The 242362-nt window shown below is 46.5% G+C and overlaps 1 protein-coding gene across 1 annotated transcript; it reads left to right on the forward strand.

Annotated features, from left to right (window-relative positions):
- Positions 1-19990: 19990 nt before the first annotated feature.
- On the forward strand, positions 19991-199418 carry DCX (doublecortin). The gene is made up of 6 exons (XM_054995807.1): positions 19991-20357; positions 50586-50926; positions 155339-155441; positions 169681-169818; positions 186432-186526; positions 199362-199418. Exons 1-6 carry the CDS (start codon positions 19994-19996, stop codon positions 199416-199418), a joined length of 1098 nt encoding a protein of 365 aa, XP_054851782.1. The 5' UTR covers positions 19991-19993.
- The last annotated feature ends 42944 nt before the right edge of the window (positions 199419-242362 follow it).

Raw genomic sequence — 242362 nt, forward strand, 5'->3', positions numbered from 1 at the left:
GGAGGAACCCACCCTGTTCAGGAGCAGAGGACAAATAACTGGGTGGGGTCTGCTATATGCCTAATTCAGGAAGAAAAAACAGCAGGAGCAGGAAAGGAGTGATGTGGGAAAATTAGTATCCATTGGAAAACGAACGCTTTTTTAAAAGGTAAATATTTAGTCTCTTTCTCAGAAGAAATATCTACCTCACTAATACAGAAAATCATTTTTTCCTTAAAAAGGGAAGTGGAGAATAGCACTGCTCCATTATGAGAAAAACAACTTCCAAATAGATTTCCCCCTAAATATTTTCCTTTGTAACTGCAAACCAATTCCCAGTCACACAATATTATCCACGTTGCTCGGCCTCCCTCCCTGCCTGTTAGGTTAGGCTGAGATAGGGTTGCCAGCTCCATGACGGGAAATTCCGGAGTTTGGGGGGATGGAACCTGAAGAGGGCGGAGTTTGGGGAGGGGCTTCAACTGGGTATAATGCCTTCCAGTCCACCTTCCGAGGTAGCCCTTTTATCCAGAGGAACTGATGTCTGTCACCTGGACATCAGTTATCATTCTGAGACTGAGAGATCTGGAGTCCGGCAACCCTAGGCTGAGAGCATGTTACTGGCCCCACGGTCACCCAGAAAGCGTAGTGGGGATTTGAACCCCACTCTCCCAGATTCAGTTCTGGCACTTTAATCACTGTACTACATTGGCTTCCTGAGCCACATGTTAAAGGTCATTCTAGACAAGATACGGGAAGATCTGTGATCATATCTCCAATGTTCTTTTCTTCCAAAATAGCAGTTTTGGTGGCTAATTTTCTCCAATCCCATTTTCCTATCCTCAGATATTTTATTTTTTATTTATATCATATTTGTATTCCACCCTCCCCGCAAGCGGGCTCAGGGTGGATAACAACCTTAAAATAATTTTAAAACGTTCCATATTAAAACATTAAAACATCATATAAAAATAGCAGCACTCTTTTGCCTGGCAGCAACAATACAACTAATAACCAACAATACAGCAATACAACTGGATATAGCAGCACAGTAACAGCAGCTGAAAAACAAACAGTAGTGGGCAGCTTTCACAGAGAGGGGGGGTAGATGTTGCATCCTCCGGCCAATGAAGGCCCAACCTCAGCCATGAGCCTGGCAGAACAACTCTGTCTTACAGGCCCAGCGGAAAGATAGTAAATCCTGCCGGGCCCCGGTCTCAGTAGACAGAGTGTTCCACCAGGTAGGAGCCAGGACTGAAAAGGCCCTGGCTCTAGTCGAGGCGAGGCAGGCTTCCTTAGGGCCAGAGACTGATAACAGTTGTTTTTCTCCCGATCAGAGGGTCCTCTGGGGAATATACGGGGTGTCATGGCCCAGTCTGGGCTCAGTGAGAGCGAGGACTCCTCCTCAGGAGGAGAGGGGCTTTGTGTAGCCAGCCAGGACTCCTCAGGAGAAGAGGAGCTCCATGTAGCCAGCCCTGACTCAGCAGAGGCTGGTAATCAGGAGCCACAGCTGCTGGCTAATCGGAGCCTACAGCCAGCAGCTGAAGCAGAGCCATCAGTACTCTCCAGCCCCAGCACCACAGGGGAAGCTCAGCCAGGGACTTCCACAGGGGAAGCTCAGTCAGGGACTGCCAGCACCACAGGGGAAGCTCAGCCAGGGACTTCCACAGGAGAAGCTCAGCCAGGGACTGCCAGCACCACAGGAGAAGCCCAGCCAGGGACTTCCATAGGGGAAGCTCAGCCAGGGACTGCCAGCACCACAGGAGAAGCCCAGCCAGGGACTTCCATAGGGGAAGCTCAGCCAGGGACTGCCAGCACCACAGGAGAAGCCCAGCCAGGGGCTTCCACCCCCCCCCAGGTTCGCCCATGCGTAAAGTACGCCGCAGACAAAGGCTGAAGCTGGAACTGCAGGAGAGACGGCGCAGTGCTCGTCTCCTGAGCCGACGCCAGCTGCTAGAGAGCGACGATGAGTAGCATCAGGATGGAGCCCCAGCAGCTGGCTGAAAACCACGCCTGGCTATAAAAGCCAGTCAGGAGCGACAGCTAGGCGTGGAAGCAACGTGTCTACTGCCTGCAACCACTCCGTGTTCCGTGGACCTTGCCTGTGCCTGCTTTTGGACCTGACACTATCGGTAACTGACCTTGGACTGTGCCTGGCCTTGCTCTTGGACTCTGGACTCACTTCTGGCATTAGCTCATGCTCTGACCACTGCTTTGACTTGGCTTTTGGCTCCTGAAACTCCCCCTGGACTTGGCGTTGAGGTTTGGACTTGAACCACCCTGCTTGGGCTGGCCCAGCCCGTGACACGGGGAGAGACGGTCCCTCAAGTACACTGGCCCCAGTCCATACAAGGCATCGGTCAATACCAGAACCTTGAACCTGACCCAGTACTCCACTGGCAACCAATGCAGCTCGTGCAGTATTGGTGTAATATGCGCCCTATTTGGTGCTTTTATAATGATGCGTGCCGCTGCATTTTTCACCAGCTGCAATCTCCGGGTCAGGCTCAAGTGTAGGCCCGCGTAGAGCGAGTTACAGTAGTCTAACCTAGAGATGACCATTGCCTGGATCACTGTAGTTAAGTCACAGGTAGACAGGTAGGGGACAAGTTGCCTGGTCTGCCGCAGATGGAAAAAAGAATATTCCACCCAACATCTATTAGTCCCCTTGGTGGAAACCAACAGGCAGTGTAAAGTTGGTTGTGTGTTTCACAAGTGAGAGATGAGCTAAGAATGTGTGCCCACTTCCCCGCAGCTCCAACCCAGAATGCCCCCCCGTTGTTATTTACCAATAAAAACCATAATGGACCTCCAGCGATGGATCCTCCTGTTCTGGTTCCAGGCTGCTGTGCCCTGCTGGCGCTTTTCTTCAGCCTTGTTTTCAAGAAACAGGAAGAGCCTCACGAACGAGCAGAGGAAGCTCCTTTTCAGCCTGGATTAAAGAGCGCAGGGAACTGGTTGGAGTGCAGAGCATTAGGACAGGTAATTCAATCGACAGAGCTGAGTTTGGCCTACCTTTTCATCTAAATGAATCTATTGATGGGAAGAAAACAGCTGCAGTCCTGACCTATCCGTCTCTGTCGGAAATGATTATGCTAATACCTTCTCAAAGAATTTTCTCCTGCTTCGCAAAAAGTGGGGTAAAGCAGGGACACCATCCTTTGAGTGCTGTGTGGGCTCAGTGAAAGCCAGACGAGGCAACTGGAATATTTACGAGAGCCTGGAAGGATGCTTTGGACCCCAGTTATTTCTGTTCTCAATCCGGTTACTGCTGAACCTTTGGTTGATCAGACAAATTATCAAATGGTTGGAGCACCTTCACTTGAAGGACACATCTTCTTCATCTAGAGACATGAGAACTAATGGTCGCGAGGAGGGGTGATGTAGGAAATGGCACATTTTGGGGAATCGGTGGATACCCTTTTCCCCTGCAATATATTCAAGAGAAGTAAACAACACATTCTAGGGTTGCCAGATCCCCTCAACTCCTGGTGGTGGTGGGGGGGACCAGACACTCACTTGAGTGATCTTGCACACGTGCACACGATGATGTCACTTCCAGAAGTGATGTCATCATGCCTGTGGGGAATGCCTCTGCTGTGCACTGACCCGGGAGGCTTCTTGCCTCTGGGCCCGTCCCCCAGGACCTTTCCCCCTCTGCCTGCCGGGTGAGTGGCAGTGGAGGGCAGAGGCTGGGAGCAAGGGATCCCTCACTCCCACCAGGGGACTGGCAGCCGCCCCTAACTCATTCTTCACACAATGCATAATTAACATATGGAGCTCATGGCCACAAGAGGTGATCATGGTTACGTGCTTAGGGTCAAATCAGATGAAGTGCTGTGAGAGGGGAAATGGTGAGAAAATGCCTGCCAGCTTGTAAGGTCCAGGCAGAGGCTGGAACCCAGACAAGATGTTTCTGTGGGTGCAAGGATTTCCACCATCTTTCTCCTCCCGAGGTAGCCCAAAATGCCCAATGAAATCTTGGGGGAGAGGGAACCCCAGGGATAGGATCTGGGGCAGCTCTGGTTGGGGAGGATCCTGCTCCACCATTACCCCTGTGGAAACATCTAGCCTTGAACTGGCTCTCTCCTGTTCCAGGAACTTAAGGCCTGGAGGTGACCCAGGATCCGAGCCCTTGAGTATGAACCAAAGGGTTCGTGGCCTTTAGCTCTTAGCCTAGAGCAGGCAGGAAGGTCTCCTTGCAGACACACAGAGAAAAATTTCCTCTACATTTATTCAGCGGAGTTAGTCGTGTTAGTCTGTAGAATCATAGAATCACAGAACTGGAAGGGGCCATACAGACCATCTAGTCCAATCCCCTGCCCAGTGCAGGATCATCAGAACCTTGTAATTATGGGTGACTTCAACTTCCCCGATGTGTGCTGGGAGACAGGCTCAGCAAAGCGTCATGAATCACGCAATTTCCTGACCTGCCTGGCCGATAACTTCCTTTTCCAAATGATGGAGGAAGCTACAAGGGGCTCGGCTATACTAGACTTAATATTAACCAACAGGAAAGAATTGGTAGATGGGGTGAAGGTGGTGGGGACCTTAGGGGGAAGTGACCATGTCCTCCTTGAATTCTAGTTGCTGTGGGGAGCCAAGGAAGTTCATAGCCAGACTCCTAGGTTAGATTTTCGTAGGGCCAACTTCGATGAACTCAGAGGCTTGATGAGAGTCATTCCATGGGGAGTGTGCTGGAAGGGAAAGGAGCGAGTGAAGGGTGGGCCATTCTCAAACACGAGCTTTTGCAAGCTCAAGCCCTCACTATCCCAGCAAGACGGAAACATGGTAAGGGCTCCAAGAAACCAATGTGGATGCACAGAGAGCTCCAGAATAAGCTAAGGGAGAAAAAGGAAATGTTCAGGAAATGGAGAGAAGGACAGACCTCTAAAGAGGAGTATATGAGGGTTACTAGGTACTGCAGATCAGCCATCAGAGAGGCCAAAGCTCAGTATGAGCTGGGTCTGGCCAGGAGGGCTCGCTACAATAAGAAAAACTTCTACGGATATGTGAGAAGCAAACGCAAGGTAAAAGAGGCAATTGGACCGCTGTTGGGAGTAGATGGAGAAACTCTCATGCAGGACAGAGAAAAAGCAGACAGGCTTAATGACTTTTTTGCCTCTGTTTTCTCCCTGAAGAACTCAGGCACATCTAGAGATAGTAGAAAATGTGGCAGGACACCTGAGTGGCTAATTGACATTGACAGAGAGGTAGTGGAGAGGCATCTGGCTGCACTGGATGAATACAAATCCCCTGGGCCGGATGGGGTGCACCCAAGAGTGCTGAAAGAACTTTCCAGAGAACTTGCAGAACCCCTGTCCATCATCTTCAAGGCCTCCTGGAGGACTGGGGATGTGCCACAAGATTGGAGAAGAGTGAATGTTATCCCAATCTTTAAGAAAGGGAGGAAGGATGACCCGGGAAACTACAGGCCAGTCAGTCTGACTTCTGTTGCTGGGAAGATATTAGAACAGATTTTAAAGGGATCAATCTGTAAGCATCTGAAGGACCGCTCAGTGATCCGGGGAAGTCAGCATGGTTTTGTTCCTAACAGATCCTGCCAGACCAACCTGGTTTCCTTCTTTGATCAAGTGACCAGCTTACTGGATCGGGGGAACTCTGTTGACGTGATTTATCTGGATTTCAGTAAAGCTTTTGATAAGGTCCCCCATGACATTCTGATGGGCAAACTGGAAGACTGTGGAGTAGACTATATGACAGTTTGGTGGATAGGGAACTGGTTGGAGGACCGCACTCAAAGAGTGGTGGTCAACAGCGTTTCATCAGATTGGAGGGAGGTGTCCAGTGGGGTGCCGCAGGGCTCGGTTTTGGGCCCGGTACTTTTCAATATTTTTATCAATGATCTGGATGAAGGAGTGGAAGGGCTGCTCATTAAATTTGCTGATGATACCAAATTGGGAGGAGTAGCAAACACCCAAGAAGATAGAATTAAAATTCAACAAGACCTGAATACTCTGGAGAAGTGGGCAGCTGTGAATAGGATGCAATTCAACAAAGACAAGTGCACAGTATTACATCTGGGCCACAAAAATGAGAAGCACAAATACTGGATGGGGGATACACTTCTGGGCAGTAGTATATGTGAAAGGGATCTTGGGGTAGGAGTGGACTGTAAACTGAATATGAGCAGTCAGTGTGATGCGGTGGCAAAAAAGGCTAATTCAATCCTGGGTTGTATCAAAGGGGCCATAGCGTCGAAATCGCAGGAGGTCATAGCCCCTCTCTATACTGCCTTGGTCAGGCCACACCTGGAGTATTGTGTGCAGTTCTGGAGGCCTCACTTCAAAAAGGATGTGGACAAAATCGAGAGGGTGCAGAGGGGAGCGACAAGAATGATCAGGGGTCTGGAGACTGAGCCCTACGAAGAAAGGCTGAGGGCCTTGGGAATGTTTAGTTTGGAGAAGAGGAGGTTGAGGGGGGACATGATTGCTCTCTTGAAATATTTGAAAGGCTGTCATTTGGAGGAGGGCAAAGAGCTGTTCCAGTTGGCAGGAGAGGGTAGGACGCGAAGCAATGGGCTAAAACTACATTCACAAAGGTACCGGCTGGATATTAGGAAAAACTTTTTCACCGTCAGAGTAGTTCAAAAGTGGAATCAGCTGCCTAGGGAGGTGGTGAGCTCCCCCTCACTGGCAGTTTTCAAGAAGAGGCTGGATGAATACTTGTCAGAGATGCTTTAGGCTGATCCTGCACTGGGCAGGGGGTTGGACTAGATGGTCTGTATGGCCCCTTCCAATTCTATGATTCTATGATTCTATGATCAGCCTAAAGCATCTCTGACAAATATTCATCCACCCTCTTCTTGAAAACTGCCAGTGAAGGGGAGCTCACCACCTCCCAAGGCAGCTGATTCCACTTTTCAACTACTCTGACTGTGAAAAAGTTCTTCCTAATATCCAGCCGGTACCTTTGCGCATGTAATTTAAGCCCATTGTTTTGGGTCCTACCCTCTGCTGCCAACTGGAACAGCTCCCTGCCCTCCTCCAAAGTTGTGAAATAGTAAACAGTAGCACCTTTAAGACTAACCCACTTTGTTGTAGCATAAGCTTTTGAGAACCACAGCTCTCTTCATCAGATGCATTGTCAGAGAGCTATGGTTCTCGAAAGCTTATGCTACAATAAAGTGGGTTAGTCATAAAGGTACTACTGGACTCTTTTCTCCTCTGCATTTAGAAGCCTTTCCTTCTTCTGTTCTTCTGCTTATTTCCTCTGCATTCTTGTAGTTTATTTTTGTGTCATGAGCAGTCCTTTTTTTTTTGCAAAGAAAAAGGGCCAGTACTCATATATAAGGCTGTACCAATTTCCACCAATTTCCCCCTCACTCTGCAGTTCCCCATTAGGCTGCTCCCAAGGGTCCTCTCTTGCTTTCTCTGGCAGAGTGGGTCAGAGCACAAGGTTCAGGACTATGGGAGAGCCCTGAAAAAGATGCACGTAGTCAGCAGGGCTGGGTGAGTGCCATCACACATAACAACAGGGCCATATTATTGATAAGGCTGACTAGGTCAAAGCCTAAGGGCCCTGCAGGGATGAGGGGCCCATCATTTTTTTTTTTTGCTGAGGCACAGCCCCACATAAGTTACACTTAATTGATTCTCTTATATAACCTCTATTAATAAGATAATTAACTGCTTCCTTATTGAAGTGAAACAAGTATCCATAAATTAAATATCCTACTATATGAAAAGCTAAGTGTGTTCCAGCCAACTCACTTCCTACCCTGGTGTGCCACCATCTGGCGCTACCATGGAAGACCAGGCGAGGCACCCATCCCTTCAGAGAACATGCCATGGCGGGAAGCCCATGGTGGGAAGCCCATGCCCGCCCCACGCCTTCACCCAACTGGGATCAGGTGCGGAGCAGGGGGAAATGCCCACCCCACGCCTTCACCCAACTGGGATCAGGTGCGGAGCAGGGGAAATGCCCACCCCACGCCTTCACCCAACTGGGATCAGGTGCGGAGCAGGGGGAAATGCCCACCCCACGCCTTCACCCAACTGGGATCAGGTGCGGAGCAGGGGGAAATGCCCACCCCACGCCTTCACCCAACTGGGATCAGGTGCGGAGCAGGGGAAATGCCCACCCCACACCTTCACCCAACTGGGATCAGGTGCGGAACAGGGGGAAATGCCCACCCCACGCCTTCACCCAACTGGGATCAGGTGCGGAGCAGGGGAAATGCCCACCCCACACCTTCACCCAACTGGGATCAGGTGCGGAGCAGGGGGAAATGCTTGGCCCCACCTTCACACAGTAGGCTCAGGAGCGGAGCAGGTGGCAATGCCCACCCCCCACCTTCACCCAGAGGGGATCAGAAGTGGGGCAGGTGGCAATGTCAGCCCCCCCTTCACCTACCTCGGAAAAGGAACAGAGCAAGTGACAATGTCCGCCCCCACCTTCACCCAGCTGGATGAAGACGCAGAGCAGGGGGGAATTCACGCCCCCCCCCCCCGCCTTCACCCAGTTAGGATCAGGAACAGCAAAGGTAAAGGAACAATAGCCGTGAGAGGAGCAGAGCAGGCATTGCCCTCCTCAATGGTCTGGATCAAGAATGGAGCAGGTGGCAATACCTGTTTCCCCTACACCAGTTTGGTGTAGTGGTTAAGAGTGCGGGACTCTAATCTGGAGAGCCGGGTTTGATTCCCTGCTCCTCCACTTGAAGCCAGCTGGGTGACCTTGGGCTAGTCGCAGTTCTCTGGAGCTCTCTCAGCCCCACCCACCTCACAGGGTGTTTTGTTGTGGGGATATTAATAACATACTTTGTAAACAGCTCTGACTGGGCATTAAGTTGTCCTGAAAGGCGGTATATACATTGAATGTTATTATGTTATTATTATTATTCAACCCACCGGAATCAGGCAGGGAGCAGGCAGCAATGCCCTCCCCCTTCACCTAGATTGACTCAGGCACAAAGCAGGAGGCAATTCCCACCCCCTTCACCTGGCCAGGATCAGGAGCAGAGCAAGTGGCAATGCTTGCTCCCCCTTCATATGGCTGGGTTCATGCATGGAGCAAATGGCAACCCCCCCCCGGCCTTCACCCAGCCGGGAGCAGAGCAGGTGGCAATGCCCACCCCCTGCCTTCACCTGGCTGGATCAGGAGCGGAGCAGGTGGCAGTACGCATCCCCCACCTCAACCCTGCTGGAGTCAGGCATGGAGCAGGAAGCAATGCCCACCCCCCCTTCACCGACTGGGATTAGGAGCAGAGCATGAGGCAATGCTCGCACCCGTTCACTCGGCCGGGATCAGTCACAGAAGAGGAGGAGGGAATGCCTGTTTGCCCACCCTCTCCTTTCTAGGGCCCAATGTATTTTTTCCCACAACAGGCTTTGTTACTAGTTTTTAATAAATAATAAAAATTTAGTCACTTCAAAATATTACAGTACTGAACAATTATACCCCCATAATGTGCTTTCCTGAAGAGTTCTGTTCGTGCAATAAAAATATTTTTAAAAATGTAAATAGAATTCTTCAGGAACCCCTCAAAATGGATATAGGGCTATGTACTGCGGTCTAGTACCTACTGTACCAGGTCAGGCTGTCAGCTGTGGTGGGGTGAAAGACTGAAGTGCCGGAAGGGGCCTGAAATACCTGAAAACCTAGGGGCCAGGCCATGGGTTAATACAGCCCTGCTACAAACAGCGTCGGATCCAGGCGCACGTACGCCCAGGGCAAACCTTGCCCGGGCGCTGCCGGCGCTGCGTGATGATGTCACTTTTGTGACGTCATCACGCAGGGTGGGAGCCATGCATGGCAAGCCGGCCGCTCCAGCACCCGGTGAGCTATGGAACTGGCGGTGGCGCGGGCGTGCGCTGGGGCGGCTGGCTGGCTTGCCACATGCGCAGGACCTCCCAGCCCTGCGCTCAGCTAGATTATGATGGATGCATGGGAACAGTTGTGGAAAAATACTCTAAAAATTTCAACGTGTACCATTATTAAAGAGAATGGCTATAAAATGATATACAGATGGTATTTAACACCGAAAAAGTTAGCCATTGCTAATAAGCAGCTATCCAACAAGTGTTGGAAATGTAAAGAGCATGAAGGTTCTCTATTTCATATGTGGTGGACTTGTGATAAGGCTAGAGACTTCTGGTCTAAAATATGTACTGAAATGTCTTTAATACTCCAAAATAATGTAGTTAAGAATCCAGAAAAGTTATTGTTATCCTTGCATTTAGAAGACATTGATAGAAGGGACAGAGTAATACTGTACTATATGATAACGGCGGAAAGAACTTTGTATGCACAATATTCGAAGAAAGAAGAAATACCAAAAACTGAAGAGTGGATACAAAAAGTGTTATATATGGCGGAAATGGACAAATTAACAAGGAAACTGAGAGAGCAAGATCCGAAGGAATTTTTTGAGGACTGGGGGAAACTGAAAAAAGATGGGATGTTAAAGGACAATTATGGTCTTTTGAGTGTTATTAAGTAAGATAAGATATAATGTAAATCTTTACCATTAAGTTTAAAATGACAACTAAGAGATAGCATTTGTAACAAGAAACAGGGGGTTGAAGTGCTGTTGGAAGTCAATAGAGGAAAGGGGGAGGGGAGGGGTGGGGAGCATATACTATATATATAGTGGATAATTAGTAAGTAAGATGTAATAACAATATGTATGTTATGTTATGTTAACCATCCAATAAAAAACTTTATTTTAAAAAAATGGATATAGGGCTATGTACTGCGGTCTAGTACCTACTGTACCAGGTCAGGCTGTCAGCTGTAGTGGGGTGAAAGACTGAAGTGCCAGAAGGGGCCTGAAATACCTGAAAACCTAGGGGCCAGGCCATGGGTTAATACAGCCCTGCTACAAACAGCGCCGGATCCAGGCGCACGTACGCCCGGGGCAAACCTTGCCCGGGCGCTCCCGGCGCTGCGTGATGACATCACTTTTGTGATGTCATCATGCAGGGCGGGAGCCATGCATGGCAAGCCGGCTGCTCCAGCACCCGGTGAGCCATGGAACTGGCGGCTGTGCGGGCGTGCGCTGGGGCGGCTGGCTGGCTTGCCGCATGCGCAGGACCTCCCAGCCCTGCACTCAGCCACCCCGTGCAGCAAGCCAGCTGCCCCAGTGCACACTCTCGTTGCTGACAGCTCCGCGGCTCACCAGGTGCTGGGGTGGCCGGCTTGCTGCGCGGCCAGCTGAGCGCAGGGCTAGGAGGCCCTCTGCGCAGTTAGCGTGCCCCGCTGCCCTGTGCCGCCCGCACGGCAAGCCGGCCACCCCAGCGCACAGTGAGCCGCAGAGCTGGCGGCGGCAAGGCCGTGCGCTGGGGCAGCTGGCTTGCCATGCTGGTGGCTGAGCACAGGGCTGGGAGGTCCTGCGCATGCGGCAAGCCAGCCAGCCGCCCCATCGGCGGGGCTGGTGAGGGTCTCCCAACCCTGCGCTCAGCCTCCCGGGCAGCTGGCAGCCGCGCCCGGTGCCCCCTCTTTGGCGGCGCCAGGGGCAGGCTACCCCCCTGCCCCCCCTCGATCCGGCCCTGGCTACAAAAAGCCCTAGTCTCGTGACCACCTTTGGGTTCCCATTGGAGTTGGGGAATTAATGAAGAAATAAAGGACTGAAGGAATCAAGGTGTGAATTAGGGATCAATTCTTCCTCTGGATGTTTTTTAAAAAAAACTAATTGAAGCCACACGGAAGCCTGATTTGGATTGGGGTCACAGGGGAAGGGAGTAATTCTTTCCATGTGGTTTCCCCAGTTAAAACCATGAGCCAACTCCTGACCCTATGCCGTGAGCTCTTGAAGGGAGAGTATAGGCATTTCATCTTTCATTTGGCTTTTTTCATCATGGGTGGTGGTTGAAGTCATGGACTACAGCCAGGGAGGTCTAGATTCAAATCCCCACAGGGTTGCCAATCTCCAGGTGGGGCCTGGGAATCTCATGGAATCCTAGAGTTGGAAGGGGTCTTACAGACCATCTAGTCCAACCCCCTGCCCAATGCAGGAACAGCCTAAAGCATCCCCAGCAACTATTAGTCTAGCCACTCCTTGAAGGCTGCCAATGAGGCCATTTTTCATTGGCAAATTGGCTAGAATGTATAAGGGTGCTTCAAATGTATGTTGGAAATGTGCTAAACAAGAAGGAACATTTTTTCATATGTGGTGGACATGTAAGAAAGCAAAGAGTTTCTGGTTACAGATACAATCATCGATTCAGAATATTTTGAAGATTAAAATACAGTTGAAATTAGAGACTTTTTTGTTGGGAATAATGGATAGCCAGTTGGAAAGAAGCTTTGGAACTTTGTTTTTATATTTGATTATGGCGGCAAGAGTACTCTATGCACAAAAGTAGAAAACTCCAGCATTGCTTACAGTGGAGTATTGGAGTTTGTGTCAATGGCAAAACTTACTTCACTGATTAGGGAAAAGACATTAGTTACATTTTTGACAGAATGGAAACCGTTTATAGACTTTTTACATGAAATGGATAATAAGGATTTGATGACATCTGGATTTATGGATTAAGTACCATGAACAATAGAAAAAAGAGGGCTTTTATGTTTAACTTAGAATAAGTGACATTCTGAAAATGATCTATATTTGTGGCGGAGAAAATTGGAACTCAATCTATAGTTTAATTTAAGGGTTTCTTTTTCTTTTTTCAGTTGTCTCTGTATTGTTAGTGTGTCTTCTTTTTAGAATGTTTTTTATCCTTTGTGTTTTTGTCTATAGTTTTTATGTTATTGTTTATAGTTGTCATATAGCCCCCTGCATATCTGCCATGAGTGTATATGGGCTCTTCCTCTGGTCTCTGAGAGTATGGGAAGTTCTTTATTGCTGCAATGCCAGTAGGTTATCTCGCAAATGTTTACTTTCTCTCTTTCTCGCTCCACTGAATCTGTGTCCTTGACTGCCAGCTGAAACTAGCATGAAATGTATCCTTCTTGAGAACCAAAAGTTCATCTTTCTCACTGTCTACTCTAAAACAGTCTCACTCCAAACCCCCCCCCCCCCTATTAATGGTCCTCTTTCCCAAGACGGGAATATTCCCTATAACTAACAATGCTAGCCCCATCTTCGTCACTTCTGCCAATTTCACTGTTTAAGCACCTTGTACTGAATGGATCTCTAATAAATTTACTTCAACTGGAACACCTGTGTGTTAACTGTGGAGAACTTGGGGATGTAACTGCCAAGGACTGACAATAGCTAAATAAAGAAAAAATTATAACAAAGACTGCCAATGAGGGGGAATTATCACATCCCTAGGCAGCCGATTCCACTGCTGAATTACTCTTACCATGAAGAAGTTTTTCCTAACGTCGAGCTGTTCCTCCTGTAGTTTAAACCCATTGTTTCAAGTCCTATCCTCTGTTTCCAACTGGAACAGCTCCCTTCTCTAAATGACAGCCTTTAAATACTTCAGAACGCAATCATGTTTCCTTGCAATCTCCTCCAAACTGATCTTTTCCAGGTCCTTCAGTCTTTCCTCATAGGGCTTGCACTCCAGGCCCCGATCATCTTGATTGCTCTCCCCTGCACCCATTCTAATTTGTCCATATTGTTTTTGAAATAAGGCCTCCAAAACTGCACATAATCGTCCAGGTGGGGCCTGAACAACACAGTATATAGTGGGACAATGACATCCTGAGATTTGGATATTATGCCTTTGTTGATACACCCCAAGATTGCGTTTGCCTTTTTTGCTGCTGCATCACACTGACTACTCATATTTAGCTTCCCATCCACATGTATCCCAAGATCTTGTCTCACACACTGTTCCCCAGAAGTGTATCCCTCATCCAATATGCATGTTTTGCATTTTTGTTGCCCAGGTGGAGAACCTGGCACTTATCCATGTTAAATAGTATCTTATTCAAATCTGCCCACCTTCCCAGTGTGTTTAGATCTTGTTGAATTCTACCCCTGTCTGCAAGGGTGTTTGCTACTCCTCCCAGTTTGGTGTCATCTGCAAATTTAATGAGTAATCCCTTCACACCCTTGTCCAGATCATTTATAAAAATACTGAAAAGCATTGGGCCAAGAACCGAGCCCTCTGGCGTATCACTGGCCATCTCTCTCCAATCAGATGTGATGGCATTGACAACTACTCTCCGGATACAGTTATCCAGCCAGTTCCCTATCCATCTAACCATCCTAGAGTCTAGTCCACAATCCACCAGTTTACCTATCAGAACATCATGAGGGACCTTGTCAGAGGCTTTACTGAAACCCAGATAAACTACATCGACAGCATTCCCACGATCCAGTAAGCCTGCCCTGGATCATAGAAGGAGATGAGGTTGGTCTGGCAGGACCTGCTGAAACAAATCCCTGCTGCCTTCCCTGTATCACCATGTTGTCTGTCAGATGCTTGCAAACTGATGCCTTTGATACCTGTTCCAGTTTTCTTGGGGTTGACTGGTTCACCGTCATCCCCCTTCTTCTCTTCGTCCTCCGTGCTGTCATCATCGGCTTTGACGGGGACTTCCTTGGGTTTCACCGGTTCCTCAGGTTTCACTGGCTCCTCCAGCAGGTTCAGCAGGTCCGTTAGGCTGCAGCTGAATAGTTTGCCTTGTCGCCTTAACTTGTCCTTTTGACTCTCTGACTTTCGGGGCGCCCAGTCACGCGGGGTGGTCAACAGCCAGTTCTGATGCGTCACCCCAGATTTGGGAATTGTCCCAATCCCTCTACCCATTAAACCTCACTCCTGGGCGGGGTGGGTGGAAGACTTCTTTGGTATTTCTTTGGGTCCCATACCCGTCTCGTCTGGCATGGTGCAGGTAGCGGATATCAAACCCTTAGTTCCAAAGGACTTCTGCCAAAATGTCAGGCTCTGCCAGTTAGATCCCCAGTTACTTCACTGCAGACACTTCAGGAGTCCAGTAAAAGTTTCTTTATTAGAGATCCCATCAGTATCAGTGCTCTCAGACTACAGCATTGGCAGAAGTGATGTAAATGGGCAAAGCAATGTTACTTATAGAGCCCTGGGATAAAGACCGTTAGAATTTAGGCGCACAAGGCCTAGGAGGTTGGAGGGCGTAGGGCAGGGGAAGACAAGGATGAGCTCATTTCATGTCTCAGGGAGATACTGCTCCAAATGATTTATTGGATTTTTAGCCCGCCCTCCCCAAAGCAGGCTCAGGGCGGGTTACAATCATAGATAAATTACAACAAATAAAACCAGTAAAATACAACTCAATACCAACATGGATTTCAACATTCCAGGTGGTGCACCTTGCCCCCTTTCCCTGCCCACTATACACAAGGGAAGAAAAGGGTGGAGGTGTGGGTTGGTGAACATCTAACTCCTCCAGCATGGAACATATGTTCCAGCAGATGGAACATATGCCCCCCCCCACTGGCAGGAGACCGGCAGGGATCCAGTGCTGGCCTCAACCATATGCCTGGCGGAACATCTCTGTCTTATAGGCCCGCCGGAAAGATACAAGATCTTGGCGGGCCCGAGTGTCTTCTGACAGAGAGTTCCACCAGGTTGGGGCCAGGACAGAAAATGCCCTGGCCCTGGTCGAGGCCAGCTGAGCCTCCCTGGGGCCGTGGACCACCAGTAGGTGTTTACCTGCAGATCTAAGAGCTCTCCGAGGTACATATGGGGAGAGGCGGTCCCTCAGCTATGCTGGTCCCAGTCCGTTTAGGGCTTTATAGGTCAGAACCAGAACCCTGAACCTGATCCGGAATTCCACGGGGAGCCAATGCAGCTGCTGCAGAGTTGGAGTCACATGTGCCCGGAATGAAATTCCTGTCAGGACATGAGCAGCAGCATTTTGGACCCGCTGCAGTTTCCGGGTCAGGCCCAAGGGAAGCCCTGTGTAGAGCAAGTTACAGTAATCTAATCTGGAGGGGACCATTGCATGGATCACTGTTTCCAGATCATGGGTCGAGAGATAGGGAGCAAGCTGCCTGGCCTGCCGAAGATGGGAAAAGGCAGTTCTGGCAGCTGCCTTGACCTGGGCCTCCATTGACAAGAAGGAGTCCAGCGTCACACCAAGGCTCCTGACCGATGAAACAGGAACAAGTGGTGCCCCCTCAAAGGCCGGGAGCTGAATCCCCATATCTATCCCCGCATGGTCCAGGTACAGGACCTCCGTCTTCGTAGGGTTCAACTTCAGTCTGCTCTACTTCACCCATCCAAACACGGCCCCCAATGCTCTACTTAGGGCCTCAAGAGCAGAGCCAGGCCGACTGTCCATCAACAGATACAACTGGGTGTCATCCGCATATTGATGGCAACCCAGTCTGAAACTCCATGCCAGCTGGGCGAGAGGGTAGGTGTAGAGATTAAACAACAATGGGGAGAGTAATGCCTCCTGGGGGACGCCGCACACCAAGGATTGATGTGCTGATAACCTCTCCCCCAGCGCCACTCTCTGTCCCCGACCATGGAAAAAAGAGACAAGCCACTGCAAGGTAATCCCTTGAATCCCCACATCGGCAAGGCGGTGGGTTAACAATTCATGGTCATCCGTGTCAAACGCTGCTGAGAGGTCTAGCAACACCAGCAGCGCTGACCCACCCTGATCCAGATGCCTGCAGAGATCATCTGTGAGGGCGACCAACACTGACTCAGTTCCATGACCCAGGCAGAAACCAGACTGGAATGGGTCCAGCTGGCACTTCAAGGACACTTTCCCATGCCAGTCGAGAAAGCGAAAGCAGCCACCTGCAAGATAAGCGACTCATGGCTACACAGTTAGCCAGCTACACAGATAGTTCTCTACACATTCTCAGAGGCCCCAAATACAGTACAGAGAATAAAAGGCACACCTGGCAGATAAGCAGGGCACATCTAACAGGAGGATAGTTAAGAAAATATTCTGTTTTATTGCCCCTTCCCCCCACTCTCCTCACCCCTTTGCAGGGTCTGAGAACTTTTGTTGATGAAATCCTTGCCTTCTGTGACCTCTTGAAGGGCACCCATCCACTCCTCCAGGCTCTTCACTTTTTCTTGCCTGCACTTAGGACAAATGAAGTCCTTCTTCTCCTCTGAGAGGAAGATAAACATAGCACATACCTGGCAGGTAACTGGAAGTGGGCCTTCGGTAGTCATAATCTTGGGCTGAAAAAGAACTTTGCTGATGACTGCCATACAAAATAGATTTTCTCCCTGGAATCTACTTTCTGTGAGGAATCCTACCCCCCCCCCAACTGATCTAATATCTCCTGTGAGCAAAAGTGGTAACAAAACAAAAAAAGTAGGGCAGGAACCTCACAGGGACCGTAGGCTCGATCCCCAGGCCAAGAGCCTCAGGCCAAGAGCCCTGAGGCTCTCCTGAAATTACAACTGATCTCTAAGCTACAGAGATCTGTTTTTCTGCATAACTTGGCTGTTTGGGAGGGTGGGTTCTAGGGCACTGAGGTGCCTCCCCTCCCCACACTCGCCTTTCCCAGGCCCACCTCAAATCTCCAGGAATTTCCCACCTCTACCACTCAACTGACTTGAGCCAATCATTGTTTCTCAGTTTAGTCTACCTCACAGGGTTGTTGTGAGGACAAAGTGGTAGTAGAAATGAACTCTGAAGTTCTTGGAGAAAATCAGGATAAAACAGGTACATTTTGATTAATGAAACCATGGAGGGAGGGGAGAAGGGGATCACCCCCCCCCCCCAGCATGGGTTCCTGTATGGCCATTAGCATTTTAAAAATCCAGCCGGGAATCTTCTACTTTCATTTTTTAAAAGTAAAAAATAAAATTCATACAGTATCATTTAGAATCAGCATTTAGCCAGGCTGGAGCATCCATTTTAAGAGGCAGTCTATCTCTCCATACCAGCTTTGCCAGACAAACACATCAGCGAGAGCCAGTTTTTCCTTAAGTCAATACATATGTGTTTGCGGGAGAGCCACACCAGTAGAAAAAGCATTTGCTTATACCATCCCATCTTATAGCTAGTTTCCTGTGGCTATTAACCAAGCTCAGTGTCTTCATTACATCTGCACATTTATCATATATCAAACTGCAGCAATTTCCAGCTGGGTCCGGGAGATCATTAGATCAAGAGAAGACAATGGGAGGTTTAGTTTGGAAACGATGCCTGCAGTATTTGGCCTGCTCGGTACATAAGGAAACCCAAGCTGGAATTCTCCTGTCCTTACACTGTCAAATATGGAGATATTAAAGGAACAATCAATCATGAGGGTGAGGCCCAGGGAGGCAAAATTAACTCAAGGGGGGGGGCTGCACTAGTCACAAGGCACTAGGACCTAGGAGGAGCCCCAGCCAAACTGGCAGGCATTTCTTGCTTGGCGCTCAGACAACAAAGGCAGAGTGTGCCTGGTTTTCTCTCCTTCAGCATCTCCACCCTGCGAGCTGAAAACTGGTAAGTAGAGCTGGAAGACTGATAATTTTTTTTCCCCAGGCAGAAAGTAAAAGTCCAGAGAAGCAGGAGGGAAAGAATGAGAGAGCCTTTTGGAGGATGCATTCCCTTCTGCACATTCCTCTCTTGAAAGTTGCCTTGAGATGCTATTGTTTCCCTCAAAACCAATCCTATATACCTATAGGAAGTGCCAGAGGAAAACCCTTTGCCACTGAGAAGGAGAAGGAGAAAAGGCAGAGTCCTTTTGCTGCCGTAGCACTGGCAAGGAGAAGGTCAGAGACGGGTCAGTGTGACACAGTAGAAAGAGAAAATTAAGGACTAGGGAAAGGAGGGGGTCTGGACAGCGGAAAACAAGCAACAGCTTTCCTAAGGATTTGTACCTAACTGGGTTTTAAGCCCAGTTCTGCTGTGCAAATCCACTCCGAGCAGACGTAAGCTGCATGTTAATAGTTCGCAGCCGCAGACTGACAGCTGGGTTTTCCCACTTCTTGCAGGGCTGTCTTTATTCTCCCCCCCCCCTCCCCCCCAAGTTTTCAGTTGCAAGAGGACGCGGACTCTTGTGGCTCTCCCTATGCCTCCCTCTTCTTTCGGTCATTCTTCTCCTCCCTTGCCCAAATTAAGCCGCTTCTCTACCTCGCCTGTAATGACATGCGACAACTCTGAACAATGAAAGGTGCCTGTTTGCGGTGGTGTGCTGTAACTATTTCTATCTGGTACCTTCAAAACATATATATATATATATTTATATATATAAACTGCTTTAATAGAAGAAAAAGCAAAGGGAGAGAAATGCTGTGGGAGGGGTGTGTGAGTAAAACTGAAACCCATTCTGATTAAATGAGTCCAGAAATGAACCCCAAAGACAAAGACGTTGTAACAGAACTGGAACTTATTTTAATGCTAGGTTTTTTTGTTGGTTTTTTTGCCTCTGTTGGTTCCATTTTCAAGGCAATTAAGGATGGTCTCTGGAATTGATTGATGGCTGGGAGGGGTCTGTGGGGGAGAGGAGGGGGGCTGGATCTAACGGTTCTCCCTTCCTGAGCAACTGGTCACAGAGACCACTGCATTGTAGCTGTATGGCTAGTCAGGTCCACCAGCCCTTCCATGTACGCTTCCCAGTGGAAATGCCCCTCTGACCCGAGGTGTTGCCCCATCAATGCAACAGGAGGTTGAACACCCCCCCCCCCTTTACTGGGCTGGTTCTTCAGCCTTCAGGTGGTTCAGTTGCAGGCTTTGGGTTTGCTTGGCTTTGCCATTTCTAAGCATCAATCAAAGTTTTCCAGGCTAAGCCGCAGTAAACTTCTGTGCACGGATTGCAAGCTCTTCAGGGATGGTCACATCTCCACCGCTGGACAACTCCACTCCAATCTCCCATTCCTTATATGTCTCATTGATATAGAGATAGCAAGAGATCCCCAAAAAGCCACTGCAGTGCTTAGAAGACCTTCCCAGTACTTGAACCATCTCCAAAAATTCAGGAACGAACCTCTCTCTACGTCCATCCAAGGAAAGTGAAATATCAGCCTTTCCCCCAGAAGCACGGGCTGGGTTCCTTTTCAATGAAAAGAGCTCCAATCCAAGGCCGCCTCTATTCACAGTTCCTGTCTCTGCACATTGTGGTCACTCATAGTGATTTCTCCTTTGCTCCTTTCCTTCCCCTGTCCTTCGTCCTCCACAGTTTCACATCTCTAGGGGTCACCGAGCGATGGAACTTGATTTTGGACACTTTGACGAAAGAGATAAGGCGTCCAGAAACATGCGAGGCTCCCGTATGAACGGCTTGCCCAGTCCTACTCACAGTGCCCACTGCAGCTTCTACCGAACCAGGACCTTACAAGCACTGAGCAACGAGAAGAAAGCAAAGAAGGTGCGCTTCTATCGCAATGGAGACCGGTACTTCAAGGGGATTGTGTACGCCGTCTCTTCGGATCGCTTCCGAAGCTTTGACGCCTTGCTGGCTGACCTGACTCGGTCTCTGTCTGATAATATTAACCTGCCTCAGGGAGTTCGCTACATTTACACCATTGATGGCGGCAGGAAGATTGGGAGCATGGACGAGCTGGAAGAAGGTAATGACTTGGCGGGAGACAGGGAGTGCAGGGAGGGGGGTGGGAAACCGGCTGCTGAGTTCCGAAAGTGGCACCTGGAATGCCGGGTTGCTTCTGCTCCTGATAGATGAATGTGGGAATCTCCCATGGATGTCAATAGAGGCAGGGTCGATTCCTTTTTATGAATGGCATTTGAGTTTCTCCCCAGGTCAGATTGAGGATGCCACGAACTGCAATACTGTCTGAGAGTGGCTCTCTAGGGTCTCTTGGGTGGAAGACTTTCCCAATCTTGTGTCTCAAGATCCCTTAATGAGAGATAACAAGGACTGAACCTGAGATTTCTGCAGGTAAAGCAGGATCTCTACCACTGAGCTGTGGTTTTGCAAAGACAGGGAAAGAGTAAGCCCATGTTAGAAGATGCAGAAAGTTTTCCGGTGGATGTTGCAAGCCAAGGGCTTTCCCCTCTGCCCCATAAAGGATGTCTCTGGTTGAGTTTGGGGGGGGGGTGTGTCCCTAGTGCCTGTACGCAACTGGGGTGAATAAACTGGACTGTGGATTTTATTATTTTTCTCTGTGAGCATGTACAGGTCGTGGGTGTGTTTAAGCATGAAATGGAAAGCCAATTTTGTTTTAAAAAACAGAGCTGCCTTGCGTTTAAACTCTGGGTGTAGATTTGGGAGTGTCAGTACATTTTTTCCTGACTGTTAGTAAGATTAGATGTGCCGAAGATTTGTATGATGTACAGTCTCATTCTAAAAATGCAGCTTTACTCACTAACAGTGATGTGTGTGCCTGCTATGACAGAGAGGTGCGTTTAGAACCAAGCATATATGTGCGCAAAGGGTTTGCGCAGCGTATTACTACTCAGTTCTCTGACTGAGTATGTGACTGGGAAGCAGGGTGTATTAATTTATAGTAGCATGTGTGATCATTTGCTTTTGAGTGTTTAAACTGGGTAGTGTGATCAGAATGCTTTTCTGTGTGGGGATGGAGGCTGTTTTTAGAATTCCCTTAGGAACATGTCTGTAATACACTATGCCCTATACCAATTACATGCATTGGTGCTATGTGCTTTGTACAGAAGGGGGTGTGTGTCCAAGATTTTTATTAGAGTGGGCGTGAATGAGAATGCATGCAGTCAGAGGCTTTGTAAAAAGTACTTCTATATGGGTGTGCCAGTGTGAAGGTCTGTCTATGTAAGGGACATATAAACAATTTATACCATATGCCTGTGTGTGTGTAACAGTGTCTTATAGGTTAGTATGCAAATGATAAGTACGTCTGTAGCGGAGGATCAATGATTACGGTATGTAAAGTCACAAAGAAAACTACAAGAGTGTCTCACAACTCATGAGATTATTTAAGAAAGAGAAACACGGCCGGCATGACTGTTAGTTTGATCGGGTGCTGGAGTATTTGTTTTTTTTTAAAAAATGTCAAACAATTCTTTTTCACAATGGGGGGGGGGAACAGGGGGTGAAAAAATGATATCGTAAAATACAAGTGGTGGCTCTCAAGCTTCCACTACCTGTGGCTTGAAGCAACGTTTTGTTTAAAAGAAAAACCCACTAGACTCGCTGTAAATGTATATCAGTGTATCTGCAGGGTGTGTCCCTTTGTTTGGGGCGACAGTGTTGGATGTGTCTGTGGAAACACAGAGGGGACAATACTCGGTATGCCCACAGGGGAAGGTGTGTCTGTTGAGTGAGAAAGGATTATATACACAGGATACAACTGGAGGGGGTGTGGGGAGGGCTCTGTTGCACTACCTGCATTGGCGGGGAGAAATGGTTGTGTGCATCATTGCCTGTACGAGGGACTACAGGATGGTGCATATTGCAGTTGTAAGGTGCAGCATGTGCCTCACATTTCTTGTGGTGGTAGTTAAAGTGATAGTTGGTACGTTTCACAATGATGTCTGCAGAGGTAGACAGTTATGCTACATTTTTCTGCAGGGAGCTGGCTGCTGTGATAAAGGGGGAGGGCACAGCGTATCTGAGAGAGTAGATTAAAAAATAGTGCAGTGTGTGTATGTAGAGGTATTCACAAGCCTCTACTGTATGGCAACAGTGCTGGAGGAAGGCAGGATGCTGAATGGGTGCACCTGTAGCTTTGTGAGGGCTTTGCACATCACTATACCTTTGTGACTGCCTGAGTGAATGCACCAAATACACTATTGACAGCTGTATTTGAGAGGCTACAAATGTTTAACATCATGGTGTTATCTATAGTTCTTGGAGCCTGGGCAGGCATTCAGCCACTGAGTTACTTTGCCTGCCTGCCAGTTGCCTTGAAACCAACAGGCTGCCATCTTGGATGATGTCATTCCCTGGAAATACTATCCCAGAAACTAGGATTTCCAAGAATGACATCAGGGGATCAGAAACTGTCCAAGCCTGCTTTTGTTATCACTTTGCCAGGGGCGGAAACCAACGTGCCTAATCTTTGGCGAGGTCACTCATCGGCGGCCAGCTGGATGACTTTATCCTTTGTCTCAGCACCTGAATTCTATCTTTCAGCACAGAAAGCCAACTGGTTTTGCTATTCTTTCTTGGATTTAATTAAAAAGCAGGACGTTAACCTGACCTTTTCTTTACAGAGACAGCATTTAAAAAGGGGAAATTGCGACAAGGAAAAAAGTTGTGATCCTACCAGCCTTATTCACACATTACTGTATGACAAAGCAGGGTGTGTTATAATGTTGTGTGAAAGTGGTGTAAATCACACTTACTCGTTTTTGAACCCTGTTATTTGCTATTTTATTTATTTACATTATTTATTTATATTATAATTTATTTATATTATTGTTACTACCTATTCCTTGGCTTCATTCCTTTTGTTATCTTCCCTCTCTGTAAGGGCTTGACTTTTTTTGTGCTAATACACCATGCACATGGGTGGTACAATATAAATAAATAAGAAGTTCCACACCATGATGTAAAGAGGATTTTACTACAAAATGTTCTTGTATTTCGGAAGACAAAATGGTTTTTAATGACAATTGTAATGCGAACTTTCAAATTACTGGGGCTCAGGTTCATGATATCACTCACACACACTGTTTAAATTATCGGGTCCAGTTGCATCTTAGGGCCAAGCTACAAGTGACGAATGACACTTGAACGGCAAGTGAACAGACTCACGTGTATTCCTCCCTGTTCACTTGCACTCCACTTGATCACACAGCTTGTAGCTTGGCTCTTAGAGACCAACTAGATTTCCAGTGTAGGAGGTGTCTGATGAAGGGAGCTTTGACTCTTGAAAACTCACACCCCGAAAATCTAGTTGGTCTCTAAGGTGTTACTGGACCAAAATCTTGCTCTTCTACTACACACCAACGCAGCTACCCAAAACAGTTTATCATTGTTACTCTACACAGAATGATAGTATCTACAATTTTTTCACTGCCATTCTAAGGTCATTCTGTTCCTGAGAGAGCTGAAAAACTGAATTCGTTTTCCTGTTATTGGGGTACATCCAACAATCCTCTAACGGGCCTTCCTCCAGCCAAAGGAAACTTCTGCTTAAGTCACTCATCCTCCAAAGAAGGAAACAGAGGTAGGCTTGCCATCCCCTGCCCACTGGCACCACTTACCCGGCCAGTGGAGGGGGAAGGCATGGGAGGGGGCAAGTAGGGTTGCCAGCTCCAAGTTGGGAAATTCCTGGAGATCTGGGGAGTGAAACCTGGAGAAACCTGGAGAAAGTGGGGTTTGGGGAGGGAAAGGACCTTGGCATGGCATAATTCCATATAGTCCACCCCCCCAAAGTAGACATTTTCTCCAGGTGAACTGATCTCTGTGGCCTGGAGACCAGTTGTAATTCCAGGAGATCTCCAGCCACTACCTGGAAGCTGGCAACTCTAGGGGGAAGGAAGTGTATATGCGCATTCCCACACTTCCCCATTGTGCTGGCAACGGAGGAGCCATGAGGCACACTGAAGTTCTGTTCAGTAAAAATTGTTCATTTGGAGGCTATTTTCACTGAGCTCAGCTTCAGCGTGCCCCACTGATTCTCCGTTGCACTGGAAAATGTTGTCATATTCTCATGAAAGGGGGGAGCACAGGAGCATGCACGGAAGGTAAGTACTCCACTGCCCCCCCCTCCCAGCCTTCTGCACCCCTGCTTTTGTCCCTGGGGCCCCTGGCAACCCTAAATAGAGGAAATGGAGGAATACTTCATGCTATGCTCTGAGGAGTCAGAGGATTGGTATTGCACCCACCCCAATGACAGTAGGGATATGGAACTGGTGATGTGAGAGCCCACATTAGGTCACAGCAGACTCTCTATGTGGCCTCCAATACTAAGGTACCTCCCTTAGTATTGGAGGTACCTTAGTATCTATCACATTATGTCCTTCCAAGGCACTCAGGTCACTTTCTTGGTCTGGATCCTGTGAATGAGTTCTGCATGTGCTAGACAGCCAATGCCACAGAATTGCAATTCCTCTTCCGGTAGCACTTTGCACAAAGCCTCCGAAAACTATTGATCATGTACAAACAGAAGTGTTAGAGGAAGAAGAAGCTTCCATGACAGCAGCTCTTTAGTGAGAGCAGAACTCCTTCACAGGGTCCAAGTTCTCCCCCTTTCAGGCTCCAGAAGGTGGCTGGCCCGAGGTCACCAAGTGACTGAATGGGGAGTGGAACTGAGACCTCCCCCATCCCAGATCACCACTCTAAGCTCTATACCACACAAGCTCCCATTTATTAATTTATAAGTCTGGCCTATAGCCTCTAGGGGGGTTATGGGTATTGGCAAGGGGAGCCATTCTGGTCTATTCCTTTTTTTCCCTCTTTCAGTCAAGAAAAAGACATTGGCCATTAGCCTGTTTCCTTATGGAGATATAAAGGGAAATGTGCAAGCAGTGGCTTCAATGCAGTGAATGGCTTCACTCAATGGCTTCAAATGCAGTGAATGTACTCCTGCCTGCCTACTCAGCCTCTCCTAGGGTTGCCATCCCCCCGCTCGGGGTGGGGGTCCCCCGATTCCACCGTCCCCCCTGCGCCCTCTTACCTGGCTGGTGGGGGGGCATGCTCCCTTGAACGCTGGGGGGAATGCTCCCGTGCCGTGAGAGCAGGCAGCGGTGGTGGCAGAGAGAAAGCAGGCGGCAGTTGCAAGAGCACGCCGGTCTCACTGCCGCCGCCATGGCCCATTCTCTCGCCACCGCTGCTGCCATCCCTGTGCAGCCGGCATCAGCAGGGACAAGGGGCATGGTGGTGGTGGCGGCGGCGAGAGAACGAGCTGCAGTGGCCACAGCCTGCTCTCTCTCTCGCTGCCACATGCCCCTTGTCCCTGCTGGTGCTGGCTACACAGGGGGAGCTGCGGCCGCAATGAGAGAGCAGGCCGTGGCCACAGTAGCTCGCTCTCTCACTGCCCATGTGCTGCCCATGCTGGCAGGGGAAAAGGGCATGGTGGCGGCAGTGGCGAGGGAGAGCGGCCCACTCTCTCTGCTCTCCCCAGCGTGCGTGACATTGTCACGCAGGCGCCTTTGACCCTGCATGATGATGTCACTCCCAGAAGTGATGTCATCACGCACACTAGGAGCGCACGCGTGTGTGCGAAGAGCGCGCACACAGTCGCAACAGCAAGAGCACCGAGGGGGTAGGAGCCAGCGTCCCAGTCTCCCGCTGGGAGACTTGAGGGACCTGGCAACCCTATGCTGGCGCTTCTCAGCATCCTCTCCACACCTCCGTTCCCTGCTAGTGATGAATTACCAGGCAGGTCTGCATTACTTGAGTCTCTCCCAAGGGGAAATTTAAAAGGTATTGTGACAAAAGATCTCGCTTAACTACGTGTTCTTATCCAGCTTGCAAGTATAGCTGTTATTTCACACAAAACACGGTTACAGTCGAAAGCTGTCTAACTCTCACATACTGCCCTCTGAAGAAATGAGCTGCGGCTCACAAAAGCTCCTACCCTGCCAGGGCCGGAGGGGGGGCAGGGGGGTAGTCTCTCCCTGGCGCCACCAGGGAGGGGGCACTGGGAGCAGCTGCCAGCTGCCAGAGGGCGCAGGCAGCAGCGCGGGCAGCCTCGCAGCCCCCCACGCTCCCTTTTGCCTGCCCTACAGGGCAGGGGGTGCCAGGCAAGCGGTCCTGCGGGGCAGGCGAAAGCAGCGTGGGGGGCTGCGAGGCCACCCGCACCATTTGCCTGTGGGGAGGCGAATGGCGCAGGCGGCTTCCCAGCCCCACACGCTGCCTCTGTTCCACCCTGCATGATGATGTCACCGAAGTGACATCATCACGTAGTGCAGGGAGTGCACGCGCGCTGTGCGCACGCATGAGGTGGCCAGCTGAGAGTTGTCCCAGGCGCAGGCAACCCTAGATCCGGCATTGTACCCTACCACTAATTTTGTTAGTCTTGTAGGTGCTACTGGACTCTGGCTCTTTTCCAAGTGCCCTATGTGAGCTTTGAAATGCTTTTGACTGTAGACATATTTTGTGTGGAACAAATATGCATGCTGGGAGCATGGAGGCCATTCTGGAGCACCAGAGGACATCATCGCATTGAACATCTCTGCTCAGATTGTACTTAACCACAGATTGTGAGCACTGCAGCATCCTTGAACACTTAAAAAAGCTCACTTTTTAGTGAACATTCTCAATGTTTCTAAACTGGATCATAAATACTTAATGCATGCACATTTTTCATTCGTGTGCCAGGAAAGACACCCCTCTAGAATGAAGCCATGCTGTTTCTTCCCCATCCTTCACCTGCTCAACACAGTGAGAACATCCTAGGAAAAAGTACTTGCAAAAGAGCAGCTTTATTCTTTTGTATCGACTTGCCAGTTTTGCCCACCTGAGCCCCAGTCCTGCTAGGAAGCACAAGGAGTTCTAAATTAAATCACAAAAGTTTGCATGTGTACATCACTGCCACTTGGGAACTGTGGTTCATGTGCAGAGGAAGGCATTGCATTGTTTTGGCAACATGCATCATGAAGCCTTGCCTAGATCATGCATCATGAAGCCTTGCCTCTTGAGTCCGTGCATGCTCCAATGGCAGCTACCAGCTGGCTGTCAAGGGGGATGATGAATGCTGCTGCCTGCACGGACGCAAAAGGAGCACATACACTTAAAATACAAATTGCTTAAAAGTGTGAATGTACCAGCAGTGGATGGGTGATCAGCTCAAGAGACAAAACAGCACTGCAGGCAGGGTAAGTTCAGTTTTCAAGCATATTATCTGTGAGCGTTGTTGCAGCACCCATCCTATTCTTTAGATTTCCATCCTCATGTATCTCATTATGAGGAGCAGCAGAGCTAGTAACTTTTCTGGTAGTGTCTGACTAGGGTGCATTCTTATAATTTTATGATGAGGATTAGTTAAAATTTATGCTTCAAATGATGATTAAAGATTTTGTTCCTGCCATTTCAGTGCTTTGTAATGAAAGTTCCCTGCAATGATTCATTAGTCCAAGTATTGTATTTAGGGTAAATTAATCAAGTCTGGACACACAGTCACAAATATGGGATAGACTCTGTTCTGTTCTTGGATCCCTCACTCATAAATACTCTTTATAATGGGAGAAAACCTGTTCGACACACTTCCAACGTCCCCATTATTATGGATAAACCAGTGACATCAGGAAGGGGTGGGGGACCTGGAGATTTTCCATTTACAAAATGTGGGTTGTAAATTGTTTCCCACAGCTATCTGGGAGCAGAAGGTACCCAATGTTAAGAGTTGAATAATGGTGGGTAAACACTAGCGGTGAGCATGAACTGGGAAAATACTGAACTGTGCGGTTCGTGGTTTGTCACGAATTTTTATGAACTTGCCCCGGTTCACGAACTGGTTCATTTAGTTTGTGAAAACGTCACTTCTGGAGCAGCATCTAGTAAACACCCTACTCTTGACTTAAAACCGTTTACAGTTTTGCAGAAATCCTTGTTGAAAGATACTTAAGTATTCAATGGGATACTCACATAATACATTCATGTGTATATATACACACAATCACGTGGCTTCCCACAAGCCACAAACTTTATCTTGGACGGAGGAGGAACTGCCCTGAATGGGCTGATCTGTCAACAGAAATGGCTTTTTCTTGCCTATCCAGCATGACTTCTTGCAGGGATTCATGGAAAATGTAGTTTTGCCACTTTCCAAATTGAATCATAAGGCCAAGAAAACTATACTTCCCAGCAATCCCAGCAATCCGATTGGGGCAGGGGGAGGAAGGTGTGACGAAAAGTGTTGAAGTCAATGGGTTTGTAAGACCGTGACTCTGCTCAGGATGGCCCAGTAAATCTAGCCAGTTCTGGGAATGTGCCCGTAGTGGCCCCCAACTGGCTCCCTTGGTGATAATGTTTGCCTCCAACCGTGCAAGCAGAATATATTAAATTTTCAAACATTATTTATGGGGAAAGCAGCATTGCTAGGGCTGAGCTGAAATGACTTATATAATTTTATGGCCAGAATTCGATGCTGATGTGCACGTAGAGTAACAAATAACTTTACTGTTTATCTGGCAATACAACTGCTAATTTTAACAGCAGAAATGGTTGTCAGCAGCTACATAAAAGCGAGACTTTGGAGTGTTTCTTGAGCCAACTAGAAATGGAGAAGGACATTAACATGCTACAGAGTATCATACATTGCCGGCATTTGTACCTGATTTAGTCATTACAGTGCAATGCAATTTGCTTATGAAAGTGACCCTCTGAATACATTGAGGCTAAGTTCAATGCTGTAGGAAAGCAGGAAAGTAGCTTAAAAGGGAGAATTAATGTTCTGGGCCTATTACATTTATTACACTACAGTTTGCCCAATGGCAACCTGGAGAACCTGCCTTTGCAGGTTGATGTGGAAAAGGAAGAACTGACACCATTGGATGGGGAAAGTAGAGGGCCGAACCCGGCAACCCTATGAATGGCCTTGGGCCAGTCACACACACTCAGCCTAAGCAACCTCACAGGGTGGTTGTGCGGATGAACAGAGAAGAGAACAATGTAGGCTGCTTTGGGTCAGCACTGGGAAGAAAGGTGGGGTATACATAAAGTAAACAAAGAAGCAAAATGCTCCTTATAGAGAGAAAAGGCTTCTTTCCTCCCCCTTTGAACCAGGCCTATCCACATCACTGCACTTGTTCACTGGGCAAGTACGTGTCCTTATGGCTGCCTCTGATTGGCCAATGAATCCACAAGAATCCATTGAAAAGGACTATTAGTCTTTTCGGGGAGAAGGGGATGAAGGAGAGAAATTGAACAATCAGGGATTCCTTGAGACAGAAAAAATTGATGGCTAGAGTCTTTTTAAATCCTCCATTTTCTTCCTTGTCATCCTCTTCCACGAAGTGTGCAGCTTCGGGAGGGATACAGATGGAGCGGTGAGAGAGGAAGGGGACACCCGCCTAGCCAGCCGGATCAGCTGTATCAACCCCGGCGATCAGTGGGGTGATGGGGGTCATAACCAAATCACTGCCACATTCCACCACCTCTCAACTGGCTGGTGGGGGAAGGCACAGGAATGGGCCTAGGAATGCCTCCGTACACTCCTGCATGCTCCGGAGCACTTCTGCATTGCGCTTGGGGCTGATTTCACAAAGATCACCCCTAATATAGTGATTGGGTTAAGTCCTTCCATCGCAGTCTCCCCGTCACCTGCTTTAATGCCTAGATAATGGCCATGGGTTCATCCCTGTGGCTACTGATGCCATGTTTTTTGGGATTTCTAGGGTTTTTTTAAATACAGAGGTGAGCACATGGGCTCGCTGGCCAGAAGGCATGGCTTTGCCACCTTGCCCAATGTTGTGGGGAGAGGGATTGCCCCACAATCCTCTGTTTGGCCTCTATCACCTCTGTTGGCAACTTGCCTGGCTGTCTGTTCCTGTCCACACTCTGGATGACAGTGCACTGGTGGCCACACATCCAGGAGTGTGAGCAAGCCCACACAGCTCCAGTACCACGGTCTTCTTCCCTCTTCCATCTGGTTGCGCTGGCCTTTCCCCTTGGAAGCCAGGCAAGAGGAGAAGGAAGGTGATAGTGGCAAGGAATTGGCTGCCCCCCTCCCCAGATGTGCCTTTACCCAGAGCACAGGGGAGTGGGAACCAGCCAGCAGAGGCAGGGCTGCCAAGTGGAGGGCTACACAGCCATCCCTCTCCACCTACTATACCGGGGTAAGGTGGCAAGGCCATGCCTGCTGGCAAGCCAGTTGGCGAGAGCGCCTGCACTTCCAGCTCTGAGTTAAAAACACACAAGTCCCATGAAACATGTCAGCTGTCATGGGAATAAATCCATGGCTGCTGTCATATCTGTCTTGGCTCAGAGTCAAACCAATGCAACAGAATGATCCAAGGAGGTATTTTCTTAAATACGAGCCTATTTCGCTCAGAAGATTTAGACCATCCCCTTCCAAACCCTTTTCTGTTAGTTGGAGGGTAAAGCTGGGAGAGGAGAATTCACACAGGTAGGGGTCTGACCAAGGAATTTTGGTGCTGCAGAAGGAAGCTTCTCTCTTGAAGTTTGAGGAGAAAAAGAATAAGCCCTTCAGCCTTTCCCCGGCTCTGGATCCTTGCTACTACTATGTCTTTGTAAACTTATATTCTTTTACCCCATGACATTGTTTATGGAAATGTTCTTGACACTGTATGGAAATGCCTGCTCTTGTCCTTGCCACTAATTGTACTAATCTCATACTATGTAATCCGCCTTGAGTCTCAGTGAGAAAGGCAGAATATAAATAACAAATAAAATTAAATAAATCTCACTGGCCGTGGGAATGCTCCAGTGCTTTGCTTGGAGTCAATTCTTAACGAATCAGCCCCACACAAAAGCAAGGGAGCATTCTCGCAGCCAGTGTGATGACATCAATCCTGGAAGTGATGTTGTTGTGTCGGCACCGGGAATGTGCACATGCTTTGTGCATGTGAAGTTCTTTGAACTGGTGAGTACCGGGAAGGTAAGGGCATCTGGCAACCCAACGTGCGGGGGTATTCCAGTTTTCCCTATATACCCTTCTCCACACTATTTCCTCTTTCCCTTCTCCTGACAGCCTCCATATGCTCACCTTTCCCTGAGTCTTCCTCTCCTTCAAACCCACTAAACCACTGACCTTTTATCTGCCCCCATCTTCATCTACGTTTATAAATTTCATTGGTATCCTGCCTTTCTCCACAATGGGGACCCAAAGCAGCTTCCATCATCTTCCTTGCCTCCATATTATCCTCATAACAACCCTGAGAGGTAGGTTAGACTGAGAGTATCTGACTAGATCAAAGTCACCCAGTGAGCTTCCACAATAGAGTGTGGTTCCAGCCTGGGCCTCCCACATCCTACTCTGAAACTCTGACCACTATACACTACGCTCTCTGTGGAGGGGGCTGCTATGGAACAGTGGCAAGCAGCTGGACTTGGGTGAATCAGCGAGTGGGGTTGCCAGGTCCCTTCACTGTCCCGGAGGAGCCTGGGGACCCGATGCTCACCTTCCTTGTGCCCCCGCATGCTTCACTCTCACGCGTGACGACATCACTTCCGTGGCAGAGCGGAGATTTGAATCTGGTTCTCCTAGACCCAGTCCGACCACTGGATTTCCCAGACTCAGTCTAGCCATTATGCTGTACTGGCCCTTTCTTAATTATTTTGATTAGAATTCTTTTAGAATTCTTTTACATGGTTTTCAGAATTCATTATAACCTGTCTTTTGGAGTATTTGTTTATGTATTTATAGTCCATCTCTCTCACTGAAACTCAAGGCAGATTACACAGTATAAATCAATATGCTCAGCAGCTTAGACCTTCAATAAACAATACAATAGGGTATGGATAGCAGAAATTTGAAAAACATGCATAAATCTGAATACAGAGCCACAAACAATGCTCAAACTAAACATAAACAAGTTGACACGACATATTAAACAACATGGAAACTACCCAGTAGGAGCATACTTACTGCAACAGAAAATACTCAGTAGAGACTACAGTCCCTTTTCTAGGGCATCTCTCGAATACATTTTCTTACAGCACAACCCTATTACCTGTGTGAAAAAGCTCTCCTGTGTCAGGCTATGGATGACAGGATATAGCAGACAGATCCCTGGATCATTGCAGCAAGACACAGGTCCTTGGTTAAATGACTTCTATTCAGAAATCAGATCGTTTCCATATGCACAGGTCCATAGGTTTACTTAGAGGCAAAGAGCAACTAAGCAGTACAGCTGCTTTGAAAGGAATAGAGGCTAGAGGAAAGTACAGACCTAAAATGCTCAAACATTTCCCTCCTCCCTCACCCACAGTTTTGAGCAGGAAATGTCTGGGAAACTTTTCTCATACATCAGCTAGACAAGATAGAAAGGGATGGTAACATTTCAGACATCCAAGGTCATTTTGGTGAGTTTCAGAGAAATACATAGATTACGCAGTTGCATTCTCAGACAGAGGAGAAGAGAAATGAAAGTGATGCATCTAACATTTGTAATATGAAATCAAACCACAGTAATGATGACACATAGAATCCCTTAGAACAATGACATGGATGGAGGGGTACAGACATACATGACATCCTGAATAACCAAGTTTTGCAGTTTCTGGAAAGACAGGGTAGCAAGGGCTTTCCTGGCCTCCTTAGGAAGACCATTCCATAAGGAGGGGCACCTAGGGATGCCAGCGCCAAGCTAGGAAATTCCTGGAGGTTTGGGGTGGGGTGGGGCCTGGAGAGGGTTGGGTTTGAGGAAGGAGGGACCTCAGCAGGGTATAATGCCATTGAGTCCACCTTCCAATGCAAGCATTTTCTCCAGAGGAACTCATCTCTATGGCCTGGAAATCAGTGGTAATTCTGGGAGATCTCCAGTCATCACCTGGAGGATAGCAACCCTAGGAACACCACAGGCAGTTGCTGGTTTTGCCCATGTGCAGGATAGTGCCTGCAGATCAATGGATGGAAGAACATTGTTTTGTAAAAATTTATTTTCAAGCAGACCCCACAATGCCCCTTCCATAAGCTACCCAATTAACTCTGGAATCAGGAGCTATTTTCCTAACGCCTTACTGTGATGAGTTACATCATTCTGGAAAGGATGCAGGCTTGTCTCTGGAGGGGATAGGTTCCCTGCTGTGCCAGATATTATATTATTTGTTATTAGTATAGCAGCTGTCCCTAAAGGCACCAATTGAATTGTGCAAACAAAGGGAGGAAAGGGTCTGTTGGATAGGCAAGTCTGGAAGTATTGTGAATCTCAATTTTTTATACGTTTTCAAACCTCCTTGCATTGAGGTGATTTAAAGTTCAGGTGGCAGAAAATAAGCAAAACACAGCAACACTCCAGAAAGGTTCTGAGTGTGTATAATTCCCAGTCAAATTGTAAAACCATGGAAAGTGAAAACTGAGCCCAGACAGTGAAAACACAATCCAAGTGTGGCACATAATGGATGATCTAAGAAGCTCAGCTGACAGCCGGAGAAATTGGCTGCTGCCCTCTGGAGAACATTTGTTGGAATGAGTTTTCAAATTCAAATTTATTATACCGTCAAAGACCAGCATAAAAGAAATACTACAGAATTATAGTTAAAATTATTAGTAAAAAGAGCACAACATTAAAATAGTTAATTAAATCGGTAGTATAAAAGGGTGGTATTTACGTAAACTCTGAGAATGAGAGCATTTGAAGGATTTTATAGGCTATTGCAAAAAATTTTGCGACTGAGGATGTAGTTGTTGGATTTCTGTCTTCTAGAAGTAACCTAGCATATTCCAAGCTCGTTCTTCCAGGTATGCTGCTGGTCAAAGGAGAAATGAGCCTGATGCAAGCATCTTGATAGAAGGGACAACATAGAAGAACGTGATCTATAGCCTCAATTTCTCCTTCATTGCAGGGGCAAAGGGTTTCTTCGTAGGGAATTCTGTTAAACCGCCCATCTAAAACCGCAGAGGGAAGTGCAGCACACCTTGCAAGTGTAAAGGCCCTCCTGTGACTACGCACCTCTAAGTGGGACAGATAGGCAGCTGGTGTTCTGGTGTTAACTGGTGTTCATAGGGGACAAAAAAGTAGGGACCCTCCCTAAATCAAGCTGGCGTTCAGTGTCCAATATCCTTTGTTTTATAGCCTGTTTTGCCTGATCAAAACCCATGGTTAAAATCATGGAAGGTGAAAATCCTAGGCTCACCAGTTTGCAAAGGACTGTCTCAAGCCATTCAGATTGATATTCATCCAGAAGGAGCAATGGGGTCAAGCCTTGCCCGAAATAGCTGATTTGACCAAGGGATTTGACCAAGTCATTTATATAGAAGTTGAAGAGAGCTGGTGCTAAAATGCAGCCCTGTTTCACACCTCTCAAAGTGGGAACAGCATTTGAAAGATGCCCGAGTTTACTGTACCTGACCTTTAGGGAGGTATTTTCATGTAGGGCACGGATCAATATTAGTGGCCTCCAACTTAACCCAGAGCTTAGCTCTGGAAATAGTCAAATGCCGCTTTTAGGTCAATATAGGTGACATATAAAGATACTACTCTTGTTGATGAGTATTTCTTTATAAAGTGTTGGAGGATCATGCATAGAAATGGGCACGAACAGCAATACGAACAAAAAAAAGCCACGAACAGCCCAATTTGCTGTTCGAGAACAAACTGTTTGTGAGGCCCCATTCTAAACGAACAGGTGGTCATTGCAAGCTTCGTTTGTTGCTGTTCGTCAAGCCAGACATCTGGCACCTGCAATAAATTCCCTTGGCAACTTAGGCAGGGATTGTCTGAACTCCTGCTGTTGCCCTGGAAACCCCAATCTAAGCCCAATTTAGCTTGATAGGCAGGTCTTCCTTTCAAGTGTGGAGCTCCAAATTTGTTACAGCAAGGGAGCAAAGACCAGGGGGGAGGGGAGCTCCCAGCTCTGACTTTGCAGACAATGGAGAGACAGTTGCTGTTGGCATATTGATAGAGAGTGCATTGGAGCTTGAATTTTCTTTGTGTGTGGTGGGATAGGGATCTACCCCTTCAAGTTCCAGGGCTGCTGCCAGGCTCTGGGCCAAGGTATTATTTATTATTGGGACCATAATTGCCAGTCCCCAATCCTTAGGGATATGACCGGTTTGGTCGATGTAGGTAAAAAGGGATGCCAACAGGGGAGCCCACCAATTGATGTTGCATTTTAGGAATTCAGGAGGAATAAAGTCGACTCCAGGTGCTTTGCCAGCCTTCAGTTGGCCAACCAAAGACTTGATTTCCTTAATAGTGACAGGAGGCCATGAAGCAAGGATGTCTATGGGCAAAACAGGGGGTAAGCAGGTATAATCCTCATACATCCTCTGAAAATACTTTCCCCACGTATCTGAGGTGATGTAAATGTCCAGAGATGATGTTGTTATAGAAATTGAACTAGAGGTGATTTTCCAGGATAGGGATGAATTCCCATCTCCGGCCGCCTGAATAAATCATGCCCACGTATCCATAGAATCTTCTTTCTTCTTACAGGCAAGCAATTGCTTGTATTGCTTCTTTTGATTTTGAAAGAGTATTAAAGCTCCATGTCTAGTTGTTCCTTCTGTCCGCCTAAAAAAGTGGACTGCAGAAATAAGTGCCTGTTTTGATTTATGGCAATCCTTATCGAACCCTGCTTTGGACCGTCTCCCAGCATCCTTTCTAATTGGCTGGACCTCTCTTGTTAACAAAGGTTGGAGGCTCTGTATTATCTTATTGTAAGTTGCAAGTAGGTCATCTTCTGTATTGGGTGAAGCCAGAACTGTGTAAGGTTTCTGAAAGTATTCTCCTCCCAGAGCTTCCTTGGTTCGTTCATCAAGTTGAGACGACCGTTTCACTTGGCAGCCTGGTTGAGTTCTCTTGGTAATACAATATCTAGAACACAATTCCAAGATATTGAAGAAATATGAAGAGAAAAATGATCTCCATCTATATAGGTCATCACTTGAAAATTTTTGACCAAAGATGATAATGGCCCGTTCATGAGCATGTAGTCAATAGTGCTTGAGCTTGTGCCAGATAAGAATGTAAATTTACCTGGATGATCACCAGGGGTGGAGCCATTTAATACCTGCAGAGTTAATCTGTTTGCTAGTTTTATTAATTGTACTCCGGCATAGTTAGATCTTATATCCTTAGAGGAACAAAGTAAATAGGGAGAATTGGTTAATAACTGAGCCCCCTCTAAGGCTTCCTCTGGCATAGCATACTCCATAAAGAGAGACTGATCATTTGGTCCCAACTTAGCATTGAAATCACCTCCTAATAGCACCAAGGCACTTGGGTATTCCAGTAGTTGCTCAGCAGCATAGCATTCCTGTGCTGACCAAATATCATGTATTCGATTTTTCCTTTGTAAAGGGGGAATAGAGGTATTTATGAGTAGAACACTGTAAGAACCAAAATCCAGCAAAACAGCCATGGCCAAATTATCCAATGGAGGTAGAGTCAAAATCTTCACCTTAAGAGGTGTAGAAAATTCCCCAAAGATGTAGGGAAAAAATACCCAAGCCTCCTTTCTTTCTTCCAGGACCAATTCCTGGATGCAGTTAATGAGGCAGAACAGTCCTCTAACAGTAATCTTAGTGAGCTGACGAAAGATTTCAACAACCGTCTCTGCCGTAAGTAAACATTGGTCTCCAATATATTTCAACAAATCAGATCTAGTAGCACCCCCTTGCTCGGATCGTCAGCACAAGTTAGCACGGAGCACAAGTTAGCTGTAGGTAGGCTACAAGTGTCTATATACCAATACCCAAAGTATGGGCAATAAGAAAGAAGAGCTTGAGCTTCTATTGCAAACAGAGGGCTACGATATAGTAGGAATTACTGACACTTGGTGGGATGATTCCCATGACTGGAATGTGCTAGTGGATGGGTATGAGTTGTTCAAGAAAAACTGGAAGGGTAGAAGAGGTGGAGTCGCGTTGTATGTGAGGAGAGGGCCTGATTGTCAAGAAGTTATGGAGAATGGGGCGGACAGCCTGGTGGAAAGCATATGGGTAGAAATAAGGGGAGGAAGGACAAAGGGTATTATTGTTGGAGTCTGCTACAGACCACCTGACCAGCGAGAAGAAACGGATGCTGCCCTCTTTGAACAGATTGGTAGAGTATCCAGACATCAGAACCTTGTAATTATGGGTGACTTCAATTTCCCTGATGTGTGCTGGGAGACAGGCTCAGCAAAGCGTCATGAATCATGCAATTTCCTGACCTGCCTGGCTGATAACTTCCTTTTTCAAAAGGTGGAGGAAGCTACAAGGGGCTCGGCCATACTAGACTTGATATTAACCAACAGGGAAGAATTGGTAGATGAGATGAAGATGGTGGGGACCTTAGGGGGAAGTGACCATGTCCTTCTTGAATTCCAGTTGCTGTGGGGGACCAAGGAAGTTCATAGCCAGACTCGTAGGTTAGATTTTCATAGGGCCAACTTTGATGAACTCGGAGGCTTGATGAGAGTCATTCCGTGGGGAAGTGTGCTGGAAGGGAAAGGAGCGAGTGAAGGGTGGGCCCTTCTCAAACACGAGCTTTTGCAAGCTCAAGCCTTCACTATCCCAGCAAGACGGAAACATGGTAAGGGCTCCAAGAAACCGATGTGGATGTACAGAGAGCTCCAGAATAAGCTAAGGGAGACAAAGGAACTGTTCAGGAAATGGAGAGAATGACAGACCTCTAAAGAGGAGTATAGGAGGGTTACTAGGTACTGCAGATTAGCCATCAGAGAGGCCAAAGCTCAGTATGAGCTGGGTCTGGCCAGGAGGGCTTGCTACAATAAGAAAAACTTCTACAGATATGTGAGAAGCAAATGCAAGGTAAAAGAGGCAATTGGACTGCTGTTGGGAGTAGATGGAGAAACTCTGATGCAGACAGGCTTAATGACTTTTTTTGCCTCTGTTTTCTCCCTGAAGAACTCCGGCACATCTAGAGATAGTAGAAAATGTGGCAGGACACCTGAGTGGCTAATTGACATTGACAGAGAGGTTGTGAAGAGGCATCTGGCTTCACTGGATGAATACAAATCCACTGGGCCGGATGGGGTGCACCCAAGAGTGCTGAAAGAACTTTCTAGAGAACTTGCAGAACCCCTGTCCATCATCTTCAAGGCCTCCTGGAGGACTGGGGATGTGCCACAAGATTGGAGAAGAGCAAATGTTATCCCAATCTTTAAGAAAGGGAAGAAGGATGACCCGGGAAACTACAGGCCGGTCAGTCTGACTTCTGTTGCTGGGAAGATATTCGAGCAGATTTTAAAGGGATCAATCTGTAAGCATCTGAAGGACCACTCAGTGATCCGGGGAAGTCAGCATGGTTTTGTTCCTAACAGATCTTGCCAGACCAACCTGGTTTCCTTCTTTGATGAAGTGACCAGCTTACTGGATCGGGGGAACTCTGTTGACGTGATTTATCTGGATTTCAGTAAAGCTTTTGATAAGGTCCCCCATGACATTCTGATGGGCAAACTGGAAAATTGTGGAGTGGACTATAGGACAGTTCGGTGGATAGGGAACTGATTAGAGGACCGCACTCAAAGAGTGGTGGTCAACGGCATTTCATCGGATTGGAGGGAGGTGTCCAGTGGGGTGCCGCAGGGCTCGGTTTTGGGCCCGGTACTTTTCAATATTTTTATCAGTGATCTGGATGAAGGAGTGGAAGGGCTGCTCATTAAATTTGCTGATGATACCAAATTGGGAGGAGTAGCAAACACCCAAGAAGATAGAATTAAAATTCAACAAGACCTGAATATTCTGGAGAAGTGGGCAGCTGTGAATAGGATGCAATTCAACAAAGTGCACAGTATTACATCTGGGCCACAAAAATGGGAAGCACAAATACTGGATGGGGGATACACTTCTGGGCAGTAGTATATGTGAAAGGGACCTTGGTGTAAGAGTGGACTGTAAACTGAATATGAGCAGTCAGTGTGATGCGGTGGCAAAAAAGGCTAATTCAATCCTGGGTTGTATCAAAGGGGCCATAGCGTTGAAATCGCAGGAGGTCATAGCCCCTCTCTATACTGCCTTGGTCAGGCCACACCTGGAGTATTGTGTGCAGTTCTGGAGGCCTCACTTCAAAAAGGATGTGGCCAAAATCGAGAGGGTGCAGAGGAGAGCGACGAGGATGATCAGGGGTCTGGAGACTGAGCCCTACAAGGAAAGGCTGAGGGCCTTGGGAATGTTTAGTTTGGAGAAGAGGAGGTTGAGGGGGGACATGATTGCTCTCTTGAAATATTTGAAAGGCTGTCATTTGGAGGAGGGCAAGGAGCTGTTCCAGTTGGCAGCAGAGGGTAGGACCCGAAACAATGGGCTTAAATTACATACAGAAAGGTACCGTCTGGATATTAGGAAAAACTTTTTCACTGTCAGAGTAGTTCAAAAGTGGAATCAGCTGCCTGGGGAGGTGGTGAGCTCCCCCTCACTGGCAGTTTTCAAGAAGAGGCTGGATGAATACTTGTCAGAGATGCTTTAGGCTGATCCTGCACTGGGCAGGGGGTTGGACTAGATGATATGTATGGCCCCTTCCAACTCTATGAGCGGAACTACAAGTGACAAAAGGCACAGATTGGACACTTGTCAGCTTCCCTCAAGTTTTGATGGGAAATGTAGGCATCCTGGTCTTGCAGCTTGGCTCTCCGACTGCTGTCCAATGGACTTTTCAACTGTCACTTGTCCAACATTCCGCCAAGCTGCCTACATTTCCCATCAAAACTTGAGGGAAGCTGACAAGTGTCCAACCTGTGCCTTTTGTCACTTGTGGTTCCGCTCTAAGATTCTATGATTCTATCATTCTCTGAGAGCTGGGTTAGCTCTCTCCCAGCAACAATATGTGGAGGGGGGGGGAGGAAGGAGAGATATGAATACTGTCATTTTCTGTTGTTTCTAAGGGCCTCAGTCTTTTATCAGAATGTAAGGGAGGGTCACTCACCAAATCAATCAGGATCAAATCATTTATTTTCAATTGCTTCTCCAGTTTAGAAGTACCTGAAGAATCCAAACTGGAGTGCCTTCTCTCTTGTTCTCTTGTTCTTGTTACCTTTTTTCTTCATAATTAGTGAAAGAAAGCTCTTATTTCTTAACTCTCAGTTCTTGCTTCACTTCCTCTTTAAGAGCTCCTCCTTTCCTGGGCTGATTATACTATGCCAGACTAAGTGGAAAAGATAAATAGGTAAAGGTTTGTTATAACTTCCCAAGTTTTCAGCCAGAGCCAGTCTTGTCTTGCTTATCTTACTAGCTTGCTTGTCAAGGACAAAGGTGATAAACGTCTGCAGCTCTTCCGTAGCTTTATTTCAGTACAAAGCAGAGAGCCTCACCTGGTGCTGCTGCCTCTACACCGCCATCTTCTCCGGAATGAGTTTTCATGGATTAAATTTTCCAGGTGCCTTCGGTTTTCTCCTCCTTCGCCCACCAGATGCTCATGCCCCGTTATTGTACGTTGTAACCTGGTGCTTTCGTGAAAAAGGTGGCCTTCCCTTCACCTTGCCATTTTGCCAAGCAGGGTGCCATTTGCGTATTTTATACTTATTTCTGTGTTTAAAATACATGCATGCTTAGCTATGCCAAGTCCCAAGGCACCTTCCAACATTATTAAAACAATAAAACATTTCTAACAGTAACATTTGAATGACCTGCAATAAAACATAAATACAATCAACAGCAGCATTAAAATAATATTTGAAAGAATAGCAAAATATTAAAGCCAATGTATATAATCACAGAAGTATGCTTAGTGCTCAGGAGAGGTAAGGATAAAAATCAACAGAAAGGAACATTTTCACTTGTGTCAGAGATTTGGCTGTATAGCAGCTGCGGGCAGGAGATCCCCCCACCCCCACCTCCACACACCCCACCCTCGCTTACCTGGCTGGTGGGAGGAAAGGCGGGGGAATGCACCTCCCAGACTGTGCTCTCGGGCGGCAGAGCATACTCTCACACTCTGCAGTGGGCTTATTTGGGCCCATTTGGGGCCTAAATTGGCCCGGCAGCACTCCTGACCTCCACAGGGGGTTAAATCAGTTAGTAATCAGTTAGTAAGGTTGCTGCACAGGGAAGCAGCTTGTTTGCCTAATAATTAGGCCCAAATTAGTCATACATAAGGCATGAGTTGTGTGACATTACAAGAAATCTTGGGATGTGCCTCTTGGAACAGGCCATTTGAGTTGGCCAAATGTCTTGGGTCAGCCTTGCCTCTGACGCTTCTACTATTTCATTGAGACTATCCTTGAAGAATTTCAACAGCTTGAATTGAGCTACATATGATCTTAGGATAGGATTACGGCCCTGCTGGAAATATCATTGGGGTGGGGATTGTTACAGACCTCCCTCTCCTTCAAGGGTATTTTTGTAATTGTCTCTCGCCCATATGGCTTCAGTTCTCCATCACAACCTTACTCTAAACTATTTGCATAATATCAGAATAATAAATCCCATGGACTTCATAATTTATTTACCCGTAATACGCTCAAGGCGACTTAAAAGCAGATTAAAATGCAAAGAGTTTCAATACACAGAATTCTAGTTTTAGAATCAAAGCTAAAACAACAGTTTGATTTTAAAAAACAGCTTTGTGGAAAGTTTAACATAAATCTAGGGATCCCAGCCCCCCCACCCTGCCCCCATTACCTAACTGCTGGGGGGCGCGCACCTTCCCTGTGGGCTCCCCCGCAGTGCTGCGTGCTCCCGTGAGCAGCAGCCACCGGGATTGGGCCCATTTTGGCCAGATCGGGGCTGCTGCAGAGCGTGGGAGTGCCCCTCTGCTCCACAGCACCTGAAAACGGGCCCGATCTGTGGCAAAACAGGGCAAATTGGGCCCTTTTTCAGGCGCTGTGGAGCACAGCAGCACTCCTGCACTCTGCAGAGCCTCAAAAACACGCCCAATCTATGCTGTAATGGGCCCGTTTTGAGGCAGTGCAGACTGCAGGAGCCCTCCCATGCGCAGCAGCCACCGGGACCGGGCCTGTTTTGGCCCAGATTGGGGCCACTGCGGAGCACAGGAGTGCTCCTGCACTCCGCAGCGCCTCAAAAACAGGCCCGTTTCAGTGCAGATCAGGCCAGTTTTGAGCACCTGCGGAGCCTGGATGTGCTCCCAGGGGCTGCCCGATGACATCACTTCTGAAGTGACGCCATCGTGCCTGTGGGGGTGCGCACACGCGCAAAGCATGCGTGCACCCCCTCTCCCCCAAGGTAAGTGCCAGGCCCCCATCCCCTGCCCAGAGGCTGAGGGGGCCTGGCAACCCTACACAAATCCCTTTCCAAAAAGGGAAGGAGAGCTCTTCCAGGACTTAGGGCAGGATTGAACGTGTGTGTGTGATCTGCTTTCTCTTTATCTATAAATCAAAACAGGGGGCCCAGTTCCCCAGAAAGGGTGGGGGATCCCCTGCTCCCAGCCTGTGCCCCCTACCGTTTTTTACCTGGCTGGAGGGTGGGCGAAAGATGTGGCGAATGAGTCTGAGAGCGCTAGAGTGCTTTCCTATGCACTTCAGAGCATTCATTGTCGTGCTGGGAATGGTGTCATTCCCAGCATGACAATGAAAGGAAGGGCTCCCTTCAATTTTAAACAAAATACCCCCACTGGGGAGGGGGGGCTTCCCTTTGCTGTTGCATCATCCAAGCATGACGATGAAGGTTCTGGAGTGCACGTGCGCTTTGCACATATACACAGTAAGTTCCCCTCACGACCCCCACCTGTCCCCTGGTTTGGACTCCAGGGACCTGGCAACCATAAATCAAAACCTAGGTTAAGATATTTGCTGATGACAAGTGCAGGGGCCGTCTTATTTCCCCCTCCCCCTCAATTTCCCCTCTCCTCCTGCACTTGTCGTCCTCTTTCCCTTCCCGGTCTCCCATAGCCTTTTCCTGCTTCATTCTCTCCTTCCCCCACACCTTTTCCTACCCCTTCTCTTTACCTTCCCCCTTCTTCCCCAGAAGTGTCTCCCCTATGGCCCAGTTGTGTGGTGCTGGTTGCATGACCCAATTGTATGGTGGGGAACCTGCAAGGACTTGCAGGTAGGAGTGCCAGCTGTCCACTTTTCATCTGGACAGTCTAGTATTTTGGGGGGGGGGCAGTCCAGGGGAAACCAAGTTAAAATACCGGACATATTTGTATTTGGGGAGGGGGGAGTGGCTGGCAGCTAACATGCAGGAGCTGGGGAAAGCTTTGGTGTGCTGCCCCCTCCCTCCTCCCTCCCCCACTCTGCTTCCAGGCAGCACAGCACAGCCACCTGCTCAGCCCACCCAGCCCCTAGAGCATTGGAGAGTGGCTTGTGATGACATTGCTTCTGGAGGTGATGTCATGGTGCCGGGGTCAGGATTGTGCTCGTAACAACAATTTAGTGTTGTGGGCCCCCTCTCCTCTTATTGGAATAAGAGGGGGGGAGACCACCTGGCAACCTTATTTTCAAAGGGTACTTCACTTTCTTCTGTATCCCCTTCTCCCTGCTATTTCCTCTTTCCATCTTCCTGGCAGCTTTGATAAACTCACCTTTCCCTACATCCTTCTCTCCTTCAAACCCACTGAACAACTTATCTTTACCTCATCTTCATCTATATTAATTAATTGACTTCATTTATATACTGCCAATCTCCACAATGGGGACCTAAAGCAGCTTACATCACTCTCTTTGCCACCAAATCACTCTCACAACAACCCTGAGAGGTAGGTTAGACTGAGAATGTGTGAATGGCTCAAAGTCTCCTAGTGAGCTTCCACAACAGAATGGTGGAACCTGGGACTCTCACATCCTACTCTGAAATTCTAACCATTGCACTATTAATTTTATTTTTATTTTATTTATGTCATTTATAGTCCGCCTTTCTCACTTAGATTCAAGGCAGATTACACAGTGTGAGATTACTACAGTCAATATCAGAAACATTTCCATAAGCAATGCCACGCGTTAAATAGATATAAGTTCACAAAGACATAGCTTTAGTAGGAATCCAATACAACATAGAGGTGGTGAGGTCTATTGGTTCCTAATTCATTAGCAAAGCATCTGAGACCTCCTCCCTACAATGCAACCCTCCTATCTGAGTAAAAAGCCTTTTTGAACAATTTGGTTTTGCATCGTTTGTGGAAAGCCACCCACTTTTTCGGGAGGGGGGGAAGCAGGCAGGTCTGAGTAAGTCATGCAAGCCACGTAGTATCAGGCCTCCCAGTGGTTGCTTCTTGGCCTGGCCCAGACAAGACCTCCCTCAAAGACTGAAGCAGCCCTGCCTCTCTCCCTGCTTTTTCCCGAAGGAGATTGGACCCAGAATAATAGCTGAACTGTTATGGTGGCAACAACCACTGAGTCCATCTGGTTAAAGCAACAGGTACCCTTTTATCATTTTCCCATGTATTTTTTTCAGATTTCAGATTTTGGGGCAAATCTGGGTATGTATGAAGATCCTTCTTGTCCATTCATGGCTTCAGTCTCTGGATTTATGTATCCGCCAATCAGGGCTACTTGGCTATTAGTATACACGATGTGTCTTTCTGCTGTTTTACTGTGATAACATTGACATTAGCCATGGAGAAACAGTAAGACGGGAGATGTTGACCACCCAATTATACTAAGCTTATTAGAGGCTTCCTTTTGTCACAAACCTATTAGAGTTCTTGCCATATGCTTAATGGGGGCAGCCCCTCTGCTGGCTTCCTCAGCATGTATCAATCAGGTAAGGACACTTTGGTGCAGGGAATGTGTGGAGGCGAGACAACACGGGAGAATATGAGCCTTAAACCCCCTACTGCTCCAGCAGCCCTTGCCCTGTTCAGCTGCAAAGGCTTATTTTCTAGTCTTTGTACAAAGGGGAAGGCGTTCCTGGAAATGGCCCAGCATCTCCCACCCATCTCTAGGGCTACAGGGTAACCCCTGGGGGGCTCCCAAACAAAGATTCCCTCTCACACAATCCAGACCTAAGTATCATAGGAAAGGCTTCTCTGGACTTGTGGATGGGTTTCACTGATGCTTTAGAAAACAATAACCGCATCTGGGGACTGGAAGGTGCCGCCGTGGCTGCAGAGGCTGAAAAGCTGGGGTTGCTCAGAGTTACCAAGAATTTCAGTAACCGCTCCTCTGCTTTGGGTGAGACAATAGTGCTTTGTGCTGCACTCATGGTAGAAATGTAGAAGAAATCTTGAGAAATTGGCACTTGTGGGGGGAAACAATGAAGGAGACACAGGAACTGAAGGGACTGGTCTTTATACTCTCTGGAAGGCCTGTCAGGAAAGGGGCTTCCTGGGGAACTGATTCCGCTGCTCTGGTTCTTAGGGAACCACTTCACAGAGGCATTTTTTTTAAAAAAAAAATTATTGAATGGGTTTACAAATATAAACATACAAATCATTATCATTTTCCACCCCATTGCATTTTCCCCATCCTTCCCCCCCCTTTTCTAGTGACTCCCAACAGTTTTCCATACCCAACTTAATCTAAAGAATATATCATATAAATTCTTAGTCTATAATAATATATATAATATATATCTATATAATACATACTAATCTAATCTATTTACTTGTATTAACTATCTTAATCTAATATTTATCTAAATTAAGAGTATAAAAATTATATAAGTATATAGTAGGTATATATACTAACTTAAAGAAGAAGATATATATATATATATATATATATATATATATATATATATATATATATATATATATACTATTCCTTGAATACCTATTATCTATATTATAAATCTATTACTTCTATTACATCACTAAAATATCATATATACTCCCTATTACCTATACAACCTTGTTATTCAATCTCATACATTTCCATATAAATATACTATCTTACTCTTAACTTTATAATACTATAATACTATAACTCTATAACTCAATAATACTAATCCAGTAAAATATAATAATATACCCCCTTTTAACCTTAAGTAAGTTTCTATCTCCCCTTTAACAACTATCCAAAGACCACAATTTCCCCTTCATGTCCCACTTTTTCTCCACATATTTCTTAAATTTTTCCCAACTTGATGTATATTCCAGTACTTCTTGTTCTTTCAATTTCCTTGTTAACTTGTCCATTTCTGCCATATTCAGAACTTTCAAAATCCAGTCTTCCATAGATGGTATCTCCTGAGTCTTCCACAACTGTGCATAACACATTCTGGCCGCCGTAATCATATAAAATACCACAACTCTGTCCATTTTATCAAAGTCTTCTAGGTTCATGCATAATAACAACAATTCCGGGGTTTTATTTATATTCCTTTGTAAAATATCTGACATAATCTTTACTCTATCCCCCCAGAACTGTTTTGCCTTATCACAAGTCCACCACATATGATAGAATGAACCTTCATGCTGTTTACATTTCCAACATTTGTCAGACATCTGAATATTACCATTGGCCAACTTCTTTGGTGTTAAATACCATCTATACATCATTTTATAAACATTTTCACGCACCATGGTACATGTTGAAATTTTAACTGTATTTTTCCATACCTTTTCCCAAGCTTCCATTGAAATTTCCCTATTACAATTTATTGCCCATTTAACCATCTGAACTTCAACGACCTCCTCCTCTGTAAACCATTTCAATAATATCTTATATATTTTAGAAATCATTTTCTTCCCTCCCTGAAGCAAGCAATTCTCAATCTCAGAGTTTTGTAGTCTGAAACCATTTTTCCTTTTGTCTTTCTCATACAAATCTTTTATCTGCATATATTGAAACCATCCATATTGGAATGGCAATTCATCATTACCTTTAAGCAAATAATTGTTCTGTTTTATCTCAAGAATTTCTTTATATGTCAACCAGTCTTCCCCTGCATATTCTGTTCTTGGGTTTACTACTTCCGCAGGGATAATCCACATTGGTATAGTCTCTTCCATATATTTCTTGTATTTGGTCCATACAGCTGCACCGAGGCATTTTTTACGCAGAGCATAATGACAAGAAGAAGAATCTGGGGGCTTACAATTAATCTTGTGTATGAAGTGAAGAGTTTGGAAAGCTCCCTACTGCCCACATCTCTGCTTCTAGGATTCTGCAAGGCCACAGAGGCTTGAGTGGATAATTGCCCTTTCCCTTTAATTGATTCTCAGCTGCTCTTACCAATATGCAGGGCTTTTTTTTCTGGGAAAAGAGGTGGTGGAACTCAGGACTGCACAATGACGTCACTTTGGGTCAGCTGGAACAAGGGGGGGGTTAAAGTTTAAATTGCCCTCAATGAAAATCGTCACCTGGCCGGTGGCCCCGCCCCCTGATCTCCAGACAGAGGGAGTTAAGATTGCCCTCCACACCAGCAGCGTGGAGGGCAATCTCAACTCCCCTCTGCCTGGAGATCAGGGGGCGGGGCCACCAGCCATGTGACCATTTTCAAGAGGAGCCGGAACTCGGTTCCACCGCGTTCCAGCTGAAAAAAAGCCCTGCCAATATGTTTCATGGATAATACCCAGTCTTTACCAGGCTATTTTTGGTCCCCTCCCTAATTTTAAAGGAGCAGAGAGTTCCAGTCCTCCCTATCCCACTCCCTCCTTCTCCTCCTATCCATCTCAAAGCAAAGGATGGAGCCAGACCAGCATTCCCAGACATAGGCCTGCTCTGTTTCCCTACAACCAATATAGTTTCAGGCTATGAAAAGGAGGCAAGCCATGTTCCCTTCATCTCAACCTGGAGTTGCGTTTGCTTGAAGGCCCAGGAAGAAAAGCAATAGGAAGGGGAGGGGAGGTGTGCCCCTGGCAACCATAATGCCCAACGTCCAAGGTCTCTGTATAGTCTTGAGCTCAGTGAGCCAGTAGCCTAATGCAGCCTCATAGTTTAGCTCAGTGGGACCCACAGATGCTCTCTGAGCATCCCTGCCCCAGGTCTATTTCTTGGTTTCAGTAGAGCATGACAGAATGTTGAAAATGGGATTGTAGATCTCAGGATACGTATGTATATATGTATTAGAATTTTCCTCCCATTATTCCTTCCAAGCAGCTCAGGGTGACGTTCCTTGTTCTGTGGTCTTTGGTTTCACCCTCACAACAATCCTGTGAGGTACGTTAGGCTAAAAGAGAGCGAATGGCCCAAGGCGATCGAGTAAGCTTCATAGCACAGTGAGGATTTAAACCTGTGTCTTTCAGATCCTGGTCCGATATTGTCAACACTCCACCACACTAATATCTTTAAGTGGAGATCTTCAAATATTTGTAAACTTGTTTTGGTTTTTGATTTATGGGTCTCTTCTTAAAAACTGTATTTTGTGTTGTTCGTGTTTTATTCTTTGTTGTGCAGTTGGTTCCCATCATAGGGAACAATGGGGAGGCTGGCCAGCCATCTCTGTAGGTGGTGGCGGTGTCAGGGGGTGGTTGTCTGTGTGTCAGGTCAGGTGCTCTTTCCCAGGGACAAGTTGGCACTCAGAAGTTTGCCCGCCATTGTGGCACTCCTGGGCTGTGCGGAATTGCCCTGGGAAAGAGAGTTTAGAAGTTCCCAGCATAGGGAACAAAGGGGGAGGGCTGGCCAGCCTGGGAGTGGATTTGGGTCTATGAGGGGCTAATGTGGGGATCTGGGTCTGTGTTTGGCAGATGGGGGGAATTGGGTTTGTATGGGGCAGTAGGGGGTGGACTTTGGGGGCTGAGAGCACCTACTTGGGGAGGCCATGAAATGCCCCCCCAAGGGGGAGCAGGCTGAGCCTTGGTGGGGGGTGGGAGGAAGGGTGGGAGAAGGGCCTCAGAGGGCTGGGGGGTATTTTGCATGAAAAATGCCACCCCTGGCAAAGGAAGCCTCCCTCTTCATTTTTTCCCCATAGGAAATAATGGAGATCAGCAGCAGCAAGCACAAAATAGGAGATTAGCAGCATCAACCTAAAGCCATGCCCTTTTATAGGCGAGGATAGGGGGACCTGGTTTGGGGGGCCATAACATGGCCCTCCAAAGTCCAATCAGTCCTATTCTTTTGATTATCCACTAGTGTGAGGTAGGGAGATCATGTTATCATAGCTATGGGGGAGAGCTTGTAGGTTCCAGGGAAGTCAGCATGGTTTTGTCCCTAACACATCTTGTCAGACCAACCAGGTTTCCTTCTTTGATCGAGTGACGAGCTTACTGGATCAGGGGAACTCTGTTGATGTGATTTATCTGGATTTCAGTAAAGCTTTTGATAAAGTCCCCCATGACATTCTAATGGGTAAACTGGAAGACTGTGGAGTGGACTACAGGACAGTTCGGTGGATAGGGAACTGATTAGAGGACCGCACCCAAAGAGTGGTGGTCAGTGGCGTTTCATCAGATTGGAGGGAGGTGTCCAGTGGGGTGCCGCAGGGCTCGGTTTTGGGCCCGGTACTTTTCAATATTTTTATCAATGATCTGGATGAAGGAGTGGAAGGGCTGCTCATTAAATTTGCAGATGATACCAAATTGGGAGCGGTAGCAAACACCCAAGAAGATAGAATTAAAATTCAACAAGACCTGAATACTCTGGAGCAGTGGGCGGTTGTGAACAGGATGCAATTCAACCTAGATAAGTGCACAGTATTACATCTGGGCCACAAAAAATGTGAAACACAAATACAGGATGGGGGATACACTTCTGGGTAGTAGTGTATGCGAAAGAGATCTTGGAGTAGACTGTAAAATAAATATGAACAGTCAGTGTGATGCAGTGGCAAAAAGGGCAAACTCGGTCTTGGGTTGTATCAAAAGGGCCATTGCGTCGAAATCACAGGAGGCCATAGCCCCTCTCTATACTGCCTTGGTCAGGCTGCACCTGGAGTATTGTGTGCAGTTCTGGAGGCCACACTACAAAAAGAATGTGGACAAAATCGAGAGGGTGCAGAGGAGAGCGACGAGGATGATCAGGGGACTGAAGACTGAGCCCTATGAAGAAAGGCCTTGGGAATGTCCAGTTTGGAGAAAAGGAGATTGGGGGGCATGATTGCTCTCTTTAAATATTTGAAAGGCTGTCATTTGGAGGAGGGCAAGGAGCTGTTCCAGTTGGTAGCAGAGGACAGCATTTGAAGCAATGGGCTTAAATTACATGCACAAAGGTACCAGCTGGATATTAGGAAAACTTTTTCAGGGTTAGAGTAGTTCAAAGGTGGAATCAGCTGCCCAGGGAGGTGGTGAGCTCCCCCTCACTGGCAGTTTTCAAGGAGAGGCTGGATGAATACTTGTCAGAGATGCTTTAGGCTCATCCTGCACTGGGCAGGGGGTTGGACTAGATGGCCCCCTGTACGGCCCCTTCCCGTTCCGTGATTCTGTGATTCCACTGTTTCAGACATCCTTCTGCATCTGACAAATAGTTGTATAAAGTGGGTTTCTTTTCTCCTCTGGTTTCTGCAGCAACCGAAAGAGTTGATTCTACAGGTTTTCTCTTTTTCTAACTACTTCTCTGCTTCTCTTCTCCAAAGGTGAAAGCTATGTATGTTCTTCGGACAACTTCTTTAAGAAAGTGGAGTATACCAAGAATGTCAATCCTAACTGGTCCGTCAATGTGAAAACCTCTGCCAACATGAAAGCGCCTCAGTCCCTGGCCAGCAGCAACAGTGCCCAGGCGAGGGAGAACAAGGATTTTGTGCGTCCCAAGCTGGTGACCATCATCCGGAGTGGGGTGAAGCCCAGGAAGGCTGTGCGTGTGCTCTTGAACAAGAAGACAGCCCATTCCTTTGAGCAGGTTCTCACTGACATCACAGAAGCCATAAAGCTGGAAACAGGAGTTGTCAAAAAGCTCTACACACTGGATGGGAAACAAGTAAGGCTTATAGGTTCATCTGCCTAACACCCTAACTCTTGGATCAATATTTTGGCAGGATTCAGTATAAAATTATATAGCCTGTGAGGCTCACCCAAAGATCTTATTACTTACAGGACCTGCCTCCTTCCCAACCAGTGGGCATGAGAATGGGTGACCAGTTACTGTACTGGCATCTCCACCCTAGGCAGGTGGCCGAGGCTGGAATTCCTTCCTGGCCAAGACAGGTTTCCCAATGAATTTTTATCCCTTATTCAGCCTTTGTAGACTTTGACTACATCAAGAGCCTACACACGATGTATCTGTAAGTCTACAGATGGCCAACATGCTGTATTTGTAAGTCAGTTCACCGTATATTTAGTGAGCTGATTGTCCTATAGAGTTACTACTTGAATGACTGGACTCTTCCTTCCTTCCTTCCTTCCTTCCTTCCTTCCTTCCTTCCTTCCTTCCTTCCTTCCTTCCTTCCTTCCTTCCTTCCTTCCTTCTCTTTCCACTATCCTCAACTGTTAAGTATTTTCAAGAGTTTATCAGTGCAATGCTAAACAGAGTTATGCCTTTCTAAACCCATTAACATAAATGGCCTTAGAAGGGTGTGAGCCTGCTTAGGCTTGTACTGTATTTGTACTGCTTGCAGGATTGCAGTTTTGGGGAAATTGTGGAGTTAATAAACGCACAGTTCTCAAGCAACATGCTAGCCTGTTTAAACCTAAACACGCTATCATTTAAATGTAATGAAATAATCAATGAAAAGCCAGTTGATTACTCAACTAAAAATCCTTTAATTGGTTGAGAGTTTTTAGCCCTTTCACGCTAGAAATTTCTCATTTCTTACCCTGCCCCTCTTTTCCTTATTCCTCAAATGTTACTAAACCCTTGCTGACTAACAGTGCAGCTCTGTGCAGAGCTAGTCTACTCTAAGCCTTCTGAAATTAATGGAATTAGATTGGAGTAACTTTGCACGGGATTGCATTGTACAGGAAGGTCCACTCAAGCCTAAAATTAACCTGCCAAAGATGCCACCATCTGTTCCCATAGAAGCTCAGCTTTTCATGCCAGCGGTTATGTTACTAAATTGTCATTGGTATTAGTATCAGGCAGGGAATGCAGCCAAGCATCTGAGGGAAACAGAGGCACAGTCGCCACTGCCCCCAGTGCCAGTGAGCTGTGGATATTCTCCAAAGGATCTCGCCCCCACCCACCCCAAAGATAAATAATACAGTCTGCTTGTATCATGGTATTATTTTGGCTTTAGGGCATCGTCTCTATGATTCTCAGGCTTTCAGTTCCTCAGAATGTTTTACAGTAAAAAAAAAATAAATCCTCTCTGGTGTTTTTAAACACAGTGAAGGAAGCAACCGTTAAGGATGGGCGAATACCCTCCAGGCCTTTCAACTGTAGCTTTGTGGATTTGGTGGCTCAGGTTCTTCTCCACCTGCCTTAAACATGGAGTTTTTTTTTTGTTTAAAAAAGTCTAGAACTGGTGCATGTTCAGAATGCCACAGTATTCTGTTAATTCATCTTTTTTTCCTGCCAAGATTACAGAAGCACGCAAGTAGCCATCCACACATTAGTGAAACACTGTCCAAAAAGGAATCTTGCTTATTCATTTAAGGGCGTATATATCTTTTCCTTCCTCCAGGGACCTTAGAACATCGTTCTGTGTGCCTCTTTTTTATTCTCATCCTAACACTGTAAGGTGGATGTATTGTTGAAGGCTTTCACGGTCGGAGAACGATGGTTGTTGTGGGTTTTCCGGGCTGTATTGCCGTGGTCTTGGCATTGTAGTTCCTGACGTTTCGCCAGCAGCTGTGGCTGGCATCTTCAGAGGTGTAGCACCAAAAGACAGAGATCTCTCAGTGTCACACTGTGCTACACCTCTGAAGATGCCAGCCACAGCTGCTGGCGAAACGTCAGGAACTACAATGCCAAGACCACGGCAATACAGCCCAGAAAACCCACAACAACCAACTGTAAGGTGGGTTAGGCTGAGAGTGGGTGGCTGGCCCCAGGCTGCCCAGCAAGCTTCATGGCTGAGTAGGAATTCAAACCTGTGTCTTCCAGATTCCAGTCTGATACTGTAACCTCTGCACCACAATGGCATTCAGTGATGCTGTTAGATAGGTAGGTTGGCCAACCGTCTAGTCTTGGGCTGTTTCAGCAGCTGCCCTTGTGGAACAGTTTCCTGGCACTCAAAAAAAAAAATTAGAGCAGTATTTTTAAGGACTTGTGAGACAGGCAGAGCATTCTAAGTTGTTCTAAATGAGCTAGTTTGCCAGGTGAATGGAAGGGTGGTTTGCTATATTTTACATTCGATTTTGGGTGTTTTGTCTGTTTTATGATGATTCTGGTATTTTGAGGTGCCTGATTGTGATATGACATTGTGGATGTTTGGTAATGTAATGTAATTTTAGGATGGAGCATTACATCTCTATGAGAGAAGGGCAGGATAAAATTAATTTAATGAATAAATGAATCATACCTAATAGCCACAGACAGACCTAGCCTTCAGAAATTTATCTATGCCCTTCTCATAGGCTTCTAAGCTAGTGGGGTGGATTCTACCCCATCCTTCTGTGCCACTGAGCAAAGTTCAAAGTCTTCTTGCGGCCTCAGAAGCCTTCCTCCAATTAGGATTGCCAGCCTTCAGGTGGTGGCTGGAGACCCCCCCAGAATTACAAATGATTTCCAGGCCACAAAGATAAGTTCCCCTGTAGAAATGGCTGCTTTGGAGGGTGGACTTTATGGCAATATACCCTGCTGAGGCCTCTCCCCAAATCCCATCTTCCCCAGGCTCCACTTCCCATATCTCCAGGAATTTCTCCATTGGGAGCTGGCAACCCTATGTCAAGCAGGCAAGCCAGCCTGCCTGCCATACCTGTAAATGTATTTCTACTGGGTGTATGGGTAGTGGGGTAGCTTTCCTCCTTCACTGCATCTTGCTTTGCTTGGGTCAAGTGGTGTTATCAGTGCAGTTGGAGCAGCGTGGGAACAGACCTTGGGAATTTCAGCTCTGCATCTGTTTCAGGACCTTTGCACCAACTTCAAATGACTCTTGTTTGGACTGGGGGGAGGGAACTGGAGGTATGACCTTTAGGGGAGGACTTGGCTTTGGCATTCCAGGCAATTACTCTGTACTCATGCACTAGTAGGGAGCACTACACCTTTAACTCATACAACTGTGTTTGATGAAGTGGAGAGTCTGAGAGAATTCCCTAGCCAGGCCTGACATTTTGCCTGGAATCACTTCAGTCTTCAGAACCAGGGGAAGCCAGTGAGATCCCCTACCTGCAGCATAGCAGCAGGAGGGGACAAGGGATCTCCTGTGAACCCCAAGGACCTTTCTCAAGACCCCGCAGAACTGCCGACACTTGGGACTAGCTTGTGATAGGGTTGGGACTTGAGATGACAAAGCTTCCTGAGCCTCTGGTGTTTGAACAGATGGATGGGATGGTGATGAAGGGGACACCCCTAGTTACAAAACTGAGACCATCCCAATGGGAATAGAGGACACTGGAAAGGACTTTTGTGGTCAGCCTGGCCACAAAGTTCCCTCTGGTGTTGGGAGTAAGATGGCTGTGGGACCACAATCCCTCTGTGAAATGGAAGGCCGGGGAGCTGTGTTTCCCTTCTGAAGCTTGCCAAAAACATGTATGGGACATCAAGTGGGGCCAAGACCCTCCCCCCCTTCCCGAGATTAAGTGTTTACCTATGGAGGAGAGGGAGAGCATTCCTCCAGAGTACCAGGACTTAAGTGAGGTGTTTGAAGAGGAGGAGGCGGATGAATGACCTCCTCACAGAGCTACAGATTGTGCAATTGAGTTGATCCCAGGGACTAAATTGGCAAAGGGGAAAATTTACTCAATGAGCCCGGGAGAAAGAGTGGAGTTATACAAGTTCATTGATAAAAACCTGGCGTGAGGTTTCATCCGGCCAGCTAGCTCCCCCCAAGCTGCCCCAGTGCTATTCAGAAAGAAAAAAGACGGGGGCTTGTGACTGTGCACAGGCTATAGAGGAATCAGTGCCATCTCGCTGTCGAATGCCTACCCCATCCCATTGATCAGAGACTGAGGGTCTCTGGGAGAAATATTCACAAAGCCAGATGCCAGTCCTTGGCATGTAAATCCTCAGGTTCTCCACAGCAATCACACAGGTGATTTTGTTGAAGTATCAAGGTTCATCAGTTCAGGTCCCTGGGCCTCATATAGGGTAATGTACCATTTGGCCATGTCCCCTCCTAGCTGGGACTCTAGGTGGTTTACCTGGCTATGTTCAGTGGGGAAGGTGTGGCCCTACTCTTGGAAAAATCCCATGGTTTGCACGATGAAGAAGCCCAGCTCCTCTGGGTCCCCATCAAACCACGCATCCAGTTTACACCAGCTCTGGTACGGTGGCTCACATGGGGCAGCCGGCGCTCTTGGGGGGGGGCTGAAATGGCTGCATCACATTCTGTGGAGGCTGAGGGGGGTCTTGCCTGGTCTCTCTGTGGTTGAACAGGACCCGTTGGTTGCACAGGCTGGTGGGGCATCCCCCCGTCACCGTCGGGATTGGGTCTTACAGGGGTAACTGGTGCAGCATCTCTCCCAAGCCTCTCGTCACGTGGGTCATTTCTCTTTTGAGATCGTCCAGCTTGCCCCACACTCCATGTCGCTTGCCTTGCTCTTCCTGTCCCTTGTGGGTGGTGTTGAGGTCTGCTGTAATAGCTTCCCCTTTGACTTGCCCATCTTCCCTCTTAACCTGGGTACTCATCCAGCCTTGGGTAAGTCCAGTTAGGGCTAATAAGTCATATCTTGTAGCTGCCATGTCCACCCGGAGGCTTGATAGGGGGCTGATGCCCTCGACATTCGCCCTGGGATATCGCTTTCTCCAGGGGACTCTCTCCCCAGGAACAAGTTTTTCGGACAGATGTTCTTCCATCGTTCCCTCATCTGTCTGGCTAGTTCCTTTTCTTCATCTCCCAGTAACTGTAATTCCAAGGGGGTGGCATTCCACCCCTGGTCTTTTCCCTTGTCTCGACGGTTTTCTGGTTCTGTCTCCTGGTAGTCGTCTCCCTTCAGGATGGTGCCAAACCGCCCGACCATGAGGGATGGCTGCTCATCCAGTTCCCAGATGCTCCACCTGAACTGTTGGCCCCATCATCGCATCTTTTACTCATGGGTCATCGACCACCTGTGTACCCAGTCTCAGGGAGTAGAGAGTAGCCAGTTCCCGTGGGGTTTCCCTGGATTTTGGTATCGCTCCCAATGGTAGTCCAGTAGTACTGAGTTGGGGAAGGGGCTGCGTTCTGACCTCCTCCCCCGTGTCTAGCTCTATTTCCAAATCGATTAGTAGTTCTTCTTTCAGTGGAACATCAGTTGCACCGAGCCTACGCTCCTCCATGGGGTCTTTGGGTTGAGTTGGTAGTTCCTCTGGTTTTTCCGATTTTCCCTGGTCTGTCTCCTGCAGTGGAACCCTGAAGTCTACCTTCAGGGTTTGGGTCCAGAGGTTTGAAGGGACTTCTGCCAAAATGTCAGTCCTTGGCATGTAAATCCCCAAGTTCTCCACAGCAATCATGCAGGTGATTTGGTTGAAGAAACTTTTATTAGAGATCTATCAGGTTCAAGGTGCTCAGACAGAAAATTGGCAGAAGTGACGTGTTAAGGAAACACATGGTTATATATAGTGTAATACCCCACCCCCAGGTTAGAAGTCTGTTGAAATTCTGGCATGAACACCAGAGACAAAAAATATCACAGTTTAGACTACATCTACAGAGTAAGCATGAAATCATTCCTGTTCCCAGGAGAAGCCCCATTTCGGTTAGGTGCAGCCAGTCTCAAGGTCGATTGCTTCAAAAGGGAAAGCATTCTGCTTCTTCAGGAGAGTGTTTATGTTCAAAGTAGAGATAACATTCTTAATTTCCCAAGAACAGGTAAGGAGAGGTAATCAGAACTATTCATAGTGTCAGAGGATTAATAAGTGGCATATAACATACACACGGCATGTACTGCAGGTAGGCATATGACATGGACCTCCGAGATGCATATCTCCATTTGAAGCCATCTGGGTGACCTTGGGCAAATCACGGCTCTCTGGAGCTCTCTCAGCCCCACCCACCTCACACGGTGTTTTGTTGTGGGGATAATAATAACATAAACCACTCTAAGTGGACATTAATTTGTCCTGAAGGGCAGTATATAAATCAAATGTTTATTATTATTATTATTATTATTATTATTATTATTATTATTATTATTATTTCTGAGTGAGAATAAAGGAGGGGGATGAGTGGGAAACCGCTTTTAATATCCCCCTGGGGCAATTTGAATATCGTGTCATGCCTTTCAGGTTGCAAGGGGCCCCTGGGGTGTTCATTAATTTAATTAATGAAGTTTTACACAAGTACCTTTACAAGGGAGTAATTTACAAGGGAGTAATCTTGATCACGTGATGATGTTTCCTTGGGTACTGAGTATTGGGGATAGGCTTAGGAATGCATCCAACCAAAGCAGAAGCTGTGCACAGATGGGAAGCCCCTCAAACACAGTGGCAGCTACAGTCATTCCTGGGGTTTGCTAACTTCTACTGATCCTTCATAAAAAATTTTGCTCAAGTTGCCTTGCTGCTTACAGACTTACTGAAAACTAAGGGAAAGGGCACTGGAAAAGTGAAACTGAGTTCTAAACTGGCCTGGTCTAAGGAGTGCCAAGCGGCCTTTGAGGAGTTAAAAACTCGCTTCTCCTCCAAACCTGTGTTGCACCATCCCGATGAGAGCCGCCCATTCATGATACAGGTGAATGCGAGTGATGTTGCTATGGGAGGATTCCTCCTGCAGGAGGGGGAGGATGGGAAAATGCACCCCTGTACTTATGTGTCCAAAACTTTTCGGAGGCCAAACGGAATTGGGTGGTATGGGATAAGGAAGTGGTAGCGGTCAAACTGGCCCTAAGTACATGGAGGCACTGGTTGGAGGGGGTCAAGGTGCTGTTTGAGGTGTGGACTGATCATAGAACTCTGGAGGCATTGCGAGAGCCTTGCAGACTGGGAGCCAAGCCACTGTGATGGGCGGAGTTTTTCCTCACCATTCAACTTTGTACTTAAACATTGCCCTGGGAAAGCAAATTTTCTCGCAGATACATTGTCCTGCCTCCCTCAACACAACAGCCAATGAGAGGAAGTGGTAGATACAATGTTTTCCCCCACACAGAGGGGCCATGATTACCAGGAACCAAGTGGCAAAGACAGACCGCCTTTCCCTTTCTCCCCCCCCCCCACTCGGAGTGGGAAGAGAAAATTAAGGCGGAACTAGAAAAGGAGTGAGGGAGAATTGGCCTGAGGACTTAAAGAAAGGAGAAAATGATTGCTGATATAAGAACAACAAAATTTATCTCCCACTGGGACTGAGGGGAGAGATCTTGAAACACTGTCATGATGCCAAATTGCCTGGGCATCTGGGTTATTTAAACACACTGCACTTAATAAAAAGACAGTTTTGGTGGCCAGGAATGTGGAAGGATGTATCGCAATATGTATCCATGTGTCAGACCTGTTTAATGGGCAAAAAGTGGGGGGAACCTCCAGGACTATTACAACCTCTAGAAACCCCACCCCAACCCTGGTCTGTAGTTTCCATGGACTTCATCACTGACCTCCCCCCAGCAAAGGGGAAACAGTGATTTGGGTGGTGGTGGATTTGTTTTCCAAATAAGCCCATTTCATCCCATGCTCTAAGTTGCCAACAGCCAAAAAATTGGCCACATTTTTCATGCAGCATATAGTAAGACTCCATTCATTTCCTGACAAAGTAATATTGGATTGGGGCCCACAATTCGTTGCCAGGTTTTGGCGGGAGCTGATGGAAGTAACAGGAATGACTCAAGGTTTGAGTTCAGCGTATCATCCCGAGACTGATGGGCAAACTGAAAGGGTTAATCAGGTCCTGGAGCAATTTTTAAGATGTTACATTAACTATCAACAAGATAATTGGACTGATTTTCTAGCGTCTGCAGAATATTGTTACAATAATAGCATTCATACCTCTATGGGAGCATCCCCCTTCAAGATCACACAGGGTTTTGAAGGCAAACCCTTGCCTTTTGTAAAAGACCTCTGTCTGGGAGTGGCAAGGGATATCAGTGCTTGGAGGAACTCTATTGTGGAGCAGTGGGATCTAATAACAAAAACTCTGGAAAAAGCCAAACAGGATTACAAAAAACATGCAAACCATAAATGCTCCCCCCCCCATCCCCGCCCCTGGGATCTGAAACATGGAGATGAGGTTTATGTGTCCACAAAAAATCTCGAAAGGGAACAACCAAGCAAAAAGTTGGGATGGAAGTACATAGGACCTTATAAAATTCTCGAAGTAATAAAAGGAGTAGTGGCTAAATTAGACTTGCCAAAGAATTTAAGACACATACACCCAGTATTCCACTTCAGCTTATTGAAGAAAGCCCCAGAGGCAGACACCTGGCATCCAAAATCTGGAGTCCCTCCCCCCGTCATGGTAGATGGACAACCTCATCATGAAGTGGAAGCGGTGTTGGACTCAAAATGGAACAGAGGAAAATTGTTTTACTTGATTCAGTAGAAGTACTTTGACCAGAGTCAAAATGAGTGGGTTCAATCTAAAGATGTAAAAGCTAAAAGATCCATAGCAGCTTTTCACACATGATATCCTGATAAACCAAGGGAGGGTGATCTTATTATAGATGTAATTTGGGGGGAGAATATGTCAGGCAGGCAAGCCAGCCTGCCTGCCATACCTGTAAATATATTTCTGCTGGGGGGATGAGTAATGGGGTAGTTTCCTCCTTCACTGTATCTTGCTTTGCTTGGGTCGAGTGGTGTTATCAGTGCAGCTGGAGCGGCATGGGGACAGACCTTGGGAATTTCAGCTCTGCATCTCTTTCAAGACTTTTGCACCAACTTCAACTGACTCTTGTCTGGACTGGAGGGAGGGGACTGGAGGTATGACCTCTCGGAGAAGACTTGGCTTTGGCATTCCAGGCAATTACTCTGTACTCACACACTCCCAGGGAGCAATATCTAATAAAGATCTTTAACTCATACAACCATGTTTGATGAAGTGGAGAGTCTGAGAGAATCCTCTAGCCAGGCTTGACATCCTACAAGTTCCAACTTAAGTGGCTCTTCCATCAGAGGAAGATCTACTTAAACTGGAGACAGCATCTTTGGAAGATAGTTGGATCCACCTCAGTGACTAGCAGAACAAGTTGTTCAGAAGAAAGAACCAGACCAGAGACAGGAAAGCTGTGGGACCAAGTAGAAGAATTCAACTTGGATCCAGCAATACTACCTCTACCCATTTGCAGAAGCAAACAGCTCCCTCTTCTAGAAAGTTACCATAAGATTTCAAGGAATAAAGTGTCTGTGTCTCCCCTATTAGGCCTCCTTCAAGGTCCTCAAGCCTTGGTTCCTCCAAATTCTTAGAGAATCTTGACAGGCAATTCCGGACCCCACTGATAGACAAACTGTTGTCTGGATCAGCTATTTTTATAAAAACAACAACGTCTGATTTATATACTGCCTGTCAGGACAAATTAATGCCTACTCAGAGTGGTTTACAAACCATCACCCTGTGAGGTGGGTGGGGCTGAGAGAGCTCTAAAAGAGCTGTGACTGACCCTGGCTGTTACATTACAGACTCGTAGTGTTGCAAAGAAATTCCAGATTTCATGGCCAATCTGAGCCTGTGGGAATTATTTTTAAATCGGTATATTTTATGTAATAGGCCTTATATATGGCAAGGATTTTGTTCATGGACATTTGTCTCCCTAGTTTAAAAATTTTCCACAGGTGATATCATAGCTGATCCCACCCACTCATCCCCACCCACCCACTGGTCATGGTTCCAGAATTTTAAAACCATGGCATAATGGGACATTTGACCACATTTTCTAAACAGTATTTTATGTGTGTGTGGGGGGGGGGTTAGGTAGGTTTATCAGCTCGTCATGGATCTACGGAAGAGTACTAGCATTGCCCTGGTGCTTCTGTTTTCTTTGAAGCTGTCTTTTTCAATGAAATTTCAATACAAATTCATGTGTCAGGACATTTATGGTCTTACTCGCCAGAGAATTCTTAGCCTTGATAAAATGTTTCCCTATAGCAGCCTTTGCCTCTACAAGAATTGCAAGCAGCAGGTGATGGGTGAACTCCAGACCCTTGCCTGGAAAGCAGATGCCAGTGTGTGTTAAGCCTAGATCATTTTTAGCTTCTGCGAGGAGACTTTGCCACCTCTGCTTAGGTGATGTGTGACTGCTTCAGCATGCGAGCGCTTGCGCGGGAATCCTGCTTTGGAATCTTGGATCCTGACCAACCCCTTGGCTTCCAGAGAGACAGTGGAGTCCCTCATCAAGGTCCATTAAGAGATCGCAACTGCCATGGCTGCTGTGGATGACAATATATGCTAAGTTGGACCAGTGATCCAGTGCTGATCTCTGCATTGTCTGCTTTGAGTGGCAGCAGCTGCCCAGTGGCTTAAGGCAGAGAAAGAACATTTTGAGTTAGAAGTGCCAAACATCAGACCTGGGACCTTCTATGCCTTCTCAGGTTAGGTGAATGGTTGCGACCAAGGCTAGGACCTTTCCGGTGGTGGCCCCCATCTAGGGTATTTTCTCCCCAGAAATAGTCATATATTTATATGTATTCATTTAGAAAATGTGTATTCTGCCTCTCCAGAAACTTGCCCAGGACAACTTACAAGATAGAATTTAAAAACAACATTTAAAAGGTATTATGTAAAATCCTGCATTAAAAACCCTAGCCCAACATAAACCATAAAAACCAACCATTGGCAGCTTAAAATAACACTTTCCAGACCAAAATATCATTTAAAAAATCAACCCCTTAATTACAAGCCTGGGTGAAAAGAAATATTTTGGTCTAGGTTCTAAAAGAAAACAATGCAGGTACCCAAGGGGAAGGGCATTCCATAAGCGAGGCACCACTGCTGAAAAATCCCTCTGTCTGGTTGCCATCTGCCGTACTTCTGAAGGTGGGGAGACAGATAGCAGGGCTTGTGAGGCAGACTGGACAATATGGGAGGAGGCGATAGCTGAAGAGCACCAAGAATGAGGTCTATTTTATGCTCCACAAAGAGATAGTTGTTCTCTCAAGCATTCAATTGCTGATTTGTCCTAGGGATGGCAGGTCCCCCAGGCAGTAGAAAGAGCCAGAGTCCAGTAGCACCTATAAGACTAACAAAATTCGTGGTAGGGTCTGAGCTTCTGTGAGTCACAATATCTGAAGAAGTGAGCTGTGACTCATGAAAGCTCAGACTGTATCACAAATTTTGTTAGTCTTATAGGTGCTACTGGACTCTGGCTCTTTTCTGCGCTTCAGACAGACTAACATGGTTACCAATCTTGATCGAGATCCCCCAGGGGGTAAACTGGGGGGTGGGTAGAGGGGGAGTGGGATAGTTACCCCATGTGCCACCCATCATGCTGGAGAATGATGTCATTTTTGGCAAGATATGGAAGCTATGGGTTGTGGCAAGGGACAATTCACTAAAAATCACTTTCAAACAGTGTTTGGGAACAACTTTTTGTTAATTGTCCCCCAGTGCAACCCTTAGTTTCTATATCATGCCAGAAAATGATGTCATGTCTGCCTGCCCCCCAGCTGTCTTTCCCTCTCACCAGCCAGGTGAGCAGAGATGAGGCGTAGTGGCTGGGAGCGGGGATCCTACACCCCCAGTAGTGGAATGGCAACCCTAATTTGTCCACCTACTACTTCTTATTTGTTTGCTTTAGTGTGTTATATTTATGGTCTTTAGAAGTTCAGAAATGAATAGCTGGTATGTACCACTGGCCAACTTGAGATAGCACTCCTGTAGTTTAGTGATAATTCAGGATACAAGGATCCACAGCCTAGGCAGGAGATACCACAGTGGAGTGTGGTGATAGAGAGTGCCCTCAAGTCATAGCTGGCTTATGATGACCCCTGGTGGGTTTACATGGCAAAAGACTAACAGAGATAGTTTGCCATTGCCTACCTCTGCAACCCTGGTCTTCGTTGGAGGTCTCCCATCCAATTACTAACCAAGGCTGAGCCTGTTTAGTATCTGAGATCTGACAAGATCTGGCTCACCTGGGCTATCCAAGTCAGGGCCCCACAGTGCAGTACATCCAGTATATTAAAATGTCCTAGACTGAGAGAAACATGTTTTTTTTATCACCTGCCTCTCCAGACACCTGGAGGATGTTTGAAGGCCAGAAGGATATTTCGATCAAAATGTTAAAATAGATTTTAAGTGGCACTACTGGTTAACTGATCTTATGCCTATTTTGATTATGGCTCTTCTTCTGTTCCTTGATTTGAAAAATAGAAACTAATTCGAAATTAGGTAGGAGGATTTATGTTACAGACATACATGGAAAAGGGGGGGGGAGAACATAAAGCAGCTGGAATGGCACTGAAGGTCACAGCCAGCTTTGCAGCTCCATGAAGAACAATGAAAATAATAAATGGCATTGACTCTATCGGAATAATTATGCAGCCCGTCTGCCTGTAGTGCAGCAGAGGAGAACTGGACGGCAAGATCTTGCATTGCTCTTCTTTGCCTGCACCATCTGCTGCTTAGCTGCTATTTGGTCAGCTAGGAAGGCCTGACAAGACTTGTTCCACTCGTAGCCGCCTATTGACATCTATCCCCACCATATGTCAAGGGCTTTGGATGCCCAGGAGCCTGGCAAGGTACTTGGCTTCTCCGATCATGTCTCATAGAAGAGCATTAGGTGGCAAGAGGTCTCCCTCCCCCTCCTGCACTGAATCATAGATACAAGCAAGAAACGCTTTCTGTTTTGCTTAGGGCTGTGAGCAGAGAAAACAAATAAAAATACTCTAGTAAAGGGTAGTAAGTATCCTTGTTTCATGACAGGTGCAGTCCTAAGTAGAGTTACACCCTTCTAAGTCCACTGAAGTCAATGGATGTAAAAGGATGTAACTCTCCTTAGGATCACATTGACAATATGCTGGTAAGGAAGGACCCATCATGGGCTGTTTTTACATGCCTGTAAACCCTCCAGAAAATTGCGCAAAACTCACAGCACAATTTCCTGTCATGATCCCATTTAATGACATGATGACATCAGAAATCGCGCCATTAAACGGGATCATGATGGGGAATCATGCTATGAAGACGCTGCCATGCTGTGAATTTTACCTGATTTTCCAGAGGTTACAGGTTTGTGAAAACAGCCATGTTGTTTCTTAGCAAGCAAAGACTTCACAATTTTTTAAGATTAAAAAAAAATCATCATCCTTAATTATTAAATTACAAAGAAATATGAATGGTTAAACTTGACATTGACAATTTTAAACTAAGATTCCATGCAAAAGGGTTCATGCAGATTGTAATATATTACACACAAGATTGCCAGGTCCCTCACTATGAGGGGAATCCCCTGCCCCCAGCCCCCATCAGCTGCCACACCCTTCCGCTGCTTACCTAGCTGGTGGGCGAAAGGTGTCCAGGAATGGGGGAGGCCGGCCAGCAGACATGCATGCAAAATGCATGAACATGCCCACATCCCCCGTGAGTACGTCATTTCTGGCATGACCCAGACACAGTGGGTTGTGCCAGGGCCAGTTTTTAAAAAATCCACCAAAAACACAGGGTTTTGGGCCAGCCTTTTAAAGAATTGGCCCCTGGCGCAACCTATCACTTTAGAGTTGTGCCAGAAATGATGTAATTTCAGCACAGACACCTGCTTTGCACATGCGCAGCTGTGGATCCCGTATCCCTCATCCCTGGTTTTAACATGGGGGGGGGGCTGGTAAACCTGTTATTACACGAGAATATATCAAGATGCTTGAACAGAAGAAGAATCTTGTAGCAACTTGAAGAATAAGGATGCTTCTACACAGATGTTTTTCTCCACTACTGAAGTGATTTTGGCAGAGGGGAGATTCAACACCATGTTGTGAGTACTTCCTTGCCCAAACCTGCTTTACTCCTCATGGGAAAGAATGCAGTCCAAGCGCTGGGTGGAAAGAATGATACGTTTTCCTATTCTGCAAAGGTCCCACTCACATCAAGCACCATTTCTCTGCTACCAGCCCCGGCAACTGCCATTTTATCCACCAGACCATCAGAGAGTATTTGAAGGCTTTTTAAAGTGCTGTGGCAAGAAGAAATGCAGGGAAAACAGGAATTGCGAGGAGCTGACAGAGCAAAGAACGCCTGTGTAGAAGCTCTGTTGCCAGCGTGCACACCTCTCCATTCACAGTGGCAACAAAAACAATGCAGAATCCTGCCCATGTGGGAGAAGCCCTAACAGGTTTACTACAGGAGAAGCTTGAGATCACATTCTCAAATGTACTGAAGATAATCCAGCCAACAAAGCGTTCATCTCTCAAAATGAAGAACCTGAATGGTAGCCCCAAATAATTAAGCTTCTTCTACACCACTTGGAAAGTTAAAATATAATATACCTGTAAATAAAGATCTGGATATATTTACAGCTGATCCTCAAAATGAATTATACGAATTGTACCACAAATGATGGAAGTTCTTTAGCACTGACTACAGAGCTCAGATTTGTTAAACATGTAAACTGATACGTCTTCATTGATAGAAACATTAAAAATGGGACATTATTGACAGCTAACAATCAAACTTTTACCTCATAAAAGAGGCCTGACAGTATCCTAGAACAAGTAAAATCATAAAGACTTTTAAAATGTTACTCCAATCATGTGGTCAGGTTATTTAAATATTACCAGATGTGGTTCTGATGGAAAAACATGAGATTTTATGATGAAAAGACTTTTCAAGCATCATAATGCTAAAATAATAGACCCTTTTTGAATCTCAGATGTCATTTGACTAAAAACCATTGTCCTCTACACACACTTCTAAACAATAACTAGAATGGAAGAATGTTTAAAATATAATCAACAAGCTCATGCTTGCTTCTCCCAGTGAGATGAATGGCTCTTAAAAGTGCTTTTGTTCGGCCAGATCACGTCCAAAGTTTTGGAATTTCAAAATTCAGTATGCTGACTGTTAAACCCACAGGCCTAGGTCAGCCTCACAAGCAGCCAAGCAGATCAGAATCACTAATGAGTAGGACTGCCAGCAACCCCTGGGTGGGAGATGGGAGGCCTGGGACCTATCTGGTCTTCTCTGGGTCATGCGCATGCTGGCCCATGTGATGACATCAGTTCTGGAAAGTGACATTATCGTGTGGGCCAAGGGCTGAATCAGAGTACTCCTGCACTCTGCAGGGGGCTGAATCAGCCTGATTCAGGCTGCTGTGGAGTGTGGGAGTGTTGCCGAGCTCCTCAGCAGCCCAATCCAGGCCCAATCCAGGCCAATTTGGCCCCAGTTCGGGCCAATTTGGGCCAGATCAGGCTGCTCCAGAGCACGAAAGCACCCTCATGCTCTGCAGCAGCCTGGTCTGGGTTGATTTGAGCCCAAACCAGGCCGATCCGGCCTCAGTCGGGCCACTGAGATGCGTAGGAACATACTGTGCAGCCCAGGAGGCGCGTGCCCCCCCACCCTGCCTGCCAGGTAAGCAGGGGTGGGGGAGAGACTGGCAACCCTACCATTGAGCCATTGTGATTTGGGAAGTATGCTTTATCATATCTTGCAGTGTGAATAAGAACACCAGATCACAGTTTGCAGGTCAAATTTAGATTTTGCCAATCAGGGGAAATCAGCAAGGAGTTAGTATAGTGGTGATTCAGGACAGGACAGAGGTCAAATTGATTGACCGACTGATTTAAGAAGATTCATAGGGTGCTTTTCAACCCTTTCAAAGCAATTTATGGATTAAAAGCAATAAATAAAACAATGTATCAACAATAAAATGCAATCAAAAACTACTATAAAGTATATAAGCAATAGAATTTAATAACAGCTTAGGGTTGCCAGGTCCCTCTATTCTCCCAGCGGGAGGATTGGGACCTGGCACTTACCTTTCCCCTGCTCCATGGTGATCTACCGCGCATGCAAAGCATGCCAGTGACACGGAGCCGGCATGATGATGTCACTTCCGGAAGTGGCATCATCACCCTGGCTGCGCAGCACCATCACTTCCAGAAGTGGCAGTGGCAGCGGAGGCAGAGTGGGTGAAAGGGTGCTCCCTGCGTTCCCGAGGGGCTGAATTGCCCACCGCGGGGCCCGATTCTATCCGAAATAGGCCCATTTTGGGGCATGATTTGGGGCACAGGGACGTGATGCGCCACCCAGGGAGCATGCCCCGGGGAGCGCACCCCCCCGCCAGGCAAGTAAGTGGGCACGGGGGGGGAGTGTGGGAGCTGGGGATCCCCTGCCCCGGGCGGGGGAATGGCACCCCTATAACAGCTACAGGTAACGAGACGAGTAGTTGGGACCTAAACATGTCAGTTTAAGAGGTCACTCTGAAGAAAAAAAACATTTAAAACTCTTGAAAAGACTGGAATGAGGAGGAAAGGTTAATCTTTTGGAGAAGAGATTATCTTATCATATCTTATCATACCTGAGGCTGACCAAGAGGGCCATCCTGCACATGGAGGCCAATGTGGTCTCATAGCTGAATAGATCACAAAGCAGGGGATCACTAGCTGACCTCAAAATAGGGTTGCCAACTCTGGGTTGTAAAATTCCTGGAAATTTGGGGGTGGAGCATGGGTAGAGACCTCAGTTCCATATCATGCTATACAATCCATTCTCCAAAGTGGCCATCAGGGCAACTGATCTCTGTAGCCTGGAAGTCCATTATAATTCTGGGAGAACTCTGGGCCCCACCTGGAGGTTGGCAACCATATCTCAAAGGGGGTGGCTTGCAAGTGGTTCTGTTAAGAAACCTCGGACCTAAACTATTTAGGGCTTTCAAGCATCTTGAACTTGGTTAGGGCACAACTAGGAAGTGAGTGTAGCTGTTCCAGCACAGGAGAAATATGATCTCAAGGAAATGTGATCCAGTAATAGTCTGTTAGCCCTAGGCTTGGGATAATAAAACATTGTTTCCTGTTGCCTAAGAGACAGGCATTAAAATATAGAGAGATGTAAGAAATTCATACTCTGTAGAGGTGGCTTTTGAAGTTTCCAGAATCTAAGTATCTATAAATTTTTAAAGTAGCCAATAAAGTTAAAGATTTGTGAAATTCCTAAAACTGAGCAGCCTTCCTTGAGGGGGGGTTTCTTTTGGGGACTGCTCTGCTGTAATGGGACTGAAATAACCAGGGCTTTTTTTCTGGGAAAAGAGGTGGTGGAACTCAGTGGTGGAACTCAAGACCGCACAACGACGTCACTTTGAATCAGCTGGAATAAGGGGGGAGTTTTTTAAAGTTTAAATTGCCCTCAGTGAAAATGGTCACCTGGCCGGTGGCCCCGCCCCCTGATCTCCAGACAGAGGGGAGTTTAGATTGCCCTCCGCGCCAGCGGCGCAGAGGGCAATCTAAACGCCCCTCTGTCTGGAGATCAGGGGGCAGGGCCACCGGCCAGGTGACTATTTTTAAGAGGTGCTGGAACTCCGTTCCCCCGCGTTCCCCCTGAAAAAAAGCCCTGGAAATAACACAAGCCCCTCTTCTCTGTCCTCCTAACATACACATATCAGAAACCTTATCAAATGCTGGCAGGCTGCAGGATTACATGTAAATTAAGAATCAGAGGCTAGAATTAGAATCTTAGCAATGATGAATATTACTCTCGCATAGTTGATAAGGCTTCACAGTGGATTAGAGCCAGGCGGCTAGGCCTCTGCGCCTTAATGCTTACTGAAAGTTTCTGCTTCCACAGAATTTTAATACAGGGTTATTACTTTCACTGATGCTATGGATTTTCTGGTAATTTAGACAACCACTATCAGTGGGGCTTATGTTTTGACAAGTACACATCCGAACAAAAATGAAAACCATAAAGCCATAGCCAAATAATTAAGCACTTTTGCCCATATAGGAATTTTCTTTTTTCACTTTTAGCATCTTTTGCTGTTCAAAATATGAAACACATTTAAATGCATTCCTTATTTCTACCCTTTTCAATGTTAAACTGCCCATCTAGTTGTTTAAAACTCTGTTTTCCATTGTGTTGAGGGACTTTCCATCAAATCATCCATAATCACTGGTGACTGCTTTTCCTTCATTGATAGCATTTTCTTCCAAAAGAATAGAAGAACCTTTTGAGGAGTTCCAGACCCCTAGGCCCCAGCCCAGCCGAGGGGAAGGGACACAGGCTGCCTGGAAGGACCTTTTGCAAACAGCACACAAGTTACAAAACAGTCAAGAGGAGAAAGTCCCACTCTTGCCCAAGTAGGCTGCCACCAGCTCCTCTATCTATCCCTAGGCTAAGGAGTCAGGGAGCAAAGCTCCAAAGTCTGTTAGGGAATTAACCAAAGCAAAGTCTACCTTGCAAGGATGATGTTGCAAGTAGAGTTCACAGCAAAAGAGTATTTGTATGGTAGGTGGTTCATGAGCATACATAGGGTGAGTTCAGCAAAGATTTTATAGCTTTGAGGCTTCAGAGTCACAATAAGCCACACAGGATAAAAATACAAATGCTTATTAATCAGAGTGCAAGGTTATCATAAGCACAAGACAAAATGTGAGAACAAAAAAAGAGAAATCTATAGCTGTTAGCTCTACATACCACAGTAATTCCTTAGGAGGCAAAGCAAGTGGGTTTAACAAACGTAGCAAGCAAGTCCTTGGTCAAGGGTCCACAAAAGCAAGCAGCAATCTCAAAGGTGGGGGCTTCAGTCCCTCTCACAAAACGAAGCCAGAAACAGAACAAAGGGGCAAGGGCAGTTGTCTGTTGTTGACACTCACCACAAACTCAGACTCCATGTTTTTGGTAGTCAATTTATGCTAGTTGTGGCTGGAGTAGCCTCAGGCCTGCCAGCCAATCCGGTCACACTTGCCAATATCACCTGAGAACAGGTGTCCAGTGCAAAAGGGAAGTGCATCAAGTCTGCAGCTCTTGGCACACAACCCAAATCCACAGGTGCAAATTTGACAGCCAATTAACTCACCCCCCCCCCAAAAAAGTTCAGCTACTTGGGACCAGAGAGAGGCTCCACTTGGGACCAGCGAGAACAGCTTATCTTATCTCAAGGACAGAGGCTGAGCAGCGCAAGCAGCTTGCTGCAAGGGGCAAAGAGGGGGAAATCTCTCTCAGCAGTGAAGCCTCTGAACTAACTCTCAAAAAGGGCTTCTCATACAATTGTGAACATAGCACTTTTTCTTCACAGAAACTGTCAGCTGTAATAAAAAAGAACTGAACACCTTTTAATTGCCAGTATATTCAGCTAGCAAGGCATTATCATTGCATGCTTATTGGTGTCACAGTCAAAGGCAGACATGGACAATATACACACTGCTTGGAGACAAGATGACTTTTTTGGAAGTTGTAGACTAATCCTGAGAACCTTCTGAACTAGTTGTAGTTTTCAAGTTGTCTTCAAGGGCAGCTTCACATTGAATATGTCACTGTCATACCTCAAGTAGGGTGAGCCACCTTATGCTGCCACCACTCTAGGATTTAGGGTCCCTTGGGAAGGCCCAGAGTGCCCTCCCAACCCTCCTGACCTCCATAGCTTGGCCAATAAACAGGCATGAGGACCCGGCAGAGTAACTACAAGCAAAAGGGTTTATTTACAAGGAGGGCAGTTAATAGCAAACAAACAAACAAACAAACAAACAAACAAACAAGGTGCCTTAGCAACAATAGATGGGTGAAAGTAAAATAAACAGAAGGCCCTAGCACAACTGAACTCCCTGTCCCTCTGCCTGCCAGGCCTGTCTTCTCACCCTACCTGGATGAGGGCCTCTCCCCCTAGCAGAAACTTAGCAGAAATCCATGTTGGTACTGAGTTGTATTTTACTGGTTTTATTCGTTGTAATTTATCTATGATTGTAACCCGCCCTGAGTCTGCTTGCAGGGAGGGCAGGCTAAGAATCCAATAAATAAACCTCCTCTGGCCTGCTCCCTGGGAGAAAGAACCCAGGCTTTTCCCCTCCCAGACTTATATAGCACTAGCCCCCTGTGTTCTGATTGGCCAAAAAGGGCGCCAAAACGGCCCAGGGGCTCCCGGGAATCGTAGTTAGGCCTACTCCCACTGCTAACAGGCTTCTGAGGCCTTGCTAGGCCTTCTTGGCACAGCCAGATCATGACAGTCACAATAGTCCAACTACAAGTTTACAGAAGCATGGATTAGCACGACTAGGCTGGCTGAGTCTAGCAGGAGAGAGCTGGCAAACCAGTCATAGGTAATAGATCAAGATAGGTAGCCATGTAGTCTGTCTGTAGCATTAGAAAAGAGCAAGAGTCCAGTAGCACTTATAAGATTAACAAAAATTGTGGTAGGTTATGAGCTTTGTAAGTCACAGCTCACTTCTTCAGAAACAGGTAGAATTTGAGTCGATCTGTCCTTATATCTTGAAAAGTGGAGTGATTTCAGAAGCCAAATGACAATCACAAGTTAATGACAATAGCAAGCATGATTGGATAGGGTAGGGTATGCAGAGGGATGGTGGGTGTGGAGAAATCGGCATTGGTAATGAGACAGGAAGCCTGGGTCTCGATTTAATCCAGGTGGATGCATTGTCTTGAGTAGAGATGAGCACGAACAGCAATACGAACAAAAAAAAGCCACGAACAGCCCAATCCTCTGTTTGCAAACAAGTTGTTTGTGAGGCCCCATCCCCAAGCGAACATGTGTTCGTTCCCAGCCCTCTTCGTGGCGTTCGTCAGTTGTTCATAAAACCAGACATTCTGGCGCCTTTCAATCAATTCCCCTGGCAACGTAGGCAGGGACTGTCTGAATTCTGTTTGAACTCCTTCTGGCTTTCCTTCTGGCTTGTAACCCCTCAAAGCCCGTCTGACGGGGAGGGCGGTCTAGAAATGTAATGTAATGTAATGTAATACATAAATAAGCAAACAAACAAACAAACAAACAAACAAACAAACAAACGGATAAATAAATGATAAAGTAGCTTCCAGCAGAGTTTTTGCTACTGTGAAAAGAAAATGACAGGAAAGGGAGGGACCCATGGATCATGCCTTTCCCAGGGTCCAATCTCTCTGAAACTTAGGGGGTCTTCAGAGGACAGTGAGGACTATGTCCCCTGCAAATTTGGTGGGTATTGGACATTGGGAACATCAGTTTGTAACCCCTCAAAATAGCTTCCTGCAGACAGTCCAGTTGTTGCCACTGTGAAGAGAAAATGACACAAAAGGGGGAGACCCATGGATCATGCCTTTCTCACGGTGCAATCTCTCTGAAACTTGGGAGGCCTTCAGAGGACAGTGAGGACTATTTCCTCTGCAACTTTGGTGGGTATTGGACATTGGGAAGGTCAGTTTGTAACTCCTCAATTAGCTTCTTTTGCTGGAGAGCCAGTTTGGTGTAGTGGTTAAGAGTGCGGGACTCTAACCTGGAGAACCGGGTTTGATTCCCCACTCCTCCACTTGAAGCCAGCTGGGTGACCTTGGGCTAGTCACGGCTCTCTGGAGCTCTCTCAGCCCCACCCACCTCACAGGGTGATTATTGTTGTGGGGATCATAATAACATACTTTGTAAACCACTCTGAGTGGGTGTTAAGTCATCCTGAAGGGCGGTATATAAATTGAATGTTGTTTTTGTTGTTGTTCCAGCAGACAGTCCAGTTTTTAGCACTGTGAAGAGAAAATGACATGAGAGGGGGAGACCCCTGGACTCTCCTTTCCCCGGCTCAAGTCCAGCTAAGTCCCAAGGGGGCCGTTCTGGCTCCCACGAACCTCCAACTATGAACATGTTCGTGAACATGTCATGTCCGTCGATGTTCGTGAATTCCTGTTCATGGATAGCAATGAACAACGAACATGGTGTTTGGGTTTTTTTCCTGTTCGTGCCCATCTCTAGTCTTGAGCTTCATTATCAGTTGCAGTTCAGCAGTCTCTCTTTCTAATCTCCTTAAACTGAGAGAGGGTCATTTTGGCCTAGTGTCACCAGCCATGATCTATTTCCTACATTTAATAAGGACTAGACAGGGAAGGGAACATCCTCTGTAGACATGGCCTTCTTTGTAAAAGCCCCTTTCCTATGAAACACCCTCCTTACATCGGTTCATCTGCCATCTTGAATTTTAAGCACTAAACAAAGTGAGCCTTATTTTCCTAGGTCATCGTCAAAGGTGTTGTTTTGTCTTTGAGCTGCTGTTGTCTTGTGTTGAATTGATGTTTGTTGCAGTTGGTCTTTAATGTGAAACAAACGGCTTTTAGTTATTGTTTTTATTGTCAGGGATTTTTTTGCTATTACTTGCATTATTTATGTGGAGTCTTGCTTTTTGCTGCTGGTTTTCATGTTGCTGATCAGAAAGGTTACTTATGTAGAGTTTTATGGTGTTGTGTTTTATTCTGTTGTGAGCCCTCTAAATAGTATTTGGTTGAGAGGTGCTAAAAATATGTCAAACAAATAAGTCAAAGAACAAATACATAAGGGACCGTCCCACATCCTTGCCTATGTTTGTGGTTTAGTACTTGAGCTAGAGAATCACATCCACAGCCTCATAGGTAAAACCACAGAAGGACCGGGGATCCCCTGCCCCTGCAGCCACCTTCAGCAGGATGTAACAGCCTTGGGCTCTGCCCTTCAGCCTGGGGCAGTCTTTAGGCCATGAGACAAAGCCTGATAAGAGTCGGCCCCCACCTTCTCCGCTTCATGTGCTTCCTTCCCATAAGTCATGGCTTTCACTTTATTTCGCCCCCCCCCCCCCAGAGTCTGGCAGCTGCAAGGACCAGTTGCTAGGCGACAGCCTCTGCAGCACAAAGAGCTCTGGCCGAGGAGGTCAGTTCTGCCACTCCAAACAGCTGTGCAGGATTCCTATTTGTTTTTCTTTCATTGTTGCTTATAGCAGGGAGCCGAATTAGCAGAAAACATCAAATAGAGAGGAAAGGCCAGCAGTTATTCCTCTTCCCTTCTTGTTCTTTCTTGTTCTGTGTTTTTTTTAATCCTCTTTGTTAGAAGTGATTGGCTGTGCTTGGCCAGAGAGTTTAAGAGTGATGGGTTTTAATTGCAAAAGGATCGGCTTCTCTTCCTCCTTGCCTACCCCTTTCTGTAACACTGGGGCAGAAACGGGATTTCCCAGGGTATGCCCTTGAGGCCAGTTCCAATGTATCTTTGAGGCTCTGGTTCTGTGTACTGCTGGCAAACCATATTCGGATTTGGCATGCTCCACAGTGAACAATGCCGCCTGCAACTGGAGCATGTACTATCTTCCCATTTTTACAAACATGTCAATACCTGAGGGATTGGGGGGAGGGGGTCCCTCACCTCAGATCAACATTTGCTTGCGTGATCTCGCAGCTCTTACTTTCTGCACCTGCATTGCAAATGGGGGCAAAGCACAGACCAGAGGGTTGGGAGTCAGATGTGCATTGCAATGCACCAAAGGTAGACTTGACTTCTGAAAAATGGCCAATTGGCCAGTGCAGAAAGACCTGCTACAGTTGGCATAATGGAAGCATCTGACAAAGCATCTGACGGAGAGAGCTGTGGCTCTCGAAAGCTTAGGCTACAACAGAGTTGGTTAGTCTTAAAGGTGCTACTGGACGCTTTACTATTATGAAATGATTTAACCTCTTTCACCTAACAGGAATTTCATACTAAAGTCTCACTGCACTGCCCGAGCAGAAGGGACAACTTATAATTATGGTTGCCAACCTCCCGGTGGTGGCGGAAGATCTCCTGGGGTTACAGGTCACAGAGATCAGTTCCCCAGAAGAAAACGGCTGTTTGGAAGGTGGACTCTAAGGCATTGTACCCAGCTGAGGTCCCTCCCTTCCTCAAACCTCACCCTCTCCAGGCTCCACCCCCCTACCAAACTCCAGGAATCTCCCAACCTAAAGCTGGCTTCCCTAAAGTAATTGATGGCTTTAGAGTGTGACAAATGCCATGTATGTTGAAAAACTGCACGCAGTAATGTTATTTTCTTGCTTTTCTGGTTTGTTGGAGGGTTTTTTTTATATGGCTGTTCTAAAAAAAGTAGAGCAAATCCTTCAATTAGCCTAAGACTTGACACAGCAGATAAGACCATTAGCCCCTGGAGCTTGATGCTTTGCCTCTGCTATTGTCCTTTAAAAAATAGAGGAATTAAAATCCCATCATACAGTATAAGAGAGACCAGTGATGGCACTGTGAAACAAGATATAGAAAGGCTATTTAGGCCTTCAGATTACGCATCTGATTTTTAAAGAAGTCTCTTGCTTCTGAAAGTCTGGCGTTGCAAACAAGTTCTCATTTCGAGACTTGCTAAGAAGAACTAGGCTAAGCAAAGCTCAAAAACAGTACTGGTTTGCAAAGCCAGGCTTTAAGCCAAGCTTTCCAAGGGTTTTTTATTTTTATCAGATGTGTAAACTGAAGGGCAAACAGTGAAGGTGTTGTGCATGTATAATGTATATATACATCCAGTAGGGAAGAAATCTACTTTGCAAGAGGAGATGAATATTGAATGAGCACAAGCTGAAATCCAAGATGTTGTACATGAGTCAATCAGGGGAGGTAAACAAGGTTGTGATGACTTCTGCGGATTGTCTGGGGGATGTGATCTCTGATTTCTGCATGTGTTCATTTGTGTTTAACTCTCATCTTACTGAACAGTTCTCTGTCCTCCACTGGATCCGGGTAATGTACGTCTTTATCTGTGTTCAACAGTTTTATTTTATGCTTTCTCTTCCCTACAAAAGCCCATGGCATAATCTTTGTGTCCATATACAATGACATGTTCCTTGGGGCCTAAATGGGAGGAGCACGAAAGGGGCTCTCTATTGGTGGTATAAAGTCCCAAACCCTGCAGGGGTCACAATCAATCCCGCCTTATTCCCCTCCCCAAAACTTCTCCCTAGTTTGAAGATTGTGCCTACACATTTTATTTATACCACCAAGGAAAGGGTGGTGCACAGGCACCAGCTGTAGAGCCACAAAAAAGTACTGTAATGGCTGAGCAGGAAACTTCCTACTATTAGCATGTTCTCAAGCTGCTGGCCTTCCCCACAGTCTTCAGATGTGTAGCATGGTATGAAGAGAGCCAGTGTGGTGTAGTGGTTAGAATATCAGACTAGGATCTGGGAGACTAAGGTTCGAATCTCCACTCCACCGTAGAAGCCCGCTGGGTGCCTTTGGATCAGTCACACTCTCTGAACCTAACCTGGTTGTTGTGAGGATAAAAGTGAAGGAGATGATAATGATGTAAACTGCTGTGGATCCCCGTTGTGGAGAAATGGAGTAGAAATGAAATGAATAAAAAGCATTTAAGCAGGGATGGAGTACCCCTTAGGTATTTTTTTATTTATTTCACCTCCTCCCCAACATTGTCCCCTCCTCCATTTCACCCTCACAGCAGCAGTGGCAGAGTGTGATTGACCCAAGGTCACGCTGTGAGCTTTCGTGGCAGAATGTGGATTCAAACCTGGGCGTCCTAGATCCTAGTCCAACACTCTAACCACTATACAACACTGCCACTGGGTAGCTGCAACCAGTTCCTGCCACATGTAGTAAGAGTTTCAGAAAGAAAAGGCATGACTGCCAGGTAAGCTGAAGCCCTAGTGTTTTTCATTTACACATTGCCTCAGTTGAGGCAATCTCTCTTTTGCATTTTATTCTTCCAAAGAGCTCAGAATAGCATACGATGTTCTCCCCACATTCATTTTGCCCTCGTAGCAACTCTGTGGGTCAGCTCAGCGAGGCCCTAGGCCACTCTTAGCAGGGAGGACAGTGAATCCCCCCTCTCCTTAGTCTGTCACTGTAACCATTACATCTCACTGGCACTGACCCCCTCCCAATGCTGCTGTCAATATTAGTCGCTACTTGACCACTATACAGATAATCTTACATTATCTGAGGCAAACACCATTTGTTACAGAGCTGGTACTGGTGTTCTTAAGTCATTCCCAGAAAAATATCTTACCTGGTGTGATGCCTTGGAGAAATCCCACCAAACGTCTGTTTAGGGCTAAAGGCTCTCAGTGGGACCCAAGTGTGATGAGACAGGAGGGCAGCATGGACAGCTTCAGGACTTCTGGCCATTAAAGCAAGATCAATCAATAAAAGCAAAGTCAAAAAGGCAAGCTGAAGTCCTTTCCCAGAAAGCAGGCCTTAAGGCAAAAGCGGTGAGAAGGTACCAGTGAGAAGGTACTAGAGGAACTGGTGTGACCAAAGATCCAGGGAAAGACAGAGTGCTTCAGGGGAGGGGCTGTGTCATGGTGCATTTTGTCAGAAAGTCAATAAAAGATCAAATTTTACAACAACACTACAGGCAGAAATTGACCATATTGGAAGTTCCAGTTATTGTGTTAAAGGACATACCACTCAGGGCCAAGCTACACATGACGAATGACACTTGAACGGTAAGTGTATTTCTCCCTGTTCACTTGCTCTCCACTCAATCCACTTGCCGTTCAAGTGTCATTCGTCATGTGTAGCTTGGCCCTCAGAATCTTGAGGAAATGCAAGGACTATATCTCTTTAACTGAAAAACTGAAACAGAAGAAAATTAAATTTAGATGGGATGAAACGGAAGGAGTGATTTTTACCTTAAACAACAGAGATTTAGGCTGAATTTGATTCCAAAGGCAAGAGAATGTATGGAACGATACAAGAAAGACCTAGAAGAATCTCCCGAAGATTCGAAACAACTTGTACCGGATCAGAAAGAACAAGATGATATGGACTCTGACAACAATTAAAATTTCAAACATGGATTACAAATAATAATAATAACATTTGATTTATATACCGCCCTTCAGGACAACTTAATGCCCACTCAGAGCGGTTTACAAAGTGTTATTATTACCCCACAACAATCACCCTGTGAGGTGGGTGGGGCTAAGAGAACTCAAGAGAACTGTGACTCGCCCAAGGTCACCCAGCTGGCTTTGTGGAGGAGTGGGGAATCAAACCCGGCTCTCCAGATTAGAGTCCCGTGCTCTTAACCACTACACCAAACTGGCTTTATATTTCATGTATAACATGAAATATAAATGGAGCGAATGCTCCTCAAAAAAGATGGAAAATATTTCATTATTTGAAAAAGTTGAGAGTGGGTATCATCTGCTTAGAAGAAACTCATATCAGGAAAAAAGATATCAAATATTAGGATTACAAAAGTTAGGGGGGGGGGAAGAAAAACAGGGTGGTATTTTATTTAAAGCCTGTATTGAAACCAGAACTTGTTATTTCTGGTAACCAGGGTAGATTTGTGTGGGTTGAGGTTACACTGAGTGTAAGTAAAATCTTGATGGTGGGAATCTGTGTACCAAATGAGAAGGGGAGGTTTTACAAATACCTTTGGGGGGAAATTGGCTGATCTGCCTTACGAAAGTTGTTGGTTGATGGGTGATTGGAATGGTGCTGTTTCTCCACAAATAGATAGATGCTCTGATAAAAATATAAAAGATACTCAAGGTAAATTACCAAAGGTTTGCTTTGATAATATGGGTCTGGTGGATGTTTGGAGACAAAAAATGGTGAGTCAAGAGAATATACATTCTACTTGGAGACACACAAATCTTTATCATGTATAGATATGGTCTGGGTGTCGAAAAATTTGGTGACTAACTGAGCAATCCTAAGGAGAGTTACTCCAGTCTAAGCCCATTGATTTCAATGGGCTTAGACTGGAGCAACTCTTCTTAGGATTTCTCTATAAAGTAACTAACGTAGAGATATTACTGAAGGCCTTTGACAATTTGAACTGCATTTGCCAGTTTGGAGTCTTAGAAAAGATGAATTCTGGGGAGAATTTTATAAAACGAGTGAAATCGATTTATACTTCACAGAATGCCATGTCCGGGGTCTGGGTCCCAGCCCCCAGACTTGGTAGGAGGGAACAGCAGGTCAGCCGGGCTGATGGGCAAACAGAGGGGGCAGCCAGCAGACAGCAGGTCAACTGGTCGGCCAGCTGACAGCAGGTCAACCGGTCTGACTGGCAGGCAGAGGGGGCAGCTGGGGGACAGCAGGTCAACCCCTCCCACAGGCAAATGGAGCCAGAACCTGCCGGTGCCAGGGGCAAGGAGCAAAAGCCCAGGGCCTCAGGAGGCAGGGGGAGACAGAGAGAGGCCAGCGAGTCCCACTCCCCTAGGGAGGGAAAGGGGGCTAGGCAAGGCGGAAGGGGGCAAGGGCAGAGGGATTGGGAGCCCAGCAGTCACCCACCCAAAGACCTTACCTGAGGAGGAGAAACAGCAGCAGCCCCAACAACCCAAAGCCATGCCCCAGCTAGAAAATAGTAGCCTGGCCCAGGAGTTGCCAAAAGCCAAGCCACTCCAGGTGGGGCTATTGGAGGCACTCTGCAGGAAGCCCTGGGCAACCAGCCAAGGAGCCGCAGCTGGACCCACCTTCAGCCATCAGCTCTGCCAGGGAGGCTGGGCTGCTAGCCAGGGGACTGCAGCTGGACATGCCTTCAGCAATCAGCCAAGGCAGGGAGGCTGGGCAGCCAGAGAACAAGGCACAGCTGGTGCTGGTCAGTGGGGCCAGATCAGCTACCCCAGCTGCAACTGCTTGGTGCAGCCCAAGGCCAGGCTGGAAGAGGGGTGGGGCAGTAGAAGGAAGCCCTATAAAAGCTGGCTGCGAAGAGCCCTGTGGTGGTGGGTGTGAGTGAGGAGTGATGATGTGGAGTGAGAGCAGTAAGATGCAAGGGTGGAGGTTTGGAGGAGAGTTCTGGAAGGAGGAGATGAAGGAGGACGCAGAGGGTAAGCAGGCCAGGTTGAGCAGGCCAGCGAGTGGACTGAGAGGGAGTCTGGGTGAGGTATACCGCCCCTCCTTCCACAGAGCAGGGTCCTGCAGAATCCCTGCCCCCCCTGTGACGTCAGGAGCAGACCGCCCAGTGCCACGCCCAGCGGCAGCGGCGGCAAGCCCTGACAAGTTGGTGGCCCGTACGGGGAACGACGTTCCAACGCAGGCACCAGTCAAGGGGCGGCCTCCCAAGGCCGCCGCCCCAGCGGAGCTTGGACCGTGTCTGGAGGAACGCCAGGATAGGATGTGGGGAAAGCTGGAGGCAGCCTACCCAGCCGCTCCAGTAGAACTAGCACAGACAGCGGAGCTGCAGAGGCAAGCCGGCGTGCTCACTGAGGCCTTGCCAAGGGTTTGCGCCCTCGTTTGGGAAAATAACCCACCGCCTGGCAAGCAGGTGCAGAGTCTATGTGCCACCGTGAAGATAGGCCGGCTGATCCTACAAGCCCTGTTGGACTCTGGGAGTGCAGTCTCAGCAATTCGGCCCCAGCTCCTCCCAGCTGCCACCCCAGTGTACCGCTGGATCCCCGTGACGGATGTGATGGGCCGCACCCAGCCGTACCCTACGGCCCTAATCACGATAGAGTACCTAGGGGTCCGCCACCAAATGGAAGTTGCCCAGTTAGCTCACCTACCCGTACCAATACTGCTGGGAAGAGATGCCCCAGGGTTCTTCAGGCTCCTCCAGCAGGCAGCGAAGAAATTGGGAAGAGACCCCCCAGGGACCGCCGGGTCTCGGCTGAAGGTGGCAGGGGAAGTGACAGACCCACAAGTTGCCACCGCTCTGCAAGTGGAGGAGGCCAACGACCCGGGAGAGGGTCCCTCCACCAGGCCAGGGGCAGAACCACGGACTGGAGGCCCAGCTGGAACCCTGGCAGACCGCCCATTCCGTGATGCCCAAGGGGCAGATGAGTCCTTGCAGCGCTTGCGAGAGACAGCCGCTCGTGAGGAGGAGCAAGTGCGGGATGAACGGAGGTCCCAACGGCTCCCTCGCATCGAGAAGCAAGGAGGGGTCTGGGTTCGCATAGCTCGTGCCCCAAATGGCCAGGGGGAGGTCCGCCAACTACTTGTGCCAGCAGCCTATCGGGCGGAAGTCCTCCGCACGGCCCATGAGCATGCTTGGGCCGGGCACCTCGGGCACCACAAGACCCTGAGGAAGGTTCTTGAGCAATTCTTCTGGCCCTCCGTGAATGCAGACGTGAAGGCCCACTGCCGCTCGTGTCCCACCTGCCAGCGGGTGGCAGCCCGCCGCCCGCCGAAGGCCCCCCTCTCCCCGCTGCCCGTCATGGAGACGCCCTTCCAACACATCGCAATGGACTTCATCGGACCGCTGCCACGCACACCCCGGGGCCATCGCTTTGCCCTGGTGATTGTGGACTATGCCACGCGGTTCCCCGAGGTCATCCCGCTGAAGACCATGCAGACCCCGGGGATGGTACGGGCCCTGTCCAAGTTTTTCGCGATGGTGGGGCTGCCAGATGAAATTTTGACGGATCGGGGGGGCCCGTTCCGTGCCACAGCCATGCGTCAGCTCTGCCGGAATTTGGGGATCCGGCAGGTGTTCACCTCGGCGTACCACCCTCAAACAGACGGGTTGGCAGAGCGGCTGAACCAGACCGTCAAGGAGGCCCTGAAGAAGATGACGCGGGACAAGCCTCACCAGTGGGACTTGTACATCGACCCGCTCATGTTCGCCCTCCGGGAGACCACGCAAGCCTCCACTGGCTTCAGCCCATTCGAGCTGCTATATGGGCGCAAGCCAAGGGGGATGCTCTCCCGGCTGACAGAACGCTGGGGGCCCCGGGCCAGCAGCCCCGCGCCCCCCATACAGGAGTACGTGAGCCAGCTCCGTGACCGGGTGCAACAGTCCCAAGCGGAGGCAAATCACAGACTGACTCGCACCCAGTCAAGGCAAAAGGCCGCCTATGACCGGGGTGCGCGGATGAGGACTTTCCAGGCCGGAGAGAAGGTCCTCGTGCACCACTCGGTGTTCCCAAGAGAGGAAGGGGACCCATGGAGGGGTCCCTACCAGATTCGAAGGGTGCTGGGCCCCACCACCTACGAAGTCCAGTGTGGGGTCGGCTGGCGTCGGCGGAAGACCCTGCATGTGAACCTCCTAAAGCAGTGGCACGAGCGCCCAAAAGAGGAGTGCGGCGTGGCTGAGGACCCGCTAGAGCTCCCTGACAGTGTGCTGCCTTGGACCACTGATGCCCCGGAGTTTGAGGAGCCCAAGGTGGACCCTCAGCTCAACCCAGCTCAGAGGGCCCAGCTACAAGACCTCTGGGCTCGGATTCCCGGGGTCTTCTCCCGCAGGCCGGGCAGCACGAGCCTGATCCAACATGCCATTCCAACGGACCCGGGGCAGACAGCCCGGGCTACCTGGCGCCCCATCCCCAGGAAGCGGTGGGAGGCAGTGGAGAAGGAGACCGACGAGATGCTCAGGCTTGGGGTAATCGAGCCCTCGCGAAGCGCTTGGAGGAGCCCGATAGTCTTGGTGCCCAAGCCGGATGGGACCACCCGATTCTGCATCGACTATCGCGAACTGAATAAGGTGGCCCAGTTCGATGCATACCCCATGCCCCGAGCAGATGTGTTGGTAGACCACCTAGGGTCCGCCCGCTACCTGTCGGCCCTAGACTTGACGAAGGGCTACTGGCAAGTGCCCGTGCGGCCAGCGGACCGGGAGAAGACAGCCTTTGCCACCCCACGAGGCCTCTTCCAGTTCAAGAAGATGCCGTTTGGTCTACACGGGGCAGCTGCCACGTTTCAGCGGCTGGTGGACCAAGTGCTGGGAGAGTGCGAGGCGTATGCAATGGCGTACATAGATGACATCATCATCTTCAGCCCGGACTGGCCCACCCACCTCCAACACTTGGAAGCTGTCATGAGGGCCCTCCAGCGAGCCGGACTACGGGCTAACCCAAAGAAGAGCCACCTGGGGTTCCAGGAACTCCAGTACCTGGGCTTTGTGGTCGGGGGAGGCCGAGTTTGCCCACCACCAGACAAGGTGGCCTCAATAGCTGATGCCCCCCAGCCCCGGACCAAGAAGCAGGTCCGACGTTTCCTGGGACTACTGGGGTATAACGGGCGGTTCATCCCCCACTTTGCCTCCCGAGCCGCCCCCCTGACAGACTGCTTAAAGAAGGGGCTGCCCAACCAAGTCCGGTGGACCCCAGCACTAGAAGCAGCTTTCAAGGACCTGCGGTCAGCCCTCTCTAATATCACAGCCCTGTGGAACCCGGACTTTGACCGACCCTTTACGCTGGCCACAGACGCTTCTGACACCGGCCTTGGGGCAGTCCTGACTCAGGAACGTGACGGAACCGACGTCCCCATCCTCTTCCTGAGTCGGAAGCTGCAACCCGCAGAGAGGCGCTATGCAACAGTGGAGCGAGAGGCCCTAGCGGTCAAGTGGGCAGTGGGGGCCCTGCAATACTACCTGGCCAATAATCCCTTTGTCCTACTAACGGACCATGCGCCCCTGCAGTGGCTCCACCACATGAAGGCACACAACCCCCGTGTGCTGCGGTGGTACCTCTCCCTCCTCCCCTTCCGGTTCACCATCAAGTACCGCAAGGGGGCGCAGCATGTGGATGCAGACTTCATGTCCCGCATGTTTGAGTCTGACCCTGACCCCCACAACTCAAAGCTAAGCGGGGGTGTGTGTCCGGGGTCTGGGTCCCAGCCCCCAGACTTGGTAGGAGGGAACAGCAGGTCAGCCGGGCTGATGGGCAAACAGAGGGGGCAGCCAGCAGACAGCAGGTCAACTGGTCGGCCAGCTGACAGCAGGTCAACCGGTCTGACTGGCAGGCAGAGGGGGCAGCTGGGGGACAGCAGGTCAACCCCTCCCACAGGCAAATGGAGCCAGAACCTGCCGGTGCCAGGGGCAAGGAGCAAAAGCCCAGGGCCTCAGGAGGCAGGGGGAGACAGAGAGAGGCCAGCGAGTCCCACTCCCCTAGGGAGGGAAAGGGGGCTAGGCAAGGCGGAAGGGGGCAAGGGCAGAGGGATTGGGAGCCCAGCAGTCACCCACCCAAAGACCTTACCTGAGGAGGAGAAACAGCAGCAGCCCCAACAACCCAAAGCCATGCCCCAGCTAGAAAATAGTAGCCTGGCCCAGGAGTTGCCAAAAGCCAAGCCACTCCAGGTGGGGCTATTGGAGGCACTCTGCAGGAAGCCCTGGGCAACCAGCCAAGGAGCCGCAGCTGGACCCACCTTCAGCCATCAGCTCTGCCAGGGAGGCTGGGCTGCTAGCCAGGGGACTGCAGCTGGACATGCCTTCAGCAATCAGCCAAGGCAGGGAGGCTGGGCAGCCAGAGAACAAGGCACAGCTGGTGCTGGTCAGTGGGGCCAGATCAGCTACCCCAGCTGCAACTGCTTGGTGCAGCCCAAGGCCAGGCTGGAAGAGGGGTGGGGCAGTAGAAGGAAGCCCTATAAAAGCTGGCTGGGAAGAGCCCTGTGGTGGTGGGTGTGAGTGAGGAGTGATGATGTGGAGTGAGAGCAGTAAGATGCAAGGGTGGAGGTTTGGAGGAGAGTTCTGGAAGGAGGAGATGAAGGAGGACGCAGAGGGTAAGCAGGCCAGGTTGAGCAGGCCAGCAAGTGGACTGAGAGGGAGTCTGGGTGAGGTATACCGCCCCTCCTTCCACAGAGCAGGGTCCTGCAGAATCCCTGGCCCCCCTGTGACGTCAGGAGCAGACCGCCCAGTGCCACGCCCAGCAGCAGCGGCGGCAAGCCCTGACATGCCAAAATTATTTTTAACGGAGAATAAACAAAACCATGTGAGATTCAGAAAGGAACACGTCAAGGTTGTCCACTGTCACTGCTCCTTTTTATTTTGGTGTTGGAGGTTTTGAATAGAGACATTAGACAGGATGAAAGGGTCAAGGATGTTAAAATTAAAAAAGAGTCATATAAATTAAGAGCCTTCACAGACGACCTAGTTTTGATTCTGAAGGACCCGTTAGATGGAATTGAAATACTGATGGAGAAATTGAGAGAGTTTGGTGTGCTGGCAGGTTTTAAAATAAATGATCAGAAAACAAAAATGTTGACAAAAAATATGCATATTAAATATCAGGAAGAATTAATGAAAATAACAGGTTTTAAGGTTGAAAAAAATGTACAATATTTAGGCATTATACTGATGGGGATGAACTGTATGCTATTTCAAAACAATTATGTTAAGATATGGAAAGAAATTTAAAAAGATATGTTAAGATGGGATGGAGTGCAGTTGTCCTTGCTGTTCTATCAGTAATTAAGATGAATGTTTTACCAAGAATGTTATTCCTCTTCCAGACAATACCTGTGTTAATATCAGATGTACAATTTAAGCAGTGGCAAAAGGATATTTCAACATTTATATGGCAAGGGAAAAAACCAAGGGTCAAATATAAAATTGTACAGGATGCGAAGGAGAGAGGCGGACTTGGTTTACCTGACTTAAAAGTGTATGATGCCTCTGCATGTCTAACATGGGTAAAGGAATGGATGCTTTTGAGAAATGAGAGACTCTTGACATTGGAAGGTTAAATGACCTGAGATTTGGATGGCATGCCTATTAGTGGTACAACAAAGTAAAGGTCAATGCAGACTTCAAAAATCATTATATTAGGAGAGCTATTTTGAGAATTTGGAATAAATATAAATTGACACTAACACAGAAGTCACCACTTCGGCTTTCAACACAGGAAGCGTTCTACAGAAGAGAGATGGCTTTCAAACAGGGATGGTTGACTTATGGAGATTTAATAGAATTTTCACCAGAAGACTGCAAATTGAAGACAAGAGAGGAGTTTGTAGCTAAGGGTTATAAATGTCAATGGTTTGCATATGCTCAGCTTTTAGAAAGATTTAAATTAGATACAAACCTATGAGGCTTTGAGCAGGAAAAGACAGAGTTTGAAAAAGAGCTTTATTCAAATGATGAACATATTATTTCCAAAATGTATAAGTTGTTACTGAAATTTGAAATGGAAGAAGAATCTGTGAAAGATTGTATGGTAAAATGGACTAAAAATTATGGGTATAATATAATGATGGACCAATGGGAAAATATGTGCATAAAGGGGCTTAAATTTACTCTGAGTGTTAGACTTAGAGAAAATTTGTATTAAATGATGTATCGGTGGTATATGTCTCCTGATAGATTAGCCAAAATGAGCAAAGGTATGTCAAATAAGTGTTGGAAATGTGAGAAACAAGAAGGAACATTTTATCGTCTCTGGTGGACTTGCTGTAAAGCTAAAAAAGTTTGGACCCGGATTCATAGGGTAATACAAAAAATACTAAAGACTACTGTTCAGTTTAAACCAGAAGCCTTTTTGTTGGGTCTAGCAGGGTTTCTAATTAGCCTTCAGAGATCTTAGTGGCTGGGACTGGGCAGAAGCTGTGTCCATACAAGAAAATAGCAGTATGTTCTTTTTTAAAAGGTATCCTTTTAAAAAGAGCTTCTGCCTGAAATGTCAAAAAGTTTCTATTACTATTACAGTTATGCGTAATCTCACTCCCTGACATTTTTTGGTTGGCTCTGCCTCTTGTGGCAGCCATTTTGTGTTGGCTTTCTCATCCTGTGGCAGCCATTTTGTAGTTGCATTCACCCCCAGTGCTTTTTTTGAGCTGGAATGCCCTGGAACGGTGTTCTGGCAGCTCTTTAAAATACCCACGTGACTAGTGTCACTTAGGTATTTTTAAAATAGCCTATTTTGGCCATTTGGGCCTAGATCGGGCCCCAAAAAGCTTGGATTGGGCTGCTGCTAGGCAGGAGAGGGTTTCTGCACCTGGCACTGGCCTGTTCCTGGCCGTTTCAGCCCCAATCCAGGCTGATCCAGGCCGTTTTGGGGGCCCATTTTGGCCCAATTTGGGCCTAAAATAGCCCAAATCCAGCCATGGCTGGGCGGGGGAGTGCCCCCCACACACAGCAGAGTGGCCCATTCTGAGCCAAATCAGACTCCCCCGTGGAGCACAGGAGCAGTCCTGGGGCAGCCACGCCTATGTGATAACATCATTTCCCAGAAGTGATATCATTGTGCAGTCCCATATATTGAGAGGCACACCATCTCCTCCTGGGAGTTGCCCCAGGTGAGAGTTCCCCCACCTATTTCCCCAGAAAAAAACTCTGCATTCCCCACACCGTATCAGAATTCTATAGGTGTCTGCAGGTTGAAAAAATTTCGGGACCCCTGAGTTAAACAAATCAGGTGTAATAGATTATATGGATTGCTGCCTGAAACACTGAGAGTCACTGCCTGTCCGACTAGACAATACTAACTGACCTTGATAGACCAATGGTATGATTCAGTATTGGGCAGCTTCGTGTGTCCCATGTGTGTGAGTGTGAACAGCCACGAAGAAAAGGTATGAGTGTGCTGCACATGGAAAGTGCATTGTTGCACAGATCAGGCTTCGAGAAAGGAGATGTAGATTGTACACTTTGCTCTGTTTATAAAAGGCAAATTGTAAGACTGCATGGCCTCAATTTCCCTCAGGGCTTTGCTGGAACATAACCCTTCAAGGTCCTCTAATGTGGCATTTGAAATGGGACTCATTGCTTTGTTGCTAATAACAAAGCAAGGATCCACGTTCTGAATAGCAAGACCAAATGAAGTCTGAAGGGTTAACACACATCCCTTCCTTGCACAGCCCCAAGATGTTAGAACCACAAGAGTCTGCAATCTGCATTATAGAGATGGAGTGTGGCCTGTGATCTTCATCATGTTTGAAGCAGTCACTTTGTGTCCGGGCTCTTCTGTTTCAGAGAGCTCCTCTGCATGTGTGCACATGTGCATGCACACACACACACACAAATATTCCTTCACATGGAAAACTGGATGCTAGGAAAAGTGATTCCAACCAACAGCATGATAACACTATTGTTAGAGCAAGATTCAAGTCCAGTAGCACCGTAAAGACCAACAAGGTTTCCAGAGTTTAAGCTTTTGAGAGGCAAAGCTCTCTTCATCAGTGCTATTGAATCTCCAGGTATCTTTCCTTTTCTTTAAAAGGAGCCACAGAGAAGCCACCTCGAAGTGGCCTGTGATGTTGGGATACTGGAGACTATCTCTTGAGCCCACTAAAAGCAAGACCTTCTCTGTTGTAGATTCCTTCCCATAATTTTTCACCTTTAGCCAATTCTTTATCAGCGCTTGTCGAAAGATTTCCTCTTTGCCCAGACATTAATGAATTGTTGACTTTTTATCCCGTTTAAATGGTTTTAATAGCACCTTGCTTGGGTTGGGGTGCGGGTGGCTGACTGTACATGAAATGGCATGCAGGAAACATTCATGTAGCAAGAGGCCAACCAGTCCTTGGTACAACTGTGGTCCAAATCCACCTTGACTGCTTAGTGCTTACCCCAAGAAACAGTGCTTTGTTCGTGCAACTCCAGAGAAGCGACTTCCCCTGTGGCGTCCTGAGTTATGCACGTCAGTATTCCAAACAGCATTTATGGACCACAAGGGGGATTTGAATGCAAATGAAGTTGGCACAGTGTGTGCGACAGCATCTTTTGTGGCAAAAAGCTGCCCCTACAAAGGCAGGGGCTCATCTGAGGATTTCCCTCTGAATTGGAACACCATGTCGATCCTGCTTTGCCAGTGTCTATGGCTGGCTGGTCCTTTGGAAGGAATTCTGGCTGCATGTGGCTTATTATTCCTGTTGCCAAGTCCGTTCTCCTTTTGTTTTTAGCTTCTTTCTCACCACAGAGCTCTTTTGATTCCAGGCCCCCTCCTCTCGTGGAAGGCTTGGTTCCTCTTGGTCGCTCCTTCCTCACCCAATTGTTTGGGGGATTCTGAGCTCGGGACTGTGTCACACTGATGTGCACGTCCAGGCTATTAGCAAAGCTGGCCCCTTCTGTCTTTTGCTCCAAAGTTCATTCAGCCCCTGCTCTCTTGGATCCAAATCCTCCAGTGCATTGACTCAACTCCTGCAGATTACAGAGTCAGCAAAATCAAGCTGGGATCACTCGAGCCAGCTGGCTGTTCAGCTTGTATCTGCGCATAAGGTGGGGGGAGAGGTTGCATAGGAGACTATTAGCGTTTGTGTTGGCAGCAGTTCTCATAAGCGTTTGTGGTTTTCCTTATAAAGGATATTGTTATGCTGCAAGCAGTTTAAAATCCAGCTGTATCTGATTGCATAAGATCTGGTTTATATATGCATTCAGCATCCAGGGATATAAGTTTTTCCAGGTTAGTATCTCTGCCAGGGAGGAGTTATATATGTAAATGCTCCTCAAGGGTGGGTGGAGACATCCTCCCTGCATGAAGAAAGCAAGTGTGTCAGGAAGAAGGGTTCAGTCTAGTTTCCTCCTTGGCATGCTACATACAAGAATTCTCCCCTCCTGTACTTAAAGCCTAAGCTGAACAGTGATACTCTTCTCTCTCAACCTTTGAGATGCAAACTTTTTCTTGCCCACAGACAGCCCTCTAACCTTAAACAACATCTCACTCATAATAATGTACTTCCCAACCCTGACACAGACTCTGGGACCAGGGCCTGCAATAAACCAAGGTGCCAGCTCTGTCCTGATATTTACTCCGACAGCAAGATCACTGGACCTAACAACACCATCATTTATTTGTTCACCTTCCAATATTATATATGCTATCAAGCGTCAGTAATGCCCTTCTGCTCTCTGCATTGGACAAACAGGTTAGTTCCTATGCAGAAGAATAAATGACATAAAATCTGACATTAGAAATCACAGCACTTAAAACCCAGTGGGGGAATGTTTTCCAAGACTTTCCATCGTTGACTAAAAGTGGCTGTCCTCCAACAGAGAAATTTGAAGGGGAGATTAGAATGTGAGATTGCTGAAATGGAGTTTATTCACAAATTCAGAACAATGGACAACCCGCCCCCCCGCCCCCCGCCGGAGACTTAAGATTCTTATCTCACTATAGATGCAAATTTCTTCTCTAATCAAATTGCATTGTACCTTTACATCCTGATGGCCTCCCTTGTAACACCCCACCCACCTCTGGATGGGATATAAAGGCTCAGGGATCTCCATTCCCACTCATGTTTGAAGAAGCGAGTTCTGACTTTTGAAAGCTTACATTCTGACAATCTTGTTGGTCTCTGAGGTGCCAGTGGCCGCGAATCCTGCAGTTCTTCTGCGGACCAACATGGCTACCCATCTAAACTGTCCTCTGCTATAGCACAGCATTTAAATGTACAAATAAAAAAAGCTTGACTGCTTGATTTCACAATGTGTCAAAACTGGGCCTTAAGAAAAAAATGTGTGTGTGGTGGCAAAAAGTCCCACTGCCCAGTTAGGGATAAGCCACTATTCTCTGTTTTGTTTCTCTTTCTATCCACTTTTTTATCCACACCTTCAGCTCTCCACTTTTGCTGTTGGTTTTGTAGATGGATTGATATTGTGAGATGTTGTACAGCTTTTATATGGTACAAAGAATTTATGTATAACATGTATGGCATTTATATCTTAAGATGTATGTGTAATGTATTAGTTTCTGATAGGTAGCCATGTTGGTCTGCAGTAGCTCCCTTCATTAGATCTAACGAAGGGAGCTTGACTCACAAAAGTTTATACTCTAAAAATCTTGTTGGTCTTTAAGGCACTACTGGACTTGAATCTTGCTCTTCATGTACATTGTATAATGCTTCTTTATTGTCGCCAGTGGCATAGTATGGGGGGGCAGAGGGGCAGCCACCCCAGGCACAAAATTTTGAGGGGGCACCACATCCATGCCCCCCCGGGAGTGCTTCTGGCCCCCTCCCCGCCCCTTCACCACACCGCTCACATTGCTGCCTCCAGCTCAACATCCAGCAGGCGGTGTGGCAGGCTGCCCACCTCCCCACTTGTCTCCCCACCCCTCCCTGCTCCCACAGTTCAGGCCACTAGCCACCCCCACCCCTTAACCTCTTCACCTCAGCTGCCCGTGCCACTGCCATCAGCTCAGCGCCCAGCAGTGGTGCAGGCAGCTGTGGTGAAGTAGTAAGGGGCAGTGAGCAGCCTGAACTGCGGGAGCGCTCCCAGAGGGTGTGTGTGCCCTACATGATGACATCACTTCCCAGAAGTGATGTCATAGTGCATGAGACCAGGGGTGCCTCCTCCTGCCCTGGGCACCCCTAGCCCGTGCTATGCCACAGATTGTCGCACAAATAACACTGAAGACTGTATAGATTTTATACGGGGAAAGATTGGTGTGAGTAATTAGAAAATGATGGAAGAATTAAGACTCACAGATTCTTTGATTCATACAAAGGAGAACATGGTTGAAACAGCAGGGGTGAGAATTCTGAAATCATCCCACTGCGCCCCATGAGCGAGGGCTATGCCTTGGAGGAGCTGTTCATGGTCCTGAACACAGTTCATTTGTCCCTCTGGGAAATCCGCAGAGGAGTAACTGAAGTTCAAAGATAACATTCTCTAGCAAAGACCAGTTGAAGCCATGTCTGAAAAATAACAAATGCAATTAGGATATGATCAAGATGGGTAGCTGTATTAGCTTGTCTGTAGCAGTAGAAAAAAGCAAGAATCCAGTAGCACCTATAAGACTAAGAAAATCTGTAGTAGGGTGTGAGCTTTCGTGAGCCACAGCTCACTTCTTCAGATACAGCTAGAATGTGAGTCCATCTGTCCTTATATCTTGGAGAGTGGAGTGATTACAGTGGCCGGTGAATGACAATAGCAGCCATGATTGAATAGAGTGGGGTATGCAAAGGGGTAGTGAGTGTGGAGAAATCAGCATTGGTAATGAGAAAGGAAGCCTAGGTCTCGATTCAGTCCAGGTGAATGTATTGTCTTGAGCTTCGTTATCAGGATATGTTATGCTTTTATCTGTTGTCACACCACTTTCTTGTGGAAGGGGCAGATGCGTCCTGACAGTTCACAATTTTCACACGTAAATTTAGTATGCATATTTCATAGGGATCATTTTAAATAGAAGTGTGCACTTCTGTGACCCAAAGATTCAGGAATCAAAGGACGAGCAAAATAAAAACAAAATGGTGGTGTGGGATAGGAACAAAGAAAAGAAGCTACAAACTGTTCAAACAGGCACAACAAAGTAGGGGGAATGTAAGACTGTAAGAAGACCCTGCTGGATCTGGCCAGTAGTCCACCTAGTCCAGCATTCTGTTTCACACAGTGGCCAACTATTTGCCCTTGAGGACTGAACAAATAGGGTAGAGAGTCCAAGACCTTCTGCTATTTAGGGGTGCTCGAACACCAGCTAGTTGGGATAACATCCTGTTCACTCATTGTCAACTGGGACTTGATTTTTTGCCAGTCCATTTGATAGTTTGTCAGCATTCCACAGGTTGTTTCACTGTATTCCTTCATCCTAAGCCTGCAGTGTAGTTTTTCCTCACACAGCCCAATTGAGTTCTTCAACCCTCCCATCCTTGCTGCATAACTGCTGTGCTCAGCACAAAATGGTTTAAATAGACAATTAGATCACTCACAAACTATATAAATCAGTCATAGACAAACGCTGTGCTTCAGTAGAATTCTGCCCTTCATTTTTCATCTAAGGAATGACAATAATGGCCACCAATCAGGTTGAATTGGCAGCATCTTTCTTTGTGTGCAGCATTGTAAAAAGTCAATGCAAACCAGTTCTGCAAGTGTTTGGTATGAACTGAATCGATCCGGTGATCAAAGCCTTTGAACTTAGTAAGTTCAACTGTGGAACGCATGCATGGCAAAATTCACAGAATCCCTACCCCAGGTGCTGTCTCCTAAATTCACAGAATCCCTACCCCAGGTGCTGTCTCCTAAATTCACAGAATCCCTACCCCAGGTGCTGTCTCCTAGCATTGGTTTTTTGCCTCTGAACAGAGCTTCCCTGTAGTCACCGTGGCTTATAGCCATTGATGGACCATGCATCTTCCCTTGGAAGCTATCTGTGCTCATGGTCATCCCAACATCCACTGGCTGTGAATTTCACAGTTTAATTACTCATTGAGTAAAGCAGTATTTTCATTTAGCTGAGACCTATTTCCCAACAACTTCATTGGGTGCCCCAAGTTCTAGCATTATGGGAGAGTGAGAAAAAAACTGTCACTAATTCTAATAACACAACTCTTTGGATTCAGTTCCCTTTAGCTTTAACCTGTGAAGTTTTGCAGTCAACAACAACAAGAAGAAGAAGACAGAGCTGGCGGAGATCGCTCCTCAGAGGGTTTGTTAATTTCATCTTCTCCCCGAAGGCTCTGTCAATTTCACCTCCCCTTCAGAGACACAAAGATAAAATTAAGCCCTCTGAGGAGCCGGCTCTGTCTTTTTAAACTACCCTCATGTAGAGAGGTGAAATTGAGACTATACTTCCTGGCTAACATTTGAGCATCCCTGTGTAAGATGTGTCATGTAGAGACACTCTCAGAGTGGTGAACAAAGTCAGTGTTATCATTATCCCCACCATACAGGAGGGAGCTGGGGCTGAGAGGAGCAGCTTGCCCAAGGCCACCTGCGGAGCTCATGGCAGGAGCGGGATTCGAACCAGCAGAGTGCTGTATCTCAGCCCAACTACTTAACCACTATGCTAAGCATAGAGAAACAGTGCCTTATCACAAAACAGCCACTGCAAAACCCCTCTGTTGCATCTTCTGCCTATCTCAGCAGCTTAAGTATTTACATTTTACAATTAATTTAGTCACAGGGCTTCAGGGAATTGGATCCTAATACTGCTAATAGAATAATAGAAACAAGGTTTTATTTGTTTCTGCCATTCTCCCTCTCCCTTATCAGGATAAATCCACTATTTTCTGAATTGGATTACCGCTTGGTGAAACAGGATGGTGATTCTGTTGCAGTCCAATGAAATGACACCACCCAGCCCTGCAGAGGTTGCAAAGAGAGAAGGCTGCAAAGGTGGGAGAGGGGAGAGGAAGAAGGAAATCCTCCAGCTGTTTGCCCTCAACAGCTGTGCGACAGAAACTCAAATCTGTTTTTCTCATTTACTTCCTACCAGAGTGCTTTGAGGTTGTCCATGTACCAGTAACAAGGCATTCAAGTTTTCTCTTGGAATGCTAACTGCACATTCCATTCAATGGTACGCCTGAGCTGCTGCCCCGCTGCTGTAACCAAGTTTCCAGTCAACTCTTTGTTTAAGAAACTGCTGCAGTGCAGAAGAAAGGTGCTGCTAGCCAGCCTGCAAGACTGGTGACCAGGGGAGTTCGCCCAACAGGAGGCTTTCTTATTATCTTTCTCTGTGATTCAGTTTTCCAGCGTGGAGAGAAGCTTCTATTCCCCTTTCCCCTTCAAAACTACTCCCTTGCCATTTTGGATCTGGGACTTTCAGGGATCCAAATGTAAATATCGGCCTATCTGTTTCTCCTGAATTGTCTTTAGGATGTCGTTGGTGGTGTGGTCATCCCGGCCCACTGGAGCTGCTGCATTTGTCTCCCATTTCCCAGTGGGGTAAGGGAGGAAGCAGAAGGCAAGGCTCTTTCCCAGGCAGCCCAGAGGCCCCTGAAATGATTTGTTCTTGCTCCTTTCTGATTTGATTTTGATTTGCCAGCACCTGTGGGGCTAAAAGGAGCAAGAGCTTTTCCTTTGACACTGCAGTTTAATAGGGAGAAGAGGAGCAGAGCAATAGTAAGGGGGAGATGAGTGCAATGGATGGGGGGGGGGGGAAAGCCACAGCGGGCAGTAAAAATCTGACCACACTGGGGGGTTGAGTAGGGGAGCTCTGATGGAGGGGCTCGCAAACACCTTAAGGCCACGGGCCCATAAACAGCTGCAGGCATGAGAGGAAGAGATGGAGTGCTGCTGATTCAGTGCAGAAAAGCTCTCTGGTTGAGATCACTGGCTAAATTGCATTGCTGGTTTTTGCACCCATGCAGCCAGCAGCATCTAACAGAGAACTGATCACAAGAACTGATTACAAGATTAGCTGGGTACATGGGCAGACACTGAAGGGACACAGTGCATTTCAACTCAAAAATTACAAACCCCTCACCCTTTTGCTATAAAGGCCAAGGTAGCAGCCAATGGTTTGCAAGGCAGGGGGAGCACATAACATAGTTTCCCCTTCTGCTCGTCTTTGAAAGATATAGATGCTTCTTTAGACTGTTTTAACATCCTTCTCCATATGTATCTAGCTTTTTTTTTTTTTTTTTTGCATCTTGTCTCCAAGATGCTTAGAGGGGGACTTATCATTCTCCCTTCCCCAGTTTATCCAACAACAACCCTGGGGTAGGCTGAGAGAAAGTGATTGACCTAATGTCACCCCATGAGTTTTATGGCAGTGTGTTGGTTGGTTGGTTGGTTGGTTGGTTGGTTGGTTGGTTGGTTGGTTGGTTGGTTGGTTGGTTGGTTGGTTGGTTGATTGATTGATTGATTGATTGATTGATTGATTGATTGATTGATTGATTGATTGATTGATTGATTGATTGATTGATTGGTCCACTCTCCCCACAAGCAGGCTTAGAGCAGATAAACATTATACAAACATATCATAAAAACATACAATAAAAACACTAATAGCCATCATATAAATACATCTTAGAGCAGCACACATTGCATCCCACATCTCAGACCTCAGACTTCATCAGGATTTCCCAGGTCCCAGTGCAACACTCTAGCCACTATACAACACTGGCTGTCCTTGAACAAACTCTGAGAATTAAAAGAGAGGAAAAAACCCCATCACAGATACTATGTTATATAGAAAGTAGTGCCAGTGTGATGATGGATTGAACTGAGATTTATGTTGATAAAATCTGGATCCATTTCCATTTGAGCACAAAATGGGCTTTAGCCTGGGGGGGGGGGGTTAATATAGAGTTGGTTTAATTTTCGCTTTCTTTTTTTGCCTGCTGAACACACGGGGGAAACGCAGGCACTTGTTCATTGCGTCTTTGTGGGGTAACGCTGATTTGACCTTTGCACAGGGAAGGAATAAGTCCTGTAGAAACTGCAAGCAATATTTGTGTGGAGTTAGTAAATGTGGTACTTGGCGTGGCCTGGCTACTGAAGAAAAGAAGGGCTGGATCTTTTTTCTTTTTTCCTGAAGGCAGCAGTGAAGTGAAAGAATCTTTGCATGTGGCCTAAGAAATACAACAGGCCTAAAAATCTGGGGTGTTCAATAAGCCTCAAATGCTATAATCATGAGTGCAAAATTGGGTGGATTTTCTTAAACAGAGAAATTCCTATCGTGACTCGCCTTTGACCAGTTTCAGTTGCTGGTTCTTTGGCAAGGTGTTTATGTAGATAAGCACAGAGCAAAAATGCAGGGGAAAGTGTGGTGTGAGCAGAGATGTGCTACATATGGTGGCAGCAAGGAGGGAAACTGCTTAGAATCTGAATGTAACTGCAAAAGCATTACAGTGTGGACCTCTTATACTGTTAAGGTGATAAGGAAAACTTGCTGACACTTGGTTCCAGAACTTTCTATTTTTAAAGTATCCTTTCCTCATCTGCCCAAGAACTAGGATGTGCATATTCCCTCCATTCAGTTCTAGAATTTCCCTCTGACCAGAGGTCTAGAAGTCTTAATTCAGGCTTAACTAGAAAACTTTCTATAGGATTTTAGAACATTTTCTAACAATGATTCATGAAATTGCCACCCTTCAGGACCTTCATAAACACCCCCCACCTTCACCCCTGTTATCCAAAAAGGATCTTTCTGCCAAATGGAGTTATCTTAACAGGCATGTCTGTGTACAGCATTTCCGGTTTTTACCATCTGTTGCACCATCAGTGCCTTTGGGAAGTTTTTCTTATTCCCTATAGGCAGGTGGCCCGTCTCTGTGAGCGATTTCGTTGTCCAGTGCTGCCATTACTAGACAGGGGCAAAGACTTTGCTTGCACTTGGTGGCTGGCAGGCAGGAATGCAGAACTGGAGCAGACATTCAGAAACTGACAAGCAAATGGCATGTTTTGCATCTTTGGAGGAGGGATAGAAAGAGGAATATTGATACTGAACCACTAAACCTTTTTATGCCGTAAGTGTTGGCTACCTGTTCTTTCCCCATCTTTTTCTTTACCATGGCAAAGAAGCTTGAGGAGGAGGGTGCATTTTCATTCAGGAAAAAACACAAAAGTGAAGAATTATCACCCTTTCCCTTCCCTATTGCCATGACTCGAATTGGGGAGGGGATGTAACAGAGAGGCTGTGCATGCAGAAGTTTAGTTCCCAGAATCTCCAATTAAAAGGCTCAGGTAGCAGGCGATGTGAAAGACTTCCGCCTGAGTCCCTGGAGAGGCACTGCCCATCAAACGACACAAGACAAAGGTCACTGAGCGTGTGGGGAGGGGAGATAGTTGTGAATTTCCTGCATTGTGCAGGGGGTTGGGCTAGATGACCCTAGATGTCCCTTCCAGCCCTCTGATTCTATGATTCTAAGACTGATTTGGAGAGACTAATGGTCTGATTCAGTATAAGGCAGCTTCATGTGCTCTCGTTAAAAGAAGGGGCCATGGCAGAGACGAGACATCTGCCTTGCATGCAGAAGGTCCCAGGTTCAACCCCTGGCATTTCTGGTTAAAAGGGTCAGGGAGTAGGTGAAGTGGAAGGCCTCTGCCTGAGACCCTGGGGAGACACTGCTGGTCAGAGGAGACAAGACTGACCTTGATAGACCAATGACTGGGCTCAGTTTAAGGGAGCTTCACGTGATCCAGATACTGATTGTTCCGGTTAGGGAAACCCCTCGTTTGGCCCTCTGAGGGTGCAAGAGGTGGCTCTTCTGTCTCTGCTGACAAAGCTGTTCAGGAGGAGAAGGTGGACAGGCAAAGAGGCAGAGAGACCCACATAGTGGAAGATCCCCATATCCAGACATTGTGGCCTGCATCTTCAGGCCCAGGGCGTGGCTCTCTTCCCCAAGGCATATTACCCGTGTCGGAGCAGCACCTTTCATTCATACACGGAAGCCTACCTGAACTGCAAGTGTGCCTGAACCTGCCAATGAGGTACGAGAAAAATGGAAATGAAATATAGACACACACCCAAGATCTGCATCTTTTGAGCATGATTCATTCTTTTGTCTGGGAAGATCTGACTACGCTTGGTGTAACACAAGAGAGTAAAAGATCGTTTTCATCTGATAAATAATTACAGAAGCATAAATAAACTATCATTTATCCTTTTAAAAATATCCCTCGGGTTTGGCACTTTTCCAAAGCTCTTTCGGCATAATAAGAGTCATTGGAACCAACGATGATTTCCCTGCACACCCTTGATCGCAGCCTATTTAATATTGCATTGGATTTTATAGATAGTTTAAACTGTGATCTTGAATGGATTCAACGCCATAATAGCATTCCTGCTTACAATCACATTTAGGATACTGCCATGAAACTCAATAATTGATGCATTCAGAGTCTCATTGATTGCACAGCATATATATACGTATATATATGTATGTATGTGTGTGTGTATTTGCCTTTCCATTGAGCATAGCTCAGTGTAGGAACGCATGCTTTGCATGCACAATGTCCCAAGCTGCAAACCCTGGCCTGTCTAGTCAAAGGACAAACGAAGAGTATTTCGAGATCAGACCAAAGGGCCGTATAGATCCAGCTGAAATATTTCCTATTCACATGTACATCCAAATGTGTCTTTTGATATTGAGTTTATATTGGATTTTACTGTCAGTTCTGTTTTGTTGGTATATTGTTACATTCTTTCCATTTTTAAAACCCTATTTGTATGTTCCCTTGTAGGTTATTTTAATAGAAAGGCAAGTAACAGATGTTAAATAAATATCCAATATCCTGGATTTCCCATGGTGGCCAGCCAGATGTTTCCAAGATGCTCACAGAACATGAAGGCAACACCCTTCCCCGGCTGTCTCCTCACTCCCCAGCATACCTCTTCTAAGCCCAGAGGTTCTTTTTGGCTTTCATGGCTAACAGCCTCTCTGCCATAAATTTGTCTGATCCCCTTTTTAACACCATCTAATTCATCTGCCAGTCTGGGAAAGCAGCATGGCATAGCGCAGTCTTTTTGGATCTCAGAAGACAAGAGAGATCAGGATGTTAGTCTGTCTGTAGCAGTAGAAAAGAGCAAGAGTCCAGGAGCACCTATAAGACTAGCAAAATTTGTAGTAGGCTGTGAGCTTTGATCATACCCTACCACAATTTTTGTTAGTCTTATGGGTGCTCCTGGACTCTTGCTCTTTTCTACTGCAGAAGACAAGAAGTCTTGTTCCCTCTGAGTGGCAGCAGATCGCCCAGATCAATGCTTGGATGGGAGATGACCATGGAAGGCAGGGGCTGCTCCTCAGAGGAAGGCACTGGCAAACCACCTCTGCTTCTCACTTGCCATGAAAACACTGTTGACATTGACATCACAGCCAAGCTCAGCTATAATAGTTAACAATTCATTGTATGCTGATAGACTTAATACAAGCAGTGATTTCTTACGTGTTTGCTATAAGCAATTCATAATTGCTTAGTTACTCTGAGAAGCTGTGTTTAGTTACATTGAGTACTGAAGGCAAGAATTCAGAGCGCTCTCTCAGAGAGAGCATTGTGTGTTTGCCAGATACATTCAGGCAGAGAGGAATTCTTGAAAGGTAACATATAGGCAATGGCTTATTCTGTAGGGTTACACATGCACAAGGTAATATGAGTTGACTTTGCACTGCTTTGCACTAAAGAAGGTGACATGCATACTAAAATTTCTAACTGCGACATAACTGTGAACCAAACATATTGTAATGATGTTCTGATGCTATACTGGCTATAAATGTTGTTCTACTTAGGTGGAGGCAGAGGGAACCATTTTTGGCATTTTGTTCTCTCTTCTTTCCCTGCAATTAAATTCTATAAACCACTCCCTTCACTCCAGCCCTTTGTGTCTAATTGGGAAAGGAGCAGCTGGTTAGCTGTTTCAGGCATAACAACGTGGCCACTATAAGTCAGCTGTGACTTGACAACTCTCATTTACATGTGACCAATCTGTCATCACATCCTGTGGCCATGAATTCCAAACATTAAGGATTAAAGGAACTCAGGCAGGAAGGCTTGGAAAGATCCAGGACAGCTGCTGCTGATTAGAACAGGGATTTATCCATGGCATGAATCAACCTATGCCATGAATCAATGCATCCATGTTGTGTCATAATGAGTGAAGAGCTGAACACATTGTTGATGGATTGGTGGTGCTGGACAGAGGGAGCCTAGGTTTGGTGGTGGTCTACCTAAGTATGAAAATGACTTACGCAGTTCCAGACAAACCCTCCCCCCTTCCTTTCCAAAGGCTGTCAAGTGCTGGAGGAGGCGAAGTGGTGATGAGACACGGGAGCCATCAGTAAGGTAAACAAAATGAAATATGCATCAGCAGAATGAGATATGCATTGAAATGAATTCTTCCAACTGTGTAAACATGACCCTTGTCAGAACAAGAGCAGGCTGCCTCTGGCTCCACTCACTGTTCCAGAGGTTTTCTGAACTGTATTCCCAGGACTCCTGGATTTCTCAGAGAGCTCATCAAGGGTTCCTCAAGGAGGGCCTCAGTAATAGTGGGAAAGCTTCTTCCAAACACAGCAAAAAATCCAAAGACACCTTAAAAAACGACAAGATGTATTTTGATAGGAGCTTATGGTATGCCTTGATTTTTGTTTTATTTTGCAAGGATAGATTAACATGTCAATCCCTTTTCCATCTTCCAAACAAAGCCATTAGAGATCTGCTGGAATGCACAAGAGCAAAAAGTATCCTAGGGGTGTTTTAGGCATACCTGATGCCTTGTGTGAAGTGGGGAAAAAATGCCTTGAAATACATGAAGATTTCATTTTTGCAAATAATGTGTTGCCTTACCGTACCCATTTTTTCTCCTTGATACAAGCGCTATTTATTTGTTTTTGTTTGTTTGTTTATTATTGGACTTATACTCTGCTCTCCCTGCATGCAGGCTCAGAGCGGACCACATCCATTTAAAAGAGATAAAAATAAAACAGATAAAAACTGGTAGCATCAAAGGAGCAAATACAATTTCACAAATTCACCCTCATCAGTGCACATTGCACAGTCCTATATACAGTCATTTTGGACGCATGGGGGCCAGTGACAGTCCATAGATGAAAAAAGCAAAGACCAGGGAGGGGCGCGCGCGCACACACACACACACACACACACCCTGCTAGGAGGCCAAATAAGAGACCCGTTTGCCTCAACCGGCAAAGGCCTGGCGGAACGTCTCTGTCTTACAGGCCTGGCGGAATGGCAGCAAGTCCTGCTGGGCCCAAGCTGTCAGAGACAGAGAGTTCCACCAGGCTGGGGCCAGGGCTGAAAAGGCCCAGGCCCTGGTCGAGGCAAGGTGGACCTTCTTGGGGCCAGGGACCACTAGTAGATGTTTATCTGCTTATCACATTGAATTAAAAGCAAACAGGATTTGGGGTAGTTTCGCATCTACATAGTTGGCAGAATTTGGCATGGTGGTGCCTAAGTCGCCACCATTGGTGCTTCCTCACAGTTTAATAACTTGCTACTTATATTTGTCTCAGGGGCATCATTAGGAGAGGTTATGCATCATTGGAAAATGGGCTACGTTTCATTAATATGCTGTTTTTTCATCAGTTGACAACATTAGTCCAGCATGGTGCAGTGGTTAGAGTGTTGGACTAGGATCTGGGAGACCAAGTTCAAATCCCCGCTCTGTCATGGAAGCTTGCTGCGTGACCTTGACCAGTCACACACTCTGAAGCTAACCTACTTCACAGGGTTGTTGTGAGGATGAAATGGTGAAGGGAAGAATGAACCTCTTTGGGTCCTCATGAAGGAGGAAAGTGGGGCCTTAATAAAGGAAATCGATCCATCAGTTTGCAGCATTCATCATGTTGGTGCATGCTCAGAACTTACTAAATGGAATTGCAGTTCCCTGGTGGCAATGCAGAATTGTGTAAAGTGTTGGTGTAATGATTTTGTTTTGTTTTTAAACCTTTGCCTTTGGGGCCTCAATTCAGCTCCTCCTTGTATGATTTTAAACTTATACCTCAGGAGAGCTCTGGCCACAACCAGCACTCTTTCCCCCCTCCACTCAAAGCTTCATGTGTTCTCTACTTTAGCCAGGCTTTTAACTCGAGAACATTTTCCCTTTTGTGTTTGTGTGACCTGTATATTGCTGCCTCCCTGACTCCCACAAAAGGTTCTTGCTGTCAGGAAAGGCTTTCGCCTTAGAACTCCTCTGTTTAATCGGTAGTTATAGATGATAATTTGACAGAACAGTCAGTGCATAGGGGTGGTTGTGAGGGGGAAAGGGGATCTTTTTTCCTTAAACAAAAGTAGAGTTTATTTATAAGTCCATAAGTGTGATTGATAAGCATACTGGTTTCAGAATAGTTCTTAATCTTGGTGATTTCAAAAACAATTATATATTCTTAGAGGTATGTTCACAGACTTAGTCACACAGACTAATTGTCCACAAATATGAAAACAGAAAGTAGGCCAGAGCTGGCTGTTTTTCTGGCACTGCCACTGTGTCTGCAGCTTTTTCTCTAGGATGTTGAGAGGAGGCAGTGACCAACGAGATATGGGACTGACATGCTCCTCATCCAACCAGCGCTTGCCCATACCTCACAGCATCACCCCCAATCGGTGCTTCAGAGCACAGTGTTTCCTCCAATCACACTGCAGACTGACAGGGCTAGGGGAGGGATCTCATTCTATGTGACCAGGGGCATGGGGCACTGGAACCCTTTCAACCCCCAGACATGAGTCTGATGGTAGAATCTGGCAAATTCCTTGCTTGACCTCATGAATAACAACAACATTTGATTTATATACTGCCGTTCAGGACAACTTAACACCCACTCAGAGCGGTTTAGAAAGTATTCTATTATTATCCCCACAACAATCACCCTATGAAGTGGGTGGGGCTGAGAGAGCTCTGAGAGAGTTGTGACTGATCCAAGGTCACCCAGCTGGCTTCAAGTGAAGGACTGGGGAATCAAACATGGTTCTCCAGATTAGAGTCTCGGCACTTTTAACTACTACACCAAACTGGCTCTCAAATGGTGGAGAGGCTGAAGCCTAATTCCCATGGGGCTTCACTCTGCAGCATTCTTCCAAAGGGGAGGTATTTACCATGGGTGGCACATCTCCAGTGGTGGGTTGCTTCAAAGGGGTGAAACCACAGAGTTTGTCTCTTTGCTGACTATCACCTGGCGATTAAATTAAGGGTGAAAACAACACCCTCTTTTTTGCCTGTGAGTGTACAATGAAGTTCCATCTCTTTTGCCAGATATTTGGTCCAAAAGTTTGCCAGGTGTGAGCATACATACCTAAGGCCAGATAGGTTAAGAAGGAGTCTGTCAGTGTATCTCCTACTCTGCCGCTGAACAATCTCTCTTTCTGATCTTCTGGAGATGTTTTTATTTACCCTGTGTATTATTATTGCAATTATTCTCCCACATACTTAAAAAAAATGATTTTAAATGGGATTTAATAGGAAGTTATTATTTTTTTATGTAAACACCCCAAGCGGGAGAATTAGATAATGAAGATAATTGCATTTATATTTTTTTTGCATTATTTCATTAATGCTTGCAATAGGGGTATCTATTATTATTGCAGACTGGAGAAGGAGTGATGGCTGACTACTTTTACTAGTCACAAGAATGTTTTTTAAAAAGAATTTTATTTTTCAAACTTTCTTACATACAAGAGTAACCGTAAAATGATAGCACTACACTGAGTATACATGTTAAACTATATACAGCAGGTCTATTATAATGGCATTAGATGTTATATTTTGCTATGTTGTTACTCATATTAAATAACATGATGGCATTGCACATTAAGATTCATAGGGGATTTTATTATTTGTATCTGTGTACTTCTGTCATTCCGTATTAGATTTCAATGTTAAAAATTGCTTGATAGGGTGATTTTGTTAGTTGTGAATCATTACTGGAAAGTAGAGATGGGCACAAAACGGAACATGAACCAAAAAGAACCACAAACCAGCCCGGTTCATGGTTCCTGAACCGGCAGTTCATGGAAGCTCGTTTCCACGAACTTCCGAACTGGTCTGTGTCATATGTGCCTCCTGCATATCTGCCATAAATGTATGTTATATCTGACTCTGGTCTCTGAGACTATGGGAAGTTCTTTATAGCTGTAATGCCAGCAAATTATCTTGCAAATGTTTACTTTCTCTTTCTCGCTCCACTGAGCCAGTGTCCTTGAATGCCAGTTGAAACTGACTCGAGATGTATCCTTCTTGAGAACTAAAAATAAGTTCATCTGTCTCACTGTCTAGTCTAAAACAATGTCTCACACTGTCTCACCCCAACCCCCCAGCTTGGCTAACGGTCCTTTTTCCCGAAGGTGGGAATATTCCCTATAACTAACACTGCTGGCCCCATCTATGTCACTTCTTCCAATTCCACTGTCTGAGCACCTTGTACTGAATGGATCTCTAATAAAGTCACTTCAACTGGAACAACTGTGTGTTAACTGTGGAGAACTTGGGGATCTAACTGCCAGGGACTGACATTTTGGCCGATGTCCCTACGTCTGGAACCGAGACCACAACTGAGGCCACCTACATGATGGCAGAGCACCCTGCAGTGGGCACTCCCGAGAACCCAGATGAATCTTCAGATCAACCCAAAGACCCTGCAGAGCTGCATGGGCTCGGCGCAGCCACCGCAGTGTCGATAGAAGAGATGACAGAGTGGGCTGTGGGAGTGGAGCACCATATCAACTCCATTTTCCACCGAGACAGCTACCTGCCATGGGGAACTGTCACCCCCCCTGGAACTACAGATGTTGTGAGCCGGGGGGGGGAATGGAGGTGTTGGAAGAATACCTGCTGGGGAAGTTTGTTCCTTGCTAGAGACTCACCAGATGAAATGGCTAAACCAGGATCTAGAGAAGATGAAATCAGCCCCATGTCAACCCTCCGTCAGGAATTGGAAGTAACGAGATGTGATTTGTTGGTCTTGTCAGGACAACCAGGGATGGATGAGAGCAGCCTTGGATAGGTCCCTTCCCCAGAGGCCATCAACCCAGTGGGGATCTGGAGCTTGGGGTAACCCCCTGGAAGAGGATGAGATGGGGGCAGCTGCAAATGTTTCAGAGGTCCCTAACTCTGTGGATGAGCGATGGCCCATTTGGGGCCAGCTACAGGTTGTGCAAGAGGATCTGGATGCTCTTAAAAGAGAAATGGCCCAGGTGATGGGAAAGTTCCAGGAGATGAGGAGTTACTGGCCGCCAGGGGGAATACCCAGGGACCATGGGCAAGAGGAACCAACCGTGGACCCGCTAAGGGGGCTGGAGGCAGTACCAGCACCACGGCTGGCAGCCATGCCACCACAGGCCCACTGTGGAGATTGGACAATCCCACGATGCCTGATCCACCAGCCCTACCACCAAGAGCCATGCCTGCCAACCTCCTATGCTGCCACCCAGCTGCCCCACCACTGCAGGGAATGGCAGTGGGGCCATTGGGATGTCAACCCCTCCCTCCATCTCTTATGGGGGCCCCGGTCCCCCAACCACGAGGGGGGTTCTGTTTGGACTGCCCATGAAGCCGCTACAGCCGCTAGGAGGGGTGCCTGCCAGGCCGCCCCCACAACCACCGCGGCCACTAGGAGAGGTGCTGGTCAGGCCACCCCTGCAGCCACTGCATCCACGGCCGCTTCTCCCAGCTCTACCGTACCTGGATTACCTATCCGCCCTGAGGGGTCCCTCCCTCGATGCCACAGCAGCTCGGGTGGCGTAAATTGGAGGTGCGGTTCAAGGGAGATTTGTGCTTCATTGTGCAATCTATGTAATTTTTCCGAGAATGGGTCTACTACTTCCCAAATGACCCCAGCCAGGTAAGCCATCTAGGGTCCCATCTGGGGGGGGAGGCTGGCGATGAATTGGTATGTCACCTTATATGAGGCTGAGACCCCAGAACTTCAAAACCTCAAGGCATTTGTGCAAGCATTGAGAGCCCAGTTTGAAGACCCGCTGGAGAGAGAGCAGGCCTGGACACAACTGAAGCGGATGTGGCAAGGGAGCCATTCAGTTCGCATATATGCTGCAGAGTTCAGGAAGTATGCAGCGTAAGTGTGTGACTGGTCCAAAGGAGTCAAGATTGAATTCTTCCGGGCCTGCCTGAACCCTGACCTGGTGGCCAAAGCTCTGATGCAAGATGATCTGGCAACTCTGTTGAGATGGATCCAACTTGCCTGCGAAGTCGAAAACCAAGATCAGGTGGTGAAGCTCATAAGGATGCAGCACCAGGCAACTGCCAAGAAAATCCCTATGGGATCGGGGAGAAAAGACAAGAAGACCTTCAACCTCCATTCCCCAGATGTGGAGCGAGCCATCCTCATGAGGAAAGGATTATGCCTACAATGTGGAGGAGTTGGGCATTTCATCGCGGAATGCACGTTGAGTAAAAAGGGGTAGATGGAGAGGAGCTACTCAGGAAAGCCCGCCACCCCACAGGCCAGCAAGCCACCGAAAAGAGCTCCCAAAAAGAGAAGCGAAGTGGCAACCGGCCTCAACACTGTGGAGGGGTTGAGTGAGGAACCCTTGGAAGAGGAAGAAACTCCTGAGCAGCCAGCGGGAAACGCCAACGACCTGTCGTGAGGAGGCCTCGATGACAGATCCCGCAGGAGCCACCACTGTCTGAGGTGAGACCGAAAGGGGCCTTACTTTACATGCCAGTGACTATAGTTAACCCCCAGAGGGGGACCCACATTCGAGTGTGGGCCTTAATTGCACTTGGGATTTGATTGCCCCAGCACTAGTCACAGGGTTGGGACTGAATGTATGTAAATTGAGCCACCCCATTGTATTCGAACAGATGGATGGATCCCAAATGAAAGGAGTCCCAGACAATGTTCAAACTGAGATGGTCCCAGTGGGAATGGGGAACCATTGGGAAGCTAGAACTTTTGTGGTAACTGATGCCTCCAAATTCCCATTGGTGTTGGAAATATGGTGGCTTTGGGACCATGACCCGTATGTGAAGTGGAAAACAGAACTATGCTTTGTGGTGGGTGTGTGTGTGTGGATTGTCGAAATCATGCATGGAACCTGGAGTGGAGACCTAGTGCACCCCCCTCTTAGAAACTGCTCTAATAACTCAGGAAGAGATGGAGCAAATTCCCCCAGAATACCAGGACTTGAGCCAGGTGTTTGGTGAGGAGGAAGCTGATGAACTTTCCCCTCATAGGGCTACTGACTGTGCCTTAGAACTAATCCCAGGCCAAAAACTGCCAAAAGGGAAATTATACTCGATGAGCCCAGGGGAGCGCAAGGAATTGCGTAAATTCATTGACAAGAATCTGACCAGAGGATTCATCTGCCTGGCTAGCTCCCCTCATGCTGCACTGGTACTGTTCCGCAAAAAGAAAGACAGGGGTTTAAGACTGTGTACTGATTATACGGGGATTAATGCAGTGTCGATGTCCAATGCTTACCCCATCCCCTTGATTAGGAATTTGTTGGGAGTGGTCTCCTAAGGGAAATTTTTTTCGAAATTGGATTTACGAGACACGTACTTCTGGGTGAGAATAAAAGAGGGGGATGAATGGAAAACAGGCTTTAACACCCCCCTGGGACAATTTGAATACAGAGTCATGCCTTTCGGATTGCAAGGGGCTCCGGGGGTGTTTTTGAATCTAATTAATGAAGTACTGCTCAAATATTTAAAAGAGAGTGTGGTTGTTTACCTTGTTTGTTTGTTTACCTTGGTTGTTTACCTTGTGTTGATTTATTCATGTCTCATGTAAAACTAGTACATCAGGTACTAAAGACTTTGGGACAATCACATACCGGTGAAATTGTCTAAATGTGAATTCTGTAAAGAAGAATTGAATTTCCTGGGATACAGAATATTGAAGCAAGGGCCAAAAATGGACCCCGCTAAAATTCAAGCGGTGGTGGGATGGGATCCCCCCAAAACAAGGAGACAATTGCAATCATTTCTTGGGTTCATCAACTTTTACAGACAGTTCATAAAGAGTTTTGCTCAAATTTCCTTACTCTTAACTGACTTGTTAAAAACCAAGGGTAAAGAACCCCCAAGGGGTGAAACCCAGTGCTAAACTAAATTGGACTAAAGAGTGCCAAGAGGCTTTTGAGCATCTAAAGACTTTATTCACTTCAAAACCACTGCTACGCCATCCCGATGAAAATCGCAAGTTCATTGTGCAGATAGACACCAGCGATGTAGCCATGGGAGGAGTTATTTTACAGGCAGATGAGGAGGGGAAGCTGCACCCCTGTGCCTACATATCAAAAAAATTCTCTGAGACTGAACGGCACTGGGCAGTGTGGGATAAAGAATCTTCAGCAGTTAAACTGGCTTTATGTACCTGGAGACATTGGCCGGAGGGGGCTAGGACGTCATTCGAAATTTGGACTGATCACAAAAATTTAGAAGTGTTGCACACCCCGCAAAAATTAGGTGCCAAGCACCTCCAGTGGGTGGAGTTCTTTTCCAAATTTAATTTCACGCTGAAGCACCTCCCTGGCAAATCTAACTTCCTGGCAGATGCCTCATGTCCCAACATCAGAGCCAGAGAGAGGAAATAATAGACACAATGTTCTCACCAACCCAGTTGGGGGCCACAGTTACCATCCGAAGCCAAGCCAAGCAATTAGAGCCGAAATCTCTAGCCATGGATTGGGAGGAGAAAGTGAAAAAAGAGGCAGAGAAGGAGGGAGACGCCTTACCTAAAGACGGACTGGAAAAAGAAAAAGGGGGTGGATGGTACCGTTACAGCAGACTGTACATTCTAGCCAGTTTGAGAGGGGAGGTGTTAAAACACTGCCACGATTCTAAATTGGCCGGCCACTTCGGCTATTTAAAGACGCTGCATTTAGTACAGAGACATGATGGTTGTTGTGGGTTTTCCGGGCTGTATTGCCGTGGTCTTGGCATTGTAGTTCCTGATGTTTCGCCAGCAGCTGTGGCTGGCATCTTCAGAGGTGTAGCACCAAAAGACAGAGATCTCTCAGTGTCACAGTGTGGAAAAGGTGTAGGTCATTTGTATCTACTCAGGAGGGGTGGGGTTGAGCTGAGTCATCCTGTAAGAGTTTCCCAGGGTGTGGAATGCTAATGGTGGGAGGCTTCACTGTATCCTGAGGAGGTTCTTTTGCATATGGATTGGTGCTTGATGTGCTAATCTTCTCTGCAGGGCTATTGTCAAGGATAGAATGTTTTGTTAGCCTGGTGTTTTTCAGAACTGGAAACCATGCTCTGTTCATTCTTAAGGTTTCTTCTTTCCTGTTGAAGTTTTGCTTATGCTTGTGAATTTCAATGGCTTCCCTGTGCAGTCTGACAAAGTAGTCAGGAAGGCACTCGGGGGTCTGGGGGAGTGGTGGTCAAAGTTAACGGCTCAATAGAAACTAATTAAAAAGACTCTGGAAAAAGCCAAAGAGGATTACAAAAAACAAGCTGACAAAAAAAGATCAGCTCCATGGACCTTACAAGTGGGAGACTATGTGTACATTTCCACAAAATATCTCAGCGGGGAGCAACCCAGCAAAAAACTAGGGTGGAAATTTCTGGGGCCATTTCAAGTCAAAAGGTTAATAAATGAAGTGACTGTAGAAGTGAATTTGCCCAAGAACGTAAAAAATGTCCACCCCGTATTCCATTTCAGCCTCCTGAAGCAAGCACCCCCTCCTGACAAATGGCATCCGGATCAAGGAACTCCCCCCTCCCCCTCATAGTGGATGGACAACTTCACTGCGAAGTGAAAGACATTCTGGACTCTAAGTTGAAATGGAGAAAACTGTTTTATTTAATTCACTGGGAACATTTTGATGAGGAGCAGAGAGAATGGGTACAAGCTTCAAATGTGAATGCCCCAAAACTTGTACGTAAATTTCACAATGCTTATCTGCATAAACCAGGTCCCTTGTGAGGATGGGCGGACTCTTGGGGAGGGCAGTATGTCATATATGCCTCCTGCATATCTGCCATAAATGTATGTTATATCTGACTCTAGTCTCTGAGACTATGGGAAGTTATTTATAGCTGTAATGCCAGTAGGTTATCTTGCAAATGTTTACTTTCTCTTTCTCGCTCCACTGAGCCAGTGTCCTTGGATGCCAGCTGAAACTGGCTCAAGATGTATCCTTCTTGAGAACCAAAGATAAGTTCATCTGTCTCACTGTCTAGTCTAAAACAATGTCTCACACTGTCGCACCCCAACCCCGCCCCCCCCCAGCTTGGCTAACGGTCCTTTTCCCCAAAGGTGGGAATATTCCCTGTAACTAACAGTGCTGGCCCCATCTACTTCACTTCTGCCAATTTCTCTGTCTGAGCACCTTGTACTGAATGGATCGCTAATAAAGTCACTTCAACTGGAACACCCGCGTGTTAACTGTGGAGAACTTGGGGATGTAACTGCCAGGGACTGACAGTCTGCTGGTTCATTTGGTTCGTTTTAAAGTGGCATGGAAAGGGGCATTTAAACCTGCCGATCAGCTGCTTGTCAGGGATCTCCTTGACAAGCAGCTGATCATTTAAACAGCGGGGCTCGGCTGCCTGGCCAGGTGTTCCTGGCCAGCCAGCCAAGCCTCACCTGAAGTTTAAATGGGCATTTCCCGAGGGGCAGGGAAATGGACATTTAAACTGCAGGTGGGGCTTGGCTGGCCAACTGGGAGTTACCAGCCAGCCAGCCAGCCAGCCAAGCCCTGCTGTTTAAATGGGCATTTCTCCGCCACTCCAAGCGGAAACTCTCGGCTGGCCAGCCAAGCCCCACCCACAGTCTAAATGGCCATTTCCCCACCACTCTGAGTGGTCAGGAGGAACTCCCGGCCGGCCAGCCAAGCCCCACTGTTTAAATGATCAGCTGCTTGTGAGGGACTTCCCCGACAAGCAGCTGATCCGCAGGTTTAAATGCCCCTTTCCGTGCCGCTGCATGGAAAGGGGCATATAAACCCCACAAACTACGAACTATGAACTGGTTTGAACTTGCACCAGTTCATGGAAGTTCATGGTTCGTGAAAACGCACAAACCACAAACTGCACGGTTCATTTTTTTCACAGTTCGTGCCCACCTCTACCTCTACTGGAAAGGCGTTCTAAAAATGGATACCATTTCTCCCCCCAAAATTTGTTGTTTTAGCATAGTTTATTGAGTGTTGTAATCTGTCCATTATCTTTTCCATTATGAGTTGTTCCCATATCTTTGTAAACTATGTGTTCAGATGGGGTAGAAGCTGAGACTTCTACCTCGATGCTATAGCAGTTTTAGCAGCTACTATAAGAGTTGATATTAGGTCTTGTCTCAGCTGTGGAAGTGATTGATTTTTCCAGTGATCTAAGAAAATTAATTCTGGTTTCAGGGGAATGGTATAGCTTGTTATAAGAGTGATTTGTTGTCAGACTTTTCTCCAGAATGCTTCAACGTGCTTACATTTCCACCAACAATGTGGAAATGTGCAGAGAAATGTTCTACTTCTCTGCAATTTTTCAAACACAAAGGTGTTTTAGCTGAGGACGTTCTGGCTAATTTTTGTGGTGTGAGTGATGTTTATTTTCATGTGAATTCAAGTAGGAAAGGGAGCAATCCTGCAACAGTAAATTCACTCAGCGGTTTAAAGGAAATCTTTTCTACCACAGTAGGAAATCGCTTCCAGTCCAGAAGGAGGATTCCGTCTCTAACATTTCCTACAAGCGTGATTTTACCCCTTTTGCAGTGTCAGCTCTTACAACCTTCAGCATTTATCTAATAATTACCATCCGCTTTGCCATGACAAGTACAAATCTGATTTGCACAGAGGCAGAAATGTTGTGCAGTGTCTATAAAGTAGCCAACGGCGGTGTAATTTGTAATTAAAAGCCTTTAATTTCAGCTAATCTTCATTAAGAATATAATATTGTCCCTTCCTCCCGTCTCCAAATTCTTCCAGCACAACTGCCGTAGCCATAACACAGTAAGTTACATGAAATCAGCATCTTCTTTGGAGGAAGAACGGAGTGCAGCTTTATCAATTGCATTCATCACGGAAAAGGAGGACGCCAGGAGTGCAGTACTCTTGTCCTCATATGTGGGATACAACAGTTGTAAGCATTCAATGAAAAGAACAAAATGGGGCTAAATCCTCCCTTATGAAATGTTCTACTATTTGTCTTCTTTAAGAGAAAATGACAAAATTCCACAGTCACTTATCATGCAGAATTGAAATGGAGGAAAAGGGAAGAAGGTTCAACATCCGTGCACCATTCCTAGGGTTGCCAGTGCCCTGCTGGGAGAAGAGAAGAGGATTCCCCACTCCCACTTGCCACCCTCCACCCCCGCTTACCTGGTTGGCCGGGGGACACACACACATCCCAAGACTTGTTCCCGGGTGCTGCAGTGTGCTCCTGCATGCCGCAGTGGCTGGATTAGGGCCCGAATCAGGCTGAATTCGGCCCAAATGGGACCCAAATGGGCTGAATTGGGCTGTTGCAGAGTGCAGGAGCACTCCCATGCAGTGTTCCCACTAATGTGAGCATGTGAGCAATCGCTCACAGATTCTGACTCCTCTGCTCACAGCTTCTCAGATATAGCTCACAGATACTAACCCTCAGGCGGCCCCACCCTCCCAGTCAGCCAGCATCTGCAGGTGAGCCCTATAGTGATGGAGCAGGGATGGAGCCTCATCCCACTTCTCTCCTCACTTCCTGGCTGTGGCTGGTTTGGCCCCCAGGGTGGTGCCAGAGAGCGCCTCCAGCCACTGCTGGCTCTCTAGCTGAGTGATTGGGTCTGGCCTGAGCCATACAGCCTGAAATCGCTAGGGTCCCCTCAGCCCCAGAGAGCTGAGGAGAGGAGGTAGAGCCTCAGCCACCACCATGGTGAAGGCATCATTTAACTTGGCCTTGGTGCAAAAGGAGGCTGAAGAAGTAAGCATTGACTCACAAAAGCTCATCTCGAAATAAATGTGCTAGTCTTTAAGGTGCCATTGAATGTCTGTTTTATTTTGTAGCAACAGACTAATACAACTACCCCTTTGTAATCAGCATGGACATATCCATTTTTATACAGAAGTATACTCTGATTTTTGTGGCCCTTTCACCTAGTGGCTTTTATTGTTAAATTGTTTTGATTGTAATCAAAACAATTTGATTGTAATTTTTTTTTAAAGGAGGTGCACTCAAAACTTTAATGAAAGTTGTTGTTTCAGCTCACAAAGTAGATTTTTAGCTCACAACATTGCAAAGCTTAGAGGGAACATTGCTTCCATGCTCCACAGCAGCCTGATTCAGCCCGATTCAGGCCTGAATTGGGCCGCTACTGAGCACAGCAGCACTCTCGTGCTCCGCAGTGGCCCAATTGGGGCCGATCCAAGCCCAATTCGGCCCCCTACAGATCATGGGCGGGCTCCCAGGGTGACACATAGGCTGTGTGATGATGTCACTCCTAGAAGTACTGTCAGTGCATGGGATGGGCGTGTATGTGTAGAGTGCATGAGAGAGAGGAACAGCAAAGATAGGTGCTGGGCCTCTGACCTCGTGGCCGGGGTAGGTGGGACCTGGCAACCCTAACCATTCCTTACTTTGGATGATCTTCTGAATTTCAGTATTTCCAGGAGTTTCAGGATGGCTGGGGTTGAATCTGGCCCTCATGTGTCTTGTTCTTTAAACCATCATGCAAATTTGCCAGAAGAGGTAGCTGCTGGCCTGCCCTCCTCCAGTCTTCCGGCACATCACCTGTCCTCCAAGTGTCAGACTGTGGCTAGATAATGTCCTCCCTACAGGTTCTCCTTTACACGCAAACAAGAGTCCATTGTTTGAATAAGGAAACTTTACTGCAGAAATGGTTCATTATAGTCCACTGTCCTGAATAGGAGATTCAGGATGGTACAAGAGCATTGTTACCAATGAAGGGCAAAGCATGAGGTACAAAGTAACAGTTCCCAGCTGAACCAGCCTCCCCCCACAGTTCTCAAAACATCTTTCAGACTTGGGAAGCTGGACTCTCTCAAGGCCAATCTTGGGTGGAACGTTGTTAGACAAAACAATCTCTTTTGGTGAGAAGTCTGCTTGGGAACTTGTGCACCTGTGGAGAAAGCACTTAGACACTAGAAGCATTAGAAAATGGAGTCAGTACAGCTCATATACACACTGAACCTGACATTCTGCCCCCCTTAAAATAAATCCCCCCCAGGTTTATATGGATAGCGAGTATGAAAAGCTTTGGTTAGTCTAGGAGCATGAACATGTACAGAATTCACCCAGTCATCGAACCCAGAGTCAAAGTCCTTCCATCTGATGAGGTAAAACAACTGATTGCGCCTAATTTTAGAGTCCAAAATTTGTTGCACCTCGTAGTGTATTTGGTCATCTATCAAGGTTGGAATGGGTGGAGCTTTGACGTGCCATTTATCATCTGTGGGAGCCTTCTTCAACAGGCTGACATGGAAGGTGTCATGGACATGGCGTAGATTTTTGGGTAAATTTACAGCAACAGTCACTTTGTTGATTACTTTGCGCACCGTAAAAGGTCTGAGGAACTTTAATGCCAGTTTGCGGCTGACTTGTGCTAGTTTTAGATTCTTGGTGGATATATAAACCTGGTCTCCAGGTTGCAAATCCCATTCGGCCACACGATGGCGATCTGCGTATTTTTTGTAATCCTGTTTGGCTTTCTCTAGGTGTTTTTTAATGAGAGTCCATTGTTGGGCTGCCTCCCCCCACCATGAAGACACATCTGGCGAAGTCGGGGAAAGAGAAGGGGGAGCGTCTAGCGGAAAAGGGTTGAAGTGGGCCCCGTACACAACCTTGAAAGGGGCTTCTCCTGTAGAGGCATGTACACTGTTGTTGTATGAGAATTCTGCTAGAGGGAGGAGGTCCACCCAGTTATCTTGTTGGAAGTTGATGTAGCAACGAAGGAATTGCTCTAAGATTTGATTAGTTTTTTCCGACTGCCCGTCGGTTTGTGGGTGGTGGCTTGAACTGATTCCTTGCTCAATATTTAACATCTGTAAAAGCTCCCGCCAGAAGTTGGCAACGAATTGTCCGCCGCGATCCGAAATCACCTTGGACGGAAAAGAATGTAATTTTACAATGTGTTTTAAGAATAGATCTGCCAGTTTTCGAGCGGTGGGTATAGTGGTACATGGAATGAAATGGGCTTGCTTGGAAAACAGATCCACTACCACTAAAATGCAGTTATGTCCCTTGGATACTGGTAAATCAGTGATAAAGTCCATGGATATCGTTTCCCAGGGTTTGCTGGGTGTTTCCAAAGGTTGCAACAGACCTGGAGGTTTTCCCTTGCGGGTTTTGGCGCTGAGGCAAATGGGACAGGAGGCTACGTATTGGGAAATGTCTCTGCACATGCCCGGCCACCAGAATTGCCGTTGTATTAAATGTAGCGTTTTCAAGTACCCATAGTGTCCTGCGGTGGGGGCATCATGACACCGCTGTAAAACCTCCTTCCGTAGACTGTCGGGTACATAAAACCTATTTCCTGATAACCAATCCCCCTGCGGAGATTCAATCAGCTTGGATTTGGGCATTTTATCCCCCTCCTTTTCCACCTCAGCCTTAAGTTTCGATTTCCATTCTTGGCCGTGCGGAAGGGGTTGGATTGCGCGGCTGCGTGTGGTTACCACGCCTCCCAATTGCGTAGGTGAGAAGACTGTATCTATAGTCTCCTCCCGTTTGCTCTTATGTTGGGGCATGCGCGATAGGGCGTCTGCAAGAAAGTTAGTTTTGCCCGGGAGATAGTTCAAAATGAAATTGAATTTGGAGAAAAATTCTGCCCACCGTAATTGCTTGGCATTTAATCGGCGGGGACTTCGGAGGGCCTCCAAATTTTTATGATCTGTCCAAACTTCGAATGGGTGGCGTGCCCCCTCTAACCAATGCCGCCAGTTCGTAAGGGCTGCTTTTACTGCAAAAGCTTCCTTCTCCCATACATTCCAATTTCTTTCCACCTCAGAAAATTTTCTCGATAGGAATGCACAAGGTCGAAGCTTCCCTTCCTCCCCCTTCTGCAATAACACTCCTCCAATCGCAGTATCGCTGGCGTCGACCTGCACTATGAAGGGGTAATTTTCATCGGGGTGGCGGAGAATGGGTTCTGTTACGAACTGCATTTTTAAGCGTTCAAAGGCTGTTTGGCAATCAGGTGTCCACAGTAATTTGGAGGAGGGCTTTTTCGCTTGGTCCCCTTTATCTTTGGTTTTTAACAGTTCTGTCAGGGGAAGCGTGATCTGTGCGAAATTTGCAATGAATTCCCGGTAAAAGTTGGCAAATCCCAAGAACGATTGCAGTTCTTTACGGGTAGTGGGAGTTTGCCATTCTTGGATCGCCTGTATTTTGGCTGGATCCATTTTTAAGCCATCTTGGGATATACAATAACCAAGGTAAGTGAGTTCAGTTCTATGGAATTCGCATTTGGATAATTTAATAGGCAATTTATTTTTCATTAGGGTTGCCAGGACTTTTTTGACCAGTTGAACATGGTCCTCCTCTGATTCTGAATAAATCAACACATCATCAAGATACACCACCACTCCTTTGTACAGAAATTCATGCAGTACTTCATTTATCATGGACATGAATACAGATGGGGCTCCAGTTAATCCAAAAGGCATAACTAAGTATTCATATTGTCCGAGGGGTGTATTAAACGCGGTTTTCCACTCGTCCCCAGCTTTGATACGAACATGGAAGTAAGCATCTTTCAAATCTAATTTTGTAAAGATCTTACCTTGAGCCACGACGTTGAGAAGATCTCGGACGAGTGGGATGGGGTAAGCGTTGCTGGTTGATACAGCATTCAGTCCCCTAAAGTCCGTGCATAGCCTGAGCCCTCCGTCTTTTTTCTTTACGAAAAGTACTGGTGCCGCATGGGGACTATTGGCTGGACGGATGAACCCCCTCTGGAGATTGGTGTCAATGAATTTTCTGAGTTCTTCCCTTTCATGGAGATTCATAGGGTAGAGTTGGCCTTTTGGTAGTGAGGCTCCCGGTAAAATCTCCACTGCACAATCGGTCCGTCTGTGCGGGGGTAGGGTATCGGCTTCCTCTTCAGAGAAAGCCGGTAAGTAAGACCAATAATGTTCGAGTATTTGACTTATTTCCTCCTGTGTAAGGAGAGCTTTCTCGGTGTGGGTCGGATTGGTACCCCAATTTTGATTCCACCGATGGTTTTCGCAGTTGGCGTGGCTGAAGGTGACGCTTCCTTCTGCCCAATTTATGTAGGGGTTGTGATCGCATAGCCACTTACTGCCCAGAATTAACGGATATTTGGCTGTGGTGCTAATGACAAAGGATCTTTTTTCCCAGTGTTGGCCCATGCCCGTCACCACCGGGATTGTTTCCGTGGTGACGGGGTTCATATTGGTGCCATCCATTTGCTCGAAAATGACCGGGTTTTGTAATTCCTGCACTGGCAATACTAATCCATTGACCAGGGCTGGGGCAATGATGTCTCTAGAGCAGCCTGAGTCGATTAGGGCTTGTACACGGATATGCATCTTCCTTTCAGGGTTTAACAAAGTTACTGGTATGAACAATATGGACCCTTGTGGCCGGTCCCTTGTTGGGACGGACCGGGAGTGGATCTGCCGCTTGGGCCCCTTCACGACAGATCCATTTCGTTTCCCGACTGGGGGCTTTCCGGATTCTCCTCTCCATTTAAAGCAGTAGGGTCGTATTCCATGAGTTCTTCCACCTCTAACCCTCTGTCTGGGGCATTTCGTTGGGAAGTGCCGCGACCCCTACCCAATCTGGGAGCTGGTGTTGGGCGTTGTAACGTGGGAAATGGAGCAGGGGTTGGACGCCGTAATTGGAGCGGGGGTCTTTGCACAGGCCGGTATGGACATTGTGCTGCAAAGTGACCCGCTTGTCCGCATTGCAAGCACAAACCTTGTTGCCATCTAGCATCTCTCGCTCCTCGGGTAGCATATCCCGTGCCTCGTCCTCCCTTCTGCAAAGTTAGGGGCCGTCTTTGTCCCGATTGTTGTTGTTGTTCAACTAACCGGACTTCTAATATGCGATTTTCAACTTCACAGGTTAGTTGAATCCATCCTAACAGCGTAGGAGGATTGTCTTGCATGAGAGCTCTGTCCAGGAGTTTCGGGTTTAGCCCTTGTTTGAATAGTATTATTTTGGTGGACTCCTCACACCTAGGGCATTTAGCGGCCAGCTGTCGGAATTTTGTAACATAGTCTCTGGCCGACATGCTGCCTTGCTTAATAGCTTGCAATTCTGTTCTGGCTCTGGTCTCTTCTAAGGGGTCTTCATATTGTGCCCTTATAGCATCCACCAACCCTTGTAAGGTATTGAGTTCTGGGGCCCCAACATTGTATAGTCCTACATACCAGTCTGCCGCTCTGCCCTGAAGCCGTGAACCGAGATGTTCGATCTGGCTGGCCTCACTTCCGAATAGATGTCCCCATCGGTTGAAGAACTGCACCACTTGTACCAGGAAAAATCCCAACTTGGAGGGGTCTCCGTCAAAAGTGGCTTCCAGTTTTACCCAGCCCATTGGAAGATCTTGTCTTGGGGCTTGTGTGGGGTAATAGTCCGTCGGAATGGTTAGTTGGGTCTGCGGCGTGATAGGAGGCTGCTGGGGGGGTGGGGGTAGTTGGGGCCAGGGTTGTGGCTGTGGTAACGGTTGCCCAGGACCCCCCGGCTGCGGCGGCAAATGCGGGGCCGGTTGTATTGGTGGTGGTCTTATCGGTTGGGTTGGTGGCGGTATCACCAGTTGAGCTGGCGGTGGCCGCACCGGTTGGGTTGGGGGTGGCCAAACGGGTTGGGCCGGAATTGGTCGCTGGGGTGCGGGTCGGAACGGTCGAAGTGGGGGAGGCCTTACCGGTTGATCAGGAGGTGGCAACACCGGTTGAGCTGGAGGCAACCTTACCGGCTGTTGTGGTGGTATTTGTTGAGGTCGGAGCGGAAGGGGCCGCTGCGGCGAGGGCCTGATAGGTGCTGGGCCGCGCGGGCTTGCCCCTCCCGGCGTCGCCAATCTCGGACTCGGAAGTAGTCCCCGGGGTACGATCTGCAATGGTTGACCCCCCCCTGGGGGTTGTTGTACGGGGGTAGTTGCAGGCGTTTGGTGTGGTGTCTCCCCCCTTGGAGGAGCTGGAGGCTCTTCAAGCTGATCCGGTTGGATGGCTATCGGAGAAGTTGGAGGGGGTATTACCGGAGACTCCGTCGGGCGGCTCGGCTCATCTCCATTCCCTCCTGGGACCTCTACTGGAGCATCCCCGGGATCTGGAGTTTCGTCCGTTTTAGGGATCTCCGTTGGCATCTCTCCAGGGCAGGGATCCCCCTCTTCCTCCGATTCTGATGTATCGTCAGGGCACAGGCTATCGGAGCAGGAATCCCCTTCACCTCCTGTCCCTGGGTTGTTCGTGGGCGGCGGCTGCAACGGGGCGGGCTCCCTCGGGTTAGAAATAACGCTTTGTAGGGTAGCTATTTGTACAGCCATTTCTTCGGGTGACGGTCTCTCTCCCGCCACCATTAATGAGAGTAGATGTATGGCATGAGCTAGGCTTTCTTCCATATCGACTAACCTAGCTTCTAGCAATTGAATTCTATTTGGACCCGGTTGGTCTGTCGTAGAGTCCCCAGCGGCAGCGGCCACCGGGGTATTCGGCCTCCAAGGTGGAGGGTCTCCCTGATCGCCTTGCGATCTCGCTGCTAGAATTCCTTTGGCCAGTCCAGTAACTGCTGAAATGCCGGAATCCACAGCCAGGGTACGATTTTGCATCTGTACCCAACTTTGCTCGGAAATCTCTGGTTGCTCCGTCCACGGAGTGAGTTCCGAATACTCCCAACTTAGGACGCCGCGGCGGGACGTTTCCCATTCTATCTGTTCGGTCGTCCTGTTCCAAAATAGCCATGGTTGGCTGCTGTCCATTTCAGGGACTGTTTCTAGGCTTCGGCGCCCGTCCATGGGTAACGGATGGGGCACCCCACTGGCCCTGCGCACTCTCGTCTCTCGGGGTCTGGCTCCCCACTCCGAGGGTGTGGGTACCGAGAACAACGGGATGGTGATGGCCGTCGGCTTTTCACCCCCACTGCCGAGATCGATGAGAGGAGGGGTGGTAGTTGAAGCACCGTTCCCTGCCAGTGCAGGGTCTTGAGGTCGTAACTGTTGATCGCCGGGAGAAGCATACGGATCAAACAAAGGATCCCTGTCCGGGACTGCTTTGGATTCCAATGGTTCCGGCTTAGACATGATTGGTAACAAAATGTCAGACTGTGGCTAGATAATGTCCTCCCTACAGGTTCTCCTTTACACGCAAACAAGAGTCCATTGTTTGAATAAGGAAACTTTACTGCAGAAATGGTTCATTATAGTCCACTGTCCTGAATAGGAGATTCAGGATGGTACAAGAGCATTGTTACCAATGAAGGGCAAAGCATGAGGTACAAAGTAACAGTTCCCAGCTGAACCAGCCTCCCCCCACAGTTCTCTAAACAACATCTTTCAGACTTGGGAAGCTGGACTCTCTCAAGGCCAATCTTGGGTGGAACGTTGTTAGACAAAACAATCTCTTTTGGTGAGAAGTCTGCTTGGGAACTTGTGCACCTGTGGAGAAAGCACTTAGACACTAGAAGCATTAGAAAATGGAGTCAGTACAGCTCATATACACACTGAACCTGACACCAAGAGGCTGGGAAGATGATTGACAAAGGGTCTGCAAGCTCTTTTGAAAGTTAAACACTCTTGGGTGCACCCCATCTGGCCCAGGGGGTTTGCACACATCCAGTGCAGCCAGGTGCTTCTCCACAACTTCTCTGCCCATGTTGGCCAGCAGCCCCGAAGCCGTGTTTTGCCTATTACCATCTCTAGGTGGGCCTGTTCTTTCCTTCTGGGAGAAAACTGAGGCAAAGCAGGCACTGAGCCTTTCTGCCTTCTCTCTATCCTTTGTCCGAGTTTCTCCATTTTCACTCAGCAACTGGGGTATCACACCCTTCACCTTCTCACGTAGCTGAAGATCGTCTTTTTGTTGTGATGAGCCCCCCTGGCCAGTCTCAGCTCATTCTGAGCTTTGGCCTCTCTGACAGCTGCTCTACAGTGCCTAGGTGCCCATACTCTACTTTGGATGCATTTCCTTCCCTCCATTTCTTTTTCCTCCTTAGCTCATCCCAGATCTCTCTGTTCATTCACATTGTCTTCTTAGATCCTCTACCGCATTTCCAACTAGCTGGAATGGTGATAGCTTGAGCCTGCAACAACTCTTCTTTTAGGAGGCCCCACCCTTCACTCGCTCCTTTCCCTTGCTGCATTCTTGTCTGTGGAATAACGTTCATCATTATATCTCTTAAGTTTATCAAAGTTTGCCCTGCTGGTTTGTGTAACCAACAGTCCACGTACAGAAAACACACAGATTGTTCCCATCTTCCTTTTGAGCCCCTTCTGACCCCCAGGTCGGGCTGGGGAGACGGGGAGTGAGGAGGTACAAGGGGATGAAATTGCTCTCTCCAGCAGAGATGTGCTTGTGGAAGAGGGAGGAAGAGGAATCTCCCCCCCCCCCCCTTGCCTCTCCCTGCTCCAGCCCCCGATCTGCATGGCTATTCCTCTGCACAGGTTTAGTGACTCCACCCCAAGAATAATCTTTGTGGTGGTTGGGAGGTAATGCAGGCATGGAGAGGAATTTGGGAAGATTTCACATTGTGTGAAATGACGGTCGGATGCACGCCATCCAAGTCTTTTAATTCATCATCAGCACTAAGAGAAGTTCTCTTTCATGCTCACATTTCCACTTACCCGATACTGTCATGTGGCAAAAGGGTGCACAACGATTTCCCAGATTGTTAATAGTTAGGCTGTAGATGGTTTTTATGTCCATGGAAACTGTTATAATCATTCAAGTATCCTCAAGAGTATCATGGTTGCTTAAATTGTTTAATTAGTTAATAGCAAGATCATTAAACAGCTTGTAATACTTTAATCAGCGGATAGCACTAACATTTCTCTTCATGCATGGACAATGACTTCGAACAGTGGTCTTCAACCTTTCTGGACCTACAACCCACCTTTAGCCCCCTGGTGTCTCCGTTTGCAAAACAGATGCAGGCAGTTTTCGCAGCACCACAAAAACAGAAGCAAAACTGCCTGCATCCATTTTGGAAATGGGATGTCAGAAATCCCAAGAAAAAGCCACCAGCGTTCAGTGAATGGGGTGCTCTTTTTAGGACATGTGGAAATGGACGCATAGAAGGAGTAAGTGTTGATCTTGTTACACTATAGTAAAGGTCAGAGGCATTGGGGAATCCTCTCCACCCGAGTAACAAACCTCAAGGTAATTGCGAGCATTCTCTCACTCTCCAGTGCAGCCCTCCTGCTGCTTTCCTCCAGGCAGCGAGAGGAAAATGGTGGGATCTGCATTGTATGCATCATGATGGCACTTTTGGCAAAAGCCCAGAAGTGATATGACAGCTGCAACTCCCTACCCCATTTGACATTCTAGGAAGTCCCCAAATCTCTGTGAGCTTCATCATAGAGCTTCCAGGAATTCCTAGAACATTGTGGTTGGCTGTGATGCTGCTTGTGTGTTTTCGCTGGGAGTGATGTCATGACATACTTGACACTTGTTTTTCAAGGGTTCCATCTCCCCAAAAGCTCCCGCTGTTTGTGGGTCCCAAGCTGGCAACCATACTTTCCTCTGCTGAATGACCTCACGTTCCTGTCCTGCTGCTCTTTGCATGTGTGCAGAGAGAAGACAAAGGTATAGTGCCTTTGCTCTCTAAAAATGCACACCAATCGCAGGTCTTTACTGGGATTCACACTCTAGAAGGTGGTGCTTTGCAACCCATCTGCAGTCATGGCCCTTCAACTGAAGGGGCCTTAGAAAAAGCCTTCAAAATAGTGGCTGGAGAACTTGCTGGTGTGCGATGGAAGACTATATAAAGCGGAACTAAGTGGTATGCTTTTTCAATTACTTCTACATCCTTAAGCCTGGGGTAATGCAGCAAAAGCAAAACACTTGTTAAATCATTCTAGTGTGCCATATTATCGTGTTTTTTGTGTTTTAGTCACTGGCCGCACTAGCATGTTAATTGTGAAGACATGATGTTTTATGGGTGGCATGGCCTTTCCTTTTCTCAAGGCAGAGCATCGGTCAAGGAAATTGAAACAAGGAAATTAAAAAGGCAACTATCTTGGCCTTTGGGGGAGGGCAGAGAGTTGCATGAAAGTGCAGTCATATCCCACTGGATGGGTCTAATTGGGGCTGACAACTTTCTGTGACTTTCAGACTCTTCTATGCTTGAGATCTAGAAATAAAATGCTTGAGCGTTTTCAAAACAGCACACATAAGAACTGCATGAAGGCCATGAACCTCAGAGTTGTCGCTACAAGATGCAGGCTAGTCAGATGCCACAGGGAAGTTGACCAGCTGGCCTTGGGGTAAGCACCATCCCGTGTTACTAAACCCTAGCGTCAAATAGTCTGACAGCCAGACTGCACGTTACATTGGGAATGAGTGACTGGATACCTCAACTAGTTGATCAGTGGCTGCAGTGATGAGCAAAGGGGCTGACGTGTTCCCCACTCACCTTTCCCTTGTACGGCATCCCCAAAATGCTTGTAAATAAATGTAATGTCTGTCTGGATGTTTGTGTCTATTTTGCAGTTCTTAGATTTCACTAAATAGTATTTTTTGATTGATCCATTCATTTCAATGGGGCCTATGCAGAAAACCTTCTGTTGGAAAGCACTGAATGATTTGTTGGAATCAGTGGTGCTCCAGTTGTTCTAAGAAATTCTGAGGTTTTTTGGAAGCTCAACAGAGTTTTTCAATAGAGATGGTAGGCTAGCATCATTGCCATTACCTAACCCTGCTCAACTTACAAAAAATAGTTTCATGCGGATTGCCAACATGCCAGTCTGCAATTGAGAAGTAAAATCCGGATCCAACAGCACCTTACAGACCAACTAGATTTCCTCTTCAGCTTGCAAAAGGGCTGTTATCCTTGACTGTGTTTTTCCTGCTAGGGCAGGGAAGCTGCATGGATTGTTTCTCTGTTATTCCATTCTTTTGCCAAGGGTTGCCAGGTCCCCCCGGCACTTACCTTTCGGACTTGGTTGTGCTTGTGCAAAGAGCAAGCACTCTCCCAGCACAGCATGATGATGTCACTTCCAGGAGTGACATCATCATGCAGGGCCAGGGAGTGTTCCTGGGCTTTGCACCGGGCCAATTTGGGCCCCCAAATGGGCTGAAACGGCTGCCGTGAAGCCTGGGAGCACACCCGGGGCCTGCATGATGATGTCACTCCTGGAAGTGACATCATCATGCGGTGCTGGGAATGCACCCCAGGAGACCCATCCTCGTGCCTTTCCCTCTGCCAACTAGGTGAATGGGGGGGGGGGGGAGAAGCTGGGCGCAGGAATCCTCCGCTCCTTCCTGCCTGCATTCCAAAGCCAAGCATGTTAATGTTAATTGAGGGTTCTAAAATGGATCAGAAATGCTTTGCATGGTTTCTCCCTGCTGGCTGGGAACTGTAGCTTGGAGCAGGCACCAGTGTAAGGAATGCTGCCGACAATGCCGATGCAAAAAGCAGCACGTGCATTTTAAATGATGCCTGTGATGATGACCCTGGGGCATATGTTATTCCAAGCGAGCCAGGAAATGGTGAGTGTGCGCCAACAGGCATCCTACAGGCCTCTGTTCTGAATGCCTCTCGATTGCACAAATGCAAAATCATTTGAAAAGCTGCTCATTTTGAATTGCAAACAAATCATTAATGTGAGCATACAGGATACTTGACTGGCGAGAACACAGATATTGTGAACAAGGTATGTTCAATTCTGAAACTGTATTTGTGAAAACGGACTCTAGTTTTTGGGAGGGAAATTACTAAAGACTTTAATGTTGACTTGCTCTCCCCCCTCCTGGTCAATTAGTACACAAATAAATAAAAAGATAGACAATAAAAAGGATCAGTTAATAGATTGGAATGTATTTAGCGTGTTAGCTGCCAGCCTTTCATGAAGGATTCTATTTGTAAAAATATCTGGGTATTATTTGTTGAAATCTGCAAACATATGCATGATTTGCTGTATCTTCTCCTTTATTTCTCCTTGTCCCGTGGAATAAGAGGAGGAGTGCATCTTAAAACCATCTGCCTCCAGTATATTCCCCTAAGCTACTAAAGCTGGAGGCTGGGAGTCTTTCCAGATGAAATTTTCCTGTTACCCAGCAGCAATGAACGTGACGAGTTTATAAATTAGGGCTATTTTTTCACTCTAGAAATATTTGCACTCGTTCCAATTATTCAGCCTCTGCTTTTATACGTCTATATTAGTCTTCACTGCATCCGTTATTCAATTTGTGGAACTAGGGACTGAACTGGAACCTGTTGTGGCTCCGGTTGGTTTGGGACTGGGAGCATCAAGAAAGTGTTTCTTGGTGTCTTTTGAAAGACTTTTGGATTTCAAAGGCTGTGGACCCAGAGTGGTTTACATGTTCTTCTCTCCTCCATTTTAGGTTGAGTGTATGTGATTGGCCCAAGGTCACCAAGGGAATTTCTATAAAAGAGCAGAGATTCAAACCTGGATCTCCCAGATCCTAGCCCAGTGTTCTAACCACTATACCATGCTGGCTGTCATAGCCAGATCCCATCATTATCTTCTGAAAACGACATATGTTGCTGCATTCCCATCATGGCAGATCATTAGGTTCTTCCAACTCAGTGTTATCCATCTGCATTGACTGGCAGTGGGGTTCTTCAGGCTCTTGTGCACAGCAAATTCTTTACCAGCACCTCATACCTGAAGTCCTTTATTGAAGAAATCAGGGATTGATCTTGGAGCTCTCTGGAGGCAAAGAAAGCATTTTGCTCCCTGAATTATCCCCTAGTGATGCCTGGAGCAGTACAATTCTGTGTGCTCAGACCATTTCTTCTACCTGTGATTCACTCGTGCATATTTTCTTTGACCTATAAACCAGCTTTTTCACAACAAATATTTAATAGTTCTGTATGTAGTGATTGTAAACAAAATAATGACAAACTGACTATTCTGCAACTTTCCAAAATATGGTGGCTTTCTTAAATCCGTGGCTTGATGGTGATGGTTGCTGTGCCTGCACTCCGGTATGGATTCTGGAGCAATGTAATTGTTAAAAGCATCTTGCTAATCTCTCAAGTTAATAGTCTAATAGAGATCCCTGTGCAAACTGGGATTTAGGAATGCAAAATGTCTTTGCAAACCCTTTTAAGGATAGCTTAGTGAGTGCCTGCCTCTGACTAATACCTGAGAGCAAAGGCAGTTTGGATTGAAGGTGATGATACCAGAATGGCTTCATGAAAATGTTCTGCAGGCTGAATTTTTATCTAATATTTAATGACTTACTGGCTGACAAACTTCAGGCTGCCAGTGAAGTTAAGACTGGAGGTGGGAGAACACAGGCTATTTATAGTGCAGTGCAGGGAATTTGGAAAGATTAAAGCATCAGGCTTTTCTTTCTTGGAAAGCAGAACCTCACAAATTAGCCTGCTTTACTAAAGCTACATGTTGGAACCCAGGAGGGCAGTGCCTCCTTCTAAATCCCCCACATCCAACTTTTCACAGATAAAACTAGGGACACACTTTAACTCTCTTTTTCTTATGCCAAGGATCACTGTTTGATTCCCCACCCCTATCATGCATTGCTGAAGGCCGTACTTTGTTCCAGGGCTCCCCAACCTTTTAAAGCTTGTGGACACCTTTGGAATTCTGACCCAGGGTGGTGGGCACAACTACAAAATGGCTGCCACAGGAGGCAGAACTAGGGCTGCCAGGCAGTGTCTAGCAATGGTTGGGAGGGTTGTGGGTAGGGGCAGCATCTAGGGATGCCAGGGCCCTATACTCTCCCTATACTTTCTAGGCAGGAGAGGGGGGGGGACCTGGCATTTACCTTGTGCTGTCAGCATAGTTTCTCTTCACACGTGCATGAAGTGCACATGCACTCTGGTATCAGCATGACCATGTCACTCCCAGAAGTGACATCACTGGGCCAGCCGTGGGAGCACTTCTGCACTCCGTGTGGGGCTGCTTCAAAACGCAGGAATGCTCCTGTGGCTGGCGCAGAGACATCACCACGCCCCCCGAGAGCGTGTGCACCACGCATGTTCCTGGGGTGCCTGCCAGTGGCGGGCAACCTCTGAGGGCTTGCCATCGCCTGCTGGTCGCTGGCGGATCAGCAGGCAAGAGGGCAAACCCCAAGGACTTTGTCCGCCGCCAGCAGGCACCTGAGAACCTTAGCAGCATCCCAGGAGAAAAATTAAAAAGAAAAATAAGGCCTCATCTACTGACAGGAGTTCTTGTCCTAGAGTTCTGGTGATTCCTATAACTACCTAGAAATGATGGTAAGAATGTCTGGCTTTAACCATAGAGCATTTCCTAGAACTACCTTTTGTTACTTCTGGGTAGATGCAGGAATTGCCAGAACTCTATGGTAAGAACTTCCCATAAGTAGAAGAAGCCTCATTTTTCTTTTTAATTGTTCCTTCCGCTGCTTCCAGCAGCAGTGTGCAACGCAACCTGGGGGCAGGGGGGTCCTGCCTCCACTGTGGGCTTGGCAGCCCTAGGCAGAGCTGACACCACGGATGTGCAAGGGCAGGTGAGAAAAGGAGACATTTTTAAAAAATTACACTGGGAAAGGTGTGTGTGAGAGAGAATAAAACCAACACTGTGATGTTCGTGGCCACTAACGTTATTTTAATCTACACAGACAATTAGATCTGCAGTGGCCAATCAGAGGGCCTGCTAGGCAAGAGCCCCGCCTGATCCCACTCACTTTCTTAAAACCCTTGGCAGGTGCCAGGAAAGGTGCCAGCGGACTCCATGGTGCCCACGGGCACCACATTGGGGACTCTTGCTCCTTTCCTCCTGCTATGGCGCATGCCTTTCCTCTTCTGTTAGGGTTGCCAACCTTCAGGTGGTGGCTGGAGATCTCCTGGAATTACATCTCATCTCCAGATCATTTCTCCTGGAGAAAATGGCTGCTTTGGAAGCTTGATTCTATGGCATTGTACCCCACTGAAGCCCCTCCCCTCCCAAACCCTTCCTGCTTCAGGCTCCACTCCCATAATCTTCAGGAATTTTCCAACCTGGAGCTAGCAACCCTATCTGCAATGGCTTATTGTCAATTAGCTTGAAACCCTAATCTGTGTTTTGTTTTTCATTCAATTACTGGTAATTGTACCATGGCTGGTCCCATTATTACAATCTTGAAAGCACTACCTACAGACAAGATGTCTTCGTGTTCTGAAGACTCCCCAGGAGTGTAGGAAATAGTTTTGTAAAATTACCAAAACGAAGGGAGGAAACACAAAACTCTGTGATGAGGACAGATATGCACCAAGAAGAGTAAAATGTTGAGAGCAGTTGAGTTATTTAAAGGAGGGGGAAGATAGAGAGGAGGTGACACAGGCAACGTTGGCACATTGGGTGTATGTAAGGCATGCTTCCATTTGCCCTGCATCCATTTCTGTGTACAAAGCTGGTATCTCCCCTGAACCAGCATAGTGGTTGTGAGTCAATTTCATGTTGCTGTTGTGAAGATAAAAGTATGTCACATCAGAGTCCTTGGAGGAAGTGTGCAAATGAGATATACTAAATAAAAGTTTCAATAAGCTCAAAAGCAGAATCTGTCATCTGTAAATGTGTCCACATTCAAGAACAGTATATGCACCCGCTGGAACATTCAGGTTAAACAGCTACATTTCTAGGCTCTGTCATTTGATTTAAGAATGGTGATTTTCTCAGATACTGTGACTGAATCATTCCTGGGCTGTGGGTATTCTCAGAGCCCCTGAATTTCTGGTCCATGTAGTCATCCATTCCTCTGAAGAGTGGAGTGTGGTCAGAAACTTCCGACATTAATTTTCTCTTGAGCTGCTCACTGAATCGGAAAATCCAGACAGTTAAAGGCCTAGTCCAAATCGTTCTAACACAGGGACTAATTCTGCACTTGGAAGTCAATACACACTCCACCCCCTACGCACACACACAGGGAAACACCAGCACACACACGCCAGCACACACACAGGGAAACGTAGGATCTCTGGGACTGATGCAGTAATAAGAGCAGTAATGCCGAGTCTGACATTGATTTTCCTCAACATTTATTCTAGCAGGGAGCTACTGGTGTCAGCAGGAGCAGACGCCAAGTGTTACAGCTGTAGAATTTAATGTGAGGCATTCACGCTGAGCAAGATATTCCTCGGGAGTTGTCAGAGAGCCAAATCCCTTCACAATGTTTCCTTTTCCTGCTTTGGGTATTTTCCAGAGATACCCAAGACCGTCGTAAAGAGATGCCCTCCTTCAATCCTTTTTATACTTGGCCCTTATGTCATCTTGCAGAGAGGTGGCGAGCCCCCCCCCCCCCCCGCCACCGTCTCTCATGCATCTGCTTCACTCATCAGTGTTGACGGGATGTTGAGTGGAGAGACTGAGAGAGCACAAAATCTGGCAGATATTGGAGAGTGTGCTCAGCCCTGATTGTTGCCATGGTTACACAAGAGGCTGTGCCTGAACCCTGCAAGAAGAGTGAGAATTGCAAGTGGGACTGCTGAAGCGCAGGACTGGCCAGTCTCGATGTCAAACCTGACTTGCTTGTTCCTGCTTAGGCACGTGTCTCCCTCTCCATCAGAATGGGGACTTCTCTGTACCCTATGAAGCTTGAGGCTTCCAGCAACACGTCAGCCAAGCATGGTGGTGCAGAAGTGCTGGCCTCTTTGTTGCCATGTCACGTACGCCTCTGCCTCCATACTTCCAGCAATGTGCCAGTGTGAGGTTTGCAAATTTGTTTCCAGGGATCAAGGAAAGGCTGGGTACGGCACCTACTGGTTGTTATAAATATAGAGTTGCATAGTTTTCTTGTTTAATTTGAAGGTGATACAAGCAAGCAAGCTAGCAAGGAAGGAAGGAAGGAAGGAAGGAAGGAAGGAAGGAAGGAAGGAAGGAAGGAAGGAAGGAAGGAAGGAAGGAAGGAAGGAAGGAAGGAAGGAAGGAAGGAAGGAAGGAAGCTCAGCTTCCCCAACATATAATTTTCATAGAGCCTGTTAGGAATATCAGCATTGCTTGTGTGGGTAGGTGGGGGGGGGCACTACTTGTCCCTGATGAGTTTTTTAAAAGTAGTTTTCTGTTCTAAAAAGGAGTTCACCTTAGTGGAAGCTCTCATGTCACAAATTAAGAAGACCATTTTTTAAAAAATGGGAGATGTGCTCTTCATGCTACCCTTGATATAGTTCTCCATTCATTTCTCAGCAGATTTCCAGACTGATGCTTAACCCCAAATCCACGTCTTTATACAAACAGATTACTATGCAGAGAGGCCCCTAGATGCTCGGGGAACATGGTGGACACTATGCAGCCACATAATATATAATATACACCTTAGGAAAACTCCTCTCCCCTTTTTTTAACCTGTAGCCTTCTTATGGGAAACACATGCCTCCAGAAAAAAAGCAGAATTCAGATCCATAACCTTAAAATGATAATAATAATAATAATGCTGGCTCTGTTTATGGGTTTGTTATTTAATGGCTCAGATGTTTGCATCTTGTCATGATCTTTGGTTTGGAAAAACTGACCGTAGCTCTGAATTCATTGGGCAGATTCATTGAATTCAGTGGAGCAGAGATTTCTTTGGCTGCTTTTAACATTGGAAGGATTGGGGAAGCAGGGGAAGCTGCCACTGTGGAACATAAGGAAAAGCTTCATTGCCGAGTCAGACAACAAGCTCGCCTCTCCCCCTTCCCCTGCCTTCATGTCTGAGCGAATACCTCATTTGCTCAGCAAATGGTTCCCTCCCACTGTCTACCATTTCTGCAGTTCCTCAAAAGTAGATGATGAAGAGCAGGGAGGGAAAGGAGACAACCAGGCATTGAAAATATGCAGCTAGACATTCACCATTGAATAGAAAGAGGGAAGAAATGATTTTTTTGCCTTTGACTGGAATGGGAATCCAAAGCATTGGTGGTCCACCATGTTTGTAACAGCAATTCAGGCTCTCAGACGGAGCCAGTGCCAAAGTGGTTGACTATAGGCCAATGAATCTTTGCTATAACACAGATCAATAATCCAACCTCCGACACCATCGGCTGTCAGTCCCTTGCTTATATATAGGAAAACATCATCTCAGCCTGGGAGTAATTGAATTTCTCATGTTTTGAAGGGACCAAAAGTTCACCAGACACGTTCAATTCTCTTTTAACTTGGGCAAGTTGGCTGCTGGCCAAGTGCCAGTCTACTTTATTTCAGGCTGACACACAGCTGGGGGTGAGCTTTTTATATAGCCATTAAATAGGGCAGTATTCACGCATGTGTCCTTGTTGGGGCTTAGCCGAATGTTCTCCTGCAAACATATTTTATATGAATAAGGAGGTTTTAAGGGGTCCTGAAAAGCAATCCCCACTTATCTTTTCCGTACTATTCACAACTCCAGCTGAACAGAGCATTAGCATGATTTCTTATTTGACAATAGCCATCCATCTTCCTAGTAATGATGATGTTTACAACCAGGGCTTTTTTTCAGCTGGAACGCAGTGGAATGGAGTTCCGGCACCTCTTGAAAATGGTCACATGGCCGGTGGCCCTGACCCCCTGATCTCCAGACAGAGGGGAGTTTAGATTGCCCTCTGTGCTGCGGCGTGGAGGGCAATCTAAACTCCCCTCTGTCTGGAAATCAGGGGGCGGGGCCACCGGCCAGGTGACCATTTTCACTGAGGGCAAACTCCCCCCTTGTTCCAGCTGACCCAAAGTGACATCATTGTGTAGTCTTGAGTTCCACTACTGAGTTCCACCACCTCTTTTCCCAGAAAAAAAGCCCTGTTTAAAACTGGTTACATGTGCTGATATCACTGAGGACAAACAAAAGTAGTTTACTGACCTCATTCTGAGCTACCGTTTGTTTGTTTGTTTGTTTGTTTGTCTGTCTGTCTGTCTGTCTGTCTGTCTGTCTGTCTGTCTGTCTGTCTGTCTGTCTGTTTGTCCTCCCCTTTTCCCCCAATGGGGACCCAAAGTAGCTTACAAAATTGTACTCCCCTCCTCAGTTTCATTCTTACAACAGCAATCCTGTAGGTTAGGCTGAGTGTGCGTGACTGGTCCAAGATCACCCGATTTGTTTCATGGCAGAAGGGGGTTTGAACTTCAGATTCCCAGATCCCAGTTCAGTACTCTAACCACTACACTATGCTGGTTTGTGTTACTTCAGAGACATCACTGCATTGCCAAATCTGATCGGGTGCCTAGTGAAATCACTGTTGCTAGGAAGAAGGGCTATATTGAACAAAGGTAAACATGGAGCAATGTTATCTTCACCTGATCACCTTCCTTCTTGCACAATCTCAATGGTTTCTGGAGTAAAGATGGGTGAGGGGTGTTCCTGCTGGCTCTTGCTGCAACCTGCCATGTCACAAGTTCTATTCCCAGCCCTCAGGTCAAGCTTTGGAGAGCACGGGATACTGCAGGGGAAATAGGTGGGATCTGCTCTGTGATCTTATTCCATTCACAATTCATTGGATCATAGAATCATAGAATCATAGAATCATAGAGTTGGAAGGGGCCATACAGACCTTCTAGTCCAACCCCCTGCCCAGTGCAGGATCCGCCTAAAGCATCTCTGACAAGTATTCATCCAGCCTCTTCTTGAAAACTGCCAGTGACGGGGAGCTCACCACCTCCCTAGGCAGCTGATTCCACTTTTGAACTACTCTAACTGTGAAAAAGTTCTTCCTAATATCCAGCCGGTACCTTTGTGCATGTAATTTAAGCCCATTGCTTTGGGTCCTACCCTCTGCTGCCAACTGGAACAGCTCCTTGCCCTCCTCCAAATGACAGCCTTTCAAATACTTAGAGAGCAATCATGTCCCCCCTCAATCTCCTCTTCTCCAAACTAAACATTCCCAAGACCCTCAACCTTTCCTCATAGGGCTCAGTCTCCAGACCCCTGATCATCCTCATCGCTCTCCTCTGCACCCTCTCGATTTTGGCCACATCCTTTTTGAAGTGAGGCCTCCAGAACTGCACACAATACTCCAGGTGCGGCCTGACCAAGGCAGTATAGGATCCAACTCAATATATTATAGCTGGTGGAACGCTCTATCAAATGAGACCAGGGTCCGGCAGGATTTGTTATCTATTCGCTGGGCCTATAAGACAGAGCTGTTCTGCCAGGCATATGGTTGATGCTAGATAGGGCCCCCGCTGCCCGAATAGAAATAGAATGGGGCCCTCCCTATCAGAGCATCCACCTCCAAAACCTCTCCGTTTAAGAAATGTTTCAGTGACGGTTGGATGAAGGATTCAGTTACGTACCCTGTGCCTGTCAGGTCTTGCCAGGTACTTCCCAAACACTTCACTGCATCAATCAGGTGTATGAGCTAAAGGTTTTTTTATTAAAGAAAAATACCAGTATCAAGATGCTAGGACAGGAGTATTGGGGATGAGTACAATGGCTTCTCCCGTAACAGCTCTGTAGTGCAAATAGAGTAGAAACTCCCAGGAGAAAAGAAAGGCACACTCTTACAAATTATCAAAAAGTATTTTCAAAGTGCAATGTGCTACTAGTTTGTGACAATTATACAACAGTGCAAATCAACAATTCCACATATGTATGAATGACCAAACCGGGAAAGAACAGAGTCCCAAAATAGAGTCTCTCTCCATGGGCATGTAAACAATATTGTATCTTCTTTTGTCTTTTTGTTCCCCTTGTTAGCAGCGAAAAGCAGAACGGATGGAAAACAGTTTCACGCCCAATTCAATTCCGCGCCCTATCTGGGGCCGGCTCATAAGCTCAGATTTCGTCTGTCACTTCCTCAGGGGCATTGTTTTCCACTGTAGTCCTAATGGAGACATTCATATTTCCAGAAACCTGGATAGTGGCGGCTGTGCATTCTCTCACACTAACAAGGAGAACAAAAAGACAAAAGAAGATACAATATTGTTTACATACCCATGGAGAGAGACTCTATTTTGGGACTCTGTTCGTTCCCAGTTTGGTCATTCATACATATGTGGAATTGTTGATTTGCACTATTGTATAATTGTCACAAACTAGTAGCACATTGCACTTTGAAAATACTTTTTGATAATTTGTAAGAGTGTGCCTTTTTTTCTCCTGGGAGTTCTACTCTATTTGCACTACAGGACAGGAGTATTGGCTGGAATGGGCCAAGGTAGCAAAGCAAGGTTAATTATAGGTCACAGTCCTTGCCCCCCCCCCCCCAGTGGGAAAGAAAGTCCATTAGGATTTTGGCACGTAGAGCCTGGAAAGAGGGGAGGAGGGAAGGTGTCAGTTCCTGGCAGGTAGATCCCTCAGCCCCTCTCCAGTGAACACACATTGATTCCCATAGAAAAACTTTATTAGGATCTTTACAGCTCAGGTCTGAACTCCATCATGGAGCTTAGCAGAAGTGACAAGGCAAAGCAGATAAGCATTATTATACTTGATTTTCCTGCTCTCAAACAACTGTCAGGATTTTGGCACTCAACTCTACACAGGTCCTGTGAGAACCCTTTATAGTTATGGCTAAACAATGAGTACACAATCATAGGTTCCCAGCATCTGGGCAAAGTGGCAAAAGCAGGTACCTAGAATCTCCAAGGTCGTTTCTAGCTCGGAGCTGCGCAGTTCTGTGAGATAACACGAGAGGCCCCTCCTGGCTGAAGGACCTGGAGAAATAACAGTCATAACGTGGAAAGAACCTGGCTAAGGAGAGAATACATCAGGTTGGCATTAACCATTCAATATACTGTGGCATCAGTGACATGACAACCAAACAATCATGGCATGGTTGTACACAGACATGATAGAAGGGATGAGTTCTGCTCAGTCTCTTAGGAGCTTGGTGCAGTCTCTGCTGTAACTTCAAGGCCGAGTTTCCAGGCCTGCCAGGAAGTCGTAACCAAAACACCTGCAAGATAAGCAGCTAGCAACCATTCAGCAAAACAGGTTTTACTCTGCATGTTCTCAGAGGCATATTAATTACTCTAGCAAGAAACTCATAACACATGACAGATATGCTGGAACATTTAATCCAAGGCAGGTATGCTGGAGGCTTATCTGACAGTGCCGTTTGAAATTTTGTACCTGTAATTTTAAATTTTTAAAATTTTAATGTATTTATTGTGATTTTAAATTGAGAAACTGTAAATTTTAACGTCTCTGAATGTAATCCACCCTGAGCCTGCCAGTGCTGGGAGGGTGGAATAGAAATTGAAATAAATAAATAAATAAATAAATAAATAAATGCACCTCCCCCCATTCCCTCTTAGATCTACAACTTTTTTATTTTTAGAGCACATAAGGATAAAGGCTACCTGAGTGTAAAGGAATCCTCTTCATATGTTTCCAAGTGAAGCACTGGTCTTGTTCTTTCCAGTTGAACGAAGGCAAGCCAAGAACAATGACTCATTCAGAGGTGCAAGAAACAGGGAAGGTAAATATATAAAATGTTGGCATAGGCAGGAATTCAGTGTTGCCGTAGAGAAGGAATGAGTTTTTTAATAGCACTTTGCCCTGTTCCAATAAGTGCCAGGTGCCATGGGGCTTGAACCCAGAGCTCTGGGGTAATATCTGCCCTTCCTTGGTGTGCCAGTAAAGTTACCTGCATGCATAGAAAGCTGCTAGCCTGATCTCTTCCACCTCACAGCACCACCCTCAAAATGGCCAGCAGAGGAATTACACAGAGGCTGCTTCCACATGTTCCAATTTTTTCAAGTTTTCCCAGTCCCAAAGATGTGTCTTCTTGATCTGCTTCAAGAACTCACCTGGCCCATGGATCGTCCTCATGAGGATTTTGTGGGTGTTTGTCACAAAAAAGGTCCCAAAACAGAAATTCGTTCTTTACCTGCGCTTTGTCACAAATGATGTTGCTACATTCCCACATAGCTTTCTTTTTTTTTTTTTTGAGCTCATGTGGGATTGTGTTATAACATTGTCCTGTCTTTCAGCTTCTGTAGAACCTGAGCATGCATAGCACTCTGTTCTCTACTGTTAATTTCCCGCTTAAAGTTTTAAAGGCAACACTGTTTAATAAATATGCGAACAGTATTCGAATGCTCAATTCCATATTTACAATAAAATCAGAAATGGGATTCTGTTCTCAATGTTGATCCTAGACTGAGATTTTGATTGTTGAGTGGTTCAGTGTAGCAAGCACTGCAGTATGAGTCCCTTTGTATATGTAGATATCGTAATAGAGCAACAACTGTTAAAAAAAATTAAGGGGTTTTTTTGGAAATATATGACAATCACATATAGGACAAATATAGGACAGGACAATCACATGGAAAATCTGCATGAAAAATAAATATGGACCAACACCAGTCTCACAAAAAATTATTAAAAACTGGAATCATCACAACCCGCTCATGCATGGGAAATGATGATGTGTGCAATGAGTGAGATAAGCTGCCAGATTACCGTTGGTAGGCTGTCCCATTAAGGATGTGTGGAAGCAGCCAGAGACCGACGGGGCTAAAGAGACTTCCCAATAGGATTGCCAGCACAAGCAGGAGACTTACCAATGGTGGGGGGCTCACTGGTGATGTAATGGTGGTGGTGGTTATGTGCTGATGTCACTCCCCAGACATCCCAATGTGACATGTGCATATTGCTGGGGACAATCTTGCATTTGGGTAAAACTGTGGTTTTGAGCAAAACTCTATGCCCAAATGCTAGAGCATCATCGGTGATGCACTGTTGGGATGCTAATGGTCACCCCCCCCCCATTTTCCCACCAGTTTTATCCCACTGCCCAGCTGACTGGAGATGGGAAGTGCTTGCTGGGGGGGTGAGGATTACCTGCCGTCAGCAGAAACTTGGTAACCCAACTTCCCAAAAGCAGCAAACGAACGGGACCCTCCCTGGACTGGAGGAGAATGTAGTGAATCACGGTGTATTAATTCAACCTGTAAAATAATGCAGTATCCAACCAGTAAAACAACACAGAGAAAGAACATTAATAGTCCACTTTCTTATTGAAGTTGGTGTACTTACCAGATGATTTCTATACAACAAAGATACTTCTCACTTTAAGACCTTACTCCGGTGACTCTGCAAAAGAAAGAGAGAAAAGCTTTACATTCATTGGAGTGTTTTGTGGAAAACTGGCCATAAGTGTATATATATGCATATGACTTTATATTTGTAATAGAGCTATTTTTGATACTGAATCAAAATTATTATTGTTGGAATTATTAGTAGATCTTCTGCTATGTATAGATGGACGTGATTGTTATTTATAGAGAAATGTAGGAAGATTGTATGAGATTGTGCATAACTATTTATTCACATACTGCACTAGTCACTTTAAATACATTTATATGAATTAATACACTGTGATTCATTGCATTCTCCTCCAGTCCAAGGAGGGTTTGTAGAACAGTCTCCCAGATCTGCACCCAACTATACTGTGTTATTGGTACTTATATTTATTAGGCTATGGGGTTACAAAATTACAAGTCAAGATGGATTGTTGTTGCCATGGCAATTTCTTTCCATGCACAACACAGGGAGACTGTTTTCCCTTGCAGTGACATGTGTTACTGTTTTTCAGAAAATGTAAAATGTGCAATTGACTAGAAGCCTGCTTTTAAAGGGATTCAATTACAGTAATGAATACAAGACATTGGTAGGGAATCTGAGAGACAATCTTGTGGGGGAGAAGTCTATTTTGGTTTTGCCGTTGCATCTGTGGACCAATAAGGATTCAAATTTTGGTATATGAGTCAACAAAATTGCAGTTTTCGTATGGTGTTTCATGAACACTTAAAGAAACCTCTTGCTTATTGGCAGCACTAGCAGTTCCCTCAGCACTGAAAGGGCATCTTGTGGCTCATGTGTATCCCCAGCTGAGCTTGGGGTGCTGTTAGTTATTTCAGCATGCTCAGTTCTGCATGCCTCACTAGTGGGCCAAGAGGGTTAGGGAATGGATAGTCCAGTCTCCAACCTCTGTCTTGACTTCCTTGACCCCCATTATGGTTGCCAGCTGGAGATTTGGGGGGTGGGGCCTGGAGAGGGTGGGGTTCAGGGAGGGAGGGGCCTCAGCAGAGTATAATGCCATATAGGCCACCCACCAAAGGAGCCATTGGCCATTTTCACACGTCTTAACGGCCGCACAAAACCGCACAAAACTCCTGGAACAACGGCGTCTCCCGGGTGTGATTGCATCACAAATCGGCATCATGATGGGAAATCACGCCAGGAAGAGGCCGTCGTTCCAGGAGTTTTGCATGATTTTGCATGGCCAGTAAGATGTGTGGGAAAAGCCATTCTCTCCAGGGGAATTGATCTCTATGGTCTGGAGATCAGTCGTAATTCTGGGAGGGTGACAACCCAAGTCACCCTCAATCTTTTCTACAAGCACTTGAGGTCACATGAGATGAGCTAGAGATCACAGGTTTCTTCCTGCTTTTAAAAGGAAACTGCCTCCTCCAGGGTTGCGTGTTGACTTGCTGAGAAGTTCATCTTCCAGAAAGTGCAGAAGGAAACAAGGGGGGGGGGGTCTGCTATCTTGGACTTGATTCTGACAAACAGGGAAGCACTGGTTGGTGAGGTGAAAGTAGTAAGACCCCTGGGGAGTAATGGCCGTATAATTTTGGAGCTTAAGATCTTGAGTGCAAGAAAAGCTGGACATAGACATAAAGGTTGGATTTTCGAAAAGCTAATTTTAACAAGCTCAAAGCTTTGCTGCGTAGAATCCCATCATTAGAAAGTCTCAGGGAGAAAGGAGTTCAAGATGGGTGGGAATTTCTTAAAAGCAAGATGTAGAAGGCACAATCACAAATGATTCCAATGAGAAAGAAAAATGGGAGGAACCTAAAGAAACCAGGATGGTTCCATGAACCGCTTTCTAAGGATCTGAAAATTTAAAAAGACACATTTAAGAAATGGAAGAAGGGCTGAATATAAACAAGGATGGATATAAACAAATAGCCAGTGCTTGTAGAGAGAGTGTTAGAAAGGCTAAAGCTCAATATGTGTTTAGGCTAGTAAGAGATGCTAAACACAACAAAAAAGGGTTCTTTGGTTATATTCAGAGCAGGAAAAAGAATAAGGAAATGATAGCTCACTGTGGGGATTTTAGCAGGTGATAAAAAGAGGGCAGAACTGCTCAATTCCTGGTCTTCCCTCGCAAGGGAAACTGTCATCCTGGCAAAAAGGGAACGCATGAGGGAGAAATGGAATTGCAACCTAGGACAGATATCTGAGTGGCACGTAAACACCTTGCTTCTTTAAACGAAATCGAGTCCTCAGGGCCAGATGAATCGCACCCTAGGGTACTAAAGGAACTTGCTGGTGTAATTGCAGAGCCTCTGCCATCTTTGAGAATTCTTGGAGAACAGGTGAGGTGCCAGAAGATTGGAGGCAGGCAAATGTTGTCCCCATCTTCAAGAAGGGGGAAAAGGAGGAGCCAGGTAATTATTGATCCATCAGCTTGACATCCATAACTGGAAAGGTCTTGGAACAAGTCATAAAACAGTCAGTTCTTGAGCATTTATAAAAGATAGCTGTGATTACTAAGAGCCAGCATGGGTTCCTCAAGAACAAGTCATATCAGACTAACCTTATCTCCTTTTTTGAGAGAGTTACTACTTTGGTGGATCAGGCAAATGCTGTGGACATAGTTTGCTTTGATTTCAGTAAGGCTGAGGCTACGGTTTCACATGATATTCTGGTTGACAAGCTGGTAACATGTGGTTTAGATCCTAGTACTATTAGATGGATTTGTAACTGGTTGACAGATTGTACCCAAAGAGTGCTTGTTAATGGTTCCTCATCTCTTGGAGAGGAGTGACAAGTGGAGTGCCTCAGGGAAGTGTCCTGGGCCCTATGTTGTTCAACATCTTTATAAATGACTCAGATGAAGGGATAGAGTGGATGTTCAAGATCAAGGTGATCTTGAAGGCTGGCAAACTGGGCTCAAACTAACAAAATGAAGTTCAACAGAGTAAATGTAAAGTTCTACAGTTAGGTAGGAAAAATCACAGGCACACTTATAGGATGGAGGAGACCTGTCTTGGCAGTAGTAAATGTAAAAAGGGTCTAGGGGTCTTAGTAGACCATACACTGAACATTAGCAGTGCGATGTAGCTAAAAAGGCAAATGCTATTTTAGGCTGTATCAACAGAAGTATAGTGTCCAGATCACGTGAGGTGATGGTATTGCTTTACTCTGCTCTGGTTAGACCTCATTTGGAATATTGTGTTCAGTTCTGGACACCACAGTTTAAGAAGGATGTTGACAAGCTGGAACATATCCTAAGGAGGGCAACAAAGATGTGGGGGGTCTGTTGACCAAGTCTTATGAGGAAATGTTGAAGGAGCTTGGTATGTTTAACCTGGAGAGGAAACGATTGAAAGGTGATATGATAACCATCTTCAAGTACTTGAAGGGCTGTCATATAGAGGATGGTGCAGTTGTTTTCCATTGCCCCAGAAGGTCAGACCAGAACCAATGGGTTGAAATTAAATCAAAAGAGTTTTTGACTAAACATTAGGAAGAACTTCCTGACAGTTAGAGCAGTCCCTCAGTGGAAGAGGCTTCCTCAGAAAGTGATGGGCTCTCCTTCCTTGGAGGTATTTAAGAAGAAGCTAGATAGTCACCTGACGTCTGTGATGATTCTCCTGTGATGATCAGGAGAGGGAGTGCATGAAGGGATGAGCCAGTGCTAGGCTCTTGTGGGCCTTTCTTATATGCCCAGGACAGGCGCTTCAATAGAGGTGGGGCTGGAGGCTCCCTCGGGTGCTTCTTTCCGAAGGAGGTGCTGTGTGCCAGCCCTGGCCCTTCCCCGAGGACCCCTCAGCCTGACCCAGAACCAGCACAGCAGCAAGCAATGGGCCCACGGGCCATGTGGCGCAGAAGCAACCAGGCTGTGCCTGTTGCTTCATGCTGTGCTTGTGCCCCCCAGCCCTCTCTGGCTGGCACCAGCGCAGCAGCACCTTGGCCACCAATCCCGTCCCCAGTCCTTCACGTGGTGGCTGTGCACCCCGGAGACCCACCCACCGTGCTCTCATTGTTGCATGGGAGGCCGTGCATCCTGGTGCGCGCATGGCGGAGGCTCTGTGGCACAGCTGCAGCCGTGCTCCAAGCAGAAGTGTGTGCGCAGGCACTGAGGATGGGCAGGGAAAGGCTGCAGGTGAATTGGGGCTGCAAGAGACGCGACCTGCCCACATTTGGGGGGCACAGTGTGTGCTGCGTATTTGGAAAGAAGGCCTTTCCGCAGTGCACAGAGGTTGCCCGTCGCTCTGTTGGTCCAAAGGAAAATCTGGAAACAGAAGCCACATTGTTTTTGTTATTGCCAAATTCAAATGTAAAAAATCACAAACAAATATAGATCAAGATGAGTAGCCCTGTTAGTCTGTCCGTAGCAGTTGAAAAGAGCAAGAGACCAATAGCACCTATAAACTAACATTTGTGGTAGGGTAGGAGCTTTCATGTCATAGCTCACTTCTTCAGATATAAACGAACGGGCTCTCTTGGGGATTCACAGCAAAAGAAGAATCCAGGCAAAGTAAATTTCCAAGAATAGTTTTATGAAAACACACACACACGTTGCCGACATCCTCCCCCTCCAGTTCTAATCTCCTGACATCCCTACTTTCATCCTGCCAGGAAAAAAAAGGCATGCAAGTGGAAGGTGTGTGTGTGTGTTTAATACAGGGTTTCACCTCTGTATTGTGTTTGGACAACCTTCTCTATTTATAGTATTTAAGGTGGGTGGCAAGATGCTGCTCCCCCAGTTTACTCAAAGGAGAGACAGGCAGACCTTTTAAAACCTGGACTTTCCTAAAGCTTTGGTTGCCAACAGCCAGGAGGCAGTAGCAGAGTATACATTAGTGCTGTCCCTGCCAGACCATTCTGTTCCTTGTGCCATTTATGCTTCTGCAAATTCCTGCCACTGTCCAAGAGATCAAAGTGCTTGGACAGAACACTATCAGTTCATACTCAACCTTTCTCATTTGGCCTCACCTTCCTCACAGGGTTGTTGTTGGGAGGATAAAAATGTAAAATGAGGAAGAGAGAACCTTGCATGCCATTCTGAGCTCCTTGGAGGAAGAACAGGGTGGCATGGCGCTAGGAGCTAGGCCTAAGCAATCCAAACGTTTCAGACTGTCCGTCAGCCTCAGGTGCTGTTGCATAGCCCTGCTCCCTTCTGGGCTTGAAGAGAGTTTGGAGGTCCTGGCCAGGCTCTGACCCATCCTTGGAGTCCCTGATCAGGGCTACTGAGAGGAGGAGACTAGAGGGACAAAATTCTGGGGGTGCCGATTGGGGATCCATGGAGCTAAGCAGGTTATGCAATTTGTTGTCCTATGATCTTTGCTGCATGCTTCTCTGAAAAAGCAGTTTGAAATACAGTGCTTTGAAAAGTATGAGTATATAAAATACTGAGATATAGAATGAGATATTCATTTCTCTAGGGAGCTATGGCTGATAGAAAAAAGCATTCTGGAGCTGGGTTCCTCAAACGAAGGAGAGAAAAAGAAAAGGAGCAAACAAAGCAACAGGAGGCCTTGCGGAAATACCTTTGTAAACGGAGAGCAATTGATAAACAAGAATGTGAGTCCCCTGAAGAAACTCCAAGTACAGGTTATGCTGCAACTACAACTGATGATCCTCCAACTAGCCTTGAAACACACATGAGGGAGCTGAGCCTGGATATGATGCTCCCAGTAGGAGTTATGCTGCAACTACAACTGCTCCTCTGACTAGACATGGGCATGAACAGCATTACGAACGAAAAAAACCCACAAACAGGCTGCTCGGCTGCTCGCGAACGGGCCGTTAGTGATGCGCTATTCCAGCCGAACAGGTGGTTGGTGCAAGCCTTGTTCGTTGTGCTTGGCTGCCGTTCAGGAAGCTAGACACTCAGGTGCTGTCAGACTGTGGAATCCCAGTTACCTAGAGTTCGTCTCCCCCCCCCCCTTGCAAGAAGCACAAGGTTTCTTGATTCCAAAAGATTTATTGAAAGACTATGCTCATGATACAGGTGTCCATAATCCAAAGGCTGATGAGGCCCTTGGCTGAACGAAAGCTTTGTTGAGAATGGCACGTAAAACGAAAGTTACAACACTTCAAACACCCATTCCCAGCCTCCCCCCTAGTCCTGTCTGTGACGGCATGAGAAGACAAGGACATCAAGGTCGTTGGCTGGACTGGATAGATAAGACTCTTCACTCCCATGGATATGAGCGGCCTGGACGACACCTGGGCCTAGAGGGAGAAAAACTAGACAACTACTGATTATAACACAAGTTAACATGGCGGTACTCTGGCTAACGAATTGACATCCTGACATTCTGCCCCCCTTAAGACCCCCCTTCACCCACCAGCCCCTACCTTCTCAGGATATTTTTTATGAAACTTAGCAATCAGTTTTGGGGCGTTTAAATGGGAGGCCTCCACCCACTCTCTGAACCCCTCCTCAAAGTCCTTCCACCTGACCAGGTAAAAGATCTTGTTGTGTTTCTGTTTTGAGTCCAAAATCTCCTCTATTTCATAATGTATTTGGCCATCTATAAGAGTTTGGTGGGGCACCGGTTTCTCAGGATGCCAGTCATTTGGAAGAGGTGCCTTCTTGAGGAGACTGATGTGAAAAGTAGGGTGGACTTGAAGAAGGTTCTTTGGCAATTCTAATTCCACAGTCACCTTATTGATAACTTTTTTTATTGGGAAGGGTCCCAGATACTTCAGTCCCAGTTTCTTACTGGCTTGCTCTGTTCTGAAGTTTTTGGTGGAAATGTATACTTTATCTCCAGGGTGCAATTCCCATTGCTCCACACAATGGCGGTCAGCATATTTTTTGTAGTCTGCTTTAGCTTTGGTTAAAGTTTTTTGGATTACAGCCCACTGCTCCGTGAGGGAGGTCCACCATTCTCCTAGATCCCCCGATCTCTTTGACTCTAGGCTAGTTTCAAAGGGGAAGGCTAAACCTTCGTATCCATGAACAATTTTGACTTCACACGCCAGTTGAATCCAGCCCAGGAGCATTGGTGGATCATCCTGCATTAGCGCCCAATCTAAAAGTTTAGGATTCATTCCGTTACGAAACAGTTCCACTTTCACGGCTTCTTCATAATGTGGACACTTGGCTGCTAGCTGTCGGAACTTAGCTGCATACTCTCTCACAGACTGCGATCCTTGCCGAATGGTTCAGAGTTCGGTGCGGGCCCTCTTGCCTTCCAGCGGGTCTTCATACTGGGCTCTCAGCACCGCTATGAAGGCTTGTAAGCTTCCCAATTCCGGGGGCCCCATATCATAGAGAGTTACATAACACTCTGCCGCTATGCCTTCCAGGTGGGCCACCAGATGCATTACTCGGCTTTCTTCATTCGGGAACAGGTGGCCCCACTGATTGAAGAACTGTAAAGCTTGCACTACAAAGAATCCCAGCTAACACTGCTCCCCGTTGAATGTAGCTTCCAGCTTTATCCATCCCATGGGAAGCTCTTCCACCAGCAGCTAGCGCTTTGAGGGGTTGGGCCGGTTGACTGGGCAGCAACTGCGGTACAAAGCCTCAAGCTTGTGGCAGAGTGGGCTGTTGCGGTTGGATTGGTACCCCCGCTCTCGGCGCAGGTCTCTGAGGCACCCCCCGGGGCCCTGGCAGCGGTTTTGGTTGGGGGGAGGCTGTGGCCGGAGAGGGATGTGTGGGCGGACGTGAGGCCCCGCTCCTCCAGGTGGCAGTGGAGCCCTTGGCCGTGGCTGACGAGACACCGGGACGTGGGGCGGAAATATGCGAGGTGCTGGTGCCTCCGGTGCGGCGGGACCCGGCTCTGCTGGGGCAGCTGGTGCTATTGGACCTCCCGCCATCAGCACCACTGGGCCTTCCGGCGGAATCATGGGACCTGCTGGCCCGGCTGGAGCTGCTGGCACTGGACCTCCAGGTGCAGCGGGGGCGGCTTGGCCCAGTGGAGGTGGTAATGGAATTGGCGCCCTTGGGCCACAATGGAAACAAAGATATTGATGCTGAAGACCTGTGTGATGAACTTGGACCAGTAGCCCGAAGACTTCCAGGGTATATGACACCAAAAGAAGTACTTGTCTTCCTACTGAAACAACAAACCCTGAATAGCTTTCCTAATTTTTCTATTGCTTTGAGGATCCTTCTTACAATTCCAGCGTCAGTGGCAAGTGGTGAACTTCTCAAAACTCAAACTTATAAAGACATACCTGCGCTCCACAATGCTGCAAGAGAAACTAGTTGGTTTGGCAACTATCTCAATTGAACACAGTGAAGCATCAGCACTTGATCTGAAGGAATTGGTGAGAACATTTTCAAGAGAAAAGGCATGCAAAGTAAGATTTTAACGTGCCTGAAATGAAAACATGCAAGAGACATAATTATGACTAGACATGGGCACGAATGGAAAAAAATCTGAACACATTGTTCGTTGCCGCCGATGAACACGAACAGATGAACAGTAACGAACATGTCCCATAAATGAACATGTTTGTTGTTCGTTGTTCATGGGGGCCAGAATGGCCCCTGTTGGACTTAGAGAGCCCATATTCACAGGGAGTGTTCAGCAGGCTCCCCTCCAGCCATCACCCAAGTTTGGTCAAGATTGCAATATGGATCTTGGAGTTATACATTCCCCAAACCAACACCCCCAGGAAACTCCCATTCGACACAATGGGAGCCACCAATTGACTTTTGCCCTGTATACAAGTGGTGGACTCTAGGGGGCAGGGGCTCTGGTCGCTCGTCGGTGGCACCTCCTAAGTGCCTGCTCACCAGGCCTCCCTGAGGCAACTTTCCACCAAGGTATAATGGTGGGTGATGTTGGCGGCCACTGGGCCTGGCGGGCTGGGGGAGGTGTTGGCAGGAAGCCTCCCCTTTAGGGGGTAGGGGGGTCTAGCCACTCACCAGCGGCACCCCCCGTGTGCCTGCCCGCCAGGCCTCCCTGAGGCTACTTTCCGCCAAGTATGACGATGGGTGATATTGGCGGCCACTGGGACTGGCGGGCTTGGCCCCAGAGCCAGGCAGCAGCCCTGGAACCAGAGAGGGGGGGTAGAGCCCTAGCCCAGCACTCCCAGAAACCTGACTAGATCAGGCACTGATAATAATAATAATGTGAGCCCTCAGCCGAGGTGTCCACTGAGCTTGGCCCCAGGGCCTGGCAGCAGCCCAGGAACCAGAGGGGATAGATCCCTATCCCACCCACCACACTTAGAAAAAAACCCAGCTCCAATGCACTGTCCCTGTCTCTCTCCCAAAAGGCTAGCAACAGCTCTGGCCCACACCACTGCCTGCTGAAACTGAAAGCCAGAACAGGGAGCACACTGCCCTTTTATAACCAGAGGTCTCATGGGGGAAAGCAGGAGGTCTGTGGTAGGCAGTCAGAACTGCCTAACAGGGTTTCCAGGAATGACATTGGAGTGCCCATGGCTACAGAACACCACCTCTTCACTCTCCCTCCCCCCTGGTCTCTGCTGCCATGTATCCAATTGTAACTAATTTGGAGCTCCACACTTGGAAGGAAGACCTGCCCAAAAAGCTAAGGTGGGCTCAGATTGGGGCTTCCAGGGCGACAGTAGGAGCGCAGACAGAGTTCAGGCAGTCCCTGCCTCCGTTTCCAAGGGAATTGATTGAAGGTGCCTGACTGTCTGGCTTCATGAACAGCGGACGAACGCCACGAACGAGGCCTGTGACGACCACTTGTTTGTTTGCAATGGCACCTCATGAACGGCTTGTTCGCAAACAGACGAACAGGCTGTTCCTGGCTTTTTTGCGTTCATAATGCTGTTCTAATGACATGTCTAATTATGAGGTTTATTCAAAGTTATTTGTGATTTATTTTCTGTTTCCTGATTGAGAAAGAAAAACAAAGATTGTTATTTATTCTCACACTTACTAAAATTTAAATTAAGAAATACAAATTCAATTAAAAATGTAAAAAGTTTCAGGTTTTGTGATTTTCATTTTCCCTACATTTCTTCTGTTTTTTAAAATTGGTTAACAGGGGGGCGCAAGTAGGTATCTCACCTCAGGTGCCAGAAACCCTGGCACCAGCCCTGTATATGCCTAGGTTAATGCTGATTATCACTTTGGGGTCAGGAAGGAATTTTCCTCTAGGCCAGATTGGCCAAGGATCCTGGAGAGTTTTTTGCCTTCTTTTGGGTGTAGAGCAAGGGTAACTGAGGGAGGTGGGGGAGGAGATAGATATAAATTTCTTGCATTGTGCAGGGGTTGGTCTAGATGGCCCTTGGGTGACCCTTCAGCTCTATGTTTCCTCTCCTTGCCTCCTGCCCTGACTTGTGCTTCCTCCATGACTTTCAGTCATGGAATAAATTTTTCTGTTCTGATTAGCTGCCTTGACATGTTCATGACCTGCTGTAGCATATGAAGCAATTTATTCAAGAAAGCTTGTAGATGTGATTACTGGAGAGATGCAAAGACTACACAGACTTTGAACAAAAACATGGAGGCAGTCCGGTGAAGGGCTCCCTGGCCACATAAACAAATAATTTAAGCATGACAACTTCAAACATCAATCATGGTTATGTTGACATTCAGTATCCCTGCTTTTATGTTCCTTTGGAGGAAATTTGGCAAATTTTGTCCATTTGAAATTCATGTGCTCCTCTTTGACCATCTTCCTGGAGGAGCTGATGTGCTACATCCAGGATGATCTAGACAGGTTTCTAGCCCTCAGTGCCTGTTTTCACCCTTTGTTGCTTTACCAATTTTTCACATCCAGACATGTCCAAACTAAATATGACAGATACAAATTATTTAGGTGTCTTCTCATTTTCTGTTGTCTTTGCTCACTCAGTTTTGGAAATTAAGGGTCTTATAAAGTTATGTGCTGGATTCCTAGAGGTATAAGCAGATGCAGAATTGCTCCTTTGGCTGTAACAGTAAAGTTTGGTGGAAATTGCACCGTCTCATCATATGCAGATACTAATCTGGAGGAGAGAGCAGCCCGTGACTCTTTTGCGTTCCTTTAAGCTCCCTTCCTTTAAGCCCCCTCCTTGGCACTTCTGCCAGCATGAAATGCATCATACAGATCTCTCAGGCACTATCCTATTTCTGGTGGGAGCAGATTGGCCAAGCATCTCTCATTGTCAGTCAGAATTTTCCTAGGCCGTGGACATCCACAAATGCCCCACCATACCACCCCCTTACACTGAGCTTGCAGTTGAGCTCCTGCCATCTCCACTTTTAAAAAATGCAGGTGACAGGGCGGGGAAAGGCAGAGAGAGCTACAGCCAATCAGCCAATCAAAGGCAGAGAGAGCTACAGCCAATCAGCCAATCAAAGGCAGAGAGAGCTACAGCCAATCAGAGTAGATGATACTAAGTTAGATGGTCCCATGGTCAAATAGCATAAGGCGTCCACTGAAACCTTATATTATTTATTTATTTCATTCAGTTTCTCCATTTAATCATCATATACAAAATGAAGCAATATAGTTTTTCATAAAGTGAAACACTGTAGCATTTAGCAGTTGGGTTGTTTTACAGCATGGCAATAATATTATTAGCAATCCTGTGCTTATTCCAGCTTCAGCATCTGGTTATCCTCTAGCAAGCTGCCCCTCTATTTTCTGAGCTTTGGCTTAATATATTCATTACTAGGAGCGCAAAGCAACATTTAGGACAATTAGCGATGTGCCGGATATCTGCTTGGATATATTTCCATTGACGCATTTCCTCCTGGGATTCCTCCGTTTCTCTGGACTAATTACTGAGTGTAATTAGAACATCCAACTAGAATAAACGTGACAACCAACATTTTTCAAGCTGAGCTTATTTGGAAGTATTAGGCTCAATTTAGAGTTGGTGCAGGCCATGAGTTTACATATGGAAGCGTTTCATGGTGCTCCCACCATCCTTAACTATAATGAAATACCATTCAAGTGCAGTACTAACCATGCAAGGAGGGCACCCATGAAGGCTAGCAGTGCTTCCAGAATTCTCCCTGTCCGTCTAGATGCAGTCGATCCCAATTACCTGGTCTTCTTTTCAAAGCAGATCTGTTGCAGGAGGAGCCCTCCATTGATACAAAGGTTTATTTCTGAGTTTTCAGCTAAGCATGTGCCGTTTACTACAGTGTTCAACTCTTACAAGTCATTCTTGTCTTTTTCTCTCTTCCACACCTGTAAATATGCAGTGCAGGGATGGGGGAGCAAGCATGATGTGATCACCCTTATGTTTGCATCAATCATCTCGGTTGTGTGATGTTTTACTAATCTCTATATTTAATAGTACTGTATCTCTCCCCCTGTGTGGATCAAAAAATCCACACAATGAGATCATCTAAAAAAGGTTCTGCAAAGCTGAATGAAATCTCAAGTTTGCAGAAAAATGCAAAGTGATTTTTTAAAATATGAGGAATTCCCAAAACACATATCTGTGAATGTGCAATCGTTTAAAAAGAAAACATGGAGTTCATTCACATATTGTGAGAACACTTTATGAGAGCTCTATCACTTTTGGGTTGCCAAGTCAACACAAAGCAATGATGAGAACGCCACCATTGTGACAGATTGTTTCGGCAACCCAAAGTGACGTAGCACTAGAAGTGGGAGGGTGGGGTGCAGACATGAGAATGGAGCTAGCAGTATGTGCAAGGAAGCAGGTGATGGAATAGAGAGAACGGGCAACAAAAAGAGCCAGCGGGGGAAGAAGCAAGGACAGAAAGGGGCAGAAATCTTGGTCGGTGAGTGAGTGGGGAAAAGAAAAGTGCAAACGGGTAGGGATGGGGGAACAGAGCCAGAACAAGAGATGGGGAAGAAGGGCACAGAGGGAGAACGGGATTTCCCCTCCTCTGAGAGATTCTGCAGGTCTCTTTTTTGTGATCCACAACTGTGGATCAAAGAACTGAGGTGACATCAACAGCAAATTGGCACATTCTCTACTTACAGAATTAATTTTAGAAATTCTTACTTCCTAAACATCCCTAGCATGAGATGTAAAAGATGTGTGAAAAGTTCAAATTGCAATGGAAACAATTTGGCAATGATATCTGTTGGGCTATGTGTGTTCAGTCTGCTATAATAGTGTCACATGTTGAAACCCATCAGGGTCATACAAAGCTTTGCATTTGGTTTATCACAGCTTGAAATTAATTTATTAACAGTCCAATTCAGATCCATCTGGTGGTAACGGAGATGAACTACTTCTGGCTCACTAGACATTCAGCTTATGTACAGTGTGCCCAGTAGGCATAGCAACTTCATTAAAAAAGCACATTGTGAATGTTGCAACTTAGATTCTATAAACCTGCACAATGAGAAGTGTTGTACTAAAACCATTGGGAGGCTGGAGCTAGGAACCTTTTGAAAACTACAGGAAAGACAATTTCTGTGGTGTGTTTGCTATAATTATTTTTATGATCAGATCTGCACTTTTGCTTTTCTGGAGCTTGAAAGAGTTTGCATTTGGCACAAAGCATCTCTCTTTTTTAACCAAGTAAAGTTCAGTTTGATCTACAAAGTTACTCTGTGTCCCAAACACCACATACTATTGTTCCCGTGAGAAGTGTATGTGTTATGTGCTGTCAAGTCACCTCCAACCTATGGCAACCCCTATGAAGGAAAGACCTCCAAAACATCCCATCATTAACAGACTTGCTCAAATCTCGCAAACTGGAGGACGTCATTTCTTTTATTGAGTCCAGCCATCTCATTTTGCATCTTCCTCTTTTCCTACTGCCTTCCACTTTTTCTACCATTATTGACATTTCCAGAGAATCTTGTCTTCTCATGATGTGACCGAAGTACAATAGCCTTAGTCTTGTAATTTGAATTCTAGGGAAAATTCAGGCTTGATTTGATTTAATACCCACTTATTTGTCTTTTAGCCATCCATGGTATCCGCAAAATTCTCCTCCAGCACCACATTTCAAATGAATCAATTTTCTTCCTGTCAGCTTTCTTCACCATCCAACTTTCACATCCATACATAGTAATGAGGAGTCCCATCGTTTGGATTATCTTGATCTTGGTTCCCAGAGACGTCATTATCTTTAAGGATCTTATCTAGCTCCCACACAGCTGCTCTTTCAAGTCTCAATATTCTTCTGATTTCTTCATTGCAGTCTCCGTTTTGATTGATGATTGAGCCAAGGAACAGAAAATCTTGAACAACTTCAATTTCTTCACTGTCAACTTTAAAATTTCTCAGTAGTCATTACTTTGGTCTTCTTGATGTTCATCTGTAATCCTGCTTTGGCGTGTTCTCCCTTAAACTTCATCAGTAGTCATTTCAAATCTTTACTATTTTCTGCCAGTAACCTGGTGTCATCTGTATATTTCAAATTGTTAATGTTCCTTCCACCAATTTTCACTCTACCTTCACAGAGACAGGCCTTGTCTCTGTGAGATGAACCAGCCAAAAACAGGTTACAGAATTTAAAAAGTTGGGGCTCTGACTGTTTAGAGCAAGTTAACAATCACATGCATATGTAATGAGTAATTTTTTGGAAAACATGCTAAAAAAAGGTTACAATCAATTTCATTTCCCTCTATCCTGACTCACCTTAATTCAAGCCCCTGAGACAGGTTGACAGGGTGATGCCAAAGACTGTGAAATTATGGTTATTTCCAGTAGCTTCATCATGAAACTTTGTTATCTTGTTACTGTGTAATCACAACGGATAATTCACAATAAGGTACAATTAAGTTGTCAGGACTCCAGCTGATGAGGAGTGCAGGGGAGTTTATTTCTTGCTTACTATTTGTGTTGCCACCATTGTTCTCGGCTTTGCACAAAGACCACAAGGGAGTCTGTCTTTCCCATTCCATTGTACAACTGTCGTCAGTAGATGCTAGCTGTGCATGATCCTGTCTTGCTTGTCCATTAAGTGATCTTGTTGTGAAGTGACATGGGTAGCTGTCCTTGTGAAGTATTGTGTTATTGAGCAGGGGCAGGTCTTCACAGGTGACCTGCAGAGGCAACAAGTGTGTTTGGTGTACACAACATTAAAAAAGCAAATCAGTGCATGGAAAATGTTTTGTGTCAGGGAAGAATTCCATTTCTGGCTGCAGGTCTTAAATGTTGACTAGGGGTGTGCACAGCCGAAAGATTTGGGTTTCCCACTTCGGGTTTACCCAAAACGGGAAAAAAATTCAGGGAACCCCAAACCCCAAAGAGGCAAGCCGCTTTGGGAGTCGGGTATTTAAATCGCTTCAGTATGCTCCGTAAAAATTTGGAGCATACCGAAGTGAGGGGGAAGCTTTGTCCCAGCCCCCCACACCACCCCACTTATTCCCCCACCCCCACCCCACTTATCTGGAAGACCAGCAGCAGCCAGCTGGGTGGCAGGGAAGGCCGGATCCACTGCCACAGTCACACCACCGCCTCTGGAGCTGCAGTGGCAAGCTGGCTGGTGAGGAAGGCTGGAGCTGTTGCTGCTGCCACCACCTCTAGGGTTGCAGCAGCCAGTTGGCCAGCGGGAAAGGCTAGAGTCGCCACCACTGCACCACTGCCTCAAGGGTTGTAGTGGCCAGCTGGCTGGTGTGGAAGGCTGGAGCTGCCTCCCCTGGCCCTTTCTTCCCCTGAAATGGCCACCACGGTGGCCATTTCAGGAGCAGGAAGGGCCTCCTCCACCTCCGCTACCATGGTGGCCATTTGAGGGGCGGGACAGCCCAGAACCGGCTCCTCTACCATGGCACCACCACCTACGAGGCCCGTAGCAGTCAGCTGGCCGGTGGGGAATGCCGGTGCTGCCTCTTCCACCTCCATTTGAGGGGCAGGAAAGGCCTCCTCAGCAGCCATTTGAGGGGTGGGATGGCCGGAGCCGGGTTCTCTGCCACTGCGTCGCCGCCTCCGGGGCCCAGAGTGTCCCGCAGCGGCCAGGTGGGTGGCAGGGAAGGCTGGAGCCACTGCCTCTGCCACTGCGGAGGCCAGTGGGGAGGTAGGAGGGCCCAGAGCCACCTCCTCCACCACCCCAGCAGCCCTGCCAGCCCAGGTAAGTGGGGGTGGGGGGTGGGGGTGGGGAGGTTGAGCAAAGTTTAAAGGGCCCTGCCGCTTGCAAGTGGCAGGGAATGGGCCCTTTAACCTTCAGCTGACAGGTGGTGGGGATCCCCACCATCTGCCAACTGAAGCCAGCCCCAGGTCCGAAGCTTCCCGAAGCAACCTGAATGCTTTGGGAAGCTTTGATTTGGGATTTCCGAATCAAGGCCAGCATGCTGGCTCCTATTTGTAAATCCCAAATCTTTACAGATCAGATCCAATTCAGATATTTTTCCTGAATTGGAAACCTGAAGCACACACCCCTAATGTCAATTCAAGCCAGTAATGTAACAGGACTTCCATTTTGAGGCTGTTTGGTACTCCTAGGAAGGGAGCACAACTTTTTGAAAATATGATCTTACAGTTTTCTGCCCTGTTCTTCAATGAAGGTCTGGTTCTGTCTAATTCTACTAGTAACTTGACAATGTGCTGCTATGATACTGGAATGAATTTTCCCATATGGGGAGGACAGATGGGGCTGCCAGGCCTCCTGCTATCGTGGGAGACCTCCTGCTGGCAACTCTAATTGCCCACTGCCACTCTGAGCAGTGCTGGGAGAAAAATATCTTAAGAAGTGATGTTGTCTATGCTACTGCATCACTTCTGAGAAAACTCAGAAGTGACGTAAGGTAGTCCTAGAAATATGGTTTTACCATAGAGTTTTCAACAATCCCTAGAGCTACCCTACATCATGTCCATGTTTTCCCAGAACTGACATAACAGCATAGGTAACATTGCATAATGCTGCATGTCCCTTCCCTCAGCTGTCAGGCACAGTTGTCAGTTGTCAGGCACAGCCTGCTAATTCTCTGAATCCCAATACTAGGAGGCTACATCAAAGGAAGTCCTTAACCTCTATGCCCTGTTTGTTGGCCCTCCAGAGCTACTGTGAGAAACAGGATATTGGACCAGGTAGACCATAGTCCATCTTATGTTGGCGTACTGGGCCTCCTGCTAGGGTGGGAGACCTCCTGCTGGTATGCCTTATTGTTCCCCATTGCTCAGAATGGCAGAAGGAGAAAAATAAAAAACAGTGACATCACCAATATCACTATGTCACTTCCAGGTACAAACTGGAGGTGACAAAGGATGCTCTAGGAACCACCAGAAAATCTATGGTTTTACAATAGAATTTCAGGCAATTCCTAGAAGTAGCAAGGAAGAAAAAGGGGGGTGGGGTGGGGAAACCCCACAAACTCAACCCAAACAAGCAGGGGAACAAAAGGAGTTAAGTGTGTGTGTGTGTGTGTGTGTGTGTGTGTGTGTGTGTGTGTGTGTGTGTGTATTTGAGTGTGTGTGTAAAAAGTATTTATTATAGATGTGCACCAATGTGAATAAAAAGTTTAAAACATAAGGCCTGAATGGCAGGCTACATATATATACTAAAACTTGCTAAAACATCTCAAGATACAGATGATGGTACAGTGCAATGACCAACACAAATAGACCAAGGTACAATACAAAACTGACCAGATGCATTTCGGCCCTTAGGCCTTCCTCAGTGGTCAATTGTAAACAATTTATGATCAAACACACCCACACATATGGAAACCAGTCATGCAATGCTCCCAGTGTTTTATCTAGACCTGTAACAAAAGAAGAAGGGGGGAGGAAAATTTTTTAATATAATATAGTCCATTATTCAGTGCTAGAATTATTCTAGGTAAAAAACTGGATGAAAATTTACCTCTAGTATTGTGTGATAAACTGCAAATATTGCAGTAGACCCAGGACTGCATTCACACACTGCTCTTCATTTATTGTTGCACTCTAAAGAAAAAATGTATCAAATTATAAAATTATTCCCCAAAATGCTCTTAATTGCCCCCTAGGTTCTCCAATCCCAACCACAAACCCACCTGAGGCTTGGTTTCCAATGTATAGGAGTGTGTTACATCAATCTGCAGTAAAGATACAATGGCACTTTAACCTAAAAAAGTTCAGCTATATGAAAAGGTATAAGGATGATGCAATCTCTCCCATGTGATAAGAAGATGTGCTCTCAAAAGAGGTGGAGGGGAGGAGAGAGAGAAGGAAGGGAACACCGGAGTGGCTGAGACACACCACACATTCAGTTAGGGCCATTGTCCAAATCCAGTCAAATCCATCTCAGACACAGCAAGTCCAGTCCACGTCTTCATTAAGTCCCCAAGGCATCAACGTCTGGAGATGGTGAATCCAAAACACTTCTCTTTTCTGCAGGAGTTTGTGAGAGCCTGAAGATGTATTCCATATAACTTCCACAACCCAAAATTGCAGCTGCTTCTCTGTTCCTAGAAGTACCCTTTGTCAGTTCTGGGTCACCAACATCACACCCCCTATGTCTCCTTCCCCAGCCCTCCTACAAGTTGCCTGGCCTGGCAACCCTAATCTTATGGGTTCTTCTTATGTTTTCTCTAAAACTTTCACAAGCCCAGTGATGACAACAAGCATACAAGTGGATCTGGAGGCCTCTCTGCATTCTGTGCCCCCCTCAGCAGAGATCAGGCCTTGTCTCCCTTCATGCTTACCAGAGGGTGGTGGTGATGTGGAGGATCCCACCTTGCTCGGGGTGCAGAAAGACCTCAAATTCCTGTGCATCTATTTGGTGAATCCAGGGGGGATGAGACTGGTCCCCATGTCGTGCCATCACCAATACTAAGTGCACAGGGTTAAGAGTGAGTGAGGGGTCTAGAGGCCAGGAGCATTCCTGGGGTGGTGGGACTTTTTATCACAGCCTGTAGAGACCGGTGAGGTCTCTTGAACCATTACGTTTTGCAAAGTAGCAGGTTTCCTGTTTTAAAAACGACAGCTTACACTTGAGGTGTGCAGCGTCCCACAATAGGTCTATAAAAAACAGGGTGATTAGCAGTAAACTGGAGGAGTTTGAATCAAAACCTGAGCTGTAACTGGGTGCTGCCAATTAAAATTAAACAAATTGCTTTGTTCTCCCGGCAGGTGACCTGTCTCCATGATTTCTTCGGGGATGATGATGTGTTTATTGCCTGTGGTCCAGAAAAATTCCGCTATGCACAGGATGACTTTTCTCTGGATGAAAACGGTAATATCAATCATGCTATGATGTGATCTGTGTTTTTGCAAAATCTCACTGCTCTTTTCTCTGCTTCAAATAGGATTTCCCTGGGACCATTTATCTGAGATAATCCAATTGTGTGCGCACATGCCAGTACTAGCAGCAAAGGCAGCCTGCTGGTGCTCTGCGGGTCTTATAAAAGACACAGGTGTCCACCTGGGAGGCTTTTCGGCATTTCAGAATCCTTGGGCCTTGGGCAAATTCCAAAATGGGGCATAAGACATTACACCAACCTCCTGCCCCAAGCTATTCCCCATCTTGCTTGCGGTATCTGCCAAAAGTCTGCCTTTATTTGACTTAGGTGGTTTTGAGCCTTACACCAAATATGGCATGACGTTTTTCAGAGAGTCTCCAAAGTTACTCTGAAGATTTAACAGGATCTGAAGGCCTTCCAGAAACTAAGATGCAACTCGAGCCTGATTTATATTTTACCAGGGTCTAGTTCCCACAGCTCCAGGAAAGCTGCATATATCATAAAAGAACAGCTTTGAAGAAATCCAATCAGTGTTCAACGTGTCAGGAAGGCCAGCTTGAGATGATAACAACAACAACATTTGATTTATATACTGCCCTTCAGGACAACTTAATGCCCACTCAGAGTGGTTTACAAAGTATGTTATTATTATCCCCACAACAAAACACCCTGTGAGGTGGGTGGGGCTGAGAGAGCTCCAGAGAGCCGTGACTAGCCCAAGGTCACCGAGCTGGCTTCAGGTGGAGGAGTGGGGAATCAAACCTGGCTCTCCAGATTACAGTCCCGCGCTCTTAACCACTACACCAAACTGGCTCTCACTCCCCTTTTCTTGGGACCCTTTCCTTTGCTGGCGCTATGTGCATCCAAACTCTGCTGGTGGATACTCATCTCTGTGTGGTCGTATTCACTCTTAACCCCTTCCATCCAGGCCTTTAAAAATTTGAAATAATCTTGCCTCTTTGGTTAGTGTGAGGGAGGCTGTAGCTTTCCCCCATTCTATTACTTGACAGTTCCATCATTTCACTCTACCCTGAGTTCTAGTCCTCCTCAACTCCTGTTTGACTAGGGGAATTTCTAAAACTTAATTCTGGAATTGAAACTTGCACAATTAGAGTCTCTCTACACAAGACATCTTACATGGGAATCCTTAAGTGAAAGATCTTAAACTCGTTGTCCCATTGTGGATACACATACACTGCTAGGGAGACAGAGTACACTTGAATATAAGTCCACACAGAGAGTAAGTCACTTGAGCGTCCCCGTGTAAGATGTCTTGTGTAGGGAGTCTTAGATGTAGCTTTCATTCTGTTCATTTGTATCAGACTCACAGCGATGCTGCACATTTGTTTACTGATAAAACACTTGAAGAAATTAGGATTCAGTTTTACATACAAAGCAATTTTGGTGCCATCAAGCATATAATTGCATCACATTTCTTTTTATGTACTGTTTTATTGGTGGCCTCATGCATTGCTGCACACTGGTAAAAAAACAAACAATGCTCCAAAAGCATTTTAATGCCATCATATGCTTGATCATACCAAGATTTCTTTTTGCAGTACTTTACCAGTGCATCAGTGATGGGGGGAAGGGGGGGCTGAGTGACTCAAAGGAACTGAAAGCTCATCACAAATGGGGACTCTGCACAAACCATGGGAGAATTCCTAGTCCATTGGAACAAAGCCAGGTTATTCCCAATACTACAGTACAGGGAAAATGTTGGATGAATAGGATTTGGAAGCATCTCTACAACTCTGCATTAGAAATAGTTATATTTTGTTTGGTAGCAGAGTTACTTAGAAGCATTTTCCCCAACGTGCAGTAATTAATCCTCAGGCAATCAAATTACAGAAAGATAGAATTTATAGTTTATTGAGATAGATTTCATTCATGGCAATATTTTGGAATAGAAAGAAAGAGCCCTAATCTGAAGAGTCACTCTCCCTATAAATACTACAGCAGCGAGGCTGCAAATGGGTCTGTGGAAGAGGCCTTTATGGCAGGAGCTCTGAGAAATACATCCTTTCCCTTTGGAAGGCCATGAGGCAAGAAGAAGAAATGTCCCAAGAGACACAGAGACAGAGGAGGATTCAGGAGGCATTCCTGCCTTATACAAAGAGAAGCAGCTTACTGTCAAGAGAGTTACATATGCACACAGAGAGTAGGGTTGCTAGGTCCCCTCACCCTCCGGGAGGGAGGCAGGATACCTGGCACTCACCTGAGTCACCTATTCCATCAGTCTGGAGCTCACGTCCAGTTTGGGAGGAGTCCACAACCCCTCACCAATTCTCCTTCCAAGTGCAGCATATTACTTTTCACATGAATGAACAGCAGTTGTTCACTCAAAAAGGATAAAGAAAAGGGATGGGACTAAAATGCGTTCCTGTCCCAGCTGACCTCAACCCTATGGAAAGTAAGCCTATTCCTATCTGCTGAGACCCACCCCCTAGGATTGCCAGCCTCCACATGGTGGCTGGAGATCTCCCGGAATTACAACTGGTCTCCAGGCCACAGAGATCAGTTCACCTGGAGAAAATGGCTACTTTGGGGGGTGGACTCTATGGAATTATGCCATGCCAAGGTCCTTTCCCTCCCCAAACCCCACTTTCTCCAGGTTTCTCCAGGTTTCACCCCCCAGATCTCCAGAAATTTCCCAACTTCAAGCTGGCAACCCTAGCCCCACCTCATTTGTTACATCCCATCACGGATTTTGTTTCTCGCTCTCACTAGAGTGGGTGACTGAGTGTTGGCATTTGAATTTTATACATCTACTAGAGGAGGACACATTTGGACATATGAGAGATGATAAAATGGCATTTCCCCTCTTGCTCTGCTTCACTGTCTCTCTCTTTCTCCTGTTCTGTTTCCCCTTGGGTTGTCAACATCCAGGTGAGGACTGGAGATCTCCTGGACTGATTTCCAGACAACAGAGATCAGTTCTCCTGGAGGAAATGGCTGCTCTGGAGGGAAGACTCTATGGCATTATGCCCCAATCATATGGATGCCAGCCCCAGTGAGGGCAGGGGACCCCCCCGCCCCCGCCCTTTCACTCCCTGCCTCTGCTCACCTGGCCAGTGGGGGCGGGAAAGAGAGGAGAGGTAGGCCAGGAGCCTGGAGTATGCTGCAAAATGGCTGCTGCACTTCGGAGGCTCCAATCATGTCACTTCCAGTGTAAAACCTAAAGCTACAGGGTCTCTATGAGGTCAAATCAGCCCCCAAAATAGCAAAAACACTATGTTTGGGGCCAATTTGTCCCCAAACAGACACCATTACTTCCAGTTTTACACCAGAAGTGATATCACCCAGGGGCCTCCGCATGTGTGCAACGGAGATCATGGCCCACAATCTGCCCACTGTCCCCCCATTTCCAACTTTCAAGGTAAGGGGGGCTGGCAACTCTACCTAATGAGGTCCCTCCCCAAACACCACCCTCCTCAGGGCCACCTCCAAATCTCTAGGAATTTCCCACCACAGAATTGACAACCATCGCTTCCCCAGCCCCTTGGTTCCAGGTCCACTCTCTACCCCTCCACTGACTCCAGCTTTGCTTTCTTTCCTCTTCACTTGCTCTCTCATCTTCTCCCACTCCTGGTAGTGGAGAGTAGACATGGGCACGAATGGAAAAAAAACCCAAACACCCTGTTCGTTGTTCGTTGCCATCCATGAACAACGAACAACGAACATGGACGAACATGAACTGTTCCTGGACATGTTCGTTGTTCATTGTTCGTGGGGGCCAGAACCCCACCCTCTACCCCCAAACACCCCCCCACTTAGCCTCCCTCCCCTCAAACCCACTTACCTGGCCCTTTAAAGATTCCTTTAAACTATCAGCTGGTCGGCCTGCTGGCTGATAGTTTAAAGGGCCCTGTCCTGGCAAAAACGGCAGTGTCTGCAGGCCACTAGTTTGAGAGGTTACAAAAGTTACCTTCCCAATGTCCAATACCCACCAAATTTGCAGGGGACATAGTCCTCACTGTCCTCTGAAGACCCTCCAAGTTTCAGAGAGATTGCACCCTGGGAAAGGCATGATCCACGGATCTCCCCATTGGCTGTCATTTTCTCTTCACAGTGGCAAAAACAAGACTCTCTGCTGGAAGTATTTTGAAAGGTTAAAGCCAGAAGGAAAGTCAGAAGAAGTTCAGACAGAGTTCAGTCCCTCCCTGCCTCCGGTTGCCAAGGGGATTGATTGCAGGTGCCAGACTGTCTGGCTTGATGAATGGCTGCCGAAGGCAACGAACGAGGCTTGCAATGAACACTTGTTTGTTTAGGATGGGGCCTCATATCATGAACAGCTTGTTTGAGAACAGCAGATTAGGCTGTTCATGGTTTTTTTCTGTTCGTAATGTTGTTCGTGCCCATGTCTAGTGGAGAGCCCTGCCACAATGTTGGGCACCATTTTGGGTTGTTATGGCAACCCTGAATGCCTCTTGAATTCCTCCTCCTCTTTTGGCAATCCTTTTACATTTGCAGTCCTCAGCCTCATATTTTTAGAAATGATTTTTTTTTTACAGATCAGATTTTTAGATGTATTGTCGAAGGCTTTCACGGCCGGAGAACGATGGCTGTTGTGGGTTTTCCGGGCTGTATTGCCGTGGTCTTGGCATTGTAGTTCCTGACGTTTCGCCAGCAGCTGTGGCTGGCATCTTCAGAGGTGTAGCACCAAAAGACAGAGATCTCTCAGTGTCACAGTGTGGAAAAGATGTAGGTCATTTGTATCTACTCAGGAGGGGTGGGGTTGAGCTGAGTCATCCTGTAAGAGTTTCCCAGGGGGTGGAATGCTAATGGCGGGAGGCTTCACTGTATCCTGAGGAGGTTCTTTTGCATATGGATTGGTACTTGATGTGCTAATCTTCTCTGCAGGGCAATTGTCGGGGATAGAATGTTTTGTTAGCCTGGTGTTTTTCAGAACTGGAAACCATGCTCTGTTCATTCTTAAGTTTTCTTCTTTCCTGTTGAAGTTTTGCTTATGCTTGTGAATTTCAATGGCTTCCCTGTGCAGTCTGACAAAGTAGTTGCAAGTGTTGTCCAGTATTTTGGTGTCCTGGAATAAGATACTGTGCCCTGTTTGAGTTAGGCTATGTTCAGCCACTGCTGATTTTTCAGGTTGTCCAAGTCTGCAGTGTCTTTCATGTTCTTTTATTCTTGTCTGGATGCTACGCTTTGTGGTCCCGATGTAAACTTGTCCACAGCTGCAGGGTATACGGTATACTCCTGCAGAGGTGAGGGGGTCTCTACTGTCTTTTGCTGATCGTAGCATCTGTTGTATTTTTCGGGTGGGTCTGAATACTGCTTGAAGGTTATGCTTTTCCATAAGCTTTCCCATCTGATCAGTAATTCCTTTGATATATGGCAAAAACACTTTTCCTGTAGGAGACTGTTTTTCCTTGGTTGTTTGATTCATCCTGGGTTTGATTGCTCTTCGGATTTCATTTCTGGAGTAGCCATTTGCCTGAAGTGCGTGGTTTAGATGATTAATTTCCTCATTGAGAGAGTGCGGCTCACATATCCGTCTTGCACGATCCACTAATGTTTTCATTATGCCTCTTTTCTGTCGGGGGTGGTGATTGGAGTTTTTGTGTAAGTACCGATCAGTGTGAGTTGGTTTCCTGTAGACCCTGTGACCTAACTGAAAGTTTGCTTTGCGGATGACCAAGGTATCCAGGAATGGGAGTTTTCCCTCGATTTCTTTCTCCATTGTGAATTGTATGTTCAGGTGGATGTTGTTGAGATGATTCAAAAACCCCATCAATTCTTCCTCCCCATGGCTCCAAATGATAAATGTATCATCCACAAACCGGAACCATACACTAGGTTTGTGTATGAACCTGAACCTGAAAAATCAGCAGTGGCTGAACATAGCCTAACTCAAACAGGGCACAGTATCTTATTCCAGGACACCAAAATACTGGACAACACTTCCAACTACTTTGTCAGACTGCACAGGGAAGCCATTGAAATTCACAAGCATAAGCAAAACTTCAACAGGAAAGAAGAAACCTTAAGAATGAACTGAGCATGGTTTCCAGTTCTGAAAAACACCAGGCTAACAAAACATTCTATCCCCGACAATAGCCCTGCAGAGAAGATTAGCACATCAAGTACCAATCCATATGCAAAAGAACCTCCTCAGGATACAGTGAAGCCTCCCGCCATTAGCATTCCACCCCTGGGAAACTCTTACAGGATGACTCAGCTCAACCCCACCCCTCCTGAGTAGATACAAATGACCTACATCTTTTCCACACTGTGACACTGAGAGATCTCTGTCTTTTGGTGCTACACCTCTGAAGATGCCAGCCACAGCTGCTGGCGAAACGTCAGGAACTACAATGCCAAGACCACGGCAATACAGCCCGGAAAACCAACAACAGCCAGATTTTTAGAGTTTACAGAGTCCTAAATTATATTCATAGGTGGCACTATTGTCTCAAGTTTTTTATCCATACAGGAGCCAAACTTCGGATTTCAGATGGAAGAATTTGCTAACTAGTCCACAGAGTTCTGAAGCACACTTTGGAACCTGGTACTCGTGGGGTTGCCCCCATTCCCCTCAGCATTGGAGAGGTACATCGATGCTTCTGTCCTGCCCCAGAATTTCTGGATCAGGACTCATGCCTTTGCCTCCCTCTGTCCCAGCATTCATTAGACAGCAAAGCAGTGAAAGTGCCAAGAGGGCAGTTTTCAGTGTCCTGAAAGCGTGCATCTTTTTCCAAGATGGCTTTTGTCGTGAGCAGTTCTGCCTACCCAGCTGGAAGATGTTCTTCATGTTGCTGGCTATCAGTTTCTGCCTGATGGGCCATCAACAAGTGGCATGAAGCAAAATATACTCTCCCCTTATGCCTGTCGCAGACCCACTTTGCTGCTTCCTGCTTCTCTGCCTCTGAGCTCTTTCAAGAAAAGGTTATCCTAGCTCCTTTGAATCAATTGATCTTGGCAGTGTCTCAGGGCTTTGAAAACGAGTCCTGCTACAGACGCGTTAAAAATCCCTGTTTGGGGGCTTGGAACCCCTTCCCCCCACGCCACTTTTTGATATGTACCTTTTTTCCCAATGGCAACATCTCAGATGCCATTTTATTTCTTTTCCCTCCCCTAATTATAGGGAAATGTGGTTGGATTTATTACCAGCCTCTGTCCTGCCTATTGGAGTGTAAAATTACTTTGCTCTCAGCTCAGCCCTTGTTAGTGAACTGTGACTTGACTATGTAATAATTTTGTACTTCTGTGTATAAATATTCTCCTTCCTTTAGGTTTAATTTATATGGTTGATTTTCATATGTACCATGAGATAGCATCGGAAATGGTCTTACTGCTCATTTGTATTACAGAGAAACAAATCTTCCCTATTTCATTTCCACACTTTTCATTTGGGTTTGTAGGTTTAGTTCTATTATGTGCATGTGTTGCATGTAATACACAGTTTATACAGCACCTACACACAAGTAACTCTGAAAAAGAAGCACACTTTACGAGAAAATTCAATGTGAGAAAACAGAAATGAAGATATGCAAGTCCAGCTTGCACAATGGCAAGGTCCAGAAGATTAATTCAATAAGAAAAGCTAGCAGTGTTGATTGCCTGAGAATCTCTCTACACGAGACACCTCGGCACATGTTCATCAGGTGTAAAGAGACACAATGTTAGCCAGGACCAGCAGAGATTGCTCCTGGGAGGTTTGTTAATTTCATCTTCACCTCCCCAAAGACTCTGTCAGTTTCACCTCTCCAGTCTGAAACTGTGTGGGATGGCAACCAGAGGAATGCAAATGGGCTGGAGCTGCCTTCCAGAGCTGGGATTGGATCTGGAGAGGTTATAATGGGCTGAAGTTTCTCTTCTGGCATTTCACATCCCGTTCAAACAGCTGCAGTATATAGCCTTTGCCTCATCACCGGCTCTGACTTTTTAAACTACCCTTCCCAGATAACATTGCATCTTTGAACATGTGTTCTTCACTATTACCTCCCACAGCTTATGATCTCAACAGTGTGAGGCCCCTCCACCCTAGAAGACGTGGCCGCCAACCTAACAAAACCCACCTAAACCCACCTAAACCTCTGCAGCACACAATTATTATCAGAGTATTTCATATCACATTGTTACATATGCTCATATTATCAGAGTATGTGGATTTGATTCTACCGGCAAAAGACACCCCGATGACAAAGCGGCAGTCATGGATGCCTTCCCCACCTTGGGAGGAGGCCATTCTAAGTCTCAGGGATAGGATGTGGTAGCCACAGACATCACCCACCTGCTGGCCATGGAAGCACTGACGGAAGCCCTTCCCCCTGTGCAGAGGAGACCGCAGGTCCCATTAGGGACCATAGAAGGATGCGGCCACAGACATCACCCACCTGCCGGCCGTGGCGGCAAGGACGGAACCCATTCCCCCTAGGTCGGGGGGTGAGGGATACACCAAATACCATGACAGGGGACCTTCCCATGGTCCTGCACAGCTATATGTGCACAAAATAAAGAGATAGTAATAAAATCCAAAAAGAGAGAACAATGTGAGCCCTCGGCCAAGGTGCCCACTTAGCTTGGCCCCGGAGCCTAGCAGTGGCCCTGAGACTGGGGGCGGGGGAGAGCCCTACCCCACAACACAGACGCCTGACCTGAGCAGGCAGGACAGGTGCACAAAATAGATGGTAATAAAATAAAAAAGAAAGAACCATGTGAGCCCTCGGCCGAGGTGTCCACTTAGCTTGGCCCCGGAGCCTAGCAGTGGCCCTGAGACTGGGGGCGGGGGAGAGCCCTACCCCACAACACAGACGCCTGACCTGAGCAGGCAGGACAGGTGCACAAAATAGATGGTAATAAAATAAAAAAGAAAGAACCATGTGAGCCCTTGGCCGAGGTGTCCACTTAGCTTGGCCCCGGAGCCTAGCAGTGGCCCTGAGACTGGGGGCGGGGGAGAGCCCTACCCCACAACACAGACGCCTGACCTGAGCAGGCAGGACAGGTGCACAAAATAGATGGTAATAAAATAAAAAAGAAAGAACCATGTGAGCCCTCGGCCGAGGTGTCCACTTAGCTTGGCCCCGGAGCCTAGCAGTGGCCCTGAGACTGGGGGCGGGGGAGAGCCCTACCCCACAACACAGACGCCTGACCTGAGCAGGCAGGACAGGTGCACAAAATAGATGGTAATAAAATAAAAAAGAAAGAACCATGTGAGCCCTCGGCCGAGGTGTCCACTTAGCTTGGCCCCGGAGCCTAGCAGTGGCCCTGAGACTGGGGGCGGGGGAGAGCCCTACCCCACAACACAGACGCCTGACCTGAGCAGGCAGGACAGGTGCACAAAATAGATGGTAATAAAATAAAAAAGAAAGAACCATGTGAGCCCTCGGCCAAGGTGCCCACTTAGCTTGGCCCCAGAACCTAGCAGTGGCCCTGAGATGGGGGGGGGGGGCGTTAGATCCCTACCCCGCCACACACAGACACCTGACCTGAGCAGGCAGGACAGGTGCAAAAAAAGAGAAAGAGTAATAAAATAAAAAAGAAAGAACCATGTGAGCCCTCGGCCAAGGTGCCCACTTAGCTTGGCCCCAGAACCTAGCAATGGCCCTGAGATGGGGGGGGGGCGTTAGATCCCTACCCCGCCACACACAGACACCTGACCTGAGCAGGCAGGACAGGTGCAAAAAAAGAGAAAGAGTAATAAAATAAAAAAGAAAGAACCATGTGAGCCCTCGGCCAAGGTGCCCACTTAGCTTGGCCCCAGAGCCAGACGGTGGCCCTGAGACTTTGAGCCCGCAGCAGAAGAGCTTGGCCCTAGAACTTAAGACCCCGATAGACTTGGGTGGCTCAGAGCCCAGATAAGTCCAGGTCCAGGGAGGGATAGCCAAGCAGGTGGAGGTTGACCTTAATAAAGGACAACCTATCCATCAGGTCCAAGTCCAGACGTGTGTAGCGGGGATGGAGGAGGTCTCGCAGGTGGGATAACACTCGCTCGCTCTGGACACTGGTGGGAGGGCAGGAGAGGATGTTAGTGGCCATGATGGAGAGGTCAAGCCAGATGGCAGATTTTCATGCTCAGGGGGTTGGAGGGGGGGCTTGGTGGGCTCGGCAAGGTACTCTTGCACCATGGCCCCCGCTGAGTCCTCCGCTGTGACAGATGCACCCACCCTGCTGCTGCCAACCGCCCAGCCCACCAATGAGGACCAGATTTCGAGTGGGCCTGTTTTTGGAGGGCTTTCATGGCCTTGCTCATTTACCTCCTCCTCCTCCCCCTCACCCCTGCCTTGTTCCCTCTGTCTGCTTTTTCAGCCTGGAACCTGCACACCTCTCTGCAGAGCTCCTTCTTCCCGTGCTGCAGCTCATCGACCCGCATGGCAATGCTGCCCTTGATATGGGAGTCACAGAGGCAGGCCAGTCTGTACAGCAGCTTCTGGCAGAGAGGATACAAGCAGGCGACCTGGCCAAGTTCCTGACCCTGGGGAGAAGAGCTTCCTCATGCTCCAGCTCATTGACCAGCACCTGGTCCAGCCCGCTGATCAGGCAGGCCTGGTAGGAGCAGAGGAGCTCGGTGGCGTCCTTAAATGGTTTCAGGACACACACCATCTGGGAGAGGGTTATCCAGTCCGTAGAGCTGAGGCAGAGCTCCTCTTCCTTCGGCACAATGGCCACAGATGACAATATGTTCTGCACCGAGTATTTTTGCTCCACCAGACAACGTATCATGTCATAGGTGGAGTTGCAGCGGGCGGGCATGTCCTAGTTCAGGTAGTGCTTGGGGGGGATTCCCCCTGCCTCTGAAGCAGCTTGCACAAAGGGTTCATGCTGTGGGAGAAGTGGGCAGCCAGACACCGGCAGCTGCCCAACAATTTGTGCATGTCCAATGATCCCTTGTCCCAGACGTCCCTGGGCTTGCTATCTAGCCCAAGAGCATCCCTTGTGACTGGGTGCAGCTTATGCGCCAAGCAGACGAGAGTCCTTCCAGGGCAATCATCTCCGCCAATATGCGAATGCCCGCCACCTGAGCCTTCGGCCTCACTCTTTTCAAGGGCACTGTCCCTAACCCTGAGGGAAGAACCTCCTCAAGGGTGGCCTGCCTGGGCATTCCGCTCCCACCCACAGCATCCTCGAAGCATTCCCCTCCCACTTCTCCCTGATCAGAACTTGAAGGCTTCTTTTCCCCCCACCAGATGTTTCGCGGGGCAAGGTCTGAGGCAACAGGCTTGGGTGGTACCTCTGCTTGCACAGGGCTGTGGATGACAGGTGCTTAGGGTCACAGCCCCTATGCACCAGACCATCACAGGAACAGCACCGTGCCACACAGGGGTAGTTGGGAAGTGTCTGGAAGTGCTCCCAGAGTGAGAGATTGAAACGGGGACCGGGAGCTAGGTCAAGAGGAGGAGAACCAAGGATTACTGGCCACGGGTGTGGAGTTGGACCAGGAAGACGGAGTGAAGGGTGGACTGCGGGCAGGGACAGCCCCAAGAATTTGGGATCTGGAGGGGGCTGGATGTTTCACCAAACCTCCACCATTCCTCCTGAGATCCCTCCTCCTCTTCCTCCTCAAAACGTTTTAGGAGATCCTCTTCCCCCAGTGGTAAGACCTCTTTTGTCTTCTCCGCACACCCACAGGTGGATCTTCTTGAGTAGGAGTCTCTGGTGTCATTGAGACTTCCCCCCCGTATTGCTGGGTGATGAGCAACCAGGACAACCTTTGCAGTTCCCCCCACAACCACGCTTGCCCCCCACTCTAAGCCTCATAGTACTGCAAAACAAGAATAATTGGGGAACAAAAGAAAAGTAAGTGTGAGCCCTCCTCAAGATGTGCCCACTTAGTTTTGGCCCCAGAACCTAGCAGTGGCCCTGAGACGGGGGGAGGGGGTAGAGCCCTACCCCACCACACACAGACACCTGACTTGACCAGGCAGGACAGGTGCACAAAAAAAGAGATAGTAATAAAATCAAAAAGAGAGAACCATGTGAGCCTTTGGCTGAGGTGCCCACTTAGCTTGGCCCTGGAGCCTAGCAGTGGCCCTGAGATGGGGGGGGTAAAGCCCTACCCCACCACACACAGACACCTGACCTGAGCAGGCAGGACAGATGCACAAAATAGATAGTAATTAAACCCAGAAGGAATGAGGAGAAACAAAGAAAATCTCCCCCCTAAAAGGTAGGCCTCAGTCAAGCTAGGCCCCAGCCCAGAGCCAGGCAGTGGCCCTGGGACTGGGGTGGGGTGGGGTAGGATGGGGTGGAGGAAAGAAGGACCCTTTCCCAGCAATGCCAAGACTAAAGCTGAAGAGGCTTTTCGGTGCCTTTTAAACCAGCAGCAGCCAAGCTCAATTGCACTCTCCCTCTCTCTCATTCAAAACCCAGCGACAGCTCCTCACTTTCCCACTGTCTGCTGAAACTGAAAGCACAAGGCAGAGAGCTGTGCCTTATGTAACAAACACTCACACAGAGCAGAAAAGGAGGTCTGTGGTTGGCAGTCAGACCTGCCTAACGGTCTGGAGGGATGAGATTGGTGTTCCCATGGCTACAGAAGGCCCGTCTTCCCCCTGCTCTTGGCTCCCATATAACAGAATGGGAGCTCCACAGTTGGAAGGGAGACCTCCCTATCAAGGTTAGGTGGGCTAAGATTGGGGTTTCCACGGCAACAAAAGGACTGCAGACATTCCAGGCCTATGTTGCTTAGGGAATCAATTGATCGGTGCCAGCCTGTCTGGCTTCACGAACCACTCACGACTGATGAATCGGGCCAAAAAGTCATGGAGTTGGTGAAAAACGTGGCCCCACGAACTGTGTTTTCATGAACCACAAATTGACTCGGTTCGTGCCGAATTTTGAGTCGTATTACAATTTATGCCCACTTCTACTCACCAGTTATGAGCACTGAGCTGATTTGTCATTTGTCAGGACTGTTCATTGGTTTACTTTTCATATATTCAAAAAGCTTCGTATGCTACAGCACAATAAAAAGCATTTCATATATGCATAGTTTCCCCCATCCACCACAGAGCATTCTTCACTGTATACCATGCAGCTGCCAATAGCATAAATATGAACTAATCTATCAGTCAACTAGTGATTATAAATAAGCTTCTTCTTTTTGAGTCCTACCATTTGGTGTTTCTGTAAGTCTGTGTTATAGAGGTTATTTCCCACAAGCCTGTTTTTGCATAGTCTTTTTGGAGTTGCAGTTTCCTCTTTTCCACATCATTTAATTACTTGACCAAATCATCCATGATCCTGGGGGAAAATCAGTTTCACCTACTGAGCAGATGCAGAAGCACCCGCAAAGTGGAAGAAAATGGAAATTCACCACCAAGGCTCCTGCTCAGCCACAAAGCTGTCCGGTAGCTGTCCAAGTGGTGAGGCAGAGGCTCAGTTCATGAGAAATTTCAGCTGTCAAAAGTAGTCTGTTTGCCTGCCAAACATGTTCGCTGTGACTTTTGCAGCATCCCCAGTCAGGGTGATCTTGTTCACGCACACATTTTCTAAGGCCTTTGATGCTCTGACCCCTGACAACCCTCCCTGGCTAGAATACTGGAACTGAAGGTGCAAGAGTATCAGCTGAGAGAAGAATCTCAGAGAACATTTTGTTCTGATTCAGAACACTTCTAATATTTGCGAGTAGGTCTTGTTCACGTTGGATTTTTGTCTCTCTATCAAGTGGTTAAAAAAAACCTATGCACAATTTTGTGATACTCTAAAGTAAAAGGTTTACAATGCAGACCTAAGCATAGTCCTGCTGTTCTAAGCCCATTGACGTGAATGTTGCACTGAAAAGACACTTAGATTAGCTACATCCCATTTGAAAAGAATGGAAGAGAAAATGGAACACAAGATTCTGGGGTCGAAATGATCTCAAGAATATGAAAATTCTCAATTAATAGCACAATTTATTTATTTGTTTGTTTAATTTAATTTATAGTTGGCTGTTCCCCACAACTGGGCTCAATAAGGACTCTGATTATGAATAAGGAAGTGTTAATAGTTCAGCTTTTGTTATTGTTGTTGTTGTTGTTGTTAGATTATGAACTGAAAGGGCTAATGCAGTAATACTGTTTCAGAGTTCTGTGAGACTCCATAAGAACTAACACTGCGGGTCATTGAGCCTGGATACCCTACTTGTGGACAGCTGTAGTCCATAATGTAATTAAAAATCCTTGATAAAATGAATGCTTTGATTACATGACATCAACTAAAACTGAATGTAGGTTTTTAAAAAATCATGAATCTGGAGCCATCACTCCCTGTGGTTTGCTTTGCTTTTAACAGAGTGCCGGGTAATGAAAGGGACCCCTGCTACTACTCCAGGCAGCAAGTCATCCCCGACCCCCCAGAAGAGTTCAGCAAAGAGCCCAGCCCCTGTGCGCCGGAGCAAATCCCCCGCTGATTCAGGTAACCATCAAGATGGTGAGTGGCAGTTCTATGCAGCAGATCCATGCCGTGCAGCTGCGTTTGTATCAAGGGCATTGAGCTCCTTCCACACATAGGCATGAACCCGTATCCCATCCATGTCTTAAAGCCAAGAGGCTGTTTGACCAGAAAAAGGACAGCAATACAATTGAAAAGTTCAATATTCTTTAAAAACAAGCATTCCTTTTTTCCCCGTGTAATCTATTTAGGCCTGAGAAGAAAATTTCTGAATCCCTGTCTGAATAAGAAGCCTGTTTGTTCTTTTAACTATCATTTAATGACTCTTGTTAGCGGGCTTGGATTTTAATATAACTCTAGATGTGTGTAAATGTGCAGCTGCTGCAATTAAATGTCGCTTGTTTTTAATGAATACTGAACCGTAATACCTTTTTAGTTCTATTGCTGTCTTTTTCTGGTCAAACAGCCTATTGGCTTTAAGACCTAGATGGCCATGATCCAGTCAGGTCCCTCCAAAACACACCCGAGTGGGTGACAGGGGCCGGGTGGGAGTTGTGTTCCCAGACTGCTTCTTCTGAGGCAACATATGGGGAGAAGGTATGTGGCCCAGAAGCCCCAGATGCTGTTTGGAAGGCAGATGAGACAACCTGCTCTACTGGTGCTATTTCAGCAGGTCTGGGTGTGGTCGGTGCCTGGAGGGGAATTCCCTCATGTACACCCCCTTGAGCTCTGTAATGGGAGAAAGATGCATGAAATAAACAGCAGGGCCTCTTCCCTAGCGAACATCTGGTCCCAGGGAGAGCCATGGTGGCCTCGGTCCACCCCAGGGTTCCTTCGTTCATATATTGCTGGATCCTTATAGGGAGAGGCTTGTATGGCGTAGTGGCTAGAGTGCAGGACAAGAGACAACTGGGTTCAGATTCCTGTTCTGCCCTGGAAGTGCACCAGGTGAACCTGGCCTCATCATCACAGTCTCTCTGCATAAGCGACCTTAGAAGGTGGTGGTTGTGAGTGGAGAAGGGAAGAATGACATGGTAAACGGCTTTGAGTTCCAGTAAGGGAGAAAAGTGGGATATAAATAATAAAGAAATAAATGTAATATGGTGGTGGAGAGTGCCCTCAAATTATAGCAGACTTATGGGGACCCCTGGTGGGGTTTTCATGGCAAGAGACCAACAGAGGGGGTTTGCCATTGGCTGCTTCTGTGACCCTGGAGGTCTTCACTGGAGGCCTCCCAACCAATTACTAACCAAGGCTGACCCTGCTTAGCTTCTGAGATCTGATGAGATCAGGCTGACCGGGGCTATCCAGGTCAGGGCAAATAAGGTAGTAACCACAAGTAAATAGCTCTCATGCTGCTATGGTAATGTATGAGTTTGTGAACTGTCTCGGTTGACTTTACACTTTTGGAGGGGACGCAGGAGCTTTTTCCATAGTCTTTGTGATCACATGCAAACAATCAATGTCAATTTAGAGCATTCTGGCACTTCACAAATGTTCTTTCATAATGCCTACAATACCCTTGTGAGATAGGTCTGTATTATTACTGCGGCCAGTTCTGTTCATCGGTGATGCCAGGGAGCCTGCTTGCAATGTCCAAGCATGGTAAGGGGGGGATGGGCCCCCTTGATGAACTCCCAGAAATCCAAAGGAGCCCCAGGCCCAGCCCAGACTGAAAGGCTATGACCATGATATGGCCCATTGATGTTGCTTCAGAAATAAAAAATAAAATTTCTCTTTCACACAAGACTCTATTCCCCCAATCTATTCTGTTCAGGGGATGAGCTCATGCTGTGGAAGGCGGGAGGGAGTGCATTGCAAGTTTTCAAGAGAAATCATGCTTTGGCTCTGCCCACACAATGTGTTCCCAGAACACAGATCATCAGTGGGTGCTAACAGGCTGATAGGCCCTGACCGGAACACCGTCCACATTATGCCTTTTATTAGGACTAACCAAATGAAGCATAACAACAACATGATTGAATGATGACAAGAAGATGTCATTCAGGCCCCTGACTGGTTTGTCACTGGTACTGTATGATTTTTAAAATGTGTTTCTGTCACAGTCAGACCCTTAACTGCCAACAAACAAGCAAATGGCACTTTCTATAACCTTTTCATCTACCCAGACATTCAAAACAAGACCCTACCAGGTGACAGGAAACTGCCAAACTCTTTGAATTAATTTGGATTACACATACCTGGAAGGCAACTCATCTCTTGTTAAAGATGAAGGCCTAAATTTAAAATAAAGTTTGGTGGGGGTGGAATTTGCCAATATTTAAGGCTTTGAATGCCTTTTTCTCTGGAGAGGGCATTGCCGCCATGCCCTGTTTGTGAGCCTCCAAATGGCGTCTGGTTGGCCACTTTTGAAACAGGATGCAGGATTAGATAGACTTTGGGGGCTGTTCTAGCATGGCCTTATATTTTCCTGCTCCTACTCAAAGGAACAGTTTCTCCCGCAGGAGAAAGGAACACAAAGTACTTTATTACCTTTGGGCCCTGTCCAAAGCTTCCGTCCTCCATTTTCTCCTCAAAACAACCTTGCGAGATCACCCAATAACTTTTACTGTGTGAGGATTTGAATCTTGGTCTTTCCAGATGTAGTCCAGCCCTCTAATTACTACATCATACTTGTTCTTGCTTGAGGACACAATTTATTTATTTTCCACCTCCTTCTTGCAAGGAACTTGAGGAAGCATGCATGGTCCCGCCCCCGCCCCCCCGCCCGATACACACACACTGTGGCTCACCACAACCCTGTGAGACAGGATAAACTCAAGCCTTAAAAGCCTTCATGTTTGCGCTGCCATCAGTTACCATGTATCCCATGGTGACACTGCCCTCACCTGTCCACTCCAGTAATTCCCTCTTGATGACAGCAGTGATGTTCTCTGCCGTGTGCACCACATTGAGAACCCTGGTATGGAGCAACCGCTTGCAGTAGTCGGCCCGGCAGTCCCCCATCTGGCTTTGCTTGACATTGGTCATCCCACCCCCACCCTGAAGGTCATCAGGTTGCCACCTGTGCACAGTTAACGAGAGGTACGCATGTTATACTTGAGAGCAGGTTCAGATGTCCAACATGAAGTGCACAGTTCTCTCAGTGCCGTGAGACAACTGTGCCTTCATGAGCTCTTTGGCAGTCCTGTAAAATGAGGGCACCACAGTCGGGCTCAGCAGGGGGCATGTACCAAGGAGCAGCCCTACTTGGAGCAGCCCTTGGAAGCCAAAGTTCTCTGTTATGAAAAAAGTCTGCCTGTCTACGGTGATCATCTCTGCAATATTCCAGGTGATGTGGCAAATGTCCTCTGGATCCCCCCCTCTTTGCACACTAGTGCCATGTGCAACAAACATCTCCAGCAGAGATGTTTGGTGTCCCTTCCCTACAGGAGACCTGGGGTGGGGGGTAGAGTGCCAGAGGTGGTTGCGAAATGACCCCCACTGGCTTGCATGTTATAGCTAGAGATGGGCATGAACAGCAATATGAACAAAAAAAAGCCACGAACAGCCCAGTCTGCTGTTTCCGAACAAGCTGTTCATGAGGCCCCATTCTAAACGAACAGGTGGTCATTGCAAGCCTCGTCCATTGCTGTTCGTCAAGCCAGACAGTCTGGTACCTGCAATCAATTCCCTTGGCAACTTAGGCAGGGACTCTGAACTCTGTCTGAACTCCTGCTGTTGCCCTGGAAACCCCAATCTAAGCCCAATTTAGCTTGATAGGCAGGTCTTCCCTTCAAGTGTGGAGCTCCAAATTTGTTACAACAAGGGATCAAAGACCAAGGGGGAGGGGCACTCCCAGCTGTGACTTTGCAGACAATGGAGAGACAAAATCAAAAAGAGTCCAGTAGCACCTTTAAGACTAACCAATTTTATTGTAGCATAAGCTTTCGAGAATCAAGTTCTCTTCGTCAGATGCATGATCTAAACTGGTCAAATACAGAAGAGGAGGGGAGATAGGGGAGAGAAGGAGACATATATCAGAAGGGGACAGGATGCAATTAGCGGGGAGGCAACCAAAACATTCCTCCCCGCTAATTGCATCCTGTCCCCTTCTGATATATGTCTCCTTCTCTCCCCTATCTCCCCTCCTCTTCTGTATTTGACCAGTTTAGATCATGCATCTGACGAAGAGAACTTGATTCTCAAAAGCTTATGCTACAATAAAATTGGTTAGTCTTAAAGGTGCTACTGGACTCTTTTTGATTTTGCTACTACAGACTAACACGGCTAACTCCTCTGAATGGAGAGACAGTTACTGTTGGCATTTTGATAGAAAGAGTGCATTGGAACTTGAATTTTCTTTGTGTGTGGTGGGATAGGGATCTACCCCTTCAAGTTCCATGTCATGTCAGAGTCCCATCCACGCCAATTTTGATTCTGTTCTGCTGAATACAATGTATCTGGCTATAGCTCAATGTCACTTTGCTAGTGTCATAACTATTCTTTTCTCAGGCTTTCACAGGTGTTTATCTGTTGGACTGTAACAGCTTCCAGTGTTTATGACCTTGTGCTTATTCCCAGACAGTGGTGTGTCCTGCTTCCTAGTAACTCAATGTGATATCTCAAATATGTGAAACGTTCTCACACAAAGAGAACGCCAAAGTATTGTTTACGGTTGGGAGGGGTGAGAAAGGAGTAAATTAGAATGTTAAAAGAGAAGTTTCTCTCACATGATGTCAATCCTGTCAACTTCTACTCATGCTGCTTAGATGTCTGCCTTGCTTCTAAGTAGTCCTATGGACCTGTATATGGAAATGATCTGATTTCTGAATAAAATCCATTTGACTAAGTACTTGTGTCTTACTGCAAATGGGCCAGAGATCTGTCTGCTGTATCCTGTCATCCATAGCCTGACATTTCAGGGCTGCTGCCAGGCTCTGGGTCAAGCTCTTATTTAGTATTGGTACCTTTCCTGCTGCCTGCTCAGGTCAGGTTTCTGGGAGTGGTGCAGTAGGGATCTTGACTTGGATGATGGCTGGAGGAGAGCCTGTTGGCCCCCACAAACAGCCAACCACGAACATGTTCGTGAACAGGGCCATGTTTGTAGTTGTTCGTGAGTCCCTGTTCATGGATGGCAATGAACAACGAATATCATGTTCGGGTTTTTTTCTCTTCGTGCCCATCTCTAGTTACAGCTAACTGTTAGTTTGTCTGAGCGAACCATCTTTTGCCTAAATCAGATGAAAGAGGAAATTTAGGCTGAAATTAAATGCAGTTTTATCAGTGGAAAACATCTGCATCTTGACACATATTTCCTGGTTTTGGCAGCATTCTTGTTTGGATGATAAACAGGCAGACTGTGTAAGTGAATTGATTCGTTCAATATTTCTACCATCCCTACCCTATCACTGCCAATGAGGGTGAATATTTGCTGAATCCATGCCAGTGACTAAACTTAAAACTTCTCATGCACTGTAGGTAAAAACAGAGGTAACCTTGAAAGAAAAATCTCAGTTGAGTTTTCACCTGTGGTTTTGCCTTGTAGCAAATTGGATGTTGGATCATCTGGCAGTATTGCCCATGTATTCCCCCTTCAATAGGGCTGTCCACTATTTTTTTAAAGTGCACATGTATGTTTGCCCACTTACACATTCCTTGTTACCTTTATTTTTTACAAAGCACAGATTTGTAAAAAAACAATCACCACACTAGGTGGTGACGGCATGGTTGTTAGCCAATCAGCATAATATACAGTTGGCATTTGCTGAAAACTTGCAAGCTCGGTTGTTTCATACATCATTACTGGAGAAGAAAAAGGTAGTGAAACCTTTTTTTAGTGAGTACCTTCACATCATTCTCACTTCTTAAGTCTCCAGGGAATCTGCTTCACTGGATCTTTTCCAGATTCTAGACATGCCACCAGGTGCATTTCTGGCACAGATTCTCAGCTTTCATTTTTTTAAAAAAGAAATCCAATGTTTCTCACTTCTAGATTTGATGAAAAATCTGTGGGTAGCATTCTCCCCTATTGTTAAGTCGGAAGCAAGCCCATTTCTGCCTTATCAGTGGAGGAGGTCTGTGGCTGATAGACTTTCTATGGCTTGGATCCACCAGATCTTTTCCATGGGTGGAAGGATTTTTGCCTACTGGGCATGACTTTCTTGACCACCGTCTCCCATTGCAGCCCCAAATGCCCTTTAAACACATGGAGGACCCCTGGGAACCGCATATCATTGGAGACATTTTGGGCTGCAGTCTGAGTAGAAGGTAAGAAAATCACAAAATCCTTCCACCTGTGGAAAAGTGCCCGCTTTCAGACATGACGAAGGTATCTGACGAAGGCAACTTTGACTCTCAAAAGCTTAAACCCTGAAAATCATGTGGGTCTTTAAGGTGATGCTGGACTCAAACCTTGCTGTCCATGTATTAAAATATTTGTACCCCGTTTTTCCTTTTGGCTCAAGTGTGAAGCTCTCCTCCAATCAAAGGAAACTTCGTCCAACTAAAGTGGCACTTTCGTTGGAGGAAGAGCGACTTAACTTGGAAGAAGAGCCACTTAATTAGAGGAAGGCTACTGGGAGGGTGGTTGAATCCACTCCATCATCTGGGCCATAACGGGTTTTGCCCTTTCGTGCGTCATGTACACGTTGCACTACTTATTGGAAGGCAAGAGCAGCAAGGAGGGTTTGACTTCAGCAAAGAAAACCCAGCCAGTGCTTGCACCTCTGGAGTGGCTGCGCATCACGAGAATATCCGCTCCCCCTATGCCAAGATGTGCCCCATGACACATCTCACGTTCCAGGGAGTAAGCACATTCTTTGTGCACCATGTGATTTCCTCGCTGATATCAGTCCAGTTACAACTGGCCACCCAGTGACTCCAAGTGAATTAAAAAATAATGAGCTTGATGAATCGATGTCATCGTTATCCCTCCCTTTCTCCAAGGAGCTCATGGTTCTCTCCTTTTTCCCTTACAAAAATCCTGTGAGGAAGGTTAGACTGAGAAATGGTGACTAGTCATCTTCCCTGGGCCAAGTCTAACCCTGTCCACTCTACTACTATAGCTGTTGAATTTATATACAATACAGATACACAACTATATAGTACCTCAAAAGATTATTTACTCAGATGTGCAGGGAGGAAAGTATGAAGGCCAATGGTAGTTCTCTTAAACCTGCTATGATTTAATAAAATCAAAATAAAAAGGGCAAACTTATATTCAAGCATCCTTGGGCACTGCTCACAATGGCCGAACCCCTGCAAGTTGAGTTGATGGGAGTTCCTGATCATGATTTCCTGTACTAGTCATGCTTCTGTTTCAATTATTGTCTCATGCAAATGTTTCCTTTTACTCCCCAAAATCCATGGTGATAAACTTCAGAGTTTTCAGAGTTAGGCACCCCATCTTTTCAGTAAATGGCCCATACCAGTGGTATCCTGTGTGTAAAAAAAGGGGGGGGGTGTTCTGTTTAATAATAGAGACTCTCAGTGCTAGAGAAATATTTAAAAGGAGTTTGCAAAAGACTGAGCCACATCATTATTCCCACTCTGTTTGAATCATAATGGGCTCGTCATCATTCTGCTATTATTTCATGTGTCAATCTGAATTCATATCCCGATATAATCAGAGCTTTCCTCTCCTGGCCCCTCAAAAAAATTAACCATAATAGCATCTTTTAATTAGACACATTTTTCATCTCAAGATACAGCCGAACAAAACGGAAGTGGATTTGTCCTCTAACCTGGTAGGCCTTGATTTCATTAGTTCTCTTGCAAAAAGGCTTTTTCTTTAACAGTTGTCACTGATGCAAGATGATTGCTGTTGCTGTATCATTGCTGCAAGATCCATCTTGAGACACAAAACATGGCAAATCCCCGTGTTCTGTGCCTGACTCTCAGTTCCATATGCAGTACATACATTTAGGCTGAGGGGGGTGGGGTACAGGTAAAAAGCGGGGGCAACACTTCTTTCTGTAAAACCTCTGTGTGTCCAGGCAAGGCCTGATTTTTTATTAAGTTTGGTCAAGTTGCAGGTGACTGGAGTTTTCAAGGCAAGAGACAAACAACGGCGGTTTGACACCTTCCTCTCCATAGCAACCCTGGACTTCCTTGGCGGTCTCCCATCCAAATACTAACCAGGGCTGCCCTGGCTTAACTTCCGAATCCTGATGAGCTTGAGTTAGTCTGGGTTATTCAGGCTGCAAGGGTCTTGACTGCATAAATAATATTTGGACTGGATCCAGAGGGCTGAGAAATGAAAAACTGGCTCCACACATTCTAGGTAGCTCACTCCATTTCATCAGAAGATTTTAGAGTGGCAGTGAGCTATCCACACGGCAAGACCTATCTCCAGGCATTCATATTGAACGGCCATTGCCACCTCCACTGGCTGTCTGAATCAAAAGAACAATTAACATTTGCACACCCATTGCAAATAGTGGTGGTAAATTCAGAAGACATTGATTTTAAATTAAAACATGACCTTCTCTAGCTATAGCGTTAGCAGACTGTGCCTGACTGGGGAAACTATGATCCAGCCATTGAGGGTCTGTTGGGGTGCTCCCATTTCTAGCTTTTCTAATAGACCCTCAGGTAAAAAGGGGGGTACGTTTATTATTTATTTGTTTTAAAGCCTTTTTTAAAAAAAACTCTGCAGGTTCTTGCAAAATGCCCACATAATGATACCCAAAGGTTATCCTTAAAGATGATCAGAAATGTTCCCCAATTTATTTTCATCTACCTTACCAGAAAATGTTTGAATTATCTCTTCTACTTAACAGTTCCAAAATATCGACGCTCCTCCATGATACTCAGATGCAATACATTACCTTCCGCTGAGCTGAAGGGCCATTTTAGCAGAATTCCCCTGAGAAGCGCTATTGTATTCATTGTATTCAACTGTCCATATTCTTTTTAGCTGCCCCCATTACAATTTACTTCGCAATCAATATATTACTCCCTGGACTGAACAGCTACAGGATATTTCTGAACAACAGAAACTAAAGATCTTGTTGTCAGGCAAGATTTAAAAAAATGTACCTGTGAGTTATAAACGACTTATAAAATACTTGACGTATGGCTTGTAGGCTGTTAAGTGAATGAAGCAAGTCTACTACATTTATTAAATGTGGAGGGGTGGAGGTTACACAGAGAGTAAAGGATCCCCTCGTGTCCAACGCCCATCAAAGCTACAATAGCAGTGCAAAGCATTTTATACCTTTTGATTAATTACAATATTTGTTATTCTGTTGGTTCAGATATTGCTGTGGTCCCCATTGGCTCAAATGGGCTACCACCTCTAATGATACAATAGTCCAGGGGTATGCTTATTGGAAGAAACAACTTTGGTCAACAGCATAATTACAATATTTCCCGATTGCCATTGCTTATCTTATCTGTCCTTGGTTTATCTCTAGGAGGAACATCTCTTCCTTTCCCACACATCTCTTTCATAGGCTTTTCACTCTGCCCCCTTTTCTGGTCCATGTAGCATTTTACTAAAGGCTTTTGGCAACCTTGTATGCTAGGCTCCGTGGGAGGGGAGCACTCTCCCCTTCTGAGGAATGTGCTTGAAGTTGCATTTAGCACCCATTCCCCTTCCCTAGGGCTTCTCAGCCTTGAAAGGTACAGCTGATCTGATTAACTCGCAGCTAGCTTCCTTCTTTCAGTAACACATCTTTCCCCTTTTTCTATTGCTACATTTAGCATAAAGCAGCTTTACTAAAGAGTTTCTGTATCAAGTCATGAGCAGGTGTCCTGCAGGTGCAACTACCTTATAGCAAGCTTCACAGTGACTGGTCTTTAGTCTTCTCAGTGATTAACATACATAGCATACATTCTGCTTTGGTCATTTTGTTTCAAGTCTCATTTTCTTGCAAGTTGCGTTACAAATGCTACATTCGCTCCTGAGAATAATAATGCATGGCAGTAATAAAGGCACATAAAAGTATATGAAATATTCTTCATTAAATCTACTTCCCACACCATTGACAACCACTCTTTGGGTGTGGTCTTCTAACCAGTTCCCTATCCACCAAACTGTCCTATAGTCCAGTCTATCGTCTTCCAGTTTACCCATTAGAACGTCATGGGGAACCTTATCAAAAGCTTTACTGAAATCCAGGTAAATCACGTTGACAGAGTTCCCACAATCCATCCCACAAGCTCGTCACTCAATCAAAGAAGAAAACCAGGTTGGTCTGACAAAATCATTTAGGGACAAAACCATGTCCAACAGCATCCCAGATCTGACAACACTCTAAGTCTACAGTGCCATGAGATCTGGCAGCAAGAGCTCCATCAGTGACACCAACCTTTATGGGTCTACACTCAGCTCTGAGCCCAGTTGGGCATAGATCTGAGGGAGCAGAAGGGCCAACTCCAGAGTCCTTGGAACCACCCAAGAAGAAGGCCAAGTTCAAGTCAAAATATTCACCGAAGCATAAGTGGAGTTCCCACAGAATGGCTGTTATATACTTGGAGATGGAAGATCTGGTGGTCATGGAGACCCCACATACACCTTCCCATCACTCAGATTCTTATTTGGTATGTTTCTCAGAGGAGGGAAGAAAATTGCTCCAAGCTCCATCAGACCTGACCTATCAAGTGCATGGCCACCTTTTGCACCAGAGCTGCTATGCACACATATACTCATCTTGGTATCAGGAAGTGCCTCAATCTTTGCGAATTGATTGGGAAGAGCCCTATAGAGTGGAATCTGTGGGATCTACATCCGGATCTGCACAGCCAAGGATGCACCATCAACAGCATTCCATTCTGAAGTCATCCATGGCCTTTCATTTGTCTGAATCAGACTTAAGAGTCCAAAAAGGCTGAAGGGTTTTATAAGACTAAAGAGGACAAATGCCCTTTTCTATTCACCCACCTACCTCCATCATTGCTGGTCACCAAGGAGATGCAATCAAGGCACAGGCAAGGTCACCATTCTATTTCTGCTGACAAGGAGAGAAAGAAGCTGGATAGCTTAGGACTAAAAGTCTATGCATCTGCAGCCCTCAACATAAAGATTGAAAACTATGTGGCTATTATGGGAGCTTACCAAATATTTTTGTGGAACAAAGTGACAGTGTATAACAATCATCTACTGGAGGACCAAAAGATTCTCATTAAAGGATTCAAGAGGAGGCAATCAGACTCTCTATGCAGCAGATTAGTGCTGGAAGGAACATGACCAATACTTCCACTAGGGCTCTAGCTTCAGCTGTAGTTCTTAGGAGGCATGTGTGACTCCAGTCCACTGCTGTACCTGTTGAGACAAGATATAGGGTATAAGATCTACCTGAGGATGAGGAGGTATTCTCCAGAAGAACAAATGAGTACTTATCCCAAAAGTGGAAAGATTGACAGACTGCAAGATCCTATGGAGCGTTGCCACCTTCCCAACAATCAGGATCTTGATACTTCAATGGACAGCAGCAATAGCAGCAGTACAGAGGTCACTACTCCAGATACCAGCCTTACCAGCACCAGTATCCTCATAGCTGCTCAACTTCTACTGGTCAGGGGAAGTATCAGAGGCATCAGCCCCCTCATAAACTGAAATAAGGTGTCTCATTGGCTGGGAGTAAGGAAGGTACCAGGTAGAAATTTTATTGTATATAACCTACCTACCTTACTCCCAGCCTATTAGCCAGCTCAGGTATAGTATCTTTAGTTGATTTATGAGGAAGACTCAGCCACAGGGAACTGTTAAACTCGATTTTATAACCAATTCTGATAATTTCTAACACTCCAAAATCTGTAGTTATGGACGCCCTGTCTATCAATGAATACAATGAATACCTTTTGCTTATCAGAATTTTTCTGACTTTGGCCCAGGTCCTTACAGCCAGTCATTACTGAAAGGGACACCGACAGCCTTGTTCCGGACAGAACTTGGCTTCCTTTCAATCAGGGCCCGCGTCCACTTGACAATTATAAAATTGTGGGGGGGGGGGGATAAAAAAATAAGTACGGACACATTTAGTAGACTGAATTTCCATCAATTACAAAGTAAGGGCAAAGAATGCTCAGAATTGTTTAATAACATCATCTTCTGTTAACACCATACCAGATGATTTGCTTCAGCCTTCAGGGAATAATTCTGACTAACAAGAGTGGGTATACAAAGAAGACAGCTCAATTGACAATTGGTTAATTATCCAGTTGAAGATTTCTCCACGGTATAAATTGAATAAAAAGACCATCTTAGAGCCCCTTATTTGGTTGACATAACAGCACATAATCTCAGAATGGTATTTACTTCATTGCGCTTTCAAACACTGCCAACTGAGTTATTAACTGGACGATATACCAAAAAACCAAAGGAATGATGTACCTGTTTATGTGGCAGTTCAGTAGAAGACCTTCTCCATTGTGTTCTGGCTTTCCCTTTAAATTCGGAACCCAGGAATAAATTCCTGGCTAGGATCCCAATTACTTTACACGCTCTCTCCAATTCTGATAAATTAACTTTTATGCTATCCATTGTGGATTCCTCTGTTTCCTTTAAGATGGCACTTTTTGCCTTGGCTGCCAGGAAAATTAGAGCAAGTGTGGTTTCCAAGAAAGCATTTAATAGAACTGAATGGTAAATTTTGGCTTTGATTGTGAATTGAGAATTTCTAAAAGATGTCTGTAACTCCCAAATTTTATATTTTTGGTTTAAAGTATGTTTTAACTTATAAAGAAGGACAGGGGTTTTAGATCCATCTTAGACCTGAGGGATTTGAACAAGTATGCAAATTCAGAATGGTAAACTGGAGAATATGTAGGGTGTTACAGCTACTGTCCCATGACTCATGGTTTGCAGTCCTGGTAGTTTGCAGTCTTAGTGGTTATCTGACTCCTGTTTGCTTAGAGGGTTTCAGTTTCGTTCACCAAAGATTGAAGCTACAGTTACCACAGATACTTTGATGGAAGTTTGGGAGGCACATTGTGAACACTTCACAATCCATGGCAGATGGTTGAAGGGTGAGAGGAGTTCACATATCAATATACTAGAAATGAAGACAGTTTGTTATACATTTATGTCCTTTGCAGATATAGTGTAGAACAAACATGTCCAAATACTTCCAGACAGTTGTACAACCATGTTCTGTCTTCATTTCCACACTCAGAAGCTGGGGTGCAGATGAAGGCAACAATATTCCTTGCCTGCCACATAGGCACTTGGGACCCAGTCAAGGAAAAATGGAGTATTCTTTCCTTCCTCCTCCCCCAGTGATATTAACTACCAGAGCTTCCTCTCTTCTGATGCAATCTGCAGCCTCAGGATAGAGGGACCTAACATTTGGAGAATAGATCTACAGTATCTGTCAAGAGGACTGATGGCTCACTGGAAAAAAAAATACTCCAGGCACTGAAAGGGCAACCAATGGAAAAGGACTACACAAATCAAAACACTGAAGATCATTCCACCCACCCACCCTTTCAGGGAGGGACTATGTCAAGGATCCACTGTTTAGAATCCATGTCAATTTGGTGTTATCTGAATTGGTCTCTTTGTGAATAAGAGTGAGGGGAGTTAGCAAGCAAGAAAGATGGCTAAGCTAGAGGCTGGTAACTACAGGATCTTTTCCACCAATTTTTACGGAGTCCCTTACCAAAGTAGCAAATGAGGCTGGTGCTTAAGTTCAAATAACAATCTTTTATTAGAAGGTAAAATGCATGCACATGCACACAGAAATGTGGGGTGGGGGTGGGGATGGTCACACACATACAGAGTCCTAGGAAGCTAGCCAGAAGTTGGGATAGAGAGAGGGGAATAAAGTATATCTACCTATCTTGAGGAGTAGTCCAGTCCACAAAAGAAGAGATTGGCTTCAAACATCCAGCATCCTCAGCCAAGAGAGAGAGCAAGAGGCTTGGGGTAACCTCAAGGAAACAGCACTTAGGATCCAGTACACGTGCTCAATTTGAGTGCTGCCAAGGCACCCTTCTTATAAGGCAAAACGTGCCCTGCTGTGGGAGTCTCGAACCTCCCGTTTCTGGGTAAGGTGATTGAATGGGCAGTGGCGGAGCAGCTGCAGGCTTTCCTGGAAGATGCATCGGTCCTGGACCCATTCCAGTCTGGCTTCCGCCCAGGCCATGGCACTGAGACAGTGTTGATCGCCCTCACAGGTGATCTCCGTAGGCATCTGGATCAACGCAGGTCGGCGCTGCTGGTATTATTGGATCTTTTGGCAGTGTTCAACACGGTTGACTATGAATTGTTGACCCACCACCTTGCCAATATGGGGATATGAGGTTCTGCCTTAAAGTGGCTTGTCTCTTTTCTCCAAGGTCGGGGACAGAGGGTGGCGCTAGGGGAGAGGGTGCCTGCACACCAACCATTGGTATGTGGTGTCCCCCAGGGGACAATTCACTCCCCATTGTTGTTCAATCTGTATATGTGCCCCCTTGCCCAGCTGGTATGGAGTTTCGGACTGGCCTGTCACCAGTACGCTGATGACACCCAGTTTCATCTGTTGTTGGACAGAAGCCCTGATTAGAGCTTTGGATGCCGTGTCTGGTTGGGCGAAGCAGAGCAGACTGAAGTTAAATCCCACAAAGACAGAGGTCCTGTACTTAGGTCATGGGACATTGGGGGGCGGGGATCCAGCTTCCGGCCTTTGATGGTGCACGACTTGTGCCCATTTCACCGGTCAGAAGGCTTGGCGTGATGCTGGACTCCTCTTTATCTATGGAGGCCCAGGTCACGGCAGTTGCCCGGTCTGCTTTTTTCCATCTTTGGCAGGCCAGGCAGCTTGCTCCCTGTCTCTCGACCTGTGACCTGGAAACAGTGATCCATGCGACGGTCATCTCCAGATTGGATTACTGTAACTCGCTTCCCTGGGATTTCTTGTTTGCTTTCAATGGACCCCCTTCCATAGACTTTTTCAGCATTTGAGCAGGTGATTCTTCTAGTGTGCTTAGGGATGGAGTGCATGTTTTCGATAGGCAACATTTAGAGAAGGCAAGATTTTGGTATCATTCTTTCAGCAATGGATTCTGAGGTTATTGCCACACATGGATTTAATGGGTTTTTTGTAGAAATGAAAGACATTTGTGATTTAAAAAATTCGTTACATGAATTTTCTTCTACAAAATAGAGTCTGGGGTGGATTCAGACTAAATTCTCCATAAGTGGAACAGGTGTTTCCTGCTTCTGTCCCCCACAGCAGCCTCTGATCTCCATAAAATGTGTCTGTCCGGGATTCAGGGACCCTGAAGAATGATATGAAGGAGATTTGTGGCAGGAAGGGGGAATCTGTGGAAACTGACTGTTTGGTCTGGATTCAGTCCTATATATTTTAATATTTTTAATTTCCTTTAGTTTATCCAGTTATATTAATGTTGAGACTTGCAGCATTTGTGGCACTATGGTTTGTGGCAGCATTACCATGTTTTCACAGCAGTGGGAGGTAGCAAGATCAGCACCTGCGTTCAGGAATAGCCAATAGTTGTTTTCTTATCTAGAGGACACAAGAGAAGCTAGGTTAAAAAATACAAATAGGAATAAGATAAAGCGTCAACACTTGCCTTGCTTCATGTTTTAGCTCTGGATCCTCCAGACAGATTTTGTAAATAATTATTGCCTTTTAAAAAGCCCATAAGGGTCTCCGAGTCTCTCTACATGAGTCGCCTCAGTGTGTGTTCCTCAAGTGTAGGGAAATGCAATGTTAGCCAGGAAACATAGTTTTAAAAGACAGAGCTGGTGGAGATTGCTCCTCAGAGGGTTTTGTTAATTTCATCTTTGCCTCCGCAAGGTTCTGTGAATTTCACTTCTCCAGTCTAAAACTGTGTGGGATCACAACCTGAGGGCAGTGAGGAATGGAAATGGGCTGGAGCTGCCTTCCAGAGCTGAGCTTGGACCTGGAGAGGTTGTAACAGGCTGAAGTTTCCCTTCTTTTCACACCCCTTAACACAGCTTCAGTATATAGCAAAGCCTTTGCCCTGCCATCAGCTCTGTCTTTTTAAACTACCCTTCCCAGCTAACATTGCATCTTCCAACACATGTTCTTCATCTGTCAGATACTCGTGTAGAAAAACTCTCAGTTTGTGTTCACACAGCTCAGGAGAGCTGGATCACAGAATCATGTTTGTCACCATTTTTTCCTCCCCAGGATCATCCTTGGGCACTTACATGCCTGGACTGCATCAAGAAAACGCCACCTAAACCAGTGTTACATGGGAACATCATTTCCAGAGTCACCACAAATCCTCTCCCCTTCCTCTTCATCGCTTGCACTGGCGCTTCATGTAGCAGCTCTTTAGAGTCCTTTTGGTCCCTGCTGGCTCAGCTGATTCCTTCTGCATTCAGCCCCTTCCCACGCAGGGGCAGCAGGGCAGCTGGATTCAGTTATCCGTTGTCAGTCTGTCTGCCTTGACACTAAGAAACTCTCCTTTGGCCCTGACTTCAGCAGATCCCTGCCTACACTCGATGGGACTTCAGCTGAGCGCCTGCTGCTTGCCACATCTCCTTATCAGCCAAGCGCAGACTTCTCTAGTGCAGTTCATGCAGAAAATGTGGCTATTACTTGCAAATCAAAGCATGCACACCTTGGCAGTGATCTTGGAAAAGTTATTTAATGCTGTCCAGAAAATCATACTTATATTTTACTTTGTTGACTTTGGATTTCATATTTTTTTGATGAAAACCGGATGGATTTTTCTTTAACCTTTGCTCATATTTGTTCATTGCTGATTTCTCTCTTATTTTATGGCAGCAAATGGAACATCGAGCAGCCAGCTGTCCACACCCAAATCGAAGCAGTCCCCAATCTCCACACCTACTAGTCCTGGGAGCCTCCGTAAGCACAAGGTATTACGTTTCTTATACCTTACTAAACCTGCTTCAGTCTGCTTTGAGTTTCTGTGTAAGACGTGCACTATAAATACAGTAAATGCAGCTGATAAATCCAGCATTAGGTACTGCTGTGATAGCTTGCCAGAGGGGAGAACTGCTGCTCTTTAACCCTGCCACTGGACACGGCCCTGTGGTGCAACTGCAGCGCAGCAGGGATAATGTCACGTGAGGCTCTAGTGTGGTTTCTGGTCCACCCGGCCCTACAAAGCTGCAGGCGCTGGCCTCGGCTCTTCTCTCTGGGTCACTTGTTACCCAGGCTGCATGGCTTGCCAGCTTCCCAGATTGTTTCCTTACTTCCAGTATGAAAACGTTTCACCACTGCGGTCATTTATGAGCTGAATATTACGTGTGAAATGAATAAACAAAAATCCTCTAATAATCAAAAGAATGGATTATTAATGTAATCTCTAAATGTTTGCTCTCTGCAGTTTTTTGTATTTGCTGTTTTTTATGGTTTTGTGAGGCTTATTATCTGTTGATCTTTAGATTGTTGCACAGTACTTTGAGTACTATTCTCTGGGAGATCATTTTATAAATAATAATAATAAATATATCCTAGATCAAGGGTCCCCAACCTTGTAGAGCCAGCAGGCACTTGTGGAATTTTGTAAGGGAGTGGTGAGTGCCCCCCTAAAATGGCTCCTCACACCTCCTGGGAAGCAGGAAAGCCTAAAGGGAACCATACAGGGACTAAGGAAAATCCAGGTGGTTATTGGTCCTCCGGCTCCTCCAGTGGAAAACCTTGCCTTACAATAGCCTTGTCCACTTACTGAAAAAACCAATGGGCAGCATGGTGCCCATGGATACCACATTGGAGAAACCCAATCTTTGAGCATATTGGAAATGATATTTCTCTGGTGAATAGTTATCCAGTGTGCTTGGATAACTTGAGTGCAATCATTCTGTGGGAAGTAACCAAATTTGTCCCCAGAGTTTGAAATTCCAAATTGCCTAGTTTCGAAAGAAGACTAGATGCCTTAGGAATCCTTGTTGTTCAGTTTTTCTTACCAAATTTTGGACAGGGTATGTGTACTTTGCCACAGCTTTCAGTTCCTTCAGTCCTATGCATCATCTATCCCTTTGGTGTTTCTAATGTGAATTGATAAATCACAGCAAAAAAGCAATTAGTCATACTCTGCGCAAAAAGGTTCTTGATGCAGTTACCTGTACAGTCACTTCAGCGTTGCTTTTTTGTAGTGTTTTATCAATGCATATATGTGTATCAGTAACGTATCACCAGCTGATTTATTGTATATAGCCTTTGGCTGTTACAAGATTACAAAACCCTCAACAGTGAGGGGTACGAATTATATACAAACAATAGATCAGCAAGTACACAAAAAATAAGTTATAAAAGCGGAAACTGGTATCAGTAATGTAGAAATAGAAAAATGGTAGGAACTAGAGACTGTGTCAAATTGCACATGTACAAATTCCAGAATTAATTTTAGAAATCACGACCCCAGTTAACTTGGAATTGAGGAGGAGGAGAACACACCACAGAAATAAATTCTGAAATAATTAAAGAATAGAATGGGGGGAATCTACACGTGATTCTGAGCCAAATGGTGGCCTGCAATTTAATTTGCATTAACACTGAGACTTTAAGGAGGATTTTTCCCATTACCATAATCTAAAAGTAATAAGAAATATAAGGTGGGAGAATGCTGACCTAGAAAGTCTAAAAACAATTGTGCATAAATTATAGGATCAAAAGGGAGTCCCACCTCCCGGGCCCACATTGGACTACATAGGAAAGCGGCCCCAGGGACTTCCGGTTTGGGATTCATGGAGGTCTAACGCAGCTCCATTTGCGGAGCTGACCGGATTGCCGTTTTAACCGGCCGGAGGGGTGAAAATAACCCGCGGCCGACTGCTCTCAGGCGGGGAGCAGGCAAAGAACGCTCAAGACCCTAGGGTGAGCTAGATCTCGGACGAGGGGGGGCTCTACACAAGGAGTCTCCCCCCCGATCCTTGAGGTCCCACCTTGCGACGGGTCGGCTATAATCTCTGCGGCAATCTTGGGGCCAATTCGGCTGGCATAAGACCTACATACCCAAGCTTCGATCGGGGAGGGAAGTCGAGAGGAGAATTTAAGATCGAAACAGCGATTACAACCCGAGAAAGTTGAAGAGAAGGTAAAGATCGCTATCTCTTGAAACGGGACAGATTGACAAAAACAGAGAGGAAAGAAAGTAGATTTTTAAACTGCAACAGACTAGTGAAAAGGAGGTGAAGACTCGGCAGGAGTTGTATTTTAAAAGAGACTAAGTTTAAAGAAGTTATTACAAAAATCGGACTATTGTTTTGAATACCTGTGGTTTTGGAGCTGTGGGAAAAAGACACCATCGCGAGACCTGCTGTGGGAAGACGGGAGACAGGAAGTGCGTAACAACAATAGAGTGGCTGGAGGGAAGCGGCCCTTGCCAAGGGACAGGAAGTGGGGAATCGCCATTTTTGAAAGTGGAAGGGTCGTGGCTTCAGCGGAAGAGGAAGTAGGCCATCTTGGATTATAATAACATAGAGAAACCATAGAGAAAAGACGCCCGACATTTTGGATATAAAAAATTAATTTTGGCAAAGATTGGGACATTTGAAAAAAAAGGAAAACGTTTAATTATACGCCACGGAGCTGAGGAAGAGAGCAGATTCGTGGGAGCGAGCTAGAGCAAGCCCCACGATGTCGAAAAAAGAGTGGCAATCGGCAATAGAAAATTTGGACAAAAAACTTATAGACATGATGAAAGAACTTAAGGACACGAAATTGGAGCTTATTAAAGAGGTCAAAGAAGTTACACAGACAGTAAAGTCGGAGCTGTCAGAAGTGAAAAAAGGCGTGGAAACGATTAGCAGTGAATTACAAGGAACGAAACAGAGAGTCAAAACAGTAGAAGACGCGATGGAGAATTTAATAGAAACGCAACAAACAGAGATGAGATCGGTAAAGGGGAGGATGTCAGTTGCAGAAACTAAACACATGGAGAAGCAGCTTCGTTTTCGTGGTCTGCCAGAAGTTGAAGGGAAGTCAGCGCAAGAACAGATGACTGAGGTGTTGGCTGAATACCTGGGGAAGGAGGAGGAGGAAATTGTGGCTATCCTAGATGTGGCGTATCGTGTGAACTCAAGAATTGCAACCCAGAGGAAACTACCAAGGGATGTGATCGTGCAGTTTATAACTAGAAATATGAAAGAGATGATTGTGACAAAACAATTTCAAGACCCATTGGAGATCGATGGCAAGACGATTATCATAATGAAGGAATTGCCCAGATCAGTGTTACTGGACAGGAAAAAATATAGAGTGTTAATTCAGACTTTGAAGGACATGAACATTAGGTACAGATGGGAGTTACCGGAAGGAGTGTCCTTTGAGTTTGGAGGGGCAAAAAAGCGTATCAGATCTGAGCGTGAGATGGAGAGATTTATTAAGGACAATGAAAAAGACTTACCAACAAAACCATGAATATGGAGTGTAAAGTATTATCTTGGAATGTAAAAGGACTAAACTCACCGAATAAGAGAAAAAATATTTTTCATTGGCTACTAAAACAAAAATGTGATATTGTTTGTTTGCAGGAGACCCATATTAGAAAACAGGATGTAAAATATTTAAAATCTGGAAAACTGGGCAAAGAATTTGTAGCGGCTTCCAACAAGAAAAAAAGAGGAGTGGTGTTGTATATAAAAGAGGAGCTGCAGCCAAAATTTGTTATGAGAGATGTGGAAGCTAGATTCGTAGCAGTGGAATGTAATTGGAACTTAAAGAGAGTGTTGGTAGTCGGACTTTATGCACCTAACGGTGCAAAGGAAAGCTTCTTTGAGGACTTAAGGAAGCATTTAGACGATTTTGTATATGACCAGATAATTCTTGCTGGAGATTTCAATGGAGTGACAGATTTGGAACTAGACAAAAAGACTACAAAAGTACAAAAGAAAAGAGGATTATTGCCAAAGCCTTTTTTTGAGTTGATTCAACAAGAGACTCTCGAAGACGTATGGAGGAGAGAATATCCTAAAACCAGACAGTTTACTTTTTATTCTGCAAGGCATCTTACATTATCAAGAATTGATATGATCTGGGCCTCAAAGGACTTAGCGTTATGGACTAAGGAGGTAGAAATAATGCCGATGGTAGGCTCAGATCATAACCCAATTATGTGGAAATTTGGAAAAAGGAGAAAAAGAAAAGCCTGGAGAATAAATGAGGACTTGTTACAGGAAAGTGAGAATATGGAAACATTAAGAAGAGAGACTAAGTTTTTTATACAATACAACGTGAATAAAGAAGTACCAACCAATAAAGTTTGGGATGCGTACAAGGCGGTTGTAAGGGGCATACTAATGGACTTAAATGGCAGAGCAAGAAAAAAGAAAGAGGAGAAAAGACAAGAGATTGAGGAGAAAATAAAAGCCAAAGAAGCACAGTTAAAAAAGAGACCAGGGAAAAAGAAAATATATCAGGAAATCAAAATTCTTCAAGAACAGCTAACAGCAATGAGTAATAAAGAATTGGAGTGGAACCTTAAAAGACTGAATCAAAAAGCGTTTGAGGGTGCTAATAAACCTGGGAAATATTTGGCATGGCAATTGAAGAAGAAAAGGGAAAAGAAAATAATAAATAAAATCTGTGAAGAAGATAAAACGTACTTGGAGCAGACTACCATTAGTAGAGCCTTTTATAAATTCTATGCTAAGCTGTATAATAAAAAAGAAGTAAACAAAGAATCAATAGCATCATATCTGGAGAAAACCAAACTTCCAGAAATCTCGGAAGCTTGGAGAAATAAGTTGAACAGTGAAGTAACTGACGAGGAAATAAGCAAGGCAATACAATCCGCAAATCTAGGAAAGGCGCCAGGGCCAGATGGACTTACGGCTAAATTTTATAAGACAATGGCCAATGAACTGGCACCATTCCTAAAAGAGGTGATGAATGGAGTTTTTAGGGATCAAAGGATTCCAGATACTTGGAGTGAAGCGAATATATCATTGATCCCAAAAGAGGGCCAAGACCTGACCAACGTGAAAAATTACAGACCTATATCACTACTTAACAATGACTATAAAATTTTTGCGAAGATATTGGCGGAGAGATTGAAGGGGTGGCTCTCGGAAGTCATAGAGGAGGAACAAGCAGGCTTTTTGCCAGACAGACAAATAAGGGACAATTTAAGGACAGTGATCAATGCTATTGAATACTATGACAAGCGTTGTGACAAAGAGGTTGGTTTCTTCTTTGTAGACGCTGAAAAAGCGTTTGACAATTTAAACTGGGACTTTATGTTTGCCACTATGGAAAAGCTACAATTGGGAGAAAGATTCGTCAGAGCAATTAAGGAAATTTATAGAGACCAGACTGCAGCAATTGTAGTGAATGATGAACTGACCAAGAAATTGATGATTAGTAAAGGAACAAGACAAGGTTGCCCGTTATCTCCATTGTTGTTCATTTTAGTATTGGAGATTCTGATGATACAAATCCGACAAGATGAGGAAATACGAGGAATAAAAATAAAGGACTATTCATATAAGGTCAGAGCATTTGCAGACGACATAATGTTAATCGTAGAAGACCCACTGGAGAACATGCCAAAAGTGATAGACAAGATCAAGGAGTTTGGAGACTTGGCAGGTTTCTTCATTAACAAAAAGAAGTCAAAGATATTATGCAAAAACATGACTAAGCAGAAACAACAATTGTTAATGGAAACAACGGATTGTGAAGTAACTAGTAAGGTGAAATACTTGGGAGTTGAGCTGACTGCAAAAAATATAGATTTATTCAAGAATAATTATGAAAAATTATGGACTCAGATAGAGAGAGACTTGATTAAATGGAATAGATTGAACCTGTCATGGCTGGGCAGGATTGCAGCAGTTAAGATGAATGTGTTACCAAGAGTAATGTTTCTGTTACAGACAATACCAATCATCAGAGACTCTAAACAATTTGAAAAATGGCAGAGGAAAATATCAGATTCTGTTTGGGCAGGCAAGAAGCCTCGAGTGAAAGTAAAAGTTTTACAAGATGCAAAGGAGAGAGGCGGAATGCAACTGCCCAATCTGAGACTTTACCACGATGCAATCTGCCTAGTTTGGCTAAAAGAGTGGATGACATTAAAGAATAAGAAACTATTAGCCCTAGAGGGATATAAAAAATTTTTTGGATGGCACGCATACCTATGGCACGACAAAGTAAAGGTCAACTCGATGTTCCTACATCATTTTGTAAGGAGAAGTTTATATACAATCTGGAAGAAGTACAGAATTTACTTACAAGAAGGAACCCCCTTGTGGGTGGTTCCATACGAGGTGATAGATCCGAGAGCTGTTGATAACGAGCAACAATGTTTAACATACAAAGAAATAACTAAAATTGAAGTATCTAAACATAGAATAAAGACGCAAGAGGAACTATCACCTAACTACGATTGGTTCCAGTACAGACAGATTAGAGATTTATACAATTCGGACTCTGCAAGAGGGGGCATACGAACAGAGAACTCGGAACTAGAGCAGACCCTTCTTAAAGAAGACAAGAAAAGAATATCCAAGGTATACCAAGTACTGTTGAAATGGTATACTGAGGATGAGATAGTTAAAACACAGATGGTGAAATGGGCTATAAATTTCAATAAAGAAATAACAATGGAGGCATGGGAATACTTGTGGAAAACTACAATGAAGATAACGACATGTATCAATATTAAAGAGAACATTTTCAAAATGATCTATCGTTGGTACATGACACCAAAGAAGATTGCGCTAGGGAACTTGAATACTTCTAATAAATGCTGGAAATGTAAGAAACATGAGGGCTCCCTCTATCATATGTGGTGGTCGTGTGAGGTAGCTAGGCAGTTCTGGGGGGAAATAATAAGAGAAATGAGTGAAATTCTACAGTTTCAAATAAATAAGAACCCAGAACTCCTGCTGCTAAACTTGGGAATGGAGGGAATTCCAGCCCATCATAGGACGTTGATTTTTTATATGACTGCAGCAGCTAGACTTTTGTATGCGCAGAAATGGAAAGTACAAGAAGTGCCAACTATTGAAGATTGGATCTACAAATTGCTGTATATGGCTGAAATGGACAAGATGACAAGAAAACTGAGAGATCTGGACTCAGGGCAGTTTAACACAGATTGGGAGAAGCTGAAACAATATTTGGAGAAGAAATGGGAGGTGGGAGGAAAACTGTGGCAGTTTGAGAACTACTGAAGTATAATAAAAGTATAAAAGAGAGGGGTGACTTTACCGGGGGAGGAAGAGAAATGTGAATTTATAAGCAGTTAGATTAATAGATTGATATATACATAGATATGTATAGGTTAACTGATAGAACATTGATAGAGAATAATTAATGACAAGGTTTAAACATGAGGATTGAGTAACTAACAATATTTTCTTTCTTTGATAAGATTTATATGCACCAAACTGAATGTACAGAAGAGTTAAATTGATTGATTATGCGAGGAGTTATATAGAATTACCATAAAAAGTTGAAATGAGTAATATATAGAGAACAAATCAAATTGTTTGATTTAAATGTGGGAAATTTTTATGGTTTATGATATATAGGTTAATATAGAAATATTCAAAACTGGAAAATGGGATAAATTGTTTATCTAACGACGTATAACTTGGGTGTATAATAAGTAAAGGAGTTATAGATGTACTGCTTAATATAATGGAGAATGTATATCTGTTTTAGACAGAGGAACTTAATAGAAGTAAGGGAAAAGGGACAGAGGGTGGGAAAGCTGTTGGAAGTCAACAAAAGGGGGGGAAAGGGAGGGGGTTAGAAACGAAAATTAGGGGAAAATTGATTGTAATGTAAAAATAAAAATGTTCTAACCCAATAAAAAATTAAAAAAAAAAAAAAAAAAGGAAAGCGGCCCCAGAATCTGTACCATCTTGTAAGGTCCCCTCCAAGTTTCCCCCTCCTCCCTGGGGGAGGCTGTGTGGTGGACCAGCACCCGATCACCGACACAAAAGCTCTGCCTCTTTGTCCCCCAATCGTAGGCAGCCTTCTGCTGCACCTGGGCCCACACCCACCTGGGTTAAATCCATAGTCCCTGCTTCCAGGGTGGTGGGGCCAGGCAATTCCGTTGTGGCCGGACTCGTGGTTCCTCTTCACGCTGAGTCTCCTGAGGCCGGCAGATGGAACTTAGCGGGGGCTAGCTTAGGGTAGCATTGAGCCCACCCAGTCGGGGCGGGGAGATGGGGCAGCAGCCGGGCCTCAGTCCCCATATGGGCCACCACTTTGTGAGCGTTGCCTGCCGGAGTGTCAGAACCAGAGGAGGGTGCTGTCGCCAGGGTTGCCCCCTTTCCTGCAGTGGGTGCATGGAGGAGCCTCAGAGGTGGATGTGGATGAGAAGGAGGAGGGTATACAGCACCCTACTCCCTCTCTTCCCTCCCCATTGGGAGAGGAGGGGGTATAAAGCACCCTACTTCCTCTCTTCCCTCCCCGTTGGGAGAGGAGGGGGTATACACCACCCTACTCCCTGTCTTTCCCTGCTGGGGTGACACTTGCCAAACCTCTGCTCCCCCCTACTCTCCCCCTTCCCTTTTGGTGGCTTCCCTGTCCTTCCTTCTGTCTCCTCCCCTCTCTCCGTCGCCCAGCTACTCATAATTGGCCCCTCCTGCCACGCCCACTTTTATGGGGCAGCCCTCCAGCCTTCCTCTGCCCCCTCTGGTTCTGCCCTGTCCCCCCTTTCCCTGCCCTGCTCCCCGCCTGACAGGTGGCCCTCCCAGCCCATGAGAGGGCCCTCCTCCCTATCCCCTGACTCAGGGCTCCTCCCTGGCCCCGCCTGGCCCCTGCGCAGTGTGGGGCTGGCTGGTCCGGCCCAGCATCGGCATTCCCATTGGAGGGCAGGTGCGCCACCATGCTGGCCAGGTGTTACCGCACCCCGCGGACTTCCGCCGCCCGCCTGTTCTCTCAGCTGGTGTTTCCCAGCCCCAATGGCCAATGCCAGCCTTGCTCTGCCAGCAGTGGTGCGGGTTGCCAGCATCAGGCCGCCCACCTCGGCCCCAGCTGGCTCTGCTGCAGCCAATGTGCTGCAGCCCCTCCTGGCCCCGGGGGTGTCATGGCCCGCCATGGGGGAGGCCATGCGGACCTTCCCCCGGCTGTTGGCAGCCACTTCCTCCATGGCCCTCATCGGGACCTGGCTGTCGGGCCTGCCAGGAAGTTGGGGCAGGGGGAGGCCTCCATGCCCTGACACTCATTTTACAGCATGAGTCTATTTAGAATTCTCCAGGAAAGGGGGACAAATGTGAATCTTTTCTCAAGCATTTTCCAAGACTGTTCTTATTCAATTATATTTGATAAGATGTGATTCCAAATCACAACAAACAGGAGGTCATCTGTCACAAATTGGTATAGGGAAAGGACCTTGGCATGGCATAATTTCATAGAGTCCACCCCCCAAAGTAGCCATTTTCTCCAGGTGAACTGTTCTCTGTGGCCTGGAGACCAGTTGTAATTCCGGGAGATCTCCAGCCACTACCTGGAGGCTGGCAACCCTAAATTGGTACTTGGCACAAATTGATCAAAGAACCTCAGTAATCTTTCCAACAATCCTGTAAAGCAGGCCAGTGTTGTTATCACATAGCTGTTGATGGTGAGCTGAGGCTTGAGAAAGTCAGCTTGCCCTACATGACTCAGTGAGTTCATGGCTGGGGTGAAATTTTAAGCAAGAACTACCAGTACTGAGGCACATACTCTTCTCCACAGTGCTAAAGAGGCTTTATAGGAGGTAGGCCTTTTCCATGTTCCATGTTCCCAATTAGGAGGCAAGGCTTGGCATGGACTGAAAGCAATTTTCCAAGAGGAATTTCATAGGAGAAATTGTAAAGGAATTCTACAACTACGCTTTCAGGTTGTGCCTAATTGGTGCCCTGTCATCCTCTGAAAGAGGCCTAGAGGGGGCTCTCTCGGATCGCCTACTGCCTCACTGCCAGGAGATGCACTCAGTGAGATCAACAGCTATGAAGCTGATGTGTGCTGTCCGTCAAGGAATCAGTTACGATTCGGGACAGATGGGGCTGGCTTGCTGCATGATGACGTCACACACAGTCCGGGGGGGGGGGGCATGCGGACTCTGAGCACGCGCGTGTGTAGGGGCAGCCGCGGGCACCAGAAACCCTGGTGTGGGACCCTGGGTATAGCATGGCTGGGAAAGATCTTTGCCTGAAACCTTGGAGAGCTGGTATTTGTTATATAAATGCCCCTACTTGAAAAGACCTCACTTAATTTCAGGCTTGTCCCAGATTCTTTTGCATTTGAGTTCCAAAAAGGATTTTTTCCCCTTCCCAATTTCATTCCTCCTTACATGACTTTTGCCACTCAGAAATCACGTACCGAATGTGATGCCATCACAACGCCACAGCAGTTTTCCTCTCCATTTGTGAAACCCCGTACCCCCCCTCCCATTCCTTTCCCTTCCCAAGCCCCCCCCCAAACCCTTTATGTTTGAAAAAGGGACATTGTTGACTTATAGATGACACACAAAGGATTCCTTCTTGCTTCTAGCAAAAGGTTTTTTTAGAGCAGCTGGGATTCTGTTGTCTGCGGCTGTTGATTTGGTTTGATAATTGTTTCACTCGAGTTTTATTTTTCTCAGTTTTATAAACTGAAAAGAAAATGTGGTACAAGCCAAAGGATTAGGCACCCAGCTCCGGTAATGTAGAAACTCTCACTCCATTTACGATGGCATCACTTTTCAGTTTCCCCACCACCTTGCCACACAATTGGCTGGTGGACCTAGAGAATGGGAACAAGGAGTCTTATATTTTGATGCTGTCACATCCCAAGATGACTCTTTCTATATGTTATGAAGGAGAAGATAAAAACAGGGCATCACTTTCAGTTTCTTTGTGGCATATGTAACATGTACTTCAGACTCGCAGAGCTACTTATCTTAAACTTGCCAGGGGCAACTGATTCTCTGCCAGTTCATTCCAACCTCTGATTTACCCTTTGAATGTGCAAAAAAAGAGATCAGAAATTAAAAAGAATTTGAGGGTTGCAAGCAATTGGATCAACAACTAGGGCTAGGAGATCAACAAGCTTAGCGATAGGAATTTTATAGAAGTGACTTGACAGTTAACCACGATACTGTACTGAAAACTGAGGGAAAGATCTGCTGAAATATGAGTGGAAACTAGGCACACTTCTCACACTGTCAGCAATCAGTAAATCTTTTTTCTCCAATCATGAATAGCCTAAAGTCCTAGCAATTCTGCCCCATTAAGCAATGAAATAAACGTGGATATCTGCAATGCTCTATGCAGCCGTGCTAATATTCCCTTATAAGGAGGTTTTTGAACAATGTCGAGGTTATGCTCCATTCTAAAAGCTGTAATGTTCTCTATAATTACATTTTGCTGGCACTGTCATAGCAGTTTTCTGGGACAGAAACGCCGGTAGGAACTCTTGGGGTTTGCTGGTGATATCCTGTAGTTTTCATGCCTTTGTGCCAGCAAGACGGATCATTGCCTAGAAAGGAAGCCTGTTCTCCTTTAAATCACGAGCTTATGGATGACAGGTGTTCTCATTTTCAGTGACAGATGGGTCTTGAATACTAAGGTGCACCAATGCAGACGGCTCCGATTTTTAGCTTTCTTCCTAGGAAAAACCACCAGAAGTAAAAACAGACAGTAATAGCACAGAACCCAAATGGCATGAAGCCCCACCAACTTTGAGATAGTTTTCTTCCCCCATATCTGCGGGTCTGCCTCTTACCATATGTGCCCTGGAGGGTGCTGTGATCAGCCAATAAAAAAACTGCTGGTGGTCTTTGGAAGCAGGGAGGCTCGCCTGGCCTCAACCAGAGCCAGGGCCTTTTCAGTCCTGGCACCGGCCTGATGGATGCTATGAGTGAGCCTTCCTACTGATCTCGTGGGCGGGGGGGCAGCATAATCCCCTGATTTTATTTTTTCCACCAGCTAGACCGTTGCCGCTCCTCCATTTCCCACTCCATGGAATGTTTGGTTGAGGCTGGAAATATGGGCCACCCTCTAGAGAGTTTTATTACGAAATTGTATGCTATTTTATGATGTTAATGTAAATTTTATTGTAAATTTTAACACTGATGTCATCCTCTCTGGGCCCATTCACAGGGAGAACGGATTATAAATTCAGTAAATCAAATCAATCAAATCAAGCCAAGTGTGCAACTTGCACATAGTCCATTCCGCATGTCCCATGCTTCACTCTGACAGAAATCCATGGGCCAGAGCTTAAAAGGTGGGGGGACTCGTGTTGCTTCCTTCCTGCGGATTCTAGAGGAGGTCTCTAGTTCAGGGAAGAGTTCCCCCTCCCTTCTTGGTTTCAGTGAACTGAGACCAATCTGTTTTACAGACTTGCATTAATTTTGCATCAGGGCTTACCCCGAAGAATTACTTCGGTAAGATAAGAATTCATTGTTAAAGATTCCTAGTCCTGCCACTGGTTCCCTGAATTATAATTCCCAGACTTTCCCTGGGAGTTGAAATAATCACCTAGTAGAGGGGGTAGAGGATTTGTGTTTTGCATAGAAGGCCCTAATTTGAATCCTTGGCATTTCCAGTTGAAAATGATCACAGAAAGCAGGTGTTGGGAAGACCCTTTCTATGACTGAAACTCTGAGGGAACCCAGCCAATCACAGTAGATTCCGCTAGGCAGACCAATGGTCTGGTTACATAAAATATTTCTGGATATGCAAGTCTCGATGATGTCCAAATCATTTCTTGTTAATGCAGAAGAGGATAATTGTGGGAGTTAACACTTCTTCTTTCTTCTTACAGGACTTGTACCTGCCTCTGTCCTTGGATGATTCTGATTCCCTTGGAGACTCCATGTAAAGAAATCCGATTGTCCATGTGTATAATACACACTTTGTTTTAGATGCAGCACAGTCCTTCTGCCAAAAGGAGCAGAGGGGTCACTGGTGCTTGCAAACCAATCCAAGGACACAAAGTTATGTCTTTCCCCTCCACCATTATGGTTTACCCTCTGTGCCACAAACCAACACCAATCAACCAACAGAGATAAAGGGATACCATGATATGAGTAACTTCATAATAGAGCAAAACAGCCATGGCTGGCAATTTGGGGTCAGGTTGTTCTTGAGCTCACGTCCTTTCTAATCTCTCTTCTCCTTTTCTGGGGTGCTACATATATGTTTAGCTGCAGGGAAGTTGATCTTTTTTGTACAAGCTTTGTATTAGTACATGTCATAATTCTGATAGCAAATGTTCTAATTTTGTCCTAAGGCCAAAAGGGAAACATTTCTAGCCACCAGCACCTTTCCCACAAATACTGATAAAAACCAGCAGCAATTCTGCAAAAAGCAGACCTGTTTCCTATTTTGTCTTTCTGAGGGTTCACACCTGCATGCTGCATGATGCCAATTTCTGTTATTCAATCCAACAGGGAAAGAAATCTGTTAAAAGATGCCAAGACAAAGTGGGTTGTTTCAATATCAAGAAATGCTCAGTAAAGAGTTTCATAAATATAATTTCATGCTCAAATTGGACAATGAGGTAGATCTTAATAAATGCACAAGGATATTTCAGCTGTGTTGGTTTTTTATTAAAAAAGCGTAATATATAACTGGCAATAAAAAAACAGTCTGGCTGATATGAAGTTATTTTCACTGCCAAATGGTATCTCTCTATCTCTGTGTAGAATATTAATGCCTTGTAAACAGCCAACACTGAAAACACTGTGAAAATTCTGTTTTCAGGTCTGACACTTCTAGGTAATTTTTTAAAATAACTCACACTTTTATAGAGGAGAACAATTTTAGCTGTGTTTTAGAAAGTCTGTACTTCAATCTCCTTTTTTAAAAAAACTGGTGACTTTCTTTTGCTTAAAAAATACAATTTTTTTAAAAATGTACAAAAAAAGTTCAAAACAATAACTGTTTCAAAGTTGCTGCCAAATTGGCACTAGAGGTACAAAAACCGGGAGGGGCTGCATGGGTGGTGGGGGACAGGGATATTGCAATCAATTCAATATTTTGAGAGTGTTTATAACATGTTCCGCTTACGTTTTGCATTTTCTATGTTTCAGTTCACTTAAACTAGGGCCAGATGCTCCAACTGTAGAACTGTTAGGGGTGTTCATAGAGTCTTTTAAACAGCTCTTTCTTTTGGAGACAACACTTTGTAATGAAATGGAAAGATGAAGGAATCTTTTTATTTTTAATAACATTGGTGCACACTGCACAACTGTATGCAGAGCTGACCATTTTTCCTGGGCCCAGGAAAGGTACCAGGTGGAACATGTTGACTTATTCCTTATTTGGGGGAATAATTTGGGGGAAATTTTATCAAAGCAATACCCACACAAACCAACCTTTGGGTGGCTTCTCAGCTCTGCTTGCAATGTCTTTGCAACCCCTTGTGATTATAGAATGTATTACAGCCATTTGTTACAACTGGGGGTTCTTCCCCCCCCCTTTTTTTTCCTTTCTTTTTTTTGACAATTTGTGTTTTTGTTTTGCGAGCTGCCTTGGGCAATTTGCTTAAAGCGGAAAGAAAAGAAATGAATCTTCGTAATAAAGAAACCATAATCAATGGGCTACTGAACTCTACAGGAACCCTTGGCTGTGATAGGAAAACTAAGCTTGGCTGCTTCTAGACATTGATTGGAAGGTAGTCTCTGCGTTTTTTTGCCATGGACATCTTTGAAGTTAAATGTGAATATGCCAGGCTCGTGATCATTTTAAAAAGGAGAAGATTTGGAAGTAACTGATGGCTGCAGCGGTAGGGACCCTGCGTCTCAAGCACAGAGTACTGCCCTACCATTTGTTAAACAAAACAGTTAAGACCTGGAATTCCCTAACCACTATGTCACTGTTTCGCCTAATATACCTAAACTTTGGTTCAGAAGATTCGGCATTTGTGAATGATCATGGTCAGATTACTACGGGGAAGGCTGGCCTTGAGGACAAAGCACAGGGAAGACTTAAAGGAGAATTTTCCCATTCTGTGTTTGGAATCTGACAGATTTGGTGTGTCAATTGGAGCAGGTCTCTTGGTTTCTTGGTGCCTCAATTTACCTTATCTGTCAAATGGGGACAGTAATACTTCTCTACCTCACAGGGAGGGATTGGGGGATTGGGTTGGCAAGTGAGTCATTTTATTAACATCACAAATATGTCTTTGGATCAACTGGTGACAAGAGCTGTATATAATGTCCATAGCAGTTGGTGTTGTGTTAATAATAGTGGCTGCTTCCTGATGCTAACCAAGAAATTACCTTTGCTAAAATAGCCACATGGCCATGATCCAACAGACCTAGTCCGTGCACACAGTGGGCTTTTACTCTTGTCAGCTCCAGGAATGTGAAGGTCATTCATTGTACCCCCTCCTCCTCCAATCTCTCCCTCACATAGCCTGTAAAGGGGGCCCTCTACCCATATGGGGCTCTGGATCGTGGACTATAAATGTAGCATAGATTGTGAACTCCTTAAGCCAACACTCCAGTTGAATTGGAGGTTATGTTTTGTTTGTGAAATTTCAACTTCGGTCCAACATGGATCTTCTCTCTTTTCTCTGTCTTGCTCCCAGTCTGTGCTCAGAGTCTGTGCACTGGAGGGAAGTCAAAAAGGAACAGTTGTTTCCGATAAAGAGGATAGGTCAGGACTCCATAGCAACACAAGTATGGAGGAGTCAAGCAAATGACGCTCCATCCAAGATCTAAAAGCCTTGCTCTACTACTCGATTGTTACTTGTTCAGTAAGATGTAAATGATCAGAGCCACGCTGAGCAATGAAGAACATACCACTTCCCCTTTTCTCATAAGCCACTCCTACATGCTCTTGGACACGATCCACTTGATTGCTGTCTATGCGCGAAGGCCTGTTATTGGCATCAGTACTGTGGAGTCTTTTGAATGTCTAATATTCTGTTCCCTACTTGTCATCAAAGTCACTTGCACAGCAGACAAAACTTTCAATTTAACATGATAGTTAATTGGAATCTCAAAGGTAGGGCACCTCTGAATGCCATGTATTGGGAGCAAACAGGAGGACTTACTCTTCTTGTAACCTCCTTGAAGCATCTTTCGAGTGCCTGTTGGACTAGACAGGCCTTTGGTCCGTTCCTCCAGGGTTTTCCATAGGTTCCTAAGTAAACTATTGTTTACATGGAGTAGGTTTCCCCCATCTTCCATCAGCAATATGTTTCTTTAAAATAGTTCAGCTAGAGGCATTTATCTTCAGTTGCACTTACAGAGACTGGTCTGAGAGCCTGATCCAATAAGAACTCCATTGCCTGATGTACATGGCTGTACGGACCGCTCTTCTGAGTAGGGGTTGGTAAGGCTGGGATTCCTTATAGTTCATGTCGCCACACATTGCATCAGCAAAATATACAGAGGCCTAGTGGAAATAGAAGGTTCTTTTTTCACAAGGAAAAGAAAAGCCATTCAAACCTGCAAAAGTGAAACAGGGTAAAGGACCAGAATCCCAGGTTTTAGAAGCAATTCTTCAGGTAAAAAAATCCTTGAACGTAGGTAGAAATCAGTGACCATTTCAGATGTAAAACTGCCTGTATAGTTGATGTTGCATGATGTCTTTGTACAAAAATAATGCATGTGGAATGGCAGTATGTGAAGTGCTAGGTGTGTTCAGCTTTGGACTCTCAGATAGGCTATTTAAAAAAAGATTACACTGCACTTCACTTATGTTGATTCATTGGTGTAAATGCATTTTGTATGGATGAGGCAGGTGGTATCAATGCTCAGTGGTACAGTTAGGTGATTTAAGGTCCTGGTCTTCTGGAGCCCCCCCACCACTACCACCACCACCTTTAGCTGGTGATGCAAAATGCAAAACTACAGCCCACTTTTGGGGGAGGGGTCCATTCTGAACCCGTGAGCCAGGACCCCAGACTTTCACCCCACTGTCCAACTCTGATGGCATTGCTGTTTGTGCTCTCTCTAGCAATTAGGGTCTACAATAATGATTTTCTAAATGCTCTTCAGGGAGCCCCTGCTGTATCTGTTGAGAATTCTGTTTACAAAACAGAGGATTCTAATAACATAATAACAGTTGGTTTATGTACCACCATTTGGGACAACATAATGCCCACTCAGAGCGGTTTACAAAGTGTGTTATTATTATTCCCACAACAATCACCCTGTGAGGTGGATGGAGCTAAGAGAGCTCTGAGAGAGCTGTTACTGTCCCAAGGCTTCAAGCTGGCTTCAGGCGGAGGAGTGGAGGATCAAACTTGGCTCTCCAGATTAGAGTCCTGCCGCTCTTAACCACTACACCATTGTAGTGGTATACTGTAGAGTGCAGGCTCATAGGAGAGGCCATTCAAAGCTTAGGGACTCTACTGTGATCTGGATCTTTAAACACTATCATTGATCACCTGTGGCCAATTGCTTTTTCAGAGAAAGCTGGTGGACTGACTGAGAGACCCCAATAATCTGACAAGGAATAATAGGGGTCCCAGAAACACAATTTGAAAATTTGTGGTCTGGATCAAAAGCTATCAATGTCCTGCCCAGTCGAGGCACTGTCCTGTAATAAGCATGTGGAGCATATACTGAGGGTTCAGTAGTTAGATTACTGCAGTGGTAGTTTCATTCGATATCAAGTTGTTGTGTGAAACCATAGCCATTATTGAACCAACTTTATAGTTTTCTCTCTCTCCTTCCTCTTCCTCCTCTTTTTCACAAAGTTCTGTGACACAAAACTATCGTATTTATTCCGTTGCTAAAGCACCACTAATTTTCACTCAGGAAACAGTCTTCATGTTTCCGGAGACTAATCCAAAAGCCAATAATGTCACCAGTTCTTATTCTTATGCATATTCTAAACCTGAGTCGGGGGCAGGGCGAGGGGGCTGTGATTTCCTAGTCTGATCTCTTGCATGTCTCGGTTGTTGATCTTAGGTGCTGGAGTTGGGAAACATCTTTGCCTATCAGCAGACTCTACTGTGGGAGACGAGCCAACAGTATGGGGGAGCTCCGTACCTTCTAGTTTCCCTTTCAACACTAGGGCTGCCATCCAGAAATTCCCACAAAGTTAACTAACTCTGCCCTTATTGTCTTCATTATTGAAGGAATCCCTATGATATGCACCCCATATTCTGCAACTCAGCCAAGAAAACTGGGCATGCATTAACATTCCGGTTGTAATCACCCTTCATGGAAATAAGTTCCAGTCAATTTGAATGTAATAAGTTAAAGGTACTAGCATGTTAATCTCTGGTATAGTTTTACAATGACTGGAAAATAGATTTAAACAGGGCTTTTTTTTCAGGGGGAACGCGGGGGGAACGGAGTTCTGGAACCTCTTGAAAATGGTCACATGGCTGGTGGCCCCGCCCCCTGATCTCCAGACAGAGGGGAGTTGAGATTGCCCTCTGCGCCGCAACCCACTGAGTTCCACCACCTCTTTTCCCAGAAAAAAAGCCCTGGATTTAAATATTTAAAGCCAATCACTGTCAACTGGGTATGTTTTTGAGTGTGACACTGGAAGTGTGAGGTTAGCATCTGTCCTAAGATTTTCTGCATGCTTCACATCTGTATTTGCTGAAAGGTCTGACTTGAGGAATTCGTGCTCCAACCACGGTGCCCCTTAGAGCTCTAAAAGTTTTGCTCACCAGACAGCTGACTCATTTTTTCTTGCATTTTTAATCTTACACACACACCAGCTGTTGTTTATCCTCACACCATGGATTTCATATGAACAACCATTTTTCAAAAGGAAAATTGAAAAAAAGGATGTGAATAATTTTTGCATATGACAGAGGCAGTGTCACTCAAATGTTCTAATAAAGAAAAGAAAGTGTAAAACCTTTGGCAAAAAAAAAGTCTTTTAGATAGTGTTGCTGTTTTCTGTCTGCTGAAATCAGTGTGAATGTTGCATTCTTTGAAGGGAAGGAAGTGGGGAAGCTGTAGCTTGTGGGCTTCACAAAGACCAGGAACAGGATACTAAACTGGATAGACCTTTGGCCTCATCCAGTATCGCTTTTCTTATGGAATGCAGAAAGTTCTCCACTGGCCACACGGGTCCATATCTAGTTAATGTGCTTTCTGGGCTAACCTAAGGAAAGTCAGTGCAAATACAGCAACTCGTAAGACTGAGCAGAAGGAAAGTTTCATACATTGAAAATATTCTCCCTGACCAAATGTTGCCTGAGTCTTTATGGATAGTCTTTTGTTTGGTGCTGATGAATGGGCATTCTTGCAGGGTGTTTTGCTTTGGCTCCAGACAAAGTTGCCTGCAACTTCCTGGCAGCCAGAGATTTTCTATCCCAGACCACTGCTGTCCATTGCTGTTCAGCTGGGCAGGAGGAAGGAAATGATGGGTGAAATGGGAGGCACATGATCGGCATGACTGGCAAGATGACACTGCTTCCAGTACATCCTGGAAGTGACATCATCACACCAGGTGGCTCTCTAGCATTCACCCAAAACTTTATAGTTTGGGTGAGTGCTAGAGTATCACCTCAGAAGCAATGACATCACTTTTGAGTTGCACTGGAAGTGATGTCATCACCGCAGGGGTGCCAATCATTTACCTCCCCACCGTAAGCCCCTGTCTCCCCCATCTTCCACTAGATCTAAATCTATTCAGTTACTGGCTTTTTAGATTTTCCAACTTTTTAAAATGTAGCCGAGAAAAGTTTTCCTCAAATTGTAACCCAGCCAATAGTCTGAGTTCATTCCATGAGATCTCCATTCAGTTCTCAAGGCTTTGTTGGTTGGTGTCTCATGCTTCCTTCCCATCATTCTTGCCAATAGCTCCATTTCTCTGGAGGGCACTTATTCACAAAGGTTGTGAGGCGTGTGCGTTTCTCATGTGAGATTGTTTTCATGTGAGTGGGGATCTCCTATTGGTTTGCACATCTTATCATTCACGCTGCAGAGGCCAGGGCGTCTCTTCTTCCATGGTCACTCTGTGGCCTGGCCACTTTTCCATCATCAATCCTGAATTCTATGTTGATATATCTACATGTGGCTGCTCTTAAGTGAAGAATTCTGCTTGGGTTAGCATTATAGTTGCAGACTATACCAGAAAGATAAAATACTGAAATTTCAAAGGTTGGTTTGTTTAGGATTCACCGTTTAATGCCAGTCTCCCACACTGACATTTGGTCCATTTTCTTTTTCTTTTTTCTCAATCCAGTAGATTTCAAAATCACTACAATTTTGCTGAATCATAACATGTCAGCATTAAAAATTTGAAATAACATTGGAGTAAAGTTGTGGTGCTTACTAAGACAATTCTGTCCAGGGCTATTATTACTTCAACAGAAGTGAAAGAATTGGGTTGGACCCTACACGCTTTTTATCTGGTGCAAGTAGTAATATCCAATTTCCCGCCCCACCCCAGACTTTTTGTTCATTGGAGTCCTACAACGTATAGTGTTGCCTTTTCAGAGGTCAATCCCCCTCCCTTCACACAAGCAAAAAGGGAGGTAGGATCCAACCCATTATGGTTCCCTATCGCCTTTGTAAAAATTCACCTCCATCTTTTTCATTACTGTAAGATTACCCACATTGTATATAATGCAAAAAAACCCCAAAAACCTCCTGTGGTACAGTTAGCGGTGGATGCTTTCTGCATCAGCTCAGAACAAGGTATACCATCCATGTGTGCAACTTTATGACTCAACCAGAGTCTGTTCTTTGGGATCAGATCTGAAGATTCCCTGCCATTCACAAACAGTCCTTCAACTTTCGGAAGAACTTCTTTCATGAGAGGAAGGGCACTTTGGTTCTAACTGTGCTGTTCAAATGCAGCTCACTGTTGGGCCCATTTGGCAAATGGCCGGTGACAGACTCATTTACAAAAATCAAAGCGTTCTTGTTCAGACTTACTTCTTTGGGGATGAATTGCCTGTACACTGTCATGCTAAGTACAGCTGCTGTATCTGAAACAGAAGACAAATAAAAGAGAAAGTCCAGCTCACGGGACAGAAAGCCACGGAACACTGATTGTTCATGTTTCCTTCATCTTTTTCATACAGTATCATCTATATGGTACTTGCTGAATTTTAAACCCTTTCCCCCTAGAGTAGTATAATAACATGTCACTGCAAAGACAAACCATCACGGGCTTCTCTTTAGATTATATTATGTGGAGGTACTCACTATAAGAACAAATGAGATCACCAGTCATCCCAATCCAGATTATGTCCCAAAGTAGAAATGATTGCTATTAACTACTTCTCACTTCAATTACAAATAATTTGAGCAAAATTTCCCACTGTGCTATTGGCATTTTCTATTTATCCATTATCCTGCTTTACTCTCATAAAACCCCTCTGAGGTAGGTTAGGCTAAAAGACGGTGATTCGGGGTTACGGCAGTGGGAATTGCATGCAGGCTCCCCCATCTCTCTGATGCTCTAGCCATATTGGCTCACTATCTCAGCTGCTGTTACCAGTTTAGAGGGCTTTCGGTGGCTCATCAGAAGAGGAATTCTTCCATCTGGATTATCTGGCAAGTTTACGCAAGCATAGCAGGATCTGAAAGGCAGCAAAGTCAATTCTCCACTTCCTTTGCACTCTTATGAATTGGAGGTAGAAGCACAGGCAAAGGGATGCTGAAGGGAGGCTGCTAGCCAGTTTTTGAATGATAAGGAAGCCGCTCATTTGTTTTGCAAAATAAGACAATATCTCCTAAGACCAAAAAAAGACAACATCTCCTAAGGCCAACTGCATGAATTGGGCATTACCTTCTGCCCTCTGCAGTATGTTTGCCTACCACTCTTTTGAGGTGTAAAGTGTGGTAATGGACACATGCAGCGGAACTGAAACCTGATGCAGGCTACTGTTTTGAGCAGCTGGACTGATGTCGTATGATTTTCCTCATTCATAAAGAAGATGCAATATAGTATAACCAACAGGACATATGTATTTTCTTCTACAGTCAGCCTGTGTTGGGATATGGGGGGGAAGAGCATAGGGACTTTTAAAAGGTTTAAAAAGACAAGGTGGAGTTTAAAGTTTAGCTGGTATACTTTAAACTCTCTGTACAGAATCTTGGAGGACGTGTCCTTACAAGTGTGTTGGAGCAGGGTGTGTATTTTTACAGTGTGGGGCTAATTTTGTTTTGCTTTAAATGACATATTTAATGAATGAGGGATTGTAAAAAAGGATGAATTAATTTAAGTTAAAGTTCGTTGTCTTTCTCTAACGGATCTGTCTAATACTGCATTTTGGCAAGAGCTTTTCATGAACTTAGGAGGAATATCAACATCGTAATGTTACAGTCAGGAAAGCTTTTTCATGGTTTCTATGCCAGGTATTTATTTGATCTAACAGAAACTGGATCTTTAAGACTATTTTTGAGTGGATCTTCAAGACTGTTTTTCATCTTGTTAAGAAGTGATTTTTGAATCACCATAAAGTAAGATCCATGTGGAAATGTATCATAGGAAGGATTCAAACAATGTGTCCAGAAATCAAGTTTTCCCTGTTACTAAGGCCCATATCCAAGAGTACTTATAGGTTAGCAACACAGAATATGCATTTTTGATGTGTATTGGCATCTATGCAGTTCATCATCATATAGGTATTTCCTGTTGGTGCACGGTCAGAACTTATTGGCTTGCTTGGTGTTGATGGAAATTGTAGTTGTAGAGCCGCAAAAACTACAATTCCCATCAATACCAATGAAAAGTCATCTAAAGAAGATTGGGCAGAGGCATTTACAGGAAAATTAGGCTCAGGAACTGTTCTCTTTTGACAGAGCCTCCTGCATTGGCAGACCACTCTGTCTCTTCAAAAAAGAGAAGCTTTGTAGATGTGATCGGGGGACTGGTTTTTGCGCACGTGTGTGTGTGCACGCACAGGCACATTTTGTAACTATTCAGCAGCGATGCTTGCAAAACTGCAAAGGGGCATTGGGGTGTTGACACATCACAGGAAGAAAGCTATTTGTTGAGACTGGTCCACTTTTGCCAAATTTCCATGGAACCGTTATCCTGAAATAAATAGCTCTTCTTTAAATGTGAATGTAAGAAGTCAGTTGCCCCAAATGTAGCTATTTTTCTCTTTTGGAAAAGCAACAAAGACAAGCTGGATTTTATGGTCAGTGAGAATCTCAAGTTTGTGAAGCCCACCATACTCGATATCTAGGTGATCAAACATTCATTGCTTGGCTAAACCTTGCTTGTGACTATCGCGATAAAGAATTTTCCCCACATAAAGATCTTTCTTACAAGTAGATATTTGCAGCCCATTTCTAAGCAAACCTCACTTAGTTCAATAGGACTTGCTCCCAACTAAGTGAGCATCAGGGCCTAATTAAACATGATGGCATCCTTGTGGTGACAGCAACTTTCCCATGGCACAAGCTAAGGTCATACATGAAAATTTCAGAAGTGATTTCTGATTTCTCAACCCAGCTGTTCTCACATGAAGATTTCCATTTCCATATCATTTCTCTGTTGTGAGGATCAAAAGCACAATTCTTTATTTTTATGTCATGTTCTCCTTCCCCTACTCATTTTTGTACAAAATTTTCTGTGCTACTTATGCAACAGCAAATCAGGACTATACATTTTGCCTATATTAATAGGTAATACCTAAAGGGCATATAAAAAGTACAAGTGTGTGTACATAACGCAAGTGAATCTACAAACCAATGGCACAAAGTGGAGAACTGAAAGTGGTGATAAAAGTATGGATTAATATTTGCTCATCCCCCACAAAAGTCCTTCATGCAGAGAACAGCTGTGGATGCAAATTCATGAAAAAAGTGGATGGTTTGGCAGGGCACTTTGCACCCACCATGGTCATGCATGCTGCCGCTTGGAAACTATGCCATCCCTTCAGCCAAGGGCTTCACCATGTTGAACCTCTGAGCACTTTTGGAATTTTGAGAACTGGAAGTGGGTACCATAATAAAATGGCTGCCATGGAGGAGGGAACCAATAACAAAATGGGGGGAAGTTCCACAAAACGTTAGTTTGTTTCAAGCCAAGCACCCTCCTGTGCTGGAGATTGCTGTTTCCAAGTGGGTGCTCCCTGCAGACCCAAAGGTGATGCCTTCTGGGATCTTCCAAATCACCTCCTGCACCAATGATGTGGGGAAAAGCCAGGAGTGGTTCTTTGTTTTGTATGGGCCATGAAGCGCATCAGCAGTCACCATGTTGCAGAGCACTGCTCCAGCCTATGCAGTATTTCTTCATTCAAATTTTAGCCTGGGATCACTCTTGAAAGGACATTTTAGCAAGTATAAACCGAGCCACAGTCCAAATCAATAGGAGGTGGGTTTTAAAATGACTTTATTTCAGTCAGGAAAATCCATACTCCTGTTGGCATAGTGTTGAATGACTGTGAAACTTTCCCCACTGTAAGTTATAATTTGAGGTTCCATGCCAAAACATCTCTCAGCTGTACCATCTTGTAATATATTGCAGCTTTAAGCCAATGATTCTGCTTCCCTCCCTTTAACAGCATGTATGTTTTGAACGAATTCTGCATTCTCCATTTGTGGTTGGTTGCTTGACATTTTTGACCCCCATTCAGGCCATTTGACTTGTACAGAAAACATTTTTATTGATACATTCAAAGAAAAGGTTTAAAAAAAAAGAAAGAAAAAGATTCAGTTCCATGGCTAGAGATAGGACTAGAATACTTAGCTGACAGATGTCAATTAGTGGTTGTAGTTTTAGACATTTTAGCTTGCTAGCAAACAAGCTTTTGAGAGTAAACGCATGATACTGTCATCCTAACTCACTTGTCTTTCTCTCTGTCTGTCCCTTGCCCTTGGTCCTCTCATGGACGTAAGTTATAGATTTGGGCGTAGAGAAAATGTAAAAACAGTGCTGGAATAAGCATGGGCCATGACCATTTTTAACATACAGATTTCAAGATGAGGTAGGGAGAATACCAGTGCCAAGGTGGTGTGCTGTGGGTTATGGAGTTGTTTCCCCATATACTCTGGAGATCAAAGAGGTCTTAGTATTTCACATCTGAGGTTAGCACAGTTCCCTTATTGATAAAGAACTGAACAAGCAAAGACTTGGTTATCTGTGGTTCTGTCCAGAAAATGAGTGGCTTGGATGAGACAGAAGACCAGACCAAACCAACTTACTCCAGGTCCACATGTCTCATGCCTCTTCCCCTTTCGGAGTATTTCTTAGAAGGCCTGATGTTGTAAAGCCAATTCTCATTTTTTGTGAAGTGCTGTGAACTGTTTTTATTGCTTGTTATACTCCATCTGAACCAATTCCCCACCCGATTGGATTGTTTCTGTAATTAGACACCATGCAGCGGAGGGACATGTGCACTTGATAGCTTTGCTCTCAGTATCTGTTATGCATTGTTTTCTCATCTAAGTGTACATTTGCAAGGTGTGTGTAATGTCATTTTCCAAAATAAACTTGGGTTTCAGTACTTAGGCTAAATGATACATTCGCCTTTGGTTATTTCTACTGCACTGTTGATGTTTTCTTAGCATAAAGAAATTGTCCGTCTCATTAGTTGTCATGGCTGGTCCATACACACAGGTAGATCCCACAACTTCTCTACATATGAGGATTTAAATATATATATATATATTAGGGCTGCACTAAAAGTTGAAACTTGAACTTTTTTTTGGTATGAAAGAAGATGTTGCTGGCTATCCAAAATATTCTCCAAATGCCCTTACCATTTTGTGTCTAAAATCTTCATTCCCGTTCTTTTCCAACATAAAGTGTCTCATAGTCAATGGATATTCCTCTGATGGAGGAGGGAGGAATGTTTTGCCCGATTTCCCTGCACACTGCAGCCCCCGGGCTCTTGTGGGTTTTGTCTGTGAGAGTCACTTGCCTCCCGTTATTTAGGGGTGGGGGATTCCACAGGAAGCCATTGGTGATAGAGGAAAGCAAGGAAAGAGCTGATTCTGGCAGCAGAAGGTTCACAGGATGCAACTCAATTGCATTTGTACCTCCCTTTGCACTTTCTGAAGCTATCAATGTCCATCAGTTTTATCAGATGCAGAATATCAATTAGGGATGCTGCAGATTTCTTTGCACTAGAACTGAACTTTAACACAGACTATGAGCACAACAGCAATGTGCTTGGATTGCATCAAGCAACTCCAGGAGCTGCCAAATAAGTTTGCCTGTGGGTCAGGACGGAGCTGACTCTCAGCTGATCAGATACAAATTGAAGTTTCAAAACAGAGAAGAGAAAGAGCTTTCTCTTTCATCCCCTAGGAGCCTGGGTGGGGACAGAAGCAATGCTTCTGGGCTCCCAGTTGCAAAAGGGAGAGGGGAGAGGACTTGTTTCTCTTCTTTTCTCTGCAGCCAAAGCTGACAGTTTGGGTGGGGAGAAGACAAGGGAAATCCAATCATCACCCCCAAATTTACTGCATCTCAGCAAGCCTGGAAGGCAACAAAGTTTCTAGGCTGAGAGATTAGAAGACCTGACTTCCAGCTAATCAGCTGGGCATAGGCTCCAAATGCCCCCTCCCAGCAACCCCCCTCCCCCAAACCATTGCAGGGCACAGAGCAAAATGTCCCAGCAAGATATTAGAAAGCAGCTTCTGATGGCTCCAATAACCTGTTCCTGTGAATACAAGCAAACAGGTTGCAAACAGATGAACAGCCCATTGATTAACTGGCCACTTTACTGGCACTGCCAAACAGGAAGTGAGCTCAACTGGCAGGTGGTCAAACATCTCTAACAAATATATAATAATCTGAGGGATGGGGAACCGAGGGCCTTTCTAGAGCTTTCTAACTGTCAGGTTTTGGACCTATAACGTCCAGACCCTCAGCCTGCTAGCTGCTACTTCATTGGGGTTCCCTTTGGCTGAGAGGGGGACCACAAGTGACGCCTGACACAGGTTGGACACTTGCCAGCTTCCCTCAAGTTTTGATGGGAAATGTAGGCAGCTTGGCGGAATGTTGGACAAGTGACAGTTGAAAAGTCCATTGGACAGCAGTCAGAGAGTCAAGCTGCAAGACCAGGATGCCTACATTTCCCATCAAACCTTGAGGGAAGCTGACTAGTGTACAACCTGTGTCAGGCGTCACTTGTGGTCCCGCTCTGAGATGGGCTCACAGAGTGAACAGGAGTGTGAGTGTAGGCCTGCCAACCTCCTGATTGGAGTGGGGAATTCCTTGCCTCCTGTTGCCCACTGCTGCTTTAAGCAGTAGAAGGGGTTTTTAAAAAACTCATGAACATGATGCAGTCACTTCTAGTGGAGAATCCAGAAGCGACAGCAATGGATCTAGGAATTGCTAGAAACTCTATGGTAAAGCCATAGACAGCTCTAGGAATCACCAGAAAACCATAGAGTTTCTAGCAATGCCCAGAGGCACCACAATCACTTCCACGTTTTCCCCAGAAATGACATCATCATTCTTGTAATGCCACCCCACCCTATGTCCCACCCACCCACCCTCCCACTAGTTGCCAGGTAGCCTTGTGCAAGTGCTTTGTGTTTACTATCCATCCTCAGCACCTTAAAAAGCAAAGTACAATGTTCTTATGTTTTCTGTCTGGGAATAGTACAAGTTCCCAAATGCAAGGAGAGCTTGCTCCCAAACCTGCTGAAAGTCACTATGGGCCTCTGGAGCCCTCATACATTTAAAGAAGCATAATATTACAGAGGGGAAAGCACCAGGAAGCATGTGAGCCTCATCATTCCAGCAGCCTAAAGTTGCCTTTGGAACTGGCAGAGCATGTCAAGAGAGGGAGGTCTGCAAGCAAGCAGCTAACCACTTCTCCCTTCAGGGCTTCCTTTGTTCCCGGTTGAATGCCACTGTGGGCAATCACTAGCAGTTCAGACATCTCAGAGTCCTTGAAATGCTGGCACAGCTCTTCAGGACATGCTGCCAACATGAGAATCCACCTCTGCCTTCTTCAGTTCTTTGGCTTTGTGCTACCAGATCCTTGTTGCCAGTCTTTGTACAGTTTTCTCCACCAAGTTTCCTTCTACATGCATAAAGTGGGGTGATTTTAGGATACGGTAGCAACAGAGAGCTATTAGGGGAGTGGAGTTGGGAAAAACAACATCGCATGGTGCTCTGACATCACCTTCAGATACATCATGGCAAAACATGATATCGTTCCCCCCCACCCTAGTTTTTCTCTCACGGATCCATTGTGTGAATGCAGAGGCCACAGCTGTGTGAACAGGAGGTTGCAACCCGGTAAGTCTATTTAGGGATCATAATTTTCCTCCAGATTTACATTAGGGTAAGCACATGGCCGACCAGTGGAAGTTTCGCTACAGGTCAATAGCTGAACATGGCCTGCACCCTCTTCTAGTAGATGTGTCAATATGAGATGATCAGGGCCTGGCCCTGTGATGTATGTGTATGCACATGCAATCTCTGGACATTGCTCGTCTCAAAGAGAAAAGGGAATATAACCTTTTTTAAGGTGTAGGGCAATGGATGCAGTTGACCCAGGGGTCAACTGATGTGCTCTGGCATCACCTTCAGATACATCATGGCAAAAAACCCTCTTCAGGGTGCCACTGATCCCTAGGGGGAGCTTTCTTTAATAAACTGAAGTGGAATACAGGATGGATTTGTTTTAAGCTTTTTGGAAGTTCAACCGCTCCCAGCTCGGTACACCGGGAGGGTGGGACAGATGGACATACAGAACCAAGATGATTGGTTCTGTATTTGGAACCCCCCCCCCCCAATACAGAGGTTGGGTTCTGTTGGTGGCCACCCCCCTCGTGGGCCGAGGAGGCAGTCAGCAGAGCTGATTGGGCAACAGGCTCGGGGCTGGGGGTGGCCCACACCCCCTTGTGCCCTAAGGGGTGCCCACCAGATCATGCCTGCTGGATATGGTGGCAGTGTCGGATGCCTCTCCCTCTTCTTGGGGGAGCTCCAGAGGAGTTAGCTGTGTTAGTCTATATTTGCCGTATTTGACAATGCTACAGACCGACTGACACGACATTCCCCCTCAAGAATGTGTGAGTGGCCCAGACAGAGCCTGATGGTGGATAACTTTACTTTTGACGCAGGAGGGACATAACCCACAATTCAGGACAGATGGTCCCAGAAAGAATATCAGTCCTGTGAGCCCTTGGGCGAGGATCCCACTAAGCTTGGCCACAGTGCCAGGCGGTGGCCCCGAGACTGGCGTCCAAGAGCGCACAGACACCTTGCCGTTCGAGACAGGTGCTCAAAGAAAGAGTAAGGAGGAACACAAACAAAAGGCTGTCCTGTGTGAGCCTCCAGGGGAGGTGCCCACACTCACCTTGGCCCCAGAGCCAGGCGGTGGCCCCAAGACTGGCGCCCAAACAGCGCACAGAGACAGGTGCTCAAAGCAAGAATATAGAGGAGCACAAACAAGACGGTTGTCCTGTGATCCCCCCAGCGTAGGTGCCCACTCAGCTTTGACCCAGAGCCCCCCCACCAATCAGCAGTAGCACTCAGACACCTTCCCATGTGGGACAATGGCAGAAAACAAGAGTGAAGGAGTAAATAAAACACAAAGAAGAGTGAGCGACGGAGACCTCGCAACAGGCACGCAGGAGGAAGCTTTTCCCTGGAGCCTGGGGGTAGGCAGGCGGACACACATCGATCTGGGTTGGCTCAGGGCCCAGACAAGTCCAGGTCCAGGGAGGGGTACCCAAGCAGGGGCAGGTTGACCTTAATAAAGGACAACATATCCACCAGGTCTGGGTGCAGACGTGTGCGGCGCGGATGAAGGTCTCCCAGGTGGGGGAATTGCCGCTCACTCTAGACACTTGTGGGAGGGCAGGAGAGGATGTTAGTGGCCGCGATGGAGAGGTCCGGCCAGATGGCAGATTTTTGTGCCCAGTACGCCAGGAGGTTGGTGTGTGTGTGGGGGGGGGGGCTTGGTGGGCTCGGCAAGGTACCATGTCCCCCACCAAGTCCTCCACCCTGACAGATGCACCAATCCTGCTGGCGTCAACTGAGCAGCCCACCGCATATGACCAGAGATCCCTGTTGGGAAGGCTCTCACGGCAGGGGACGCCTGGCTTGTTTAGTCTCCCACTCCTACTCCTACTCCTCCACCCACCCGCCGCACCCTCAACCCTCCATCTGCTTGCTGTGCCTGATACCTGCGCACTGCTCTGCGTAGGACCTTCTTCCAGTCCTGCAGCTGGCCGTCCCGCATGGCGATGCTGCCCTTTATCCAGAGGTCACATATGCAGGCCAGTTTGTACGGCTGCTCCTGGCAGAGAGGATGCAAGCGGGCAGCTATGCCCTCCTGCAACCTCCTGACCAAGTCTCTGACCCTGGGGGCAAGATCTTCCTCATTCTCCAGCTCCTCGATCATCACCCAGTCCAGCCCGTAGATCAGGGAGATGACCTGTCCCAGGTGGGACTGGTACAAGCATAGGAGCTCAGTGGTGTCCTTAAAGGGCTTAAGGACATGGACCATCTGGGAGAGGGCCAGCCAGTCCACATAGCTGATGCTGACCTCCTCTCCCTCCCTCATAATAGCCATGGATGGCATGATGTCCCGGACCGGGTTTTTTTGCTTCACCAGATAACTAACCATATCATATGTGGAGTTCCAGGGGGTGAGCATGTCCTGGTAGAGGTAGTGCTCGGGATCACCCCCCTCCCCCTACCTCTGGAGAAGCTCATGCGTAGACTTCACACTGTGGGAGAAGTGTGAAGCCAGATGCTGCCAGGTGTCCAACAAGTCATGCATGGACAATGTTGCCTGGTCCCAGGTGGCCTTGACCTTGCTACCTAGCCCAAGAGCATCCACCATGATCAGGTGCAACTTATGTGCCAGGCAGACAAGGCCATCAAGGGATGCCTCTCTCAGGGCTGCCAGCATGTTGCTTACAGCATCAGTGACCATGATGCCACGGACAAAATCACCCCCGGGTGCCCACTCCATCAGCCCAGCCTTGATTGTGGTGGTGATGTTACTCCCCATCCATCCCCCTTGCCTGAAGCATAACCACTCTGTACCCTGGCTGCAAGGGCAGCACCTCACCCCAAGGCCCTGGTGTTTCCCTGGGGCAGTGGAGGTCCTCCGGTTGCCACCAATGGGCAGTGAGGGCAAAGTAGCCATGATGGCAGCCGCTCCACATATCTGCCATGAAGTGCATGGTACGACCTTTGGCACGTGACAGCTCCCAAGCAATCATTTCTCGCACACTGCAGTAAAGGGCAGGATTGACTCGCCAGCCAATGATCTGCCGCGACGGCATTACGAACCAGTGGGCAAAATGACAAAGCAGCCTCCGAAAGCCCACACCATCCACGACAGACAAAGGGAATCCTTCCAGGACAATCTTCTCTGACAGCACACGAGTGCCTGCCTCCTGGGCCCTCCCCCTGACTCGTTTGATAGGCACCGTCCCTGATCCCAAGAGGACAATCTCCTGCAAGGTAGCCTGCCTGGATGTTCCTGCAGCACCCTTGGAGCAAGTCTTCTTGCTCGGGATGGACTCCCCTGACCCTCCCCCTTCTTTCTGATCAGGAGCCCTCCTCTTCCGCCCACCAGATGACTCATGTTGCTCCGGAGGCAGCAGGCTTGGGTGGTGCCTCAGCAGATGCAAGTGGATGGCAGTTGATGACAGGTGCTTGGGGTCACAGCCCCTATGCACCAGGGCATTGCAGGAATGGCACCACACCGCACAGGGGTCATTGGGAAGGGTCTGGAAATGCTGCCACAGTGCCTGACCAAAACAGCGACTGGGAGTTGGTGTGTTAGGAGGAGGATGAAGGATTACCGGCCGCGGTGTGGCTCAGGGCTGAGAAGACGGAGTGAAGGGTGGACTGCAGGCAGTTTGGGATTTTGAGGAGCTGGATGTCTCCCCAAAACACCACCATTCCTCCTGAGATTCCCCCTCATCATCTTCCTCAAAAATTTTGAGGAAATTCAATTCCACTCCCACCAGCAGTGAGACTTGTTCTGCCTCGTCCACTGACCCTGCAGGGAGATCTACCGCAGTTGGAGTCTCTGGTGCCCCCAAGACCTCCCCCCGCCAGTATTGCTGGGCTCTGATGGGCAACCATGACAAGCTGTGTGCTTCCTCCCCCCACAACTACACTTGCCCTTCATTCCACGCCTCATAGTGCTGCACACAAAAATAAGTTGGCAGCAAAAGAAACAAGATAACTTTGAGGAGTGTCCACCCTCAGGTGGCAAAGCCACACAAGGCTGTGCCAAAGAGACAGGCAGTGGCTCTGGGACTGGCCTTGGGGGGAGAGCCCCTAAACACAACAGACACACCTGTCCAGGCAGGAGAGGTGCTCAAAATAAAAATGAGATGAACACAGTGGGTGCACAAAACAAGAGTCAGCTGAGCTTAACAGGTGCACAGCAAGCAAGAGAGAGAAAGCAAACAGAAAAGGAGTCAGGACCCCAGGCAAGGAACCCACACCAAGCTGGGCCCCAGAGCCAGGCAGTGGCCCTGAGACTGGGAGGGGGGGAAGCCCTAATCTACCGCACAGACACCTGGCTAGGCGGCACAGGTGCTCAAATTAAAAGAAAATAAAAGAGAGTGTGTGACCTCAGGTGAGGAATCCACACCAAGCTGGGCCCCAGAGCCAGGCAGTGGCCCTGAGACTAGGGGGGAACTCCCCCCCACAAACACCACAGAGACACTTGCCCAGGCAGGACAGGTGCTCAAAATAAAAATGAGATGCACACAGTGCAAGAGCAAGAGTGAGCTGCACCAAACAAGTGCGCAGAAATAGAGAGAGCAGAGGCAAACAGAAGAGTCAGGCCTCCAGGGGAGGAACCCACTCAAAGCTGGGCCCCAGAGCCAGGCAGTGGCCCCGAGACTGTGCTTGGGGGGAGAGGCCCTAAACCAAAACCAAAGGAAACAGCAAGAGTGAGCCCTCAAAACAGCAGAGAAAGAGTTGAGAAGAAACAAAGACAAGCAAATAAAAAAAAGGGGGAGGCCTAACCTAGGCCCCAGAGCCAGGCTAAGGCTTGAGACTAGGGTGGGGTGGGGTGGAGGAAAAAAGGCATCCTCACCCAAAGACCTTCCCACAGCAGGGACAAGAGCTGGAAATAAGACGCATCTTTCAGTCTCTTTAAAGCAGCAGCAGCAGCAGCAGCAGCCGAAAGCATAATCCCAAATCCTTCCACACACTCTCTCACTCCAATCCCAGCAACAGGTCCTCCTCCCTCTCCCTCTATCTACTGGGACTGAAACACAAAGCAGGTGCCTTTTATAAAAAAACGTTGACATTGAGCAGAAAGGAGGTCTGTGGTTGGCTGACAGGCCTGCCTAACAGGGTTTGGAGGGGTGAGATTGGTGTCTCCATGGCTACAGAAGGCCCACCTCCTTGGTTGCCTAGGGGATTGACCCCCAACTCCTGGCTGTATAGGGCAGAATGGAAGCTCTCCAGATGGCTAGGAGAGCAGCCAATCAAGGGTAACTGGGCCATGATTGGGGTTTCCAATGGCAACAAAAGATCTGGGCCCATTGTTGCCTAGGGAATCAATGGATCGGTGCCAGCCTGTCTGTAATTACAAATCGTTCATGAAGTTAACGAAACAGGCCAAAAAGTTATGAATTTCATGATGATTTTGTGATGACCGTGGCCCCACAAAACACTGTTTCGCGATACACGAAACGGCCCGTTTCGTGACGAAATTTGCTTTGTATTCTGAATCATGCCCATGTCTAGCTTCCCAAGTGAATAAACCAAGAGTCAGACCATGGTTTGTCAAGGTCAGTATTGTCTGCTCAGACTGGCATCAGCTCTCCAGGGTCTCAGGTCAAGATCTTTCACATTACCTGCTACCTAATCCTTTTAACTGGGGGTGCCAGGATTGAACCTGGGATCATGTGCATGCCAAGCAGGTGCTCCACCACTCTGCCATTGCCGCAGCCCATTCAAATCCTTGCTAAAAACAGGGGTCCCATTCCCTGGTCCCATTCCCCCACATGCCACTTAGAGCAGCATCAGGAGGAAAATATTTGCAAACCTACAGCATCACAGGAAGCATTGAGCACTACCACTACAAAGGCCCTGTCTCTGATGGCTACTCATTTCACTTATGCTGATATGGGCATATGAAGCAGGGCCTTTCAGTTGATGGACAGACGCATATGAAAGCAATGTTTAAAAATGGGCTTTTAAAAGGGGAGTAGGCAAATTCACGCAAAACAGCCCTGATGGCTAAATGGGCCCTCCATGTCCTCCTGTATGTAGGCTTCCTGGAGCATCTGGCTGGCCATTGTAGGAAAGATGGATCTGGAGTCTGATCCGACAGGCCTCTTCTTCTGTTCCTCTGTGTAGCAGTCCTTCAAATTTTGGACTTGCAGCCAGTTTATAACTTCAGTATCATTGCCCAAGTCCAAAACGCATTCACTGACTGTTAATGAATAAAGCCTTGTTGGAACATTCTCAGCTCCTGTTTGAATATGATTTGCCTCTGCTTGGATCAGATCAGTATTGAAAGACTGAACAGGTGGGATCCGCTTTGCCATCTTGTCATCAGTAGCCAGGACACACAGACTTGTCCACGGAACGCTCATATTCTCACGGGCAAAAGGAGCCTTTTGTTCTTTCCTATTTTCCCCCGCAGTCATTTTACCCAGAAACCAGTTTACTCAGCTCTCTGTACAGAAATTATCCCAATCCCATTAGCGCATAATGAAAATGCTCATCTCATAATGTATCCGTTGCCTAAGCACTGGCACTCAAGGGTCATTTATCATATAGTGTCCCTGGAAGAACAGAAAGGAGAGAGGACACTGTGACAGTGTTTACTGTAGGAGATGGCCTTAAAAATTCAGTGCTTCTTCAGAAAATACAATTGACAGACAAAGTTTGCCAATAAAGACACATTGATTTATGTTTGTCCAGTAATAAGGAACACAGAGGTGGAATGGAACTCAGTGAAGGATAACATGTTTTTATGACACAAAGAGTCCTTCCTAGCCCATCCCCCTGACTTGCCAACCTCCAGGGGGGCCTGGAGATCTCCTGGAATTACAACTGATCTCCAGACTAGACATGGACACAAACCAAAAAAAATTAATGAACCCGCGGTTCGTGGTTCGGTGCCGCCAACGAACCTGAACTACCAAACCGTGATGAACTTTTCCCGCTGACGAACCGGTTCGAGGCTTGTGGTTCATGGGGCTCAGTATGGCCCCCATTGGATTAAGAGAGCCCATATTCATGGGGAGTGTTTAGCAGGCTCTCCTCCAGCCAGCACCCAAGTTTGGTCAAGATTGCAATAGGGATCTTGGAGTTATACCCTCTCCAATCTGAGGCCCCCAGGAAACTCCCACTTGATAGACCAACACAGGAGGTCTGTGGTTGGGCATCAGAGCTGCCTATCAGGGTTTGCAGGGATGAGATTGGAGTGCCCGTGGCTACAGAACACCCCCTCCCCCCTCCCTCCCCTGGGTGTCTTCTCCCAAGTTGTAACCACTTTGCAGCTCCATGGTTGGAAGGAAAACCTGCCGATCAAGGTAAGCTGGGCTTCCATTCAGGTTTCAAGGGTGACAGAAGGAGTGCAGACAGAGTTCAGGCATTCCCCCGGCTCCATTTCCAAGGGAATTGATTGATGGTGCCTGACTGTCTGGCTTCATGAACCACTGACATACTCAACAAACCGGGCTTCTTATGAACGTTGGTTCATTGGACTTGGACACTCATGAACTGCCAGATCGCGAACGGACGATCGGGCGGTTCGTTGGTTTTTTGCATTCATAATGCAGTTCATGCCCATGTCTACTCCAGACTACAAAGATCAGTTCTGCTGCAGAAAATGGTTGCTTTGGAATGAAGTCTCTATGGTATACCACAGAGTTGAAGAGAAACATCCTGACTAAGCATCCCCCTCCTTCCCTAAACCCCACCCTTCCCAGGTTCTTCCTCCAAATCTCCTGGAATTTCTCAATCTGGAGTTGGCAATCCTACCACCCTTCTAAGTGGAATGGAGGTTCTGGACATGGGAAAGCTGGGCAAGAGGATCCATGGAACCAGCGGACTCTTTTTAGTAACATTCAACCTGCAAATATTCTAGGGATAATTGTGACACTCCATTAGATAGATGTCACAATCCAAACAGGCTCCCCAAACCCTGAGACTTGCAATGAGCAAACCAATCATGAAGTTCAGTTCTGAGAGCTAAACTACAAGAGATGAATTACATGAGGATGTGCATGTGAAGAGAATTGCAATGTTAGCTGGGAAGCTGAGTTTTAAAAGACAGATTGGAAGGCTTTGTCAATTTCCCCTCTCTACAGAGCCAGCAAAGATCCCTCCTCAGATGGTTTGTTAATTTTGCCTCCCAAAGGCTCTGTCAGTTTCACCTCCCCTTCTAGGAGGCGAAAAGAAAATAAACAAATCCTCTGAGGATTTGTTGGGCCAAATTGGCCCAAATCAGCCCAGATCGGCCTGAATCAACCTGGATCCGGCCTGAATCAGCCAGATCAGGCCCGAATCAACCCAGATCAGGCCTAAATTGGCCTAGAACGGGCTACTAAGGAGCATGGGAGTGCTCCTGTGCTCTGCAGCGGCCCGATGCGGGCCAATTCGGGCCTGGATCAACCTGGATTGGGCTCAAATCCACCTGGAACAGGCCATTACGGAGTGTGGGAGTGCTCCCGTGCTCCACAGTGACCCGATCCAGGCTGATTCGGGCCCAAATCAGCCCAAGTCAGGCCCACGGGAGCACACCTCACTCCCCAGGAGCATGCTCCAGAGACATCCATGCCTCCCCTACCAGGCAGGTAAGTAGGGAAAGGAAGGTGAGGGGTGGAAGGGGGGATCCCCTGCCCCCAGTGGGGGACTGGCAACCCTACCCTGTACACTGTATAGATGACACATGAGGATTCAACACAAGCCATTTTCAGACATTTACTGCAAAATCCTTAGCAAAGTTGCCCATTGAAACCAATGGCTTTATACTGGAGTAACTCTGCTTAGGACAGCACCATTAAGCTCATTTAATGCATGCACATGGTGAGATACCAGTACTGTGGTGCATGTTCACTGGAACATACAGTCTTTGCAAGTACACACACATGCACTGCTGGCTCTCTACAGAATCAGCAATCTGCTTTCTCAGGCTTCCTGATCCTGTAGAGACCATCCAACATGCTGTATGTGTATACCACAAAACATGCATAGCTCAAGGATGGAACTAGCCATCATAGTCCTGTTCCATTCCACCATCCAACTCACATCCATTGTAAGCAAAACATCAACTTCTGTCCTTGGAGTTAGAAGACCTCAATGCAGGCATGCCCCAAAAGAAAGTAATGTGCAAAGTTTCTATTAGCTCCCTCTGCAAATGGCAGTCTCTTGGTGTGGATGGGCTGAAATTCTTTTTTTCCTCCTTCTCTTTGGAAAGCTTTGGGTTTCTGCCATTTCTTCTTCCTGGCTGTCTTCCAACTGTTCCTTGTTGAGTAAATATTAGCTGACTCAAAGGAAACATCCCTTTTCTCTGTACAGCTTGTCATTTAGAAACCATTCCAAAAGGCTGTGGTTGGTGGTTCTGAACTCCTCTCAAAGGTGGAAACCAGACATGTGCTACAGGAGGCAGATGTCATATCTTTGACAGATTCTCTTGCAGCATGAAATGTGGAGGTCAGCTGCCCTGGAGAGCAGCAATCCATGACTAGATGTCGGTAGAGAAGTTCTGAGAGTGGGGAAACATAAGGAGTGTTGAATGTGACCAGGGCCCTCCAAAGGTAAAAGTTTAAGGAGGGGTCCCCAATGTGGTGTTCGTGCCTGTTGTACCTTTTCTGGTTTTTAGAATGTGGGTGGGGCCAGGTTAGGGTAGCCAGGTTCCCTTACTCTCCCAATGGGAGGGGGGACCTGGCACTTACGTTATCTTTACTCCTCGCATGTGTGCAAAGTGGGACGTGACGTCTTCATGTCTGGGAAGTGACATCTTTGTGTAAGTGTGGGAGTGAGCACACTTCACAACAAACAATTTGGGCCCCAAATGAGCCTGATTCAGCCCATTTGGGGCTGAAATCAGCCCACTGCAAAGCATGGGAATGATCTTAGGGCAGTGTGATGATGTCACTCCCGGGAAGTGATGTCATCTCGCTGCTCCTGGAGTGCGCCTGGGAGGCCCGTTCCCACACCTTTCCTCTTCTTTATCATGGACCTGTCTGCCAAGCAAACCCTATTGTAGGGTACATATTGTAGGAAATTATCAAGTACAAGCTCTACGATTATAAATAATTAAGTTCTTAATTTTAACTTTTCAATTTTAAATCTTTACGATATTATGTGTATTGGAGTTTTATATATTTTGTTCTGGTTAATTAATTTTTTTTTAAAGGAGTACAAGCAGGGGACCTGCAAGGACTTCCAGGAGGCATCTCATTTCCCCCTCCCAGACTATTTCCTCTTTCTCTGCCTTATCAGCCCCCATAGCTCTCCCTTTTCCCTGCTTCGTTTTCTGCTTCCCATTTGCCAGCCAACCTACCTTTAACTGTCTTCAGCTTTCCCTCATCCCCTCTCCTTTGCAGCCTCTCCCTGTGAAAACTCAGTACAGTGCCAGCCACCAGGCCAGGCCCACTTGCACAGAGGGAAACCTACAATGACTTGCAAGGGATACCTCCCCTCTATCCTCCCTCCTCTATGGTTGCCAGCCTCCAGGTGGTGGCTGGAGATCTCCCAGAATTATAACTGATCTCCAGGCCATAGAGATCAGTTCGCCTGGAGAAAATGGCTGCTCTGGAAGGTGGACCTGCTGAGGTCCCTCCCCTCCCCAAACCACACCCTTCCCAGATTTCACCTCCCAAATCTCCAGGAATTTCCCAACCTGGAGCTGGCAACCCTATCCCTCCTCCCACTTTCCCATTTTCCTCCTCCTGGCAGCCCACGTAGCTTCACCTTTCCCTGTTTCCTTTTCTCTTTCCCATCCACCAACCAACCTCTGCCCCCATCTTCAGCTATATTTATTATATATTTACTTCATCTATACCCCGTCTTCTCTACAATGGGGCCCAAAGCAGTTTGCATCATTTTTCTTTCCTCCATTTTATCCTCACAGGTAGGTTAGACTGAGAGGGTGTGACTGGTCCATGCTCTCCCAGTCAGCTTCCATGGAAGAGTGGGGATTCGAACCTGGATCTTCCAGTTGCTAGTGTGAAAATCTAACCACTACACAACACTGGCTTTTGTTGTGTTGCTGCTACTGAATTGTTGCAAACAGCTGTGTTTGGATGAATCATACAAGATGGGTGGTAGCAAGGAGCCTAGAGGTTGCTGCCGGACCTGGCCCCGATGAGTCTTCCCTCAAAGGCCAAAACAGCCCTGAAATTCCTCACAATGTTTAAAAAAGATTTCAGATCTTTCTGCAAACCTGGGACTTTTCTCAAGTTTATAGCGAGATCTGTCTTATCTGTTCATGTCATCAGACTCCAGTTTTAAGTATCCACAGATGAGGCCATGCTGAGAATGAGATATATTGGTGACATTCAGTGGATTCCAGACCAGGCCTCTCGAGACTCACTGGTATTCTGCATGCACCAAAGAGGAGCCTAGAACTGCTCTTTGGTTGTGGCCATCCCTTGCAGGTGAAAATTGAAAGCAAAGTCTAAGCTGCCTTTCAGAGAAGGCTGCCTGACAAGGAATCCCTGCTAAGATACCACAAAAACCAGGAAGAACACAGAAAAGCCTTAATAGAGCAAGCCACGTGTTTCAAGTCTTAGAGGCATAGACCACCCAGTGGAAGGTATGTGCTTCACTGGCATCTTCCCCCCACCCCCACCCTCATTTGTTAAGCCAAAAAGCCCTTGTATGGCAAAAGACTCAAGGTGACCTTCTTAATAATGAATGCAAGCCAGATGTGAACTCTGGACTCCCTAGAGTGCCCCCTGCTGTCATAACATGTATGAAAACAAATGCAGATTGTCTGGCCTTTCCTGCCCTGTCCTGATGCTAAGAAATCAGGCAGCTCTCTTCAGCGAAATTCATTTTTCCTGAGGGAAGGCAACGGTTAGTACAGGACTGGTGACTGACAGCATATCCCTAAAAGGCTGCCACACAAGGAAACTCCAGGAGCTGCTTCCTGACTTTTCGGTGAGGCTTAACATTCCTCTTACAGCCATTAGATCCCCCAGTTTCAGCATCTTTCCCATGACCTTGCTATTAAAGACATTTCTAGGGCAGAGAAGCAGGGAATGCACTACAAGCAGCTTCCTTAATATTTGATGGTTACACAGTGTTCACTCTACAGAGTTCAATGAATCCTTTGGGATGTAGGCAGGTCTTCCTCCAGGTGGAGGAGAGCTCCTGGAATGACAAGTGATCTCCAGGCTTCAGAGATCAGTTCCCAAGGAGGAGTGCGTGCACTGCGCGTGTTCCCAGGGTGCCTGCCCGTGATGAGTTACCTCCAGGGGCCTTGCCATCTCCAGCAGCAGCGCCAGGGTTTTCGGCACTCATGGCCGGCCAGTGGGCCAGGTGCCCTTATCCGCGTGCACACGCACACATGCACCGGCCTGCGTGATGACATCACGGGTGCGCATCATGGGTGCGCGCGCCCCACCGGCCCAGTTGCTGCAGCGGGCAGCTGGAATGGCACGCGGGTGGCCTCCCAGCTCTCCCGCTCAGTTGCCCTGTGCCGCTGCAGACACCTGCCCACGGCTGCTGCACCTGGACGGGGGCTTTTGCTGGCGGCAGCGGTAGCATGGGGCAGGAGGACTAGCAGGCTGCAGCTCCGTGGTGCGCACTCCCATCCCCTGTGCCTCCTCCGGCACCCCCTCCAGCACCCCACGCCCTGAGGCCACTGCCTACCAGGCCTCAATGGGCGCACCAGTCCTGGCCATCTCCCACCGATTGCTGGTGGATTAGTGGTCAAGAAGACAAACCCTTGAGAGTTTGTCTGCCACTGGCAGGCACCTGGGAACTCTATACTTAGGTTGTAGAGGGGGACAAACAAAGAATTATAGAGAGGTCAGGGGTCTGTTTACCCTTTGCTCTTTTCTGCTCTGGAACTCTCCTTTGATGTGTAGAATGTTACTCTCAGGGACTTCCACTTCGTGATACCTTGTCTTCCTCTTTTTGTCACACATTCTCTTTTCTCCATCTTGGCATCATGTAGGCAGGACAGCCCATCTTGCCATCCAGTGGCAACCTTAGACTTGATAGCTAGATCGAGATCTATTTCTCATCTTTCCTAACCTGTATGATGCTCCCTACAATAAAGAACTCCTTTTCCCCCCTTAAGCTTAAACAAGGCTCTGGGATAACACAGGTTCTCAACTCCATGTTTCTCTACTGACTATGCCATCAACCTGACTTCACCCCCAGATTTCCAGGAATTACCCAACCCTATTAGGCAACCCTATTAGGAAGACATTAGGACAAAGGGGCGCTCAGGGCTAGAAGGGGGCAATACAATTGGCACGAAGGAACTAAAAGCTACCACAACCCACCCTGCTCAGTTCTGTACAAAATTCAGCTCCTACTGAGGCGTAGAATGTACCATCCAGGGAGAATTGCAGAGGAGGAGGATTTTTTGAGCTTCCCTACCCCTCATCCCTACCGATGCAGGCTTGTTTCAGATGGCCAGTGAAACCAGAGTTTATTTTGACTATGATGAATTTATGGAATCAGGATTTGGCTGTACCAGACCATGTGAGCCTAAATCCCTGGAGTGAGTGGTGCGTGTCCTTGTTTCCCTTTTTAAAAGCATTTTTCTTTACTCCAGTTCAGTGGAACAGGAGAAGGGGCTACAGTTATTAAAGTGAAAGGAAGCCGCAACCATAAAAAGGAGGAGCTGGGTGTGGGAGAAGAGACATAATTTCCCACACATCTTTGTATCCTCTTGTCCCATATGATGATGATAACAATAAAAACAACAACATTTGATTTATATACTGTCCTTTAGGACAATATAATGCCCATTGCCTACTCAGAGTGGTTTACAAAGTGTGTTGTTATTCCCCCACAACAATCACCCTGTGAAGTGGGTGGGGTTGAGAGAGCTCTGAGAGAGCTGTGACTGACCCAAGGTCACCCAGCTGGCTTCAAGCGGAGGAGTGGGGAATCAAACTCGGCTCCCCAGATTAGAGTCCCACTGCTCTTAAACACTACACCAAACTGGCTCTGATGGTATGAGGTGGGGGAATTGTTCCTCCATATGGGTTTGCCTATCAACCTCGAGCCCCAGAAATTCCTTCTGATGGAGGACAGTGAAGGAAGGAGGGCATATTGACGGCATGTCACAAAGAGAAATTGTGAGCAGCCATGAACTTGGAGGAGGAGAACTCAGTGCTACAAGTGTGAGATGTTCCACCAGCCAGAAGCAGAAGGCACAGCCTACTTGGCATGAAGAGTCTAGTCTTGAGGTTCCCAAGGTGATGCCCATGCATGCCAGGGAGCCCTCTGACACCTTACTAGGGATTCCAGATGCCCACTGGTGGTACGCAATCTCCTGGTGGGTTGCCCATTTGTCCACCAGTGACTGGCAACTGGTGGGAGGTTTCAAGCCGCCTGGTGATCATCTGCCATCAGCGCATGGCAACATGAGGATGTCACTTCACTTGGGGCCAATTTTCAAAGCGTTCCTAAGGGGTGATGCAATGAAGTCACCTCTGGAAGTAACATTATTATGCGGAGGCCAGGAGGGCATGCATGAGGGAGGAAGCTAAGGAAAGTAACAGCCTCTCTCCCTCCCATTGTCGAGCACAGGATACCTGACCACCCTACATCTTACCTGGTGATGGTCTAGGGTTGCCAGGTGTCGGGTTCTGGTATGGACAGTCCAGTATTTGGGTGGGCTGTCAGGGGAAACAGTCCTCCAAATACCAGACAAATGGCCTGGGCGTGGCCCTTCCCTCTCGCCCATCGGTTGCCTGGCCTGGCTGCCCAGCCTCCTGCGGCTGCACAGCACTACTGCCTGGCCGGGAAAGTGGCCTACCACTCTGGGTACCTGGGCAGCCTCTTGCGTCAGCACTGTGCTGCCCAGGAGTGGCCAGTGCACCCAGTTGGAAGTAGAGGGGGGTGTCAGACTGTGGCTTGCTAAAAGTTGCAACTCAGCCTGCCTCTTGCAATAAGACAAAAGTCCTTTGGTTTCAAAAGGCTTTACTGGAGATAAACAACCATTAGAGCACACATTCCAAGATACGCATATCTTAGCTGAACTTGAAAATTGTTACGAATGCCAGGCAAAAGCTGAGGTACAGAATAGCAGTTCCCTGCAGGCCCCATCCTCCCCCTCAGTTCTCAAAACAATCTGCCCAAGGGTGAGAAAGTGAAAGTTTCTCAAGGGTGTCTGGAAGGCAGATATATGTAGACATAACATTCCTCTTCTCTCTGTAAGCTTTCCTGGGAAGGCTTGCCACCTGCAAAAGAAACACTTAATATACTGACAGGATTAAAATGGAGTCTCTTTGGTTTAAACACAATCAGAACCTGACAGGGGGTGGCTGGATCACTCCACTTCCAACAGTGATATCATCACACTGCCTGGGAGCATGCATACAAAAGGTGAGTCCCCCCCCCCCGTCTGTCCCCAGAGTTTGGTATTAGGCTGGCCCCCCTCTGGAAACTCCATGCCCACACAGCGTTTTCAGAAAGTGAGTTGGCCTAGGGTTGCCAGGTCCCTACACCATGCCACCAGGAGAGGGAGGACCTGCCACTTACCTTGTGCTGGTGGTGAGGTCTCCTTTACGCCCACATGCTCCAATGTCTGTGTGACGATGTCACCCCTGGAACTGACGTTGTTGCACTGGCTACAGGGGCACTCCCATGCTCCGTGCAGGGCCAATTCAGCCTGTTTGGGGCCCAAATCAGCCCCAAAAAGAGCAGGAATGCTCCTGTGGCCAGTGTGACAATATCACTTCCAGAAGTGATGTCACCATGCCTGTTGGGCGCACACCCGCGGCATGCATTCCTGAGGTGCCTGTCAGTGGTGAGCAACCTCCGGGGGCTTGCCACCTCCTGCCAACCACTGGTGGGTCAGTGGACAAGGTAGCAAACCCCTGGGAGTTTGCCTGCTACTGTCAGGCACCTGAGAACCCTAGTGTGGCCAGATGGGTCTCGTATCTGGCACAGGTTCTGAGTGGCCATTGGATTTCTGATGGCTGCGCAGATTAAAACATTGTTGCTTCAGCAGCAGATGCTATCACAGTATTGATTCTATTCTCTCTCTTCTTTTCCAGTGTATTTTTAAAATTACACCTTCTCACCCCTGCACTTGAACAGCCTTTGCGCGGGGCGGGGGGAAGTTGTGGCTTCACCTTCCATGGCAGCCATTTTCTCCCACTGCAGCCATTTTGTGTCTGTGCCCACAATCCTGTGTCAGAATTCCAAAGGTTCCCTGCAGGGTCAAAAAGTTGGAGACCTCAAGTGAATAGACTCCCAGTCTCCCACTTCTGAGGATGAATGAGGGGGGCAGGGAATGGGTGCTGGACGACATCGAGAAGGAGGACTGATGATAACCAAGCACCTTCCAACTTTCTTGGGTCTTGAACAACTATTTGGAAAATCAGGACAGTCCTGCAACCTCATGAAGGGAGATCCACCCCACCCAAAGCTTCTACTGCAAAATGTTAGTCTTTAAGGCAAACCACCCCATAACAAAAAGTCTGCCAAGAAAATGTCATGGTGTGATGTCCCCCCATGGGTCAGTAATGACTTGGTGCTCACACAGGGGGTTACTTTTACCTTTACCTTTAAGGTACTACAGAACTCATTATCATATTAAGGGGCCTTAGGGAGCTGCCTCTCTAGAGCATGAGGGAAGCCCCACAAAGCCCCCAGCTTTAACACAGAGCAGGACTTGGGAAGGGAAATCTTTTAGCCTGAAGGTCTGGGCTGTGTGCAGAGCCTGGCCTAAAGCAGCAACCAAGCAGAAGCAAATGTTCTCCTGCAGCTATTGCTAACACAGTTTGCTTGCTGTAGAATGGCGAAACAGGGAGCCTGCCAAGGATAGAGCAGGTATGGCAGGTTACTAGGCCTGATTTGCATGAGAAATCTATATATATATATAAAGACAAGTGTCCTGACTGTCTCATCAACGCCCAGCCCCTGGACCTAGAAATGTGAAATTTGGGGAGGATGTTCCTTTTGTGATGTAGAGGCTCACTAAGAAGGGATTTTAAGAAACTCGCCCCCTAAGGGGGTCAAAGGGGGTCAAAGGGGTGTTTTCCCAGAGGGACACAGCTTCCCTGTGTGGCTGGGAGGCGGCTCATCCCCCCCCCCCAACTGCCAACTCAGCCACTCTGCCCTGAGGTCATTTGCATATGCAGCCTTGATTGGTGGAACTCTGTATTCTGAGGTAAAAATCAGCTCAAGGAAACTGCAGACAGTTGAAGAAAGACAGTACAAGACGCTTGAATAGGGGTTTTATATAAAAGTCAGTATGGCAGCTGAGTTTTTAAATGTTCATTGGGAGATGGTGCACGACCTTTCTAGGGGCCATTTCAATGGGAGTCTCTCACATAAACCTGGTGAAGTGCCCACCACACTACCCCTCCCTCAGTCCAACTCCACCTCACACCTCTTGCAGCCATCACTTTTACCGCCCCCAAGAAGCCTCCTGGCAGACATGCAAGGTACACCAATACTGAAAGGAGGAAGGGGTGTTTTGAGGCACTAAGCATAACCCTCAAAGATGTCAGGGGCAACGAGAGAGTGATGGGGGGGGGGAGTCACCGTGCTGCTGGCTGGAGACTTCTGGCAGACTTTGCCAGCAGTCCCAAGGGGAACTTGAGCTGACGAGGTTACCGTGTGTGTCAAGGTGTCATATCTATGGCCCCTCATCAGGAAACTCTCACTAAGAAAGAACATGAGGGTCCACTTGAGAGGCGCGGGGTCTGCTGGGGAATTCTCTGAGCTCCTACCAAAAATAGGGGATAGAGAGTATCCCGAGTCCAAGGTCTTTGGATAATTAAAGGGGAGATAGAAACTTACTTAAAGTCAAAAGGGGGTATATTTTACTGTATCTTATTGGATTAGTATAGAGTTATAGTATTAAAAAGTTAAGAGTGAGATAGTATATTTATAGGGGAAAGTATAAATCTGAATAATAAAGTTGAATAGGTTATAGGGAGTATATGTGAAATATAGATAATAGGTATCTAAAGAATAGTATATTACACATATATATGTATCTTTTTTTTAGTTAGTATAGGTACTTACTATATACTTATATAATCTTTATACTTTTAATTAAGATAAGTAGTATATTAAGTGTAGATAGTTAAGATAAGTAAATAGATTAGATTAGTATGTATAATATAGATATACATTATAGACTTTAAGAATTTATAAGATATACATTTTAGCTTAAGTTGGGTATGGAAAACTGCTGGGAGTCCCCAGAAAAGGGGTGGGGGGAAGGATGGGGAAAATGCAATCGGGTGAAAAATGATAATGATTTTTATGTGGATGTTTGTAAACCCATCCAATAATTTTATTTTTTAAAAAAGAGAGAGTATCCTGAGTCCAAGGGAAAGGTGACCGTCCTTTTTTTTTTAAAGAATTTTTATTGGATGGGTCAATATATACATAAATCACCATACACACTTTGTAACAACCATCACATTATATTATTCCCACCCATTCCCACCCCCTTTTCAGTTGACTTCCAACAGCTTTCCATTCCCTTCATTTATACTAAATCACTATCTCCTACTATATAACCTTAAATATTTCTACGTTATAATATATACTATATAATATAACATAAACTAACCTTTAGTACAGTATAACCATGATATACTCATCTCTGTCTATCATATTCCAAATATCTCTAATATTTATTTCAATATTACTGTATTCTTCTTAACATATACTATCATATTTCCATCACTAATTACAAACAAGTAAAGATCTATTCTCCCCTTCTAACTATTATCCAAAGACCACATTTTTCCTTTCATGTCCCACTTTTTTTCCACATAATTCTTAAATTTCTCCCAGTTCATAACATAGTCCAAAGTGTCTTGTTCTTTTAACTTTCATGTTAACTTGTCCATTTCAGCCATATTCATTACTTTCAAAATCCAATCTTCCACTGATGGTATTTCTTGAGTCTTCCATAATTGTGCATAACACATTCTAGCTGCAGTAATCATATAAAACACCATTATTCTGTCCATTTTATCAAATTCTTCTAGGTTCATACACAATAACATCAATTCTGGGGATTTATTCACAATTTTCAGTAAAACATCTGACATAACTTCTATTAACACAACTTAACTCATTCAAAATGGAGTACAGATCTGTGGACTCAGTGCTGCAAATGGATGATGTGGTCCACTACCCTGTGGAGTTCCTCAACATGCTCAACCCTCCTGGCTTTCCAGCCCACAAGCTTCTCCTCAAAGTGGGGGCTCCAGTGATGCTGCTCTGGAACCTCAGTCCACCCAAACTCTGCAATGGCACCAGACTACAAGTGAAAGCCTCCACAGGAATATCATCGAGGCCACATTGTTCACCAGCAGTGCTTGTGGGGAAGAGTCAGTGTTCAATCCACACATACCACTCATACCATCAAAGAACCCCTTCAAATTCAAGAGACTTCAGTTCCCCTTCAAGGCCTGCTTTGCTATGACGATCATCAAGTCCCAGAGGCAGACACTGGAGGTGGCAGGAATTGACTTGAGAAAGGACTGGTTCTCACATGGGCAGTTCTATGTGGTCTGCTCCAGAGTGTGCTCACCCAGCAGCCTGGTGATCCTAGCACCTGAGGGGAAACCACCAATGAGGTCTACAAAGAGGTCCTTCAGTAGAAAAAAAAAAGTTGTACATATTTTTCACTTTATTTATTGCACTACAATCTTTTCCTTTTAAAATTTCTTCAATAAATGTTACATTTCGAAATTCACTTCATCAGTTTTCGGCATCAATACACTTCATTTTATTCAAACACCTTTGTGAAGCTCAGGTACTATGCTATTATACGACAAAACCAACTAAAAAAACCCCCCACAAACCAAAAAATGTTACATACCCGTAAGTATTATAACTGGATTTAAAGTAGTTAAATACCGTAGCAAAGCACAGGCATCAAGCTAGTACGGTATAAAAGGAGGAGGCCTAAGAAAGCCAGACTAGAGTCCTGTTAAGCGACACTGCCACCTAGTGAGCAGATGGCAGCCCATTTTTTGGTTTTCTAGGCTCTCATGATACAGCAGTGTGGCCGAAGGCCAGTGCTGAATTTGGGTCAATGTGTGACTGGGATGCCATAAAACTGTGAACATGATCTGGGCTGGATATTTGTTTAGTAGTGCCAGAACATGGAAGGAGCTGTGCTGCGCAGGAGAGTCATCTTCATCTACTGAACTTCACCTTCTGCTAGAGCTGCCAGTCCCTCAGTTGGGGTGGGGGATCTCCCACTCCCAGACTGCCCCCCCCCGACACTCACCAGCCAGCAGGGAGAAAGGCCTGGAGAACTGGCCCAAGATGCAAAAAAAAAAACCCCTCCTGGGCCAGCATGTAGCGGGTGTGCTCCCAGGTGGCGCAATGACATCACTTCTGGATGTGACATCATCGTGCCCGGCAGCAGACATGCTGCTGTGCTTCACAGGGTGAGAAGATATTCCCAGTAAGTGCCGGGCCCCACCTGTCCATCCATCAGGAGAGGAAGGGGACCTGGCAATCCTACCTTCTGTCCCCCAGCAGAAGCCTGCTGGGGAGTTTCTCAAGGAGGGATGCCAGCCTCTGATGGGGCCTGGAGTTCTCCTGGAATTGCAACTGATCTCCAGATTACAGAGTTCAGCTCCCAGGCAGGAAAGGGCTGCAGCTTCACAGGGTGGACTCTGTGGCATCTTGTCCCTGCTGAACTCCCTGCACTTCCCAAACACCACCTCCAAATCTCCAGGAATTTCCCAAGCTGGAGTTGGCAAGTCTACTCTCCCCAGACATTGTCCTCAAATCTCCAGGAATTCCCAAAGACGGAGCTGGCGAGCTTATTCTCAAGGAAGCCATAATGGGGAGAGGCACCTCTTTTTCTGCACCTGGGTGGTCCACGAAGTGCTGAATGGTTTATTCCATGCAGACTGATCCATGGATCCCGCCTAAGTGGGGGTGTTTGCTGATTACCCCCTCCCCCTGCAACCTGCCATGTGCTCTGCAACTACGCTGGTGCCAATTAGAGGTGCCTGACATTGTAAGTGATGTTTCTGCAATATTTTGGCTCTCTCCAATTGATATGCCATCTTCAACTGGAGGCATCGGAACATCTGGCCAGGTAACATGGCCTCCTCCAGATTCTGACGGGTATCTCTAAACCTCCCTCTTGGGCCCTTATCTGAACAAAACTGCTTAAATCAGAAAAAGTAAAACAAACATGTTGTCTTTCGGGAGAATCCCTGCTGGAAACAAGCTCATTTTTTATTAACCAATTTGCACAGGGCAAGCTTGTTAATAATTTATGCCGAGCATCGCAGTCATTGAAAGAGGGAACTAACAGCGTTTGGTGTTTGTTTGAGAAAGCTTCAGCTTGCCGTGGGCACATTGATAATCTTAAGTGCCAGGGAGGAGGTGTGTGCGAAACTGTATTGTAGATCTCTCATATTCCACTGACATCAATGGGATCATAGTCATCAGAAGAATCATCTAAAGCAGAACCAGCAAGTCTTGACTTAATGCAACAAAAACCCAGGAAGTGCAAACTTTTAACTACCCCTCCAGATTTATAGCTGAACAAGTGGCACCTGTAAGGATTTGCTGGGGAGTGGAAGTCCCATTTTCCCCCAGTCTTGCCCTCCCATTGACTCAGTGTTCCCCCTCCTGTATTGCTGCCACCTTCATCCCCCCTCCCCGGTTGGTGTCTGTCTCAATGATGGGTGCCACTTTGGGTTGCTACAGTAACCCAACCTCTGGATTTCCCCCCAGTGTTTGTGCATGGGCCATCATCACTCTAACTCTTTTAAAAACATATTGGATGCTGGCTTGAGAAGCAGTGTCTGTGTTCATTGGCCATCTATAAACATTGGGTTGCATCCTGCTAGCTAAGAGCAGAGTCTTCCACCAGAGAAAGAGGTCTTTCTCTAACTGAAGAGCCTCCTCCAGCAGTGAAAGGCTCCACTCTTAGCTGAGCAACAGTGGGCAGAGGATCAGCCAATTGTAAATTAATCAATTAATTAATAAATGCTGTCTGTGGTTCCCAACTCATCCTGCTATTTATCTCCTTCCAAATCCCCTTCTCGGGTTATATTTGTGTCCTGGCATCCTTTGCAACTTGACCCCCTCACCAGGGCCGGCGCACCCATAGAGGCCAGGTAGGCGGTGGCCTCAGGCTCTGGGTGCCAGAGGGAGCGCTGGAGGAGGCGCGGGGGGCAGGAGCGGGGGAGTAAGGGTCGATGAAACATAGGATGTACCCGAAGTGTTCGCGGCAGGTCCAACCGAAAGGTTACAGGGTTGATCTGGTCTACCACAGTGAAGGGTCCAATGTATCGGGTGTCCAGTTTCTGAGAGGGCCTGGTACTGCGGAGGTGGCAAGTGGATAGCCCTACCCTGTCCCTGACATGGATGTCCTCCCCTGGTTGCCAGGCTCGGTCGGCTCTGGCCTTGTAGGCTGCCTTGGCCTGATCAAGGTGTTCTCTTAGCAAGTCATGTTGAGCTTGCAATTCCTGGGTCAGGGCATCCACTGCAGGGACAGGGGAGCGAGGCAGAACCTCTGGAAAATGGCGTGGGTGGTACCCATAGTTAGCCTGAAAAGGTGTCTGTCGTGTCGAGGAGTGGATGGCGTTGTTGTAAGCAAACTCTGCAAAGACCAGCAGGGATGCCCAATCGTCTTGCTGGTTGAACTTTGTCTCCTTTCCCGTGCAACAAGACGCTGCCGCCCCCTACGCTGCCTCTCAGGATCAGGGGAGCTGGGTGGAGATGTTGCCCTGGTCTCAACTGCTGGTGCAGGTAAGGGTACAGCTTCTGTCTCTGCTTCTGCCCTGGATTTCCCAGACTGCTCTGGCAAGGGCTCCTGCTGTTCCACTCCCTGCTGGTCCTCCATGTGCCTGACTCCTGAGGAGCTTGGAATACACTCTCCCCTGTCATCCTCCACGAAGTCTTCATCCTCTGAGGACTCAGAGCCCACAACACTGCCCTTGGGCTTGATCCAGAAACTTCTATGGGTCCAGAATGCTGCTGCGCGTGTCCTAACTGGAGTTTCATGTAGGACACACATTATGCCTATCTTGCAGCAGCTTCACTAGATCCCAGTAGAATTCCAGATCCGGTTCAAGGTGTTGGTTTTGACCTATAAAGCTCTAAATGGACTGGGACCAGCATATCTGAGGGACCGTCTCTCACCGTATGTGCCCCAGAGAGCACTTCGTTCAACCAGAAAACATCTACTGGTGGTCCCTGGCCTCAGGGAGGCTCAGCTGGCCTCTACCAGGGCCAGGGCCTTTTCAGTCCTGGCCCCAACCTGGTACAACTCTCTGTCTGAGGACACTCAGGCCTGCCAGGATCTAATATCATTTAGGCGGGCCTGTAAGACAGAGATTTTCCGCCAGGCATATGGTGGAGGCTAATTTTAGTCCATCATTGCTGAGCCTTCCACTGGTCTCCCTCTACAAGGGGTATGGAAAGTCCACTCCCGCTGGTTGCCCCAAAAGGGGCACAGTATTTTAATCTGTTTTTATAATTGATTTTAAGCTGTATTTTAATCAATGTTGAACCTCGCCCTGAGCCCACTTGTGGGGAGGGCAGGTTAAAAATAAAATAAAATAAAATAAATAAATTCTACCTACTACTCCAGATCCACAAACCAGGTAACCCAGGATGCCCCATTGTCTCAGGAACTGGCACTACTATAATATATGGACTTTATCCTCAGGCCCTATGCCACCAGCACACCCAGCTATTTATAGGACACCACTGACTTTCTCAGGAAAATACAGTCCATTGACAACCTATCAGATGATACCGTCCTAGCAACCATGGATGTTGAGGCTCTGTACACCAATATCCCACATGTGGATGGACTGCAAGCCATCAGGAATATTATCCCAGACAAAACCACAGCACACCTCACCACTGAACTTTGCCACTTCATACTTACTCACAATTACTTCAAATTTGGTGACAGCTTATATCTACAAGTTAATGGCACAGCCATGGGCACATGCATGGCACCACAATATACTACCATATTCATGGCAGACTTGGAGCAACGCTTCCTCAGCTCCCATCCACTGAAACCACATGACTCTAATCTGAAGAACCGGGTTTGATTCCCCATTCCTCCACCTGAAGCTAGCTTGGGTCTGTCACAGCTTCTAGGAGCTCTCTCAGCCCCACCCACTTCACAGGGAGTTTTGTTGTGGGGATAATAATAACATACTTTGTAAACTGCTCTGAGTGGGTGCTAAGTTATCCTGAAGGGCAGTATATAAATTGAATGTTGTTATCATCATCATCGTCATTACAAGAAGAACAACAACAAAAATGCAAGACTGGTTGTGCAGATCAATACTGCCAGCTTTACTAATGAAGACAAACCATTTGTATAGTTCCTTTCAGCGGTTGATAATTCCACAGAAAAGCCTTGGCAGGCACTTCCAAGCCTGCCTCCCCCCACCCCCGCCAGCTGCTTCTATCATATGCCTTTAAATCCAATTTTGGAGCCCCCCACCGCCATCACAGCTCTACCTATGCCAGGAACGCTCCAGTTTCTAGAAGGAGTGATGTAGTGATGCTGTCATAGGGAGGAGCCAGAGTACAGGCTCCTCCCACAAAAACTAGGGCTTATGGCATAAGAAGGAGCCACTTTGTACCTTGCCATCACATGACAAGGACAGGAAGAGAGAGTCTTATCCACCCTGGTCTCCCTGCTGGCACCTGTCCAGTTGCCAGACGCTCCTCATCTGATATACCTTGCTTGGGCAGGCATAGGGTTGCCACCTCAGAGTTGGGAAATTCCTGAAGGTCTGGGCATGGAGCCTGGGGGTGGTGGGGTTTCAGGAAGGGAGGGACCTCGACAGGGTGTAATGTAATGTATAGAGCCCACCCCCAAAGATGTCATTTTCCAGAAGAACTGATCTTTTTAGTCTTGGGATCCGTTGTAATTCCAGGAGATCTCCAGACGCTACCTTGTAGTTGGCAACCACAGACCCTTTAAATTACCACAAACATTCTCATTGAGATGGAGCTTAGAGTAACAGCAGCTACGAGATTTTCATACCACACTTTTTTTCTGACACCAAAAGTGGCCACCGGCCCCTCCCCGGGGGTTCCAGGGCTTTAGAAATTTTGTTAAATTGACATTTTCATAGCACTATGTTGACCTACCACTAATAACACATGCCGAAGACTCTCTGAATTCTCAGCTTTCATTTTTTGTCTCTAGCCACTTCTGATGTGGAGATATATGAATATATGGAATGGGCTAGAAACTTCCTTTTCTTAAAACTAAAGCTGGGAATTCAGAGAATCTGCTGATTCTCTGTATTGCTACAGCGGTGGGTTGATATAATGTTATGAAAATAACAATTTTTAAAAAGAAAACAAACCAGAAGAGGGGAAAGGAATGTGGGAGGAGGTGTGGTTCAATGATGATGAATCATTGAAAAATGGGTTGGAGGTGGAGGAGAGTGGGCGGGACAAACAAAGCTGAAAGAAACATTACACACAAGGGTAAAATGAAATCGGCTTCCAGAAAAAGATTAGGGTAAAAGTGGTCTCAAAAGAATAAGGAAGAAAACAAGGGAAAAAATGGAGCCCTGGGCAGGGATCTCCAGCTTGGACTGCAGGTAAAGATTTAGGTATGGGTTATGTAGCTGCTCCCCAAAGACTGCCCAATGTGTTCATTTTTGATCTTTTTTAAAAAATCAGGTGTTATATCTATGTAATGTTATAAGCATGCACAAAATTTTCAAAAGGGGTGGCTGTGCTGTGACATCACCAATGATGCTGCCGGCGACAACAGTGCCTTCACTTGGAAATCCTGGTTCTTTAAGGCACATGCAGAACAAAATAAACTGACTCCAGAATTGTAAAATTGCACAGGGAGGACAGACGCGAGGAAGAACCATGCCCCAACTGATTCCAGTGCTTGGGGATCGACTGCTAAGAAAATCAGGAATATGTTGAATGTGCAGAAAAACCCTTAATAAAGAAACAAGATGGTTGGATAGAAACATCATGGTTTTTATTCTTCATCACAAAAAAATGCCAGTAACCTTCCATCATAAGCTTGCATGATTATGCACCTCCACTTAGCTATTGTCAGACTCTAGATGAAAGACTAAAGCAGACAGATCCCTGGTTCATGGAAACAAGACACTGGTTCTTGGTTAAATGACTTTTATTCAGAAATCAGTTCTTTCCATAATCAGATCCAAAGGCTCTTCCTAACAGCAAGGTAAGTCCCTAGGCAGTTCTAGTAGAAAGTTGACCAGAATGACTACGTAGGAAAATTACATCCCCCTTCTACCCTCCGTTCCATCCCCCCTCCCAGTTTCCAAACAACTTGGGGTTGTTTTGATCTGTGTGAGAACAGTATGCATATTTGGGTTATCAAGCTACACAGAGAACAGACATATCACAAGCAGGAAAAGCTTCAAACTGGTAAATACCTGGCCACCTGGGAATGGGTGAGAACTTATTGGAATGTTAGCAACAAGAATACTTCCAGGCATACAAAATGGAATTATCCCTGACAGGCTAAAGCATACACTTGACAGCAAAATTATTGGCATGAATGAATGGGTACAGTCAGACATGACAGCTATAGGTTTGCCAACAATCTCAAGAAAAAAATGCCTTCCCTTTTCATAGAGGCTGAGGGAGCAAGCCTAAGCAGGTCTGCTTAAAAGTAAGCCACATTGCATTCAGTGGTGTTTACTCCCAGGAAAGATCCTTGAGGATTGCAACCTTAATATGTGGAAATGGGCAGTTGAAGCTTTTCTTGGCATCAAGGTGCCACGAAAAGCTTCGAAAGTACCAAAGATCGGAACACAGTCCACAGAATACATTTTATTAGGATCAACCAAATGACATGTCAGACCTGGGTTTTATTTACATTTTAATGTTGTAATTTTCAACTCCAGTGGGCTGCATGATGCTTGTCTCCCCACAAATAAGCTTTTTTTTCTCCCAGCAAGGCTTATAAAAGGAGGAAATGGGAGAATAACTTTGGAGTTTTTATATGGGGGGACAAAACAATGATACACAGGGGTCAAAGGTTATCCTCATGGGCTTCTTCCCAAAGTCAAAGTACGAGGAGGAAATGGGCCTTCTTGTCTCTGAGTCATATAATGACAGTTCTGTGAAGGGTCAGGATGTTTACTGCTTTTCGCAGGCCACCGTAACTGGGAGATGGATATACTATATTTGTTTTAAAATCTTCATTCCATATCTCTGTGAGAAATACGATGTTTCAGTGGAGCAGCCACTGGTGGTCCAGCTGTGTGTGCTTGGAGGGCCTTCTCTCTCAAAAGCTCTGGTGGGGCAACCGGACTGCCCAAGAAACTGGTTTCAGTATATATGACTAAGAAAGAGCCAGAATGTAGGCAACTCCTCGGCAGGTGCAATCCCATCTGGGTTGTACCTCAGATGAAAAGTAGTTCTGGTGGGTTAGGGAGCAAAGCCTTGGAGACTCAGGGAGTTCTCAAGCTGAGGAGGAAATATTGTGTCCTCTCAGTCTGAGATTTTAGTCCTTAAGAAGCTCTGGGAAGCAAGGTAAAGCAGCAGTCCTACGGACAGTTTCCTGAGAGTAAGTCCCATTGAATAACATGGGACTTAAATCTGAGTAGACCTGCTCCATACAAAGTGGAACTTTGGCTCAAGCCTACCCAATTCCCTGTCTGGTGATATCTACTTTTTGCTTTGTGCCAGCTTGAAACTCGATGGCCTCTTCTGTTGCTGCCTGCCCTCCACTGTTTCCGAGATGAGAACAGAATCACACTTGTGTATGTAAAACCTTTCTGTCCTCATAATGAGGATCCCAGCCCTCTTCCCTCCATACTATTGCAAGTTGAT

This window comes from Eublepharis macularius, chromosome 13, assembly GCF_028583425.1.
Source record: "Eublepharis macularius isolate TG4126 chromosome 13, MPM_Emac_v1.0, whole genome shotgun sequence".
NCBI lineage: Eukaryota > Metazoa > Chordata > Lepidosauria > Squamata > Eublepharidae > Eublepharis > Eublepharis macularius.

Coding starts and splice junctions, on each gene's coding strand:
- DCX (XM_054995807.1), top strand. CDS start 19,994: ATGGAACTTGATTTTGGACACTTTGACGAAAGAGATAAGGCGTCCAGA. Junction 20,358..50,585: donor CATGGACGAGCTGGAAGAAG/GTAATGACTTGG, acceptor TCTTCTCCAAAG/GTGAAAGCTATGTATGTTCT. Junction 50,927..155,338: donor ACACACTGGATGGGAAACAA/GTAAGGCTTATA, acceptor TTCTCCCGGCAG/GTGACCTGTCTCCATGATTT.